Here is a 288,358-nt window from a genome sequence, read left to right as displayed (position 1 = left end):
GGGTTGCCTGAGATGGAGACAGAAAGGTCCAGGAAGGTAAGGGATGTGTTGGAGATGGTCCAGGTGAACTTGAGGTTGGGGTGGAAGGTTTTGGTGAAATGGATGAACTATTCGAGTTCCTCTTGGGAGCATGAGGCGGCGCCGATATAGTCATCAATGTACCGGAGGAAGAGGTGGGGCTTAGGGCCTGTGTAGGTGCGGAAGAGGGACTGTTCCACATAACCCACAAAGAAACAGGCATGACTTGGGCCCATGCGGGTACCCATGGCCACCCCCTTTGTCTGTAGGGAGTGGGAGGAATTGAAAGAAAAGTTGTTGAGGGTGAGGACGAGTTCGGCTAAGCGGATGGAGTCGGTGGAGGGGGAATGGTCGGGTCTGCAGGACAGGAAGAAGCAGAGGGTCTTAAAGCCATCTACATGGGGAATGCAGGTGTATAAGGACTGGACGTCCATGGTGAAAATGAGGTGTTGGGGACCGGGGAATTAGAAGTTCTGGAGGAGGTGGAGGGCGTGGGTAGTGTCACGGACATAGGTAGGGAGTTCCAGGACCAAGGGGGAGAAACTGGAGTCCAGATAGGTGGAGATGAGTTTGGTGGGGCAGGAACAGGCTGAGACAATAGGCCAACCAGGGCAGGCAGGTTTGTGGATTTTTGGGAAGGAGATAGAAGCGGGCGGTGTGGGGTTGGGGAACAATGAGGTTGGAGGCTGTGGGTGGGAGGTCACCTGAATTGATGAGCTCATGGATGGTTTGGGAGATGATGGTTTGGTGCTCGGGGGTGGGGTCATGATCAAGGGGGAGGTAGGAGGTGGTGTCGGAGAGTTGGCGTCTGGCCTCAGCAATGTAAAGGTCAGTGCGCCATACTACAACTGCACCTCCCTTGCCTGCGGGTTTGATGGTGAGGTTGGGATTGGAGCGGAGGGAGTGGATGGCTGCCTGTTCTGAAGGGGAGAGGTTGGAGTGGGTGAGAGGGGTGGAGAGGTTGAGGCGGTTAATGTCTCGACGGAAGTTGGAGATGAAGAGGTCGAGGGAGGCCTGGGGGTTAGGGTTAGGAGTGATACCTAGCTCATTAGATCTTAGTTTATCTTTAACCATGGAGAGCAATTAACTGAACACATTCTCAAAAGCCTACTTAATTACTTTTAACAGAAAAAATAATGTGCTTATTAAACAAAACAAAATATGAGCAATATTACATTAGGCAAATAAAAGTTGGAAATATTTCATTACAGACATCATGTGCAGTCACTTGATACAGTTTCCTTTCATCTGACACCTTTCCCCATGTTAACAGAAAGAGACTGCAAACCAAATTAACTGTAACTTTGAACTTCAGAGCAAACCTATATGAATTCCTTGAACTTAACTGCCTTGCTTGTACTGTGGCATACTCAGCTACTCACAGGCTAACTGACTTTCTGAATTGTCCTGCCTTTCTCTGCTTCACTGGACTCAAGTTGTAAAGCAACAGTGACGTTTTTCTTAATGCAGTGAACTGTTAACACCCTCAGTTCTACCCTCAGACCTTCAAGTTAAGACTGTAAAATTTCATTATAAATGCCTGTAAACGAAAGAGACCTCCAGAGTATTTAACACCACAACCCCAAAGCCACAAAATGGCTAACCATGTCTTCCTCTACTTAACGCACAAAATGCAAAATTCAAATTCTGTTGTTTAAAGGTTTCAGAACCCCAGAGTAACCTTGCAATTATGTTATGCAGCTGAACATCGCTGAGATTGGGTACCACAGTGTGGCAGAGTTAGAAGCTAATAGAAGAATAAACCATACAAATACACAATAAATTTAGGCTGTCTAAAGACCACATGGACATGAACACACAGAGAGCATAGATTTGTTCCGATCTGTGATGCATGATGTCATCAGCAGTGCTATCAAACAGCACCTGCTCAGCAATAACCTGCCTCAGTGACGCCCATTTTGGGTTCATCCAGGGCCACTCAGCTCCTGACCTCAATACAGCCTTGGGTCAAAAATGGATAAAAGAGCTGAATCCCAGAGGCAAGGTGAGAGTGACAGCCCTTTGATATCAAGATGGCATTTGAACAATTTGGTATCAAGGTGCTCTAGCAAAACTGGAATCAATTGGGGACAAACTCTCACTGGTTGGAATCAAACTTGGCACATAGGAAGATGGTTGTATTTGTTGGAGGTCACTAATCTCAGCTTCAAAACATCTCTACAGGAGCACCTAGGGTCCAGAGCCCAAACACCTTCAGCTGTTTCATCAATGCCCTTGCCTCCATCATAAAGTCAGGGGGATGCTCAATGGTTGCACAGTGTCCAGCACTGTTTGTGACTCTTCAGATACTGAAGCAGCTCATGATCAACTGCATTAAGACATGACAATATCCAGGCCTGGGTCAGCAAGTGGAAAGTAAAATTCGCACCACACAGATACCAGGCAATGGCCATCATTAATGAAAGACAATCTAACCACCACCCTTTGACATCCAATGGTGTTACCATCGCTGAATCTGTCACTATCAACATCCTTGGAGCTATCATTGACTAGAAACTGAACTGGACTCACCATATAAAGACAGTGGCCACAAGAGCAGCTCAGAGGTTAGGAATACTGTAGTAATAACTCACCTCCTGACTGCCCAATACCTGTCCTCATTCTACAAAGCACAAGTCAGGAGTGTGATGGAACACTCCCCACTTGACTGCATGGGTGCAGTTTCAACAACATTCAAGAAGCTTGACACTATCCAGGACAAAGCAGCCCGTTTGATTGGCACTGCATCTACAAGCATCTACTACCTCCACCACCGACGCTCAGTAGCAGCAGTGTGTACTATCTACAAGATGCATCGCAGAAATTCACTGCAGGAGATCCTCAGGCAGCACCTTCCAAACACATAACCACTTCCCTCTAGAAGGACAAGGGAAGTAGTTATGTGGGAACCACCGTCTGGAATCTCCTCTCCAAGCCACTCACTATCCTGACTTGGAAATATATCACCATGCTTTCATTATCACTGGGTCAAATTCCTGGAATTCCCTTCTTAAAAAGCATTGTAGATCACCCTACAGCCCAAGGACTGCAGCAGGTAACCACCATCTTCTGAAGGTGTAGGAAATAAAATGCCAACCCAGCCAGCGATGCCCACATACCATGTGTGAATAGAAGAGAAACTGTTTTCTGGATGTAGGTCTGTGCTGAGGGCCCTGCTACTCTCTCTAGAAGCAAGATGTAAAAAGCAAAGGATGCTGCTGATAACTTCAGCCCTCATCTTACAACATTCCGATTCTTCCCCTGGCCTCAGTGCCCCAAACAATTGGTGCGAATTAGTTGGTCAATGATGCCTGGAGCAGGAATCTGCAAAACAAACAAGAGGGCAATGTGTCAGGCAGGAAGGTCATGACGCAAGGGCCCATAGGCCTGTGTCCTGTGCAGCGCATAGATCTGTGTTCTTTCCCTTTGAAAGCCCCAACATCAGTGGGTGCTGCAGCCACCTCTCTCACAGATCAAGTCACATACCTCACCCACTCCAGCATCTACCTCATCGTGTCATTGAGCCCCAAAACCTGCACATCCTCTTCCTGGTGGGCCTTACTGCAAACCCCATAGACTTTACACTGTTCCAGGTCTCCACCCATCCTGTCTGCATGAGCCAGCACCTGCCCACCTATCCCCAAGCCCAGGCCCTCACATAAGCAGGTATGGTCACACACTGCTCTACCCCTCCTCACTTAAAGCCAGCATTGTCCTGACCACGAACAAAACCCCTGCACCTGCATGAATCTTTCCACACTTTACTGTATCTTGCCCACCTCCAGAAAATACTATAGCCTCCTATGCAATTCTTACTTGTGAAGAGACAAACTAGCACTGAAAGGGGTGCAAGAGGAAATTCACTCGGTTGATTCCAGAGTTAAGAGGGTTGGATTATGAGGATAGACTGAGTAGACTGGGCATATACTCTTTGGAATTCAGAAGAATGAGGCGAGATCTTATAGAAACATATAAGAATATGAAGGGAATAGATAAGGTGGAGACAGGGAGATTGTTTCTGCTAGCAGGTGAAACTAGGACTAGGGGGCATCGCCTCAAAATAAAGGGAAGCAGATGTAGGACTGGGGTCAGGAGGAACTTCTTCAGCCAGAGGGTTGTGAATCTGTGGAATTCCCCGCCCAGTGAAGTGGTTGAAGATACTTCGCTGAATGTTTTTAAGGCAAGGCTAGATAAGTTTTTGAGCAGTAAAGGAATTAAGGGTTATGGTGAGTGGGCAGGTAAGTAGAGCTGAGTCTCAAAGATCAGCCATGATCTCATTAAATGGTGGGACAGGCTCAAGGGACAAAATGGCCTACTCCTGCTCACAGTTCTTATGTTCTTATGTTCATTGTGAGAGGTTTCGAGTACAGGTGCGGGGATGTGTTGTTACAGTTGTACAAGACCTTGGTGAGGCCACACTTGGAATATTGTGTGCAGTTTTTGGTCTCCTTTTCCGAGGAAAGATGCTCTTGCTCTTGATGGAATGCAGCGAAGGTTTACCAGGCTGATTCCGGGGATGGCAGGTCTGACATATGAGGAAGATTGACTAGGTTGGGATTGCTTTGGCTAGAGTTCAGACAAATGAGGATCTCATAGAGACTTATAAAATTCTAACAGGACTGGACAGGGTATATGCAAGGAGAATGTTCCCAACGGTGGGTGTGTCAAGAACTAGGGGTCACACCATGAGGATTCAGGGTAGATGATTTAGGACAGAGATGAGGAGACATTTCTTTACCCAAAAAGTGGTGAGCCTGTGGAAATCATTACCACAGGAAGTAGTTGATGCCAAAACATTGAATGTATTCAACAGGTGACTAAATATAGCACTTGGGGCGAATGGGATCAAAGGTTATGGGGAGAAAGCAGGATGAGGCTATGAGTTGGACAGTCAGCCATGATTGTGAAGAATGGTGGACCAGGCTTGAATGGCCAAATAGCCTCCTCCTGTTCCTATCTTCTATGTTTCTATGTTTTTATGAGATATGTCCACTTGCGTGCTGTACATGTAGTGTGTTTATGATGTAAACTGCTGGCATATGGTGCAGGTTGATGTTGCTCACTGCCTGGTCATGTGACTGTGCTAACTGGCATGACAACACATAGGTGAAACAAGTATGTATGTGGGCACTAAGTGAGCAAGTACAAAGAGAGCAATCGAATAGCCCTGCTCTGCAGACTAGTCCAAACCATAAGCCTGATGCCTGTCTCTGCATTCAAAGTATCCCAGCAGCAGTTTAATCAATGTTAGTTATCAGTGCCTTAGAAACAGGAAGGGCTGCCAATGCTAGAGTCAATAAATGTGGAGCTGGAAAAGCAAAGCAGGTCAGACAGCATCTGAGGAGCATGAAAGTCAACATTTCAGGCCAAAACTCTTCATCAGGACTGTGGTGGTGGGGGGTTAAGTGGGGGAAGCCCAGAAATAAATAGAGTGAGGGGGTTGGGGCTGTGGTTGGGTAGGTGAGATGGAGATAGGTGGACGCAGGTAGGGGGTTATTGGTCAGTGAGTATGTAGATTGGATAGGTCAGTAGGAAGGTAGAATGGATAGGCCAGCAGGAAGATGGACAGGTTGGGGGTGGAGAGATTTTAAAGTTGGTGAAGTCAGCATTCAGGTCATTGGGCTGTAAGCTCCCAAGGCAAAATATGAGGCTGTGTTCCTTCAATTTAAGTTTGGCCTCACTCTGACAGTGGAGGAGGCCAAGGATGGACTTGTCACCAGAGGAGTATCAGGGGAAGTTAAAGTGGAATGCAGCTGTAAGTTTGGATTAGTTGGTTTGTGCAGTGAGCAGATACTCTGCAAACAGGTCACCGAGTCTGTGTTTGGTCTCCCCAGTATAAAGGAGACCACATCGGGATACAGTCTTCACCCTCAACAATATTTCCTTTGGATTTTAGGAATTGGGAAGAATTAAAGGGGTAGCTGTGGTCACCCACATGGGCCTAAACTTTGCCTGCCTCTTTGTAGGATTCATGGAACAATCCCTTTTCAACAACTACACCAGTACCAACTGCTTTCTCCGCCAACACCTGCTACTCTGCCCACAAATTCACCTGGACCATTGCTGACACCTCCCTCCTCTTCCTGGACCCCTCCATCTCCACCGCCGGTAACCGACCCACCACTAACATCCAAACAATTGACTCTCACAACTACCTCAACTACACCTCCTCTCACCCACCCACTTATGAAAATGCTTTCCCATACTCACAATTCCTCTGCTTCAGCCACATCTGCTCCCAGGACGGGACATTCTACGCTAGGACTTCCCAGACATCCTCCTACTTCAGAAACCCTAGTTTCCCCTCTGCTGCTATTAAGAATGCACACAAACACATTCCCCTATTTTCTGTGCTTCTTTCCTCAAACCCTATCCCCCAACAACAATAAGGATAGAGTGCCTTTGGTCCTCACACACCTTCCCATTAACCTCCAAATACAAAGCATCATCCTTTGACATTTCGCCATCTACAATCAGACCCCACCACCAAAAATATATTTCCCTCCCCATCCCTGTCCGTTTTCCACAAAGAGACTGTTCATTCCACAAGTCCCTTGTCAGTTCCACACTCCCCACCAACCCCTCCATCACACCTGGCACCTTACCCTGCAAACGCCGGAGGTGCTACACCTGTCCCTACACTTTCCCTCTCACCTCTGTCCAAGGCCCCAAACAATCCTTCCAAATCCAGCAGTGATTCATCTGCACTTCATCTAACCTCATCTACTGTATCCATTGCTCCCGATGTGGTCTCCTGTATATCAGGGAGGCTAAACACAGACTCGGGGGCCGGTTTGCGGAGTATCTCTGCTCTGCACGCACCAACCAGCTTGACCTTCTGTTTGCCACCCACGTTAACTCCGCCTCTCACTCCCCTGGTGACACATCCACCCTTGGCCTCCTCCACTGTCAGAGAGAGGCCAAAGGCAAACTGGAGGAACAAGCACCTCATTGGGCTTACAGCCCAATGGCCCGAAAATTGACTTCAGCAGCTTTAAAATCTCTCCTCCCCCCACCTCCATCTTCCGACTCACCTATCTGTCCCACCCTTGCCACTGACTAACCACGATAACCCCCAACCTGCATCTACTTGTCTTCATCTCACCTACCCTTACCCCAGCCCTATCACACCAATTATTAATGAGGTCCCACCACCAACCCCACCCCCGTCCTGAAGAAGGGTTTCGGCCCAAAACATTGACTTTCCTGCTTCTCAGATGCTGCCTACCCTGCTGTGCTTTCCCAGCTCCACATTTATTAGTTATCAGTGTAAAGTGCAATGCAGGCCTGTACCTCCAGGGTACACTGCCATTGTATTGGAGAGGTACAATGGTGTCACGAGGGCTTAGCAATTGCCAGATGTTAATGTCCAGGGATGAGTGCAGCTGGTGCCCATATATCAGGCTCTGAGATGTAGTTTGGTCAAGGGCCACATGGAAATTCTTCAAATCTAGCAGCAAGCTGGATTCACTAAGTGCCCGGTCTCATTTCCCTGCCAATTTTTCTCAATTTGTTACTTGTTTGTCACGTTTAGTAAGGTCAAAACCTGAATATTAATTCAGCACAGTGCAGCATCATGGCTCAGGGTTAGCACTGCTGCCTCACGGCACCAGCGACCAGGGCTCGATTCCACCCTTGGGCCAACTTAGATAACTATCATAGAATAGAATCACAGAATACCTACTGTGGAAGCAGGCCATTCAGCTTATTTGAGTCTACACTGACCCTCCAAAAAGCATCCAACCCAGACCCACCCATCCCTGTAACCCTGCATTTCCTATGGCCAATCCACATCTATGGACTCTGGGAGGAAATCGGAGCACCTGGACGAAGCCCACGCAGACATGGCAGAAAAGTGCAAGTTCCACACAGAGGAAGGGACAACTCTCCAAAAGCTTGCAATTTCAAATAATCTTGTTGGACTGTAACCTAGTATTGTCTAACATCTGACCTCCTCTTTATATCTTTGGTATTTATCTCTTTACTGGTTGTGGGATTACAATGTTCACAACATAGTTGTACTTTCCAAAATTGCAATCGTACCTCTGGCTGTGAATTATTTTACAATCCTGAGTTCATGAGCATTTTCTTTATATCTGTGATCGATAGCATTGTCCAGCACATCCGTAAGCAGACTTAGATGTACAATCCAGAAAGTTTGATGCTCAAAGCAGTAGTTGAACAACACAGCTCGGAATCTTAAGAGTAAGTCTCTCCCTGTGCACTTTGGATATTGTCGTCCCACATTTGCCACATTCATTCTATCCCTCATTAACGTAGAACTGGAACTGAAAACACAGGCAAACAAAATGAGGTCATTTAAATTCAAAATGCTTTTACTTTTAAGGTACATGAATAAGCGGAACTTAATTGTCACATGAAATACATTTAATTCCTAGTAATTTCTCATAACTGTAAAATAACAGTGAGGGGCAGATCAATCTTGATACTCACAAACTGGCAGCTTTTCTGAATCATCCTTTACTCTTGCCAGCCCTGTATAAATGTGACAACATGAAACTCTTTTTCCTCTGGCTAACGGGAAGCAAGTTGGATGAGACTGGCATCCCCATGTATGGGAGAGCAAAAAGAAATCTGATATCATCCCTGTCTCTCAAATGCGCGTGTTGAGCATTAATGCGAAATTACCATTTGAATTAAATCTTATTAAATCTTATGTTTCGTGCAGGAGTTGACAATAACTACACTTTCTCCTCATCCAGGCTTCTTGCAGACCCATGAAATGAAAACCATTCTTTTATCGAAGGGAATGGAATGCTTTAGAATGTGTCTGTGAGCTTCCCATTTTCTTAAACCTGTGAAGTCTAAAATTATGTAACAATTTTACCTGGCTTTTCATTCTCTTCTACAAAGTGACTTGTTTAAATTTTCTGAAATTTAATCCTTTCTAATTGAATCAGACTTAATCACAAAATGAAACCCCATCCAGATGTAACAGTTCTTAGTTCTTTTTGTCAACCTAATTTGAACTCTGGCCTACTTCCATCTTCACTTTCAAAGACATAAAAGCAACACTGTTGACTGAATTGATGTCACTTCTTCAAGTGATATTTTTCTCTGCCTATAAACCAAGTTTTTGACTTGCCAACAGTATTTGGACTACCTTGCCAACAGATACCAATGACGCCCTCCATATCTATGAACATGACACATTGTCCATTTGTATGCTCTCTAATATATTTGGCCCAATTCATCATTGATTTTTGTTCTCTACAAATACTTTTCCATGGCCTGTCACCCTCATGTTACATTCTGCTGGTTGTATTTGCAGCTATTCCATTGCAACCCAATGCAAGTCCTCAAATGATTCCTCCTTACTACATTCAGATGGTCATCCAAAGACACACAAGATTTTATTCCTTTCAACTCATCATTTACATGCTACTCCTTGGTGGCTTTGGCTATTGACATTCATAGAACATAGAAAAGTACAGCACAGTACAGGCCCTTCGGCCCATGATGTTGTGCCATGGAATAATCCTAATCCAAACATAAAATAACCTAACCTACATTCCCCTCAATTCACTGCTGTCCATGCGCATGTCCAGCAGTCGCTTAAATGTCACTAATGACTCTGCTTCCACGACTACCACTGGTAAACTATTCCATGCGCTCACAACTCTCTGGGTGAAGAACCTCCCTCTGACGTCTCCTCTATACCATCCTCCTAACACCTTAAAACTATGACCCCTCGTAGGAGTCAATCCTGCCCTAGGGAAAAGTCCCTGGCTATTGACTCTATCCATGCCTCTCATTACCTTGTACACCTCGATCAGGTCACCTCTCTTCCTCCTTCTCTCCAGAGAGAAAAGTCCGAGCTCAGTCAACCTGTCCTCGTAAAACAGGCCCTCCAGTCCAGGCAGCATCCTGGTAAACCTCCTTTGCACCCTCTCCAAAGCCTCCACATCTTTCCTATAATAGGGTGACCAGAACTGGACACAATATTCCAAGTAAATTCATTGGCCACAGACATCTTTGACTCCAGTATTACTTATATATTAACTACATCCTAGTCCAATGTCAAATTACCAATCAGCTAACATTGCTTTTGGTTCAGCCCAAGACCAACAAATGTCTGGTTTCAACAGTTACATCGCCATCCCAACTCTGCACCCCCCACCACCAGAGTTTCTTCAATTCATCAAAATACTTAAGCAATGTAGTTAAATATGATTTGCCCATAATGAATTTGTGATTCTAAGAAAGTTCGGAAAATCATGTCCAGTGCTGTCAATTCCAATTTCCGTTCTCACAACCCTCGCTATTACAGGCTGAACAGCATCCAGTATTGGTTTAAGTCCCTGTGCCTGATCAACTTTATGTACAGAGGGTCTATCCAACACCTACTCCTTATCAATTTTACACCCTTAACTAATCCCAATTTCGCCATGTCCTGGGAAACATTTTCTTCTGTGGTAAAAACAGATGCAAGATAATAATTTAATGTCTTAGTCACAAATATCAGTCCACTGGCCTCTTATTTTTCTCTCTGCACCATCAGCGGCAGCTTTTACAATGTCATTCCTGTTTAGAATTTCCTCCTTAAGCTATCTTGCCTTGTTGATGCTCTTTGGCTATTTGTTTAGCCCATTCCTCTCCATTAACACTTCCAGCACTCATTCATTATTATCCTTGTGGCTATCATAAAGCAATCATTAGGTGCATTATGAGAATGTAAATTGTTGCTGCAAGCTAGATATTAAGTGTCTTATGATTCAAGGTTTACCTTAGCATGGTTTTCAAGAGCTCAAGATGGTAGTTCAGCTGACTGAAACTAATCTAGATACATTCAAAATCCCATGTAGATGACTGCAATACTTTGCTCCTGCTCTGTGAGGATGCTAGTCTTTTAAACGTAAGGTTTGCAATAACTTCCAACTTAAGCAATTTGCATCTGTTCCCACAAATCTATGTGAAGGCATTAGACAGTAATAAAATCACCATTAATTGGTACCTAATTTCTGTGTGCTAGTGACTAAATATTATGATGGCACAAGGTGAATATTGTTTCAATTATGTGGTAGCTTCCAATATTTGGTTGGCGCCACATAAGAATAGGAATTAATTCCACAAAACGACTGTTGTTTTGTACCTTATAATAGTAAATACCATGTTAAGATTAGTATATATTTAATACATATAACTGAAATAAAGATTGGATTAATTTGTACAGTAATATTTAAAGTAGAATTCCTATTCCCATGTACTAGTTTATGTAATATAAGTTTGAATGAGGAAAGGAAATTATATTTCTCCAATTAAAAATATCTAACAAACATCTAATAAAGTACAACAGTGATAGAAAAAAATAAGAAAAAAGCAGTTTCTGAATAAATTCCATCTGGGTACCAAATTAAGACCTGCTGCGTTCATCCAGCTCTACAACTTGTTATCTCTTAACACTTGCATTGTTGCAAATATTGAACAGTACTCAAAGGATGCATGGATATAAAAATCTAAAGATGTGTAAACATAAAAGTACACCTCCAAACCTTCTGTCAGAAGGAGGACAATTGTTTGTACATGCAACTGTCAATTTCCTTTTATTTAGTTTCTCCAGGCTAACAAAACTTCTACCAGATACCATAATACCCCCAAGTGCTGAAAATCAGCCACAGTTGAAAAGAACTGCTTTGGTTTTCTTTGACCTTTAGTTAACTCAGCCAAAAGATCCATAACTAGAGCTAGTGCATCTCAATAGCACACACAGATTCCCAATCTACACTGAGTTTTTGATTGCTCCATTTTGGCAGCATAACCTATAGTTGGCATCTGTTGTATTAAAAAAATGATTTAGATCGCTGTTTCCAACTGCTCTCCATTGACTACCACTGACTGTAAATTTGCAGATATAGGATTGAGTTAGTTGAGTTATTTTTCAATGATTTTGACTTAATTAAGCAAGTGGGGAATTAAATTATATTCTTTGTGATTGTGGTTAATAGTAAAACACTTCCTATATGGAATAATAGCCATATTGCCCAGGTCAAAAAGCATATAGTTCAACTGTTGTTTTAATGGCTCAGACTGATGTAAATTTAGACTCACAAAATTCAGCAAATTACTGAGTGCAAACCAGAACCCTACAGCATGGCTAATAAAATGTGAGGCTGGATGAACACAGCAGGCCAAGCAGCATCTCAGGAGCACAAAAGCTGACGTTTCGGGCCTAGAACCTTCATCATGGCAATAAGTGGGTAAGGTAAAGGTACCCAGACAGCAAGAATACAGGAGTCTTAGTCTTTGCAAATATCCAAGAGTTTGGAGGTTCTTTGAGATTGTATAGATGAAATTGAGGGCTATAGGAAGGATGAACAAATGAACTTTGGCATCATGGTACAGGAAACCACTTAAGAGGGGAATGTAAGAAGCAAAGCAGAAACAGAATTTCAAAAGACACGATCTCTGCATTATTCAATGGGCTGAATGGCTTCCTTTTGCTCCTACATCTTATGGTCTTACCTGAGCCACATGCAAATAAGCAAAACAGATTAGAGGTAGGAACACCTGACTCAAAGGCTGGTATGGAAGAAATCAATCCCAGTTCATTGGGCATTGGATCAATAATTGTAAAAGTAGGATCTGTATCGATGGGATAGTCTCCAGCTGAACCATGCTGGGGCTGGTGTTTATGTTAAGCCCATGACTAGAGAAGCAGGGAGAATTTTAAACTGACTAATGGGGTGATTTGAGAGGGTGGTAAGTAAAACAGTAGAGTCAACGCCAAAGGCAAAAGTATTAATAAGGGAAATATTTGGAAATTTAATAGTCAACCAACGAGTGAGACTAGAATTTAGAAAGAATGTAAAAGGATGTAATTAAAGACTATTAAACCTGAATGTATGTTGCATTCGAAAAATAAATGGACGAACTGAGAGTGCAAATAGAAGTGAATATGTTTGATCTCCTAGCCATTGCAGAGACAAACTGCATGATGATATGAATTGAGATCTTAATGTTAAATGATACAGGATATTCAGGAATGACAAGAAAATAGGGAAAGGTGGAATGATGACTCTAAGTTAAAACACATTAGTGCATTAAAACACATCAAAACTAGATCAGTAGGGCAGTTATTGATTGGTTTAGATTTGTCCGACTTTGTGCGCACAGGCCATACTTGGGCAGTTTTCCACTGTCAGGTAGACATCAGTGTAATAGCCACAGGAACTGCTTGGACAAATGCACGGCTGTTTCTGGAGAACAAGTCTTCAGTACTATTGTCAGGATGTTTACAGGATTTACAGAATCCAGTATCTTCACCCATTTGTTGATATCATATGGAGTGAATCAAATTGGTTGAAGACTGTGATGCTGAGGAGCTCTGGAGGAAGCCAAGATGGATCATCCACTCAGCATGTCGGGCTGAAGATGGATTCAAATACCTCAGCTGTGTCTTTTCTAGAACTAGGGGACAAAGTCTGAGAATTAGGGTCAGACCATCCAGGCCAGATGGTAGGGGGAAGCACTTCAACACACAAAGGCTGACAGATGTTTGGAACTCTTTCCTACAAACGGCAGTGAATGCTGGATCAGTTGTTAACTTTAAATCTGAGACTGATAATTTTTTGTTAAGCAAAGGCATTAAGGGGTATGGGCCAAAGAGAGGTATATGGAGTTAGGCTGCAAATCAACAATGACACATGGGAGTTTTTTTAATGGCCATTCCTTCAGGCTTCCGAACCAGCATGTTTCTGTGAGGCTGAATGGTATGGATGGCAAGGTTCAGAAACTTTGAATGACAAGAGTATTGAAGGGTTAGTCAGTGGAAAAATGAAGCAGATGTAAGGTTTAGGAAACTGAAATCAAACAAGGCCCTCAAGGATATAAAGGAAGCGAAAATGAACTTAAGTAAGAAATTAGGAGGACTACAAGGGGCGACTAAATGTCCTTGGCAAGCAGGATTAAGGAGAATTCTGCGCATTTTATACATATACTGGATGCCAAGAGAAAGGGTAAGTCCACTCAGGACAAAGGAGGGAATTTATGTGTGAAGCCAGGGGAAATGTGTGAGGAATTAATAAGCACTTTGCATCAGTTTTAACCAAGGAGAAGGACATGGATGATGGTAAGATGAGAGAGAGGCTGCTGATATTCTGGGGGTATGCTGACATTAAGAAGGAGGAAGTGTTGGGTGCCTTGACAAAGATTAAGGTAGACAGGTTCCAGGGCTTGACAAGATCTCTCTCAGCATACTAAAGGAGGCAACAGGGAGATTGCTGGGGTCTTGACAGAAATCTTTGTATCCTATTTAGCCACAGAGTTAGAGATAGAGTTTTAGATAGCAAAGAAGATTATCTTGGAATCATACAGTGCAGAAAGAGTCTCTTCAGCCCATCCAATCTGCGCTGACATGCGAGGAACACCTGACCTTCAACGCAATCCCATTTACTAGCCGGTGGCCCATAGCCTTGAAAGTTCTGATGTGCTGAGTGCTTATCCAGGTACTTTTTAAAGGATGTAAGCCAACCTGCCTCCATCACCCATCCACACAGCAAATTCTAGACTAGCGCCACCCTAAGGTTTTTTCCACACATTCTCCCTTAAACCCCCTGCCCCTCACCTCAAACCTGTGTCTCCGCATGACTGACCCTTCAACTAAGGAGATCAGCTTTTCTATATCCACTCTATCTATGCCCCTCATAATCTTGTACACCTCAATTAGATCACCTTTCCTTCTTCTCTGCTTCAACAAAAATAATCCAAGCCTATCCGGCCTTTCCTCATAACTTAAATTTTCCAGCCCAGCAGCATCCTGGTGAACTGTTATGCATCCTCTCGAGTGCAATCACATCCTTCCGTAATGTGGTAATCAGAAGTTTACACAGTACTCCAGCTATGGTCTCAGCAAAGTTCTATACAACTCCAACATGACTCCCCTGCTTTTGTGACCTATGCCTCATTTGATAAAGGCAAGTGTCTTTTTCATCCATTTGTACAGTGCCCCTGCTAGCACCGCATTAGCATTCAAGGTGCAAGCACAGCCTGACTTGCAAACAGGTTGCATGCTGGAGTCTGTTCTCAAGTTGATTTGTATGCAAGTTGGAACACAATGTAGGACAATAGAAAGCTGGTGTTCATAAGTACAAGAAATGTTCAAATGTCAGGTCTTTAAAATTACAACTACGTATGGAGTCATGTTTGTAAGTACAAGAGTTTAAAGTTAGATGTTTGGGGATAAATTGGGGACCCACTGTATTCTAAACTAAATACAGTCTTATGTCCACTAAGTTTGACAACCATTACATCTACAGCAAAATTGAAAGCATATTCTCAGAATGACTAAACAGTCTTGGATTTTAGATCAAAGGCACATCAAAGAAACAATCCTTTCAAGTACCTTAAATAGATGTGATTCTGTGTGTTCTCTCATTCTCAGAGACAAACATCCACATTTTATTGATAATTTTCAAATGCAGCATAGTGACACTATTATTGGATTCTGCTTTGCTGTTGATTCACATCAGCACAGCAGTCTTGTTTGTGCTAATTATACTTCTGACAAGAAACAACAGAACAAAAAAGGTAAAATCTATGTCATATCATTTACTTCAAAGCTGTCACAATACTTAAAAATAGAAATGTATACAAAACTACAGGTTCATGTGATGCATCATTTTCTTTTCATTTCCAAAAAGTTAGTGCAGTTCTATAATAAAATGATCCCTATTTTTGAATCGGTTAAGGAATTCAAGACCTTACTCCTCGACTGCCACTAGCTGTGCTTTCAGCTTCCCTTTTTTCTCTAAAGTAGGCTTCAATATGCCCAGTTCAGCAAATTGCAGTGAACTCTGCATTTGAACTTCTGCAGATATAGCTGTAGGCAACAAAAAGCATTCTTTGGAAGAGAGTTTTACGAAAGAAAACAATATACAGCTTATAGAACCACACCACTGACAGTCTCTTGAGAATATTTTCAATTTCAATGAACTTCAGTTAAACCTCTAGCAGGTTATTGTGCTCATCATCCAAATATAGAGGGCCCTTTCAGATACCTGTGCATAAATCTTTATTTCCACTGAATGCCCAATTTTGTTGATAAACAACATGATTTCCATTGAAATGCACAATTCTGGGCTCCCAATAGCTCAGTGGAAAATGGTTTTTCGATGTTGGATGTACTACGGAGAACATATCTGGTCTGTTTGGCATTGATAACGTCACAACAAACTGATATAAACTCTGATGAAGGGTCTAGGCCCGAAACGTCAGCTTTTGTGCTCCTGAGATGCTGCTGGGCCTGCTGCGTTCATCCAGCCTCAAACTTTATTATCTCTGATATAAACTATGGGCAGATTATGCCTGGCATGCACCATAATCATTCCTATTATCATGAATTTTACATTATTTTACTAAACGGTTTTGTTTTTGGACAGGCAGCATTTGCAACAGTGAAAGAATCAACAAGTTTTTGGGCGTACTGTGTTTGTTATTGCTTGTGGAAGACTTGACCCTGATTTTTCATTGATGGCAGAATCCAGAATGAGGTAGAATATCCCTAAAATTAGAGCAAATTAAGGGCTAATGTGGAGAAACACTTCTTCACTGATAAACAAAGGTAGTAAAATTCAGAAGCTAACTCGCCAAAAAAAGCTAATGAGGCTAGATGATTTAAAATTTCAAAGCTAAGAGTGACTAAATGTTTCAGAGATAATGGGGACTGCAGATGCTGGAGATTCCAAGATAATAAAATGTGAGGCTGGATGAACACAGCAGGCCAAGCAGCATCTCAGGAGCACAAAAGCTGATGTTTCGGGCCTAGACCCTTCATCAGAGAGGGGGATGGGGGCAGGGAACTGGAATAAATAGGGAGAGAGGGGGAGGCGGACCGAAGATGGAGAGTAAAGAAGATAGGTGGAGAGAGTGTAGGTGGGGAGGTAGGGAGGGGATAGGTCAGTCCAGGGAAGACGGACAGGTCAAGGAGGTGGGATGAGGTTAGTAGGTAGCGGAGGGTGCGGCTTGGGGTGGGAGGAAGGGATGGGTGAGAGGAAGAACCGGTTAGGGAGGCAGAGACCGGTTGGACTGGTTTTGGGATGCAGTGGGTGGGGGGGAAGAGCTGGGCTGGTTGTGTGGTGCAGTGGGGGGAGGGGACGAACTGGGCTGGTTGAGGGATGCAGTAGGGGAAGGGGAGATTTTGAAACTGGTGAAGTCCACATTGATACCATATGGCTGCAGGGTTCCCAGGCGGAATATGAGTTGCTGTTCCTGCAACCTTCGGGTGGCATCATTGTGGCAGTGCAGGAGGCCCATGATGGACATGTCATCAAGAGAATGGGAGGGGGAGTGGAAATGGTTTGCGACTGGGAGGTGCAGTTGTTTTTTGCGAACTGAGCGGAGGTGTTCTGCAAAGCGGTCCCCAAGCCTCCGCTTGGTTTCCCCAATGTAGAGGAAGCCGCACCGGGTACAGTGGATGCAGTATGCCACATTGGTAGATGTGCAGGTGAACCTCTGCTTGATGTGGAATGTCATCTTGGGGCCTGGGATGGGGGTGAGGGAGGAGGTGTGGGGACAAGTGGAGCATTTCCTGCAGTTGCAGGGGAAGGTGCCGGGTGTGGTGGGGTTGGAGGGCAGTGTGGAGCGAACAAGGGAGTCGCGGAGAGAGTGGTCTCTCCGGAAAGCAGACAGGGGAGGGGATGGAAAAATGTCTTGGGTGGTGGGGTCGGATTGTAAATGGCGGAAGTGTCGGAGGATAATGCGTTGTATCCGGAGGTTGGTAGGGTGGTGTGTGAGAACGAGGGGGATCCTCTTGGGGCGGTTGTGGCGGGGGCGGGGTGTGAGGGATGTGTCGCGGGAAATGCGGGAGACGCGGTCAAGGGCATTCTCGATCACCGTGGGGGGAAAGTTGCGGTCCTTAAAGAACTTGGACATCTGGGATGTGCGGGAGTGGAATGTCTTGTCGTGGGAGCAGATGCGGCGGAGGCGGAGGAATTGGGAATAGGGGATGGAATTTTTGCAGGAGGGTGGGTGGGAGGAGGTGTATTCTAGGTAGCTGTGGGAGTCGGTGGGCTTGAAGTGGACATCAGTTACAAGCTGGTTGCCTGAGATGGAGACTGAGATGTCCAGGAAGGTGAGGGATGTGCTGGAGATGGCCCAGGTGAACTGAAGGTTGGGGTGGAAGGTGTTGGTGAAGTGGATGAACTGTTCGAGCTCCTCTGGGGAGCAAGAGGCGGCGCCGATACAGTCATCAATGTACCGGAGGAAGAGGTGGGGTTTGGGGCCTGTGTAGGTGCGGAAGAGGGACTGTTCCACGTAACCTACAAAGAGGCAGGCATAGCTGGGGCCCATGCGGGTGCCCATGGCCACCCCCTTAGTCTGTAGGAAGTGGGAGGAGTCAAAAGAGAAGTTGTTGAGTGTGAGGACGAGTTCAGCTAGGCGGATGAGAGTGTCGGTGGAGGGGGACTGGTCGGGCCTGCGGGACAGGAAGAAGCGGAGGGCCTTGAGGCCATCTCCATGCGGAATGCAGGTGTACAGGGACTGGACGTCCATGGTGAAAATGAGGTGTTGGGGGCCAGGGAATTGGAAGTCCTGGAGGAGGTGGAGGGCGTGGGTGGTGTCACGGACGTAGGTGGGGAGTTCCTGGACCAAAGGGGAGAAAATGGAGTCCAGATAGGTGGAGATGAGTTCGGTGGGGCAGGAGCAGGCTGAGACGATGGGTCGACCAGGGCAGGCAGGTTTGTGGATTTTGGGAAGGAGATAGAAACGGGCCGTGCGGGGTTGGGGAACAATGAGGTTGGAGGCTGTGGGTGGGAGGTCCCCTGAGGTGATGAGGTCGTGAATGGTGTTGGAGATGATGGTTTGGTGCTCGGGTGTGGGGTCATGATCGAGGAGGCGGTAGGAGGTGGTGTCGGAGAGTTGGCGTCTGGCCTCGGCGATGTAGAGGTCAGTGCGCCATACTACCACTGCGCCACCCTTGTCTGCGGGTTTGATGGTGCGGAAGAGGGACTGTGCCACGTAACCTACAAAGAGGCAGGCATAGCTGGGGCTATGATTCCCACCTGCACATCTACCAATGTGGTATACTGCATCCACTGTACCCGGTGCGGCTTCCTCTACATTGGGGAAACCAAGCGGAGGCTTGGGGACCGCTTTGCAGAACACCTCCGCTCAGTTCGCAAAAAACAACTGCACCTCCCAGTCGCAAACCATTTCCACTCCCCCTCCCATTCTCTTGATGACATGTCCATCATGGGCCTCCTGCACTGCCACAATGATGCCACCCGAAGGTTGCAGGAACAGCAACTCATATTCCGCCTGGGAACCCTGCAGCCATATGGTATCAATGTGGACTTCACCAGTTTCAAAATCTCCCCTTCCCCTACTGCATCCCTCAACCAGCCCAGTTCGTCCCCTCCCCCCACTGCACCACACAACCAGCCCAGCTCTTCCCCCCCACCCACTGCATCCCAAAACCAGTCCAACCGGTCTCTGCCTCCCTAACCGGTTCTTCCTCTCACCCATCCCTTCCTCCCACCCCAAGCCGCACCCCCCGCTACCTACTAACCTCATCCCACCTCCTTGACCTGTCCGTCTTCCCTGGACTGACCTATCCCCTCCCTACCTCCCCACCTACACTCTCTCCACCTATCTTCTTTACTCTCCATCTTCGGTCCGCCTCCCCCTCTCTCCCTATTTATTCCAGTTCCCTCCCCCCATCCCCCTCTCTGATGAAGGGTCTAGGCCCGAAACGTCAGCTTTTGTGCTCCTGAGATGCTGCTTGGCCTGCTGTGTTCATCCAGCCTCACATTTTATTATCAGTGACTAAATGTTTGTTGGGTCATGATTTGAATGAATGTTGGTGAATGAAGTACAAAATACTACTCTGTGGATGTGCATGTGCAGCAGCTGGAAAATGGAGCTTAATTCTTTTAGCATTTACATACAATATGTGTGGGGTCAGGCGAAACATTTAAAGGTACTGTGCATAGAAGAAAACTGCCCACAGACAACAACAAACAGGAATTCCAACTAAACAATAGTAAGCATTTCCCCCATTATCCTCTGCAGCAGAGAACTGTGTCACCGTCTGACACTGGTTATCACACACATTAATGTGCATCATAATTGCAACCTTCACACAATTCCTGTCGCTGTGGCTGCTTATTCTCACAAACACTGACTGAACTGGTTGAAATTATCCAAGCTGCCCTTCCCTATCACTGCATAATGATCTGTTTAATCCACTTAACTCCTGCTTTCACTCTCAGGTCCCCATATGGAATAATTTTACTGAGGAGGATCTATCAATAAATATCCTTACATGGGTCAGGAATGGAAACCATGAAGAGTAACCAACAAGTTCCGGGTAACAAATTCCATCTGGCAAATAGCGAGCATTGAACTACCGTGTTGAGAATGATCTTGACCAAATGGGTACTGGACAAGTTAGGATTCTGTGTACAGTGAAGCTTCAGCACTGGGCCCTTTAATATAACACCCTTGTGCACTTGTGGAGAAATGTAAGCAATGCTATTCAATAACACGGAGCATCTCCTCTACATAGCAAGTGACAGACTTTAAACTCGGCAAATAAGAAAGCTAACACTAGGCACTGGGAATTTGAATTTGCCATATGGTTAGCAATTGAATAATGAAAGCTTTAAATACCCTACTATTGTTTCTATTTTCCCCAGTTTGCACACCTTCAACTCTTTTTTTTCCAGAGGTTGGTTGTTGAGTATATTCAGGGCTGGGATATGCAGATTTTTAATCAGTAAGAGAATCAAGAATTATGGGGATGTGGCAGGAAAGTAGAGTTGAGGACTATCAGATCAGCCAAGATCACAACAAATGGCACAGCAGACTCGATAGGTCAAATGACCTGCCTCCGCTCCTACATCTTATGATCAATATATGACAACAGCAAGAGAAGCCAGACTATCCAGATCCAGAGGGAGAAAATATACGGCCAGATTTAATCACATCAACATGCCATGACAGATAGACCTAGAAGATATAAGGGATCTGGCACATGTTCATGAGAGTCAGCTGAATGGTGGAAAATTTGTGAATGTGAATGACATGAGCTTACATTCAGATCCAGCGCTGAAGCAGTTCTGAAATCAGAAAGGTCACATTCCTCAAAGTCTGTGCAGGAACAGGCACCATATCTAAAGGCAAACCAAATGTTTGAGGGTTGCTTCTTTTTAAAAAAATCCCTGCATCTTAAATTTCCAGCGATTGAATTTTTGCTGCTCAAGCTCAAAAAGACAATCCAAAGTCCAGGGAGGAGATTCCTTCACCATTTCACAAAGTCTATTATTAGCATCAACAGTTTCCACTGAAGTTTGAGATCATACAAATGGACCAGCACAGGAGCGTAAAGGAGGAGAGGCTTGTAACTTCCCATCCTGTCCTTACCTCTCTCTTTCCCATCTAGTTGCCTGCCCCTTAGGAATTAACTTACCTGTTTTGATGACTTCCCACTGCTGAATTAATCATTTCCAGTTTTAACATTCTGCTATTAGCTTCCCCAGTGCAAATGTCTGTGTCCGTTTCATTGTGCTTCAGAAAATACAGCACAGAGAGTGAATTGTGACTGTGGTGCTCAGTTTTGATGTGTTTTCACTGAATATCAGTCCATTATAAACTCTTCCATAGGGAGTGAGGCAAACTCAGTTCACAATCTAAACTGGACACAAAATTTGATCCATTCATAGTAGACATCCATTTTGGATCATCAAAAGTATTCTTTTGTTTACTGGGCAACAAGGCATCTTCCAATTAAGAAAAACCTTTGATGTTTGCTTCATAAGGCTCGTCTAAGCTTCCAGCTGAGCCATGTTAGAACATCTGCAGATCATAAAATTTGATTTAAGACTGAGCAAGTTACAAAGGAAGCAGGATTTTTTGTTTCAGTTCATTTTATAGTTCTGTTTTATGAAATATTCTTCCATAGCTCGTGATATTGCATTGAACAAATGAAAAACATATTCTGGATAGTGTAAAAACATGTTTTCTAATCTAACTTTATAGCTTTTTGTATAAAATATGCAAAGTAAACTGCTGTAAATTTGTGTTTAATGCTTTTAGAATAAAACTAATGCTGGAATTATTGTACAGCAAAAAAACATAATTTTTGAATAGAAAATAACAATAAATGCAAATAAGTGCAATTTTATATTTATGTAACTATAGCATATTTATATATATTAAGTTCTGAGGAAGGGTCACTGGACCTGAAACATTAAGTGTTTTTTCCTTCACAGATGCTGCCAGGCCTGCTGAGCCTCTCCAGCAATCTTGATTTACAGCAACCGTAGTTCTATCAGTTTTTCTAGTGTTCTGGGGACCTGGTTTGAATTCCACCATGGCACATCTGGTTCACTAATGCCCTTCAGGGAAGGAAACTGCCTCCCTTACAAGACGTAGAGCTGGATGAACATAGCAGGCCAAGTAGCATTTTAGGAGCAGGAAAGCTGATGTTTTGGGCATAGACCCTTCATCAGAAATGGGAGGGGAAGGGGGTTCTGAAATAAATAGGAAAAGAGGGGAAGACAGATTGAAGATGGATAGAGGAGAAGATAGATGGAGAGTAGACAGACAAGCCAAAGAAGCGGGAATGGAGCCAGTAAAGGTGAATGTAGATGGGGAGGTAGGGAGGAGATTGGTCAGTCCAGGGAGGACGGATAGGTCAAGGGGGCGGGATGAGGTTAGAATGGGGGTGCGGCTTGAGGTCGGAGGAGGGGATAGGTGAGAGGACGAACAGGTTAGGCAGGTGGGGACGAGCTGGTCTGGTTTTGGGATGTGGTGGGGGTAGGGGAGATTTTGAAGCTTGTGAAGTCCACATTGATACCACTGGGCTGCAGGGTTCCCAAGCGAAGTATGAGTCGCTGTTCCTGAAACCTGCGGGTGGCACCGTTGTGGCACTGCAGGAGGCCCATGATGGACATGTCATCTAAAGAATGGGAGGGGGAGTGGAAATGGTTTGCGACTGAGAGGTGCAGTTGTTTATTGCGAACCGAGCGGAGGTGTTCTACAAAGCGGTCCCCAAGCCTCCGCTTGGTTTCCACAATTTAGAGGAAGCCACACCGGGTACAGTGGATGCAGTATACCATATTGGCAGATGTGTAGGTGAACATCTGTTTGACGTGGAAAGTCATCTTGGGGATGGGCAACAAATACAACAAATACTGCCTGGCCAGCGACGCGCATATCCTGTGAATGAATAAATTGAGAATAAAAGGAGTTGCCCAGTTAAGGTAGAGATGCAAAGCATTTTTTTCTCTTTCAAGTTCCAGAGAGCTGTGGAGGTATCTCTTGGGTATTTTTCCAGCAGAGGTGAATAGATTCTTGACTAACAAAGTCAAAGGGTGTTAAGGCTACAGTTTCAATCTGCCATGATCTTGTTGTTTGGAAATCAGGCTGTAACGGCTGCATGGCCTACTCCCTCTCCAGATCAACACATTCTTATATACATATGTACAGTTGCACAAAACCAGCCACAAACTGATCACAGGAGCCAGAAAATGACCCAGCTCAGGAAATGGGATACTTAGGTTTCTCAGAGACAAGGGGGTGGCAGTAGCTCCAGGTTGTGGTAGGCCTGGAGCCGAGGCAGCAGTGGTGTCAGTGGAGCCAGGAACCCCTGGGTGTGGGGTGATTGCGAGTTCAAATCCCAATCCATCCAAGGTTCACCGGTGATTGAACAATATTCAGCATCATTTGCAACTCCTCAGATTATGCTATTTGCCATTTCCAAATTTAGCAAAACCTGACAACACTGGGTCTTGAACTGACGAGTAGCAAGTAGCATTGGCATCACAGAAATCATAGAATCCCTACAGTGTGGAAACAGGCCCTTCAGCCCAACAGGTCCACACTGACCTTCAGAGCATCCCACCCAGACCCAAACCCTTATAACCCACCTAATCTAAACGCCCCTGAACACTACGGGCAATTTAGCACAGCCAATACACCTCGCCTGCACATCTTTGGGCCGTGGGAGGAAACCGAAGCACACGGAGGAAACCTATGCAGACACAGGGAGAATGTGCAAACTCCACACAGACAGACACCCGAGGCTGGAATTGAACCTGGGTCCCTGGTGCTGTGAGGCTGCAGTGCTAACCGCTGAGCCACCGTGCTGCCACACAATAACTGTCTCCAAGCGAAGACAGCCTAACCTTCCCTCTTGGCATTCAATGACCAAAGCATTTTTGAAAATCCCACCATAACAGGCTGGGAGTTACTTTTGTTCAGAGACTTATTTGAAGAAAACAGGAAAATATACTGTGACCACAAGAGGTCACATGCTGGGAATTCTAAGACTTGAAGCTCGCTTCCTGGCTCCCCATCCTGTTCTCAAAGCACAAGTCAGGTGTGTAATGGAATATACTTAACTTATCTAAATGAGTGCTATTCCATCAGTACTCAAGCTCAATACCATCCAGTACAATGCAGCCTTCACTCCCCCACTGTTGTCACGCAGTAGTAGCAGTGTGTATCATCTATAGATGCAGTGCTGCAAATCACTGAAGCCCCCTTTACAGGGCTTTCCAAACTCACAACCTCTACTACTGAGAGGAACAAGAGCATCAAATCCATGATGCCACCATCAGCTGCCCATTCTGATCTTAGTCATATCCCTACCCAATTCTGAAATTTATCTTCCTGTTGCTACACCACTTGCAGAAGTTCATGAATGTGGCCCTCTGACACCTTCTCCAGGGTAACTAGGGAAGACCAGTGAATACTGGTCCAGCTAGAGACACCCACATCCTATAAATAATAAAAAAAAATTTAAAACATGTCGATGCTGGAGACTCTGAGATAACAAGGTGTAGAGCTGGATGAACACAGCAGGCCAAGCTGCATCAGAGGAGCAAGAAAGCTGATGTTTCAGATCTGAACCCTTCTTCAGAAATGTTTTCTGAAGAAGGGTCCAGACCCGAAACGTCTGCTTTCTTGCTCCTCTGATGCTGCTTGACCTGCTGTGTTCATCCAGCTCTACACCTCGTTACCTACATAATTGGTGTTGGCTGGCACAGCTGATGTGCACTGTCAATTCTCACTCTGCTGTTCAGTGTGTGGTTAATGACCAATTGTAAACACACACATTCTTGAACACATACACTGCGTTGTCACCATCAAAACCTTCATTCTCTTATCTTTGTTCCCCAGATAATGCATTTAAAAAGAATGGCAAGGTTAACTGCCTCCCACTATTAATACGGTATAAGTCAGGTTAACAACACATGCTCAGTTAAATTCAGATATCAGGAAATTGCTGTGTGAGCCGTCTTACTCCTCCAGAGACTTTGCTCGGTGCCTCATTTAGGACCGGAAGTTAAAACACATGAAGTTTCACCGATTAGCCACTGGCCAATCACCAAATACACCAAAAAAAGTTAGAGATTGTCCATGGAAGAGCAGGCTTGGATTTACTTTTCAAAAATTAGCTTGTGGTTATATGTGATGATCAAGTCATCAAAATATATTAATCGATTAATCCAATATTAAATTCAGTTTAGCTATAAACAATGCAGGACATCAGCAAAACAAACCAAACTGACTCTTTGCATCGACAGCTGACAAGTGAGATACACCACAAAGCAACAGGGCAAATGCTGCAAAGCCCACATAGGTTAAATAAGGTAAAATTGGGGCCCTCGTGAAGTAACATTTATCAATTTATACTCAAAGGTTCATAGGATGTCAGCCGCATTGGCTGGTCAGCATTTATCGCCCATTCATAATTGCCCTTGAGAAGGTGGTGATCAACTGCCTTCTTGAACCAATGCTGCCCACCTGCTGTAGGTAGACCCACAATGCCATTGGAGAAGGAATTCCAGGATTTTATCCCAGTGGGAGTGAAGGAACAGTGACATATTTCCAAGTCAGCACAATGAGTGGTTTGGAGGGGAAATTGTAGTTGATGGTGTTTGTATATAAAAGCTATGAGGGTTAAAAAACAAGCTGTGAGGTTTCAAACATTTTAGCTCTAAGTTGTAAGATTATTTTAATTCGACTTTAGGGTTTTCAAGAAACAATCTTTTCAAGAACCTGGCAATTTATGTATCCTTCCTTAGGCTTGACTGCTGTGACGATTCTGCAGTCACTTGTTGTAACTATGTAGCTGTATTTTATAAATCTATTTTACAACTTCAGCTTTAACGAACTGATTAATTAGGCACTGATTTTATACATATTTTGTAGCCTTTTCCATTAAATTAACTGTGTAATTTTGTTACAAGTTTAAATTTCCATGTACTTTTCTTTAACTCTTTTGCCAATTTTAATTAACTTCATTCCAACGTTAACAGCCACTATTAATAACACTGCCAAGCACCTGATTTTATGAGAATTCTATAGGACATTCAACATTGATACCAAAGCATTAATTAAAGCATGTCGGACAATGAACCCAAAGGTTAATCACAAATACTTGGTATCACACATTATTTTATTTCAAACAAGCAGACACAGATCTCAAGATGCCCCGTTATCATGGTTATCAGGAAAGACTACAATGAGGAGGACAATCCAACAGGTCACTAATACCTTAGAAAGTCAATCAGAAATAACAGGAAATGCCCTCAATAAGATAACCATTACCCATAAGAAACCAGTCAGACCCTGATGATACACCACTAACCAATCACAGACCAATCATGTCTGCCCAAACCAGAGATCATGGATCATACTCCGAGGGAGTGGCTAGCAAGGGTTAATATCAGCAACTTCTGGCAGTCAGACACATGACAAGAAGTTAGACTTTGGCCAATAGAATATACAGTAAAATCAGAGCAAGCCACATGGCAGTGGACGTTTGTATTTATCAGAGCTGCGAGGTAGCCGAGCAACACCACCGCCTGTAATTATGCTGTATGTCAATAAAACAAATCAAATTAAAACACATTGACACAGCAAGTACATGAAAAATGTTTTGTTTTTGTATAATTTGTTCACATTCTACAAAGCCTGACCTTACACAGTGAAAAAAAAATCGAAAAATATTGGGAGTAACTCTGAAAAAGCCAAGCAATCTTCTTAAGGTGACGAGTGAAACACAGTTCAACATGTCAGTGCTGCAGTGCAAAACCCAGAGCGTCTCCACTGCTTCCACAGCTTCAGCTTGGAAATAGTTTGGTGGGTGAGTACTTATCAACCTCTCCAGGATCTTCAGCCTCTCCAGAGTCATTTGTTGGACAATGCATCAACAGTTACCTCATCTGCCAAATCCATTGTGCATAAGTTCCTAGGTTTAAGTTTCCAGGTTGTCTCTGCTGAGATTTCTATGCTGGCCTTCCACAGGCACATGAAAAGAAGTGTTGGTTAGCCTCACCCTACTTCTCCTTGTTCTTGATGTCTTGTGCAGTTGGAGATGGTTTGAACACAGTATGTTGGAAGCTGTTGGTGACTGTGGCTTCTGCCATGATCTTCCACACCTTCACCTTGAACAAGACCATCTCGCTTATCGATGCTTTGATAATGTGAGCACTCGGCTGAATCAGTCCAGTAAATGCATTGCCACAGAGCTCCACCTTATCTTCCAGCTTCTTTGCAGGGATGGCTCACCCTCCTGCAGGGTTGGGCTGGATAAGGGAACACTCTGTGCTTGAGCTGTCATGGCACATGTTAGTTTAGCTTCTTCAAAGTCAGGATAGGGAATTTTTTTGCATCCTCTTCCTTGCTGAAAAGACCATAAGAACTTGGAGCAGGAGTAGGCAATTTATCCCCTCAAGCCTGCTCTGCCATTCAAAATAATCATGACTGATCTCATCTCAACTTCAACTCCACTTTCCTGCCCGTGCGCCATAACCTCCATTACTAATTAAAAATCTGTCTATCTCCTCCTTAAACTTACTCAATGTCACAGCATCCAACACATTCTGAGATGGTGAATTCTACAGATTCATGACTCCCGAAGAGAGGTAATTTCTCCTCATTTCTGTTTTAAGTCTACTACCTGTTATCCAAAAACCTCTCATTGTAGATTGTCCCACATGAGGGAACATCCTCTCTCCATCTACTTTACCAATCCTCCTCATTTATTTTTTACATGTATTACAAATACAGTGAAAAAAGTGTTGTTTAGTGTCACCACTCTTCGGCACCATCTTGAAACACAGAAAATAAAGCCAAACACAGAAATATAAAGCCAGAAAATAGAGCCATAGAGCTTATCTTTACATTTCCTTCATATTTTAGGCTCTGGGGTCTTTGGAATGAGTTCTGGGTCTCAAATATGGTCTTCCGTCAGGGGTCTTGTGACTGCCACACCCTCTCTGAGCCTATCTCCATTCCCTCGATGAGGTCACCAGCACAAAGCAGATGGCGAGCACCAAGTCCCCAGCGCTCATCCAGTGACACAGCCACACCTTCAGGCACTCGGTGGGCCCACCAACAATGCCGTTACCATGACTTCTGCATCAGCCCCCCACCACCCGCAAATGCACCACTACTGCAGCCACCAACCCACCCCCATGAGTCTGGGGGTTGGTCCATCTCGCCACCGCTGCCAGTGCCACCATCACAACCAAGCCTATCGAAAGAAGGCAAAAGGCAAAAAAGGTAAAAGAAACAATTGAGAAAAGCTTAAAAGAAAAGTGGACAGAATGAAGGAGTGAATGATCCTTGGGCTCAGAGCCTGAATGCTACCTACACTTCCACAGCCACCTTGGTTACATTGTCTAAATTTCAGAAAGTATAGACTTAAATTGTTCAATCTTTCTCCATAAAACAAACCCTTCATCTCTGGAATCAATCTAGTGATTCCCTCTGAAGTGCCTCTAATGCAACCACGTCCCAATACTCTAGATGTGCTCACTAATGCCTTTCCTGCTTTTATGTTCTATTCCTTTAAAAGTAAATGGCAAAATTCTAAATGCCTTCCTTATTACCTGCTGTGTTTGTATACCAGATCTGCAAATTATGCACAAGGACACCCAGGTCCCTCTGTTCCAAAGGACTCTGAATTTGTGTCCACTTAAATAATAAATTGCCTTTCTATTATTCCAACCAAAATAGATAATCTCAAACTTAACCACATTAAACTCAACCTGTCAAATGTTGGCCCATTATCTAACCTATCATATCAAATCATAAATTTCTTATATCTTCATTGCAACTTACTTTCCCAACTATATAGTATCATCTGCAAGTTTGGCTATTGTACATTCTACCCCATATGCAAGTTATTAATATAGCTTATATATAATAGGGGCTTGAAAAGCAAAAACTGTCATGCCCCATAGTTATGTTTTGTCAACAAGAAAACAAGACCAATATATCCTAACTGTCTTTTTCTGTTGGTTAGCCAATTCTCTATGCAAGCTAATAAATTACCCTTAACCCACATCAGAGACAGTAAGAACTGCAGATGCTGGAGGCAGAGATAATACAACGTGAAGCTGAAGGGATACAGTCGGCCAGACAACAGAGGAGTAGGAAAGTTAATGTTTCCGGTCAGGAACCTTCTTCAGACCCTTTCGTGCTCCTCTGATGCTCCTTAACCCCATGTCATCTTCATTGAACTCTACCAAATTAGTCAACTACAAGTTACCCTTCACTAAACCAAACTGACTCTAATGGATTGTGTTTCGATTTTTCAAATGTCCCGTTATTACTTCCTTAATAATGGATTCCAACTATTTCTCAATGACAGATGTTAAACTAACTTATTTATAGTCTCCTACTTTCTGCCTACCTCCATTTTTGAATAAGGGCATTATCATCACATTTTTCCAATTTCCGAATATTATAACATCTGCAGTAATTTGCTCCTAGCAGCAAGAATGTACAAGATACACTGCAGATTGACAAAGCAACTGCATCTTCCACCATAATCACTACCACCTAAAAGGAGATCAATAGGAACAGCACTACATGAAAGTTTCTCTCCCACTCTCACGTGGCTTAGAAGTACATTACTGCTCCTTAACTGTTGATGGGATAAAATCCTGGAACTCCCTTCTCTAATGGCATTGTGAGTCTACCTACAGCACTGTGCATCACAGCGGTGCAAGAAGGCTAGAGAACGAGGTGTAGAGCTGGATGAACACAGCAGGCCAAGCAGCATCTTAGAAGCAAGAAAGCTTATGTTTCGGGCCTAGACCCTCTGATGAAGGGTCTAGGCCCGAAACGTCAGCTTTCCTGCTCCTAAGATGCTGCTTGGCCTGCTGTGTCAATCCAGCTCTACACCCTGTCCCTCAAAAGGCCTCATATTACACACAAGTGGAGTCCCAGCTTTACCTCCGCTGAAACCCTCACCACTATGAATCCTTACTGGACTTGGTCAACGCAGACTCTACCGATGCCACTGGGTAACACACCTGCCCAAACTCAACTCTGACACTGCCATGAGTCCACTTCAGGCCCACCTCGCCAATGCAACTGCTGGTGATGCCGCGGGGTCTCATACTGGGCCCAAACCTGTCTCCGTGAATGTGCACTGGATACGGACGCCACTGGGAACCCAAAGTCACTCTGTTGCAGCAGCCATGAGCCAGCACTAAAACCGCTTCATTGCTGCAGAAGCTGCTGTGCACGCGAGCTCTTCTGACACTGATAATATAAGTCTGTACTGGGCCCACTCGCTGACTGCCACGACCGAGCTTCAACAAGTGGTTAGTAAAATAAAAGAGAAAAGAAGTAAAAAAAAAGAGAAAGTAAAAAAAATGAAATGGAAAGAAAAGCAGACGGAACAAATGAAACCCCAGCTCAGAAGCCCTACTCCAGTACCATCTTACCGGAAGGCAAGGCAAGGCAAGACAGAGATTCAGAGAGTGTCCCAATAAAAGCAAAGTAAGTGAGCACTAAGAAAGAAAGGTAAAAGCCCTACGATGCAATATGTTCCAATGCATGAGCTAGGCACCTGTCCCTGTGCGCAATGCTGTTACCAGGCCATTTTGCAATGTAGCGTCAAAGTACAAAATTGAAATACTGATCTGTACTATGAGATGATCCAAAATGTGCCATGATGATGTCGTGATGCTGATGCTTTGCCAATGCCAAATTATGGAGGATGCACTCAGGCAGTGCCCATTTAACATGCCATGGAATACTGGAGAACGCTGGTCAAGACATAGACCCAGAGGAAATGCTGGAAAGCTGTAGTTTCCAGGTAAACAGGCATGGCTTTCAAGTTGGGAATTGTCATAGTCTGTTTTCTACAGCAACCAGCAGAGCTCGAAATGATATCAGCTAGCCATGCCATGTTATTAAATGTAAATAAGCTCCTGGTCACTTACTAAAACGGCTCTCAGTTGGTGATAAAATCACCAGGGAAATATTCAACTTATTTTTGTTGATGTGAGTACCTCATTTTTTCATCCTCACTATATTTCCCTAAACTTTTACCACTGCACGCATTGTTCAGAGGTCTAGCAAAATTCCACGATTTTTTGGCTTTATTATTCATCTCAGAAGTAAGATACATACCACGTTAGGGCTGGATGAGAAACTGTTCATTTGGGCATTTTTTAAAAAACCTGTACTGTTAATTAAAGTGCTTAATCATTCAAGTAAATACAACCCTGAACATTGGGATAGTATTTCTATTCAAGTTCATCTGAATCAAACTGTGAGGTGACTGAAAGCAATGATAATGGCAAAAACAATACAACTAATGAGAAACTTCGATTACATTAACAGTGAATTCCTCCAAAATTTGACATATCATCAGATAAGTTTGAAGAATCATGAGTAGTTTATCTAAATAATAATGTGATAATACACATCCTTACCTTGATTAATCATGTCTAATATTTCTCATTGAAGTGAAGTCACTTGGGAATTTTACAGATTAAATCTAAAACATCAATAAAAACCTAAATTATTAAACTATTCCTGTCTATTTCTAGATGGAAAAGGAAATTTGTGCACCAGTATTCAGGTAATATCTGTCCTTGGTACTGAAGCCTTTCTTCAGAATGTTTCATCTAAAATGATGGCCTGAGATAATCGAAAAAAATATTCTGAACAAATCCACCTTCAACAATGATATAAAAGCATTAATTCTGAAATTCAATTGCAGTTGAGCCTGGCAGCATTTGGAACGGAAGTAAAGCAACATTTTGAGCTTTTGCAAGGAATGTAACTTCAGTTACATTTTAACAAAAAGGAGAAGTTTTTTTACATGGTTTGCCGATTTTACTTATTGATTTACTGATTTATCTATTGTCACAAAATACAGTGAAAAGTGATGTGCAGTGTCGCTAATCTGGTGCAATCTTAAAAAAAAATAGAATATTAGGGTAGAAAAGTACAATCATTCTTGTTAAGAGCTTCGTCACAGGCCATGGGCCTGGTGGTCAGGCATGAGTCCCTTTTGCCATGCTACCACTGTTGGAACCAAAGTCACCAAACTAAGGTGCCACCTTTCCTCTACCAATACCATGTCCAATACGAGTCCTTGCTGGACTTCGCCAATGCAGCCATCAGCGATGCCACTAGGTTCTGGAGAAGCCCAAACTCAATTCCACCGCCACCATGAGTCACTTTGGGTCTACCTCGCCGATGAAGCCGCTGCTGATGCCACTGGGTCTTGTACTGGGCCCAAACACGCCTCTGCTGCCACCTCCCTGAATCTGCACTGGATGCAAAAGCCACCAGGAACCCAAACTCACACCTGAAGCCACCAGCACAAGTCCACATTGCTGGGGCCAGTCACTGCCACAGATATCGTCGCTACGACTGAGCTCTTCACCAAAAGTGTCTAAAACAATAATTAGTTAAGTTACAAATTAACAGTTTGGATGTCACCATTCATCCAAACATCACATATAGGCCAAGGGCATTTCTTGTCATTTATTGATGTGACATGGGCACCATTGGCTCGGCCAGCATTAATTGCCCATCCCTAATGGCACAGAGTTTACTGCATTGCTGTGGATTTGGAGTCATACATTGGCCAGACCAGCTAAAGAAGGCAGATTTCTTTCCCTAAAAGGACATTACTGACACGTATGAGTTTTTATGTCAAATCAATAGTGGTCACTGCTCAGCCAGTATTTTTAATTAAATCCAAATTTCATTATCTGCCATTGTGGTGTTTAAATGAATGCCCCCAGAATAGAGAGAATCTTGATCCTGCTAAACCTCTGTGAGCATTCTATTGAAGTCAGGGCAATTCCAGAATTCATTACTGAATACAAAATCTGAGTATTTGTTCTTCAAAATTGGCTCTGACAACTGGGGTGCAAAATATCGGCAGGGACTGGTCAGTGGAGAAAACAAAACAGTAACAAAAACAACAATGATAAAATTGGTCATTTTTGAGTCGACATGGTTTAACTGATGGTGGTAAACAAGAATCAGCACTTGTACTTCATATTCTATACCAATGATTTGGATGAGGATACAGAGTGTAATGCATTCAAGTTTTTTGATGATAGAAAACTAAGTGGAAGATGAGCTGTGAGAAAGATACAGAATAATTCAAGCAGGATAGGTTAAACACCCTTGCGACTCCCTACAGCATATCTAACCCTAACATTTCTTATAACTGTTCTTTACTTTTAAACCTAAATTCTAAGTTTGCAAAAGAATTGCTCACTCTGTCCAAGTTTTTTTCACCCCATGATCTTTGCTTACTCTGATGTGCCTGTACTGCTCACAAACAAAGTTTTTCACTGTGCTTAGGAACACATGACAATAAACCAAATCAAACAATCAAGGTTAAATACTTGGGTTAGAGAGTGGCAAATGTAATAGAATGTGGGGAATTGTTAAACTAGCCACTTTGGAAGGCAGCTTTAAAAAAATTGTGGTTAATGCTGATATTCAAAAGGATTGCATCTGCTTATATATGAATTACAGAAAGTTAATGTGCAGGTAACAAATTACAAACAAGGTTACAAGCAGGTTATTAACAAACACGTTACAGCAAACAAATAGGAAGAAAAGGTTATGATAGCCTTTATTGTAAGGGCATTGCAAGATAAGAATAAAGAGGTCTTGCTATGATTAAATAAGGTTTTGAGACTACACCTACAATACCATATACAATTGTGCCTCTCCACACAATGAACAATCAAATTGCCTGAGATGGGGTGTGAAGAATAGTCAATAGATTGAATCTGGGGCTGAAAGGGCTGGGTTATGAGACTAGATAGAGTAGAATATACCCAATTCCCCACAATTTAAAAGAATGAAAGAATCAGTTAAATTTCTGAGAAGATTTGACAAGGTAAAGACGGAGTTACAGTTTCCCTTGGCTAGAGGGTCAAGCATGAAGTATCATACTAATATAATAAAATGTGAGGCTGGATGAACACAGCAGGCCAAGCAGCATCTCAGGAGCACAAAAGCTGACGTTTCGGGCCTAGACCCTTCATCAGAGAGGGGGATGGGGTGAGTGGAACCCTCACCCCATCCCCCCCTCTGATGAAGGGTCTAGGCCCGAAACGTCAGCTTTTGTGCTCCTGAGATGCTGCTTGGCCTGCTGTGTTCATCCAGCCTCACATTTTATTATCTTGGATTCTCCAGCATCTGCAGTTCCCACTATCTCTGAAGTATCATACTGTCAGGCAACAAATCTTTGTTTATTGCCATGAGCAATAATTTTAGATTTTTCTGCAGGGTCCCAGGCATTTGTGCCCCCTGTGCTGAAGTTCTCAGGGTTTAACTATGTAGCTTAAAAAGAGCATTGATCTTAAGATAAAGTGAATAATTTCTTTAGGGATGTAAGTTGGAGATATTTTGTCATTGAATATGTTTAAAACTGAGATGGATCGATTTTAGGACACTGGGAAATGTGGGATAGAGTGGGAAATTGGAGTGGGTATTCATTCATGGGAGCTGTCAGTGGATACTGCCACTGGGCCAGAGGTCCACATTCAAGTCCTGCCTGCCCCAGACATGTCCCATAAATTGTCTAAATACCTTGATTAAAAATATCTAAAAGTTCAGCCATGAGCTTAATGAAGCTTGTTCATTCAGCTATCTGGCCTGCTCAAATATATTTTTTAATGATTTAAAGTGTCCATTAATTATTATTTTAAGAAAGGCAAAATTGTTTTAACAGTTTTAAACATTTCACGCCATAGAGAGCTCCTTATTGAATCATGCTGACCTACTTTTGGTCACCGTGGAGTAGGCTTGCTGCCATCATCCATGTTTAGAGAAGGATTTATTTCCGGGCATTTATTGACCAGAGGGCAGTTACGAGTTAACCACATTGCTGTGGGTCTGGAGTCAGATCTAGGCCAGACTAGGTAAGTATGGCAGTTTCCTTCCCAAAAAGACATGAGTGAACCAGATCAGTTTTTTGATGACAATCAACAACGGATTTAAGGTCATCACTTAGTCTATTAATTCCAGGTTTTATTGAATTTAAACTCCACTATCTTCCAGAACATTACCTGTGTACCTGGATTAACAATCCAGCGATAATACCACCAGGCCATCACCTCCACTGGTCCTCTAGGCACCCCTCAGTATTTATCTTTTTGGGGCTTTAAGGAACAGTTCAATGGAGCAATTGTAACACCTATGGCAGGATTTCCCAAACCGCAAGTGGGGAAATATGAAATTTTGAGCTGTAATCAAGGGCTAAAAGCCACATGGCCCCTTTAAATCATCAGAACCTTTTTGGGTCCGATACGTAGATGACATCTTCATGATTATTAAATGCACAAAACCCGCCAACACATGAACAACATCCTCACTGCGATAAAATTCACAAAAGAAGAGGAGAACAACAACTGACTACCCTTCCTGGGCAAAACGGTAGTACACAAAATCAACAGGAAACTCCAGACTCATGTATATAGAAAGACCACACATACAGACCAGATAATCAATTACACTAGCAACCACCCCATTGCCGACAAAGTGAGTTGCATCAGGACATTATTTAAACAAGCACAACACATTGCAGCAACCTGGAACTACGCAAAGCAGAACAGGGGCGCCTATAGAGTCTTCAAAAGAAATGGATACCCAAATAGGACAATCCGCCATTTCCACCTAGACAGACCACAACAGGAAGACACAACACGGCCAGACTCACTAATCACCCCACTGTACATCAAGGGTATTTCAGAGATGACCACAAGACTACTCAGGCCCCTAGGTTTCAGGGTAGCCCACAAACCAATAACCACCCCACGACAGTTACTGACGAACATAAAGGATCCCTTTATGGAGGGATTAGATAGGGTTGTCAGTGAGAGTCTTTTTCCGAGGATGATGACTTCAGCTTGTACAAGGGGGCTTAGCTACAAATTGAGGGATGACAGATTTAAGACAGATATCAGAGGCAAGTTCCTTACTCAGAGAGTGCTAAGGGTGTGGAATGCCCTGCCTGCCAATGTAGTTAACTCAGCCACATTAGGGGCATTTAAACAGTCCTTGGATAAACATATGGATAATGATAGGATAGTGTAGGGGGAGGGGCTTAGATTAGTTCATAGGTCGGCGCAACATCAAGGGCCGAAGGGCCTGTTCTGCGCTGTATTGTTCTATGTTCTATGTTCTCTCCCATACCCACAACCAGCAAAACCGGTGTAATATACAAAATGCCATGCCAGGACGGTGAGAATCACTACAAAGACCAAACCGAAAGACAACTGACAAATCAAGATACACAAAAACCAGCAACCTACTAAGAGACATGACCAATTCCCACTTGTCTCAGTACACGTGGGCAATGAGTGACACGAAGTCGACTGGGACAACACGCCCATAATTGCACAAAGCCAAACAGACACACGCCAGTGAATTCCCGGACGCCTAGTATTCCAGCTGGAACTCATGATCAAACACGTTGAATTAGACCCTGTGTACAAACCACTGAGAAACAGAACAGGAAGTGGTACTAAAGACCCCAACAAACTGAGGCATATAAGTAACAACTGGGACAGAACAATGGCGCTTCATCAGAGGCACACTGACGATGTTACCTAGCAGAGTGACGAAACGTTTGCAACCAAATATGTCCACAACCTCACCCACAGCCCAAACTACACATCTCGTCAAACTTTAAACAGGCTAATCAGCTGAACCCTGAGGTGCAAATGCCATGTGAAAAATCCCTGTAGAGAAATACATGCTGTTTTAACTTAAAACTCCATAAATGAAACAATCCTTCAATTTCCAAAACTGTCTTTCTCCACCCTGATTCCTACAGGTCTGGGGTGAAAAAAAAAGACGGTGTCGTGGACAGTGAAGAAGATTATCTCAGAGTACAATGGGACATTGGTCAGTTGGGCCAATGGGCCAAGGAGTAGCAGATGGAATTCAATTTAGATAAATGTGAGGTGTTGCATTTTGCAAAGGCAAACCAGGATAGGATTTATACAGTTAATGGTAGGGCCTTGGAGAGTGTTGCCAAACAATGGGACCTAAGAGCATAAGTGCATAGTTCCTTGAAATTGGAATCACAGGTAGACAGAGTGGTGAAGAAGCCATTTGACAGACTTGCCTTCATTGGTCAGAACGTAGAGTATAGGAGATGAGATGTCACATTGCAGCTGTACAGAAGAGAACACTGCATACAATTCCGGTCGCCCTCCTATGGGAAAGATGCTGTTAAACTTGAGAGGGTGCAGACAATATTTACAAGGACATTGCTGGGACTGAAGGATTTGAGGTGCATGGAGAGGCTGAATAGGCTGGGGCTATTTTCCCTGGAATGTCAGAAGCTGAGGGATGATATTATAGGGGTTTATAAAATCATGAGGGACATGGATAGGGTGAATAGCCAAGATGTTTTTCCTGGGGTGGGGGAGTCCAAAACTAGAGGCCATTGGTTTAAGGTGAAAGAGGAAAGATTTAATAAGGACCTAAGGGATAACTTTTTCATACAGAGGGTATGGGGACATTGTGGAGGCAGGTACAATTACAACGTTTAAATCTGGATGGGTTTATGAATAGGTAGGGTTTAGAGGGGTATGAGACAAATACTAGCATTTTGACTAGGTCAGATTGGGATATCTGGTTGGCGCAGATGAGTTGGACTGTTTCCCCACTGTATGATACTATAACTTTATGACAGCCATTGTTGAGCACCAAAGCGTGTCAAATAGGAAATGATTTTGCTTACACTGACTTCAGGGTCAGGTATCACTCCAGTCTGTTGTATTTCAAGTGCAAACATTTTGCAAAATTGGAAAGCTGTGCTAGTAGCAGTCTTCAGGCAACAGTACAGATACGCTTCCAGCCTGTAGTGGAACAGCGTCCAAGGAAATCACCGGGAACTGAGAGGAAGAATTGTAAATGCAATAAAATGTGGTACAGTCTGATCTAGAAGTTGTCATGCAGGGCACAGTTTCAAAACTGGCAGATGACATGATACATGGAAGCATTGAAAACTGTGAAGAAGGTAGTGTGGAAATTGAAAAGGACCTAGACAAGTTGGTGGAGTAGGCAGGCTGATGACAAATAAAGTTCAATGAAGAGAGGGGAGGGTAATACATTTATGTACAAAGAATATAGAGAGACAATATAAAATAAAAAGGGGTATTTTTCTGAAGTACAGCATCTGAGATACCTGAATGTATATGTGCCTAAGTAAAGGTGGTAGGATTATTAGAAAGAAAAATTAATACAAGATACAGTATCCTAGACTGTGTTAACATTGGTATATTGAGTGAGTACAAGAGCAGCAAGGTTTTGTTAAGTTTGCATAAGGAAAATAGTTCAGCCTTCACTGCAGAATTGAGTCTAGTTTTGGGTGTTGCACTTTAAGAAGGAAGTGAAGGGACGGGAAACAGCTCAGGAAAGGTTCACAAAAAATGATTCCAGGGATCAGGAACAAAGAAAGAAGCAGCCCAGGAACAGTCCTTCAGCCCACCAGGACTGTACCAACATACTACACCTTTCTAAACTAAAAATCCTTTAACTCTACACAGTCTGCATCACTCTATTCCCTGCCAATTTATGTATCTGTCAAAAAGCCTCTTAAATGTTGCAGCTGTATCTGCCTCCATCACCTCCGCTGGCAGCACACTCCAGGCACTTATCACCTTCTGTGTAAAATAACTTGCCTTTCACATCTCCGTTAAACTTTGCCCCTTTTACTGTAAACCTATACCCGCTAATAATTGACTTTTATATCCTGGGAGAAAAAAACTCCAACTATCCATGCCGCTCATAATTTTGTAAACTTCTATTAAGTCACTTCTCATCCTTCAATGTTCAAGTGAAAACCAAGTTTGTCCAATCCATCTTCCTGGCTAATATCCTCCATTCCTGGCAATATCCTGATAAACCATTTCAATACCCAGTCCAAAGCTTCCACATCCTTCTGCTAGTATGGTGACCAGAACTGTACGCAATATTCAAAATGTGGCCCAACTGAAGTTCTATAAACAGGACTTGTTAATTTTTATACTCTATGCCCTGACCAATAGAGGCAGGTATGTCAATCACCTTCTTGGATTCACATATAGGCCAGGCCAGGTGAGGACAGAAGATATCCTACAGGACAGTGTGAAGCAGATGGATTTTCACAACTACTAACAGTTCCCATTAGACTAGCTGTTTATTCCAGATTTTACTGATATCAAATTTCACCGTCTGCTATGGTGGGATTTGAACACAACCTCCCAAAGCAATAGCCTGGGTCTCTGCGACATTACCACTACAACACTGGTCGAGAGAAACTGTTCCCATTCATGAAAAGGGTCAAGAATGGAAGGTGCAGATTTAAACTCACTGGCAAAAAGAGGCCAAAGTGATAGGAGGATAAACCCTTCTATACAGCCGGTGGTTAGGATCTGGAATCTGCTGACAGAGCTTGGTGATACAGGTTCAATCGAGGCATTCAAAAGGGAATGATAAACTGTTACTTGAAAAAGAATAATGTGTAAAGTTACTGGGAGAAGAAAAGAGAATAGCACTAATTGGAATGTGAACTAGTAAGAGTGTGCCGACATAGTGGTCAGAATGATCTTGTGCAATGTAACAATTCTTTGATTCTGTGAAACATCTATTTTTAAAAAAGTCATAAATGTTACAAATTCTATAAGGGAGTAAATTATTCAGTAGTAATTGAATAGACTTGCAAGGGTTTTGAATGTTGCCATTATTGGCTTCAAGAAGCTCATGTACTGTAATTGCAACCATTAAATATTTCATAGACTTCGATAGATAAGTTTTTGCTACATTGGTACATACTGCTGTTTGACAATGCAGCTTTTTAGAAAAGCTGGTGCATTGGAACTTCAGAAAGCTCAATACTCTCACAGGTATGGAACCTAAGAAATGGAAGCAGGAGTAGACAATTCAGCATTTCAGTCTATTCAGTAAAATTCTGGCTGATCATCTACTTCAACTCCAACTATTCTCACCTTACCCCACATCTATTAATCTTCATAGTATTCAAAAATGTATTACTTTGTCTTCAGCTACACTAAGCATTAAAATAGCTTTAGGTAATGTAGCAATTTGAAATAAGCCAGTTGAAATAAATTAACCTGTCTGTTAATCAGACAATTGGTACTGCATTTTTTAAGATCATTTTGATATTTAGGGCTACATTCTCCACTTGTTGGTAATTTAGCAGAAGAGTGGAATTATTGTCCCTTAACTACATGACTTACATTTCTGTGATTCACACTGGAAATGCAAGGGGGGTTTGGATTGGTAAATTTTCTCTTCAGGGTTATTGCAATATCGAGGGACAAAAACTTTAATCTGTTGAAGCCTTTGAAGGCTGCTTTGTCTTGAATGGTGGCAGACTGCCAGACTACTCTTGCAACCACACTGACCAGAGATAGAACGTAAGGGAAAGGGAGAAGCGGCAGAACAATGGACTTGCTTTTAATTTTGAAGAGGTTCCAGAGTCCTGCGCATTTTTTGTTAAAGGAGAGAGTATAGAAAGGCAGGGTTTAAGATCATAAAGGAGGTAGTTCTCAACACTCAAAAAAAAAATAACAGTTACATGCATGTTCCAAGTGCTGAGGAAAACCAAGAGCAAGAGTGACAGGAGTCAGTAGCAGACAGCACATTAGCATCTGGCAAACTTCTCAGCTCAACATTGTCAAAAAGATCAAACGCACAAGTGGCCAAAGTGAATGAAGAATTCATTGATAATCAGAGATGTTACTCAGGTACGTCACTAGCATTGCCTTTAGCAGCGCTCTTTGTTTCCACCAGGCATTAGTGATCTCTTGCTTCATCAGGTTGAGGGAGATTTAGCAGTTTGGATTAGAAACTGGCTTTGTGTAAGAAGGCAATGAGTGGTGGTTGATGGAAAAGATTCAGCCTGGGGTCAGGTCACTAGTGGTGTGCCTCAAGGATCTGTTTTGGGACCACTGCTGTTTATCATTTTTATAAATGACTTGGACGCAGGGATAGTGGATGGGTTAGTAAGTTTGCAGATGACACTAAAGTCGGTGGAGTGGTGGACAGTGTGGAAGAATGTTGCAGGTTTCAGGGAGACTTGGATAAACTGCAGAATTGGGCTGAAAGGTGGCAAATGGAGTTTAATACGGATAAACGTGAGGTGATTCACTTTGGGAGGAATAATAGGAAGGCAGAATACTGGGTCAATGGAAAAATTCTTGGTAGTGTGGATGTGCAGAGGGATCTTGGTGTCCATGTGCATAGATCCCTCAAAGTTGCCACCCAGGTTGATAGTGCTGTTAAGAAGGCTTACGGTGTGTTAGGTTTTATTGGTAGAGGGATTGAGTTCCGGAGCCATGATGTCATGTTGCAACTGTACAAAACGCTAGTGCGGCCTCATTTGGAATACTGCGTGAAGCTCTGGTCGCCCCATTACAGGAAGGATGTGGAAGCATTGGAAAAGGTGCAGAGGAGATTTACCAGGATGTTGCCTGGTCTGGATCGCAGGCCCTATGAAGAAAGGCTGAGGGACTTGGGTCTGTTCTCATTGGAGAGAAGGAGGCTAAGAGGGGATTTAATAGAGACATACAAGATGATAAGAGGATTAGATAGGGTGGAAAGTGAGAGTCTTTTTCCAAGGATGATGACTTCAGCCTGTAGAAGGGGGCATAGCTACAAATTGAGGGGTGACAGATTTAAGACAGATGTCAGAGGCAGGTTCTTTACTCAGAGTGCTAAGGGCATGGAACGCCCTGCCTGCCAATGTAGTTAACTCAGCCACATTAGGGGCATTTAAACAGTCCTTGGATAAGCATATGGATAATGATGAGGCAGTGTAGGGGGAGGGGCTTAGATTAGTTCACAGGTCGGCGCAACATTGAGGGCCAAAGGGCCTGTTCTGCACTGTATTGTTCTATGTTCTATGTTCTAAATTGTTCTATGATGAGAGAAAAGCACTGTCTTGAAGAAATCCGCTCGCAACAGTCCCTTTGGAGTTTCTGCATTATGCTGCTATTTGGGAAGCTTGACATGCTTGATACTGAGGTGTGGGCTCAGTCTGTGGAAAGAATGTTATTTTTTCAAGGCAAATGAAGTTGGGGCAGATGAAAAGCAATGAGTAATTCTCCTGACAGCTGGTGGACCCACTGCCTTATTGGGTATTAGGAACATAACTTACCCTGAGGCACCAGGTACTGAAACTTTTCAAGAGTTGACTGATTAAGACAAGGAATACTGCAACTCCAAGACTCCTCCTAATTCAGAGACACTGTTGGTTTTACTTGGCAATTTGAGATAAAGGGGAGATATTAGGAACTGCTGATGCTGGAGAATCAGAGATAACAAGAAGTAGAGCTGGATGAACACAGCAGGCCAAGCAGCATCATAGGAGCAGGAAAGCTGATGTTTCAGGCCTTGACTCTTCTTCAGAAACCCAGGCCCGAAACACCAGCTTTCCTGCTCCTATGATGCTGCTTGGCCTGCTGTGTTCATCCACTTCTACATCTTGTTCTCTGAGATAAAGGGGAACCTATATTGGGATTTTTGACTAGGTTAAGATGACTGACAGAGGCATATGACTTTTGGTTTAACCCTTAATGAGATGCTGAGAAAATGTTTGGTGTGTGGAATTAATGATGCAACTGTACAAAGGCAACTACTAGCTGATTCTCAACTAGATTGCAAACAGCACCACTACTGGATTTATCATTGGAAATTATGGCAAGTAGAGCATATGAGTTACAGGGTATTCCAACGGAAGTGGGCACACTTGCCAATCTGTGATAATGGGAACTGCAGATGCTAGAGAGTCCAAGATAATAAAATGTGAGGCTGGATGAACACAGCAGGCCCAGCAGCATCTCAGGAGCACAAAAGCTGACGTTTCGGGCCTAGACCCTTCATCAGAGAGGGGAACGGGGTGAGGGTTCTGAAATAAATAGGGAGAGAGGGGGAGGCGGACCAAAGATGGAGAGAAAAGAAGATAGGTGGGGAGGTATGGAGGGGATAGGTCTGTCCAGGGAACACGGACAGGTCAAGGAGGTGGGATGAGGTTAGTAGGTAGGAGATGGAGGTGCGGCTTGGGGTGGGAGGAAGGGATGGGTAAGAGGAAGAACAGGTTACTGACTCCCACAGCTACCTAGAATACACCTCCTCCCACCCACCCTCCTGCAAAAATTCCATCCCCTATTCCCAATTCCTCCGCCTCCGCCGCATCTGCTCCCACGATGAGGCATTCCACTCCCGCACATCCCAGATGTCCAAGTTCTTTAAGGACCGCAACTTTCCCCCCCACAGTGGTCAAGAACGCCCTTGACCGCGTCTCCCACATTTCCCGCAACACATCCCTCACACCCCGCCCCCGCCACAACCACCCAAAGAGGATTCCCTCCTCGTTCTCACACACCATCCTACCAACCTCCGGATACAACGCATCATCCTCCGACACTTCCGCCATCTACAATCCGACCCCACACCCAAGACATTTTCCCATCCCCACCCTTGTCTGCTTTCCGGAGAGACCACTCTCTCCGTGACTCCCTTGTTCGCTCCACACTGCCCTCCAACTCCACCACACCCGGCACCTTCCCCTGTAACCGCAGGAAAATGCTACACTTGCCCCCACACCTCCTCCCTCACCTCTATCCCTAGCCCCAAGATGACTTTCCATATTAAGCAGAGGTTCACCTGCACATCTGCCAATGTGGCATACTGTATCCATTGTACCCAGTGTGGCTTCCTCTACATTGGGGAAACAAAGTGGAGGCTTGGGGACCGCTTTGCAAAACACCTCCGCTCGGTTCGCAATAAACAACTGCACCTCCCAGTCGCAAACCATTTCCACTCCCCCTCTCATTCTTTAGATGACATGTCCATCATGGGCCTCCTGCAGTGCCACAATGATGCCACCCGAAGATTGCAGGAACAGCAACTCATATTCCGCTTGGGAACCCTGCATCCCAATGGTATCAATGTGGACTTCACAAGCTTCAAAATTTCCCCTTGCCCCACCACATCCCAAAACCAGCCCAGTTCGTCCCCTCCCCACACTGCACCACACAACCAGCCCAGCTCTTCCCCTGCACCCACTGCATCCCAAAACCAGTCCAGCCTGTCTCTGCCTCCCTAACCTGTTCTTCCTCTCACCCATCCCTTCCTCCCACACCAAGCCGCACCTCTATCTCCTACCTACTAACCTCATCCCACCTCCTTGACCTGTCTGTCTTCCCTGGACTGACCTATCCCCTCCATACCTCCCCACCTATACTCTCCTCTCCATCTTCGGTCCGCCTCCCCCTCTCTCCCTATTTATTCCAGTTCCCTCACCCCATCCCCCTCTCTGATGAAGGGTCTAGGCCCGAACCATCAGCTTTTGTGCTCCTGAGATGCTGCTGGGCCTGCTGTCTTCATCCAGCTTCACATTTTATTATCTTATACACTTGCCAATCTGACTGACCTTGGGGAACGCTACTTGAGGAAAGCAATTGCATAGTGTCACTCAGAGCATATCCTGGAACAAAGTCTCAAAGAAATGAAACCGGACGGATCACCTGGCATCGATCTAGGCACCGGAAAAAACGACAGCGGAAATAGCCCTGTCAACCCTGCAAAGGCTTCCTCACTAACATCTGGGGGCTAGCGGCAAAATTGGGAGAGCTGTCTGACACAGACTAGTCAAGCAACAGCCTGGCATAGTCATACTCACAGAGTCATATCTCACACACAATGTCCCAGCCACCACCATCACTATCCCTGTCCCACTGGCAGGACAGACCTGGCAGAGGTGGCAGCACTGTAATATACAGTCAGGAGGGTATTGCCCTGTAAGTCCCTAACATTGTCTCTGGAATCCACGAATATCTCATGGCTTCATATTAAACTTGGGAAAGGAAGTCTGTTGATTACCACGTACCGTCCTCCCTCAGCTGATGAATCAGTACTCCTCAATGTTCAGCAACACTTAGAGGAAGCACTGAGGGTGGCATTGAGAACAATCTCCATCGTGTTGTGTGGCACTGTCAAAGTGCTAAATGGGGCAGACTTCAAATAAATCTAGCATCTCAAGACTGGGCATCCATTAGGCTCTGAGGGCCATCATTAGCAGCAGAATTGTGCTCCAGCAGAATCTGTAAATTCATAGCTCGGCATGTCCCCCACTCAAACCATTACCATCAAGCCAGGGGATCAACCCTGCTTCAATGGAGAGTGCAGGAACGCATGGCAGGAGCAGCACCAGCCATGGTGCTAAGAATGAGGTGTCAACCTGGTGAAGCCATCAGACAGGACTGCTTGCATGCCAAACAGCTTAAGCAGCAAGTGATAGACAGAGGGAAGCAATTCCACAACCAAAAGATCAGATCGAATCTCTGCAATCCTGCCACATCCAGTCGTGATTCGTGGTGGACAATTAAACAACTCATTGGAGGAGGCGGCTCCACAAATATCTCCATCCTCAATGTTGGAAGAGCCCAGCATATCAGTGCAAAGGATAAGGCTGAAGCATTTGCAGCAATATTCAGCCAGAAGTGCTGAGTAGATGATCCATCTCGGCCTCCTCCACTGGTCCCCTGAATTACAGATACCAGTCTTCAGCCAATTCGATTCACTCCACGTGATACCAAGAAACATTTGGAGACACTGGATACTGCAAAGTCTACATGCATTGACGACATTCTGGCAATAGTACTGAAGACTTGTGCTCCAGAGCTCACTGCTCTCCTAGCCAAGCTATTCCAGTGCAGCTACAACACTGTTATCTCCCTGACAATATAGAAAGCTGCCCCTAAGTATGTCCTGCACATAAAAAGCAGGACAAATCCAACCTGGGCAATCCCCATCAGTTTCTTCTCAATCATCAGTAAAGTGATAGAAGGTGTCATCAACAGAGCTATCAAGCAGCATCTGCTCAGAGACGCCCAGTTTGGGTTCTGCCAGGGTCACTCAGCTCCTGACCTCATTACAGCCTTGGTTCAAACAGAGCTGAATTCCAGAGGCGAGGTGAGAGAGACAGCCCTTGACATAAAGGCTGTATTCAACCGAGTGCAGCATCAAGGAGCCCTAGCAAAAGTAGAATCACTGGGTATCTGGGTGTAAACTCTCTGTTGGTTGGAGTCATACCTGACACATAGGAAAATGGTCGTGGTTGTAGGCGGTAAATTAACTCAGCTCCAGGACATCTTTGCAGGAGTTCCTCAGGTTAGTGTCCTAGGTCCAATCATTTTCAGCTGCTTCATCTATGGCCTCATCAGGTCAGAATTGGGGATGTTCATCAATGAATGGAGCTGACAATTGCACATTCACAACTCCTCAGGTATTGAAGCAGTCTGTGTTCAAATGCAACAAGATCTGGACAATATTGTGATCAGAGATAATGGGAACAGCAGATGCTGGAGAATCCAAGATAACAAAAAGTGTGTACACGGATGAACACAGCAGGCCAAGCAGCATCTCAGGAGCACAAAAGCTGACATTTTGGGCCCAGACCCTTCATCAGAGACGGGGATGGGGAGAGGGAACTGGAATAAATAGGGAGAGAGGGGGAGGTGGACCGAAGCTGGACAGAGGAGAAGATAGGTGGAGAGGAGAATATAGGTGGGAAGGGGATAGGTCAGTCCGGGGAGGACGGACAGGTCAATGAGGTGGCATGAGGTTGGTAGGTGGGGAATGGAGGTGCGGCTTGAGGTGGGAGGAGGGGATAGGTGAGAGGAAGAACAGGTTAGGGAGGAGGGGATGAGCTGGGCTGGTTTTGTGATGCAGTGGGGGGAGGGGATGAGCTGGGCTGGTTTTGGGATGCAGTGGAGGGAGGGGATGAGCTGGGCTGGTTTTGGGATGCAGTGGAGGGAGGGGAGATTTTGAAGCTTGTGAAGTCCACATTGATACCATTGGGCTGCAGGGTTCCCAAGCAGAATATGAGTTGCTGTTCCTGCAACATTCGGGTGGCATCATTGTGGCACTGCAGGAGGCCCAGGATGGACACATCCCTCACATCCCAACCCCGCAATAACCGCCCTAAGAGAATCCCCCTCGTCCTCACATACCATCCCACCAACCTCCGGATACAACACATCATCCTCCGACACTTCCGCCATCTACAATTCGACCCCACCACCCAGGACATTTTTCCATCCCCATCCTTGTCTGCCTTCCGGAGAGACCACTCTCTCCGTGACTCCCTTGTTCGCTCCACACTCCCCTCCAACCCCACCACACCCGGCACCTTTCCCAGCAACTGCAGGAAGTGCTACACTTGCCCCCACACCTCCTCCCTCACCCCCATCCCAGGCCCCAAGCTGACTTTCCATATTAAGTGGATGTTCACCTGCACATCTGACAAAGTAGTATACTGTATCCATTGTACCCGGTGTGGCTTCCTCTACATTGGGGAAACCAAGTGGAGGCATGGGGGCTGCTTTCCAGAACACCTCTGCTCGGTTCGTAATTAACAACTACACCTCCCAGTCGCGAACCATTTTAACTCCCCCTCCCATTCCTTAGACGACATGTCCATCATGGGCCTCCTGCAGTGCCACAATGATGTCACCCAAAGGTTGCAGGAACAGCAACTCATATTCCACTTGGGAACCCTGCAGCCCATTGGTATCAATGTGACTTTCACAAGCTTCAAAATCTCCCCTTCCCCTACTGCATCCCTAAACCAGCCCAGCTCGTCCCCGCCTCCCTAACCTGTTCTTCCTCTCACCTATCCCCTCCTCCCACCTCAAGCCACACCTCCATTTCCCACCCACCAACCTCATCCCGCCTCCTTGACCTGTCCGTCCTCCCTGGACTGACCTATCCCCTCCCCACCTATACTCTTCTCTCCACCTATCTTCTCCTCTGTCCAGTTTCGGTCCGCCTCCCCCTCTCTCCCTATTTATTCCAGAACCCTCTCCCCATCCCCCTCTCTGATGAAGGGTCTAGGCCCGTAACGTCAGCTTTTGTGCTCCTGAGATGCTGCTTGGCCTGCTGTGTTCATCCAGCTACATAATTGGTTATCTAAGATCTGGACAATATCCAGGCTTGAGCTGACAACTGACAAGTGACATTTGCACCCCATAAATACCAGGCTATGTCCGTCACCAATAAAAAAAAACCAATGTGACCACAATGTCTTGACATTCAATGGCATAGACATCACTGAATATCCCACTATCAATCTCCTGGGGGTTACCATTGAACAGAAACTCAACTGGCTCACCACATAAACATAGTGGCTACAAGACCAGGTCAGAAGTTAGGAATACTGCGGTGAGTAACTCCCTGTTTGACTCCTCAAAGCCTGTCCACAATCTACAAGGCACAAGTCAGGAGTGTGATGGAATACTCCCTACTTGCCTGGATGAGTGCAGCCTCAACAACACTCCAGAAGCTTGACATCACCCAGTACAAAGCAGCCCTCTTGATTGATACTACATCCACAAGCATTCACTCCCTCCACCACTGATGTTCAGTATCAGCAGTCTATCTATAAAATGCACTGCAGAAATTCACCCAAGATCCTCAGACAGCACCTTCCAAACCCACAACCACTTCAATCTAGAAGGACAAGGGCAGCAGACATATGGGTACACCAGCACCTCCAATTTCCCCTCCAGTCACCAACATGACTTGGAAATATACATCTGTTCCTTTGTCGTCCTGGGTCAAAGTCCTGGAATTCCCTTCGTGATGGTATTGTGGGTCAATGCAGAGCAGATGGGCTACAGAAGTTCAAGAAGGCTACTCACCACCACCACCTTCTCAAGGGCAACTAGGGACAGGCAAGAAATTCTGGCCAGCCAGTGACACCCACATCTCACAAATGAATAGGTAAAAATAAGGGACTCTAGGTCATCCCGGAGCAAAACCCCAAACAAAGCCAAACCTCAGCCAAATGGCTAAAATTTGAGTTGCTGTTGGTAAGCACGCTCAACAGAGTCCCACAAGGCCTAAACTGGTAAGAAAACTCATAGGCCGGTATCCATGAGAGGGCACACCCTGGAAAGTCCACCCGCATCTGGTTAGCAACAGTTAAATTGCTTAGTATAAATTAAAATAAACATCCGATTTAATAGTCAGCAGGAGGTCGATGCCTGTGCACCATGTTCGGTGATCGCAGAATCGATCTTTAAGAAAATTTGCTCTGGATTCCTACACTTAAGTTTGTGGAAGGCCTCAGTTAGATTGATAACATATACCAGGAAACCTTCACAAATTAAGTATACAACTTTGCTTCTGCTCTGAGAACCAGCTGGTTCAATTACCACTGCTTGTAGTAAAAGGCTCAGCCCAAGCTTGATGGGGCGAAATTGGTTGAGAAAGATTGACCTAGATTGGCTCAACATTTTTCAATTAGAAAATGGGCGCCTGAGTAAAGTCCCAACTAAATACCCAAAAGTTTTTCAGGAACGTCGAGGGACTATCAATGGAGCAAAGACCACCTTACATGTTGACCAGGAAGCAATTCCACAAGGCCCACCTAGTGCCATTTGGATGAATGAATGAATAATTTATTGTCACATATGTTTGGGCAAATACAGTGAAAAGTTTTCTGTTGTTACAATCCAGCACCATTTCGAGGTACAAAAGAATAAAATGAAAATCAATTCTTCTTCATTGGCCAGGGTCCCAAACATGACTTCTGCAAGGACCCCGCTCTCAGCATTGACATCGCCACAGTCAACAACCCACCGCTGCAAAAGTCCATGCTGTGGGCCTACCAGAGCCAGGAGTCCCCACTCTGCCATTGCTGCAGCTGATGGCAAGCCGCCTTAAGGGCAAAAGCAGAGGCAGAAATCAGAAGGCTAGCAAACAAAGGAATCATCAAACCCGTCCAGTTTCCAGAATGAACATCACTGGTCATATCAATTGTGAAGCCCGCCAAATCAGTTTGCCTTTGTGGAGATTGTAAACAAACAGTAAACTCTTTTTGGAGCTGGATAAATACCCAATCCCTCATAAGGAAGATTTATAAGCAAAACTGGCAGGGGGAAGCTCTCCTTCACAAAGCTGGACATGAGCCTTGTATGCTTGCAATTGTTGTGAGATCAGGATTCCCAGAAGAGTGTTACAATTAATCTCAAATGTTTGCATTGATATGTGAGTCTGCCATTTGGGGTATCATCAGCCTGTGCAATTTTTCATCGGATGATGGAGAACATTTCACAAGGTCTATCCCAGATCGCCATTTATCAATGGGTGTGCTTATAACAGCAAAGACCAATAAGAAGAACTTGGACATAATCCTTAGACATTTCTCCCAGCAGGCATATACCATACAAGGGAAAAATATGTTTTCTAGGCACCCAAGTAACCTACTTGGACTACAGAGCTGACAAGACCAGGTTATACCCATTAATGATAAAGTGAGGGCAATCAAAGGTGCCCCAGCTCCCACGTCTTGACTGGAGCTTAGGTCTTTCCTTGGGCTAGTAAATTATTATAAAAAGTTCATAGGTAACCTACACTCCATCCTGGCACCTGTACATCAACTCTTATGAAAGGATCAGCCTTCGAAATGGTCACAAAGCCAAGCCACAGTTTTCAGGCAAGGAACAGCTATCATCCTCTATGATGTTGGCACACTGTGATCCCAAATGAGATCTGGTATTGACATGCGATACCTCCAAAAATAGCCATCTATGAGTTAATACTACCCAGATGCCCAATGGAAAGGAAGGCCCAATAGCACACTGTAACTAAAATCCCCCATTCTTTGAATAATTCCCATAAATATACAGCAAGAACAGGGCAATCTCCAGGTTTTAGCTGATAAGTGACAAGTAACACTCACAGGACACATGTGCCAGGCAACAACCATCTCCAATAAGTTTCCACTGAATCCCCAATAATTAACAACCTGGGGGCTACCATTGACCAGAAACTGAACTGGACTGGCTATATGAATACTGTTTACAAGAGCAGGTCAGAGGCTACGATTACATAGAACACTACAGCACAGTACAGGCCCTCGACGTTGTGCCAACCTGTCATACCGATCTGAAGCCCATCTAACCTACACTATTCCATGTACGTCCATATGCTTGTCCAATGACGACTTAAATGTACCCAAAGTTGGCGAATCTACTACCGTTGCAGGCAAAGCGTTCCATTCCCTTACTACTCTCTGATTAAAGAAACTACCTCTGACATCTGTCCTATATCTTTCACCCCTCAATTTAAAGCTATGCCCCCTCGTGCTCGTCGTCACCATCCTAGGGAAAAGGCTCTCCCTATCCACCCTATCTAACCCTCTGATTATTTCATATGTTTCAATTAAGTCGCCTCTCATCCTTCTTCTCTCTAATGAAAACAGCCTCAACTCCCTCAGCCTTTCCTCGTAAGACCTTCCCTCCATACCAAGCAACATCCCAGTAAATCTCCTCTGCACCCTTTCCAAAGCTTCCACATCCTTCTTATAATGCGGTGGCCAAAACTGTACACAATACTCCAAGTGCAGCCGCACCAGAGTTTTGGACAGCTTCACCATAACCTCTTTGTTCCGGAACTCGATCCTTCTATTAATAAAAGCTAAAACACTGTATGCCTTCTTAACAGCCCTGTCAACCTGGGTGGCAGCTTTCAAGGATCTCTGTACATGGACACCAAGATCTCTCTGCTCATCTGCACTACTAAGAATCTTACCATTAGCCCTGTACTTTGCCTTCCAGTTACTCCTCCCAAAGTGCATCATCCCACACTTGTCTGCATTAAACTCCATTTCCCACCTCTCAGCCCAGCTCTACAGCTTATCAATGTCTCTCTGCAACCGATAGCATCCTTCGTCACTATCCACAACTCCACTGACCTTAGTGTCGTCTGCAAATTTACTAACCCATCCTTCTACGCCCTCATCCAGGTCATTTATAAAAGTGACAAACAGAAATGGACCCAACACCGACCCTTGCGGTACACCACTAGTAACTGGTCTCCAGGATGAACATTTCCCATCAACTACCACCCTCTGTCTTCTTTCAGCAAGCCAATTTCCCATCTAAACTGCTATATCTCGCACAATTCCATTCCTCCGCATTTTGTACAATAGCCTATTGTGGGGAACCTTATCGAACGCCTTGCTGAAATCCATATACACCACATCAACCGGTTTACTCTCATCTACCTGTTTGGTCACCTTCTCAAAGAACTCAATAAGGTTAGTGAGGCACGACCTTCCCTTCACAAAACCGTGCTGACTATCCCGAATCAATTTATTCTTTTCTAGATGATTATAAATCCTATCCCTTATAACCTTTTCCAACACTTTACCAACAACTGAGGTAAGGCTCACTGGTCTATAATTACCAGGGTTGTCTCTACTCCCCTTCTTGAACAGGGGAACCCCACATTTGCTATCCTCCGGTCATCTAGCACTATTCCTGTAGACAATGATGAGTTAAAGATCAATGCCAAAGGCTCGGCAATCTCCTCCCTGGCTTCCCAGAGGATCTTAGGATAAATCCCATCCGGCCCAGGGGACTTATCTATCTTCACCCTCTGTAGGATTTCTAATACCTCTTCCTTGTGAACCTCAATCCCAACTAGTCTAGTAGCCTGTATCTCAGTATTCTCCTCGACAACATTGTCGTTTTCTAGAGTCAATACTGTTGAAAAATATTCATTTAGCGCTACCCATATCTCATCTGACTCCACACACAACTTACCACTGCTATCCTTGATTGGGCGTAATCTTACTTTTGTCATTCTTTTATTCCTTAAATACCTATAGAAAGCCTTAGGGTTTACCCTGATCCTATCCGCCAACAACTTCTCATGTCTCCTCCTGGCTCTTCTGAGCTCTCTCTTTAGGTCTTTCCTGGCTACCTCGTAGCCCTCAAGTGCCCTAATGGAGCCTTCACATCTCATCCTAACATAAGCCTTCTTCTTCCTCTTGACCAGAGATTCCACCTCCTTCGTAAACCAATACTCCCGTGCTCTACAGCTTCCTCCCTGCCTGACAGGTACATGCTTATCTAGGACATACAGGAGCTTTTCCTTGAATAACTCCACATTTCTAATGTGCCCATCCCCTGCAGTTTCCTTCCCCATCGTATGATCTCTAAATCTTGCCTAATCTCATCGTAATTACCTTTCCCCCAGCTATAAATCTTGCCCAGTGGTATACACCTATCCCTTTCCATCATTAAAGTAAACATATCAGAATTGTGATCGCTATCACCAAAGTGCTCACCTATTTCCAAATCTAACACCTGGCAAGGCTCATTAGCTAGTACCAAATCTAATGTGGCTTCACCTCTTGTTGGCCTATCTACATACTGTGTCAGGAAGCCCTTCTGTACACACTAGACAAAAACTGATCCATCTATAGTACTCGAACTATAGTGTTCCCAGTCAATATTTGGGAAGTTGAAGTCCCCATGACAACTACCCTGTCTCTCTCACTCCTATCAAGAATTATCTTTGCTATCCTTTCCTCTACATCTCTGGAACTATTCGGAGGCCTATAGTAAACTCCCAACAGGGTGACCTCTCCTTTCCTGTTTCTAACCTCAGCCCATACTCCTCAGTTGACGAGTCCCCAAACATCCTTTCTGCAACTGTAATACTGTCCTTGACTAACAATGCCACACCTCCGCCCCTTTTACCATCTTCTCTGTTCTTACTGAAACATTTAAATCCCGGAACCTGCAACAACCATTCCTGTCCCTGCTCTATCCATGTCTCCGAAACGGCCCCAGCATTGAATTCCCAGGTACCAACCCATGCTGCAAGTTCACCCACCTTATTCCGGATGCTCCTGGCATTGAAGTAGACACATTTCAAACCAACTTCTTGCTTGCCAGTGCCATCTTGCTTCCCTGAAACTTTATTTCGGACCACCCTACTCTCAACCTTTTCTATAGTCGAACTATAATTTTGGTGCCCATCCCCCTGCTGAATTAGTTTAAACAAACCTGAATAGCCTTAGCAAATTTGCCCCCCAGGATATCGGTACCCCTCTGGTTCATGTGAAGACCATCCTGGTTGTAGAGGTCCCACCTACCCCAGAAAGAGCCCCAATTATCCAAGAATCCAAAACCCTCCCTCCTGCACCATCCCTGTCGCCACGTGTTCAACTCCTCGCTCTCCCTATTTCTCGCCTCACTAGCACGTGGCACGGGCAACAAACCAGAGATGACAACTCTGTTCGTCCTAGCTCTCAGCTTCCATCCTAGCTCCCTGAATTTCAGCCTTAAATCCCCATCTCTCTTCCTACCTATGTCGTTGGTGCCAATGTGGACCACGACTTGGGGCTGCTCCCCCTCCCCCTTAAGGATCCCAAAAACACGATCAGAGACATCACGCACCCTGGCACCTGGGAGGCAACACACCAACTGTGAGTCTCTCTCGTCCCCACAGAACCTCCTATCTGTCCCCCTAACTATGGAGTCCCCAATGACTAATGCTCTGCTCCTCTTCCCCCTTCCCTTCTGAGCAGCAGGGACAGACTCTGTGCCAGAGACCCGTGCCCCACTGCTTTCCCCTGGTAAGTCGTCCCCCCCAACAGTATCCAAAACGGTATGCTTATTGTTGAGGGGAATGGCCACAGGGGATCCCTGCACTGCCTGCCGGTTCCCTTTCCGTCCCCTGACCATAACCCATCTGCCTTTTTCCTGTACTTGAGGAGTGACTACCTTCCTGTAAGTCCTCTCAATAACCCCCTCTGCCTCCCGAATGATCCGAAGTTCATCCAGCTCCAGCTCCAGCTCCCTAACGCGGTTTGCGAGGAGCTGGAGTTGGGTGCACTTCCCGTAGATGTAGTCAGCAGGGACACTAGTGGTGACCTTACCTCCCACATTCTGCAGGAGGAACATTCAACTGCCCCATTCTCCGTTCCAATTATTCTAAATTCCCAAGAATTAAAAATAAAGGATAAAAACTAAACTTGTTACCTTACCAATCAGGCACACAGAACCTTTTTTTTGGTTAGAGGAGGAGGATGGGTGGGAGACACTACCCGAGTAGTGTTTCGGGTAACGCAACCACACAAATATATTACCTCATTCACTCACCAGTCCCGTGTCGGCTCCTGCTCAGCATACGCTCCGCCTATTCACGAGGTAAGCTTTTCAACGATTCAAAAACAGTGACTCACCGGCTTCCCGACAGGCTCCTGCTCCAAGCTCCCGCTCGCGCAGCTGCTGCAACCAGAAATGACAATTAACTCATTTCCTGTTCACCATTTACAGGGCACAAGTTGGGGTATGGTGGAATGGTTTCCAGAAGCCCAAAATCAGCCAGGACAAAGTAGGCTACTTGACTGGCACCATCTTAAACGTAAAAGAGTTTGAGGGAGACAACAAAGAAAGCAGCTTCTGAAACAGTACAAAGGATAGTGGGGGCTTTACCTTCCAGAGCTGCAAAAGAAATACAGGGAGGAGAAAAGTGAAGCAGCACAGGATGAGCCCAAGAAATAAGCTCTAAACTTTTTGGAACAGAGGCAAATGGTGCAGAGCCTCCAAAAGCTGATTCAGCAGCACAGAAACAGATCAATAGTGACATTACAGGGAAGTTATAAGTTGACTGATTATTGAGCTGCAGCTGTCTGGGACTATGTTTCAACTCCAGTATCTTCTAAATATGGAAGTTTCTAAACTAGCAAGAGAAAGTTAAGAATTTAAAGCCGCAGAAGATGAAGCTGCTAAGTGGTACGGTTGAGGGGTTTCTATTTTGTGCATTTCCATTTAGAGTAAACAGTGTAAAAGTGAGGTTTAAATAATTCAATCAAATCCAAACAGAATGTTCTGCATGATCCTGGTCTGCTGCGCTACATACATTTGGAATAATTTTCCTGAATGCAGATGAACTGGGGAATGGGAATGGTCTTCCAAGGAAGAGGATGAGAATACTAGAGAGGAAGAGGCTGACATATAGGCCATAGCTCAACTGTTTCAGGCGCTACAAGCCAGACAGAACCTCACTGACATCTACTTCTAATAAAAGAGACTCGAGTCTCTGAGCAGAAAATAGCTGACTGTTAAATGGCTTTGTCATGATCCCCAAAGCTGATTGACATTGTGGGGCAATGTTCAGCCTCTGCTAGTTTCAGTTTTGTTTCCTTTTCCTCTATGTAAATAAAAGTTCACATTTATGTTTGTATTTGTCTGCTTGCCTATATGTGATATTCCCTGACTAGACAATGACAAGCCGTGAGTCTACAATGGACATTAGGGATAGAGTAGTGTTGATTTAGAAGTTGTTTCTACAGGATATAGCTCAGGCCAGGTAAAGTGTGTGGCAAAAAACTGAAAGAACTGTGGATGTTGGAAACCAGAAACAAAAACAGAAATTACTGTAAAAGCTCAGTTAACATATTAACTTTCTCCACAAAGTGTGTGGCATGTTGGTTAGACACTGACTAGGGTAAAAGGGGATGGTTTATGCAAGGAATTGTGTGCAAGGAAGGGTGTGGTGTTGAGGCTGGTGTGCCATTATAATGCTGAGGGCCGATGGCAGTTTGCCAAAGTTTGACCAGATGCACAGTGGTCTTTCAAAGATGGTGCAGGCAGGGATACCAGCGTTTTTGCACATATCTGATGATCAGGGAATTACTCTATGGATGGCACACGGTACGGCAGAGCAGAAATCAGGTGAGAGAGATGCCATGCTGCAGCGAAGTCAACTTATGCGATGGGTTTGGTACGATAGGGTGAGAAAAGTTGCTAAGTCTTGCAGTGGGGAACCTCATTAAAAAATAATGCAATTCAGACTTTTTAAAATATTCACTCATTGATGTGAGCATTGCTAGCTGGGCCAGCATTTATTGCCCATTTGTGTGCTGCCTTCACGAATCACCAGGATGATGATAGTGGGGGATTCAGTGATGGCAATGCCATTGAATGCCAAAGGGGGTGAAAACAACATTCAGCCAATTAAAGTACCAGTTGATTATCCCCACTCTCCTGATGTTCTCCTGCTGATCAGCTACTTTCTAGCCAAATAAATAATTATTCACTTTCACAAGCTTCAAGCTTGGCTAACAGTCTCTTTATGACAGGCCTAATTAAATATCTTATAGAAGTGCTTATAACTAAAATCCATAAATATTGCTACATACACTACTTCAATTACAAAAATTCAATCAAGCTAACAGACATGACATTGCCTTTATGAAACTATGCTAGTTCATGGATCGGCTGAAAATTTAAGATAGTCAATCAACATCTTTAATTGAAGATCACAAATTATTTTCCAAAAAAAATTTTTATTACTTGTTTGTGGGATTTGGACGTCACTGACCAGGCCACAATTTATGTTCAATCTCTAATTGCACTCAAGATGGTGGTGTCAAAAACAAAAATTGCCAGAAAATCTCAGCAAGTCTGGCAGCATCTGCAGAGATAAATTAGAATTAATGTTTTGGGTGCAGTGAATGTGCTTAAGGACTGATGGTAGCTCAGAAAATGTTGATTTTAATGCAGAAGATAGGGTGGGGGGAGGGGTTAAGGAGTAAATGATAGATGGAGATGCAGTCCAAAGATTGAGAATAATTGGACAGTAGAAGGAATGGATAACAGTCAGCCTGGGAGAATGAACTGCTGCGAATGTGGACTATTAGTGGCTAACAATGGGTAGTGTGTGCAAAAGCAGACTGTTATAACAAGACCTGGTGTGTGGCAGCTGGGGTAAATACGTCGGGAAAAGGTGCCTCAATCGCTAAAATTATTGAATTTGATATTGAGTCCAGGAGGCTAGAGTTCCCAAGTAGTAAATTAGGTGCTGTTCTTCCAGGTTGCTGTGAGGTTCACTGGAGCACTGCAGCAAGCCTGAGATAGACATGTTGACAAGGGAACAGGGTGATGTGTTGAAGTGACAGACCACTGGAAGCTCAGGGTCTTTTTTTGCAGACAGAACATAAGTATTCTGCAAAGCAGTCACACAGTCTACGCTTCGATTCCTCAACGTCGAGGAGACCATGTTGTGAGCAGCGAATGCAGCAGATTCTGTGAAGTGCAGGTGAAGCACTACTTCATCTGGAAGGTGTATTTGGGCCCTTGGATACTGAGGAGAGAGAAGACTAAATGGGCAGGTGTTACATCTTCTGCAGTTGCAGGGGAAGGTGCCATGGAGCTGTGGGCGGTTGCTTGAGTAAAGGCAGAGTGGACCAAGATGTCCTGGACAGAAGAGTCCTTCCGGAACGCTGACAAGGGAGGCGAGGTGAATACATGTCTGGCAGTGGCATCTTGCTATAGCTGGTGGAAATGGCAACTAATGATCCTCTGGATGTGGATACCGGTGGGATCGTTGGTAAGGACAAGGGAGACCCTATTACTGTTGTGGGAGGGAAAGGGGGGGGGGGGGTCGGACATGGCTGAGGCCCCTGTCAACTACATTGCTGGGGATTCCTTGTTTGAGAAAGAAGATGGACATTTCAGAGGCCCATAGTTAAAGCTGAAATCCATCAGAACAGATGCAACAGAGATGGAGGAACTGGGAGAATGGAATAGTCTTTACAGGAAGCAGGGTGCGATGATGTATAGTCAAGGTAACTGTGAGAGTTGGTCAGTTTTGTAGTGGATATTGGTGACCAGCCTGTCCCCAGAAATAGAAACTGAGATGTTGAGGGAGGGAAGGGATGAGTCAGAGTTGGATGAGGTGAAGGTTAGAGTGGAGTGGAAATTAGAAGCCAAATTGATAAACCAATTCCAGATGAGAGAGGGAAGCAGCACTAATTATATCATCAATATTTGGGAGAAATATTTGTGGGTTGAGGCCAGAATAGGACTTAAACAAGGAATGTTCCATGTACCCCACAAAGAGACAGGCATAACTGGGGCCGATGGGTGTACCCATGGGCATTCCAAGGTGCTGGTGAGCTGCCTTCTTGAAATGCCACAGCCCATGGAGGCTAGTGACATCCACAATGCTGCCAAGAAGGGAATTCCAGGATTTTGAACCAGAGATAGTGAAGCAGCAGTGATATACTATCAAATTAGGAAGGTGAGTGCTTGAAGAAGAACTTGTAGATTGTGCTCTCATGTATCTGCTGCTGTTGTTATACTAACTTGTCCATGATTTCCAAGTTTTTTCTCTCACCTTCCTTAAATAGCTGAGCGGCAAGTACAATTTACCACGCTAAATGAATAACTCCAAATTGCAAAAAAAAAGTAACTTTCAAAAGAAAATGCAATCATATCTGAAGGGAAAATTGGTAAGAATTTACCTCCTCTTAATGCAGTAATGCTTATGTCCTGTAACATAAGAAATTAGACATGAACATTCTAGCATTGAGGAATCCAACATTTATTACAACTAAATATTATGTACAAACATTACATTGCTCAGGCACGTGTCAGAACATAGAACATTCCAGCACAGTACAGGCCCTTCGGCCCTCGATGTTGTGCCAACCTGTCATACCGATCTCAAGCCCATCTAACCTACACTATTCCATGTATGTCCATATGCTTATCCAATGACGACTTAAATGTACCTAAAGTTGGCGAATCTACTACTGTTGCAGGCAAAGCGTTCCATTCCCTTACTACTCTCTGAGTAAAGAAACTACCTCTGACATCTGTCCTATATCTTTCACCCCTCAATTTAAAGCTATACACCCTTGTGCTCGCCGTCACCATCCTAGGAAAAAGGCTCTCCCTATCCACCCTATCTAACCCGCTGATTATTTTATATGTTTCAATTAAGTCACCTTAATTCTCTCTAATGAAAACAGCCTCACGTCCCTCAGCCTTTCCTCGTAAGACCTTCCCTCCATATCAGGCAACATCCTAGTAAATCTCCTCTGCACCCTTTCCAAAGCTTCCACATCCTTCTTATAATGCGGTGACCAGAACTGTACGCAATACTCCAAGTGCGGCCGCACCAGTTTTGTACAGCTTCACCATAACCTCTTGGTTCCAGAACTCAATCCCTCTATTAATAAAAGCTAAAACACTATATGCCTTCTTAACAGCCCTGTCAACCTGGGTGGCAACTTTCAAGGATCTGTGTACATGGACACCAAGATCTCTCTGCTCATCTACACTACTCAGAATCTTACCATTAGCCCCGTACTTTGCCTTCTGGTTACTCCTACCAAAGTGCATCACCTCACACTTGTCTGCATTAAACTCCATTTGCCACCTCTCAGCCCAGCTCTCCAGCTTATCTATGTCTGGGCTGGTATTCGGTAGTTAGGTTACAACAGCGCACCATGCTTCCAAACAGAGCTAAGATGGAATATGGAACCTTTGAACTCTCAAGTCATATGCTATGTTACAGCAATGATTTCACGAGCATGTCTCTTAAAGGCACACTGACCGTAAGACACTGTAAAACAGAAATATTTGCAGAACAAGGAAGAGGCCATAAAGTGGCACGAGATGAACTGTATTACAGATAGCCAGCACAGACATGCAGGGACAAATGCATTTTTCTGTGCAACAGCCAAGCACTTATACTGGGACATCTCCAATTTTCTTTCCTATTTTATTTAAAACCATAAGACCATAAAGACATAGGAGTGGAAGTGAGGCCATTCGACCCATCAAGTCCACTTGGCCATTTAAATCATGGCTGCTGGGCATTTCAACTCCACTTCCCTGCACTCTCCCCGTAGCCCTTGATTCCTTCTTAGATCAAGAATTTGTCAATCTCTGCCTTGAAGGCATCCAACGTCTAGGCCTCCACAGCACTCTGCGGCAATGAATTCCACAAGCCCACCACTCTCTGGCTGAAGAAACGTCGTCTCGTTTCAGTTTTAAATTTACCCCCTCTAATTTTAAGGCTGTGCCCACGGGTCCTAGTCTCCCCGCCTAACAGAAACAACTTCCTAGCGTCCACCCCTTCTAAACCATACAAATATTCGTTAGTGAAGCATTAATTTTTTGATTGGTATAAGTCATCTAGTACAACACAGCATTGTCGCATGTAGGTTTGAAACCTACAAAAGTATGCAAGTTGAGCTATCTACTTCTGAAATAAATTGAGTATGCATTATTTTATTTCATTAAATGTACATCTTTGAAGGTTGTACTATGGTAATGTGCTGAGTACCATGCTTTATATTTTTATACTACCGTCCAATGAAAGGTTACTTTAATTAAATTCTTCAACTGAAATATTTTAGATTCAATTCTATTAGGTATTGGTTGTCTAATCTGTGTAAAACCAGTGACTACACAAACAGGAACAGTTCTGAAGAGTCGTCACTGGACCCGAAACGACAACTCTGTTTTTCCTCCACAGATGCTGCCAGACCTGCTGAGTTTCTGTAGCAAGATAATAAAATGTGAGGCTGGATGAACACAGCAGGCCACGCAGCATCTCAGGAGCACAAAAGCTGACGTTTCGGGCCTAGACCCTTCATCAGAGAGGAGGATGGGGAGAGAGAACTGGAATAAATAGGGAGAGAGGGGGAGGCGGACCGAAGATGGAGAGTAAAGAAGATAGGTGGAGAGAGTATAGGTGGGGAGGTAGGGAGGGGATAGGTCAATCCAGGGAAGACGGACAGGTCAAGGAGGTGGGATGAGGTTAGTAGGTAGATGGGGGTGCGGCTTGGGGCGGGAGGAAGGGATGGGTGAGAGGAAGAACCGGTTAGGGAGGCAGAGACAGGTTGGACTGGTTTTGGGATGCAGTGGGGGAAGGGGAGATTTTGAAACTGGTGAAGTCCACATTGATACCATTAGGCTGCAGGGTTCCCAGGCGGAATATGAGTTGCTGTTCCTGCAATCTTCGGTTGGCATCATTGTGGCACTGCAGGAGGCCCATGATGGACATGTCATCTAAAGAATGGGAGGGGGAGTGGAAATGGTTTGCGACTGGGAGGTGCAGTTGTTGTTGCGAACTGAGCGGAGGTGTTCTGCAAAGCGGTCCCCAAGCCTCCGCTTGGTTTCCCCAATGTAGAGGAAGCCACACCGGGTACAGTGGATGCAGTATACCACATTGGCAGATGTGCAGGTGAACCTCTGCTTAATGTGGAATGTCATCTTGGGGCCTGCGATAGGGGTGAGGGAGGAGGTGTGGGGGCAAGTGTAGCATTTCCTGCGGTTGCAGGGGAAGGTGCCAGGTGTGGTGGGGTTGGAGTGCAGTGTGGAGCGAACAAGGGAGTCACGGAGAGAGTGGTCTCTCCGGAAAGCAGACAGGGGAGGGGATGGAAAAATGTCTTGGGTGGTGGGGTCGGATTGTAAATGGCGGAAGTGTCGGAGGATGATGCGTTGTATCCGGAGGTTGGTAGGGTGGAGTGTGAGAACGAGGGGGATCCTCTTAGGGCGGTTGTGGCAGGGGCGGGGTGTGAGGGATGTGTTGCGGGAAATACGGGAGACGCGGTCAAGGGCGTTCTCGATCACTGTGGGGGGAAAGTTGCGGTCCTTAAAGAACTTGGACATCTGGGATGTGTGGGAGTGGAATGTCTTATCGTGGGAGCAGATGCGGCAGAGGCGGAGGAATTGGGAATAGGGGATGGAATTTTTGCAGGAGGGTGGGTGGGAGGAGGTGTATTCTAGGTAGCTGTGGGAGTCGGTGGGCTTGAAATGGACATCAGTTACAAGCTGGTTGCTTGAGATGGAGACTGAGAGGTCCAGGAAGGTGAGGGATGTGCTGGAGATGGCCCAGGTGAACTGAAGGTTGGGGTGGAAGGTGTTGGTGAAGTGGATGAACTGTTCGAGCTCCTCTGGGGAGCAAGAGGCGGCGCCGATACAGTCATCAATGTACCGGAGGAAGAGGTGGGGTTTGGGGCCTGTGTAGGTGCGGAAGAGGGACTGTTCCACGTAACCTACAAAGAGGCAGGCATAGCTGGGGCCCATGCAGGTGCCCATGGCCACCCCCTTAGTCTGTAGCAAGTGGGAGGAGTCAAAAGAGAAGTTGTTGAGGGTGAGGACGAGTTCAGCTAGGCGGATGAGAGTGTCGGTGGAGGGGGACTGGTCGGGCCTGCGGGACAGGAAGAAGCGGAGGGCCTTGAGGCCATCTGCATGCGGAATGCAGGTGTATAGGGACTGGACGTCCATGGTGAAAATGAGGTGTTGGGGGCCAGGGAATTGGAAGTTCTGGAGGAGGTGGAGGGCGTGGGTGGTGTCATGGACGTAGGTGGGGAGTTCCTGGACCAAAGGGGAGAAAATGGAGTCCAGATAGGTGGAGATGAGTTCAGTGGGGCAGGAGCAGGCTGAGACGATGGGTCGACCAGGGCAGGCAGGTTTGTGGATTTTGGGAAGGAGATAGAAACGGGCCGTGCGGGGTTGGGGAACAATGAGGTTGGAGGCTGTGGGTGGGAGGTCCCCTGAGGTGATGAGGTCGTGAATGGTGTTGGAGATGATGGTTTGGTGCTCGGGTGTGGGGTTGTGATCGAGGGGGCGGTAGGAGGTGGTGTCGGAGAGTTGGCGTCTGGCCTCGGCGATGTAGAGGTCAGTGCACCATACTACCACTGCGCCACCCTTGTCTGCGGGTTTGATGGTGAGGTTGGGGTTGGAGCGGAGGGAGCGGAGGGCTGCCCGTTCTGCGGGGGAGAGGTTGGAGTGGGTGAGAGGGGTGGAGAGGTTGAGTCGGTTAATGTCTCGACGGCAGTTGGAGATGAAGAGGTCGAGGGAGGGTAGGAGGCCTGGGGGTGGTGTCCAGGAGGAGGACTTGTGTTGGAAGCGGGTGAAGGGGTCAGTGGAAGGAGGGTTAGGTTCCCGGTTGAAGAAGTAGGCATGGAGGCGAAGACGGCGGAAAAACTGCTCTATGTCCAACCGTGACTGGTATTCGTTGATGTGTGGTTGTAGGGGGACAAAGGTGAGCCCCTTACTAAGGACTGAGTTTCTGCAGCAATTTCTGTTTGTGTTTGTGTTTCTGTTTTCCAGCATCTGCAGTTTTTCTTTTAGAAACAAGTCATTAACAATAATGTGTTATTGGTCTATGGCTGTTTAAATTGAGATAGGCTTTCTCTTTGCAATGAAACAGAAGTAAAACCATACTTGTGCATATTTTGAGAGTCAATGCCCAGTTGTACACATTCTCACAAATGGCAACATAAGTTCTAGCACTTGAAAAATAATAATTTGTGAACATTTAAATAGGAATAGTTTGATGCAAAACAAAACAAATTAAATATATTCAATTTAGAAAAAAGTAATTTATAAAGAATAGTCTGAAACTAAAATAAAAATTAAATCCACAAAGTACCAAATGTTTAGAGCACAGCCACAGGTAAAGCTGAGCTAGCATGGCTATGCTCTACATATGTGTTATCATCCTCTCAATCCTCGGTACAGCAATTTAAGATGCTTCTGAAAAAAAAATTGTTGAAGCTTTTTATTTTGCTCTCAACAGGACAACTTGCAAGAATACCAATGTAAAGGAAAAACAACACTTATACTGGAGGAGAACGGAGTGCTAGTTGAATGGAAAGTGGACTATGATTATGAGAGGTATTATCATGGAGAATCACCAGTTAGATGATATATACTTTCAATCTTGGAATCACTGTAATTCAGTCATTTATTTTCCATATTTTAAGTGTTTTGGTGTCGAAGGAAAGATTCACTTTCTTCATCTGTCTCAACAGAGGTGCAGCATTGCTTTTATAAAGATGTTATCTAGTGTAGCCAATTTTCATTAACTGAGGCATAGACTGAGCTATAACACTGTACGACCAGAGTTCCATCATGCACCCATTTTAGATTGCCACTAAGGAACGGAAATTTCCGAATTATACTAATGCCTTTATTGCTGCAAGCTCATTTTCAGAAATACAATATTGCCTTTGCTTCAAATCTGATTAACATTATGTACAATGGCCTTTACAAATCACTAAAAACAAAACCAGAATAATTTAAAAGTACAGCCAATATACAAAAAGTAAAATTTTACATTGCAAGCCATTTTATACTTGCATTTTTATTCATGACAAATGTAGTCTGTTTAGATCAAATTATCCTGTACATTTTCAGAAAGTACAAACAGCATTTTGATGGCCATATGCAAACTGATGGAAGTGATTTAAATACTTAGTTGTATTGAGCTTGTTATAGGATAATATTAAACAGGAGGGGGATTACAATGTCCAGTAACACTTCAGAATGCTTTATTAAAAGGCAACAAAGCAGTTAAGGAAAACATGGTTTTTCTTCCCAATGGTAGTTCAAATAGCCAAGACACCACCACAAAACAAAAGGTTTGAAACCTACAAAAGTATGCAAGTTGAGCTATCTACCTCTGAAATAAGTTGAGTATGCATTAATAAAACAAACACTTCAAAATCTAGTATTCAATGCCATACTTAGCTTTCAGATACAATGTTGCTTTATGGATACTTGGGGCATTTATGTCAACCTCATAATAACAGACTATTAATTTGTTAAAATCTTACCATATAAATGTCACTGTGGTCCCAACTATTGAAACAATAAAGTCCAGAGAAATCTGAAAATATCAGCAAGAGGAGCCTCTTCTGGCTCTGATTTGGGATGAATGATTTGTTTATGGTCAATTATCAGTTATTATTAAGATTCACTGGGATGACCACTATATTCAGGATCTTTTGTGCAACAACAATATTCAACGAGCAAGCCACACCACACAACTGGTTAATTGTCATGCCACATACATATCTGGTATTTTATTATTCAAAGGGCAAGATTTAAGTGCACTAAGTGATAGCTTATTCACAAGTAACACTATTGCCAGAGTCAGATGGTCACGTATCCAAGCTCCACTCCAAGAACCTGAGCATTTAACCTGGCAGACACTTTTGCAGAATTATCAGGAGTGTAATTAAGTGAATATAATGTTAAACCCACCTGCTTTGAAGGCGGATATAGAAGTACACAAGGTGATACTTTCCCAGAATCCTTCAAATAACATCTCTAAAAATTAAATAGTTAGTTATCCCATTATTATTTTGAGGAGTTTGAGTAAAATTTGGCTGCCACATTTGCCAATGCAACAAGTAGCTAAATTTGAAACCAATTCATTGGTTGTGAAGTATGTCTCAGTGACAAAAAAGACATCAAACAAATCCAAGTTTTCATTTCCTTCTTTTAGTATCAACCAACATTGCATTAGTCTATTTTTGGACCAGAAAAACCAAATAGAACAATCTCTTTTAAGTACAGATTTTATTCTGGACTGAAACCGTGTTGTTACTGTTCATAATTGTCACATTTGTGTTGTATCAAATTAATAGTTTATTCAAAGTCAACAACAGTAAACAAAAATTATTTAATACAGTAACTTATGATTGAAGATACTTTTGAATTTTGACATTTAAATTAATGTTTTATACACTACAATCTTAAAACATTTAACATCATTAAATTAAAATATTAACTATTGCAAGAATTCATGTGGTGTCAGCTGGCCTGCAGTAATATAACAATTAAAACATACAATTCACAGCACCATCTTCCATCATCGTTTACTTCCTCTTAGTGGCTGATATTCTGACTTCCAAGTCAGTTGTTTAGCATTGCTACTGGTCAGTGTTAAAAATGGTCCTTATACTACTGTGTGCTCATTAACTTTAGAATACCATTTTATTTTAGATATTGATCTTTCTCAGAGCGGGTATAAATGAGGTATTTGATACTTAAACTACTCTTGGAAACATAGGTCAGCACATTTACCGCTTTAAAGACAGGTACCAATTTTTGAGTTGAGTGATCCAAGTATTTTTACCTGTATAACTCACATTTCCAACAAATTGTAAAACTTCATCTTCCAACTCCAGCCCTAACTGAGAAGAGATCTCTGTTGCTGTAAGCAAACAAACTGTAAAACGAATGTGGGGAGCTTCCGTCTAATTTCTAGTTCCCAACTGCCTAAAATACAAAACTGTTTTTAATGAATGTCTTCTTAGAAGCCAAAGGATGACCTATTGTCAATTAAAGATCATAGGTCAAAGTAGTTCAATAAAGAAATAGCTGAAGCACATTTCTGAAAGAGTGACAGAAGTTGCATTTAATTGAGTTTTTCCTGACGGGAGGTGCACAAATAAGAAGTGTACCATCTAAATCATTAGATTGAGGAACAAAAATTATTTTAAAAAGAAATTAGTTTTAGATTGTAGATATTGAGATAACCAGTCTTAGTTTTGGTTACAGACTCTATCTTCTTAGTTGTAAATATGATATGCAGAATAATGTTTCAAATAAGTTATGCCTGGACATTCCACAATGCCTACAAATCTTCAAACATTAACTCAATAAAAGAGCACTCTGTCAAGAACCACAATTCTACATCACATATTCACAGTCTAGGGAACTGTAGCAGTATATGATGACAGAGTATACTTAATCGGCTGCAGTTTCACATTTTATACTAGACTTTTAAAACAAAACTGACTGACACTACAGAAGCTATGAGTGATGCTCAGCAGCAACTCACATCTCAATAATTTCGTGCCAGATAATTTCAGTTTTTTTGCAATAAGTGATTGTCATTACATGTATTCTTGATACAAGTATTATATGTAGTGAATGTGATAAACACTTTTCCAGCAAATATAAAAATAGCAACAGAAAGATTAGTTGAGGCAATTAATTTTTTAAAACTTCAAAAATAATAAGCCACAGGAACATTGCCTGAAGTATACTGTAGTTATCAGTTTTAATGAATCCCAATGTAGCTTGCTAATCATTTTACATTTTGCATTAACCCAGTAAAGCACACTTTGCCACAATGCTCCAAAGCATTAAAGGTTAAAGAGAGGCTTTTGGATGGTGCACATCAATCGACTGCTGAAGCATTCTTCAACATGGCATTGTTTTGTTAAAAGAATTGAAAAAATCATGATAGTTCATTCATGTCAGTGAGAATGTTCTACCCTTTTTCTTAAATGAAGAAAACATCCTCTAACATTCTGCTTTCTTCGAGTTCTTCATCTGAATCCCCACTGTCTGTTGGAGCTGTTCCAGCCTTAGCAAGATTTTGATGTTTTCTGCTGTGCACTGTGCTGTTTTTTCTTCGTTTTCCATTTCCTTCCTTGATTTGCAAATTATGCTTTTGTAAGGAAATTGGACTCAATGCGTCCACCAAATGAACAAGGGAGGCTTCATTGCTTAAAGGTGTCGGAAGAAATGAAAAGAATCGAGTTAAATTGCACGTATTTGAGATTCTTTTCTTCAGAAAAATATGCATAATGAAAGAAACAACATATTTTGCTCCCTAATGGGAGCTCTTCCATAAATATTCAAAGCACATAATTCAAGAGAACAACATATGATAAAGTATACATGATAATAAACTGCCAATGTTATGATGTTCCATTTATTTTTAGGAATCTGTTTCATGTAGATGTCAGTACATAAATCAATCTTTGAAGCCTGAAAATCCATGTAAAAATAGGGATAAACTTATAGGCTGAATATCGAAGTGAATCGCCAGTGTGGGTGTAGGTGGTCATCATCTCTGTCATTTGCCACCTAAATTATGGTCTGTGTGGTGGTAATCTTAAACTTAATGTATCTTTGCAACACAGCCCATATCACCTGTTTGATCATGTGCACACAGCTATAAATCACCAACAAAGTTTCTGGTTGAACAATTGAGGCTGATTACTAACACAAGTACCATATTTCATGGTTGAAGGGAAGTAGAGGGAAAAGCAATGAATTTATATGCTGAGTACATGCATAAACATGATTTCCGGAGCAAAAATTTGGAATTGCCTTATATGTTAGAATTTACGGTAAATATTTTCTAGAATTAAGTATGATTCAGTAAATGAAATTAGAATGTCTGACAGGTACAGTCTTTCAGTTTTACAACTATTATTACCACAGATTTAAAAATATTATAATAACAAATGAAAATATTATCTGATAGTTGTAAAATTTGTTGAGTACAGAAGGTAACCCTAACCTGAACTACTTCTCTGCGAGTTAAAATAAGTTGCGTGCTTGTTCTTAACATCAGCAGTAACAATAGCACCAACACTCTGAAGAGCTTCTCCTTATATTTAATAGAACATAGAACATAGAACAGTACAGCACAGAACAGGCCCTTCAGCCCACAATGTTGTGCCGACCATTGATCCTCATGTGTGCACCCTCAAATTTCTGTGACCATATACATGTCCAGCAGTCTCTTAAATGACCCCAATGACCTTGCTTCCACAACTGCTGCTGGCAACGCATTCCATGCTCTCACAACTCTCTGTGTAAAGAACCCGCCTCTGACATCCCCTCTATACTTTCCTCCAACCAGCTTAAAACTATGACCCCTCGTGCTAGCCATTTCTGCCCTGGGAAATAGTCTCTGGCTATCAACTCTATCTATGCTTCTCATTATCTTGTATACCTCAATTAGGTCCCCTCTCCTCCTCCTTTTCTCCAATGAAAAGAGACCAAGCTCAGTCAACCTCTCTTCATAAGATAAGCCCTCCAGTCCAGGCAGCATCCTGGTAAACCTCCTCTGAACCCTCTCCAAAGCATCCACATCTTTCCTATAATACGGCGACCAGAACTGGACGCAGTATTCCAAGTGCGGTCTAACCAAAGCTTTATAGAGCTGCAACAAGATCTCACGACTCCTAAACTCAATCCCCCTGTTAATGAAAGCCAAAACACCATATGCTTTCTTAACAACCCTGTCCACTTGGGTGGCCATTTTAAGGGATCTATGTATCTGCACACCAAGATCCCTCTGTTCCTCCACACTGCCAAGAATCCTATCCTTAATCCTGTACTCAGCTTTCAAATTCGACCTTCCAAAATGCATCACCTCGCATTTATCCAGGTTGAACTCCATCTGCCACCTCTCAGCCCATCTCTGCATCCTGTCAATGTCCCGCTGCAGCCTACAACAGCCCTCTATACTGTCAACGACACCTCCGACCTTTGTGTCGTCTGCAAACTTGCTGACCCATCCTTCAATCCCCTCATCCAAGTCATTAATAAAAATTACAAACAGTAGAGGCCCAAGGACAGAGCCCTGTGGAACCCCACTCACCACTGACTTCCAGGCAGAATATTTTCCTTCTAATACCACTCGCTGTCTTCTGTTGGCCAGCCAATTCTGTATCCAATACTTTAATCAATGGATGCATTCTGTCGTTTCAGAGTCAGAGTTGTATAGCACAGAAACAGACATTTCTGTCCTACACGATATCCTAAATTAATCAAGTTCCTTTTGCCATTTTCTTCAAGCATATTCATTCGTGCTTCTGAACCTCACTCTGTAAGTCACTGGACACAAGAACCTCTTCTATCCTTTGGATCTAATTCAGCAAATTCCCACCAAATGAAATATGTTGGTGACATTTTGTCTCATTCTCAAGAAAATATCTCCACACATTTTCACATATTCATAAGCAATTTGAGACTCCATTTCATGATAGATCACTTCTAAAAGAACAGTCTTTAAACATCTTTAATAAATTAATATGAAATTCCAGTCCAAACGTTATATAGCTACACTGCCTAATGCATGGTTATTCCATTCACAAAGGAGGCCTGTATAACCCTCATTTGAATTACACTCATGGCTTACAGTGTCTCCCTCATTCATGAAAGAGACTACGATGTTTATCATTTATTTGTGGTAGTAGATTCTTCACCTGGCAAATAAATGCAACACGATATATTAGTATTGAGACTTAAGTGATAATATCAACTTATTTCACCAATATTAGTGTTCAGTGCAATAGAAATGCTAAATAACCTCTGCCAAAAGAGAAATTAAGGTCATATCTCAGTAGACAAGGTTAATTTCATTAATTTTTTCATAAGACTTACACAATTTCACAAAACAGCTGTTCTACTTTTAGACAGTAATTGTTCATTATAATAGATTTTTTTTAATGGGTCAAAAAATTTAGTTTAAGAAAATAATGGCAGTCATCGTTTGTTATATAGAAACTCCAGATGACAACTGAGAGCTAATGTTAATGGGTACAATCAATCGAGCAAAAGCACGTAAATCAATGACACTTCTGTCTCTGTTGAGAGAGACTGGGGATTGATATTAATCACGTGATGTTCCAGGTGGAGTGTGCCTTTCTTAATATGAGATAGTAGTCAACTGAAACTGAGTGCAGCTGTTATATAAAATATTTATTTCACACCCTAGAGCAGTAGGTAAGATAAATTGCAATAAATAGGATTTAATTCTGCATATTATTTCATATGGCACAGTAAACCAAAACTGCTCAGTTTAAAGCATAAGGACAGCACTTTCATTCAGCAGTCCATTACAGAAGTTTCTCTTCTGAACAGATATTATACTTTGGATGAAAAGCACATTGTACTCACAAATGTTTCAGATCTCATGAGAACAGGTAACAAAATAGTTGCTACTGGACTAGCTATGGAGATCTGGAGGCAGGACTACAAATCCTACCAAGGCAGTTTGGTATTTAAATGCAATTAATTAAGTAAATCTAAAACAAAAAAGTGAATATCAGAAATTATAACAGTGAAACCACGAGATACTGTAAAAATGCATCTGAATCAGTTATATCTTTTAAGAAAATATGATGTCCTTACCCAGTTTGGCCATATGTGACTCCAAGCCTTCTGCAATATAGCTGATTCTTAACTGTCCTCTGAACTGGCCTAGCGAGCCACTTGAGTTCAAGAAAGCAACTTACCATGACTATGTCAAGGGAATTAAGGAACTGGCAACAACTATTCCTTTCATTGGCATTAACCAAATCCCATAAAACAGTGGAAAAACACTTCCCTGTAGTTACTCAGGATGATGCAAATTCCATGTTATAATTTTAAAATAAAAAGTAAAAGAAGCTTGACTGTAAACGAAAATGATTTGTATATGAGCCCCATCAGGACAAAGCGTGAAGATATTAAAAAAAGTGATTTTAAGCCTCATGCTCAACAATGATCCAGGCACTCCAACTGTGGCCTACCTTTGAGCCAGGAAGCCTGGGTTCAATCCCATCTGCTTCAGAGGTGTATAATAACATCCCTGAACAGGTTAAGGAGAAGATATCTGCGCCCTAACATATTCAATGGCATAAAATCTCCATAATCAAATGCTTGGGGATAAAGGCTGACTGGAAACTCAACTGGCCCAGTTAGATAAATACTGTGGCTACAATAGCAGTAAATTTGGACCAAGTTACTCAACTGGCTCCCATTGCCTGTTCACTATCTAAAAATCACAAAGCAGCGATGTGAATAATACATCTGCTTACTTGGATGAATGCAACTTCAATAACACTCAAAAGGCTTTAAACTATCCACAATAAAACAGCCAACTTGACTGGCACTAAACACACCACAGTACACTTTCACTCCCTTTCTACTAAAATTGTATCGGCTTTGGTGAGACCACACAAGAAAGGAGATACTTTGGAGACAGAACAGCAAACGTTCATGTGAGGAAGTGCGGCAAGTACCTGAGAACACCACCACCTACAAGTTCTCCTCTAAGTCACACTTCATCCTGACTCAGAACTATATTGCCATCCCTTCACTGGGTCAAGATCCTGGTACTCTTTCCCTAACAGCATTGTGGGTCTACCTACACCCAAAGGGCTGCTGGGATGGACAAAAATGCCAGCCTAGCCAGTGAAGACCAGATCCACTTAAAACAAAGACAGGTTAGCCACCAGCATAAGAAAGGTGTCTAATAATGAGGTTAACTAAAATAGTTGACTGAGAAAGGTTAAGCTTGAATTAGTACATTTTCACTCAGGGAAGGCAGGTGTAGCTTAGAGCCAGGTCAGCCAAACCTGGAAACAGTTCTGAGATGGCCACTGGAGTGGGTGATGTTATTTAAAAAGACTGTCTTCATTCTCTCAACAAAACCCACCGAGCCTACTCATCCCTGAACACTATGGACAGTTTGGCGTGGCCATTCTGTCTAGCCTGCACGTCTTTGGACTGTGGGAGGAAATCTGTGCAGATTTTTTTTTGGGGGGGGGGGGGGGAGAGGGGAGACTCTACACGGACGGTCAGCTGACGCTGGGATTGAAACCAGGACCCTGGCTGTAAGGCAGCACTACTAATCACTGAGCCACCATCATGAATGGCTGCAGCCCACCTACTAGTTGACCCACAATGCCACTATGGAGGGCATTCCATTGATCCTATTGGAGGAAACCAGATACATTTCTACATCAGTATGGTGAGTGGCTTGGAGGGGAGGTTGCAGGTGATGGTACCATTGTCTTTTTAGATGGAAGTGGTCATGGGTTTGGATGATGCTGTCTATGGAACTTTGGTGAATTTCTGCAGTGTATCTTGTAGATAGCACACACTGCTGGTGTACAAAATGATCATAGGTATAGATAGAATGGACACCTAAAGACTTTTTCCTAGGGTGGATGTAACTATTACGAGGGGGCATAGTTTTAAAGTGAGCAGAGGTAAATATAGGTGAGTTGTCAGAGGTAGGTTCTTTACTCAGAGAGTGGTAAGGATGTGGAATGCATTGCCAGAGAGGATACTGGAGTTGGCCTCATTAGGGGCATTTAAGCAGCTACTAGATAGGCATATGGATGATAGTATAAGGTAGGAATGGAGGTTAGATCGACCTTAGGTTTAGGGTAAAGGTTCGGCATAACATCGTGGGTTGAAGGGCCTGTACTGTGCTGTACTGTTCTATGTTCCTAGTTCTATGTCTCCCAGTGGTTTTAGAGGCTTTTATGCTCACTGGCATTAAGTGTTTAATCTACTTTAGAAACAAACTTTTCAGCAGCCACAAGGACTTCAAGAGGCTGTTCAAGTATACGATATGATCAAACTGTGAACTCAGAACCACCATGAACTACAGTACCTTCAGCTTCTGAAACTCAGTCATGCATTCATAATGATACCTGCTTTAATAAAATCTCTCACGAATTATTAACTTTTGAAAGTGGAACAGGTGTTTTTTTTTGCCGACACATCCTAAATGGCCTGTCAATCAAAGCAGTCCTTTTTTTAAAAAAAGTTTTTCTAAAACTACAGCCAACAGCTTTCTTTTCAAGTTTAAAGAGCTGGTGATTAATAAATGCCTTACATCATGTGTGAGATCTTGTGAAGGTGATGGGGGCTCACCAGTTAGCTAGACAGCCAATGAGACACGCATTTTGCCGACTTTAGGGAAGGCCCACCAAACTACAAGGCAGTCATGCAATGGAGAGGTCAGCAGCAAGTCCTTGTCTAGAATTAAGTCGCTACTTTGCAGCTCCATCCAAATAAGTGCTGCCAGTTAATCTTAGGCTGCCAACTCTTTAGCTTAGCAGTGCCATAGAAATAATGAGCTGTTGTAAAACAAGACACTAGAAGTCCTAGACCCAAATACAGTTGAGCAATGGTTGGAGGGATTTCAGAAGGGGTTCACATGATCCGTGGGCTGGCAGCAAGGGCTCTCTGTAGGCTCCTCCTTCTAATGTCAGGTTCCGCAATCAGACACCCAGTGGATAGGTGAAAAAAACAGGGTTAAACCCACAGATGGTCTTGATCATACCAAATGGCAGAGCAAGCTCAAGCTGCTGATTGGTCTACTTCTGCTCATACTTTTGTTTAAATGTTACCAACAGCAGATAGTGATAACAATGTGCATCATTCAAAACATGGATGATGTGATAATGTAAACTTCAGAACTTTAATAATTACTCATGGATTTTTAAAAAAAAAATCAGCAATCATTTTTCTGAAATTAACTGTTTCCTGAGATAAAGGGACAATGAATTGAAAGCAATTTACCATCCCTGGGGAAAACGAGTCAAAGCAACATAAGCAAACTGCTTCCTTGGAAGTTGCCTTATGATAAATGGGCAATTAAGATTGCCTGCAGAAGAATTTAAGAGGTTGATTGCAGGAAAGGCTGTGTTTTAAAAAGACACCTTAACACCAAATGTAACAAAGAACAGAGAAACTACTCCTGGTGAGAAAGCAAGCCACAGATTTGGTGACTTCAGAAGTGTCATAAATAATGTCACATCACAAATGTAATAAAATAGACAATTCTATAAGATTTCAACTTCAAGATTCTTCAGCAACAGAACTTCAGAGAACCACAATGCACAAGAATTAAACCCTGCAAATCCAGAGATAGATTATGTTGGTTGGAATCTAAATTAATTGGTTGGTAGCTAAATTTCATCATTATTCAGGGTTGTGAAGCTTAACTTTCTTATTTGACAAGTTTTATTTTGTTGCCACGTGCAAAAAGCTTAAATAGTTGAGATTTATAATTGAAATTTCTTAATAAATCACTGAGTTAAAGGTAATTTGTGGTAATTTATACGCAATCATATTCTCCCAATGTCTCATGGGTTTCTTCCGGGTGCTCTGGTTTCCTCCCATAATCTAAAGATGCGCAGGCTGGGTGGATTGGCCACACTAAATAGTCCATAATGGTCAAGAATGCGTAGATTAGGTGGGTTATAGGGGGATGGGTCTGGGTGGGATGCTCCGAGGGTTGATGTGGACTTGTTGGGCCGAAAGGCCTGCTTCCACACAGTAGGCATTCTAGGATTCTACGAAACCCTTCCACAGGGCTTTCAAGAACAGCGGCTTGTACCAGCTAGAATAACTACTATCACGGTACACACAATCCTGAATCAGAAATACATTGCTGTTCCTTGATTGTCACTGGCATGTCTCCTAAATTCCTGTTCTGTAGAAGGGTCACTGGACACACAATGTTTTCTCCACCAGATACTGCCAGACCTGCTGGGGTTTTTTCAGCAATTTGATTTCCAGATTCCACATTTCCCTGGGTTTTCTTTTCCCCAAACAAAATTGAGGGTGTACCTACATCACAAAGATTGCAGTTGTTCATACCAGCAGCTCACCAAACTTTCTAAACAGCAATTATGAATGGGCAGTAAATGCCAGTCTTGCCAAGAGAGCTCACATCCCATAAACAAAAAAAACCCTGCAGCACGTGCATTCCAATAATGTCAAGACATTCTGAGCTGTTTCCATTATACAGGTAGCTACGTCTACCTTCTGAGTTCAGATTGCTTTTATACAAGTCTCCTCTAACATTATAGCACTCATTTGATTCAATTTTGTAAAATAAAGCACTTTTTAAAAAGTATTACTTTGTTTAAAATAAAACTAAGACACACATCTTTGGATTCATGGGCCTTGCAAATTATTAGCCTTTTAGGTAATACCGTAGGTCTTCTTTACAATAAAATACCATGCAGGCACAGAAATAAAATATACATACATACTTCTCACGATACAAATACTTACATTTCTTTGATGTAAACTAAACTGAAAGACTTATTTTGCCACTTTTTTTTGTAAAATCTATTTGGTTTTCATCCAACTACAATGCAATTACAAAGCAAATGGCAAATGTAAACTGTACAGGAGAGTGCCATTTGGCAGACACATCAAAAGTGATAGGCTAACACAATTAGCATTTTGTTTTCCTCAAGCATATAAAAAAACTTCTTAGACCACTATTAACATATAAAAAAACATATTTGCATAACTGAAGGCAAGTCACAAGTTCTAATCTGGCTGAATTCCACAGAAATACTCATTGTGTGGGATGTGGGCATTGCTGGTTGGCCAGCATTTATTGCCCATCCCTAGTTGCCATTGAGAAGGTGGTAGTGAGCTGAATTCTTGAAGCACTGCCGTCCACCTGTTCTGGGTTGACTCACAACTCCACTAGAGAGGGAATTCGAGAACTTTGAGCCAGTGACAGTGAAGGAACAGCAATATATTTCCAAGTCAGGATGGTAAGTGGCTTGGAGGGGAAATTGAAGGTGGTAGTGTTTCCACACATCTGCTGTTCTTGTCCTTCTAGATGGAAGTGGTCATGGATCTGGAAGGTACTGTCTTTGGTGAATTTCTGTAGTGCATCTTGTAGGTAGTACACGTTGCTGATACTGAGCGTCAGTGACTGAGGAAGCAGATGTGGTGTCAACCAAGGGGACTGCTTTGTCCTGAATTGTGTCAAGCTTCTTCAGTGTTGTTGAGCCTGCATAATCCAGGAAAGTGGGTGTATTCCATCACACTCCTGACTTGTGCTTTGTAGATGGTGGACAACTTTCAGGAGTCAGAAGGTGAGTTATTTTCCACAGTATTCCTAGCCTCTGGCCTTCTCCTGTAGCCACTGTGTTTATGTGGTGAGTCCAGCTGAGTTTCTTATCAATGATAACTCCCAGGATATTGATAGTGGAGCATTCAGTGATGGTAACGTCATTGAATGTCAAGTGGTGGTAGTTAGATTATCTCTTATTGGTGATGGTCATAGCCTGGCATTTGTGTGGCATAAATGTAACTTGCCACTTACCAACCTAGGCCTGGGTATTGTCCCTCCATTTGCAGAATTATACCTACAATGGCTATTAATGAAAGCCAGGAGGCTGCGAGAGTGACCAGACAAACACTATTTTAATGGATGGTCATTAGAACCACAATTAGAATAAGCTAACAAATGATCATCAAAGTGGATACGTCCTTGCTAAAAGGCGACCTAAATACCAAATGCCCATAAGCTACTTTATTCAGTGATTAAATCAGGTAACTAAGTTCAACCCTGAATGATATATTATAATCAAACATTTAATACCAATAACCAGATGATTCCATATTGGCAGCCCAAAGCAGCCACCTAGTTGTAAGCCTTAAAATTGTGTGATTAGCCCGCACATTCTTAGTAAATCCCACCAAGTAGAAATGGTTTGCAACTGATGGCAAGATCTACACTTCTAGAATCTGAGAGAAATAATCTGACTAGTGTGCATTATGAGTGTGTCTCTGCTTCCAGAGATGGATGGAAGACATGTACCATGTTGCCAGTAAATCTGGTGGCAATTTTACATAAAAATGTTGACAAGTTGTGGTTGGTTGGCTCACCGAGCTGGTTTGTTGTTGTTCCGCAGACATTTCATTACCCTGCTGGGTAACATCACCAGTGCAGCCTCCGATGAAGCGCCATTGTGTTTTCCCGCCTGGTTTTTAAACTCTGGAGTCCGTTGAGCTGGATTACCTCACCTCCAGTTTTCCTTTGCAATGGAGTGTTTATGGGGTCGAATTCTATTTGGTTATTGGTGGCTTTCTTCGTGCAGTACCAGGCTTCTCGGAACTTCCGTGCCTGTCTCTGGTTTGCTTGTCCCAGGATCTTGCAGTTGTGCCGATCGAATTGGCGGTTCTCCCTGTCCATGTGGATAGAGATGAGTGAATATTGGTTTTGTCTTTTTGTAGCCAATTAGTGTTTGTGTACTCTTGTTGTTAATTTCCTTCTTGTTTGTACGATGTAGTGTTTGTCACAATCTCTGCAGGAAATCTTGTATGAAAAGTTGCTGTGGATACTACGGACAGGACCAAACACACAGAACTTGATGCCATATACAGACCATTGCGAAGGAAATCTGGAAGTGAGGTAATCCAGCTCAACAGACTCGAGTTTAAAAACCAGGCAGGAAAACACAACGGCGCTTCATCGGAGGCTGCACTGATGATGTGACCCAGCAGGGTAATGAAATGTCTGCAGAACATCAATGAACCAGCTTGGCGAGCTAACCAACCACAACATCCACAACCCAAGCTGCAAATCTACTCCAAAACCTTACAGACCTACAGATAAAACATGTCATAAGTATTACCAAAATAGCCTTGATCAAAGGATGTTTGATGTCACCTTTAGGTATTTGGTAAAAATGAAATCTGAATTTGGAAGCACATTTCAAGATATTCTACCTTCATCAATTCTTTTGTTTGACTACATACTAGATGTTAGGATTATCCCCACTTTATAATCAGAGACACATGGGAGTCAATTACAGAAGAGACAAAGGAAGATCCTATGCATTATTTTTGACAATGGACAGTCAGAAAAATTCTCTATACATGATCAAAAAATCTGAATTGGTGTTTAGAAACAAGACTTACACTCTAGGCTTATGTTCATTACGATGTAAGATTGCTCAAATTCTTTGGGATCCAGCAAGACAAATACAGAGAAAGAGCTGGTCAAAGAGACATTTATTTGATGACAGCATTTCTACAATTATAGATTCTAATCCCAATAAAACTTGGGTGGAAATCAAATAGGCTATTTGAAATTAAAACCACTTAGACTTATTAACCTAGTAAGAACATTGCATGTTAAAGAGAATTTTGTATCCCTTTTCACGCAGATTTAAAACTCAAGCCTCATCTAACACATTGACTGATGCAGTAAAACTGTAATTGCTATTTGATTTAATGTTAAATCTTAGAATCATGTATTAAGGAGTTTGGCATGAATAAAAAACACTGAATGAAAACACAAAGGCAGCAGGATATATCAGCTAAGATATTTAGGGTCAAAAATATCCTCAAATTTCTTACTATTTGGAAGCAAGTGTACTGGATTTAATGTGGCACGATGTTCCCCAATGCCTGTGTTGAAATCTAGTCAGGAGCCTGTCCAAAGACTAAATCCACCCTCAAAACTTGGGAGCTCTGCGGTCACAGTTATGTCACTTGGTAGCCACTGCTAAGACAAGAGCCAAAATCCAAAACAGGATACTTTGGAAGCCAAACCGATGGGGTGCCTCAGAAATTGGTAGCACATGGATGTAGGCTCCAGCAAGAGGAGTGGGGGTTTTGGGTTTGAGAAGAGGGGAGGAGGAGAAGGTTAAAAGAGGCACTATGATGTCAGGGACAGGCTGGCTCCAATAGGTGTACAGGATCCCACAAAAGGGGACCACTCCTTTCCCCTTCTTATAGAGTCACGCAGCACACAAATAGATCCTTCAGCCCAACTCATCCATGCTGACCAGAGATTTCAATCTGAATAGTCCCATTTGCCAGCATTTGGCCCATAATCCTCTAAATCCTTTCTATTCATATTCCCATCTAGATGCCTTTAAATGTTGTAATTGTACCCAGTTCCACCACTTCCTCTAGCTGCTTGTTTCATAAGTGCAACACCCTCTGGGTGAAGAAGCTATCACTGAGGTCCTTTCTAAATCATTTCCCTCTCACCTTAAACCTATTCCCTCTAATTTCAGGCTCCCCTACCCATGGTAAAAGACTAGTAAGGTCACCCCTCAGCCTCTGACTCTCCAGGGAATAAGGATCCAGTGTATTCGGCCTCTTCCAATAACTCAGATGGTCCAGTCATAGCGACATCTTTAGAAATCTTTTCTGTGCCCTCTCAGGTTTAATAATATCCTTCCTACAGAAGGGCAACCAGAAGTGTACATTGTATTCTAGTACTGCCTTCTACATCTGCAACATGACGCCCTGACTCCTACTGTCATCATTCTGATCAATGAAGACAAGTGTGCCAAATGCCTTCTGCATCATTATAGCTACCTGCGACTCCACCTGCAAGGGACTATGAACCTCCAACCCTGGGTATCTTTGTTTGGCAACACTTCCCAGGGCCTTACAATTAACTGAATAAGTCCTGCCCTAGTTTGCCTTACCAAAATGCTACACCTAAAATACATCTAAAATAAACTTCATCTGCCACTCCTTGGCCTATTTGTACTTCGAGATAACCTCATTCACTGTCCACCACACCACCCTTTGTTGGTATCACCTGCAAACTTACTAACCATGCCTCCTATATTCACACACAAATAATGTATATATATGATGAAACGCACACTGCTGGTCACAGGACTTCAGTCAGAAAAGCAACCCTCTGCCACCACCTTCTGTCTGCTACTTTAAGCCAATTTTGTATCCAATTTCTGAAGACGGGTCCCAACCCGAAACGTCAAGCTTTCCTGCTCCTCTGATGCTACTTGGCCTGCTGTGTTCATCCAGCCTCACACCATGTTATCTCAGATTCTCCAGCATTGGCAGAGCTTATTATCTTTGTATCCAATTGGCTAGTTCCCCCTGAATTTCTTGTTGAGAACACCAAGTTTAAGTTGAAATAAAATATCTGCAGTTTAGCATTAACCTACAATTGTTCTTCATTGCCACTCTTTTGCATAATTCTCAAACTTCACATATGAGTGACACTGACAATAAAGAAGGGAAGCAAATGCATTTAAGTTTACTTATAAAACAAAATGTAAACACAAGCTTACAGCAATTTTATAGAAATCAGAAATGAGTGCATTATAAGTATTTCAATTAACGACATAGACATGCACTTAATAACACCTTAAGTACCTCAAATATAAAAACTCTAAAAATAAAACATCAAATCATCTCCACTTTCCTTTTCTCCCTCTATACTACATCGGGTCACATTAATGCTCAATGATAATTCTTCATATCAACTAACATTTATTGATTACGCAGGTGGTCTCCAGCAAGATGCTGATTCTGCTGCCAGCCAGCTTCACTTATCCAGGCTGGAAACCCGCACCACATACACTGGTTTGCCTGCACCAACGGCTGGGTTCTTCTGTAGCTAAGAAATCTTGAAGTCAGAATTAAACTCAGACCCTAGTTCAAATTAATACAATGGCAAAATTACTTTGGCAAGAAAAAAGTGGCTTAAAAGTTTGGTTAAAAAATGAGAAAGAAGTTTCTTTGAAAGAAGAAAATGATGATTAATTTTGTGCCTATAACTTCTTAATCTATCTCTTTGATGTACGTGCAAGTTTAGTCTCTAACCTTTACTATCATAAATAACACTAGTCAAACTGTAGGTCTCAGCAGCTGAGGTATATTTATTTCCTCCTGAGTATTCTTTAAATTGAGGGGTGAAAGATATAGGACAGATGTCAGAGGTAGTTTCTTTACTCAGAGAGTAGTAAGGGAATGGAACGCTTTGCCTGCAACGGTAGTAGATTCGCCAACTTTAGGTACATTTAAGTCGTCATTGGACAAACATATGGACATACATGGAATAGTGTAGGTTAGATGGGCTTGAGATCGGTATGACGGGTTGGTACAACATCGAGGGCCGAAGGGCCTGTACTGTGCTGTAATGTTCTATGTTCTATGAATAACTCTGGACCGAGGAATCAGAACATGAAATCAAAAGCAAATGGAACAAAATGAAACAGAGTATGTAACATTCTGCAATGGAAATATTACCAAGAGAGAAAAGGTAAAGACATAAGGTTTGGATGGCAGATAAGATTCTACCAATGGGGATAGAAACAGGAAAAAAATGAAGCACATCATTAAGAATAAAAAAATAAAAAATTCATGTAGGCAGGCAAAAGAAATATTGTATAATGAGATGATTGGGGCTGGAAATAAACACAAAATTAAAGTTATACACCAGAAGGTGAAATCTTTGGCGTACGGAAAGAAAGGAATAACAACAGATCGTGGTACATGGAAGATAAAGACAGTCAAATTTGAAAAGGAGATAACAAGGTGTCGGGCTACATGAACAAAGAAGACCAAGCAACATCAGAGGTGCAGGAAAGCTGAGGTTTCGGGCCTAGACCCTTCTTCAGAAATTTCCGAAGAAGGTTCGAGGCCCGAAACGTCAGCTTTCCTGCTCCTCTGATGCTGCTTGGCCTGCTGTGTTCATCCAGCTCTACACCTTGTTATCTCAGATTCTCCAGCATCTGCAGTTCCTTCTATCTCTGAAAAAATGTGAAAGGAATTATAGTTTTAAAAAAAAAGAGATGGACAGAATATATTTGTGAATTATATGATGACCTTAATTGCAAGAGTCACCATGGTAATAAGTCTTCAACAATTAAAAGATTGATTTTGTTTTCCTTCCAGGAAAACACTCAGTTCTGGGGATACAGCCGCAGTTCAGAAGAAAGGTCTAGGCCCGAAACATCAGCTTTTGTGCTCCTGAGATGCTGCTTGGCCTGCTGTGTTCATGCAGCTTCACACTTTGTTATCAATGATTATCTACTTAAGTTTCTGTGAAGCATTTTGATGTGTTCTTCAACATTCAAAGGGTCTCTCTAAATGTGAATTATGGTCTTTGTGGTGCCATGGTATCGTCCCTGACTCAGGGTTAAAAGGTCCAGGTTCAAGTCCTTTCTGCCCTGTAGTGTGTCATAACATATCAGAACATAATTACAACTACAATAACTATAAATGCGAGTTGTTATTGATGCCAAAATTATTCCTTGAAGAATCCTTTCACAATCCTGAACTCTTTTTCCTTGGTTCTCCATTCACAGGTTATCTTGGAGGGAAAAATTAACTTATTCAAACCATCTAACACCTCTACAAACTACCTTTGAGCTGTCTTCTTTCAAAGGTGAAAATCCCAAGTTTCTCTATCCTTTCACCATACCGTATTTCAATCTTCTGACATTAGGGACTAGATACAAGACAACTCTTTGTAAGTCACTATCATCTCATAACGAAGAGCTAACACAAGTTATTCGTATCAGAGCTGGGTGGGTTCATGAATTTTGCATTTCCATTTCAGTGTACAAATGTTGCTAAAGTAGCATAATTCTCTTAATTAGCATAAACCTTTGAGAGCTTCATGCTTTAATGTATGTGTATGCAAGTTTATTCCCCATGAACTAAGGATTTAGCTATTAAACATTTCAAATGCTCTCTCTAGAACACACTAAATAATTCATGAATTCACACAGCTCTCAATGCTGCTTTTAGTGAATGCAAAAACAGCAGCATATGCACTTGAACACTGTTTAATCCATTATTTTATTTTGAAATTATGTTATGCAGGAGGACTATCATCAATTTTCATTTTTATAATCACTTAAACTAGTAAAAAAAATTCTGGCCTTCATCAAACAATTTCAGCTCTGTTCCTGTACTAATCATCTTACAAGTATTTTTATGAACATCAAGTAGTTTTGCATGGTTGATTCCTGCAGTGCTGATTTTTCCGGTTCAGCTCTTCGTAACTGCATATCAGACGACTCCATAAACCATTTATTGGAATATAAATTTTAAACTAGTTTTTACCTACTGATGGTCATTAAACAATCCAAAGAACCATGCAGCAGCAACTGAAACTTAATTCATGGCTTTTTTGCATAAGGTTTTTCAAAATTACACTGCTCTGGGAACTGTGGAATATTAGTCATACTTCTACTCTTATTAGGTCATAAATTATTCAACTGAGGAGACTAGGACGACTCTCCCACCAGTCTCTCAGATCTCACAACTCAGTCTATTTCCTACCACCTTGACAGCAAGAATGGATAGCATCATCATGGCCCAAAAGGCAACTTGTTTGAGTTATATGAATTGCAAGTTTTTAGCTCAATGACCCCATAACAATTCCAGGCAATAGTGGCGATAGCAAGATTGAGCTCAAGATAGTGTGGAGTCAACAATAATACGCCTTAGTGAAAAAGAACACTTCATAACATTGATAAAAGAAACAACTTCAAGGATGGAGGTAAATGTCATAAATATTCGGCAGTACAGTGTATTTCACCACAATTGAGAATAAGTGGAGTATTTTCTAAGTGTTTTGATGCCACTTGCATACCCTAAAGAGTCTCACATAGTAAGTGAAAAATTAAATTTAAGTAACCAGATTTGCTGCACATGATTACTGGCGAAACTTTCTTTAAGATAGAGGTTATGGGAATTGCAGTTGCTAGAGAATCCGAGATAACAAAATGTAGAGATGGATGAACACAGCATGCCAAGCAGCATCTTTGGAGCACAATACCTGGTCTTAACAAGTCCTCCAATTTTCCTTTGGGTTGCCTCAAGTTGCAGGGGAACAGACAGCTCTTGAGTTCATTAAAATTAGTAACAAAGTAGTTTCAATCCTAGAATAGTGTGGGCATTGGATTCTATCACTGAGTTAAAGATAGGAGTTTTAGCAAGCTAAGTACAGAACGTCAACCTTAAACATGTATTTGTACATGGGAATTTTGCAAAGCCATATTTACTGGAAAATTGCAGGGTCTACAGTGGATTAGCAAGCACATTAAATGCATCATGGCAACAATCTTATGAAGTGAGAAGAAATGAATTTTACAAACTCCACAGGGAGGAATACGTGAAATTACTGAAATATGTCAAAAGAGCAAACAGGAATTTCAAAATGAGCATAGTGTAAAAGCAAACACAAATATTCCCAGATAAGGGATGAAAAGCAAGAATCTAAAGGGTCTAAAATTTTAATTGGATTTAAATTAAGAATAAATACAAAATATTTAATAAACACAACATTCAATGAGTATTCACCAGAAAAGATAACAATATTATATCTTCCAATATTAGAGTTAGCCCATATCAGATTGATGAATGAAGAGAAGATCCTCAAAACAGCTACAGGATTTAACCAGAAGTCTGCAAGGACAGATGGTAATATTCCCATGGTAATGTGTTGCCTATATTACATGCTTCTTTCATTTCCTGGTTTATATCGTGCCCCATACTACCACTACTACTAAGTGGCCTACAAATAACTCTAGGCAATTTCTGCTGCTTATCAGAACCACCCAAACAGATCGTTCCTCCAATCTGCAATCTTTCTTTAATCATCAATGCAACTCCATCTCCCTTTTGTTTGCCATTCTTTAATGTTGAAAATTCTTGAATATTCAGTTCTCATTACTGGTCACCATGCAGCCGTGCTTTTGTAATGGGAAGTAAATCATATTTATGTATTTCTATTTGTGCCTTTAGAACATTTACCTTATTATTGTGCGCAATGTAGGTAGTGTGTTCTTTTATCTTAGTGACATCATGCTTGATGCTCAACTTTGTTTCTCTTGTCTTCTAGTCAGCTTGCATCTTTCTAACTTCCTGTTATCCACTACCTTCCAATCTGGGTTACCAGTCAGTTGTTATCCCCCTGGTAAGCTAGTTTAAACCCATCCAACAGCACAAGCAAATCTCCCTCCAAAGATTACTAATTCCAGTCCCCTTAGGGTGCAACTGGTAAACCTTGTACAGGTTTTACCCGCCCCAGAACTTCTGCATGGAGTGCTCCCTGGTTCTGACGCTAGTCTTATGTAACGAAATGTGGTGTGGTGGAAAACACAGGAGGCAGATGCTTCAGAAGCAAAGACAACTCTGATTTGATTGAAAAACAAGCAAATTCAATACATTTTTAGTAAGACTGGAAAGTGAATATCAAACCCAACTATTACTGAGATCAGTCTCACAGTTAACCTAACCCCCAGTTAAGGCTTACAGCTGAGACTTGATACAGTGGGTTTAATAACTATAGTGGGTGGTTGTCACCTCATGGCTGACAGAGAGAGAGACAGACACACACCCACTGATTACTTACTAACCAAAGTCCTACCCTGCTTCCCTTCCTTGGGGATGTCCTACACCACTTGCCCCAAATCCCACCTTCCCCTATCTTAGACTAGCCAAGTTGGGTTAGAGGGTTCCAATGACCTTAGGCTCACCCCTGGAGTGCGATTTTGACTGGCTCTTGTCTGTACTCTCTTGCCAGAGCTGGGACTCAGCAAAGGGCCACCAAGTCCTGCTAACAGTTAGTCTCATGGTGATCACTGATGCAGTTAGGCGCATTGGACCGGATGGGCGACTACCTTAGGTTTCTTTCCTTTCTCGGTGGTCCTTGCGAGTGGGTTTTTGTCTTGGATGGTGGTGGATGTTGCTGGTGTTGCCCTGGTTGGTGTCTTGTGTCCCTGGATGCTTTTGGTCACCTCCAGATGTCGAGTGGAGGTTCGTGGTTGGTTGATAGTGTTCGGTGGTTACGATGGTTGCTCTCAATGTGGAGAGTTCGCGGAGTCCTTGACTCTGAGGCACCTGTGGGAACTTTTCTCTCATTCGATAAGTCTGACCAATGTCCTTTTCACTTCCTCGCAACTTTCGGATTCTCTTGCCTCCTCTGGCAAACTGCTCATATCGGGCGTGCACACAGCCCACCTCAGAGTACGCACCTGGTTGGAACTGGAGTACATTGTTGGTATACACAGCTGGTATCAGGGTCCCCAGTTATGCCCAGCTGTAGACATCCTTATCTCTAGCCAAATCTATTTTGGGCTGCCAAGCTATTGTTCCTCCTCTCGGGGCGGAATGAGTTTTCTGATCAGCGGAGGTGGTATGAAAGGCTTTTTGATGAAGGTGAATGGTTTCGATAGTTTGTAATGTCCAGTATTTCCCTTGGATGGCTGTTATGTTTTGAATAGTAGTGTGAATGTTCTTCCATCCAAAGGTCAAACAGGATTACACATAGCAGAATGGTGTGGAATGTTCGGTATTTCTGCGCCTGAGCGCTCATTGGGAATTGCATGGCTTTGTGTCTCTGTAGGATCCAGAAGGTCTGAAGTTGATTGCTTCCTGCAGTCTGGCTACCATTGTTTTAAATTGGGCTTTGAATGGGGATCTTCATTTAGTTTTGCAAGCCAAGCCCTGTTCCAGACATCTGCCTCTGCACTTGCATATTATCCAGTCTGTCCCAACCAGCCGTTTCCTGGTTCAGTCGAGGCCAGTAGTTTGTTGAGTCCAAAAGTTCAGTGAATTTTAGTCCAACGTTAACTTTCACAAACTTACATCTTCAGAGGGTTATAGTCCAGGGCATATCCATAAACTGATGGGGTTTTTGCCACACCTTAAACTAGTCCCAACCCTCATTCACCCAATGTCCCCCACTTACACCAGTTTCACAGCTGTGCATTCGATTGATCAATTCTACTGTTTCTATGCTACAAGCATCTGGCACTAGAAATAATCCGGAGATTACTATTGTTGAGCTTCTACCTTTTAACTTCCTACCCAACTACTTGAAATTTGACTTCAGAACATACCTCATCCTGCCTATGTCGCAGTACCAATGCACAACACTACCTCTGGGTGATTAACCCACACCCCACATAGAAAAATACACTGAAACCACTGGTAACATCTTGACTCATGGAGGCAACACACCACCCTGACAGCCTCAGAAACAGTTGTCTGATTCTGACCATGGAATTCCCTAGAACTGTAGGTCTTCCATTCTTCCTCTTTCCTTGTAGAGCTGAGTCATTTATAAAGCCATGGGCTTGGCTCTAGCATCATTCCCCCGAGGAACCATCAGCCTCACATTCAGTTTCCGAAATGTGAGGACTGAATAGCAAGCAAGAGATCTCTGACTCCTGCTTGGATTGTGTAGAATGCCTGTAGACTTGTAATCCACCGTGTCACTGCCTCTTCCATATGCCATGTGTCTTGTGAAGTACGACTGTGATTCTAACTGCTGTTCAAGCTCCAAAACGTGGAGCTCAAGCTTGTGTAGCCAGTCACAATTCCTGCAGATGTGTTTGTCACATGCTATGCCATAACTTCTCACACAACACAGGACATACTCTCGACTTAGCCCTTCTGACCTGCCACCCCATTATTCTAAAAACTATTCATATGAACTATTCATATGAAAGCTTAAATTAGTTTTCAGAAAGAGAGACAAAAAAGCTAGAGACTTAAATACAAATTTTTGCTTTAAAGATTAGAAATATCGATTAAGCCCACACACTGTTCAGTTGGTTTCTCTGCACTTGTGACAGCACATTGGTCTTAGTGTAGATAGGGCACTTTATTAGCACTTTATTTCCTTTCCCACTCAACTGTCACTCTGGAGACTTCTTTTTCCTTGCTACAAACCTTAATTAAAGAACCTCCTCCCAATCCCTTGCTCTAAGTTCCCACTTTGATCCAAATTCCCAGTAACTCACTCTGTCTGTCTCTGTCTCCCTCACTCTGACCATGCATTTTCAACAAGTCCTTCTTGTATGAAAAGCTATGATGAGTCACTTGTTTTTCTCAACTTCTTCCTATAGTAATGAACCATCAAATTCAGGGAAATAATTTCAAGTGTTTAACAGATAATGCCAATATCAGACAGCTGCCTGTTGAACCATGCCATTTTAAGCTCCTTAAAGGCTATCACTTCCAGGTCTGATTCTAATTTTTTTTTAACAGTATAATTAGACTTGCAAAAGATTTAGCAATTGAAATTCTACTTTAACCTAAATTCACAGTAGCTCATTTTGTCTCATATACAGGTCAGTGCCAAAATTAAAAGACCTGTCTTCAGCAACTACCTGACAAAGACATACTCATGGAACCATACTTCACACACAATGTCCCACACTGTGTCATCACCATCCCTGGATTTGTCCTGTCCCAACCCACCAACAGGGCAGATCAACAGAATTAGTAGCACAGTGGTATACAGCTGGGAGGGAGTTGCCCTGGGAATCTTTAACGTTGCGTCTGGACCCTGAGAGCATTAGGTCAAATGCGGGCAAGGAATCTTACTGCTGATTACCACATGCCACATCCCCTGAACTAATGAATTAGTACTCCTCCATGTTGAATACCAGTTGCAGGAAGCACAGAGGGTGGCAAGGGCAAAAAATGTGCTCTGGGTTGGAGACCAATGCCCACAGCCAACAGGGGCTCAGCAGCAGCACCACCACTACTACTGACCAAGCTGGGTACGTTCTAAAGGACATTACTCCTTGGACTCGTCTGTGGCAGGTGGTGAGGGGACCAATATGAGCAAAAAACATTCTTGACCTCATCTCCTTTAATCTGTCTGCTACAGATGAATACGTCCATGACAGTTTCAGTAAGAGTGGCTATGACGTGGAGATCTAGTCTCACTTTCACACTGAGAACATGCCATCATGTTGTGAGGCACTATCATCGTGCTAAATGGTACAGACTTCAAACAGATCTGGAAACTCAAGACTGGGCATCCATGAGGTGCTGTGGGCAATCAAAGGCAGAACTGTACTCCAACACAGTCTGCAACCTCATGGCCCAGCATAATCCCCACTCTACCATTACAATTAAGCCAGGGGATCAACCCTGGTTCAATGGAGAGTTCAGGAGGGCATGCCAGGAGCGGCAGCAGGGATACCTGAAAATTAGGTGACAACCCTGTGAAGCGTGTCAAATAGGACAAGCAAGCTATCGATCAGATCTAAGGTCTACAATGTTGCCACATCCAGGGATTCAACTGTATAGGAAGCAGGTAGGGATGAAGGCAGAAGATCAGCCGTGCTTGGCTGAGGCACTTTTTGAACTACTACTGGCCTTATTTCTTGCATTCTCATCCCTCTCATGCTGCAGCTGAACTGAGGTTAGTATTACAGTATCCACAACTGATCACATGGCAGTCCCAGAAACATTGAAGTAGCAACCAATGCCTTTCTCGCTTGTAGCTTTACTCTCTGCTGGTCTTAACAACTTCAAACGCTGCCAAAAGCTCATGCCGAGCCTCGGAAAAGCAACTAAACTGCAGTGTGCTGACATTGGATCTTCCATGCTGCTGAATACATGTTCAACTCCACGTTTAAGGGAGGTTCTTAAATAGAGCACCAACAGCCAAAATGGCAGGGTTTGCATCAAATCAATATTAGTCTGTGAAGCTCGTCACTATCTACCCATCTGCACACTTCTGCAAGCATGACTTTACACTCTCACCAAGATGGTATTCTAAATGGGCCTGAGCAGAAGTAGCATAAATGACATTTTTCTTCTAAATTAGCACTAATATCATCCAAAACTACATGATTCTATTCTATTATTATGGGGGAAAATTTTGTGGCCTTATCTTCCACAGGAGTATTTTGTAGAACTGGATTTACAAGCATACTGTCTTGCTTTCACTTGCATGTATCAGCTTTTATTTCTGTATTTCTTTAAGGAACGTCAGGATAGTAGTGTTGCAAACGGACTAGCAAACTAACCCAATCTTTGATTAATGATCAGGAAATAAAAGTTCATCAAACCGCCATAGCTCATCCATTTAAATTAAGTCAATGAAATAAATTTGGAAAAAAGAGCTAACAATAGGAATCAGAGATAATGGGAACTGCAGATGCTGGAGATTCCAAGATGATAAAATGTGAGGCTGGATGAACACAGCAGGCCAAGCAGCATCTCAGGAGCACAAAAGCTGACGTTTCGGGCCTAGACCCTTCATCAGAGAGGGGGATGGGGGGAGGGAACTGGAATAAATAGGGAGAGAGGGGGAGGCGGACCGAAGATGGAGAGCAAAGAAGATAGGTGGAGAGGGTGTAGGTGGGGAGGTAGGGAGGGGATAGGTCAGTCCAGGGAAGACGGACAGGTCAAGGAGGTGGGATGAGGTTAGTAGGTAGCTGGGGGTGCGGCTGGGGGTGGGAGGAAGGGATGGGTGAGAGGAAGAACCGGTTAGGGAGGCAGAGACAGGTTGGACTGGTTTTGGGATGCAGTGGGTGGGGGGGAAGAGCTGGGCTGGTTGTGTGGTGCAGTGGGGGGAGGGGATGAACTGGGCTGGTTTAGGGATGCAGTGGGGGAAGGGGAGATTTTGAAACTGGTGAAGTCCACATTGATACCATATGGCTGCAGGGTTCCCAGGCGGAATATGAGTTGCTGTTCCTGCAACCTTCGGGTGGCATCATTGTGGCAGTGCAGGAGGCCCATGATGGACATGTCATCAAGAGAATGGGAGGGGGAGTGGAAATGGTTTGCGACTGGGAGGTGCAGTTGTTTGTTGCGAACTGAGCGGAGGTGTTCTGCAAAGCGGTCCCCAAGCCTCCGCTTGGTTTCCCCAATGTAGAGAAAGCCGCACCGGGTACAGTGGATGCAGTATACCACATTGGCAGATGTGCAGGTGAACCTCTGCTTAATGTGGAATGTCATCTTGGGGCCTGGGATGGGGGTGAGGGAGGAGGTGTGGGGACAAGTGTAGCATTTCCTGCGGTTGCAGGGGAAGGTGCCGGGTGTGGTGGGGTTGGAGGGCAGTGTGGAGCGAACAAGGGAGTCACGGAGAGAGTGGTCTCTCCGGAAAGCAGACAGGGGTGGGGATGGAAAAATGTCTTGGGTGGTGGGGTCGGATTGTAAATGGCGGAAGTGTCGGAGGATAATGCGTTGTATCCGGAGGTTGGTAGGGTGGTGTGTGAGAACGAGGGGGATCCTCTTGGGGCGGTTGTGGCGGGGGCGGGGTGTGAGGGATGTGTCGCGGGATATGCGGGAGACGCGGTCAAGGGCGTTCTCAATCACCGTGGGGGGGAAGTTGCGGTCGTTAAAGAACTTGGACATCTGGGATGTGCGGGAGTGGAATGTCTTATCGTGGGAGCAGATGCGGCGGAGGCGGAGGAATTGGGAATAGGGGATGGAGTTTTTGCAGGAGGGTGGGTGGGAGGAGGTGTATTCTAGGTAGCTGTGGGAGTCGGTGGGCTTGAAATGGACATCAGTTACAAGCTGGTTGCCTGAGATGGAGACTGAGAGGTCCAGGAAGGTGAGGGATGTGTTGGAGATGGCCCAGGTGAACTGAAGGTTGGGGTGGAAGGTGTTGGTGAAGTGGATGAACTGTTCGAGCTCCTCTGGGGAGCAAGAGGCGGCGCCGATACAGTCATCAATGTACCGGAGGAAGAGGTGGGGTTTGGGGCCTGTGTAGGTGCGGAAGATGGACTGTTCCACGTAACCTACAAAGAGGCAGGCATAGCTGGGGCCCATGCGGGTGCCCATGGCCACCCCCTTAGTCTGTAGGAAGTGGGAGGAGTCAAAAGAGAAGTTGTTGAGTGTGAGGACGAGTTCCGCTAGGCGGATGAGAGTGTCGGTGGAGGGGGCCTGGTCGGGCCTGCGGGACAGGAAGAAGCGGAGGGCCTTGAGGCCATCTCCATGCGCAATGCAGGTGTACAGGGACTGGACGTCCATGGTGAATATGAGGTGTTGGGGGCCAGGGAATTGGAAGTCCTGGAGGAGGTGGAGGGCGTGGGTGGTGTCACGGACATAGGTGGGGAGTTCCTGGACCAAAGGGGAGAAAATGGAGTCCAGATAGGTGGAGATGAGTTCGGTGGGGCAGGAGCAGGCTGAGACGATGGGTCGACCAGGGCAGGCAGGTTTGTGGATTTTGGGAAGGAGATAGAAACGGGCTGTGCGGGGTTGGGGAACAATGAGGTTGGAGGCTGTGGGTGGGAGGTCCCCTGAGGTGAATAGGAATGATGACCACTGCCATGAAAACACAATTGGTTCAATGTGGCCCTTTAGGGAAGGAGGGCTATTATCCTTATTTCATCTTGGCCTACATGCGGCTCTAGGTCCATAGCAAAATGGCCTGAAAATGGCTCTAAAAATGGTTTAGTAAACCACTATGGCCACTGAAGGAATAGTTCTACACAGATGCAGCTGTTCAAGAAGTTGTCTCAGCACCATCACCCTCTTACAGGCTAATAGTAATGGGCAATAAATGGCAGCTTTCCCAACACCATCCTATGAATGCATTCAAAACAATCATTTAAAATGTCTCCAACCCCTACAGGATCAAAGCTTAATGGAGCTAAAATACCTTCCAGCTCACTGTCATTCATGTTCAGTAGGGTGAGTTAATTAAATATTTAATTGTTATTTTAGGGATTTTCAAGGTGATAGCATATCACATGTAAGGGACAACCAGTTCACATGATGCTTAATTATATTTTATTATTTATCTCTGTTTAGTTATATACGTGATGATAAATCATATTTCATGTTAGCAAAGATATATGCTATTGGAATAAATTAAATATATATTTTAAGTTCTTTATTTTCTTTACCTTTATTTTAAATATAATAGAGACAGTGTAGTGCAATGCTAGTATTGAAATGTCCCATTATGGCTGTTCTCTTTTGCCTATCTCCCCGAAGTGACTTGTCTATCGCCATGAAGCTTGGTTTATAAAGAGATTAAGTATTTAAATTTCCCATGCCTTCAAGTATCCTCTATTTATTCTTTTCCTTTAATGTACAGTTTCCCACATACATGTTGTAAGAGTTGAAGGGCAAGTTGCTAAATCACAATGTTTTGTAAAATGGACACAGTTAAGGGCTGGCATTTTGATTGGTTGCCCTTCAGCTCATTAAACAAAGTGAACTAAATGCGTTTCTGTTTTAAAATTATAATATGGGATGCAACTTCAATGTGATTTAAATATGCATGCATAATGTGCTCAAAGTTATAATAATAAAGAATGATTTGCAGAAAATAGGAATCACACTGCTGAAACTAGGGCAGGATGCACAAGGGATTGGATGAGAACATTTTTCAATATTCTTTAAGAAAACTTCAGAACTTGTTTTTGTTACTTCTATCCTGAAACTGAAGTCATTTATCCACATATTCCACTGATCGATATTGGTACTATCCTTTGAACTAGAAGTAGTGATTTTCTTTGTAAGCTGCAGTAATAGACATGCTTTGTTAAACTGTTGGACGTTTATGCAGTAGAAAGTAAATCACAATTATATAAGCAGCAAATGTAATAAACTAGATTGTATGAAGTGCAGGTGAGGTGCTGCTTCACCTGGAAGGTATATTTGGGCCCTTGGGTACTGAGGAGGGAGGTGAACAGGCAGGTGTTACAGCTTCTGAGTTTGCAGGTTAAATGCCGTGGGGCTGTGGAGGGATGTTTGGAGTGAAGGAAGACTGAACCAGGGTGTCCCAGACAGAATGGTCCCTGTGGAAGGCAGACAAGGGAGACAAGACAAATATATGTCCGGTGGCATCTTGCTGGAAGTGGTGCAAATGATGGCTAATGATCCTCTGGATGTGGAGGCTGGTCGGGTGGTGGGTATGGACAAGCAGGTCCCTGTCCCCATTACGGGAGGTAAGACAGGGGCTGAGGGCTGAAGTGCGGGATGTGGGTCGGACCTGGTTAAGGGCTCTGACTGCAACAGTGCTGAGGAATCCTCTGTTGAGGAAGAAGGCGGACATTTCGGAGGTTCCCTTGTCGAAGTTGACATCAACAGAATGTATGCAGCAGAGAGAGAGTAACTGAGAGAATGGAATAGAGTCTTTACAGGAAGCTGAGAGAATGGAATAGAGTCTTTACAGGAAGCAGGACGTGAGGATTTATCGTCCAGGTAGCTGTCGAAGTTGATGGTTTATAACGGGTATTGATGGCCAGTCTATCTACGGAAATGGAAACAGAGACATTGAGGAAGGGAAGGGAGGACCCAGACGAAACTGATGACCGGTGGAAATAGGCAGCAAAATCAATAAATCTTTCCAGACAACGGAGAGAAGCAGCATCGATGTATCATTGGTATATCGGAGGAAAGGTTGTGGGTGGGGGCCAGTCTACAGTTTCCTACTTTTTTCCCCCCCAAGAGGATCATATTTACCATGTTTCCAATTCACTGGTATGTTTCCAGAATCCAGGGAATTTTGGAAAATCATTACTAAAATGTCCAAAAAGGAAGAGAATAACAAAAGTAAGTGTTGGCCCTTCAGAGGACAAAAATGGGAAGGTAATATTAGGAAATTCAGAAATGGCAGAAGCAAAAAAAAACAAAAAATTGTCTGTTTTCACAATGGAAGATAACGAGCAAAGAACAAAACCACACAGGAACAGACCCTTCAGCCCTCCAAGCCTGCTCCGGCACACTTTGCACTTCCATATTAAAACTGTCTTCACTTACAGGATCTGTATCCTTCTATTCCCTTCCTATTTAGGTATACATCCAGGTGTTTCTTGAATGCTGCTATTGTATCTGCTTCCACCACCTCCTTTGGCAGCGTGTTCCAGGCACTCACCACCCTTCGTGTGAAAAACATGCCTCACACATCTCTTTTAAATATCCCTCCTCGCACCTAGAGCTGGTGTCCCCGGTAAATGACCCTTCTACCCTGGGAAAACGTCTCATGCTTTCCATTCTATCTATGCTATTCACAATCTTCTAAATGTCTAATCGGGTCACAGGAGGTTATGGGGTCACTAGACCCAAAACGTTCACTCTGATTTTTTTCTTTACTGATGCTGCCAGATCTGCTGAGGTTTTCCAGACAATTTATCAATCCTTGCTCATTACACAATACCAAATTTAAGCTAGCCTGTTCTCTGGTTGGATCCATGACCTGTTGTTCTAAGAAACAATCCCTCATACACTCAATGAGCCTTTTTTCAAGGCTACCCTTGCCAAATTAATTAATCCTGTTCATACAGACATTCAAATCGCCCATTATTACCGTTGTGCTCCTCTCACAAGCCCTCACTATTTCCTGGTTCATACTCTGCCCTACATTGGAAATACTGTTCAGGGGCCTGTAAATTACTCCCAGTAAGGGATTTCTTCCCTCTGTTTTTATTTCCACCCAGACTGATTCAATATGTTTGTTCTAGCGCCATTATCACTTCTTAATACAGCTTTGATGTCATCCTTAACCAATAAAGCAACCTCACCACCTGTTCCTCCTTGTAGATGCTTTCAGAATAGAGTAACCTTGGACATTTACCTCTCTGTCCTTCCAATAACCGTGTTTCGATAATCCCTGCCAAGTCATACCCATTTGTCTCTATTTGTGTTGTCAGCTCATCACCTTTATCCCCAATACTGCATGCATTACCATGATCATGATGTTTCTGTCCAAGTCAGAAATCATCCTGCCCCAACATGGATATTTGATTACCAGGTGAACATCTTGCAATTTCCTATCAGTACTGTGGTTCCACAAATTGCAAACGTTTAAGGTGATGGGACCCACTGCACTCTCAGAGGCAATTAGGGAAAGCTGGCATGCAGGTCCAGCAAGCAATTTGGAAGGCAAACAGCAAGATTGATTTCCCGGGTTGTGAGGCTGGCCTATTAGGAGAGGTTGAGAAAAATAAGTCTATATTTCCTAGAGTTTACAAAAACAAGGCAGTCTCCTGTCTAAATTCTTGAAGGGACACAGTAAAAGATATTTCCTAGAGCTGTATCATTTAGCAGTGAGATGAGGATGAATACCTTACCTTAGTGGACAGTGGATCTTTGGAATTCACAAACTGAGGGGACCGTGAAAGCTCAGTCATTAAATATATTCAAGATGGGGACTGACTGAATTCTAATATAAGCAGAGAGTTGCAGAAAGGTCTGTTCTGAGGAAGGGTCACGGGACCCAAAACATTAACTCTGACTTTTCTTCACAGATGCTGCCAGACCTGCTACGCTTTTCCAGAAACTTCTGTTTTTGCTCAAAGAATTGCGGATGCTAGAGACCTGAAACAAAAACACAAAGTGCTGAGGAATTTGGCAGGTCCAGCAGCATTTGTGGAGAGAAGAACAGAATTAACTTTTGAGTTCAGTGAGCCATCATGAGAAGACGCCAAATATAGAACACTGATTTCTAATTACTGATGACAGAAAAATATATGGGGATAGCGCAGGAATATGGTGTTAAAGTACATGATCAGCATGATCTTAAATGGTGGCGAAAGCTCAAGGAGGTGAACAGCATACTTTTGCTCCAATGTTGGTACAAATAGATATTAAATGCTGTTCTTGCCAGCAACATACACAGTTCATTTTAAAAAAATCAAAAAGGCTGCACTGACTAAGCAGACTGGAAACTCACAACCACAACCAAGCTCTGTATTTTAACAGGCAAATAAGATGAGCAATAAAAGTCATTCATGCAGGCAAAGCCCATATCCCAAAAATTAAAAAATACTCTCAACTAAAGCAGCATCTATTAAAAAAAACCTTAGCACATATTTGGATAATTGTTGCATTTAGCAAAAAATGTATTTTCTCAGAGAATGTGGATATTGCTGTGAGAAGGCGGTGGTGAGCCACCTTCTTGAACTGCTGCAAATTATGTTTCATAGATTCCTCAAAAGTGCTGCTGGGAGGAGTGTTTCAGGATTTTCACTATAGCAAATAACTATCAACATAGTTTTATGTCAGGATGTATGTGGATTGAGGGAAACTTGTTACCTTTGTGCTTCTAGGTGACAGAGATTGCAGGTTTGAAGGTGCTGTTGAATGAACACTAGGGAGTTGCTGCAGTGCATCTTATTCGACAATGCACACTGATGCCACTGTACATCAGTGGTGGAGACAGCGAATGCTTAAAGTGGTGGCTGATGAGCCAATCAAATACGTTGATTTCTCCTGGATGGTGTCAAGCTTATGATATTAGAGGTGCACCTGTCTATACCTTGTGGATGATGGACATGCTTTGTGGAAGCAGGAGATATGTGTTATCTATTGCAGAATTCTCAGCTCTGACTTGTTTTTGTAGCCACAGTATTTACAAGGCTGATGTAGTTCAGTTTTTGGTCAATTGCAATCCCCATGAAAACACTGACATTAACTCCTTCCATCATTTTATTGGTAATAAAAAGAGTAGACTGATAGGCAACAATTGGTTGAGTTGAATTTGTCTTGCTTTTTGTGGATTGGACAAACCTTACGCAATTATCCATTTTAAGTGGATAATGACTGTTGTACCTGTCCTGGTACAACTTGGCTAGTAGCACAGTCAGTTCTAAAACACAGTCAAGTCTTCAGAGATATAGCAGGCTATATTAAGGGGCAAAAGCCCTTTTTGAGTCCAATGTCTTGACTAAGGATCATGAATCTTGTGCTTAAATATTATCATCAATAAGGTAAATGATTGTAGTATATCCTGTTTATTAAGCTGTCACAATTGGGCAAATAGTCTGACAATAAAAGCAACTAGCACAGGATGACAGATTGCACAGATATTCCACTATTTATTCAAATTTATTTGCAATAAGTAAAGACACCTCTGCAGGTAATTTCTGTGAAACAATAACTATGTTGTACAAAGTCTGTAATAAGCTCACGTATGTGAAAAGAACTTTTAAAAATTCATTCCTAATGTGTGGGTATTTCTGGCTCGGCTAACATTTATTGCCCATTCCAGAGGGCAATTAACAGTCAACTGTGCTGTGCGTCTGGAGACACATGCAGGCCAGACCAAGTAAGGATGGCACATTTCTTTATATAAAGGATATTAGTGAGGATATTAGGTTTTTCCTACAATCGATAATGGCTTATGGTCATCATTCCAGATTCTTTATTGAATTCAAATTTCACTATCTGCCATTGCGGGACTTGACACTAGGTCCACTGAACATTAGTTCAGTTTCTAGATTAATAACCTAGCGATGATAGCACTAGGCCATGGCCTCCCCTCAATATACTTAATATTGAAAATTTTAGAAATCCCTCCCTAACTGCAACTATAGGTTTGTCTATACTATTTGGATTGCAACATTTGAAGAACGTGACTCACCACCATCTACTTGGAACAATTGTGAATAACCACTGAATGTGGGCCTTGCCAAATACGCCTACATTCTGTGAACAAATAACAAATCAAGCAAATGTTTCAAGTGGACTAATTGTGTGTCTATTTAACTAACACTTAAGTTGGCACAATACAGATAATGCAATGAAAAATACTATTTAAAACTTTCAATTGTGCAGAAGCTGAACTAAGAACTAGCACTGCATGATCTGCATTAATAAATCAAAGTCACACTTGAAATGAGGTAGATCAATTTACTTATGCACATAACAGCACCTGTTAAAAGGGGTCACCTTTCCAAGCTTTCACATATCCAGATATATCACCACAGAATAGGGTTCTTTAAGGATTTGGGGGCTCATCCTTTTTATTCACAGTCAAGCCTTCCCATTCATGATCAATTCTCCTGAAGATAAAGATGGTCTTGTCTGCCTGATGTAAATGGTAAACTTCCGACTGTGTGCATGTTTTTTTTGTAGTTGGTAGACTTTGAAAAAATGTATCTATGTATTCCAAGTAAAACATATGGTCACTTGCTGTTGCTGTTACATACATACCTGAGGGAGCCTGTTGCTAACTCCAATACTCTAAGGTGAATTCTATAGCGGTGAAATTTTGTTATATCAATCCTAAAAATCAGGACTGGGATCCAAAGTATTGCGCAGTATTATAAAGTTTATTGAAGCCATACTATCCTGCAAGTTTTAAACACTGGTGACCCAACTTGCTCAAATTAAAAGAGCAATAAAGAAGCTACAGCTAAGTACATAAAGGCCTACTAAAGCCTTTTGGCTTCGGCTGAATGAAATATCAGCTTTGTTTTGGTAGTAGCACTCGTGCTTCCAAGATTGCCAGTTAAAATGTTTACATGGATATAATTTAGCGTGATACTCAATGTAGTACTAAAGGAGAGTTTAATTGTTGGAACTGCAATATTTAGGATGTGATGTTACAAAGAGCCTCAGCTTCCTGCACAAATGGATGGAAAAAATTCCATGGCACCATTCAAAGAACAGTAGCAGGATCGCCTGAAGACAAAGACAGACATCGCTCCTAAATCAGCATGACAAACATTTGGTTATTCATTCCTGTGTTTTCCACAGAACATTTATTCTAATCAGACTGGAAGGTGTTTTTGCTGACCTAATGTAAGGAGCTTCATTTGTCAAACCAAATGTGTTGGTTGAAAATTTATTGTATAAGTTCCAATATAAAAGGGAGTCTTCTTGTCAGAAACGTGTTCAGTTAATTTGGATCTGGTGGTTGTTGCATTATAGAATTTAACCAATCAGCCTGTTGTTGTAATTGCTATTCTAATTGGTAATTAACTTGTAATAAGTTCATATCCTGTGTCATGCCTGTGGAGGTGTTCATAACCAAAGTCCAACATCAATTACTATCCTCTGCTTTGATTCTGATCCTCTTTCTTCATTTCATACCGAGAGCAGAATTCCGTTTTAAGGTTTTCTTTTGCTTTTGTTTCAGAATACAAAACAGTACAAGGAGTCAGTTCAGAAGTTCCACTGTGATGCATTTTATTTAGTAGTTTTACATAACTTTTAGGAATAATGATGATATGATGATAAACTGATTAGTGGGTTGACGTTGAGTATATGTCAGCCTAAAACAATGTCACTTTAATGCTTTAATAATTCCAGAGTTTATTTGCTGCTCCATATTTCAATACAATTTTTTTTTGGATTTTCCTTGGGATATCTGACAAAAACTTACAAAAAGGCTAAGTAATGGGTAAGAGCAAAGGCAAAACTTTTGTTCATAAGTAAAGGCATTTAATGCAAATTTTAAAGCCAAAATTTAGAATACATTCAAATTTTATGCATCCAAAAGGACTTATGGACATAATACTGGAACTAACAAATTCTCCATGTCTACAGCTAACAGCAGCCGCTGCAATACAATGTTTCTATCCACCTTGCCCCTCAAACTCTCTCTCATGTTCAATGACAGTATCAATATGACTGATGTTGACAAAAGGAGGAAGACTGAAGAGAGATGGTACTCAGATGCAATATATAATGAGCATTTTTAAGCCTGATTGTACTTAAAGGGTTCATTCCTATTAAAATGGAGACATTTTATTGCATCAGAGATAATGGGAACTGCAGATGCTGGAGAAATTGAGATAACAAAGTGTAGAGGTGGATGAACACAGCGGACCAAGCAGCATCTTAGGAGCACAAAAGTTCATTGCATGAATAGTTTAACTTACTCAAGAAAAACCTAGTAATATTACTTTTGCCTATAGCAAAGATTGTTTAAAATATATATACTGATAATGATATTATTTTCAACTATGAAACATGTTTTGAATTTGTGCCATTATGAATGCAAAAAGAATAAAACAAATCTTCAGTCACCATGGAATGTATCATGTTACTGTGTAAGCACTGATGGACTTTATTAAGTAATACAAAAATTTTTAAATTGCTTTGAAACAACAGACCTCCACAGTATAAAAGTATTTAAAATATCCAATGCCATCAGTGTAATCCTGACAAAATTAAATAACATTATAAATACTACATTGATCATGATTGCTGTCAGTATTTTTTTTTAAATCAAAGCTAGCAACACTACATTACAAAGAAAATAGGGCACAGAACAAAACTATTCATCCAACCAGTCTGTGCTGGCATTTACAGTCCACTTCAGCTTGCTCCTATCTTTCCTCATCAATGTCTATCATAACAACCCTGTATTCCCTTCATTCTGCTATTTGTCTTGTTTCCACCTAAATTCCTCTACATTGTTTGATTCACTACCTAGGGCAGCAAGTTCCACAAGCGCACCCTTCTTTGGGTAAAGAAGTTTCTTCTGAATTCCTTATTAGATTTCTCAGTGACTACCTTAAATGGATGGCTTCTGTAATTTGATTTGATTTGATTTGATTTGATTTATTATTGTCATATGTACTGAGATACAGTGAAAAGTACTGTTTTGTGCGCTAACCAGACAAATCATACCTTACACAAGTACATCAGGGTTATGGAACAGAACACAAAATATAGCTTTGTGGTTATAGAGACAGTGCAGAGAAAGATCAACTCCAACATGAGAGGTCCGTTCAAAAGTCTGATAACAGCGGGGAAGACACTGTTCTTGAATCGTTGATACATGTTTTCAAACTTTAGAATTAGATTAGATTTATTGAATATCATCACTTGTACCTAGGTACAAGTATATAATACTTTTGTGTCTTCTGTCCATTGGAAGAGGATGGAAGAGAGTATAGCAAAGTGGGAGGGGTCTTTGATTACGTTGGACACTTTCCTGAGGTGTTGTGAGGTGTAGAGAGAGTCAATGGAAGGAAGGCTGATTATCATGATGGTCTGGCCTGTATTCACAACTCTCTAATTTCTTGCGGTCTGAGGCAGAGTAGTTGTCATATCAAGCTGTGATGCATCCGGTCAGGATGCTTTTTATGGTGCATCTATAAAAATTAATAAGAATCATTGTGGACATGCCAAATTTCCTTGGCCTTCTGAGGAAGTAGAGACATTGGTATGCTTTGACTGTAGCATCAATGTAGATGGACCTGAACAGATAGTTGATATTTACTCCAAGGAACTTGAAACTCTCGACCATCTCTACCACATTGATCCAGACAGGGTGCGTCCTCCAATCCACTTCCCAGAGTCGATGACCAGCTCCTTCATTCTGCTGCCATTGAGGGAGAGATTGCTGTCTTTACACCATGCCACTAAGCCATCTATCTCCTCACTGTATGTTGTCTCATTGTTGCTTGAAATCTGACCCACTACAGCGGTATCATCAGAAAATTTGTAAATGGAGTTAAAGCTGAATTTGGCCACACTGTCATCAATGCATAAAGAATATAGTAAGGGGCTGAGCATGTAGCCTCGTGGGCACCAGTGTTGAGGATTATCATGGAAGCGGTGATTTAGATTTTATTGTCACGTATTCAAGTACAAAAGTGCATGAAAACACACAGCAAATTAGCACACAGCATATTATCATCATGAATTTTGAGTACTTTATGGTTTCTTCAGAATATTCCAGGCAATGGAAGCACTGTTAAGCACAGCCAGTCGTGCTGTACCATATTTCATTTGCTAGCTAAGCTATGATAATGTACAAATTTTTTACATATGCATGAGTTTCTCATTGGAGTCACACACTATGTCATCAAAAGGTAGTCCTTGTCACCCAGTGGCCAACTTTGGCTGGTTCTGGTAGCTCAAATGCAGTTGGCACAATGGACTTAGTTTATCAAAGACATCATAACTGTTGTGAATTGGGCACTGATTGACTGATATACAAGGTATGATCAGATCCCAGATGAATGCGGAGGGAATGGAATCCTGTTTGGTTGTGGTAATGTTTGGTACTTGCAAAGCAACTGAAATGCAGTAACTAGCACCCAGCACATGGGGAAAGCCAGTAACCTTCACAAAGCCGCATGCTTGCTCTGTCTGTTTCTACCTAACAATTATCTATAACCAGCTCTCAGAATACACAGCAATCAATACAAAATGTTATCTCTGCTTTCTCTCCACAGTCGCTGCTAGACTTGCTGAGTTTTTTCAGCAATTTGTTTTTGTTTCAGCCTTAAAGGACTCAGGTACACATTTTCATGCACTTAGGGAATATATCCTTACCCTGCTCCAAAGTTGCAGTTGTGGCTAAAACAGGGGAAAGATTTCAGTGAGGACCTCCTTGGTGATCTTAACTGAGGTTCAGTTAGAAATGTTTCTCCTTAAAAATTTCAGAAAGACATGTCCTCTTATTGAGGCCCTTTAGGAACACAGGACTAGGCATAGGCCATTTAATTACATTATAAATGATCTTCTACCTCAATGTCACTTTCCCACACTATTGTCATATTCTTTGAAATCATTTGTTGCCAGAAACCATTACCTTCTGTTTTGAACATGCTCAATAACAGATTCCCCACTTCTCTGAAATAAAGATTCAACACTTCGAGAAGGTAGAAATTCCTCGATGTCTCTGTTTTAAGTGGTTTATCCCTTATCCTGAGATTATGTCCCTAATTTTAAAGTCACCAGCCAGAATAACATTTCATCTACATTCACCTTGTCATACCAATTTTTAAAATTTCAATGACGTTATTTCTCATTCTTCACAAATCTAGGTTGAGACTCAAAAGACAATCCCACCATCCCAGGAATTAATATGGTAAACCTTTGTTTAACTCCCTCAGTGGCAAGTATATCCTTCCTTAGGAAATGACACCAAAATTGTACATAATATTCCAGGTGTGATCTCACCAAGACTTTATATAACTGCAGCATGGCATATCTACTTCTGTACTCAAATCTCTTTGGAAAAGAATGCTTACATGTTGTTTGTATTCCTAATTGGTTGCAACATCTGTATTGTAGCTTTCAGTGACCATGAAGAAGGGCTCCCTGATCCCTTTAGACATCTGTATTTGCCAACCTTTCACCATTTAAGATATATTATCCCATTTTTTTTGTTGCTATCAAAGTGAATAATTCCACACTAAATCTTTTTAAATTCCTACTACGTTCTAGTTGTTTCACTTAGCCTGTCCCAAGTCCCCTTTAAGCTTTCTTGCTTCTTCCTCGTAAGTTATCAAACCAGGTAGGAATGTATAATCTGCAAAATTGAAAGTATTACAGTTGATTCCCATTTCCAAATCATACAGATCATGAACAGTTGTGGACCTAGCAATGACCCTGGCGTCACTCATTAGTAATAGCTTGCCATCCTGAGAATTTTCAGTTCATTCCTACTTTGCTTTTAGACTGTTGTCCAATTTTAAAACCATACTGGTATATTCCACCCAATCCATGTACTCAAAATCTTATTTTCGATGCTCCTGTGAGGATCTTTATCAAAAGCCTTCTAAAAATCCAACTATACCATATCTGCCGGTTTTCCTTTGTGTTAAAAGTAACATCCTCAGAAAAGCTCCCACACATTTGTCAAACACCATCTTTCTTTCATAAACCCATGGTGACTCTGCTCAATCTTTTCCAAATGTCCAACTACCACATGCTTTACAATAGATTTTAACATTTCCCCATTGGCCAGATTTTTAAACTCTTGCTTAACTTATCTATAACTGCCTGCAATTTCTTTATGTCTTCAAAATGTACTTTCCTACCTATATTTGTGTTATTTGCAAATTTAACAACCATGTCTTCACTCCCCTCATTTAAGTCATGATGTAAATTGTAAGAAGTTACTATCCCACATCATGAGCTTTGCTCTCATTTCACAATAATACTTGACACGGCACATTATCAAACAAGTTTTTTAAAAATCAAATATGCTCATTTTCACCTCTCTGTTTTAATTTGAATCACAGGTCAATATTTTATTGCATATAGTTTGAAAATCAAACTACTAACTATACTTGCTGTTACAAGCATGTTGCTATTCTATTTCAAACCAGCTAATAAATCTTTAATTCTTTTACTACATTTTAAGATTACACCAAAGGTTAAAAAAACTGTTTTAAATACATGGAATTGCTTTTTTTTTTGCAAAGTCCGGAGAAACTGAAAGCAGTAGAAGTATGGTTGTGTTACTGAGCTAGTTTACCAGATTTACTGGTAGATATTTACTGGATGCAAAATTGAACTCTGAGTTGGGCGGAAAACTCTCCTTTGGTTATGTATACATAGCAAAAAGCTGGTTAAAGTTATTAAATGCCAATCACCAGACCATCAATGCAGGAATTCTTCAGGGCAGTATCCCACACTCAAACATCTTCAGCTACTCCCTCATTGATATTCCCTCCCATATCAATTTTGAACTGAAAATGCTTTAGACAATTGTTGTGTTCAGTTCCCTCCATAGCTGAGATACTCAAATAGTTTATGTCCACATATAAAGATTTGATCAACATTCATACTTGGGCTTAGTATGTGTGTGGCATGAATATTACTTGCCACTTATAAGTAATACAATACTTAAGAACAGAGAGTCTAACCATTTCCCCTGACATTCAAATGGTATTACCCACAGCTGAATTGCCACCATCAACATCCTGAAGAGAGATATCACTGGCCTGAAACTTAACCGGACCAGCCACATTAATAATGGAAATACAAGATCTGGTCAGGGGATAGAAATTCTGCAGTTAAACTCACCTCCTGACTCCTTAAAGCCTGACTACCATCTATGAGGTACTAGTCAGGAATGTGATGGAATATTTTCCACATGCATGGCTGATTGCAACTTCAACAATATTAAAGAAGTTCAACACTATCCAGGATAAAGCCATATGCTCATCAAGTGGCCAAACACTATCTTAACATTCATATCTTTCAGCACGGGCACACTGGCTACGGTGTGTACGACAACAGCTTACCAAGGGTTCTTCAGCAGCAACACCCAAATCTTCAACTTCTACAACCTAGAAAGATCAGAATTTCAGACATGTGGGAGCACCGCTGCCTGAAATATTTGCTCCTTGTCATGCAATGATCTGATATGGAAATAGTGTCTTTTTGTTGTTACTAAATCAAGATTCTGGAACACCCTCCCAAAAAGTACTATGAAGTATCTTAAGCACATAAAATTCAACAGTATTAATTAATGGACAGTAAATGCTGAATCCACATCCTGTAAATAGGTGCAAGAAATCTTCACCAGCTGCACTGATATTCAAGTTGCACTCTGTGATAATCAAACACGTAACACTCTATATTTTCATATTTTCTTAGGGTGTCAGTTGACCTAGTGAAATTGATTGCGGTCCTCGAGGGTCAATCATGCTGCATGGTATTTGAGTTATATACAGTTGGTAGGTAGGTGTTGCAAATCCACTCTGAAGAAAATTATTGGGCTATTTGGATTTCTATGGTACTCCAGCAGCTATCACAGTTCCTGGTACTAACACCCAAATTTCCCTACTTGTCACGGCAGGATTTAAGTGCTCAGCTAATACTGTAATCACTACATAACTACTTCAGAAAACACAACTGAAGTTGAAATTTCATCTTCCTAAAAATGGTTGATATAAATTTCAACTGGCAACTTACCTCGATGAGTCAACCCAAAAGGGTGATGTTGCTGTGTTGACACGTTCATTTTTGGTAAGTAATAGAAGGGGAGAAGTAGCCACATCTTTTTTCAAAAGTGGAGTGCCTATATAAAAGAAATTGTATTTAATTGAGCACAGCATAGATAAGATTCAATTAACCAGTGCCTTTCGTGAAGTCCTGAAATAAAATAGTTCATAGAAGCCCTGCAGTGTGGAAACAGGCCCTTCAGCCCAACAAGTCACAGTGACCCTCAAGATCATCTGACCCAGACCCATTACCCTATAAACCCACTTTAATCAAAACATCCCTGAACACTACAGGCAATTTAGCATGGCCAATCCAGCTAACCTGCACATCTTTGGACTGTGGGAGGGAACCAGAGCACCTGGAGAAAACCCACACAGACACGGGGAGAATGTGCAAACTCCACACAGATTGTAATGTTTTGTTATTTGCTTTGAAAAATCTGTACATTAAAATATTTGGTCTAATTACCAAGTATTTTTGAGAGGTGTAATTAAAGAGGCAAAGTATTAACTTTGGCTGAAGTCGTAACTGAAATTCATGTTCCTAGTGCGCTTAGACAAATACCCTAACAAATGTGTCAGCCTAACTAATACAATGAAATGGCCCCTCAATCCGGCCCAGTCAATCAACGTGATCATGGCTGATTTTCAACTTTGAATATATCAAATCATGACGTATCCCTCTTTGAAAATATCCATCTTTTCCAAATGATGTTCAGTAATTAAAATCGTTCAATAATACATACTAAGTTCTTGTACATCTCTGTGAATTATCTGCAATCTTGCTCCTCTGATTCTTTCTCTATGTCTCCCTAACAAAATGATGGTAACTCTTTGCTTCTAAACTCTAAGGCAGGTGGACTTTTTTTTAAACAACACTAGAATGTCTTTCTTAAATAGCAGTAAAACCCAACTTCTCTTTTTTCCTTTCCTATTATGCCTAAATATTTAGTATTCTTAAATAGTTAGCACCCAGCCCTTAATATTTTTAAGACACCTTTCAATTAGTACTACAAGATTACATTTCCACATGCTACTTATTCTTCTCTATCCATGGGGATCACCAAGATGGTTATTTTGCTTGTCAGTACTTGCTGCGATTCAATCTCTCTTCTGCCGGTACTTTTCACTTCCTTGCAGGAGGCACAGTGTGACCAGTTTGTAACTTATAGTCTCTGATGTATTGATTAAATCAACAACTTATAGCCACTGGTAAGAGAAGATAACTGGCTTTCTTCGGCTTTCAGGTTTTTCTACTACAAACAGACACTTCAGTTCCATTTCCTGTGGCCCAAAGGCTTCTGGCAAGATCATTCCCACCCACAAGATGTTCAGCTATCCAGGAGCCAACCACATAAATGTTGGCCGTTGTCATCAACAACTGATCACCACTCTACAAAGCAATGAGCTAATTATTGCTAATAAATTTCATTTTGTGCACAAATCCTAGTGTCATGCTTATGCAACTAACCATCTCCACTGCATGAGCAGCAGCAATTTAGACACCACTTACAATGAGTTTCAGAAACACTGCTTTTTGAAAAGTGCACAAATCTTCCACAATCCTTGGTTTTTAAAGGTAATCCCTTTACCATTTCAGCCCACAACAAAAAATATAGAGAAATAAAAATATGTGGTCTTTACAAAATCAAGTGAAAGGGAGGGAAAACTTAAAACAATTACCAGATATTGTTCCCCTCTAATTGACATTCTGTTGAATCGTCTTGATTAGTACAGGACAAGACATTTTAACAAAAATGCCATTTTCAGCAATGGGCAATAAAATTTTAACCCTGATGCATTGATAAATGGGAATCATTAAGGGTTGGCAAAAATAAAGTTTGTATTAGAGCTATTTTCCTTTTTTTAAAAACTTTGGCATAGATTACAAGAACTAAGAAGCATATTTCTTCATTCTCTCATGGAACAAGGGAGGTGCTAGCTGCCCAGTATTAAATTACCATCTCTTGCTGCCTTCTTGAACCACTGCAGTGCACTTGCTGTAGAGTAAACCCACAATGTCATCAGAGGGAGAGTTGCAAGATTTTGACTGAGCAACGCTGAAGGAGCGGCAATGTATTTTGAATTGTGGCTGGAGATAGGCTTGGAGGGAAATATGTAGGTGATGGTGTTCCTATGTATCTGCTGCCTTTGTCCTTCTAGATTGAAGTGGGTTCGGAAGGTGCTATCCAAAGATCTTTGGCAAATTTCTGCAGTGCATCTTGTACATAGGACATACTGCTCCTACTGTGCTTCAGAAGTGAAAAGAATGGATGCTTGTGAATGTGCTGCCAATTTAAGCAGGCTGCTTTGTCCTGGGTGGTTTCAAGCTTCTGGAGTGTTGTTGGAGCTGCACCCGATTTACAAAAGGCAGAATTCCATCACACTTCTGACTTGTGCCTTGTAGATGATGAATAGGCTTTGGGGAATTAGGAAGTGAGTTATCTACCATAGTAGTCCCTAGCTTAACATGTTTTTGGAACCACTGTGTTTATGTGATGAGTCCAATTGAGTTTCTGGTCAAAGGTAACCCCAAGGATGTTGATAGTGGAGATTCAGTGAAGGTAACATCATTGACTGTCAAGGGATGGTGATTCGATTGTCTCTTATTGGAGATAGTCATTGTTTACCATTTGTACAGTGCTAATGTTACTTGCCACTTGTCAGGCCAAGCCTCAATATTGTCCAGGTCTTGTTCCATTTGAACTAACTGCTTCAGTATATCTGGAGTTGCAAATGGTGTTGAACATTGTGTAATAATCAGCAAACATCCCCATTTCTCACCTTACAATGGTGGGAATGTCATTGTTGAAACTTAAAATAGTTGTGCTTGAGACACAACCCTGAGGAACTCTTGCAGAGACATCCTTGAGCTGAGCTGACTGACCTCCATCACCACAACATCTTCCTATGTGCCAGGTATGATTTTAACCAGCAGAGAATTTATCCCTGATACCCACTGATTCCAGGTTTGCAAAGGCCCCTTGATGCCACACTCAGTCATGTGCAGTATTGCTGTCAAGGACTGTCTCTCTTAACTCAGTTCTGAAGTTCAGCTCTTTTATCCATGTTTCAGCCAAGGCTGTAATGAAGTCAGGAACTGAATGGTCCTGGCAAAACCCAAAGTAGATGTGACTGAGCAGGTTACTTCTGAGCAGATGCTGCTTGACAGCACTGACGACAACACCTTCCATCACTTTACTGATGATCAAGAATAGACTAATAGGCCAGTTTGGATTTGTCCTGTTTTGTGTGTACAGGATGTACCTGGGCAATTTTTCACATTTTTGGGTAGATGCCAGTGTCGTAACTGTATTAGAACAATTTAGCTAAGGGAACAGCAGGTTTTGGAGCACAAATTCTCAGTGCTACTGTCGGAATGTTGTCAGGTCCCACAGTCTTGGCAGTATCCAGTGATTCCAACCATTCCCCGATATCATGTGGAGTGAATTGGATTGGCTGAAAGCAGGTATCTTGATCTTGGAGACCACTGTAGAAGACCAATATGAATCAGCCACATGGCACTCTGGCTAAAGATTGCTGTGAATGCTTCGGCCTTACTTTTACACTGATATGTTGGGATCTTCCATCATTGAGGACAGGGATATTTGTGGAACATCCTCCTCCAGTGAGTTGTTTACTTGTACACCACCATTCAGGTCTGGATGCGGCAGGACTGCAGATCTTAGGTCTGGTCTACAGATTGTGGGATCACTTAGGTTTGTCTGTCACTTGCTATTTGCGCTGTTTGACATACAAGTAGTCCTGTTTGGTAGCCTCACCAGGTTGACACCTCATTTTCAAGAATGCCTGGTGCTGCTCCTGGCATGCCCTTCTGCACTGTCCTCTGAAACAGGGTTAATCCCTTGGCTTGATGGTTATGGTTGAGTGGGCAATATGCTGGGGCATGAGATTGCAAATTGTGCAGTACAATTTTGCTGCTGTTATCATCTTATGGATGCCCAGTCTTGAATTGCTAGATTTGTGTAAAGTCAGTTCCATTTAACATTGTGATAGTGCCATACAACACAATGGATGGCACTCTCAATGTGAGGGGAGGACTTTGTCTCCGCAAGGGTTGTGCAATGGTCAGCCTTAACTAATATTGTCATGGACAACATAATTGTACAAGCCACTGGTTAGGCTACCATGCAAGGACCGTTTACAATTCTGGTGAACAAATTACAGGAAGGAAGCGATCATACTGGAAAAGGCACAGACAAGATTGACAGAATTGGAAAGATTAAGCTATGAGGAAAAATTGCAAAGCCTGAGCATGCTTAATTTGGAAAAGAGGAGGCAGCAGGAAGATGTAATGCAAAGAGGTCCTTCTGCAGCTGTACAGGGCCCTGGTGAGACCGCCCCTGGAGTACTGTGTGCAGGTGTGGTCTCCAAATTTGAGGAAGGACATTCTTGCTATTGAGGGAGTGCAGCGTAGGATCACAAGGTCAATTCCCGGAATGGCGGGACGATCATATGTTGAAAGACTGGAGCGACTGGGCTTGTATACTCTGGAGTTTAGAAGGATGAGAGGGGATCTGACTGAGACGTATAAGATTATTAAGGGATTGGACACTCTGGAGGCAGGAAGCATGTTTCCGCTCATGGGTGAGTCCAGGACCAGAGGACACAGTTTAAAAAAAAGGGGTAGGCTATTTAGAACAGAGTTAAAGAAAAACTTCTTCACCCAGAGAGTGGTGGATATATGGAATGCTCTGGCCCAGAAGGCAGTGGAGGCCAACTCTCTGGATGCTTTCAAGAAAGAGATAGACAGAGCTCTTAAAGATAGTGGCATCAAGGGTTATGGGGATAAGGCAGGAAAAGGATACTGATTGTGGATGATCAGCCATGATCATAATGAATGGTGGTGCTGGCTCGAAGGGCTGAATGGCCTACTCCAGCACCTATTGTCTATTGTAATAGAACGAAAAAAAAATGGAGAGTCCAGTTAGAATTGATAGGAAGGACCTGCTTCCTTTCGGAGAGATTTCATAACTGGGTAATTATATTCAAGTTAATTTTTACAAGGATTAGAGGGGAGCTGTGGAGAGAAAATTCCACCTAGAAAGTAATGAGGGCCAGGAACTCAGTGGCTGAAAAGCAAATCCCAATTGTAATTACTGCTACTTGTACTTGAATTGCCATAACTAACTAGACTATGACCAAGATCTGGGAACTGTATTTCAGCTAAATAGCCCTTTTCCAAAAAAAAGCATCCAAAGGAGCTTCACGGGAGTGTTATCAAAATTAGAATACGAATGACACAAGATGATAGTAATAGAACTGACAGAACAGTCAGTTTTTTAAGGAGCATGTTAGAGAGAGATATGTGGTGAGGCAAAGAGGCTTCTGGCAGATATTCTACAGCATACTAATTACAAGTGATTAAAATTAGGCACGCACAAGAAGCTGGAATTCAAATAGTGCCATCATCTCAAAGTTCATTTTAAAAAATGGACTGAATGGCTTCTTTCATGTTCTAAATTTCTATAATTGTGACACAAGGGTGATGAACAACAACTGGTATAGAATAGCATACAGTATGCAAAGTTTTAGATGAGCTGAATTTTACAGAATGAATGGCAGAAAGCCAACTAGAGCATTGGGATAACTAAATGGAGAAATGATTAACGTTGAAAGGGTCAGCAGTATGTGATCTGATGTAGGGATGGAGATGGGTCATGTGACAGAGCTGAAAGTAGTCTGGCCTATATACATAGAACATAACAGCACAGTACAGGCCCTTCGGCCCTCGATGTTCTGCCGACCTGTCATACCGATCTCAAGCCCATCTAACCTACACTATTCCATGTATGTCCATATGCTTGTCCAATGACGACTTAAATGTACCGAAAGTTGGCGAATCTACTACCGTTGCAGGCAAAGCGTTCCATTCCCTTACTACTCTCTGAGTAAAGAAATTACCTCTGACATCTGTCCTATATCTTTCACCCCTCAATTAAAAGCTATGCCCCCTCGTGCTCGCCGTCACCATCCTAGGAAAAAGGCTCTCCCTATCCACCCTATCTAACCCTCTGATTATTTTATATGTTTCAATTAAGTCACCTCTCAACCTCCTTCTCTCTAATGAAAACAGCCTCAAGTCCCTCAGTCTTTCCTCGTAAGACCTTCCCTCCATATCAGGCAACATCCTAGTAAATCTCCTCTGCACCCTTTCCAAAGCTTCCACATCCTTCTTATAATGTGGTGACCAGAACTGTACGCAATACTCCAAGTGCGGCCGCACCAGAGTTTTGTACAGCTTCACCATAACCTCTTGGTTCCGGAACTCGATCCCTCTATTAAGAAAAGCTAAAACACTGTATACCTTCTTAACAGCCCTTCAACCTGGGTGGCAACTTTCAGGATCTGTGTACATGGACACCGAGATCTCTTTGCTCATCTACACTACTAAGAATCTTACCATTAGCCCTGTACTTTGCCTTCTGGTTACTCCTACCAAAGTGCATCACCTCACACTTGTCTGCATTAAACTCCATTTGCCACCTCTCAGCCCAGCTCTGCAGCTTATCAATGTCTCTCTGCAACCTACAGCATCCTTCCTCACTATCCACAACTCCACCGACCTTAATGTCGTCTGCAAATTTACTAACTCATCCTTCTACGCCCTCATCCAGCTCATTTATAAAAATGACAAACAGCAGTGGACCCAACACCAACCCTTGCGGTACACCACTAGTAACTGGTCTCCAGGATGAACATTTCCCATCAACTACCACCCTCTGTCTTCTTTCAGCAAGCCAATTTCTGATCCAAACTGCTATATCTCCCATAATTCCATTCCTCCGCATTTTGTACAATAGCCTATTGTGGGGAACCTTATCGAACGCCTTGCTGAAATCCATATACACCACATCAACCGTTTTACTCTCATCTACCTGTTTGGTCACTTTCTCAAAGAACTCAATAAGGTTTGTGAGGCACAACCTTCCCTTCACAAAACCGTGCTGACTATCCCTAATCAATTTATTCTTTTCTAGATGATGATAAATCCTATCCCTTATAACCTTTTCCAACACTTTACCAACAACTGAGGTAGGGCTCACTGGTCTATAATTACCAGGGTTGTCTCTACTCCCTTTCTTGAACAGGGGAACCACATTTGCTATCCTCCAGTCGTCTGGCACTATTCCTGTAGACAATGATGAGTTAAAGTTCAATGCCAAAGGCTCGGCAATCTCCTCCCTGGCTTCCCAGAGGATCCAAGGATAAATCCCATCCGGCCCAGGGGACTTATCTATCTTCACCCTCTGTAGGATTTCTAATACCTCTTCCTTGTGAACCTCAATCCCACCTAGTCTAGTAGCCTGTATCTCAGTATTCTCCTCGACAACATTGTCGTTTTCTAGAGTCAATATTGTTGAAAAATATTCATTTAGCGCTTCCCCTATCTCACCTGACTCCACACACAACTTACCACTACTATCCTTGATTGGGCCTAATCTTACTTTTGTCATTCTTTTATTCCTTAAATACCTATAGAAAGCCTTAGGGTTTACCCTGATCCTATCCACCAACAACTTCTCATGTCTCCTCCTGGCTCTTCTGAGCTCTCTCTTTAGGTCTTTCCTGGCTACCTCGTAGCCCTCAAGTGCCCTAATGGAGCCTTCACATCTCATCCTAACATAAGCCTTCTTCTTCCTCTTGACCAGAGATTCCACTTCCTTCGTAAACCACGGCTCCCGCACTCTACAGCTTCCTCCCTGCCTGACAGGTACATACTTATCTAGGACACACAGGAGCTTTTCCTTGAATAAGCTCCACATTTCTAGTGTGCCTATCCCCTGCAGTTTCCTTCCCCATCCTTTGCTCCCTAAATCTTGCCTAATCTCATAATAATTGTCTTTCCCCCAGTTATAACTCTTGCCCAGTGGTATACACCTATCCCTTTCCATCACTAAAGTAAACATAACACAATTGTGATCGCTGTCACCAAAGTGCTCACCTACTTCCAAATCTAACACCTGGCAGGGCTCATTACCCAGTACCAAATCTAATGTGGCTTCGCCCCGTGTTGGCCTATCTACATACTGTGTCAGGAAGCCCTCCTGCTATCCTTTCCTCGACATCTCTGGAACTATTTGGAGGCCTACAGAAAACTCCCAACAGGGTGACTTCTCCTTTCCTGTTTCTAACCTCAGCCCATACTACTTCAGTTGACGAGTCCCCAAACATCCTTTCTGCAACTATAATACTGTCCTTGACCAGCAATGCCACACCTCCACCCCTTTTACCATCTTCTCTGTTCTTACTGAAATGTCTAAATCCCAGAACCTGCAACAACCATTCCTGTCCCTGCTCTGTCCATGTCTCTGAAATGGCCACAACATCGAAGTACCAGGTACTAACCCATGCTGCAAGTTCACCCACCTTATTCCAGACGCTCCTGGCATTGAAGTAGACACACTTCAAACCAACTTCTTGCTTGCCAGTGCCATCTTGCTTCCCTGAAACTTTATTTCAGACCTCCCTACTCTCAACCTTTTCTATAGTCGAACTACAATTTTGGTGCCCATTCCCCTGCTGAATTAGTTTAAACCCACCCGAATAGCCTTAGCAAATTTCCCCCCCAGGATATCGGTACCCCACGGTACAAAATGTCGGTACGATACGACGGAAGACATGAGTTTGGAAGCACAGCTGACTATGACTCTGAATCTGTGTACTGTCAGGTTCAAGTTGGAGACATGACAAAGTTACAAATCAGTAGCGCTTTTGCAATCAGTGTTGAGCAAAGTGAAGCTCAACATTAGTTAACCAGGCTGTCTGATAGCAGAAAGGAAGTAAATGGACCACTGGTACAATCACCAAGCACATGCATTTTTATATGCTGCTTGTTTAGGGCCATTATGGCAATAAGGGAGGGAAAGAAACATGATTAAAGATACTTAAGAAAAGGAATTTAGAGAAATATGCTGACAAACATATGAATTAGGAACAGTGCACCATTTAGCCTCTCGTGCCTTCTCTACCATTGACAAGATCATGATTGATCTGATTGGGCCTTAACTCCAAATTGAATTAACTCCTTATATCCTTTAACTTCAATCTCAATCAGCAATTCATGCATATGAAAAGATGAGTAAAAACTGGAGGCAATATTAAAGGCTTTCCTTGAAAGAATGTCACTAACAGGAAAAAATATTCTGCAATGTGCCTTTATGCAGCATTTATCACATCTTTCAGACATTGCAAAAAGTTTCATAACTAGCAAATTCCCTTGAAGGTATAGACATTGTTCCTTTGTGCATGAATATATCAATGGCATTTGTGCACAAACAACTTGACCAACAGATCATGTTTTGGTTGTGTTAGTTGAGCAATAAGTATTGGTTAGCATATGAGGAAAACTCACATACCAATCTTCTTAAGGTAAAATGGGATCTGTAGTGATTGTAAAAGGTCAGCGAGGGGACCTCATAAAATAAGTTCCCTGATTGGACAAGATTAACTGTCCCAATCAGGGAGCATTGGCTGACAGATATAAAAAAAGTGTCAGAGATTCTGTACATTCTGACAGCAGGCTCCGAGGAAGTTGGATCAGTGTCAAGGACATCCTATATGGAAATAAAGGGTGACTTGTTGACAGGAAACCGGCCTTTCTGGAGTTATTTCAGGATCGTTTACAACCGCCTGAACAATCAGGAAAGTCTCAGTTTAACTTTTCATCTCAATAATAGTATCTCCAACAGTATACCAGTTCTTCAGAAACTCTAAGTGTCAACCCAGATTGTGTGTTTGACTTTTAAAGTTAAGGTTTAATCCAGACACTTCAGATTCAAGACGCAAAAGAGCTACCATTAGGCTAGGGTGGCATTTCTGGAACACGAACTAAATATGAAGAGACTTACTGTCACTCAAAACATATCTTTTGAGTGTGCAGGAAGCATGATCAATGTTTTAATTATTCAGAGTCATAATTATATGTAAACAGTCTACTTTCCATGGAATTGTTTACACAAAAAGGAACACAAATTCAAAACTGATGTCTCACAGGAGATTTGAGATGACAAACCCGCCACCCCCCAAAAACTAATGTAAATGGAGAAAGAACCACCTAGCAAAAACATCGGATTCAAGTCAAATTTAAATTTCATTCTCTCTCTTCCCCTATAACTGAAAAGAGATCCATAAGATACTAAGTTACACTTCCAATAATGGAATGGGGCTGGGTTTTTTTAAATTGAGGAGCAGCAATTGGGAGTTGATGAACGGAAAATGAGATAGCCAAACTTAAAATTCTGCATCCTCACACCTGTGTTATTCAATACTTAACGGAAGAACAGTATCTTTTCCGGACCTAGGCCTTGTTCTGAAATGTGTTTTTAAATGTAAATTTCAAAGACTTCATTCGAATTTGTATTTTTCAAAATTATGATTCTCAACACACATAGCAGAGGGACATACATATTGAATGTTTTGTGCAAGTACTAAAGTAATTACCTGTTTCATTAGTTTGAGCATGAGGAGGGTACAAAGGACCTGTACCCCTAAAGGCATTCAATTCTGGATCAAAAGGTTCTATCATTCTGTTTCCAGTGATTAATTTTTCCCATGGTTCTGTCATCGATCCTTTGATGTTTCTTTCCTGATGTTGCAAATTACCATGTGAAAGATCATCCTCTGTCCTCAAGTACCTGCAAAAAGAGTAATCACTTCTTAGCCTCATATCTCCAAGTTTAAATCGAGAAAAAGTATTTGCATTTCAAAAAGCACCTATTATGCCTTCAAGGTGTCCAAAGCACTTAAACAAAAATTTTGGAATATAGTAATGTGAAAAACCTGAACTAATTTTTGTGTGTTTCACAAATTACACTCAACAAAATAACCAGCAAATCCAGTTTCAGAGAAATTAGTTCAGCAACAAGTATCAGTCAAGGATTGGGAGAACTTCTATGGTCATTGAATAGTGTCACGGAATAATTTCTGTCTGTCTGTGAAGACAAACAAGGCCGAGGTTTAACATCTCTCCCAAAGTACGGTAACTGTGTAGTATGCTGCAATCTTAACACTGCAACAACAATTTAGCACCTTTAATGTTAGAAAACATCCAAAGGCACCTCACAGGAGTGTTATCAAAATTAAAATACGAATGACACAAGATGATATTCAGATAAGTGATACATGAGTCAGTTTTTAAGGAGCATCTTAGAGAGCGATATATGGTGAGGCAAAGAGATTTATGTCAGATATTCCACAGCATACTAATTACAATTGACTAAAATTAGGCACGCACAAGAGGCTAGAATTCAAGCAGTGCCATCATCTCAAAGGCTTATGTGGCTGAAAAGGTGAGCATTACAGGAAGGATTAAGATCTCTAAGAACTGGACAAAAAAAGAGAACTTTAAAATTTGAGGTGTTGCTGGATCATGAAAAATTGGATGGTGAAGAAAAGCTGTATATGATCAGCATGTAGAAACTGATATTATTTGGGAGCATTGCTGATGGGCAGGCATTGGTGAAAACTGAAGGTGGGGTCCAAGAGTAGATCCTTGGAGGGCAGGGCGGGCAGTAGCGAGAAGCCATTACAAGTCATTCGCAGGCCGTGACTGAACAGACAAGAATGGAACCAGGCAACAGAAGCTCCAATCATCATCAGAGGACAGACATGCTTAGCCATGCTAAAGGCTGCAGGCAGGGTGGGAAGGTTGAGGAAAGACAGTCATAGGGAATGCCATTTGTGATTTCAGTAAGGACAGTTTCAATAATAACAATTGGGACCCAATAGGTAAAATTCAAACAGAGAATTAGACAAAAGTTATGCATTGATTTGGAAGCAGATAACACATGTAAGGTCTGATCTCATTACCTTCAACTCCACTTTCTTGCCATTTCCCAATAACTCTATTTCCTTCCTGATTAAAAATCTATCTTAGCGTTGAATATGCTCAGTGGGCCAGCATGAACTGCCCTCTGTGATTAACAACCCTCAAAAGAAATGCCTCCTCATTTCTGCCTTAAATGTGCAACTTCTTATTCTGAGATGGTTTCCCGCTGTGGGAAAGTCTAGAAACAGAGGACACAATCTTTCCAGACCCATCCTGTCAGTTGTCTAAGAATCCTGTGTTTCAATAAGGTTGCCCCTCATTCTTCTAGATTTCAATGAGTACAGCCCAATCTACTCAACGTCTCCTCATAAGAGGGTCCCTCCACGCCTGGTATCAGCACAGTGAACCTTCTCTGGTCTGTATCCAATAACCATATATCTTTCCTTCAATAGGCCCATAAATGCTCACAGAATTTGAGCTGTGGTCTAACTAGTGCCTTGTATAGTTTTGAAAACCTTCCTAACTTTTATACTCCATTTCATTCGAAATAAAAGCCCCAAACATTGCATTCGCCTTCCATATTACCTGCTGAACTTGTATGCTAATTTGTGTGATTAAGGAGTCCCAAATGCCTCTGGTCTGTAGCTTGCTGCAGTCTTCCTCTAAGTAATATACAGATCTTCTTTTCTTCCTGGCAAAGTGCATAACCTCACATTTCACATATTAAATTCCATTAGCCAAATATTTGCCCATCACTTAATCTGCACTCTGCGTCATTCTCACCACTCGCCTGCCCACATATTTTTGCATCATCAGCAAATTTAGCAAAGCTACATTCACCTTCTTCATCCAATTAAATAAATTATGGGCCCAACACTGATCCCAATGGCACACCACTAGTAACAGGTCACAAAAACAGAACTTGCTGGAGAAACTCAACAGGTCTGGCAGCATTTGTGCAGAGAAAGCAGAATCAACATTTTGTATCTCATGACCTTTCTTCAAATCTCAAATGTTCAAGATTGATCGTGTTATGTATTTCAAAATGTGCTTATACAGCCTTTATAACAGACTAACATTTTACCAAAAACAGTGGAATGCTTGGTACTTAGACATAGAACATAGAACATAGAACAGTACAGCACAGAACAGGCCCTTCAGCCCACAATGTTGTGCCGACCATTGATCCTCATGTATGCACCCTCAAATTTCTGTGACCATATACATGTCCAGCAGTCTCTTAAATGACCCCAATGACCTTGCTTCCACAACTGCTGCTGGCAACGCATTCCATGCTCCCACAACTCTCTGCGTAAAGAACCTGCCTCTGACATCCCCTCTATACTTTCCTCCAAACAGCTTAAAACTATGACCCCTCGTGCTAGCCATTTCTGCCCTGGGAAATAGTCTCTGGCTATCAACTCTATCTATGCCTCTCATTATCTTGTATACCTCAATTAGGCAGGAAATTTCACAACTTTTTAAAAATTAGTTGGATGAGCAATTGAAACATCATAACATTCAACACTGTGGGTGTTGTACAGCAGGATTAGTGTAGATTAAGTGTGTTTATTATCGGTGCAGAGTTGATGGGTCGAACAGCTCTTTTCTGTTCTATTATTCCATGAGCAGACATGAAAAATGCTGGCCCCAAGTTAGCTTTGTTTTTTGACTCCTCCTTTAAACGAAAACGTTTCAATGGCTGTTTTCCAATTCTCTGAGATTTTTCCAGAGGCTCAGGTGCTTTTGAAGATCACTACTAGCATATCTATTATCTCTGAAGCTACTTCAACATCCTAGAAGACATCCCATCAGGTCCAGGAGGCATATCAGTCTTTCGTCCCACAGTTTCCCAAGCACTTTTTCTCTCATGGAGGGCTAGTGTATTTATTTCCTCTCCTTCTTTTCATCTTTGCCTATGTTTGGGATGCTAGTGTCTTCTACTGTAAAGGCTGATGCAAAGTATTTATTCAATTCATCTGCTGTTTCCTGGTTCCACACTGTTATTTACCTTGCCTCATCCTCCACGGGGACCATGTTTACTTTGGCTTCTGTTCTTCTTTTCATATAATTTAAAGAAGCTGCATAATTGCAATTTGAATAATTTCCCCCTTCTTTCAAGGAATGTGAGCCTCGCTAACAAGAGCATAATTTGTTGCAAATCCCTAACTGCCCTTGAAAAGGTGCTGCAGCATAGTCTTGAACTGTGTAAGTCTATCTGGTGTACATGTAACCACAGTGTTATTAGTAAGGTTGTTCCAGTTCCAAAACAATGAGTTTTGATAAATAGCAGGTTAAAGGTAGATGTGTTATCTTAGCTTTGTCATTACCACTTTGACCATTGCTGTTCTACTTATCTCAGCTCTGCCCTCACAACCTAATTCTCATTCTATTTCATCAATTTTCACACTAATAGGTTCTCATTTCATAGTTTTTAGTTAGTATGAAAGTTTTCACTTGAAATAAAAGATTCTATACTTGCAAATGCTAAAATAAGTATTTTCAGAATTTGCTCTGATCAAACTCCTAACACGTTTTACTTTTTGCTTGATAATGTATGAGGTCTAAAGGTGGGCAAGCAGATTAGTTCACTTAACTAATTCCTGCAACAGACAGATTGCGAATGAGGGAAAGTTAAATAGACTGGGCCTATATTCTGTAGTGTTTGGAGGGTTGAGAGGTGATTTCATTCAAACACACAAGTTTGTTTTGGGCTCAACAGGGTAGGCCCAGTAAGGATGTTATCATTGACTTGGGATCTACAGCCGGGGATACGGTCTCAGAATAAGGGTCAGACCATTTACACCTGGAGTTTAGAGAAATTTCTTCACTATTTACTAATTAAAAAGTGGATATGGGTATAATGCAGGCAAACGGTGTTGATGATGGTGTCATCGAATGTCGGGAGTGGGCTCAGCCCAAGTAGATGAAAGGACTACTCCAGCTCCAATTCTTATAGCCCTTTGTTTAGAAAATACTTTGAAAAGTTGCTTGTACAGTTCCTCCAGTCCATTGTGTGTCAGTGCAAGGAGTGAGTGTTGAAGCTTGGGGATAGGACAAGATCGATCCTTTATTCTGATAGTGTCAAGTCCTTGAGTATGCTTTGAGGCACACTTATCAGGTACGTGGGGATTACTCTATCACAGTTCTGAGTAATGCCTTGTAAACTGTTAAACTGGGGAGACAGAAAGCCAATTACTCACAACAGAACATCAAGTCTCTGACCCTATCGGTAGCCACAATATTTACATGGCTGGTTCAGTTCCATGCCAGGAGCTCATGCTCCCCTTTGAGAATCTGGTGCAACTGCTCCGAGACACACTTGGACCAGGCAACAGGGAGGCAATACACCATTCTGGAATCTCGCACATGACCGCAGAGGCACCTGACCCTGGCTAGAGAGAGTCCCCTAACACAATTGCTCACTTGGGCTTTGCCATACCCCTGCCTTACAGCAGAGCTGGTTGTGGTGCCAAAAATCTGGCTGCTGCTGCTACTTTCCCCCCTCGAGAGACAATCACCCCGCTCCATCAGTATCCAAAACAGTACACTTGTTTGAGAGGGGAATAGCAATTTTGTTCCTTGTGGCGTTTCATGTCTTTATACACAAACTTACTGAGCAATTATTTATAGATTCTTCTTATTGGAAGAGTACACCAATATTTCTAGTTTTCATACATTATAGGATTATGCAACCAAAAGTACACTCAGCACCATTCACTGACTGCTTGGTCACTTGGTACTTTACATCCTGGTTCCTTGATTATATATATATACACAACAGATGCATATCCCCTCAAAATGGTATCACAATATTACTGTGGAGATATTGTCAGAGGCCATGTATTTGGATGCACCTAGTTGCTGCAGCTATTTTTTAATACCATAAAGGACTGAATCAAACTAGCTGAAGGACCAACATCTGTAGAGATGAAAACCTCAGCATGAAGCCAAGATAGATTATCCACATAGTATTTATGTCAAATGTTTCAGCCTGGTCTTTTGCACTGGTATGTTGGGTTTGCCATGACAGAAATGGAGCGGTTTGTGGGGTCTTTTCAGCCCATTAGTCTGATATTTATGGGCTAGTTGTGGCAGGACTCCAGAGCTTTGAATTTGATCCATTATTTGTGGAATCACTTGTTCTATCACACGCTACCACCACTATTTACTTACAAGTATTGTGTTGAACCATCACAAGGTTGGCACCTCATTTCAGTATGTCTGGCACTGTTTCACACATGCTTCTCTGCACTCCTCCTTGAACATGGTTTAATACTATTGATAGAGTAAGGGATGCCCCAAGTCATGTGGATTACAGATTATAGTCAAAAACAGTTCTGCATTGTTCATGGCTCACATTATCACATAGCAGCCCAGCTTTGAGTTCCTGGATCTATTCTGAATCTACCTATTTTAATATGGTGGTAATGTAATACTACTGATGGGTAGTAACCTTAATGTCAGGATGCAACATTGCCTACACAAGGATTGCGCAGTGGTCACAGTCATAGGTCAGAGCTGTACAGCACGGAAATACAACCTTTGGTTAAACTTGTCCATGCCAACCAGATGTCTTAAAATTAATCTGGTCACACTTACCAGCATTTGGCCCATATCTCTGTAAACCTTTTATAACTACATACCCATCCAGATTCCTTTTAAGTACTGTTTCTGTACCAGCCTCCACCACTTCCTCTGGCAGCTTGTTCCATTTATGCACCACACAGTCCAAGAAAAAGTTGCTTCTATGCCCTCTCATTTTGGACTCCCCCATCTGGCAGACAAAATATTGGCTATTCACCCTAACAATGCCCCTCAAGACTTTATAAACATTTATGGTCACCTCTCAGCCTCTGACACTCCATGGAAAACAGCCTCAGTCTATTCAGCCTCTCCCTGTTGCACAAACACACCAACGCTGACAAGATCCTTGTAAATCTTTTCTGAACCCTTTCAACTTTCACAACACCTTTCCTATAGCAGGGAGGCCAGAATTGCACGGTGCATTCCAAAAGTGGCTGAGACAATGTCCTGTACAGCCGCAACATGACCTCCAACTCCCACACTCAATGCACTGACCAACAAAGGCAAGTATATCAAACACATTCTTCACGATCTGATCTAGAGATGACTCCATTTTCAAGGAACTATGAACTTACACTCCAAAATTTCTTTGTTCAGCAATACTACCCAGGACCTTACTATTAAGTATATAAGTCCTGTCCTGATTTGCCTTTCCAAAATGCACCTCACATTTATCTAAATTAGACTCCATCTGCCACTCCTTGGCCCACTGGCCCAGCTGATCAAGATCCCGCTGTACTCCGAGGTAACCTTCTTGGCTGTCCACTTGTAATCTGCAAATCTACTAAACATACCTGTGTTCACATCCAAATCATTTCCATGAACGATAAAAAGCAGTGGACCCAATATCAATCCTTGTGGTGCATTGATGGTCGCAGGCCTCCGGTCTGAAAAGCAACCCACCACCACCATCTGCTACCTTTCAGCCAGTTCTGCAGCCAAATGTCTAGCACTCCTGTATTCCATGTGATCTAACCTTGCTAACAAGTATACCATGAGAAACCATGTTGAATGCCTGACCGAAGTGCTTATGGATCAATTTCACCACTTTGCCCTCATCAATCCTCTTCATTACCTCTTCAAAAAAAAAACTCAATCAGGTTTGTGAGACAATAGTTCTGACACACAAAGCCACATTGACTACCTAATCCCTAATCAGTCCTTCCCTTTCCAAATACATGCAAGTCTTGTCCATCAGGATTGACTCCAACAATTGCCCACCATTGAAGTCAGGCTTACCAGTCTATATCTCCCTGTCTTTTCCTTACTACCATTCTTAAATAGTGGCACAACATTAGCCAACCTCCAGTCTTCTAGCACCTCACCTGTGACTATCGATGATACAAATATCTCAGCAAGGGACCTAGCAATCACTTCCTTCACTTCCCACTAGGGAACACCTGATCAGGTTCCTGGGGATGCATCCACCTTTTTGTGTTTTAAGACACCCCACACCATCTTCCACTCCTTGGACCAATGGCCCATCTGATCAAGATCCCGCTGTACTCTGAGGTAACCTTCTTGGCTGTCCACTTGTCATCTGCCAACCTACTAATATGAGGTGGTTGTGCTGGATGTCTTAAAACATATATTAGTGGATAAATTCCCAGAATCTAATCAGGTGTACTCTAGAACTCTGTGGCAAGCGAAGGAAGTGACTGTTGGGCCCCTTGTTGCAAATTTATATTCAAATATCACAAACTATATTTGATCCAATTTTTTTGCATTGTAGTTGTATATGATATGTAATTATTGCAATACTGAAAACAAATCATTATTCTACCGCCTCTGGGCATAAAGTTTGGTTATTTTGTATCCATGAGCTACTGCATGACCAAACCATTGATTTTTACTGCTTTGTGGCAGCTAATTTCAAAATTAAAAATGCAATATGACCATATTACAGAGGTGGTGGTGTTGGACATCTTACAATGCAAAAAGGTAGGAAAATCCCCAGGACCTGATCAGGTGTACTGTAGAACTGTGTAGGAAACTAAGAAAGAGATTGCCAGGCCCCTTGCTGCGATATTGGTATCATCAATAGCCACAGGCAAGGTGCTGGAAGACTGGAGGTTGGCTAATGTGGTGCCACCATTTGAGAAAGGTGGTAAGGAAAAACCAGGGAACTACAGACTGGTGAACCTGACATCAGTGCTAGGTAGGGTTGTTCTGAGGGACAGGACTTACATGTATTTGTAAAGGCAAGGACTGATTGGGATAGTCAACACAGCTTTGTGTGTCAGAAATCACGTCCCACAAACTTGATTGAGTATTTTGAAGTAACAAAGAGAATTGAGGGCAGAGTGAGGGACATGATCTATGTGGACTTCAGTAAGGCATTCGACAAGGTTCCTCATGGTAGACTGGTTAATAAGATTAGATCACATGGAATACAGGGAGAACTAGCCATTTGGATACAGAACTGGCTCAAAGATAGAAGACAGAGGATGGTGGTGGAGGGTTGCTTTCCAGACTGGTGGCCTATGACTAGGGGTGTGCCGCAAGGATTAGTGTTGGGACCACTGCTTTTTGTCATTCTAATAAATGATATGGATGTGACTGTAGGACACATGGTAACAAGGTTGCCTCAGAGTAAAATGGGATCTTGATCAGATGGGCCAATGGACCAAGGAGTAGCAGATGGAGTTCAATTTAGATCATTGTGACAGGCTGGATTTTGGAAAGGCAAAACAGGGCAGGGCTTATACGCTTCATGGTAAGTTTCTAGGGAATGTTGCAGTACAAAGAGGCCTTGGAGTGCAGGCTCACTGTTCCTCGAAAATGGAGTCGCATGTAGATAGCATAGTGAAGGTGACATTTGACAAGCTTGCCTTTCTTAGTGCATCGAGTATAGGAGTTGGGAGGTCATGTTTCAGCCACTATTGGAATACAGGGTATAATTCTGGCTTTCTGCTATAGTTAGGACGTTGTGAAATTTGAAAAGGTTCAGGAAAGGTTTACAAACATGTTGCCTGGACTGGAGGGTTTGATCTATGAGGAGAAGCTTTACAGGAGGCAGAGAGTGGTTGTAGATGGTGAATATTCTGCCTGGAGGTCAGTGCTGAGTAGTGTCCCGCAGGGCTCTGTTCTTGGGCCTCTGCTCTTTGTAGTTTTTATAAATGACTTGGATGAGGAGATTGAGGGGTGGGTTAGTATGTTTGCTGATGACACAAAGGTTGGAGGTGCCGTTGATAGTATCGAGGGCTATTGCAGGCTTCAGCGAGACATTGACAGAATGCAGAGCTGGGCTAAGAGATGGCAGATGGAGTTCAACCTGGATAAATGTGAAGTGATGCATTTTGGAAGGTCGAACTTAAATGCTGAATATAGGAGGAACAGCGGGATCTTGGTGTTCAAGTGCATAGCTCCCTCAAAGTTGCCACCCAAGTGGATAAGGTTGTTAAGAAAGCATATGGTGTTTTGGCTTTCATTAACAGGGGGAATCGAGTTTAAGAGCCGCAACGTTATGCTGCAGCTCTACAAAACCCTGGTGAGACCACACTTGGAATATTGTGTCCAGTTCTGGTTGCCCTATTATAAGAAAGATGTGGAGGCTTTGGATAGGGTGCAAAGGAGGTTTACCAGGATGCTGCTTGGACCGGAGAGCTTGTCTTACGAGGAGAGGTTGACTGAGCTCGGACTTTTCTCTCTGGAGAGAAGGAGGAAGAGAGGTGACCTAATCGAGGTGTACAAGGTAATGAGAGGCACGGATAGAGTCGATAGCCAGAGACTTTTCCCCAGGGCAGGATTGAATGCCATGAGGGCTCATAGTTGTAAGGTGTTAGGAGGAAAGTATAGAGGAGACGTCAGAGGGAGGTTCTTCACCCAGGGAGTTGAGCGCGCATGGAACAGTTTACCAGTGGTAGTCGTGGAAGCGGAGTCAATAGTGACATTTAAGCGACTGCTGGACATGCACATGGACAGCAGTGAATTGAGGGGAATGTAGGTTAGGTTATTTTATTTTTGGATTAGGATTATTCCACAGCACAACATCGTGGGCCGAAGGGCCTGTACTGTGCTGTACTTTTCTATGTTCTATGAATAGACTGAGGCTATTTTCCCTGGAAAAAGAGAAGCTGAAGGTGGATCTTATGGAGGTTTATGAGGAAATCATTTGGGGCGTGTATAGGGTAAACAGACATTGGAGTTTTCCCTGAGGTGAGGGAGTCCAAAATGAGAGGGCACAGGTTTCCGTACATTTCTATGACTCTAAGTAAAGAGCTCATTAAAAAAAGTGAACATGGTCATTTATGCTGTACTGAAAGCAGTTAACACAATAGAAGTGAAGTGAAACAATATAATGTTATAAAAAGCTAGTTAGTAGTTTATGCAGATTCAACATTTTTTATATAAACAAAACAAATGCATTGGAAAAATGTAAAAATGAGATAAAGAGGAGATTCACCAGAATGTTACAGAACTTATTGATCTTAAGAAATACTTAAGTCATGCAGGATTTTGCAACTGTATTTATTAAAGAGAAACATGCTTCAGTATTACGTCTACACTTGTAAATGATGTCCCTGCCTGTTTCTTATGGAAGATTACTCTCATTGTTCTATTATATGCCACCATGGCACAGGACCTGGGGGGTGGAACAGCAGAATTCTCGTGTTTCAGATTGCATTTTACGGACATTAACTCGTTTGATTTCATGAATGTGGGTGGCATTCTATTTAGATCCTAAACTGGTTCATCCACAGCAAGCAAAGAGTACAGAACATTGAATGTGATGAGAAATACTTACTAAAATCTATATAACTATTTGGACACTATTACCCAAATCCATTCCACTGAGTTATCTAAGAGCAAAGCACAATCACGCTGTATCATATTCTACAGCCTGGAATCATTGCATCACTTCTTTGTAAACACTCACTGCTGGACTCATTTTCTCTGCACGTTCTTATTTTTGACATTTGTGTTCTTATTTTTTGAAGCTTCTTTGTAGCTCTGACAGATATCAAAAAAGTCTTTCCAACAACAAAGCACAAAAATTGCTTTCTGGAAAAACAAAGTTAGCAAACGCATCATTCACTGTTTGGGCCTCAGAGATTTTTCAATCAGCATTATAATGATTTAAGACTAATTGGTGATTTAGCATAAGTACAGGGGTTTAGTTCCTCATGACACCCCCAGTCTTGGTTATGGCTGGGTTGGCAGACCAATAGTCTTAATGTAACATGTGTTCAAATTCTTTCCATAGTGAATTAGATAACTTTAACTGTTACAGAGCAGATGCAAATAATGTCTTGAAGGGGTTATTTAACGAAGTTAGTTATAAATTATTTGTCAACCAATCACATGGTAAGAGGGAATTATTAACACATTATTAAACAAGTGAGTGAGAATAAAGTATTCCATGTTACAACCCAAATTTAAAGGAAAATTCATACATAATTCAGAAAGTTATTTGGAAAAGTGAGAAGAGAAAATAATGTGTGTCTGGTCCTGTGCAGTAACATGACATATGTCCAGAGCATAAAAAATTACATTTCTTTGATCTGTTTGAAAGACTACCATCTTTTCTAAATAACGATGCTCAATTGCTAAATACCTACCAATCAAGAATAAGGAAGCCACATAAAACAATCTGTTTTAAAATATTTCATCTCATTGTATTAATGTGATACTGAACATGAAACAAGAAAACTTGTAAATACACTAAAATAACCTTTACAACAGTGATAAATTGAAACAGGCTTGAAATACTCAGTAAGTCAAGGTGAAAGGCTGTAAGACCGTAAACTGAAACGTTATCACCCTGAAACATTAGTCCTTCGGCTCCCTCTCCAGGGTTCCACCTAAATTATTGAATATCATCAGAATTTTCTGTTTCAGATTTCAAAAATCCGGAGTATTTTATTTCCTTTCTGCAAAATAATGAACAAAATGTCAAAAATACCTCATAAAATCTCCCATCCATAGACTTTCTGGAGCTGAGGATGTTTGACTTGTGCCATATTCCTTTAGTTTCCAATTCCAGGTCTGAATGAAGTCATTTAACCAGGTATTAAACTGCCAGATTAGATAAGACTAGGATTATTTTGTGTATGTTGTACTGGTGAGTGAAACTTTCAGACAGCACCATTGTCATTCTGGAATCTTCAATTTGACTCCAGAATAGAATTTTGCCTGCTATACATCAGTGAACAGGAAAGGCATGGTTTACAGACTGCATGTTTGGATATTCCATAAACGGACACTTTGAAGGCACACCGATTTTCTGTTTGAATGAACAAACAAACAAAACAAACTTGACTCTGATGACTGTCAGAGAGGGAAAGACAACATAATTACAAGTTTGGATGGTGTGGATGGCAGTAAGGATTAGAAGTGCAAGTATGGAATAAAATGTCAAGAAGTCTTTACAAGTTGCTCCAATACATCTTTCTGATGGTTTACACTGCTAGCACAGTGCACCAATGGTGGAGAAATTTGGATCTTGTTCAACCAAACTACCTTGCACTGGATGTGTTAAACACGTTGCTTTTTTTCCATTCAGACTAGTAAGAAATATATTTCTTGCATTTTTCTAAGTTCTGTGAAATGCTAAAACTAACTTGGTCCTATAGTATAACAAAGATTAGAATCACAGTTTAGGAATGTTCTGACTCCGTTGGCTTGAAGCAGTGATTTACTGAACAAAAAATGGAGACAAAAAAGTCAAATTATTGCATTTTTGCTAAATGTAAGCAGCACAAGATTACAACAAAATAAAGACATCATTGCACAATATGAATATACAAATGATACAATTTGTATAGAATGAATGGGTTTAATAGCCGAAAAGGAGTAAAATGGAACAGGTCACATTTTAAAGCTGTCTAATTCAACTAAGAAAAATAAATTCTAAACTATTTACATGATAGTTTCATTTGTTGTGCCAGGTAGTATTATTGCACAACAGCTCAATTATTGTAGATACTTGGAAAATTTATGGTATGTCCTAGATTTAAAATAATATAAGAGAGACCAAGTATACTCAGTCAAGGGGCTGGTGCACGCCATATGGACATTTTGACCTTTCAAACCTGCTTAATACTACCTTTAGACAAAATCACGAATACGTCATGAAGGATTCTTGAAGCAGCTATTATAGGCATTATTTTATTCTTGAAAAATACTTCATAACAGAATACTTTTCTTTTATAACTTGCAAATAACCATGTATTTTCAACCTGATAACAGGGATAAAGCAAATTCTGGAAATCTTGAAGATGGAAGATAATAGTTTCAATACTATTTCTATTTAGTTTAATCCAAAACTGCTAAAATGTTTCATAAATTATCTCGCTCAAGTGTGGACAGATTTTTAAAAATTCAGAATTACTCCAAATTATTTAAACCAAGTTATATAGTTATGATATTGCTACCTTAATGTAAGATTATATTAAAACCTGCAAATTTCTAATATCCACACCACTATCAGGAGAAGTACCAAGTTAGAAGTTATACTGCACATTTACACATGTCCAGCATTCTACGGATTATTGTATCTACAGCAGCGATTTCCTAACGGGTCAAAATACAAGGGATCCCTGATGTACAAGTGTTTTACTTACAAAAACCCATGCTTATGAACAGCATCCCATACAGAGGTGTGTTAATATTAACTATAAAATCTGACATGAATATTTCTTGTACTTAGAAATAACTATTTATTATTGTCCTGAGATATGTTCTGACTTGCATACAAGTCAACTTACAAATAGACTCAAGAATAGAACCTGTTCGTCATTCAAGGACTGCCTGTACTTGATATGGAATTAACAATGATGACAATCAAGTTTTAAAGATTTCTTCCATTTTATCCTCTTCTCCTACCTTGTTACAACATAGTGTTCAGTTGTTAAAATAAACTATTAGATTTCGAAAGATACAAGTGCAAACACTGCAGACATAAAAACCAGATAGCCAGTTATTGTTCACAATCTGTTGTTCATACGATCAATAAAGTTATTTTAGATTTCAATTGCATTGCTTAAAATCAAAGATTGTGCATCCAACATTAAAAGCAAATGCTTTATTTCTTGAGGAATGAGAGAAAGGAATTATTTTGGAGAAAAAGATTTTTAAATTAATAAAAACTGATAGCTATCTGTTAGAGAATTATTATTTTGAAATAACATGTAGATAGCGAAAGCAGTTAGTATTTAAGTGTGTTTTGAATGTTATGAAACGTAATTTTAATACCTCATACCATGATAATAATAATTTTAATGTAATACTTAAGTATTTGCTTAACCTTTTTTTTTGCTTTTGTTTCCTGCTAGCATTTCAGGATTCACAAAAACAAGACACTTGTCTGAGAAGTCTTTTGTTCCACACTTTCCTATGGCTGAACGTCTATGTTGATTTCTATTTTAGGTTTTCCACAGATTTGCATTCTCTTGTATGCTAACAGGATTGACAAGAAAATTTTGGTGGAAATCATTGATGGTAAATTCAAAATAGAAACCAGCATGTACTGGATGAAATGATTCATTGAGGAAATTACAATAATTTGGGTTTTCATTGTTTGTTTTGATTTTTTCCTATAAAAAAAACTCCACAACATCCCAAATTCTCTATTCACTGACAGCAGCAGATGTTAAATCACTATTTCTACTGCTATTGTTATGCCCAAATATATTATTTCAAAAATGAATCAGTCAAGAAAGACCAACTCTTAAATGAGTAGTGAATAGGATTGAACCAGCAGTCACTATTAAGTCAACGGCTTTGAACAAATGTGTTGGGTTGCAGATAACCTATAAATTAAATATACTGCACAAATAGTATTTAAAATGTTCTTCTATAATAGGCAAGACTAAAGACTTCAAACAAAGCAACTGTAAAGTAGTCAAACAAAACAAAGAAATAGATGGCAACATATTAGTTGGAGACTGAGCATAACTGCTCATTAAAAAAACAAATTACTGTATAAATTAGGAATATACATGCACTAAGTTTGCAAGTGAAAGAAGTAGCATAGGGCAAGATTAGTGAAATTAACGTGCGACTCAAACACTGGCGTGAGAGAAATTGGTACTAATTCATGGGGCACTGGCGTCAATACTAGGCAATGAAGAACTGTTGGAGTGTTTCCACTGAACTGTGCTGGAACTAGTGTTTTTGCAATTTGTATAACAATGGTAGTAGTTAGGGCTTTAAAATAAAGAGTTTGGGGATGGTGGGCGCAGACCATATCAGACAAGATATGGTAAATAAAAGAAAACAGCAAGGAAATAGAATAGTGATTTGGTTAATGATAACTTGAGTGGCAGCAAGGGGCACAGAGTACAAATTTATTGGTAAACCAGCAGGTAAGGTCTGAGATGGCAAAAAATGGTAAAATGGCAGTTATCAGAATACACACAACATTCATAACAAATGAATGAATTTTAAGTTACACAGAAATAAATTTGTACAACTATTGCAAAGACACGGCTGGCACCTTAAAGTTGAAGGATATTCAACAATCCAAAAAGATAGGAGCTAAGGAAAAGTAACGGTTAGCTCAGGTAACTGAATATGTTATTGGTGAGTAATGAATTTAACTTGACAGAGAAAGATGTAGTAACAGATTGGGTACATACAAAGTTTAAGAGGTAATTTGTACAGTAGTTTCTAAGCCTCCTCACAGTAAGTATACTATAGTACAGGTTATAGAAAAATAAGTGGGGCATGTAAGAAAGGCAACACAAAAATCATGGGTGACTTTAATGTAAATCTCCACACAAATTAGACAAACTAGATTGAAAAATGTAGCCAAGAAAATTAGCGGTATTACAGACTAATAGGGAGCAGGTGATTCTAGATGTGGTAACGAGCAATGACAGCAGATAAACCAATAACCTCATTAAAGGAGAATCGAGGTGACAGCAATCAGAATATGGCAGCATTTCACAATCTGATTGAAGGAAAGAAATGTGGCTCCAAAATTAGCGCTCCAACCAAACTGTGGTAGACCACAAAGGCAGAGCTGGATAAAGTGAATTGGGAAACCAGTTTAAAAGGTTAGTAACGATGCAGTGACAGATGCTTAAGGAAATATTGAATAATTTTCAGCAAATGCTTATTCCTACGAGAAGTAACGCCTCTTAAAAAAAGATGCATCATCCATGGCTAAATAAGGAAGTTACGAACAGTATTAAATCAAAAGGAACACCCCAATTCTGATCTTAAGGACCAGCAAAGAATGGCTAATAGAAGGTATATAGAGTATGAGAAAGAGCTAATTTGTAATATAAAGTCAATTAGCTCAATAGACTAGATTTATTTTCTTTATTCATTCATGGGATATGGGCATCGCTGGCTAGGCAGCATTTATTGTCCATTCTAATTGCTCAGAGGACAGTTAAAAGTTAACCAGATTGCGGTGAGTCGAGAGTCACACGTAGGCAAGACCAGGTAAGCATGGCAGTTTACTTCCCTAAAGGACATTAGTGAACCAGATGGGTTTTTTGGACAATGGATTCACGGTCATCATTAGATTCTTAATTCCAGATATTTTATTGAATTCAAATTCCACCACCCTCTGTGGCAGAACATTATCTGGGTCTCTGGATTAACAGTCCAGCAATAATACCACTTGGCCATTGCCTCCCCAGGCAATGTGCTGCATTATAAAGCCAACTATGCAGGCTCAATTATCAGCAGCAACAATCGTTCATAGTGGCCTGCCTCCTCATCTTACCCACACTTTCTGGAAAGGTTGTCCTGAAGATTTTCAATTCTCACCTGCTCAAAAAGTACTTAATTATATTCCATGTAACAGGTTTATTGGAAAACCTATACAAATACGAAATCAATCCAAAACCAATTGTCCGCCTGCATTGGAAAAAAAATGGTCCTTTGGTCCAAACTGTACAATATAAAAAGTAGTGAAAGTTTCTACAGGTATTTAAATAGGAAAAAAAGTGACTAAAGTTAGAGCTGTTCCTCTAAAATATGTCCAGTGAATTGATAACGGAAAACCAGATGAAAGTATTGAACATGTATTTTATGCCTCTCTTCACCGTAGAAGGCTTAGAAAGGTTGTGACATTTTTCACTTTGGAAGCAAAATCAAGGCAGCAGATTACTACCTGAATGATTGTAAATTGGGAGAGGGGAATGTGCAGTGGGACCCAAGTGTCCTTGCGCACCAGTCACTGAAGGTAAGCATTCAGGTGCAGCAGGCAGTAAAGTAGACAACTGGTATTTGGCCTTCATTGCAAGAGGTTTTGAGTACTAGAGCAGGGATGTATTATTGCAGTTATACAGGGCCTTTGTGAGACGACACCTTGAATATTGTGCACAGTTTTGGTCTCCTTTTCTGAGGGAGGATGCTCTTGCTCTCAAGGGAGCGCAGCGAAGATTTACCAGGCTGATTCTAGGGATGTCAGCTCTGATGTAAGAGGAGAGATTTATGAGGTTAGGATTGTTTTCGCTAGAGTTCAAACAAATGAGGATCTCACACAGACTTATTAAATTCTAACAGGACTGGACAGGGTAGATGCAGGGAGGATGTTCCCGATGGTGAGTGTGTCCAGAACCAGGGGTCACAGATGAGGATTTGGGGTGGATGATTTAGGACGGAGAGGAAGACACATTTCTTCACCCAAAGAGTGATAAGCTTGTGGAATTCATTACCACAGAAGTAGTTGATGCCAAGACATTGAATGTATTCAAGAGGCAACTAGATATAGCACTTGAGGCGAACAGGATCAAAAGATTCTGGGAAAAAGCAGGATTAAACTGTTGAGTTGGATGATCTGCCATGATTGTGAAGAATGGTGGAGCAGGTTCGAAGGGCCAAATGGCCGCCTCCTGCTCCTTCCTTCTATGTTTCTATTAAACTTTCCAAAGATACTTAAAAATCAAGAGATTAAAGGGAAGGATCTTAAAACAATCATCACCAAGGAAAACATACTGGGAAAACAGCCAAAATGCCAAACCAGCCAGCAATGCCCACATCTCATGAATGAAATAAATAAACTGGAAGCAGCTTATCCTCCACAATTTTTCTCCTCTCTATGTAACTGTGCCCACTAAATTTCCTGAACTAGCTCAGGGTACAAATAATACATAACTTCTTATCTTATCCAGTCTTTCCATCCTCCAACAGTTTACAGTCTTTCAAGCTCAAATTTGGTGTTGCCTAATTTTTGTCTCTTGACTAACCTCATCTTTATCCTGCACAATGACTATTAGTTTTTCATATTACTCAACTTAAAAAGGTTAAGAGGATTGCTGAGGCACTAAAGCTTCAATGCTGTCTCATACGCACAAGCAAACATAAAAATACTTTTACATTTTAAAGTGATAAGTCCTATTATACATTTAAATACAAAATAATATTTTCTCTCTCCTCCACCCCCTTTCACACAATGGAAACTGAAATTACAAATTGCTTCTGAGGCTTTATAAGACTCTAGTTAGGCCCCATTTAGAATACTGTGTCCAATTTTGGGCCCCACACCTCAGGAAGGACATACTAGCCCTGGAGTGTGTCCAGCGGAGATTCACACGGATGATCCCTGGAATGGTAGGTTTAGCGTATGATGAACGGCTAAGGATCCTGGGATTGTACTCATTAGAGTTTAGAAGGTTGAGGGGAGATCTAATAGAAACTTACAAGATAATGTATAGTTTGGAAAGGGTGGACACTAGGAAGTTGTTTCCGTTAGGCGGGGAGACTAGGACCCGAGGACACAGACTTAAAATTAGAGGGGGTAAATTTAAAACTGAAATGAGACGACGTTTCTTCAGCCACAGAGTGGTGGGCTTGTGGAATCCATTGCCGCAGAGTGCAGTGGAGGCCGGGACGTTGGATGCCTTCAAGGCAGAGATCGACAAATTCTTGATCTCAGAAGGAATCAAGGGCTACGGGAAGAGTGCAGGGAAGTGGTGTTGAAATGCCCATCAGCCATGATTTAAATGGCAGAGTGGACTTGATGGGCCGAATGGCCTTATTTCCACTCCTACGTCTTATGGTCTTACAATAGAAGTTTCTAGTTAGGTTCTATTAATTTGTTTATATGTTCTATCTTCAACTTCAATCATCAAAGCTTAAAGGCTTGAGCAGATGTTCAAGTAAGGCACCCTGACATGAATTATTTACACAATTCAACTTAATAGAAATATTTGAAGAATTGCTCTATATACAGGCTAACAAAACAGGATGTTTCTTTTTTCTTTTTAAAAATGTAAATGATTAAGTTTTTATGAAGACCATTCAAAGATCATCATTTCTCGAACACACAATTACTCTAGTATTAATTACTACTTTTTAAAAAGTTTAACCTTGTCATTTTTAAAAAAGATGTCACAGAAAAATGTTACCATACACCTTGGAGAATTAAATAATTTAAAACCACATTTAGTGTAATTTGAATATTTCTTTAGGGAGAAGTAGTTAAACACCTTTAATGCATTCTAATGACTTCAAATTTGCATGTTAATTAAGGTTTATCAGTAAGTGACAAAAAAGGATGGGGGTCCCTTTAGAATTTTTTCTCCCCTCAAAATGTGACTGGTTCAATTTTGGCATGCCTAAATTATCTTACATCACTGGTTAAAAGTTTAACCAAATTATGTGTTAAAAGCAGAATACTAACATAGAATAAAATAAATGTATTAATAAGGATTCAATAACTAATAGCTGATTCATCAAGTTATAGCAATCACAACCTGAAGTTAAATTTCTAATTTACCATGCTTCCCCTTTGGTCCATGTTCAAGAACAAGAGTTTATTAATGGACAGAGGCAAAATGGTTGTCTTGCCTCTCTAATGGCCCAGACGGCAGTTAAAAGTCAACCACAATGCTGAGAGTCTGGAGTCATATATGGGCAGGACCAGGTAAGGATGGCAGATTTCCTTCTCTAAAGAGGGAAAAATGCATGAGATAGGTTTTCTTCATAACAATTTACAACGATCACCATTAGACCAGTTTTTTATTGAATTCAAATCTCACCATCTGCCCTGTGGGATTTGAATCAATGCCTCTGGAACATTAGTTTAAGGTGCTGAATTAGTCCACTAACATTACCACAACACCACCAACTCCTCCCTGTGTGCTGAGCAACATAGCTATTTCTTAATCCATTACATCAGGACCTGGAAACATGTATGGCTGCTGTGTGGAACTGTACTTGGAAATTTATAACAACGAATTCTGTGCTGAGGGTGGGGCGGGGTGGGGTTGGTGGGTTCACAGTTCTCTCCAGCCCATAGATGTCTCTGCCTTCCTCCTCCAAATAGTCCTCCCACACGCACGCATGCTCTGAGCTCTCACCTCACCTCGGAGCTGAAACATTGTGCACAAGCTAACAAGTACTTATGCAAACTTTTAAAATAAAACTGGAGAACTTGATAAAAGATGTTTGCAATTAACAATAAATCAAAAACTGCATAAAACAGGAATGTAAAAATATTTTGGATCAGGCAACCTGTAAAACTTAAGCAATATTTTAGATCTTCATTTAGAAATGCTATGTTCCACAAACTCTGACAGGCAGCTCCTGTACAGAAGATTTAATGAAAAGGCTACTACATATAAATTGAATAAAAGTGCTTTGAAAAAAAATCGCATACCGAGAATCATAGATTCATTACAACATTTCAGATTCAAAGAAAAGTATGGACAAAATTCCAGGTGCAACACCAGACATAAATAAAAATGAGCTTTCAATCTGGTGGAGCTGCAAAACAGGGATACTCGTGTGCCAAACAGCAGTGTGACACACAGCTAAGTAGTTCCATGACCAACAGATCAGATCTAAGTGCTGCAGTCTGCCACATCCACTTGAGAAAGATTTTCAACATATCTTCAGCTAGAAATGCTGAGTGGATCATCTATCTCCACTTTCCCCAGAGATGCCCAGATTAAAAATTCTAGTATCCTGCCAATTTGATTCACTCAACTTGATATCAAAAGACAGTTGGAGCCACTGGATACTGACAACATTCCAGTGACGGTATTGAAGCTGACAAGTGGCAAGTAACATTTGTTCCATAAGGAGACTAGACAATGGCCATTTCCGACAAGAGAGAATCTAACCTGCATTATCATCATAGAATCTCTCATTATCAACATCACAAAGGTGACTATTGACCAGAAACTGAAATGGTCCATCCATATAAAAACTGTGCATACAAGAGTACGTCAGAGGCCACTGGTCCTGCAGCCTCCCATCTTCTCAAACTGGTCACCAACTACCTGGTGCAAGTCAGGAGTAGGATGGATTCCTCCCTACTAGCCTGGATGAGTGCAGCTCCAACAACACCCAAGCAGCTTGACTCAATCCAGGACAGAGCAGTCTGTTTGATTGACACCACATCCAAAAACATTCACCTCCACTACCAATAATTTTAGTGTGCATCGTATAAAAAAAATGTACTGCACAACCTCACATGTTCTTTAGATACCATGCTCTAATTACCATCTGAAAGAACAAGGGTAACAGATACATGGGAATACCACCACTTACACCTCTGAGCCACTCATCATGCCGACTGGAAATACATCAGCGTTCCAACAGTATTACTGGGTCAACATTCTGGAACTCTAATCCTAACGTCATTGTGGAACTAACTACACCAAATGGACTACAGCAGTTCAGGAAGGCAGCTCACTACCTTCTCAAAGGCAATAAGAATGAGCAGTAATTGGACCCAGTCAGTGACACCCACATTCCATGAATGAATGGAAACAACCTCTCTGTTTTGTACCTTGCAGTCAATTTCATACTCATGCTGCCATAGTTGTTTTTGTACCATGGGCTTGGAGCTTTCCTTAAAATTCTGTTTTGTGATAAAATATCAAACTTCTTTTCAAAGTTCGAGTACTCCACATAAGACCAATCTATCTGTTCTGCTACGTCACAAAAAAATCAAAATTATTTAAACATAGTTTGCCCCTATCAAATCTATTCCTGGGTTTTCCTTAAATAATCCACATTTTCAAAATGATTGTTAGCTTGGCAGCAAATTATCCTTTCCAGAAGTGGGCAGTTGGTATATAAAGTGGGAAAATATAAGGTTATGCACTTTAATAAGAATAATAATTACTTAAATTGGGAAAGGCTGCAGAAAGTTGCAGCACAGGTCCATCTAAGAATCCTTGTGCACTGGTCACAAAAAGCTAACATCCATATTCAGCAGGTAATAGGGCATGGGCAAGTGGAAAGATGTCCTTTATTTCACTGAGAATAACACAAAAATTAGGAAGTTTTGCTAAAACTGTACAAGACATTAGCCAGACCACACTTATAATACTTGAACAGTTTCAGTCCATTTATCTATGGGATGATATACTGGCATTGAGGCATCCAAAGAAGGTTCACTTGGTTGATCGCAGGCACGGAGGGATTTTCTTCCAAGGACAGATTAAGTAGGTCAAGCTTGTACACATTAACGTTTACAAAATGAGAGGTGACTGTATTGAAAAGTATCAGAAGTATAGGGGCTTGAGAAGGTTGATGTAAAAAGGTTGCTCCCCTTTGTTGGAGAGTCTAAGATCACAGGGCATACTTTCAGAGTAACAGTTAGCCCAATTGGAAAGTAGAGTTGATGATGATCAGATCAGTCATGATCACTCAATGGTAGAGCAAACTCAGTGGGTCCAAAGGCCTACGTCTGCTCCTTCTTATGTCGGTGGAATACGGTACTGGTATATTGTAATCCAACAAATACTGAGGAGGAGTTAGGAGAGATTTCCAACACTGTGACTGATTGATTTTTTTTAAACTTTGAAAAGCTGATTCTTAAAGTTAAGAAAAATTTCTACCAGATCAGTCAAAAATCAATTTCAATCATTTCTTATCTGCAATGAGTCTTCACAAAAAAAGATAGCATTACTTCAAAAGGACACACAAACACCTTTTGTAACCTGAGCAAGAACGGAGGAGGAAAAGTTGGGAGATAAACCATTGACTCCGACAGTGCAGGCATTACTGTATTTGAGTTATATTTATAGTTTCACAACTATGTCGAAACACATTCATTTAATCTTATGGAGTAATGCACATTATGCTGTCATTTCAAGAGAACACAATCAATGCTTTCCTTCCTTCTTTTTATGTTGAGGCATGCTTCCAGTAAGTTCTTCAATATGTATGTATCAGTTTCTACAATGAATGACAGCAGATATGCCAACAAAGCTCACTCCACTTCATCTCTTCTCCAGAGACCCTAGCACGAACACATAGGTTTGCTAACCTAAAGACTTAGCAGTAAAGTATACTACATACTCTGTTACGAAAAGGCATACACCAAAAGGTCTCAAAGGTCATTTTTCCAAAGCTATAGAAGGCAGGAAATGGAAGATACGATTACAGTACCTGAGGAAGGAAGATTTTAAAAAAGGGCTGTGGTTCAGGACAACATTAACTGACTGCTGTTGGAAAGTGCTTGAATATACATACATCAAAAACAGGATAAATACAGCTCCACAGTTAAACACTCAGCCAGAATTCAAGCATTCTCATTCTCTTCAAAAGAAAATTCCAAGGTGGTTTGGGGGTGGAGGAAGTCCAGATTTTTACAACTGTGACTAATATAAACATTTATGTATTTCTGTCTTATTACTGACTTAATGGTAAGCATTAATTGAGCAGTTTCTCCAAATGACATTGTCACAAAGTTAGTAGTGTATTTGTGGGCTGAAATGCAGGTTGGTAAAATTTGGTATTGAAATATTGGTGTTTGTAAAATGCTGGGGAGAAAGCAATGCATGGTCCCTTTAAAAGACAACAATGTGCTTTTTCTAAGCTTAGAGATTTGAAAAGAAGGTCCGTGGGCAGCAACTTGTAGGTTTGCAGATGCACAGAGCACCTGAATTGAAACATTTATATCAAAAGGCTGTTCTGTCTGCAGGCTAAGCAGCAGTTTTGTTTAGTATTTAGAATTAGAATTAGAATCCCTGCAGTGTGGAAACAGGGCCTTTGGCCCAACAAGTCCACACCAATCCTCAGTGCATCCCATTCAGACCCATTCCCCCTATAACCCACTTAAACTACACATTGTGAACACTACGGGTAATTTAGCATGAGCACCCGGAGGAAACCCACGCAGACATGGGCAGAATGTGCAAATTCCACACAGACAGACACCCAATGCCAGAACTGAACCTGGGTCCCCGGTGCTGTGAGGCAGCAGTGCTAACCACTGTGCCACCGTGCTGCCACAAGATAACAAGTTTTGAATTTAGCCAATTAATTTGAACCAAGCACTGAGATACCAAAAACCAATTAAATTTAAATCTAATGGTTTTGACAACATAAGACCAATCTTACTACAAGAAATATTGATATGTCATCATGGGTATAAAAGAAGGGGCAGGTGGTCAAAGACAGGAAAGCGAACTGTATCTGCTAGAGTCAAGAGAGAATCGCTGGCTCCCACAGACTCCTTAGTCTTAGAGAAAGCACCATCTAAATCAAAGGTAGCTACTGCACCACTAGTTAATATTCCTGACAGAACATTCAATGGAGAAGCATCCCTGACAGAACATTCGCAAGAGAAGGCACAGAACATTCCAGAAGACATGTAACCTGGCTGTAATTTTGAGAGACTAAATTTTATTTTTATTATTTTTGTTTTATATAAGTGGGACATTATTTACTGGAACTGCATACCATTTGAATCTTTTATTTGGGAATAGTTAGCAGTGAGAAGGGGTTTAATCAGATTGTTAATAATATAGTTAGACAAATAAATTGTTACCTGTTGATTGTAAAGTGAGAGTGTCAGGGGTTTATTTTACCTAACCACTAGAAGCTGCTGAGAAAGAAGATTATATCCCTTATCACACTCATTTTAACAGGTTACAGAACAAGGTGCTCCACTCTGGATATTTTGGTTTTAGTTGTCGGTGGTGGGGGTGGTGGTCAACCTCTGCTTTATAACAACATAATTGCAGCAATGTTTTAAAGGAGCTACAGAGCCAAATAATGAATGGTAGTTAAAGCAGAAGCATGTAACAGCCATCTCTCCACAGACCTTTCAATTTATTACTCAGCAGTTGTTCAACAAACATTCACAAAAAAGTCTACTAAAAAGTTATTCTATGAAAGAAATCAAACTCAACCCTCCAAGTTCACATTTTATAATTAATCAGGTAAATTTTTATCAGCATGTACTCACATTAATCTTCCAAAGGACATGAGGAGGTATAATTTCCAAAACAGTACAGCAGTTATCCCAATGCAGTAATTTGAATATTTCATAAGGACAATGTCAAACTTAACAATATTTGTTTGTTTGTATTATGTTTGCAATATATTCATTTTTGTATCTGGTTATGGAATGTGGACATCAGTGGTCAAGTCAATATATGGTGCCCATCCCTAATCACCTTTAAACTGAGCAGTTTGCTTGGCCATTTCACTATGTTGTTAAACCACATTACTTTGGGCCTGAAGTCACTTGTGGACCAGACAAGTTAAGGCTAGCTGCTTTTTTGCCGTAAAAGGACATTAGTGAACCTGATTTTTCCTTAATAACAATCAACAATGATTTCATAATCACCATTAGACTTGACTTTAAAATAGACTAATACAATCTGGAATTAAGTTTCACTATCTATCATGGTGGAACGTAAACCTGTTCCCGGAGGAATAGCCTGGGTCTCTGAATTACTAAATCAGTGACAATATCACTACATTACCAACTCCCCTTAAATTTCAACTATTGATAACACTTTCCTGAAAACTACCAGCCTTTCTCCCTTGATCTGTTGTCACCTTCTAAATTCAACTTACAGGAAGCTCCATACTTGAATCTCTTCAATACCAACTATAGCACTAAAACAACCCTAATCAAAGTCACAATGATATCATCTGGCAGGTGTGACCATAGTGAATCATTCCTTGTCCTCCCCAATCTCTCTACAGCCTTTTGAACAGTCGACTGCACCACCTAAAGTAGGTTGCTTGGTTCTGATGTCCAAATATTAACATTAGTAAATTAATATTGATCTCCATATTAAATATTGAAATTTTACTTGGATACATAGCAAAAATCAATTAGCTAGAAGTAAAAACGAATTACATGGAATTTGCTTTCACTCACTGACTTGAGCCACGGGATCTCTGGATGTTTAAATCTTGTCTTAGTAAATTAAGTAGGTTCTTCAAAGCAAAAAAGAAGACCCCCTATTTTTAATTGTAGAATAAAGATACTATATTGTACTCCGAAGTAAAACTAGGGGTATTTGCGAATACATTACATTTGTAATCCAATACAAAATATATTAGAAACTTGATCTGAATATTGAACAAACGTTCCATTTCATTGCTTTATTATGCTATTAATACGCACAAACTCTTACAGCAAAGCATTTTGGTTAGCACCCAACCACTTTTGAAGTTTGCTGTATTTGTCAATTACTGAAATATTTTATAATGTTATTAAAATCCCTGTGGAATTGCAGCTGTTCTAAATGTGTTAGCATTCAGAATGCCATGCCCATGTGAAATTTTAGCTAAAATTAAGAGCAGTTAAAACTGAAATACTATACAAGTTGCAGCCATATGGGAACCATTTTGTTCAAACCTATTAAAATTGTACCAAGAAAGGGGTTCAAAGCCATTGCAATCAATAGACAACATAGTTTATTAGACTGACAACAAAGTTTTAATTAAAATTAAGGTTAATTTCAGAGGATAAATTTGCCCAATTAGGAAAGTTCAAGGTTCAGTGAAGTTCTCACCTGCTGTAATCCAACCTTGACTCATGTAATTGTTGTTGCTTTCGGAAGAAAAGGGTCTCCTGCTGAGCAAGCAATCTTTGTAGTCTTTCTTTTTCCAGCTCCAGCTCCATTTTCTGACAGATCAGTTGCTGCTTTTGGTCAATGAGCAGCTTCTTTCCGTTCAAAACTTCTTCAGCCATTATTCCCACTTGGTTATTCATTGCTGGATCATGAGATATTCCAGTGCAGCAACTGCATTCAATTAATGGCTTTAAATGCCCATTTCGTATGTTGGTCAATTGATTTTCATCAACAAGCTCTCTATTTCTCAACCATCCACAGTGTGAAGATTGACCGACATCAGAATCACAAAAGGTACCAGACTGCACAGCACCCACATCTACCTGTTTGTTCATGTTATAATGTCCGTCCGCAAGTGGCTCTCCCTGAATTATATTGCCAGATTTTGTACCATAACCATCCCGAGATGGAAAACTTTCAGTATGTTGAACTTGCTTGACAGAATTGCGGTTTGCGGAATACAGACCTGGGTCAGGCTGTGGTGCAAAGGATGGACCAACAAGCACTTGTTTAGCTTTGCCAGAAGTATTTAAGGTACAAGCAGGTACAATTCCAAGACAGGAGCCATCTAGGGCTGAAGGCGCCAGGTGGGGCGGATTCTTCTCACTACATACCTAAAAGCAAAGCATTTACAAAGGTTAATTTTAAAAAATTGAGACATTCATTGGCAATTTCTTTACTGGGATAGCATTTTCTAGTGCAAATTACTTCGAATGTAGTTAAATGAGTAAAATAAAACAAAAAAAAAAAATCTATGGACACTAGAGATCAGAGTACTGGAGAAACTCAGAAGGTCCAACAGCATCTGTAGGTAGTTAACATTTCCAGTTAATGAATCCAGCTCTGACAAAGGGTCACCGGACTCAAACATTAACTCAGCTTTTCTCTATTTATTCATTTTTATTAATGAGTATCTAGCTGCCTTAACCCCCAAATCAAATAAATGGGTAAGAACAGAGAATATCTGAAATACAGCAAGCTTTTTATTAACTAGTGCCTATGGGACCAGGATTGTGCTGGCTGGTCAAATATTCCAGATAATCAAGAAGTAAACATAACGCAGCAAACCATAACCAAGCAAAGCTTCAAGATATCAACATCCCTCAGAAAATCTATGTACAAACATCAACATCCCTCCTAAAATCAATGTGAAAACACAAAGTAATAGAAATGTACTACAGGGTACACACATCACTTTTATAACTATTTACAATATAAATTCTCAGATATTGCAGTGAATCACAGCATTTGAGGTTTACTATTTTTGCCAGCTTATCAAGTGTGCCGGTTGATAAACAGTTTGCTGTACTCAGCATATTAGGCAATGAATGCAGAAATAAAGTGATCAGCTGGATTTACTGTAGCCCAACACAGAGAGAAATTCACAAAGAACTTCTGCTCCCATCTCCCAGCAGCAAGACACCTTCCAACATTATGCTGGACGGCAAAACAAACTGACCCAGGAGACACAGCCATTCGCGCCAATATGCCACTTAAGCTCACTTTAGACCCAAATGGCACCAATACCCGCAGCAACCACAACTTTGTAGTGGCCAAAAGGATTAAAAGGAGGGCTGAATGGGTTTTCCACTCGTTTCAAGGTCCTGTGAACATGTACCCTATGGCCTTTCACTTCCTCAATGTTTCTCCATATTACCTCTCTTCGCCCATCCTCACTCACTTATATTCCCTAGCTGCGCTTGCCCACACCAAATGTACTACTTCAAACTTCTCCAGATTGAATTTGCCACTTTTTCGTCCACTCAACTAAGCCATTATATAATTTTGGAGTTGGAGGCTATGCTCTTCACTGTCAATTTTTGAGTCATTTGCAAACTTCCTAATCGCGCCTCTCACATTAAAATCCAAATCATTCATATATAGAGTCATACAGCACGGAAACAGACCCTTTGGTTCAACTCGTCCGTGTCGACCAAGTTTCCCAAATTAAACTAGTCCCATTTGCCTGCTTTTGGCCCATTTCGCTTTAAACTTGTCCTATTCATGAACCAATCCAATTGTCTTTTAAATGCTGTAACTGTTCCTGCATCTACCACTTCTTTTAGCAGTCCCTATTACTCAGTAAGTGTGGATGCTAGCTTTCTGTGATTCATTTACGCAGTGTTTAGTTCTCCTGCCCTCCCACCTACTTCTGCATCATCTGCAAACTTGGCTATAGTACTTTCACTTTCCTTGTCCAAGTCAATAATGCAATTGTAAATAATCGTGGCCCCAGTTCTGATTCCTGTGGCGAGCCACTAATTACAAATTGCCAACCTGAAAATGTCCTGCTTATCGCAACTCTGGCTAACTAATAAAAGACAATCTCCTATCCATCTGTCAACCATTATGCTTTTGCTTTGTCACTGATTTTAGATCCTGTTGACCATACTCCCCTGTATTTCATGGGCTTTTACTGTTCTGACTAGGCTGCCATGTAGAACCCAGTCAAATACTTTACTAAAATCTATGTAGACAACATTCCCTCGTCAATCCCAATTATTAACACCTCAAAAATTCAGTAATACATGACCTTTCCTTAACCATGCATAATATGCCTGATTAATCTAAAAAATTTACAAGGATGTTGCCAGGGCTATACTGTTTGAGGTATAGGGAGAGGCTGAATAGGCTGAGGTATTTTATCTTGGAGCATCAGAAGCAGAGGTATGACCTTATAGAGGTTTATAGAATCATGAGGGACATGGATAGGGTGAACTGCCGAGATCTTTTTCCTCGGGTGGGGAGTCCAAAACTAGAGGGGATAGGTTCAAGGTGAGACAGGAAAGATTTATAAAAAGGGCCCTTACAGAGGATGGTGTATGTCTGGAACAAGCTGCCAGAGGAAGTGGTGGAAGCAGTATAATTACACCATTTAAAAGGCATCTCGATGGCTACATAAATAGGAAAGGTTTAGAAGGATACGGATCAAATACTGGCAAATAGGGCTAGGTCAGATTGGGATGTCTGTTTGGCGCGCACAAGTTGGACCAAAAGGTCTGTTTCTGTGCCCAGAAGGCAGTTATGGCTTATCAATTGCATTCAAATATTTTTAATTCATTAACATTGCTACTCAACGACACACCTAAGAGGCAGAGCTCACCAAGCTACGAACCATTTTTTTAAAAACAATGTCCTCCCACTCAAGGATACAGTGTATAAATATACTGAGTGAGAATGGTATACACTAAAACAGGTTAACCAGGAGTAAATTTTTCACTTAGTATGTATAATAATCTCAGAAGCTGCAAATCATGTCACTAGCCAGCATGATACCTGATCAATTTGTTGAAGTGGCACAGCATGACTTAACATGAACAATATAATGGAAATTCCGAGTATGACATCAACTGTCACGCATGAAAATTTAGTGCAAGTTAACTTATTACCAGATATAAATAACAAAATGGTTTCTGTTCATTTATAGCTTAAGTAAAAATTATTATTTTCCTGACTGAATCTATATTGATTAGCCAACATCTATTTTTTGTTCTGATGGAAATTATACACAAAACTAATAATTACATATTGTCATTGGAAGATGATAACAGCAACAAAATGCAGCTTCAAGCTCCAACAACTTAAATTTCATTTAATATAAACAATCTCTTAAAGTTAGCTATGACATTTTTCAATTAACGTTTGCAATAAAAATTCTTATCTTACAAACTAAAACAACAATAAACTGGGTAAACCCAAGTAATCTCTTTATATGAGCGAGGAAATAGCAACAATTACTGCCATGAAATAGTTTTCTTTGTGCTAAAGGGTGCATCTTGGAGTCTTCTACAACCACTACAGAGGCAAAAAAATGTATTTTTCTTTTCAATATATTTCACGATTTCAGAAGGGTGCAGTTTTCCAAATTTTACCATGAACCATGCACAATTGACTAAAACATGTATTTTAAATGGTTTAAAATATCCGGTTAATAGCGATCGATGCAATGCAGCATAAAGATACAATATCTCAGCAACAACTATGGTGTATCCATCATTTTCAAGGGAGCTAATGGGTTCAGAAGGAAACAATAGCTTTCAACTCACCCAAAAAGAGTGCTGCATAGAAAATGTTAACACCATTATGAATTTTAATTTCTTTCTTTGCAAATTGGAGAATTCATTCTCAAATTATATAGCACATTTATCCACAACCTCCTCACAGAGTACTCCTAAAAACTCCAAGTAAGTGATAAATACCATCAAACAGTAAAAGACATTGCTGACTGTATGCATATTTTGGAGATGAAAAGAAAGAGAGGATAACAGTATTTAAAAGTACATTAATTTCAAGTTTACACAATTGCCCTGTTTTGGGAAAAGTTTTCTTTGTCGCATGTTAGTTCACAGAAAGCAACTAACTTACAGACATACAAAAAAACCAGACAGCAGATTGGACACCACCCCCAGGCCTCCTACCTTCCCTCGACCTCTTCATCGCTAACTGCCGTCGAAACATTAACCGCCTCAACCTCTCCACCCATCTCACCCACTCCAACCTCTCCCCTGCAGAACGGGCAGCCCTCCGCTCCAACCCCAACATCACCATCAAACCCGCAGACAAGGGCGGCGCAGTGGTAGTATGGCACACTGACCTCTACATCGCAGAGGCCAAACGCCAACTCTCCGACACCACCTCCTACTACCCCCTCGATCCTGACCCCACACCCAAGCACCAAACCATCATCTCCAAAACCATTCATGGCCTCATCACCTCAGGGGACCTCCCAACCACAGCCTCCAACCTCATTGTTCCCCAACCCCGCACGGCCCGTTTCTATCTCCTTCCCAAAATCCACAAGGTTGCCTGCCCTGGTCGACCCATTGTCTCAGCCTGTTCCTGCCCCAACGAACTCATCTCCACCTATCCGGACTCTATTTTCTCCCCTTTGGTCCAGGAACTCCCTACCCACGTCCGTGACACCGCCCACGCCCTCCACCTCCTCCAGGACTTCCAATTCCCTGGACCCCAACACATTTTCACTATGGACGTCCAGTCCCTATACACTTGTATTCCGCATGCAGATGGCCTCAAGGCCCTCCGCTTCTTCCTGTCCCGCAGGCCCAACCAGTCCCCCTCCACCTACACCCTCATCCGCCTAGCCTCACCCTCAACAACTTCTCTTTCGATTCCTCCCACTTCCTACAGACTAAGGGGGTGGCCATGGGCACCCGCATGAGCCCCAGCTATGCCTGCCTCTTTGTAGGTTACGTGGAAGAGTCCCTCTTCCGCACCTACACAGGCCCCAAACCCCACCTCTTCCTCCGGTACATTGATGACTGTATCGGCGCCGCCTCTTGCTCCCCAGAGGAGCTCGAACAATTCATCCACTTCACCAACACCTTCCACCCCAAACTTCAGTTCACCTGGGCCATCTCCAGAACATCCCTCACCTTCCTGGGCCTCTCAGTCTCCATCTCAGGCAACCAGCTTGTAACTGATGTCCATTTCAAGCCCACCGACTCCCACAGCTACCTAGAATACACTTCGTCCCACCCACCCTCCTGCAAAAATTCCATCCCCTATTCCCAATTCCTCCGCCTCCGCCGCATCTGCTCCCACGATGAGGCATTCCACTCCTGCACATCCCAGATGTTCAAGTTCTTCAAGGACTGCAACTTTCCCCCCACAGTGGTCGAGAACGCCCTTGACCGCATCTCCCACATTTCCCGCAACACATCCCACACACCCCACCCCCACCACAACCACCCAAAGAGGATCCCCCTCGTTCTCACACACCACCCCACCAACCTCCGGATACAACGTATCATCCTCCGACACTTCTGCCAACTACAATCCGACCCCACCACCCAAGTCATTTTTCCATCCCCACCCTTGTATGCTTTCCGGAGAGACCACTCTCTCCGTGACTCCCTTGTACGCTCCGCACTGCCCTCCAACCCCACCACACCCGGCACCTTCCCCTGCAACCGCAGGAAATGCTACACTTGCCCCCACACCTCCTCCCTCACCCCTATCCCAGGCCCCAAGATGACTTTCCATATTAAGCAGAGGTTCACCTGCATATCTGCCAACATGGTATACTGCATCCACTGTACACGGTGTGGCTTCCTCTACATTGGGGAAACCAAGTGGAGGCTTGGGGACCACTTTGCAGAACACCTCCGTTCGGTTCGCAATAAACAACTGCACCTCCCAGTCGGAAACCATTTCCACTCCCCCTCCCATTCTTTAGATGACATGTCCATCATGGGCCTCCTGCAGTGCCACAATGATGCCACTCAAAGGTTGCAGGAACAGCAACTCATATTCTGCCTGGGAACCCTGCAGCCCAATGGTATCAATGTGGACTTCACCAGCTTCAAAATCTCCCCCTCCCCCACCGCATCCCAAAACCAGCCCAGTTCGTCCCCTCCCCGCACTGCACCACACAGCCAGCCCAGCTCTTCCCCTCCACCCACTGCATCCCAAAACCAGTCCAACCTGTCTCTGCCTCCCTAACCTGTTCTTCCTCTCCCCCATCCCTTTCTCCCACCCCAAGCTGCACCTCCATCTCCTACCTACTAACCTCATCCCACCTCCTTGACCTGTCCGTCTTCCCTGGACTGACCTATCCCCTCCCTACCTCCCCACCTATACTCTCCGCTCCACCTATCTTCTTTACTCTCCATCTTCGGTCCGCCTCCCCCTCTCTCCCTATTTATTCCAGAACCCTCACCCCACCCCCCTCTCTGAAGAAGGGTCTAGGCCCGAAACGTCAGCATTTGTGCTCCTGGGATGCTGCTTGGCCTGCTGTGTTCATCCAGCCTCACATTTTATTGTCGCAGATTGGAGGGTGACTAATGTCATCTTTAGCTGCTAGTGACATTCCAGAAGACTGGAGGATGGTTAATGTGGATCCCCTGTTTAAGAAAAGTAGCAAAGATAAGCCAAAGAACCACAGGCCAGTGAGCCTGACAGTGGTAGGCAAGCTATTGGAGAACGTACTGAGGGACAGAATCAACCAACATTTGGATAGTCAAGGTGTAGAGCTGGATGAACACTGCAGGCCCAGGAGCATCAGAGGAGCAGGAAAGCTGATGTTTCAGGCCTAGGCCTTTCTTCAGAAATGGGGGAGGGGAAGGGGTAGGGGGTTCTGAAATAAATAGGGAGAGAGGGGGAGGCAGAAAGAAGATGGATAGAGGAGAAGATAGGTGGAGAGGAGACAGACAGGTCAAAGAGGTGGGGATGGAGCCAGCAAAGGCGAGTGTACTTTGGTGAATGTCTTTCCCTCCCCACCCGTATCTGCTTTCTGGAGGGACCACTCTGTCCGTGACTCCCTTGTCCCCTCCACACTCCGTTCCAGCCCCACCACACCCGTCACTTTTCCCTGCAACCGCAAGGAGTGCTGCACCTGCCCCTACACCTCCCATCTCACCCCCATCCCAGGCCTCAAGAAGACATTCCACATCAAGCAGATGTTCATCTGCTAATGCGGTATTACTGTATCCGCTGAGGCTTGGGAGCTGCTTTGTGGAACACCTACGCTCGGTTCACACTAAACAACTACACCTCCCAGTCGCGAACCATTTCAATCCCCCTCCCATTCCTCAGACGATGACATGTTCATCCTGGGCCTCCTACAATGCCACAACAATGCCACCCGAAGGTTGCAGGAACAGCACCTCATAATGCACTTGGGAACCCTGTAGCCCAAAGGTATCAATGTGGATTTCACAAGCTTCAAAATCTTCCCTCCCACTACTGCATCCCAAAACCAGCCCAGCTTGTCCCCATCTCCCTAACCTGTTCTTCCTCCCACCTCAAGCCCCCATCCCACTCTCCTACCTACTAGCCTCATCTCACCCCCTTGACCTGTCCGTCCTCCCCAAACTGACCTATCCCCTCCCTAACTCCCCACCTAGACTCACCTTTACTGGCTCCATCCCCACCTCTTTGACCGGTCTGTCTCCTCTCCATCTATCTTCTCCTCTATCCATCTTCTATCTGCCTCCCGCTCTCTCCCTATTTATTTCAGAACCCCCTTCCCCTCCCCCATTTCTGAAGGAGGGTCTCGGCCCGAAACGTCAGCTTCCCTGCTCTTCTGATGCTGCTTGGCCTGCTGTGTTCATTGAGCTCTACACCTTGTTATCTCAGATTCTCCAGCACCTGCAGTTCCTACTATCTTTGGGTAGTCAAGATCTGATGAGGGATACCCAGCATGGATTTGTGCACAAGAAGTCATATCTGACGAATCTTCTTCAGCTTTTCGAAGAGGTAACCAAGAGGATGAATGAGGGTAGGCAATAGCCTTTGACAAGGTCCCGGATGGCAGACTATTCATGAAAGTTTAGTCAAATGGGATCCAGGGAGGGCTAGCAAATTGGATTCATAATTGGCTTGATGCTAGGAAGCAAAGGATGATGGCTGAAGATGGTTTCTCAAACTGGAGGCCTGTGATTAGTGCTGGGCCACAGGGGTCAGTGCCGGGACCTTTTATTTGCTATTTACATAAATGATCTAGATGTGAATGTACAAGGAATGATTAGTAAGATTGCAGATGATATAAAATTAGGAGGTATCATTGATAGCGAAGAAGTTTGTCAATTACAGGGGGATCTTGATCAGATGGAGAAGTGGGTTGAGGATTGGAAAATGTAATTCATTACAGATAAGTGTGAGGTGTTACACTTTGGAAAGTCAAACCAAGGTAGGACTTGTACAGTAAATGGTAAGATCCTGAAGAGAGTTGTAGAACAGAGGGACCTAGGAATACAAGTACATAGTTCATTGAAAGTGACATCTCAAGTGGACAGGATGGTGAAAAAGACATTTAGCATGCTGGCCTTCATCGGCCGAGGTATTCAGTATTGGACTTAGAACGTTATGTTACAGTTGTTTAAGTCGTTGGTGAGGCCGTACTTAGAATGTTGTGTTTGGTCACCCTGTTATAGGAAAGACACAGTTAAATTGGAAAGTGTACAAAGAAGATTTACGAGGGTGTTGCCAGAATTAGTAGGCCTCAGTATATAGTGAGAGGATAGGACTTTATTCCTTGGAAAGTAGGAGAAAGTAGGAGTGACTCTACTGAGATGTATAAAATCATAAGGCGCATAGATAGGATGAATGCATATCATCCTTTTTCCCAGGTACAGAGAATTGAAAACTAGAAGGCATAGTTTTAAGGTGAGAAGGGAAAGATTTAAGAACATTCTAAGGAGCAACTTCTTGACACAGAGAGGGGCGTGCTATGGAATGGGCTGCCAGAGAAAGTGGTTGAGACAGGTACAAGAGCAATATTTACAAAAGATTTGGATTGGTATATAGACAGGAAGGCTTTAGAGGAATATGGACCAAATGCAGGCAATTAGAACTAGCTAGTGGTGGGAGAGCATTTTGGTGATAGTGACCATAACACTCTCTCATTCTACATAGCTATGGAGAAGGAGAGGATTAGGCAGAATGGGAGGATATTTAATTGGGGAAGAGGAAACTATGATGCGATTAGACACGAGTTAGGAAGCATGGACTGGGAGCAGTTGTTCCATGGTAAGGGAACTATAGACATGTGGAGATGGTTTAAGGAACAGTTGTTGGGAGTGATGAGTAAATATGTCCCTCTGAGACAGGCAAGAAGGGGTAAGATAAAGGAACCTTGGATGACGAGAGCGGTGGAGCTTCTAGTGCAAAGTAAGAAGGTAGCTTACATAAGGTGGAGGAAGCTAGGGTCAAGTTCAGCTAGAGAGGATTACATGCAGGCAAGGAAGGAGCTCAAAAATGGTCTGAGGAGAGCCAGGAGGGGGCACGAGAAAGGCTTGGCAGAAGGAATCCGGGAAAACACAAAGGCATTTTACACTTACGTGAGGAATAAGAGAATGGTCAAAGAAAGAGTAGGGCCGATCAGGGATAGCATAGGGAACTTGTGTGTGGAGCCTGAGGAGGTAGGGGAAGCCCTAAATGAGTTTTTTGCTTCTGTCTTTACGAAAGAAACGACCTGTGTAGTGAATGAAACCTTTGAAGAGCAGGTGTGCATGCTGGAATGGATAGAGATAGAGGAAGCTGATGTACTGAAAATTTTGTCAAACATTAAGATTGACAAGTCGCCAGGCCCGGATCAGATTTGTCCTCGGCTGCTTTGGGAAGCGAGAAATGCAATTGCTTCGCCACTTGCGAAGATCTTTGCATCCTCGCTCTCCACTGGAGTCGTACCTGAGGACTGGAAAGAGGCAAATGTAATTCCTCTCTTCAAGAAAGGAAATAGGGAAATCCCCGGCAATTATAGACCGGTAAGTCTCACGTCTGTCGTCTGCAAGGTGTTAGAAAGGATTCTGAGGGATAAGATTTATGACCATCTGGAAGAGCATGGCTTGATCAAATACAGTCAACACGGCTTTGTGAGGGGTAGGTCATGCCTTACAAACCTTATCGAGTTTTTTGAGGATGTGACTAGTAAGGTTGATGAGGGTCAAGCTGTGGATGTGGTGTATATGGACTTCAGTAAGGCATTTGATAAGGTTCCCCATGGAAGGCTCATTCAGAAGGTCAGGAGGAATGGGATACAGGGGAACTTAGCTGCTTGGATACAGAATTGGCTGGCCAACAGAAGACAGCGAGTGGTAGTAGAAGGAAAATATTCTGCCTGGAAGTCAGTGGTGAGTGGGGTTCCACAGGGCTCTGTCCTTGGGCCTCTACTGTTTGTAATTTTTATTAATGACTTGGACGAGGGAATTGAAGGATGGGTCAGCAAGTTTGCAGACGACACAAAGGTCGGAGGTGTCGTTGACAGTGTAGAGGGCTGTTGTAGGCTGCAGCGGGACATTGACAGGATGCAGAGATGGGCTGAGAGGTGGCAGATGGAGTTCAACCTGGATAAATGCGAGGTGATGCATTTTGGAAGGTCGAATTTGAAAGCTGAGTACAGGATTAAGGATAGGATTCTTGGCAGCGTGGAGGAACAGAGGGATCTTGGTGTGCAGATACATAGATCCCTTAAAATGGCCACCCAAGTGGACAGGGTTGTTAAGAAAGCATATGGTGTTTTGGCTTTCATTAACAGGGGGATTGAGTTTAAGAGTCGTGAGATCTTGTTGCAGCTCTATAAAACTTTGGTTAGACCGCACTTGGAATACTGCGTCCAGTTCTGGGCGCCCTATTATAGGAAAGATGTGGATGCTTTGGAGAGGGTTCAGAGGAGGTTTACCAGGATGCTGCCTGGACTGGAGGGCTTATCTTATGAAGAGAGGTTGACTGAGCTCGGTCTCTTTTCATTGGAGAAAAGGAGGAGGAGAGGGGACCTAATTGAGGTATACAAGATAATGAGAGGCATAGATAGAGTCGATAGCCAGAGACTATTTCCCAGGGCAGAAATGGCTAGCACGAGGGGTCATAGTTTTAAGCTGGTTGGTGGAAAGTATAGAGGGGATGTCAGAGGCAGGTTCTTTACGCAGAGAGTTGTGAGAGCATGGAATGCGTTGCCAGCAGCAGTTGTGGAAGCAAGGTCATTGGGGTCATTTAAGAGACTGCTGGACATGCATATGGTCACAGAAATTTGAGGGTGCATCCATGAGGATCAATGGTCGGCACAACATTGTGGGCTGAAGGGCCTGTTTGGTGCTGTACTGTTCTATGTTCTATGTTCTAGCTGAGTGGGCACCATGGTCAGCATGGACCAGTTTGGGGCGAAGGGCTTGTTTCCATATGGTATTACTCTATGACTCAAGACCAAACGCTACAGCTCAGACAGCATAAATTTCACACAACAACCGCATCAACTTCCAAGCAGTTGTGCCAGTTGAAAAGAATGTGGAACAAGGTATTGAGAAATTTCTCTCCAACTCTCAAAAAAAAGAAAATCAAAGAAGCTGAAAGGAGAGGTGGTCATGAAGAAAGGTCACTGGAACCAAAACGCTAACTCTTCTTTCTCTCCACAGGTGCTGCCAGACCAATTGGGTTTCTCCAACAATTTCTGTTTTTGTTTCAGATTTTCAGTACCCACAGTTCTTTGATTTATTTTAGAATTTGGATAGACATCTTCTAGTTCACACAACTGAAGTAGTTTTAAATCATCTGAATTGTGAGGTTCATACCCGTCTATTCAAAGGAATCGTAAAATTATCTCCACAGTTCAAAGGAAAGAAACTGAAAAGTATCAATTAAATAAACAGTTTTAAAGTGGAGGGAAGCTTGCTATTTCTCCAGAATTTAGTCTCAAACAGATGGTATTGGGAAACAGGTTAAAACTTTCTTTTGATGTTTGTATTAAGACCTATCTTCTATATTTAGACAAAGATATTTGATTATTTACTGTCTGTATTACGCTTGTATTATGTTGTTAAAGCTAATTTGGATGTGTGTGTGTGAAGATATTTTAGTGAATAATATCTAATTAACCAACTCAAAGCATAAATACATGCTCTACCAAGCCAGGTTCATTCTGGGATCTGACTTATCCAGTGTTGCCATCAGCTGGGATCTAAACATATCTAATTTGTTAAAGATAGAGCTACCTTGTATGTGGTACAATGAAGGTTCATGAGATTGACTCTTTAGATGGGAAAGTTGTACTGAACAAATCATGTCTGGTGTTTAAAGGAGAGAGAGGTTCACATTGAAATAGGGCAATTATGAGAGCTTCAAGACAGAGCTGGCACAAATGAATTTGGAAATTAGGCTCAGTGAAAGATAGAGAGATTCTTTCACATGGGTGTTGCCGGCTAGACCAGCGTAACCCTCTTGGAAATTAAGAACCAATATATTGCTAGGGGTCCAATATCAGATGTACCCCGTAACAGGTAGGTAAGGATAGCAGATTTCCTTCCCTATAGGACATCAATTGACCAGATAGGTTTTTTTTAAAATTAACAATAATCAACAGTAATTAATGGGTGCCATTTGAGAAGCTTTTTATTCCAGACTTTTTTTTTAATTGAACTCACATTTCCTGTGGTGAGATTTGAACCCATATTGGGGGTAGGGGGCAGTATGAGCAAGGAAGTACAATAATGATAGGAGGCAACATAGTGAGGGCTACAGTCATGGTGTTTCTGTGGCTGCAGACAAGACACCAGGAAGGCTGCTTCCCTGGGTCCAGGGTCAAGCTTCACAACCATCTGGAGGGCATCACAAGGAAAGCTAGCATCCCTGTTCAGCAGATAACAGAGAAGGCAAATGGAATGTTGGCCTTTATTTCAAAGTTAATGAGCTATCTTGCGTGTGGTACAATGAAGGTTCATGAGATTGACTCTTTAGATGGAAGAGTTGTACTGAACAAATCATGTCTGGTGCTGAAAGGAAAGAGAGAGGTTCATGTCGAAATAGGGCAATTATGAGGGCTTCAAGACAGAGCTAAACCTACACAAGACACAAGTTAAGACTACAGCTGGAACACTATGCTCATGAACCATGGGCAACCAAGAACCAGCAATAAATGTTAGCAGCCTCCTCATCCCATTAGTATACAAAACAATCTTGAAGCTCTCATAATTGCCCTATTTCAATGTGAACCTCTCTCTCCTTTAAACACCAGAAATGATTTGTTCAGTACAACTTTCCCATCTAAAGAGTCAATCTCATGAACCTTCTTTGTACCACATACAAGGTAGCTCTATCTTTAATTTTGGTACCCTTATCTAAGGGAAAATATGCTACCATTAGAGCCATTGCTCGTCATAGTTGCTCACTCTGTGAATTATGTACATATTTTGCAAAGAAATTACTGAATTTATGGAGTTCTTCATCACAGAGGTCTGTCAAGGCTGGGTTAAGTTTAGTCATGGGTTTTTGATCGGTAATGAAATCAATAGTTATGGAGAAAAGACAGGAAAGTGAAGTTGAGACATGATCTCAATGGATGGTGAAGCACTAGATAGGAGTAGAGGTAGGCCATTCAGCTGCCTTATGGTGTTATCTCAGCATCTTTCACCCACTGGATGGAAAATTGACCACATTCCCACAACTGACATGGACAGTCATACAGCACTGAAACGGACCCTTCGGTCCAACTCATTCATGCCGACCAAGTTTACCAGGCTAAACTAGTCCCACTTGCCTGTGTTTGGCCCATATTCCTCTATTCATGCACCTATCCAAATATCTTTTAAATGTTATAGCTGTACCTGTACCTACCACTTTCTCTGGCAGTTCATTCCACACATTAAAAAAGTAGGCATTGCATCACTCTACTGCAAATCTATTAGTTTTCAATTCTTGCTGTGATCTCCCAACATCATTATTGACATGGTCGCAATAAGATCATTTCTACGGTTTTTCATTTATCAATTCATAATGCCAGAGATCTTATGTACACAATGGAGAGTTTGATATTGATTTTCTTTCTTATAAATACAAAACAGCTGATTTTTTTTGTGCAATTCGACTGAGTTTGAAAAACTTGAATACAGACAAATCGCATGTTTTGTCATTGTGTTTTGACTGGAGACAAAACAAGAGTCCCTGATTCCTGAACGTTTCGATCTTTGTTACAGCAGTTACAAAACCTGAACTAATGATGCAGACTGCACTTTCTCAATGGAAAAACATGGTGAGTTGAAGATGGCTTACTGTTAATGTGCCTTCACAGTTCTAACTCGCAGAGGTACAAAATGTGCATGTGATAGTTGGATCAAGAAGCTTGTGGGGGGATAGGTATTCTTTGGTACACCCATTTTCATGGTGTCATGGTATTCCATCATCCTCCTGACCTGTGGCTTGTAGATGGTAGGTGGGAGATGGTAGACAGGTGGTGGGTTATTAGCTGCAGTATTCCTAGCCCCTGACCCTGCTCTCATAGCAAATGTGTTTATGTGGTAAATCCACTTGAGTTCCACATCCATGGTTATCCTCCCAGAATGTTGAAAGTTAGGATTCAGTGGTGAACTGAATGTCAAGGGGAGGTGATTGGTTTGTCTCTTATAGATGGAGGTATAGCCTGGCATTTGAGACTTGGAGAATTAATAGATGGGATGGTCCCAAGTATCTACTGTCCTAGGCATTCTAGATGAAAAGGGTCACGGATTTGGAAAGGGTTGTCGAAGGAGCTTTGATGAGTTACGTCAAAAACACTGAAATGGAAGTTAGCACAACTGGTAAACGGAAGGGTCAACAGATCCGAAACATTTACTGATTTCCTTTTTACAGAGATGCTGCCGACCTGCGAGCTTTTCCAGCAATTTCTGCTTTTGTTCCTAGTTTACAGCATCCATAGTTCTTTCGATTTTTACAACAGATAAGATCTTGAGCTTCATAAAAAGAGGTTTTTCAGTACTAAAGCAGAAATGTTATGCTGAAAACGTGTAAAGCCCTCATTAGATCACAACTAGAGTGACAAATTCAGTCACACACTTGCAAGGACAAATAGGAGAAAGTGGATTTATTTTCCTTGGAGAAAGGAAATTCAGGAATTTGCTGGAGGTGTACAAGATGACACAACAAGGCAAGGTATTCAGGGAAAAAACATGCCTATTCGTCGATATTGGGACCAGTGCTAATTGTGGCCTGATGTTCATTGTTTCGCACATTTTATTTGGAAGGCAATTTTACAGTATTAATTCAACTATTCTGTTCTTACATAGTTATTTTGGCATGTTTATTGATTAATTTTTATAGGAAATAAACCTCTGTTTTCATTTTTCACGACATGTCAATTTTTTTAAAAGTCATCTCCTATAAATAATGAGGATCCCATGTCGTACAAGGAGGGAGATTGAATTCAAAGCTTTGGGCAAAGGGAATGAGGAAGTGAGGAAGAACAATTTTACACAGCAAGTGGCAATAACATGGAACTTGCTGCCTATGAAGGTGGTGCAAACAAAGATAGTGAAAGATTTTGAATGGAAATTAAATGACCAAAATACACACAGAGATAAAATGGGAAAATGGGTCTGATTGATTGGACTCTGTTCAGACAGCTAGCATAGTCTCAATGGGCTGAATGCTCTCCTCCTCTGCACTAGTAGCTCTACAAAATGGGTGTAAGGATGATGTTGCTTTTACACTCATCACAAAGAGATGGAAAATTTTCACCCTAGCACCTTCTATTTTTCAAAACTTACTTCTTACATTATGACCAGAAACACTAATTGGTGTCTTACAAACTAGAAGAAACTGCAAAAAGCTAAGCAGCTTGCTGTGAAACATGCACACGTAATTTACGAAAGCCTTTTTCATTCATCTACCTTTATGCCCACAACAGCATGTAATTTCATAATTAATAACCTGCCGCAACACCTGTATGCTTATTCACACTTCCTGTGAACGCAATGTACCTCAATAATCTTTGGATAGTAATATGATTTTTTGCAGATGTTAACTGCATATTAATTCATTTTCTAATATGACGACCTGGCTTGCAAATTTCACAGATGGCACCATACACTGGCAGCAACTCAAACTATGCAACTGTCTGTTTTTAGCTCATTATTCTTATACCCAGTCATTTTTCTGATATTTATTTTTTCTTTAATAACCTGTTACTCTCAGATGCATGTATGTGTTGTCTTCTTACTCATTTAAATATTAGTTAATTTAAACTAGTTGATTTCCTCTTGCTTCCTATTAATGGTTGAAAAGGCAGGTACAATTAAAGTGGAGTTGAATAAAGTCTTTGGGATTCAGTGTTCCTCTTGGTTTACAATTAGCCAGAGAATCATAAGATTGAAGCATCAAAGGTGTAGCAGAAAAATGAACAAGTATTTATTCCTGTATCTACTCCAGAACTGTAAATTTCCAGGTGATATCTGAGCAAATTCTTTTATGCATTACATATTGGTTTGGTAAGTCTTCATTTATTAAAATGCACAAATTCACGAGTATTAAAATGCTGGAGGTACAAAGCAAGTCTACAAACCCCTTAAAAGAAACAAGTCATTGTAATGCTTCACATTCAATGATAAAAGGCACATAAAACCTCTGATAAACTAGGCAAATAACGAAAAACAGCCACTTGTATTTTGGAACCATTTTACTCAACTTTACAGCAACGAAAATCCTTTTACATATTTCCACTTCTTTGGTAGGCTCTTGAAATCAAAGATGACTTGATGACTTTGTGTAGCACTACCCTGCCACAGATAGTTTTGCTGAAGCAGTGAGTGTAATGCTCAAAATTTACCATTCTCTTTTCATTATTTTTGCCTTGGCCTGTCAGGGATGTTCAAAACTGCTGGAAACTTCACAAATGATTCTTCTTCAGCTTTGCACAGTTTTGGGCTAAGAAATCCCATGAGTCAGTGGAATGTTGTATACTTTAAGGATGGCTTTAAGGACATCGTCTGCTCTCTTGGTAATCACTTGAATTGACAAAGTTCAGAATGGAGAGTTTGTTTTGCAAATCTTGCTTCATGGGTGTGAACACTGTGGTCTGCCCATCACAGCTGATTAACTGTAGCCAGTATCTCAGGCCAACATCATCAATATTGAGAGAGGACACTGCCCAGCCAGTGGATTTGCAGGAATTTGTGGAGACATTGGTGATGTTTTTCAAGGGATTTGATATGTCCGCTGTACACTGTCCATGTCTCCAATGTATTTAGAAGATGCTGGTGACATTTCATGATCTACACAGCACTCACCGACAGACCTCAAACCCAACAATCAAACACACTGTTGCTCAAATGGCTAAAAGCTGCAATGCATGCTTGCGCTGTTTTTCAGAACCTAATAATGTCCTAATCCCTAACATTAAAGGAAAAGTCAATATAACTGCCAGAAATAGTAAAAGACCTGATTTTTTTTTGGGGAGGGGGAAGAGTGGAAAAGAGGCTTTGAATGTGAGAAGACACCCTCAACTTTAAAGTTGAGCAATTTAATTCTCATGTTTAATTTTCTCTATGAATTTTATCCACCTTGTTGTAAATGCCCAGAATCTACAAAGCAGCAGTGTAAATAGTACACTCTCCATTTGCTTGGGTGCCGTTCCAACAACGCAAGAAGCTTCACATTGTCCAGGACAAAGCAGCCTACTTGACTAGCATCGCATTCAAAAACATTCACTCCCTCCATCACTGAAGCAAGATGCACTGCAGATATTTACCAAGGCCCCTTCATTAGCAGCTTCTCAACCCATGACCATCTAGATGAACAAAGGCCAGCAGTCTTGTGGGAATACCACCACCTGCTGGTTCCCTCCAGGCCACCCCCATCCTGACTTTGAAATTTAACACTATTCCTTAAGTGTTAGTGGGTCAAAATCTTGAAAACCACGCCCCCCATAGCGGTATTGTGGGTTCATCTAAACCAAATTGACGGTAGCACTTCAAGACGGCAGATCACCACTGCCTTGTCAATGGAAACTGGCAATGGGCAATAAAATACAAACTACATACACACATATGAACAAGGAACAGTAGGCCAAATCGGCCCTTCAAGCCTGCTCTGCATTCAATAGGATCACGGCTGATTTGATTTTAACCTCAACTCTGCATTCTTCCATATAAACTTTGATCCACTGAGGAATCAAGAATCTATTTACTTCTGCCATAAAATATTTAAAGGTCCTGCACCCATTGCCTTTTGAGGGAGGGAGTTCCAAAAATTCCACCCTCAGAGGAAAACAAAGTTTTCTTAGTTTTTTCTTAGCTTTTAAGCAATGAATCTTTGTTCCCTATTTGCAAGACGAAGTATGCTTTCAACATTCACCTGGTCAAATCCCCTCAGGAACTCATGTTTGACTTAAGTCAGGTCTGATTCTTCTGAACTTCAAAGGATACGTGCCTAGCCTGTCTAGCCAATCCTCATAACAGAATCCACTCATTCCAAGTATTAATGTAGTGAACACTGTCAGGAATGCTTCCAATGCATTAACATCCTGTATGCAGTAAAATGGCCTGTATAACTGAAGCATTACCCTGTTCTACTTGCAGTAAATCGTAACATTCAATTAGCCTCCCCGATTACTTGCTGTACCCGCATACTAGTCTTGTGATTCATGTACTAGAACACCCAGATTTCTCTGCATCTAAGAGCTCTGCAATCTTGCATTATTTGCATAATATTCTAAAGTCCCTCAACGCTTTTTTTTTTATTCTTTCTGCCAAAGTGAACAAGTGTGCACTGTTCCACATCGTACTCTATTTGGCAGGTCTTTGCCCACTCACTTAACCCATCCATATCTCTTTGAAAGCTTCTAACATGCTCTTAACAACTCACTTTCCTACCTAACACTGCCTCATCAGCAAATTTAGCTACCATACCACTGATAACGTCATCCAAATCATTTTATATAAATTGTAAAGAATTGGGGCCCAGCACCAACTCCTGTAGCACACCTGTGAGCCTGAAAACAAAACCCCACTTATTCCTAATCTCCGCTTCCTGTTAAAAAGGCGATCCTCTATCCATGGCAATATGTTATTCCCTAAACCATGAGCTTTTATTTTGTGCAATAACCTTTGATGTGGCTTTATCAAATGCCTTCTGGAAATCTAAATTCAACACATCATTAGTTTCCCTTTTGCCACAGGGCAAATTACTTCTTCAAAAAAAAACTCCAATATATTAGTTAAACATGACAGCCCTTTGACATAACCATGTTGGCTCTGCCTAATCACCTTGAATTTATCCACGTGGCATATTATGACAGCTTTCAACATTTTCCCTATAACAAACGTTAGGCCAACTGGCCTATAGTTTCCTGCATTCATTCTCTCTCCCTTGTTGAATAAAGAAGTTACATTAGCTATTTTCCAATCTAAAAACAATCTTTGCTGAATCTGATGAGTTTTGGAAAATTAAAACTGGCAACTTCTTCAAAGACCCTACAATGAAATCCATCAGAGGCTGGTCAACTCATGATTCCAAGAATTTACTCTGTGTGCTTCCTTGATAATTGTAACTTTTGAGTTTCTCCCTCCTTTTCAGTTCCTGATTTACAACCGTTTCTGCAATGCTACTTGTATCTTCTCTAGTGAAGGGTGACACAAATATCTGTTTAATTCATCTGCCTTCTCTTCTTTCTCCATTATTAATTTCACAGACTTAGTTTTTCTGTCAGACCAATATTTTCTTTGTTAACTCTTTTCTAAATTAGCTCAAGAAACCTTTTTCATGTTTTTGGCTAATTCTAACTGTTTACTCCCAGTTCTGAAGAAGGAACACGGGACACAAAATGTTAACTCTGCTTTCTTTCTACAAATGCTGCCAGACCTGTTGAGTTTTCCAGCAGTTTTTGTTTTTGTTTCCTATTATTTCTTCTCTATCCTATGTTAGGTTACTGTTTGGGGGCCTGAAGACAACTTCCACAAGTGACCTTTCTCATGATCATTCCTCATCTCTACTCTGATTGAGGAAACCTGGATATAGAAGCAATGTGAACCCTCTCTGGTGTGTTGAAATCTTCTTTAATTAACAGAGACATTCCTCCACCCTTTCCTATAATCAGTGTGGAAAAAGGTCATTCAGCCCATCAAGTCCACACCAACCCTCCAAAGAGCATCCTGCCCAGACTCAGCCCCAGCCCCCTACCTTATCTCTGTAACATTTACCATGGCTAATCCACCTACCCTACACATCCGTGGACACTACGGTCAATTTGGTATGACTAATGTAACTAATTTGCATATCTTTGGACTGTCGACAGAGACTGGAGCATCCAGCAAACACAGGCAGAATATGCAAATCCTGCACAAGCACAGTCACCCGATGGTGGCACAAACTCAGGTCCCTGCCGACTCCCTAACCTGCTGTTCTTTTCTTGACATCCTTCAATATTCAGGTACAAGTCTAAGTCATCCCCTAGCTAGATCCCAATTATGGCCATTAGACTGCACTTATTTATCTAAATTTATACTACTAGTTGATCTGTTTTATTTTGAATGCTATATGCAAGTTTTGACCTTTTTACCTTTTCTTTCAGTTAACCTATATTGCTAAATCAATCTGTTCAGAGATGTTATTACATTCCTCTGGAGCAGGTGGGACTTGAAGCCTAGCCTCCTACTCCAGGGATAGGGACACTGCCATAGTACCACAAAAAGGGCCCTTTTTGTCCTTTTTATTATTTTTGTAATCTCTATTTCTATATGTTGATTTGCTTTTAGATCTGCATTCTCTGTCCATTCTTGTCATTGCTGTTTCTATTATTTTCCACATTAATTCCTTCCTTTGTCACATTTTCTCCACTTCAATTCACCAGTTTCCTAAATTTGTGTCCTTGCCCTCAGTGATTAGTTTAAAACCGACTCTACTTCACACAAATGCTGTACCAGACCACAATGCCCACATCACATCAATGTTTTTTTTAAATTTCTTCGAGCTGTATACCTCACCACTTGTCCACACATTATGTGGTCCATTCTGTAAGCATTCACCACCATCCTTCCATTCACTCAGTTCTCAGGGTCCTAGCCACAATGTGCCTTTTTTACATCTGTGTTCCTTGTAAAGCACTTAAAGCCTAGCGGTCTGTCCAAGCATTTTGTCACCAATGTTAAAGCTCTCCTTTCATGGCTCAATTCTCACATTCAATTTGAATGTATCTGAGGAAGGGTCACATATCTAAAAAATGATAACTCTGATTTCTCTTCAGAGATGCCGCCAGACCTGCTCAGCTTTTCCAGCAATTTCTGTTTTCGTTTGTGATTTACAGCATCCGCAGTTCTTTCAGGTTTTACCTCACATTCAATTGCTATTTTGTGAAGCAAACTGGGACCTTTAAATTTAAAGGTGGATGATAAAAATGCCAACTGTTCCACGGTCTTTGGTCCCCCACTATTCAAATATTTCTGCAGGAATCCAATTTCTCTTTCAGCTGATATTTTTTATGGAATTTAATTATTGAGCTACATTGACCTCAAGTCTGCGTCAAGAACCTGAAAGTTACTGTAGTGCAATGTCATTCAATCTTTGTGGAGCCATTAAGATGATACCTTAGAAAGCCCTGGCCAATTACAAGCAGCTGAGAGGAAATTGAAGTGGAAGGCCCAATGGGAGCAATCACAGTGATGTCTAGCTGACAGTCCTGACAGGATTGTTGCTCATTCCAACAACATGGCAACAGCGCCTCAAATGAAGGAGCTCTCTGCTCGATTGTAAAGTCATAATTCCCTCATGGCTACATTTGTCAGGCAATGTGAAGGGAATATGACACCGCAAATGGGTGGTTTGTGGCTGTGGCAATTACATGTCACTTGATGACTTTTGTGATGCAATGGTCTCATGGGTTGATACCGGGAAACTGCCTCTGGCCTTGGCAGTGGACCTGAACTGGTTATCCACCACTTCCAGCTGGGTAAGCCTTCAGTGTGCCTATCCCATCTCCAGCAAGACTGTTCAGAAGCAGACATCTATTGGATATCAGATTTAGTTAACTTCTTTGAAAAGTGGATCCTGGTTCTAACTCAACACACTTTTGAGTGATTGGGAAAATTCAAATCCTGATATCAACGGTGCTCTATGTAGCTGTTTATTTAAACTGTATCTATTTATTTCATCCATTGCTTGAACTGACGTGAAAGTTTTTTTTAAAATGTACTCTCAATGTTTATTTTCTCCTCCACGAATTTAACAAGGTTTAAATCATCTGCCCATACTGCCTCAAGTTGGCAATGGAAAATAAAAAGACATTAGGCAGGCCTACCACCACCTTGTAACCCTTGTGACCACTCTAAATATCCCTTCTTCTCACCTGGAAAATGCTACCTCAGTCATGTGAAAGACAGAGATTGGATGTCTGTCTAATTCAATCAAATGAACTTCATATCTTCTTGATAATAAAATGTGAGGCTGAATGAACACAGCAGGCCAAGCAGCATCTCAGGAGCACAAAAGCGGACGTTTTGGGCCTAGACCCTTCATCAGAGAGGGGGATGGGGTGAGGGTTCTGGAATAAATAGGGAGAGAGGAGGAGGCGGACCGAAGATGGAGAGAAAAGAAGATAGGTGGAGAGAGTATAGGTGGGGAGGTAGGGAGGGGATAGGTCAGTCCAGGGAAGACTGACAGGTCAAGGAGGTGGGATGAGGTTAGTAGGTAGATGAGGGTGCGGCTTGGGGTGGGAGGAAGGGATGGGTGAGAGAAAGAATAGGTTAGGGAGGCAGAGACAGGTTGGACTGGTTTTAGGATGCAGTGGGTGGAGGGTAAGAGCTGGGCTGGTTGTGTGGTGCAGTGGGGGGAGATTTTGAAACTGGTGAAGTCAACATTGATACCATTAGGCTGCAGGGTTCCCAGGCGGAATATGAGTTGCTGTTCCTGCAAGGGACTGAGGTGGGTAGAAGCTCACAATCACATTGAAAGGACTACGGTCTTGTGGATTTAAACAAACTTGGAAGACTCACCCTAGCCTTCATTGGAGGGAGGAAACTCCAAGGTGATCCATATCCTGAAAGTCAGTCAAGATTTGTGGTTACGAGATAACAAGGTGTGGGGCTGGATGAACACAGCAGGCCAAGCAGCATCATAGGAGCAGGAAAGCTGATGTTTCGGGCCTAGACCCTTCTTCAGAAATGCTTTGTTTCAGGAGGTGCAGGGAGAAACACTTCTGAAAAGTCTCAATGTTCGGAATGTAGATATTGTCACGGCTGGGGCCAAATTGAGAAGGCTTGAATGTGGACTGTTGTCCATTGGGGATGATCTGGTTCTGTAGGCAGGTACTAAGAAAGGTGATGTGGCTGTAGAACCTGGCTTGCTTCAGGACGTGGTCAAGCAGTTTCAAGGTCGAAGAGATTATGAGAGAGTTGTAGTCGGAGAGAGATCCACTGAGGTTTTTCCCGGAGGGAGGAGGGTAACTTCTTCAGGGAAGGCATCCTTAGAAGAGGCTTCGCAGTGGGGTTAAAATTGTTCCAGAGATAGTAGGAACTGCAGATCCTGAGATAACAAGGTGTAGGGCTGGATGAACACCACAGGCCAAGCAGCATCAGAGGGGCAGCAAAGCTGACGTTTCGGGCCTTTACTTGGCTAGAAAGGGAATTAGGATTGAAGAATCACTTTCAATTGGTTTCTGGGGAATGATGAATCCACTTATGGCATAGAATATAGTATAATCACAGACAAAGACTTTTGGTCAATGGAGTTGTTAAGTGAGGGATCTCTATGGTTTGAAGTATATGCTGTCTAATAAAATTATGCTTCATCAATTGCATCAAGGAAGCTAGGAGGGGAGGAGTCTGGGTGGAGAAGGAATTATGGAGGTGGATGAAAGAACTGTGGAGTGGGAAGACTCCAGTCCAGAAGTGGACACAGAGACAACAGAAGATTTCAACATCATGTCATGCCCGAAATTCATCAAGATGAGAGCATAAAGGGGCAAAATTACATCCTTTTGTGGGTACTGATCATTCTGCAGAGAGAGGAAAGTTGGAGGGTACACTTGACAATAGGTGGGATTAGGAAAAGGGATGGAATCAGCGAGAAGGGGTGGGAGGGAAGAATTCAGAGGAATGTTGGTACCTGTGTGTTTTTGGAGCTTGAGTTCCTTAACACATGAGAGGAATGGGAAAAAGGTTCTTGTTAAGACGTAAAGAAGAAGAAGAATGAAATGGGTGAAGGGGGCAATATGGATATAATGCATTTGGATTTCCAGAAAGTATCTGAAAAGATACCACATGTTAAGCTATTTAATAAGATAAAAGCCCATGATGTGGGGTTGAGGATAGCATGGACAAATTCTAACTGATGGCGATAGAGTTTGGGTAAGGGGGGCATTTTGTTACTTTGTTTAAACCTTCAACAGGCAGCCAGTTTGGGTTTCGCCTGGGCTACTCAACTCTTGACCACATGACAGCCTTGATTCAAATATAGGCAGAGGAGCTGAATTCCAGAGGTGAGGTAAGAAACAGTGACAGCCCTTGACACCAAGGCTGCATTTGGCCAAAAGTAGCATAAAGTACCCTTAGCAAAACTGGAGTTAATGGGAATCGGGGAAAAACTCTCCACTGATTGAAGTCATACCTAGCAAATAGGAAAATGGGAGGTTAATCATCTCATCTGTAGGGTATGTGCAGGAGTTCTTCTGGGTAGTGTTCTAGGCCTACCATCCTCAGATGCTTTAAATGGCCTTCTCTCCATTCTCAACTCTTTAGATTTGTTTTTAACACAGTCACGGGATTTAGGCATTATCAGCTGGGCCAGCATTTACTGCCTGTCCTGAGCAGCCCTTGGGAAAGTGGTACTAACACCACAAATAACAGTCTGGAGAGGGATATGCATCTTGGTAGGAAGGACACAGGAGCTGAATATTATTTAAATGGAGAAAGATTGTAGAAAACTAGAGTGACTTAAGAGTCCTCCTGCACACATCTCAAAAATCTAGCATTGAAATTCAGTAAGTAATCAGCAAAGCAAATGGAACGTGGTCTTTAGTTCAAAGGGAGTAGAACAGAAAAGTAGAGAAGCCTTCCAAAAACTAAACAAAACAAAGTACAAGTCAGAACTTATTGAATGAAAGATATGTTTGCATTGGAGGCAATTCAGACAAGGTTTACCAGGCTGATTCTGGTTATGGAGGGATTGTCTTGAGAGGAAAGGTTGAGTTGGTTGGGACTGTACTCATTGGAGTTTAGAAAAACGAGATGCAATTTTGTTGAAATGTACAAGATTCTTAAGGGGTTAGGCTAGATGTGGAGAGTTCTTCGTCCTTGTGGAAGAGTGATGGACTACAGGCCATGATCACAGACTAAGCAGTCACTCATTTAATACACAGATGAAGAGGAACATAGAACATTACAGTACAGTACAGGCCCTCGATGTTGTGCCGACCTGCCATACCGATCTGAAGCCCATCTAACCTACACTATTCCATGTACGTCCATATGCTTGTCCATATTCCATGTACATCCATATTTCTTCTCTCAGAGGACAGAAACTGCAGAATTCTTTACAGCAGACAAATTTTGAGACTGGGTCATTAAGTATATTCAAAGTTGTGACTGATTGATTTTAATCAGTGAAGGAATCTAGGGTTATACGGAAAAGACAGGACAGTAGAGTTGAGGATTATCAGCCACGACCTCCTTGAATGGCAGTGAAGACTCCATGGGCCAAATGGTCTACTTCTGCTCCTAAATTTTGATTTCGTATGATACAGTAATAGTATAAAACTTCAAATCTTGTAATTTGTATTTGTAGCTATTCACTGGAAGTTTGAATTAATTTGTAGGGCACTGAAACATTATTCTGTTCCTACAACTTATGGCCTAGTGGCTTTTTGGGATCTTAAGTATCATTGTTGCAAATTCAGTGTGTGCCAATGAGGGAAAACCTTTCTGTGCAACAACCAGCTAGGATTCCTGAGGGCGTGGTAAAGGCAAATGCAATTATGGCAAGAGAATTGAATAGCAACTGTAAGCAGAAGTTTTCTGGTTTGTGGGAAAAATAAAGGGGAGTGATTTGCTGCTCTGGAGAGATGAGGCAAACAAGTGAGGCTAAAGGGGTTTGCCTTTTGAGAAGGTGCAAGTGAATTGCATTCTTGACCTGCTGCAGTCCATTTGCTGTTGGTGCACCTACACTGCATTTAGGGAGTGAGGTACAAAATTGTGAATCAGACACTAAAGGAATGGCAATCGATTTCCAAGTCAGGACGGTTTGGAGGGGGACTCGAAGGGGGAGGTGGTCCCAAGTATTTATTGCTCTTGTGATGGTAATGGTATGAGTTTGAAAGGTGCTGTCCACACAACAGTTAAAGTAGGCTCATAACATTAAGATAACAAAGTGTCGGGCTGGATAAACACAGCAGGCCAAGCAGCATCTTAGGAACATTAACTCTATTTAACTCTCCACTGATACTGCAATACCTGCGGATTTTCTCTAGCATTTGGACTTTATTGCTACAGCCACTCATGGTGGAGCTCAACAACACCATATCAGTATATGTGGATCAATATTAAGATCTTCTTTCTGATTACACCAACTATAAGCAAACACAGCATTTTTAAAATTCAGTTTCTACGCAAGGCGTTAATCTGAATGCGTTTCCCTTTACATCTTTCAGCATCCTGAATTGGAATTTTCATCATTCCATCACGACTGCCAAGTCAAAATCCTGGAATTCTCACTCAAATACAGTGACTGCAACAGTTCAAGGAGGTAACTCACAACAAAGTGCTCAGAGAGAGCAATAAATGCTAACTGTTCCAGTGATGGTCACATCACAAAACTTAATCAAAATATCACAGTCCACCAACAAACTCTTCCAGCTTAGAAGAAGGAAAAGGCACAGTCTTCTCAGCCCCCATCATTCGCAGTGGTTGTTCAAATGAATGGAGGCAATAAAAATGTTAAAAAGTAACTCAACTAGTTGCATCTTAGCTTGGAACCATTAAAGCTCATTACATTGGAACTAGAATGAGCTTAACTGAACGTCAAACAATCCTAAATGAAATACAAGAAAAACTTCTCTTTCTTATGTGATAATCGTGGTTATATGAAATATTGATTTAGCAAGATTTTGCAACTATTAGCGAGCGATTAAAAGCCAAATGAATTGTACATAGTATTGTACAAAATTATTGCTCTGTTATACCAAGATTACATCCAGGCAGTTCATCTTAATAACACTGATGAGCTTTTATATTCCCCATTACTAACACAAAACATGTTGTTAACATAATGGAAGAAATTGCCTTTTGCCCACTTGAGTAACAAGATTAACTAAAGTACATCATTTTTTCCTATCTGAGCTGATTAGATTGTATAGGATTGCAAAACAGTGCAACAAATCAAATCTATTTTGCTTCTGTTGCAAACTTTATGCACATTTTGATTATCTTTAAGCTCCACATGGTCCATGATTTATGTTACAGTTGTATAGTTTTCGAACGCATAAGAGATCTTTAATCTAATTAAAGCATTGAGACTGTAAGTACCACTTTAAGAGAAACACTGACTGGCCTACATGAAGCAGTTGGAATAATATCCCATAGGAAAGAGACCTAATTACACTTACAACAGTCATCATGAGATGACCATGAAAAATAATGTAAATCTAGCCTAGAAAGTATTCAGGTACTAAGTGTGTAACCTGCTAAATGTATAACAATAAACAAACAGAGAAAAACAATATGTAAGACAATCAAAATTATTCGTTGCACGATTTGTCAAAGTATAACAACTTTTAAAATCTAAAATTTATTGTAACTATCTCTGAAAGTATTAAAACAATGGGAAATGCCAAACATACGAAAATTCACCTGAAATCTTTGTATTACACAGGCTACTTTGTTAAATTATATATGTTTCAAAATTGTATTAAATAAGAAACTATTATCACGCAAGACAATTGTATCAAACTGCATCTTGGCATCCCACTGTGGATCACTTCCTTACTTAAAAAAGCAACATTATTTTTACAGACATAATGAAACATGAGCAAAGTAAGGAATCATTTAAAATTTGTATTTTCTTTGCCTTCATAATCATCAGTTAAACATACCTAGGTAGTTCATAAAATCTCATTAAAATAGCAAAAGAAAGAAAAAAATACAAAAATTTCCTACCTTCCCAATTTCTCTCTTATTGTGCTATTTTAAGATTTACATAGTGTTACTACAAACAAAAATGAACCTTTCATGTGGTATTTGACCTTTGTGATTATTCAACCTGATCCTCTTCAGATATCAGCAAGCATTTCTGGCAGATCACTAGTTGGAAACAGGAGCCTGAGGTGATCGTTTTATATTTTGCTGTCAACCAAGAATTAAACTTAAGATTTTTCAAGAATGTATGTCGTTGGAGGTGCACATGGAGGAAGAAACATCCTTTTGATGTGGGTGCAACACTGTTTCACTACACCACCCCACTCCTATCCAACCAATTTAAGAATGATTAAGATGGTCAGTCAGCTGAGATTACCTCAAGAAGCAAGGAGCAGCTTTGGCAGATATCTCTCTTCCTCCCATTATTTATAGAATCAATACTAAATTAGACTCGTCATTTTCTTGGAGAGTAAAACTGCAATTTTTTTTAATGCAAGTGTGCCATCTCTTTTTGAACAGAATTGATAAATTAAGTGACCAGAAGTAAAAGTCAAAAATTGTATTTCCACGGATGAAACACAGAAAAGCAACAGTTTCCCATTTGATTTTACTACCATGACTGTATTTATGTATTCACCTAAATTTGATCCGGATTTATTTGTTCAAGTCAAATGTGAGAAATGATCTTGGTTCAGAAGATCAAAAATGTAGAATCAATTTGGGTGAAGATGAAAAATAGCAAAAGAATGATGTTAGAAACAAAAACAACTGTTGGAAAAATATAGCAGGCCTGGCAGCATCTGAGAGTGAAGGCAAAGGTAATATTTTGGGTTTAGTGATCCTTTTTCAGAACCCACTGGATCAGAAACATTTCTGTTTTTGTTTCCAATTACCAGCATCCAAAATTCCATGTCCTTTTTAAAGGAAAGATGTCACAAGTGGGAGTTGTTTAAAGGCCCCATAACTGCAGTTTCACAGGACAGGATATAAATAATCAAATAATCAGATAATAATGGACTGCATGAAAGGTACGGCAATAATCTGGGTAACTTTAATAGTCGCATTAATTGGAGAAGTCTACTTGCTGAAGTAGCCTGAAGGGAGGATGAATTCATATGATTGCATTTGGAACAGATTCTTACTACAATACATTCTGGAAGACATGAGGGATCAGGCTACTTTGGACTAGATATTGTTTAAGGAGAGAGAATTGATATTAGAGTAAAGGATCCTTCGGACAAGGGTGATCATAACATGATGAAACTTCACAATTAAGTCTGAGCAAGAAACACAGGCCTATAACTAAAACATTTAACTTAAATTAAAACAACAATGTGTATCTGATGACAGCGTTGGTTAAACTGGAAAAGGACTAAAGGCTCAAAAGGTAAGATTTTGAAGATGCAGTGGCAGGCATTTAAGGATAAGTGTGAAGCTGGATGAACACAGCAGGCCAAGCAGCATCTCAGGAGCACAAAAGCTGACGTTTCGGGCCTAGACCCTTCATCACAGGGGGATAGGGAGAGAGGGGGAGGTGGACCGAAGATGGAGAGAAAAGAAGATAGGTGGAGAGGAGAGTATAGGTGGGGAGGTAGTGAGGGGATAGGTCAATCCAGGGAAGGAGGACAGGTCAAGGAGGTGGGATGAGGTAGTAGGTAGGAAATGGAGGTGAGGCTTGAGGTGGGAGGAAGAGGAAGAACAGGTTAGGGAGGCGGAGGCAGGGTAGGCTGGTTTTGGGATGCAGTGGGGGGGGGGAGGGGGAAGGGGATGAGCTGGGCTGGTTTGTGATGCAGCGGGGGGAGGGGAAGAACTGGGCTGTCCGTCTTCCCTGGACTGACCTATCCCCTCCCTACCTCCCCACCTATACTCTCCTCTCCACCTATCTTCTTTTCTCTCCATCTTCGGTCCGCCTCCCCCTCTCTCCCTATTTATTCCAGAACCCTCTCCCCATCCCCCTCTCTGATGAAGGGTCTAGGCCCAAAACGTCAGCTTTTGTGCTCCTGAGATGCTGCTTGGCCTGCTGTGTTCATCAAGCTTCACACTTTGTTATCTTGGATTCTCCAGCATCTGCAGTTCCCATTATCACAGTCATTTAAGGGGCTAGTTCACAACTCTCAGCAGAGAACTAGAAAGATAATCTCCCAAAGGATGCATTACCTCTGGCTACCTAAGGAAGTTAAAGCTGGTATCAAGGTTGAAAAATAAAACACATTGCTGTGAACTTAGTGGTAGGGCAAAAGATTGAGAAAAATTTGGAAATCAGCAAAGGGTCACTAAAAAGTAATAGAAGTTGGAGTCCGATTGAAATCTAGTAAGAAATACAAGAGAGATGGTAAAGCTTCTATACGCATGTAAAAGGAGTAGCTAAAGTGAACATTGTCTTTTAGAAGACAAGGCTCAGGAATTATTAATGAGGGACAAGAAAACGGCAGACGCTTTGAGCAAGTTCACGCAGTCCCCAGGTTTTGAACTGGTTCTATTCTAGAGTCTGTTCGCAAAACAATTTAAACATAAGTCAGAACATAATGCAGGAAAACAAAGGAGCCTTTCATAAGTACAAGAAATGTTTGTATGTCAGGTCGTTAAAATTGTATCCCTGTATGAAATTGCATTCAGAAGCACGCATGTTCATAAGTCAAATGCTTGTAAATTAGGGATCCCTGTATTTGTATCCACTTCCACTCAGAAGATTTTATAAAGATCTCAAGACCAGTTGAAAAAAAACAAAAAAAGCAAAACTGGTGGAGGAAATTAGGAGAATCATTATACTACAGAAAAAGTATTGGAAAGACTAATAAAACTTAAAACACAATTCCCTAGATTTGATGGTCTGCAGTCAGAAAATGGTCTTAAAATAATAGCCTGCACAGATGGTGAATGCATGTAATTTGCTAGATACTGCACAGGTCCCAGTTTGGAAATATGCACATGTAACGACTCCATTCAAGAATGGGGGGGGGGGGGTGCAGAATGGAGGGAGCCTTCAACTAGATTCAACCTAACATCTGTACCAAAACCCAACAAACGTAACGAATCAATGGGGTGTTGCTTGCATTAGTTTAAAGAGAAATGTTGGCCCCCAACACTAGAATAATTCTTTGCTCCTTAATTATCTCCATGGGATCTTTGTCATACATCTGAACCACCATGTCTGGACATCGAGCAGTTTTTCCGCCTCCATGCTTACTTTTCTAACCGTGAGCCTAACCGTCCCTCCACTGACCCCTTCACCTGCCTCCAACACAAGTCCTCCTCCTTGACACCACCCCCAGGCCTCCTACCCTCCCTCGACCTCTTCATCCCCAACTGTTGTCAAGATATCAATCACCTCACTCTCTCCACCCCTCTCACCCATTCTAATCTCTCCCCTGCAAAACGTGCAGCCCTCCGCTCCAGTCCCAACCTCACCATCAAACCCGCAGACAAGGGAGGCGCAGTTGTAGTATGGCGCACTGACATCTACATGGCCGAAGCCAGATGCCAACTTTCCGACACTTCCTCCTACCGCCCCCTGGATCATGACCCTGCCTGAGCACCAAACCATTCACAACCTCATCACCTCAGGTGACCTCCCACCCACATCCTCCAACCTCACTGTACCCCAACCCCACACCACCCGCTTCTATTTCCTTCCCAAAAATCCACAAACCTGCCTGCCTTGGTCGACCCATTGTCTCTGCCTGCTCCCGCCCCACCGAACTCATTTCTACCTATCTGGACTCCATTTTCTCCCCCTTGATCCAGGAACTCCCTACCTATATCCGTGAAACCATCCACGCCCTCCACCTCCTCCAGAATGTCCAATTCCCGGTCCCCAACACCTCATTTTCACCATGAATATCCTGTCCCTATACACTTGCATTACCCATGCAGATGGCCTAAAGGCCTTCCACTTCTTCCTGTCCCTCAGACCCGACGAGTCCCCCAGGCCAAACTCCTCCTCACCTTCAACAACTTCTCTTTTGATTCCTCCCACTTCCTACAGACAAAGGGGGTGGCCATGGGTACACGCATGGACCCAGGCTATGCCTGCCTCTTTGTAGGTTACGTGGAACAGTCCCTCTTCCACACCTACACTGGCCCCAAACCCCACTTGGTCCTCCATTACATTGATGACTGTATCAGTACCACCTCGTGCTCCCAAGAGGAGCTCGAACAGTTCATTCACTTCAACACCTTCCACCCGGACCATCTCCAACACATCCCTCACCTTCCTGGACCCCTCTGTCTCTATCTCAGGCAGCCACCTAGAAACCGATGTCTATTTCAAGACCACCAACTCCCACAGCTACCTAGAATACACCGCCTCCCACCCACCTTCCTGCAAAAATTCCATCCTCTATTCCCAATTCCTTTGCCTCCACCGCATCTGCTCCCAGGATGAGGCATTCCACTCCCGTACATCCCAGATGTCCTCGTTCTTCAAGGACCGCAACATTCCCCCCGCAGTGGTCAAGAGCGCCCTTGGCCATGTCCCCCACATTGCCGGTAACTGATCCCTCACACCCCATCCCCGCAATAACGTCCAAAAGAGAATCCCCTTTGTCCCCACATACCATCCCACCAACCTCCAGACACAACGCGTCATCCTTCGACACTTCCGCCATCTACAATCCAACCCCACCACCCAAGACATTTTTCCAATCCCACCCTTGTCTGCTTTCCGGAGAGACCACTCTCTCCGGGACTTCCTTGTCCGCTCCACACTCCTCTCCAACCACACCACACCTGGCACTTTACCCTGCAACCACAGGAAGTGCTACACTTGCCCCCACACCACCTCCCTCAGCCCCGTCCCAGTTCACCTGCACATCCGCCAAAGTGGTATACTGCATCTGCTGTACCCATTGTGGCTTCCTCCACATCAGGGAAACCGAGCGGAGGATTGGGGACCGCTTTGCAGAACACCTACGCTCGGTTCGCAATAAACAACTGCACCGCCCAGTCGTGAACCATTTTACTCCCCCTCTCATTCCTTAGATGACATGTCCATCCTGGCCTCCTGCAGTGCCATAATGATGCCACCCGAAGGTTGCAGGAACAGCAACTCGTATTCTGCTTGGGAACCCTGCAGCCCAATGGTATCAATGTGGATTTCACAAGCTTCAAAATCTGCCCCCCCCCTCCCCCCACCACTGCATCCCAAAACCAGCCCAGCTTATCCCCGCCGCCCTAACCTGTTCTTTCTCTCACCTATCCCATCCTCCCACCTCAAGCTGCATCTCCATTTCCTACCTACTAACCTCATCATGCCCCCTTGACCTGTCCATCCTCCCTACCTCCCCACCTATACTCTCCTCTCCACCTATCTTCTCCTCTATCCATCTTCGGGCCGGTTCCTCCCCTCCCTATTTATTTCAGAACCCCTCTCCCCCTCCCCCTTTTCTGATGAAGGGTCTAGGCCTGAAACATCAAAAGCAAAAGAAGTGTTGTTAGGCAAATGTAATAAAACTGCAATCATGTTACATAACAAATACACAAGCTCACCAGCCTTAAATTAGGATTTATATTTATATAAGGGTTCCAGCATCCCAAATGCAATTTTCCCCACTATTCATGTAAACTTTGAAAAAGATGTAAAATTTGACATAAATAGAAAATGCTGGAAATGTTGCTGAGTATATCCAGTATTTCCAATTTTATTTCAGATTACATATATCCATAGTGCTTTGCATTCACATTTCTGTAAAGTATTTTTAAAGAAAATAATTCTTCTCCCAGTCATGGGCTGATAAAACTATGCCTGAGATTATCCACACAAATGTGTGAATTATTCAACTTGGAGTTACAATTATATTTACAAAGGAAGTCAGTTATCAATTCTGTTTGAAGAAAACAGACACTGCTAATGTGTTTATGATAGAAGATCACTTAATTTCTTCTCGCCCTTTAGCAATCTACTTTACAACAAACCTACTTCCAGACAGATAGCAGCCTGAAATTACTCCTCCTGAGTCTTTCTCAACCTGCAACTGAATCTAGTATGGTAGGACCACAAGTAATATTTCGCCATTTCCAACAGGTGCTCAAGCCAAATGATTTTTGTCAAGTTAATCAAGTAGACTTACACTGCGCAGTTGCAAATGTACCGGTACTACAGTTCATACACCACTATTACTAACAATGATTCCATGCAGATTCAGAAACTGGAGCTTACCTTTTCCTTATTGTTGCGGAACTCAGGAAAGCACTGGTTCAATTCTTCTTTCTGTTCAGAGAGATAATTTTGGTAAACCCTTAGGAGTTTCTGGCATTTTTGATACTGCTGTTGCAAGGGTATAAAGTAGGTCAAGAGAAGTAACATAATTGGAGGAAATATAAAGCACTGCAAATTTTACTCACTGCTTTCAATGATGAGGCATGACAAAGCAGCTAACTTCCTCTCAAACAAAAAAGTACATTCAAAAGACACAGAAAGTTTGTATAGCATAAAACTGTTTTATAAATAAGTCTGCAGCACTCGAATTTAGCAAAGACAAATTACGAACGGTCTAAGTAATTTTATAGATTTAGAAAATTTAATTTATATAGTAATTCTGTATTATGAGCTTAAAATGAAAATGAATCACTAAGTGATAGCCACGATCTCTATTTATGTTGGGTTTCATTGTACAATTTGTTATGTGAATTCCAACAATCACACCAATGAACAAAGCTGCAAAATAGATTAACCAGGCCTTGACTTTTCACACGTTGTTCAAATTCACTAGCATAACAGAATTCATCCAGTGTTCCACTTATATAATGAACAAAGAAATTTTAAAGTGAAAGATCTCTGCATCAAAACATCTGTATCCAGGTACCTTTGTACCTAAAATGGTGCCATAAGTGGCAACCTGTAAATTTTTCACTGTACTCATAAATACAGGTGACAATAAAGCGAATTCTAATTATAAAAAAGTATCCAAATTGTGACAAAGGAATTATTCATGGTGCAATAACATAGAAGTTACATTGTGTCAGAGTTCAATTAGTAAATTTAATTTGGAATAAAAATAGTGAGCCATGATTTATCAAAGCCCAACTGGTACATTAACATAACTCAAGGGAAGACGACAGTCCTTAACATAATTGGCCTAAATGTGACTCCAAATGGACAGCAATGTGGTTGATTGTCAATTGTTCACAGAAATGGCCGAGCTATCCACTCAAAGTATATGAAACCATTGGGAAGAAAATCCTACTTTACCCGCTCCTCAACAATCTATTTGTTGTTTGTCTTTAACAGTATTGGTGTCAGAACCATGCTATATGGGATAATTTCAAAACTGTAAGAGGCTCCTGGCCTGGTGCTGCTGTTTATTCTTTTACTTTTGCCCCTTCTCTCCTTTCTCAGTGCCAACAGTCCCTTTCCCAGAGTGTCGGCAGCAGCAGGAACAGTTCCTTCCCGGGCCTGCAGCAGCAGGTTCATTTGCTGAAAAGGTGGTCCAGGAGGCAGCAGGGACAGGAACTTAAGCCAGATCAAGGCACCAGCTATTTCAGCATGGTGGGCCCAGCGTCAACTTTGAACCCAGTTCGGGACCCAACAACTTCAGTGGACTTATAACCATGACAGCATCTACAGGCAAGATGATGTTGTAGAATAGTGACATGGTTCTAACAGCAGCACATGGCTCCAGGCCATGGCTGGGCCCAGGCAGATATGGTGACATTCCAGCTGCAATGGCATGTGGGGACTCGAGGCACCAGAGTGCTTGCAGACAGATTCCAGTTTTGTGGGAAGAGAGATAATGGGAACTGCAGATGCCGGAGAATTCCAAGATAATAAAATGTGAGGCTGGATGAACACAGCAGGCCAAGCAGCATCTCAGGAGCACAAAAGCTGACGTTTCGGGCCTACCGAAACGTCAGCTTTTGTGCTCCTGAGATGCTGCTTGGCCTGCTGTGTTCATCCAGCCTCACATTTTATTATCAGTGACCTAGATATTTCCTTTTCTTATGGTTGTTTCTTTTATTTCTGCTTCTATTGTTAATCTTGTTTTTTTGAATAATAAGATGGTGTCCAGAAGAACATCTATTTTGTACACTTTTCACTGCACTCAAATTGTCTTATTTGATTGTCTTATGAGGAAGGCTGCGACAAGGAGAAGCTTGCAACAATTGTAATTTAGAAGAATAAGTGACTACTTGATTATAACATACAAGATTCTGAGAGGTTTTTACACACTGGATTTGGAAAGGGTAGTTCCTCTTCTGGGAAAATCTTGAACTGAGAGTCAATGTTTAAAAATAACGTGCTGATAATTTATCAGATTTTTTTCCCCATAAATGGTCTTCAGTCTTGGAACACTCTTCCTTTTAAAAAAGACAGTGGAAGCAAACAGTCCTTGAACATTTTAAAGGCAGACATAGATTGATTATTTAAAAAAAACTGAAAACTGCAGATGCTGTTAATCAGGAACAAAAACAGAAATTGCTGGAAAAAAGAATCAGCAGGTCTGGCAGAATCTATGGACAGAAATCAGTTAAATTTGTCAGGTCCAGTGACCCTTCTTCAGATAGATTCTTGATAAGCAAGGAAGTGAATGGTTATCAGGGTTGGCAGAAATTTGAAATGATCAGTTCAGCCATGATTTCAGTATCACAAATTGTTATGGTGAAGAAAGCCATTCAGCCCACCAGGTCTGGACCAGCTCTCTGAGCATTTTAAAAGTGCCAATCTCCTGCCTTTTCCCTGATCACCCTGCACATGAGATGATTGTTTAAGTAGAAACAATACCCTCTTGAAGATCCCCTCAATTGAACCTGTCTCCACCACATTTATAGGCACTGTATTCCATACCCTAAGTACTCTGAGTGAATAAGGCTTTCTTATCTCACATTTGCTTCTTTTAAATCTGTGCCTTCTGGTTTGAGTAGGAACAGTTTTTCCTAATTGACTCTGACCAGATTCTTCTGATTTTATTAAATTATCTTATTGAAAGGCAGAGTTCTGCCCCTAACTCGCACTGCTTCCAACACATTGGTCTCCTTATTTAAGAAAGGATGTAAATGAGTTCTTTAACTGAAGCATGACCTCCCTACTTGAGTCAAATTTACCTCACAATAAAATATAACTGCACAATTGTTTTCCTTAGTCACTTGCTGTACCTGCATATTATTCGTTTTCAATGCACGCAGTAGGACATGGATTCCTTTGCAAACTACAATTCTGCAATCTCTTGCTGTATAAATAATATGCTTCTTTATTATTCCAAAATGGTCAATTTTACATTTTCCATGTTATACTCTATTGCGCAGATCTTTGTCCACTCACTTAACCTATTTATATCTTTTTGTAGTCTCTACGTCCTCTTCACAACTTACTTTCCGACCCACCTTTGTGTTGTCAAATTTAGCAGCCAGACTTGCATTCTTGCAATCGGCAGAGATTGTGGAAAAAAAAATGTTGAGACGGTCAGCACAGATTCCTCTGGTACACCACTGGATACATCAACGCAACAAGTATATAGGTCAGTTCTGCTGTAACTAGTGCTCCAGCAACGTGAATTGTCTATAACACAACTGATGAATTAGATGAATACTAGTTCTAAAATGGGATCTTGTGTTGGCTCTAACATGATTCCTTCAATGCTAGAACATCATGTTGGTTTTGCAAGGCACGTTAGATTTGAGGAAGTGGAGAAAGACGATATTGAAGACCTCTCTACAGCTGATCTATAACAACTTGTCACTGGGAGGGAAGTGGAAGCAAGATGAAGTCCAGGATGCAGCACCACAACAGCTTTCCACTTCTGTTTTGTCTTCTATCCTGAGGAAAACTGAAGCATTTGCAGCTCTTAGAGGACAACAGTTATAATGCAGACTACAGCAAGGTAGCAGCTCTTGGAATAAGGTCTTATTTAGCACCCCATGAACAGCTTCTTGGAAGCAAAAAGAAAAAAAGGGCAAAGCAGCAAAAACTGGACGTCCATTGTAAGCCAACCTCCAAGAAACAGTCAGAAGACAATGAACTACAGCCATCCACTTCTGGATTAACTATTTTTCCACCCTAACCCTGCAACCACAACTGCACCTCGAGGGGATTATGATGATAATAATGTCGACCCTCAGGCTCTGCATTAACAAGAGTAACCTCAAAACCTCCTCCCATCAAATCACCTTGACATTTTTTCAATGTAAGGTGTTAAATTTACTTATTTCATTATTAATGATGAATTAAACATATATTCAAACTGTGCTATCCTTTGTGTTAGGCTTGTGATTTTTGATTGATTTTGAGTGATATGTTTTGGTGGTCTGCCTCTAATCATGCTTTTCTCATACGCCCGACTATTTCTGTAATGTGTTGTTGTGCAGGAACACAACTATCACATTATAACAGACCCGACTGTATGACCCACTCATGACTCCTATTTCTTGTTAGTCAAATTTCAAGGACAATCTGTTGTGCCTAAACCATGAGCCTTTGTTTAAAGCATTAATCTTTGAAAAGACATCTTATCAAATATCTTTGGGTATCTAAAGACAGTAGATCTGTTGGTTTGTCTTTAGTGATGTTGCTCTAACTTCAGATACAGAAACCTGACACACGCACCAGCAGGTTCAGATACTGCTATAAGACTAATGAGCAGACTCTCTCGTCTCAAATAACACCATCTTGTTAACTTGATCTCGCCTAGCACATGCCCTGTGCAATGTAACTGGTGTGTCACTGTCTGAGTATTTTTAGAACCTCTGATCTATAAATCCTTGCTTAGCGTGATCTGCTTGTGCTACTAGTAAACAAAGTTTTTCACTGTGCTTCGGTACACATGACAAAATAAATCAAATATAATATCCCTTTGAGTAACATTTTATCAACTCTCCTGATTTTGTTAAGGTTTTAAGTCTAGAATTTCCCCTTGAGAGGGGAACAAGGAGATTTTAATCAGTGGTGAATGATTCACTTTTGATTTCTTTGATGAAATTTGAAGTCGTCACTATTGCTACGTAGGCAAAGCTGAAAATTATTTACAAAGGAGATAAATGGGTACTTAATCTACTCTGATGACTGAGGGATGAACGTTAGCTTAGTTTTCAGTCACTAAAAGGTCATATAATGGTGATAGGATGCAGTTCATTCAAAACAAAAAAGGTGAGACTTAACAATTACAGCAGTGCATTTTGTGCAGTGGATGCAGAGGAGTTGTTATCAACGGTCTTATTACTGTCTGAAGAAAGGGAAGGAAGAAGCCCCACAATAATCTGGCCAACATTTCTTCCTCAACCCAACCATTTTCAATTCTTCCAATGATCTTCCCTCTATCTTGAGATTAGAAGTGCAGATGTTTACGGATGGCTGCACAATGTTTAGTAGCATTTGTAAATACTTAAATAATAAAGACTGTGTCTATATGCAATGGACCTGGAAAACATCCAGGCTTAGACTGATAAGCGATAAGTAACATTCATGTCATATGAATGCCTAGAAGTCACCATCTCAAATTAAATAACCTAACTTATATCTCCGCTTTACATCCAAAGGCATTACCTGCCATGAATCCACAAACATCAACATGCCGAGTGTTACCATTGGTCAGAAATGATCCAGCAAATACAAGTACCATGGCTAAAAGACCAGATATCCAAAAATGGAACGATCACTTTCAGCTAAAGGTGGACATGATAATGACTTTTCATTTAGTTCCAAGATGGCCCACAAATAGTTGTTATACGGCTGTGCAAGTCTTTGGTTGATAATTATTTCTCCATTGAACCTGCATTTTGCATTGGCTACAAGTCAGAGTTATAGTTATACAGTACTACGGCATGGAAACAGGGCCTTTGGCTCATGCGAATTATAGTGCCCACTCAGCCAGTTCCAACCGCCCACATTTGGTCCATATTCCTCTAAACCTTTCCCATCTATGTACCTAGGCAAGTGTTTTTTTTAAAAAATGTTGCTATTGTACCTGCCTCAACCACTTTCTTTGACAGCCCATTCCACTAACGCACCGCTCTCTGTGTGAAGTTGCCCCTTAAGTTGTTCTTAAATTTTTCCCTTGTCACCTTAAACCTACGCCCTCTAATTTTCAATTCCACATCCCTGGGAAAAAGACTATATGCATTCATCCTATCTACATGCCTCAATTTTATACACCTCAGTAAGGTCCCCCCTCATTCTCCTACGTTCCAAGGAATAAACACCCATCTTGTCCAACTGCTCCCTATATATACAGACCTGCTAGTCCTGGCAACAACCTTGTAAATCTTCTTTGCATACTTTCCAATTCAGCTATGTCTTTCCTATAACAGGGTGACCAAAATTGTACACAATACCCCAAGAGTGGCTTCACCAATGACTTATACAACTGTAACGTACCATCACAACTCCTACAGTCAATGCCTCAATTGATGTAGGCCAGCATGCTAAATGCCTTCTTCACGGCCGTCTTCTTGTGAAGCGGATTTCAATGAACTATGTACTTGTACTCCTAGGTCCCTCTGTTCCACAACATTGCTCAGAACCTTACTATTTACTGTATAAGCCCTAGCTTGGTTTGACTTGCCAAAGTGCAACACCTCACACTTATCTGTATTGAACAGCATTTGCAAATCCTCAGCCCACTTTCCGTTCTGATCAAGATCCCTCTATAATTTTTGAGGACCTTCGCTATCAACGATACTAAATTTTGTATCATCCTCAAACTCACTAATCATGCCTTGGACATACACGTCCAGATCATTTATGTAAATAACAAAGGTCTCAGCACCGACCCTTGTAGCACACCACTGGTCACAGTAATCAACTTTCTGTCATCAAAACTGTAAAGCACGAGTGACATTTCTATGATTTAGCCTTGGATGACGTTCAAAGGGCATTTAAAAAAAGTGGCTAACCAATTAACTATCTGAAAGTAATTCCAAACTGCTATCTCCATCTTAAAGGCAACAACATAAACTGGTATCTTCAGTGTTGTCCACTGAAGTTGCTGCTCTTTTTATCCGTTCTAAATCGATCTCTCCTTGTGTGTTTGCAAGTGTACCCTGTTACTAAGTATTCCCTTCACCACAGAGGTGTGAAATAAATCCTTCTTCTGATTTAACTTTACAACAGCATTATCCTTACAAACCTAGAGTCCACAAACCTGGGGCAGTGGAGAAATATGCCACAATTATTTAAAAAGGGTGAAAAATTAAACAATAGTCTGTCTACCTACATCTGGTGAGAATAAGGGCAGAGATTAGTTTTAAAATTTGCAATCTGTCCATAACAGATGCAAACGGAAATTCTTCAGTCAGCTCCAGACTTTTCAAACCAACAGAGTCTCTGAATATTTTGACAGGGGGCTAATAACATGACCTAAAAGGCCATTTGTTAGATGTCAAATCTGACTCATGAGAACTAGACCAAACTCAATTATTATTTCAGCTGGGTCTCAAATACTTTGTGGTTATTTGCAAAACTTGTGTTGACCATTTTTATGTTTTCCACAGTAATACAGTCACATTATTTCAAGGACACAGTGCAGCACACACATTCCTCACTTGTCTGTCCCTAAAGTACCATGAAAATAATCACTTCAATCAAAATTGCTTCAAATCAAGCAAAGGTTATTGCTGTTTTGAAATCATCTGCCATTCTCAGTAGGCATTCACTCGAAGCAATACTTAAACCACCAACATAATGGCTAATTTCTTATTAGATATTAGACTTTAGACCGAACAGAGCAGATAATTACAGCAAACAGACAATTCCCCTCCCGAGTTCTGGGAATAACATTTTAAGTAAAACAAGGCACCAATTCTGATCTCGGAAACTCATTTATAAAGTGAAATATCACAATGTTTGAGTCTCAGGAAGCAGAAACCTAACTTTGACTAATAAAGATGTGAGAGAAAGAACACATTAAAAATAGAAGTTATCATTACTGCGGAAAGCATGAAAGCATGGTGACTGCTGCCCTCTGCAGATCATTTCAACTCATGACTCACCTTTGCCCACTTAACATTATAATGCAAAAACATTTAGCCAGTTAGTTTATTGCCGGCATAAATGGATGAAAATTTAAATTAATCAGAACAATTTATGCTACACGGTGCTAATTAGTTGACATCCACTCTGATTGGCCAAAGGATTATCAAGATCTTTGGTAATTCAAAAAGAGTCAATGGATTGAACATATTCCTATGGTTTCTAATGATTATCTGATGATAATCAATTGATTATTCTAATTGGCTGTCAGTGTAGCTTTAGTGCACTCAGGATTATTCAGCAAATATGTCCTAATCACAGAATAATATCAACTGTACATATTTAGTTTAGGGTTTTGCAAACACAGGCTTGTTTAACACAGTTAGCACACTACTGAAACAACTGAACAAAAATGCTATTTGATTCGATCTTTCAGTTCCTTTGAATATGTTCAAGCCACGTGCAAATTGTAAAATATCCAGGCACTAATTCTTTTATTCGTCTTGGAGAGGGGAAGCTAAAAAAATTCAGGAATTTTTCTCTTTTAAGTGACATTCAAGTTTTGTATCAAAAGAGAACATTAGTCCTTTTCCCGTGGTACTACAGATGGTAAATCAGAGTCAGTCGCATATTTGTTCTGAAACAAAAACAGGAATTGCTGGTGAAACTCAGCAGATCTGGTAGCATCTATGGGAGGAAAGCAGAATTTACATTTTGAGTCTGGTCACTCAGAACACTTTTTAAAACAGGGGGAAAAAAAATGATAAAATTGCAAAATTAATGGTTGGGTTCTTTACTTAAACGGTGGCGAAAAAATGTATTAAAAAGGCAGAAAAATAGATATATAGCTATGATCTTATAACATTACAGAGACAGTCACAAGGAGATTAAAGTTGAGAATGATTAGGGTATGTGACATGTTATGAGGGTAGATAGGAAGGAAACAGTACTGGGCTAGTACTGTTGGTACAAGATGGAATAAGTGTAATCGCAAGAAACAATCTTGAATTGAATAAAATCCATATCAGTGGAGCCAAGAAATAAAAACAGAAAGATGATATTGTTCCATTTCTGGTTGCAGCAGCAGTGCGAGCGGGGCTTGGAGCAGGGGCCTGTCGGGAAGCCGGTGAGTCACTGCTTTAAAAACTTAGCTCGTGAATAGGCGGAGCGTATGCTGAGCAAGAGCAGACACGGGACTGCAGAGTAAGTGAGTTAATATAGTTGTGTGGCTGTGTTACCCGAAACACTACTTGGATAGTGTCTCCCACCCACCATCCTCCTCTAACCAAAAAAAAGGTTCTGTGCGCCAGATTATTCTTTATTTTTCAACAGTCTCTTCGGGAATTTAGAATAATGGGAACGGAGGTTGGGGCAGTTGAATGTTCCTCCTGCAGAATGTGGGAGGTAAGAGTCACCACTAGTGTCCCTGCTGACTACATCTACGGGAAGTGCACCCAACTCCAGCTCCTCGAAAACCGCGTTAGAGAGCTGGAGCTGGATGAACTTCGGATCATTCGGGAGGCAGAGGGGGTTATTGAGAGGAGTTACAGGGATGTGGTCACTCCTCAGGTACAAGAAAAAGGCAGATGGGTTACAGTCAGGGGACGGAAAGGGAACCGGCAGGCAGTGCAGGGATCCCCTGTAGCCATTCCCCTCAACAATAAGTATACTGTTTTGGATACTGTTGGGGGGGACGACTTACCGGGGAAAGCAGTGGGGCACAGGTCTCTGGCACAGAGTTTGTACCTGATGCTCAGAAGGGAAGGGGGAAGAAGAGCAGAGCAGTAGTCACTGGGGACTCCATAGTTAGGGGGACAAATAGGAGGTTCTGTGGGGACAAGAGACATTCACGGTTGGTGCGTTGCCTCTCAGGTGCCAGGGTGCATGATGTGTCTGATCGTGTTTTTGGGATCCTTAAGTGGGAGGGGGAACAGCCCTAAGTCGTGGTCCACATAGGCACCAACGACATAGGTAGGAAGAGAGATGGGGATTTAAGGCAGAAATTCAGGGAGCTAGGATGGAAGCTTAGAGCTAGGGCGAACACAGTTGTTGTCTCTGGTTTGTTGCCCATGCCACGTGCTAGTGAGGCGAGGAATAGGGAGAGCGAGGAGTTGAACACGTGGCGACAGGGATGGTGCAGGAGGGAGGGTTTTGGATTCTTGGATAATTGGGGCTCTTTCTGGGGTAAGTGGGACCTCTACAAGCAGGATGGTCTTCACTTGAACCAGAGGAGTACCAATATCCTGGTGTGGGGAGATTTGCCAAGGCTATTTGAGTGGGTTTAAAACCAATTCAGCAGGGGGATGGGAAACAAAATTGTAGTTCGAGTATAGAGAAGGTTGAGAGTAGGGAGGTCCGAAATAAAGTTTCAGGGGCACAAGATGGCACCAGCAAGCAAGAAGTTGGTTTGAACTGTGTCTACTTCAACGCCAGGAGCATCCAGAAGGTGGTGGGTGAACTTGCAGCATAGGTTGGTACCTGGCACTTCGATGTTGTGGCCATTTCGGAGACACGGATAGAGCAGGGACGGGAATGGTTGTTGCAGGTTCCGGGATTTAGATGTTTCAGTAAGAACAGAGAAGATGGTGGGTGGTGGTGGTGGCGGTGTGTGTGTGTGTGTGTGTGTGTGTGTGTGTGTGTGTGTGTGTGTGTGTGTGTGTGTGTGTGTGTGTGTGTGTGTGTGTGTGTGTGTGTGTGTGGCATTGTTGGTCAAGGACAGTATTACAGTGGCAGAAAGGATGTTTGGGGACTTGTCAACTGAGGTAGTATGGCCTGAGGTTAGAAACAGGAAAGGAGAGGTCACCCTGTTGGGAGTTTTCTTTCGGCCTCCAAATAGTCCCAGATATGTAGAGGAAAGGATAGCAAAGATGGTTCTCGATAGGAGTAAGAGAGACAGAGTAGTTGTCATGGGAGACTTCAACTTTCCAAATATTGACTGGGAACTCGAAAGTTCGAGTACTATAGATGGGTCAGTTTCTGTCCAGTGTGTGCAGGAGGGCTTCCTGACACAGTATGTAGACAGGCCAACAAGGGGTGAAGCCACATGAGATTTGGTACTGGGTAATGAGCCCGGCCAGGTGTTTGATATGGAAGTAGGTGAGCACTTTGGTGATAGCGATCACAATTCTGTTATGTTTACTTTATTGATGGAAAGGGATAGGTGTATACCACTGGGCAAGAGTTATAGCTGGGGGAAAGGCAATTACAATGAGATTAGGCAAGATTTAGGGAGCATAGGATGGGGAAGGAAACTGCAGGGGATGTGGAGCATATTCACGGAAAAGCTCCTGTGTGTCCTAGATAAGTATGTACCTGGCAGGCAGGGAGGAAGCTGTAGAGGGCGGGAGCTGTGGTTTACAAAGGAGGTGGAATCTCTGGTCAAGAGGAAGAAGAAGGCTTATGTTAGGATGAGATGTGAAGACTCAGTTAGGGCGCTGGAGTGTTACAAGGTAGCCAGGAAAGACCGAAGGAGAGTGCTCAGAAGAGCCAGGAGGAGACATGGGAAAAGTTGCTGGCGGATAGGATCAGGGTAAACCCTAAGGCTTTCTATGGGTATTTAAGGAATAAAAGAATGACAACAGTAAGATTAGGGCCAATCAAGGGTAGTAGAAGGAGTCTGTGTGTGGAGTCAGATGAGATAGGGGAAGCGCTAAATGAATATTTTTCAACAGTATTCACTCTAGAAAATGACAATGTTGTTGAGGAGAATACTGAGATACAGGCTACTAGAATAGGTGGGATTGAGGTTCACAAGGAAGAGGTATTAGAAATCCTACAGTGTGAAGATAGATAAGTCTCCTGGGCCGGATGGGATTTATCCTAAGATCCTCTGGGAAGCCAGGGAGGAGATTGCCAAGCCTTTGGCATTGATCTTTAACTCGTCATTGTCTACAGAAAGAGTGCCAGATGACTGGAGGACAGCAAATGTGGTTCCCCTGTTCAAGAAGGGGAGTAGAGACAACCCTGGTAATTATAGACCAGTGAGCCTTACCTCAGTTGTCGGTAAAGTGTTGGAAAAGGTTATAAGAGATAGGATTTATAATCATCTAGAAAAGAATAAATTGATTAGGGATAGTCAGCACGGTTTTGTGAAGGGTAGGTCGTGCCTCACAAACCTTATTGAGTTCTTTGAGGTGACCAAACAGGTAGATGAGAGTAAACCGGTTGATGTGGTGTATATGGATTTCAGCAAGGCGTTCGATAAGGTTCCCCACAGTAGGCTATTGTACAAAATGCGGAGGAATGGAATTGTGAGAGATATAGCAGTTTGGACGAGAAATTGGCTTGCTGAAAGAAGACAGAGGGTGGTAGTTGATGGGAAATGTTCATCCTGGAGACCAGTTACTAGTGGTGTACCACAAGGGTCAGTGTTGGGTCCACTGCTGTTTATCATTTTTATAAATGAGCTGGATGAGGGCATAGAAGGATGGGTTAGTAAATTTGCAGACGACACTAAGGTCGGTGGAGTTGTGGATAGTGACAAAGGATGCTGTAGGTTGCAGACAGACATAGATAAGCTGCAGAGCTGGGCTGAGAGGTGGCAAATGGAGTTTAATGCAGACAAGTGTGAGGTGATGCACTTTGGTAGGAGTAACTGGAATGCAAATTACTGGGCAAATGGGAAGATTCTTGGTAGTGTGGATGAGCAGAGAGATCTCAGGTGTCCACATACACGGATCCTTGAAAGTTGCCACCCAGATTGACAGGATTGTTAAAGCGGCATAGTGTTTTAGCTTTCATTAATAGAGGGATCGCGTTCCAGAACCAAGAGGCTATGCTGCAGCTGTACCAAACTCTGGTGCAGCCACACTTGGAGTATTGTGTACAGTTCTGGTCACCGCATTCTGAGAAGGATGTGGAAGCTTTGGAAAGAGTGCAGAGGAGATTTACTAGGATATTGCCTGGTATGGAGGGAAGGTCTTACATGGAAAGGCTGAGGCTGTTTTCGTTAGAGAGAAGAAGGTTGAGAGGTGACTTAATTGAAACATATAAAATAATCAGAGGGTTAGATAGGGTGGATACGGAGAGCCTTTTTCCTAGGATGGTGACGGCGAGCACGAGGGGACATAGCTTTAAATTGAGGGGTGAAAGATATAGGACAGATGTCAGAGGTAGTTTCTTTACTCAGAGAGTAGTAAGGGAATGGAACGCTTTGCCTGCAACGGTAGTAGATTCTCCAACTTTAAGTACATTTAAGTCGTCATTGGACAAGCATATAGATGTACACGGAATAGTGTAGGTTAGATGGGCTTCAGATTGGTATGACAGGTCGGCACAACATCGAGGGCCGAAGGGCCTGTACTGTGCTGTAATGTTCTATGTTCTATGTTGGCAGGAGTAGTCAAAGGTCCCGTAACAGTAAAACGAAGGCATGTAACAATAAGTAATATATTGATCTAAGGTGACTTGAATCTCATGTAGATTTGAAGTAGAAGACATGAAGAGGATTTCGGAGTGTGTTTCTTCGAACACTATGTTGAGGATTTGGCCAGGAATTTTGCTGGATCTAGTGATGTGTAGGGAGGAAGATTCTGGCAAGTTGATGCGTTAACTGTGGTTAACCAGAAACAATAAAGATAGCATCAAATCGAAAGAAGATAAAGCATACAATGCAGGAAAGATTAGTGCTAAGACAGGATTAGGAAAATATTAAAAACCAAGAAAAGATGGGCAAAAAAAATTAAGAGGGAGAGAATAAACTTTGAAGGTAAACTTACAAATAATATCAAGACAGTCAGAAAAAGCTTCTTTAAATATATAACAAGGAGGAGAAGAGAAGCCTGAGTGAACTTGGTCCCCTTAGATAATGAGCTGTGTAAATAATAATAGGGAACCAGGAAATGGCACTGTTAATGAAATTCTTTGCATCAGTCTTCACAGGAGGAGGTAGCCAATAGCTTCTCAAAGTTACAAACTAACCGGGGTTGAGGTGGGGGGGGGGGGGGGGGGGCTAATTAAGTAAGCAAGCAAATAAATAAAAATAAACCATCACTAAAGAAAAAGTGCGAGCAAAACTAAAGTGAAATTTAGAAATATAAAGGGGGCATTAGAGCTTAGAAATAAAAAAAAGGATGATTACCTTGCTGGGATTTTAATGCAGACATCCCAACAGTCAGAGGGAGATAGAGGAGCAGTTATCTAGGCAAATCACAGAAAGGGGAGTGAGAAACTGATATCTTTGTAGGGTACTTCAATTTTGGTAACAAACAAGGATCACTTTATTGTAAAAGCACTAGACTGGGTGGAATTTTTAAAAATATCCAGGACAACATATAAATAGTTCTACAAGAAATGGGGCAGAGATAGACCTAATTGGGGCATTCTGGTGAAGTTTGCCAATGATACGAAGATAAGTGGACACGCAAGTAGTACTGAGGTGGTGGGGAGGCTGCAGAAAGATTTAGACAGTTTAGGAGAGTAGTCCAGGAAATGGCTGATGAAATTCAACGTGAACAAATGTGAGGTCTTGCACTTTGGGAAAAAAAGAATACAGGCATGGACTATTTTCTAAACGGTGAAAAATTCAAAGCCGAAGTACAAAGGGATCTGGGAATGTTAGTCCAGGATTCTCAAAAGGTTAAGTTGCAGGTAGAGTCCGTGATTAAGAAAGTGAATGTAATGTTGTCACTTATCTCAACAGGGTTGGAATATAAAAGCAGTGATGTGCTTCTGAGACTTTATAAAGCTCATTAGGCCCCATTTGGAATACTGCGTCCAAATTTGGGCCCCACGCCTCAGGAAGAACATACTGGCACTGGAGCATGTCCAGCAGAGATTCACACTGATGATCCCTGGAATGATAGGTTTAACGTACAATGAATAGCTAAGGATCCTGGAATTGTATTCATTAAGAGTTTAGAAGCTTGAGGGGAGATCTAATAGAAGCTTACAAGATAATGCCTGGCTTAGAAAGGGTGGACGCTGGGAAGTTGTTTCCATTAGGCGGGGAGACTGGGACCCGTGGGCACAGCCTTAGAATTAGAGGGAGTAAATTTAGAATGGAAATGAGGAGACATTTCTTCAGCCAGAGAGTGGTGGACCTGTGGAATTCATTGCCACAGAGCGTAGTGGAGGCCAGGACGTTAAATGTCTTCAAGGCTAAGATGGATAAATTCTTCACCTTGCAAGGAATTAAGGGCTACGGGGAGAGTGCGGGGAAGTTGAGTTGAAATACCCATCAGCCATGACTAAATGGCAGAGTGGACTCCACGGGCCGAATGACCTTACTTCCACTCCTGTGTCTTATGGTCTAATGAAGCCAGTCAAGTAGTTGAAGTTTCAGTAGGCGAGCATTTTGGGGACAGTGACTGTAACACTTAAGTTTCAAAATAATTATGGAAAGGATAAGGATAGTGCACAAGTGTCTAATCTGACGGGAAGGCAATGGCCTAGTCGTATTAAATTGCTGACTGTTAATCCAGAGACACAGATAATGTCTGGAGACCCGGGTTTGAATCCCACCATGGCAGAAATAAAAAAAATCTGGAATTAAGAATCCAATGATCGCCATGAGTTCATGTCAATTGTTGAAAAACAAAATCTATCTGGTGCACCAATGCCCTTTAGGGAAGAAAACTGCCATCCTTACCTGTTCCAGCCTAGACTGAGAGCAGCTAACTGCAGTTAAGTCTATACAGTGGAGACAGAGAAGATATTTCCACTAGTCAGAAACACTAGGACCTGAGGGCTCAGTCTAAGAGTGAAGGGACAACTCTTCAGAACTGTGATGGGGATAATTTTCTTCAGCCAGAGGGTGGTTAATCTGTGGAATTTACTGCCACATAAGACTGTAGAGGCCAAATCATTGAGTGTATTTAACAGAGATGGATAGGTTCTTAATTAGTCAAGCGTTACAGGGATAAGGCAGGAGGACTTGAGAAACATTTCAGCCATGATCAAATTCTGCTCAAATACCTTCTGGTCTTATTTGGAAAGTAGGTGTCTTTTAAAAGTCGTACTGAGAGAATTCGGGGCCAGTGTCTGCCCTGTCTTTTAAGAGGGCCAGAGTCCAGGTAACCCTGGATAGTAAGGAATAGAGAGTTGATAAAGAAAAAGGAAGCATGCATCAGGAATGGTGCATTAAAAGCAGGGTAAGCCATTCAAAAGTATTGAAAATGTAGGAGGTTACTTAGATGGAAATTAGGAAGGAAAAGAGAGGCCATGAAATACCTTTGGCAGATGGGATCAAGGAAGACCTCAAGGCTTTCTATAAATATATTAAGATTAAGATGATTACCAGGGGAAAAAAAAAGAAAGAGTGGGACCAATAAAAGACCTGAAGGGCAAATCAGAGAGCCAGTAGATGGTGGCAAGGTTTTAAAATAAATACTTCATATTCATATTCACAGAGAAAAAAAAGACATTGTAGCTGGCAATTTCAGTTGGGATGAATATCTTGAACATGTTAAGATTAATAAAGAGGAGGTTGTAGTGATTGTAATGATGTCAGCCAGCTTGGCCTCATAGAATGAGTTCCCTGATTGGGGCTGTGGTCCAATCAGGGAGCCCTGGCTAACACATAAAAAGAGTGAATGCCAGGGATACTGTCACTCTGGTGTGTGGCTATGATGTAATACTTACTGTCAAGGACTGTTCACATGTAACTAGAGAGTGACTTCATGATGTGATACTGGCCCCTGGAGTTATGTCCGGGGTATTAGATGTTTTAGCAGGCGCACAGGTGCAAAAATCCCCAGAGCCTGATGAGGTGCATCCCAGGCTGCCGTGGGGCACAAGGGATGAGATTGCTGGTGCTTTAGTGGATATATTTAATACTTCGCTGGCCAAAGCTGAAGTGCAAGATGAATGGAGGATAGAAAATGTGGTTCCTTTGTTCAGGATGGGCAGTAGGAATAGGCCATACAATTACAGATCAGTTCATCTGACATCAAATTCTGAAGGACAGGATAAATCAATTCGTGGAAAATGAGGGATTGATCAGAGATAGTCAGCAAAGATTTGTTAGAAGGAGATCCTGCCTGGCTAAATTTTTTAAAAAGGTGCCTAACTATATTGATGAGGGTAGTACAATTGATGTGGTTTACATAGACTTCAGTAAAGCATTTGACAAGGTCCTACATGGAAGGCTGGTCTAAAAGATTAGAGACCATGGGATCCAAGGCAAGTTGGTAAACTGGATCCAAAAGTGACTTGCAAACAGGAGGTAAAGAGTGATGGTAGAGAATTATTATTGTCATTGGAAACATGTGACCAGCAGTGCATGACAGGAACCCAAGCTGGACTGTAGAAGGTTGAAGGAGTAAGTGGTTAGTACTGCCACCTCACAGTACCAGGAACCCAGGTTCGATTCCACCCTTGGGTGACTGTCTGTGTGGAGTTTGCACGTTCCACACATATCTACATGAGTTTCCTCCAGGTGCTCTGGTTTCCTCCCACAGTCCAAAGATGTGCGGGAAATTGCCCGTAGTGTTCAAGGATGTTTACATTAGGTGGGTGAAAGGGGATGAGTCTGGGTGGGATAGTCTAAGGGTCAGTCTGGACTTGTTGGGCTGAAAGCCTGTTTCCAGCGTAAGGATGATCTATGATCATGAAAATTGGGGGTGTTGTGTTGTCCTTAGTCAAGATAATGGCTTCAGTCGGACATTGATAGCAGATGAAATTTAATCCCAACAATTGCAAGGTGATGCATTTTTGGGGTCTTAAAAACAGAAGGATGCACACAATGAATAGTAGCTCCCTAGGAAGTATTGAGGTACAAACGAGCCTTGGTGTACACGCGCAAAGATCCCTGAAGGTATCAGTACAAGTAGACAGGGTGGTTAAGGCGGCATACCGGATGTTTGCCTTCATTAGCCAGGTTGTAGAATATCAGAGAAAGGAAGTCTTGTCACAACGTCATAAAACATTGACTAGGCCACAGGTGGAATACTGTATGCAGTTCTGGGCAGCACACTATTAGAATACATGACTGCACTGGAGATTCACTTGTATGCTGCCCAAGATGAAAAGTCTCATTTATGAGTAAATACTAGATAAGCTGGGTTTATTTTCCTTGGAACAGAGGAGGCTGAAGGGCCGATTGAGGTGTACAAAATAATGCGATGCACAAAATTATGAGATGCAGAGACAGTAGATTATGTGAATTTCTTCTCTATGTCAGACGTGATTAAGACCAGAGGGCATAATTTAAATTAAGTAGTAAGTGATTTAGAGGCAATCTGAAAAAGCCCTCTCGCCTAGAGGGTTGCACAAATACGAAACATGCTGCCCAAGATAGTGGAGGTAGCATGTATTCTTGCAATATTTAAGAATCATATGGATGAGTACTTAAAATGCCTGAATGTAGTAGGCTATGCACCAAGTGTATGAAAATGGGCCAAGTGTAGTTTAGTGTTTGTTGGTTAGCATAGACATGGCCAGCCTTGGGGCCTGCTTCTATACTGTACGACTCTAAACTTTGACAGTAAACTTCCAAGCAATGTCAGGATGGGCAATCTTCTTTAAATATATAAGCCAAAGTGAACATAAGCCCCTTAAAGTGAGAGACTGGGCAAACAATAATGGGGAACAAGGAAATGGCAGAGGAGTTGAATGAATACTTTGCATCAGTCTTCACTGTAGAGGACACTAATCACATTCCAAAATTACAAAATAATCATGATTTCACAGGCAGGGAATGAGTGGATGACAACCAAGCAGAGGAAGAGACTAGGAAGGCAGTTCTGGAGCCCACTATAACCATTTGTCCGCAAAACAGATATATCGCTTTGAATTTTATTGGGGTAAATAGCCTCTCATGAGTAAAATAGCAACAGCCTAATTCATTGCATCACGGTTAGCTCTGCTACGCAGAAGGGGAGAACTGTACATCAACAGGGGATTCAATTGTAAGGGAAAAGTCAGGTATTTGTGGCTGCAAATGATACTTCAGAATAGGATACTGTCTCCCGGGCACTCGGGTCAAGGATGCCACAGAGTAGCTACAGGGCATTCTGGTGCAAGAAGGTAAATAGCTAGTGGTCATGGTACACATTGGTACGACAAATAACACAGGTAAAGGGAAGAGATCCTATACGCAGAATATAAAGTTAAGCAGCAAAATGTAACACATCATCTCAAAGAAGGTAGTGATATCAGGATTGCTACCAGTGTCACATGCCAGTCAAAGTAGAAACAGCAGGATATACCAGGTGAATTCATGGCTTGTAAGATGGTTCAAGAAGGCAAGTTTCAGATTCCTGGGACATTGAGGCTGGTTGTGGTTGGGGAAATAGAGGCCAGAGACCTGCATAAACTGGATTAACAGCACCTGGGCAGGACTGGAACTGACGTCTTAGCAAGGGTATTTGCTAGAGCTACTGGGGACAGTTTAAAACTAAACTGGCAGGGGAATGGGAACCTGTACAGGGAGATAGAGGAGAGTGTAGTTGGGGCCAAAATTAAAACAAAAGTGTAAAAGTGACATGCAGAGAATTCAAATGCAAGAATAAAAAGGCCACAATGCAAAATAATGCAATCAACAACAAATAGGGGTTGTATACAGACCCCCAAAATGCAGGGGTAATATTGGGTATGGCATTAAACAGGAAATCAAAGAGGCAAGTAACAAATGTAACATGATAATTATGCCCACCTTTAGGCTGCATATAGATTGGGCAAATAAAATCAGTACCAATGTTGTAGAGGAGAATTCCTGGAATATGTTTGAAATGGTTTTCTGGAACAATATATTGAGGAATCAATTGGTGAAAATGCCATGCTAGATTGGGTACTGAATAATCATAAAAGAATATTTGCAACTGAACTGTGCAAGGCATTTCGGGCAAGAGTGACCATAATATGATAGAATTCTTGATCAAGATGGAGATTGACGTAGTTGATACTGAGACTAGGGCCCTGAATCTAAATAAAGGAAACTATAGGGGAAATAGGGGAAGGGCTAAATGAATATTTTTCAACAGTATTCACTCTAGAAAACGACAATGTTGTCGAGGAGAATACTGAGATACAGGCTACTAGACTAGGTGGGATTGAGGTTCACAAGGAAGAGGTATTAGAAATCCTTCAGAAGGTGAAGGTAGATAAGTCCCCTGGGCCGGATGGGATTTATTCTCGGATCCTCTGGGAAGCCAGGGAGGAGACTGCCAAACCTTTGGCATTGATCTATAACTCATTATTGTCTACAGAAAGAGTGCCAGATGACTGGAGGATAGCAAATGTGGTTCCCCCGTTCAAGAAGGGGAGTAGAGACAACCCTGGTAATTATAGACCAGAGAGCCTCACCTCAGTTGTTGGTAAAGTGTTGGAAATAGTCAGCGCAGTTTTGTGAAGGGAAGGTCGTGCCTCACAAACCTTATTCAGTTCTTTGAGAAGGTGACCAAACAGGTAGATGAGAGTAAACCGGTTGACGTGGTGTACATGGATTTCAGCAAGGCGTTCGATAAGGTTCCCCACAGTAGGCTATTGTACAAAATGCAGAGGAATGGAATTGTGGGAGATATAGCAGTTTGTATGGGAAATTGGCTTGCTGAAAGAAGACAGAGGGTGGTAGTTGATGGGAAATGTTCATCCTGGAGACCAGTTACTAGTGGTGTACTGCAAGGGTCCGTGTTGGGTCCATTTCTGTTTGTTATTTTCATAAATGAGCTGGATGAGGGCATAGAAGGATGGGTTAGTAAATTTGCAGACGACACTAAGGTCGGTGGAGTTGTGGATAGTGACGAAGGATGCTGTAGGTTGCAGAGAGACATTGATAAGCTGCAGAGCTGGGCTGAGAGGTGGCAAATGGAGTTTAATGCAGACAAGTGTGAGGTGATGCACTTTGGTAGGAGTAACCGGAAGGCAAAGTACGGGGCTAATGGTAAGATTCTTAGTAGTGTAGATGAGCAGAGAGATCTCGGTGTCCATGTACACAGATCCTTGAAAGTTGCCACCCAGGTTGACAGGGCTGTTAAGAAGGCATACAGTGTTTTAGCTTTTATTAATAGAGGGATCGAGTTCCGGAACCAAGAGGTTATGGTGAAGCTGTACAAAACTCTGGTGCGGCCACACTTGGAGTATTGCGTACAGTTCTGGTCACCGCATTATAAGGAGGATGTGGAAGCTTTGGAAAGGGTGCAGAGGAGAGTTACTAGGATATTGCCTGATATGGAGGGAAGGTCTTACGAGGAAAGGCTGAGGGACTTGAGGCTGTTTTCGTTAGAGAGAAGAAGGTCGAGAGGTGACTTAATTGAAACATACAAAATAATCAGAGGGTTAGACAGGGTGGATAGGGAGAGCCTTTTTCCGAGGATGGTGACGGCGAGCACGAGGGGGCATAGCTTTAAATTGAGGGGTGAAAGATATAGAACAGATGTCAGAGGTAGTTTCTTTACTCGGAGTAGTAAGGGAATGGAACGCTTTGCCTGCAACGGTGGTAGATTCGCCAACTTTAGGTACATTTAAGTTGTCATTGGACAAGCATATGGGCGTACATGGAATAGTGTAAGTTAGATGGGCTTCAGATCAGTATGACAGGTCGGCACAACATCGAGGGCCGAAGGGCCTGTACTGTGCTGTAATTTCTATGTTCTACGTTCTATAATGGTATGAGGTGCAAGTTAGCTAACACGCATTGGGTATCTTACTTAAAGGAATGGCAGTGGATAGGCAATGGCAAACATTTTTAAACAGTGCTTAGAAGAAGTGCAACGATTGTTCATTATTGCCCACCAAAACCTATGACATGAATGGCAGCCTAAACATGGCTGATGAGAGAATAGTATTAGATTAAGATTCAAAAACAGGCATACGACTGGTCAAAAAAATTGTAGACCTGAAGATTGGGGGCAATTTTGCTTTCAGTAAAGGAAAACAGAGGACTTACGGGGTATACACAAACTGATTATAAAAGCTTCAAAGGTTTATGAAGACAGAAAGATCGTTAAAAGATACATGTAGGGTTTCATAGTGGGCCAGTAAGATGATACATAACTGGCTTGGTCATAGAAGGCAGAGAGTAGAAGTGGAAGGGTAGATTGTAGATCTGTGACCAGTGTTTTTCTCTCTATATCTACATAAATGATTTAGAAAAGAGAACATACGTAGTCTGATTGATAAGTTTACAGACAACACAAAGGTGGGGAGAGCTGTAGAGAGTGAGGTTGATTGCTGACGATTACAGCAGGATATTGGCAGGCTGGAGGCTTGAGCAGAGAAACAGCAGATGAAATTTAATCCAAACAAATGTAAGGTTATGCATTTTGAAAGTTCTAATGTAGGAGGGAAGTATATAAGTGGTAGAATCTTTAAAAGCATTAACATACTGAGGATTTTAAGTGTACAGATCCACAGTTCCCTAAAAGTAGCAACACAACTTGAAGTGATCAAGACAGCATATGGCATGCTTGCCTTCATCAGTTACGGCATAGAATGTAAAAATTGGTAAGTCACGTTGCAGCTGTAAGACCTTGAGTAAGACCACATTTGGAACACTACATACAGTTCTGCTCGCCATACTACCAGAAAGACATGGAGGCTTTGGAGGATACAGAAAACGTTTACCGGGATGTTGCCTGGTTGGAAGGTATTAGCAATAAGGAGAGACTTGACAAGCTTGACTTGAACATCAGATGCTGAGGGGAGACCTGATAGGGGTTGACAAAATTATGAGAGGTATAGACAGGATGGATAGTCAGGGTCTTTTTCTGAGAAAAGTTCTCAAATGAAAATTAGTAGGAAACATACTTCCAAAGTTTAAGGCGGAAAGCTTAAAAGGGCATATGACAGACAAGTGTCATTCCCCCCAACACACAGGGTGGTAAGTGCCTGGAATTTGCTACCAGAGCTGGTGATAACAGCAGATGGTTGCAGGTGGTGATGGAGGTGGATACAATAGCAACATTTAAGAGGCATCTTAACAGATACATGAATAGGCAGGGAAGAGAGGAATACAGACTGGTTTTTGGTTTAGAAAGACATTATGTGTCAGCACTGCTTATGCAGTGTACTTTTAGTACAGCGTGGTGTTTCACTTGGAGCTGGTATACTTGCTAGCCACCTTTGTCACCTCCAATACTATAGCTGCTAGTGAACTAAGCATTGTCAAGACTGGGGTAAACAAATTTTTAATCAGTAAGAAAAGTCAAAGCTTATTGGGAAATGGCAAGCAAATGGAGTTGATAATTATCAGATCAGCCATGATCTCACTGAAAGGCTCAATGGGCCGAATGGTCTTACTGCTGCTTCTCATCTTATGGTCTCCCTCACAATTATCTTTTACTGTCAGATGGCAGCCGTTCAGGATTGTGGCATTCATACCTAGTCATCCAGACATACACTTTGATTCTTACTTGTTCCATTACCACACTGCAGTCTGGCACAAATATTTATGACATTTAATTGCTCCTCTCTTCCACCCTATCACTGACATTCCTTTTTGTTTCAAACTACATGTATGCATTTTGAGCACAAAATACAGATGGATTCTACTAAATGTACGTCTCATTAAATTTTAGACCAGTTAAGGATATCTTCCTGTTCCGTGACAATGAGCTCATTTTGGTCCTCCAGTTCTTTGATTTTCTTTTCAAATGATTCGTGTTCTGCCTTTAATCGTTCTACAGTTTCTTCTTTCTCTTCACTTACTCTGGGTGGGGGGTGGGGGGAGAAAAGTATGTAAAAACAGAAGAATGAGGATTTAGCTTTTGTCTTAACTGAAAACAGGTGAACTTAACTGTTTACAAACAGGTGAATTCAGAAAAGTAAGCTACTCAGCGCCCCCTTCAAGCTCCACCATTATATTAGATCGTAGCTGATAGGATTATGCCACATTCCTACCTGCACCTGATAGTCTTTCACCATGTTACTCATCAGGAATCTAGCTACCTCTGCCTTAAAAACAAAGACTCCACTTGCATCACCTTTTTACGAAGTTAAGCACTTAACTTCTGTTTCAATGAAAATTGGATTACTTTAGCTCTAATTTCACCCTAATAAGTGTTTTCTTCTGCAATCACAATGTAGAATAGATATCATAAGAGCATAAGAACTAGGAGCAGGAGTAGACCATCCGGCCCCTCGAGCCTGCCCCGCCATTGTGTAAGATCATGGCTAGTCTTAAAGACTCAGCTCCTCTTATCCGCCCGGACACCATAACCCTTAATTCCTTTACTGTTCAAAAATTTATCTAGCCTTGCTGTAAACACATTCAGTGAGGTAGCTTCAACCATTTCACTGGGCAGGGAATTCCACAGATTCACAACCCTTTGGGTAAAGAAGTTCCTCCTGACTCAATTCTTGATTTATGAAGAGACAGCTTTAGTAAGCCAGGGCAGTGATTAAATGCTGCAAGCTTTAGCTATTAAACACAAGGACAAACACAGTTTAACAACTGGAATTCCAATAGGTCCCAAGAAGAAAAAACCGGTTAAGTTTGCTTGGTTGCCATTTCCTTCAACCAATTATTTCTACCTGTTAGTACAGTTTCCAGGTCAAAGATGACCAGGTTATTTTTACCAATATCTAAAATTTCTAACTGATCACATTACAATTGACACCAACTCTTAAAAGTTATTTGAATGTTTTTGAGAAGGAATTACATATGGCTCTTCGGACTAAAGGGATCCAAGATATGGGGAGAAAATAGGAACAAGATATTGATTTAGCTGATCAGCCATGACCAAATTGAACAGTGAAGCAGACTTCATTGGCCTACCCCCACTCTTATTTTCTATGTTTCAGTATTTAAAAATAAGGGATCACACATTTAAAACAGAGATAATGAGTGTTTGTGTCTCTCTGAGGGTAATGAACCTTTGGAACTTTTATTCAAAACACAGTGGGAGCAAAGCCTTTGAATATTTTTAAGGCAAAGGTGGATAGGTTTTTGATAAGCAAGGGGCATATATGGGAATGGGGTGTTGAGTTTACAATCAGAATAGCCATGATTTTATTAAATAGCAGAACATGCTTGATGGGTGGGGAGTGGGGAGCAAAACAGCATCTTTATCAACTCAAAACTGACTGCCAATCCCATATCTGCTCCATTATTTCTTTGCACTTGCAAGTCAGGGCTGATTTGCAAGTTCCTGTTTAGGGAAAAATTTCAATGAAATGGGGAACACAGGTATGGGAAAAATTGATTAGCTTTTGACCAAGATATGGATCTGGATCCAAGACATTTTCAAAGGATTAGCTAAAATTGAGAGAAATAATGGATTTGCCTTTTGTACTTAAAAGAATGTTGCAGATTGCTTTATTCAGAATGTCATTGTCCTGGAACAAGTGGGTTATCTCAGATGTTGTGGGCGAAATTTGTCATAGCTGTCAAAGTGTGACCAGTGTTGTCAGAGCAAGTTGTTGAATATGGAGCAGCCTCCCTAAGTGAAATGGAATCTCGTTATTAAAAAGGATTTTTACTTAACATGACAGTTAATAGAATATCAACCCAGGGACTGCAACCAAGAGAGAAATAAAAGGAGTTAAAAAAAGCTATGTGTTAACTAATAACAAATGTATTGCTACAACTCAAAGGGAAGGAATGGCCTAAAGGTATTATCACTGGACTGTTGATCCAGAGACTCAGGTAATGTTCTGGAGTCCCAGGTCTGAATTCTGCCGTGGCAGATGGCAAAATCTGAATTCAATAAAAATCTGGAATCAAGAGTCTAATAATGACCACGAATCTATTATCAATTGTCAGGAAAAACCCATCTGGTTTACTAATGCCCTTTATGGCAGAAAACTACCATATTTACCTGGTCTAAACTACAGGTGACTCCAGCCCGACAGCAAAGCATTTGACTCTTAACTGCTCTCTGGGCATTTAGGTATGGGCAATAGCCTAGCCAGTGATGCCCTCATCCCATGAATGATGTTTTAAACATTCTGAACTAATGTTGTTAAAGCTGGTCACTTTTCTTACATTAACTCAATCACAACTTGAACTGCATGTACAGGGCAGCCTATGATGATGCTACATGCAATGATACATTTTAAAATTACTACAAAAAGTTATAAAAGACGGTTATAAAAAGTTATAAAAATTCGGTCAACAAATATTTCAGATTCTACATATAATCATCCATTCAGCCACTCCTCCAGCATTTGGTAAGATCATGATTGGTCTGATTGTGTCCCCCACTTTATTATCCTATCTAGACCTGACACTCATTCTGTGGCAATCAAGAAGCTATAAAACTCAACTTTAAAGATATTCAGGAACCTCTGTCCATAGACCCTGGGACAGACTAACAACCAATTAAGACAGAAAATCAAACCCCACATCAGTCTTCAATGGGATACTATTTTAAAACTGTATCTTTTAGTTCTAGTCTGTCCCATAAAGGGAAAGCAGCCTTTCAGCATCTACCTTATCCAGTCCCTTCATGATTTATATTACAATACAATCATTTCTCATTAAGACCAAAAACTTTTTTCAGAGGATAACACCTTTATCCCAGGAATCAGTCAAGTGAAAGTTCCCTTTACTGCTTCTGGTGCAAATATATACATTAAGGAGACCAAAATCATACAGGTAGACCCTGCTTTACAAACATGCAACTTATGAATGCCATCCCACACAATAGGCATCCTTCACCACGATTGGATCAGAATCGTGGAACTCTCTTTACTTACAGCAGTATAGGTATACCTACGTCCTAAAGACTGCAAAAATTCAAGGCAGCAGCTCACCATCCCTTCTCAAGAACATTTAGGAATAAAATATTAGCCTAACTAGCAATGCCCAAATCCTGTGAATGAATAAAGACACAAATAAATTTTATCTGTGTCATGTTTCTTCCCATTTCAACAATTTGTTAAATAATAAGATTATAAGAAGTCAGAACAGGTGTAGGCTATTCAGTCCCTCAAGCCTGCTCTGGCATTCATTAGGATCATGGCTGATCCGACATTCTTCACTTCCACTTTCCTGCATTTTCCCTGTAACTTTAGATTCCCCTATGGATTAAGAATCTCAGCTTTAAGAATATGCAAGGATTTTGCTGCTATAGCTCTCCACAGTAGAGAGTTCCAAAGATTCATAACCCTCAGAAGAAATTTCTCATCTCAGTTTTAAGTTGGTACTCCTGTCATTAGCCTCTTCCTTCTTTATTGTATTTTCAAGTTTCAAGTACACATCCATCTTGTCATCATCAAAAGCTTTAACTTTACCCAGAAGTCTATGAAATGGCATCTTATCAAATGTCTGTTGAAAATCAGAATAAGTAACAGCAACCTCACTATCAAAACTCTTTGAGAGTTCATCAGGAAGCACAATTACATTAGTCAGGCACAATTTGTTTTTAACTAATATTACCTTCTAATCCAGGCTTTTATAAGGTGGCTATTTTGTCCAAGGTTATGATTCCCAATGAAATTGCTAATTCTTCTGTGCACATTTCTTGGTTCCAATCTTACTTCATATTTTTCCTGTCACCCGATTTGTCATCATTCCCAAAAACATGTTTTAACTCTTCCAAGGGATTAGAGTCATGGCACGATGGTCCTTCTCACCAGATTAAATATATCCTCCTCTTCCTCACTGCAGGAAATGTAGTTTCTTCCTAGATCATTCTCATCTCCTATTGGCTTTTACCTGGCCAAAAGATGGACGTGATTTAGCAGCTGCTTCCTCAGCCTTAATCTACGTCCCATATCGAGCTGGTGTTGGACTGGAATGAACAAAGTCAGAAAATCACACATATAGTCCAACAGGTTTAATTAAAAATACAAGCTTTTGGACAGAGCCTCAGTCTTTCTTCAGGAAGAAAGGCTGAGGCTCCGAAAGCTTGTGTTTTCAAATAAACCTGTTGGACTATAACCTGGTGTTGTGTAATTTCTGACATGGCACAAGGTGTAGACAGTGATGGTCAGAAGCTCCTTTTCTACCTGACCTGTGTCCTATAACTGACACGAATAAACACCATTTCCTTTCCTCAGCAGCTGCCTCACCCACAACCCAGATTGGCAGTAGCAAACAAGAACAAGTGGATGCAACAAAAAAGCAAAACATCAGAACATAGAACAATGCAGCACAGAACAGGCCCTTCAGCCCTCGATGTTGTGCTGGCCTGTGAACTAATCTAAGCCCATCCCCCTATGCTATCCCATCATCATCCACATACTTATCCAAGGACTGTTAAACAAATGACAAGAAATGGAAAACCCACTTCAAAAATGGGAGGTGGGGAGGAAAAAGAAATATATGAAATGAGATAAGGAGAAGCGAAGAGAAGCAAAATGAATTACGGAGTGAAGTATAAGACAGAACAGGAGACACAAGCAAAAGACAGTCACACACAAGCATCAATAAAGCCAGGTTGATAAAAGAATGACTTCAATTTGCTTCAAAGAGATGATTAGATGTACTAGTATATTATAAATCGAGAATTGCGCATACTTGTGGGATCAGTATTTTTTAATTTTCAAATCCAGACTTATTGGCACATTGGATACTTGGTAACAGCTCAATTCATATAGACAATAGAAAATAGAAATACGTGCAGAAGTAGGCCATTCGGCCCTTCGAGCCAGCACCACCATTCATTATGATCATGGCTGATGTTCCACAATCAGTATCCTGTTCCTGTTTTATCCCCATAACCCTTGATTCCACTATCTTTAAGAGCTCTATCCATCTCTTTCTTCAAAGTATCCATTGATGTGGCCTCCACTGCCTTCTGGGACAGAGCATTCCATATATCCACCACACTCAGGGTGAAGAAGTTTTTCCTCAACTCTGTTCTAAATGGCCTACGCGTTATTCTTAAACTGTGTCCTCACACATCAGCGGAAATATGCTTCCTGCCTCCAGTGTGTCCAATCCCTTAATAATCTTATATGTCTCAATCAGATCCCCTCTCATTCTTCTAAACTCAAGTGTATACAAGCCCAGTCGCTCCAATCTGTCAACATATGACAGTCCAGCCATTCCAGGAATTAACCTCGTGAGCCTACTCTGTACTCCCTCAATAGCAAGGATGTCCTTCCTCGAATGTGGAGACCAAAACTGCACACAATACTCCAGGTGCAATCTCACCAGGGCCCTCTACAGCTGCAGAAGGACCTCTTTGCTCCTGTATTCAATTCCTATTGTTATGAAGTTCAGCATGCCATTAGGTTTCTTCACTGCCTGCTGTACCTGCATGCTCGCTTTCACTCGCTGATGTACAAGAACATCTAGATCTCGTACTTGCCCTTTACCTAACTCGACTCCATTTAGATAATAATCTGCCTTCTTGTTTTTGCCAAAGTGGATAACCTCACATTTATCCACATTAAACTGCATCTGCCATGCATCTGTCCACTCACCTAGACTGTCCAAGTCACTCTGTATTCTCATAACATCCTCCTCACATTTTACACTGCCACCCTGTTTTGCGTCATCAGCAAATTTGGTAATATCACTTTTAATGCCTTCATCTATATCATTAATGTATATTGTAAACAGCTGCGGTCCCAACACCGAAGCTTGTGGTATGGTACCCCACTGCTCACCGCCTGCCATTCCGAAAGGGACCCATTTATCACTACTCTTTGCTTCCTGTCAGCCAGCCAATTTTCAATCCAAGTCAGTATTTTTCCCCCAATACGATGCACCCTAATTTTGCTCACTAATCTCTTATGTGGGACTTTATCAAAGGCTTTCTGAAGGTCCAGGTACGCTACATCCACTGACTCTCCCTTGTCCATCTTCATAGTTACATCCTCAAAAAATTCCAGAAGATTAGTCAAGCATGATTTTCCCTTCGTAAATCCATGCTGGCTCTCAACTATCTAGTGCTATCCAAAATGAGTCGTAATTTCATCTTTTATAATTGACTCCAGCATCTTTCCCACCACTGACGTCAGGCTAACCGGTCTATAATTCCCTGTTTTCTCTCTCCCTCCTTTCTTGAAAAGCGGGACAACATTAGTCACCCTCCAATCCACAGGAACTGATCCTCAGTCTATAGAACATTGGAAAACGATTATCAATGTGTCCACAATATCTAGAGCCACCCCCTTAAGTATCTTGAGATGCAGACCATCAGGTCCCGGGGACTTATCAGCCTTCAGAACTAACAGTCTATCCAACACCATTTCCTGCCTAATACAAATTCCCTTTAGTTCATCCATTACCCTAGGTCCTTCAGCCACTATTACGTCTGGGAGATTGCTTGTGTCTTCCCTAGTGAAGACAGATCCAAAGTACCTATTCAACTCTTCTGCCATTTCCTTGTTCCCCATAATAAATTCACCTGTTTCTGTCTTCAAGGGCCCAATTTTAGCCCTAACCATTTTTTTTCTTTTCACATACCTAAACAAGCTTTTACTATCCTCCTTTATATTTTTGGCCAGTTTGCCTTTGTACCTCAATTTTTCTCTGCGTATTGCCTTTTTAGTTATCTTCTGTTGCTCTTTAAAAGTTTCCCAGTCGTCTGGCTTCCCGCTCATCTTTGCCATGCTATACTTCTTCTCTTTATCTTTATATAATCCTCAACTTCCCTCGTCAGCCAGGGCCACCCTGCCTCCCCTTAGGATTTTTCCTCCTCTTTGGACCGAACTGATCCTGCACCTTCTGCATTCTGTTAGTAATGTTATTTATATTTTTTCTAAATGGATAAAAATGTTCAGGTTTCAATCATTTGACAATAGATGGCACTGCTTTGTCTGTTCTGGCCCTGCTGCTCCTCAGTCCAGAGTTCAAACCTTTAAAGCAGAAGACTAAGCAATTTAAAGGGCTTATTCTACACAGTTTATTCTACAGTGTATCTCAAATTGTATTGCAATGAATTTTAAAACCTCCCAAACTCTCATCCACATCCATCTAGCAGGACAAGAGCAGCAAATACATAGGAACACCAACTGCAAGCTCTCCTCCATCCTGACTTAGTTCCTTCAATGTTGCCGAGTTAAAATCCTGGAAGCCCCTCACAAACAGCGTTGTACGTCTATCGACAGCAAGTAGACTGCATGATTCAAGAGAGAGCTCTGCACAAGGTCAACTAGAGACAAGCAATAAATGCTGACCCAGCCAGCACCACCCATATCCCACAAGTGAATAGAAAACAAAAATCACTGCTACACCCTTCCATTTCCTAAAATCAATTATTTCCCCAAAACTGGAATATCTGAGTGCAGTGACCACTCACTTCCACCACCACTGCCAGACTTCCAAACACAAAAACTTCTATGGGCCCATTTACACCTTTGCCTGTGCTCCCAAACATCAATGCTACCACAGCCTGCACTCCTACTGTAAGAGGCATCCCAAATACTTACACTCAAACTCCAGAACCACCTTCCTCAAACAAAACTGGTAGCACACAGATGAATGGACAGAATGAATACAGAACCAATCTAATTCAACAATGTTTGAGGTTGAACAATAAATGTTGGCCCAGGCAGCAATACATACATCCCTTAAATAATTCTTTTTTTAAAAAACGCACGCAAGGAGACCTTTAAGGCCATTGAGCCAATGACAGCTAATGGAAGAGCAACTGAGCTGATACCAGCACATCCTTTGTAACATTATGCTTACAATGCAGGGAGGGCAGAGAGATACTGGTAACTGAAGTGAACTGAAACTGCAAGAAATTATTTGCAACATAGACAAATGCAAGATATTCCACCTTGGAGCTAAAAGGATGGAATAGAGCTCTTCACAAATGACATAAAACCAGAAACAAAGGTACAAATAGACTTGGATCCAAATAAAACAATCATAAATTTAATCAATGCACACACAAAATATTCAAGACAACAAATGACCCTTTTCTCTACAGGACTAGGATTCAAGGGCCAGGAGTCATACTGGACCACACTTAGAGGACTACGTGTCGTTCTGAATATGAGAGATGTGGAGGTGTTGGCATGGTAATATCGCTGGATTATTAACTCATAGAATCAGAGATATATAGCACAGAAAAAGGATCCTTCAGCCCACTGTTCCTGAAATTCACAGGACCAAGTGAATTCTCTGCACCACAGGTTTAAATTCAAACATGCTAGCTGCTGGAATTTACACACAATTAAAAATACATCTGGAATATAAAGCTGGTCTTCATAATGGTGATCATGACAACAAATATCAATTGCTGTAAAAAATCTCACTGATGTCTTTTAGAGAAGGCAACCTATCATTCTTACCTAGTCTGATTTACATGTGACTCCAGTCCCGCAACAACACAGGCCAATAAATCCCTGGGGCCTGTCAATCTACGGAGTATTTAAGGAATTGGCCTCAGAAATACTGAATACACTAGTGATCGGCTTGTAAGATTCTATTGACTCTGGAACAGTTCCTATGGATTGGAGGGTAGCTGACATAACCCCACAATATTTAAAAAAAAGGAGATAAAGAGAAAGCAGAGAATTATACAGCAGTTGGCTTGACATTAGTAGCAGGGAAAATTTTATAGCAGGGCACTTGGAGAACATTGACAGGATTGGCCAGAATCAGCATGGACTCAGTAAAGGGAAATCATGTTTGACAAATTTCGAAAGCTAGCAGAACTGATAAGGAGGAGCCAGTTGATGTGGTTTATCTGAGCTTTCAGAAGGCTTTCAATAAGGTCCCACAAGAGATCAGCAGGTAAAGATATAGTGATAGAGATAACAAGGTGTAGAGTTGGATGAACACAGCAGGCCAAGCAACATCAGAGGAGCAGGAAAGCTGACGTTTTGGGCCTAGATCCTTCTTCAGAAATGGGGGAGGGGGAAAGTGTGCTCTGAAATAAATAGGGAGGGGGGGGGAAGGCGGATTGAAGATGGATAAAAGGAGAAGATAGGTGGAAAGGAGACAGATAAGTTAAAGAGGCGGGGATGAAGCCAGTAAAGGCGAGTGTAGGTGGGGAGTTAGGGAGGGGATAGGTCAGTCCTGCAAGGACGGACAGGACAAGGGAGCAGAATGAGACTAGTAGGTAGGAGATGGAGGTGGGGCTTGAGGTGGGAAGGACAGACAGGTTAGGGAGTCAGGCATGAGCTGGACTAGTTTCGGGATGCGGTAGGGGGAGGGGAGATTTTGAAGCTTGTGAAATCCACATTGATACCATTGGGCTGCAGGGTTCCCAAGCAAAATAGGAGATGCTGTTCCTGCAAGCTGCAAGTAGCATCACTGTGGCACTGCTGGAGGCCCAGGATGCACATGTCATCTGAGGAATTGGGGGGGGGGGGGGGGGGGAAAGAGTTCAAATGGTTCGCGACTGGAGGACTGCAGTTGGTTAGAGCGAACCAAGCATAGGTGTTCCACAAAGCAGTAGCCTCCGCTTGGTTTCCCAAATGCAGAGGAGGCCACAACAGGAACAGCGGATACCACATTAGTATTTGTGCAGGTGAACATCTGCTTGATGTGTAAAGTCTTCTTGGGGCCTGGGACAGGGGTTTGGGGGGGGGGGGGGGGGGGGGGGGGGGTAAGGGCAGGTGTTGCACTTCCTGCTGTTGCAGGAAAAAGTGCCAGGTGTGATGGGGCTGGAAGGAAGGGAGTGTGGGGTAGACAAGGGAGTCACAGAGAGAGTGGTCCCTCTGGAAAGCAGATAAAGGATGGGGTGGGAAAAATGTCTTTGCTGGTAGGGTCGGATTACAGATGGCAGAAGTGTCAGAGGATGATGTGTTGGATCCGGAGGTTGGTGGGGTGATACGTCAGGCTGAGGGGGATTCTGTTTTGGTTGTTATCGCCGGGAGCCGGTGTGAGGGATGAGTTGCGGGAAACACAGTTGAGGGCGTTCTCGACCACTGGGTGCGGGTTGCGGTCCTTGAAAAATGAGGACATCCGAGATGTTTGGGAGTGAAATGCCTCATCCTGGGAGCAGATGCAGCGGAGGTGAAGGAATTGGGATAGGGGATGGCATTTTTGCAGGGAGGGGGGGTGGGAGGAGGTGTATTCTACGTAGCTGTGGGAGTTGGTGGGCTTGAAATGGATATCGCTTTCCAGGTGGTTGCCAGAGATGGAAACAGAGAGGTTGAAGAAGGTAAGAGGTATCAGAGATGGTCCAAGTGACCTTAAGCTTGGGTGGAAGGTGTTGGTGAAGTGGACGAACTGTTCGAGCTCCTCGTGGGAGCACGAGGCGGCACCGATACAGTCATGAAACGTAACAGAGGAAGAGGTGGGGTTTCAGGCCAGTGTAGCTACGGAAGGAGGATTGCTCCACATAACCTACAAAGAGGCACACATAGCTTGGGCCCATGTGGGTACCCATGGCCATCCTCTTTGTTTGTCGGAAGTGGAAGGAATGAAAAGAGAAGTTGTTGAGGGGGAGGACGAGTTCAGCTAAGCTGATGAGGGTGTCAGTGGAGGGTGACTGATTGGGCCTGCGGGACAGGAAGAAGCAGAGGGCCTTTAGGCCGTCTGTATGGGGAATGTAGGTGTATAGGGACTGGACGTCCAACTTGTCCCCTAACTTATGATTTCTCCCACCTATCCCCTCCTCCCACCTCAAGCCCCACCTCCATCTCCTACCTACTAGCCTCATCCTGCCCCCTTCACCTGTCTGTCCTCCCTGGACTGACCTATCCCCTCCCTAATTCTCCACCTACACTCACCCTTACTGGCTGCATCCCTGCCTCTGATTGTCTGTCTCCTCTCCACCTATCTTCTCCTTTATCCATCTCCTATCTGCCTCCCCCTCTCTTATTTATTTCAGAACCCCCTTCCCCTCCCCCATTTCTGAAGAAGAGTCTAGGCTCAAAATGTCAGCTTTCCTGCACCTCTGATGCCACTTGGCCTGCTGTGTTCATCCAGCTCTACACCATGTTATCTCAGATTCTCCAGCATCTGCAGTGCCTACTTTCTCTCAAAGATATATTGATGTTTGTTGAAAGGAGATGCATAGGGCGGCATGGTGGCTCAGTGGTTAGCACTGCTGCCTCACAGCACCACGTATGCAGATTCAATTCTACCCTTACGCGACTGTGTAGCGTTTACACATTCTCCACGTGCCTGCATAGGTTTCTTCCAGGTGCTCCGGTTTCCTCCCACAGTCCAAGATGTGCAGGGTAGGTGGATTGGCCATGCTAAATTGTCCATAGTAAACAGGAGTGTTTGGGTTAGACATGGGAAATGCAGGGGTAGAGGAATGGGTCAGGGTGGGATGCTCTTCGGAGGGGCGGAGCGAACCTGTTGAGCTGAATGGCCTGTTTCCACACTGTAGGGATTCAATGATTATGATCTACGTGCATATTACAGACACTGTCAACCTGAACTTCTGGGGAGAAAACAAAAGTGACATAGAACTCATTCAGGATTTTGTGAAATTACTGATAATCTGCTGAAATGTTGAGAGGAGTGGGCAAAGGCCCAAAAGGCAAAAACGGTTGCTGTCAATGAATTTGCATCCATTGTGCTCATCACTGGTGTTAGGATAGTCAGCATTTACTATTTTCTTCTCCCAAATTCTGTAGTTAGTTTTGACTTGAAACAAACTCTTGTTTCATTTCAAAGATGCTGCCAAGCAACGTTTTGTTTTTTCATCATGGGAAGATTTATAATCTGCAAAATTTAATTGGATATAATTCGTAAGTTGATTGTCAGTGTTATAGGGCTTTATATTAATGCCCTAATAAAATCTATATTGTGAAGATGCAAGTTGTGCTACAAAAACTCACCTTGCAAGCTCTTTGATTAAGTTAGCAATGCGCCTTTTGTCCTCTGGGCAAAGATCCTTCAAAGATGCACTCTTGGTACCTTTGTGCTCCTTCATAACCTGTTTCAAGGTAAAAGCCAAGAAGCTAGTTACACTTCTTCTGGCACTAACTCCTTATCTTTCCCCAGAACATTTTTTTTGACGTGGAGGTGACGAAGGACCAGTGCTCTGAATGCTTGTGATTTCAAATAAACCTGTTCGGCTTTAACCTGGTATCATGTGACTTTTGACTTCAACTTTTCTGAAATCATCTGTACCATAAGACCTACATGCTGCTTCAAGAGTCAACTCCTTGCACCATGCTAAATGAATCAATAAGAACTAACATTGTCAGCAACAAATACGGTCTCAGCCCTCTTTTCTCTGGCCCTTCTAATTCATCACATTAAAGACATCTTTTGATGGACGAAAGGGCATAAAATTGGGAGGAAAGAACAATCCCAAGGACCTTGGCAAACTGATCACTTGGAGGACTTTTAGATTATTATGGTGACCCTCCCACTAGACATTGCCACGTCATTGTGGTCAACTACGTAAAGATAGAGTGAAGTCCACTGCTTTGACTCAGGGAAGTGGCAGTCTCTAGCACAGTAAACGAAGGCAGTAACCTGAGAAGGCTCACAGTTTGATGCCCTCTATTTGATTCAAGCCCTATCAGCCAGCCTTACTTTATGTTTCTTTCTACTTTGAATCCCTTTTCAAATAGTCAGCCTCAACAGATCATGGCTATCCATAACCATCTCAGTTATCGACAACTGCCACCTTCAGATCTCATTTGTACGCTTCTTTGTAGTAGAGGCATAGATGTCCTGGAGATTGTGATTCAGTATCCAATTTACTATATGGAAAATCTTTGGATATATATGACTGTATTCATCAGATGAATACAGTCAAGCTATTATAATTGTCATTAGCTTAAAATCTAGGTGTATACTGATGGAATTAGCATGCTCCAGGACATCTGATTCGGTGGCCTTCTGCCACAAAATAAATTGCTGGAGTCTTCAACCTTTCCTTCCGCCTAGCATAAGTTGACCAGATCTCACATTGGAGAGGAGTCCATAGAGTACACAGGCTTGGTACTCTTGTAGTTTGGTGGTGTCTTAAGTTGCAGATTCTCAATATGGAATGCAGCATCATTGAGGAACACATCTCTGATGAAGACTTAGCACACCTTTGTCTTGGATTTCAGGTGAGCAAGGCTAAACAGCATTTCATCAGTTCTAGTATGCGAGTAGACATGCTCTGCAGATGACAAGGCGGCAACAGGAGGAGAATATACCAACAATGCGGGTACAAGAATACAACCCTACTTGAACAAACTGCAAAGCACAAAGGGCTCCAACCTTGAAATTTCATTGGTGAACTTAACTAACACCTTGTCAATGGAAAAAAGGAAACTGATTTTTGAGCACCTTCAGAAAAACGTGGTGTTTAGAAGAGTGGTGGGGGGAGTAGAAAGTCTCAAAAACCTACTCGATTCGAACAGGCCCAGACAGGCTAAATGCAGGGAAGATGCTCTCAAAATCAAAGGAGTCCAGACCAGAGGTTAAAGTCTAAGGATACGGCATAGGACACTTAGGTTGGAGATGACAAGAAGTTTCTTCACCCAGAGAGTGGTGAGCCTATGGAATTTGCCAGAGAATTTGAGGCCCTAATAGCATGAGCTCTTATTTGCAGCCAAGTCTTACCAACAACCTATGTCAGGCTAATCAGCAAATAATTTCCCATCTCCTGCCTCCCTCCTTTCTTAAACAGGAGTATTACATTCGCCATTTTCCACTCCTCTGGGACCCTCTCTGAATCCAGTGAATCCTGAAAAATCATCAATGCCTCTAACAATCTCTTCACTATATCCTTCAGAACTCTGGGGTGTAAACTAGGCTTCTTGGTCATTACACCCCCTTTGCCCCCGATTCTCTTGAGGTTCTGGTATGCTGCTGGTGTCTTTCAATGTGAAGACTAATGCAAAGTACCTATTCAGTTCCTCCACCTTTTTTTGAACCCCATTACTGTTTTTCCAGTCTCATCTGCCAGCAATCCAATGCCTACTCTTAGTTTTCATAGGTCTAATTAAAAAAAACTTTTGCAATCTTCCTTTTTATTACTAGTTCATATTTCATTTTCTCCCCATTTAGTGTTTTTTTTTCATTTATCCTATGCTGATTTTTAAAAGGCTTCCCAGTCCTCTGGCTTTCTGTTAGTCTTCACCACATTGTATGCTTTTTCTTTTGCTTTTATGCTGTCCCTGACTTCCCTTATCAGTCACAGTTGCCTCTCCTCCCTGTAATAGATTCCTCCTTCTTTGGGAGGGATTTCTGCTGTGTCTTCCAAATTATCTCCAGGGTGGTGATCGAAAGCAGTGATCATCATTCAACATTCCACAGATTTTGGTATATTTCTAGAGTGGAAGCTTGTAAATGCTCACTGTTTAAGAAAGAGCAACAGAAAAAAATAGGGAACTACAGACCTTTCAGTGGACATCATACATGGGCATTTGGCTACAAATGATCTGATGGGCATAGTCTTCATGGATTTGTCAATGGAAAACTGTGTTTGAAAAGTTGGTTAGTTGTCAAGAACCTTCCTGACAAAAATTGATAAAAGGGAAGTCAAAGGATGCTTTAACACTGATTTTCAGAACGCTGTTGATGAGTTCCCTGCATAGGTCGTTGGTTAGCAAAATTAAACTTGGTGGGAATTTTTTTTTTAAATTCATTCATCCACAAGATGAGGGCATCACTGGTTAGGTAAGCATTTATTGCCCAGAGGGTAGTGAAGAACTGCTGTGTGTCTGTAGTCACATTCAGGCCAGACCAGGTAAGGTTGCAGTTTCAGTGATAATGGGAACTGCAGGTGCTGGAGAATCCAAGATAATGAAATGTGAGGCTGGATGAACACAGCAGGCCCAGCAGCATCTCAGGAGCACAAAAGCTGACGTTTCAGGCATAGACCCTTCATCAGAGATGAAGGGTCTAGGCCCGTAACGTCAGCTTTTGTGCTCCTGAGATGCTGCTGGGCCTGCTGTGTTCATCCAGCCTCACATTTCATTATTAAGGTTGCAGTTTCCTTCCCTGAAGGACATTAGTGAGCCAAATGATCTCCCTAACAATCACTATGGATTCATGGTCATCAGACTCTTAATTCCAAACTTTTGGGTTTCAAATCCAGGTCCCCAGAACACCACCCGGGTCTCTGAATTAAGAGTCCAGCTTTAGAACTAGACCACCACCTCCCCTTTCGGACAGAGAGTAATGTAATGGTATGGATTAAGGCTTGGATAACAGACAGAAAGCAGAGCAAAAACATAAAAGGTAATTTCTCATACTGACAGATTATAACAACTGGTGAAGTCATGTGAGGATGAGTGTTTGGGCACCAGCTGTTCACAACATATATCAATGATTTGGATATGGGTCCAAATGTGCAGTTGATACAAAGCCAAGTGAAAACATGTATTGTAAGGAAGATGTAAAACCTTTTTGAGAAGATTTGGACAGGCTTAGTGAATAGGCAAGAATATGCTGTTGGAATATAATGTGGTAAAAACTGAGGTTTTTCACTTTGGTGGGAAGAACAGATATACACAGTATTTCTTAAAATGTTGAGAGGATAGAGGTACAAATGTACAAAGCAAGTTGGGTGCCGCTGCCCAAAAGTCACTGAAGGATAACATGCAGATGTAGCAAGCTATTAGGAAGGCAAATGCAATGTTAATCTTTATTGCAAGAAGATTAAAGTACACAGGTAGTGAAGTCCTGCTTCAATTGTATTTGAGTGTGATTAGACTGCATCTGGAGTACAGTGTGCAGTTCTGGTCATCTTATTTCAGGAAAAATATTATTCAGTAGAGCGTATACAACAAAGGTTTACCAGAATTGCTCCTAAGATGGCAGGACTGTCCTATGACCAGAGAATGGGCAAACTGGTGGGGGGGACCACAACTTAAAAATAAAGGGAATGAGACTTATTTGGCATAAATTTTCAAAATATAACAGTGTTTGGTCTGGCAGATGGAGTACAATGTTGATAAGTGTGAGGTCATCCATTTTGGTAGGAATAATAGCAAAATAGACTATGTTTTAAATGGTAAAAAATTGCAGCACACTGCTGTGCAGAGGGACTTGGGTCTCCTTGTGCATGAATCGCTAAAAAGTAGGATTGCAAGTGCAGCAGGTAATAAAAAAAGCAAATGGAATTTTGTCTGCCATTGCTAGAGGGATGGCGTTTAAAAACAGGGAGGATATGCTGCAGCTGTATAGGGTCCTGGTGTGGCCATACCTGGAGTACTGTGTGCAGGGTTGGTCTCCTTACTTAAGAAGAGATATACTAGCAATGGAGGGGGTGCAGAGGAGATTCACTCAGTTGATTCCAGAGTTGAGGGGGTTGGATTATGAGGACAGTCTGAGTAGACTGGGATTATATTCATTGGAATTCAGTAGAATGAGGGGAGATCTTACAGAAACATAAAAGATTATGAAGGGAATAGATAAGGTGGAGGCAGGGAGGTTGTTTCCGCTAGCAGGTGAAACTAGGACTGGGGGGGGGGCTTGCCTCAAAATAAAGGGAACCAAATGTAGGACTGAGGTCAGGAGGAACTTCTTCACCCAAAGAGTTGTGAATCTGTGGAATCCCCTGCCCAGTGAAGCAGTTGAAGATACCTTGCTGAATGTTTTTAAGGATAGGCTAGATAAATTTTTGAACAGTAAAAGAAATTAAAGGTTATGGTGAGTGGGCAGGTAAGTGGAGCGGAGTCTCAAAAAGATCAGCCATGATCTTATTAAATGGCCGGGCAGGCTCGACGGGTCAGATGGCCTACTCCTGCTCCTATTCTGACGTTCTCATGTTCATGTCTTAAAGTCAGTAAAATCTTCAGTTCCCCACTTTTTTGTTTTTGTGCCTTAAAGTTGAAATTACACCTCCTACATCCACATGCTTTTGAACTTTCAGAAGAATAACACTGACAACCTGTGATATTTTGCAGAGGACTTCAAAAAAGTCAATTACTAGCTATATAAAAATGTCTAGCGAGTTTTGAGAAGATTTGTAGCTCAGGTTGAGGTTCTGGGTGTGAGTTTGCTCGCTGAGCTGGAAGGTTCGTTTTCAGACGTTTCGTCACCATTCTAGGTAACATCAGCGAGCCTCCGACGAAGCGCTGGTGTTATGTCCCGCTTTCTATTTATCTGGTTAGGTTTCCTTGGGTTGGTGATGTCATTTCCTGTGTTGGTGATGTTCATGAACATCACCAACGCAGGAAATGACATCACCAACCCAAGGAAACCTAACCAGATAAATAGAAAGCGGGACATAACACCAGCGCATCGTCGGAGGCTGTCTCATGATGTTACCTAGAATGGTGACGAAACGTCTGAAAACGAACCTTCCAGCTCAGCGAGCAAACTCACACCCATAAAAATGTCTCTTTGAACCTACATACATATGTACTAATCTTCAATGGAATGCAAAATGCAATAACATCATAAGTTCACCTTGTTTGGCATGGATTGCTTTCCAGATTTGGTCTTCAAGGGATTTACAAAAACAGAACCAGACTGGAGTGAAAGTTTGTCTCCAACTTCTTGAGTTTTACTTTTCACATTTGATTCAGGTCTAATGTTTCCTTCCATTAGCAATCCTAATAAACAGAAATAGTTTGTAGACATGTGATTCAGAACAGTAACAACTTATTAATTCACAACTTTAGAAAATTATTCACAGCATGTTGGTGATACCGGTAACACTTCTTATTCATAATTAGAGATGGAAAATAAATATGACTGCCTTTCCACAATTAAAAAACAACAGTGAGCTGATCCAGCTCAACCAGCCCGAACTGCCACAATGCAGGCTGCCCATGGGTGCTCAGTGTGGGTAGTACAGGAGGCACTTAGCTCCTGATCTCATTATAGCCTTGGTCTAAACATCTAAAAAAGCTGAATTTCAGAGGGAAGATGCAAGTTACTGCCCTTGACATCAAGGTAACATTTGATTAAAGGTGGCACAAAGTGATGTAGCAAAATTGGAATCAAGGGCGGAGAAGAAGGCCGATTAGATTCAAATGGGAAGGTGACAGCCGAGTGGTATTATAGACTATCAACCCAGAGACCTAGGTGTGAATTTCACCACGGAAACATATATTTTAAAAAAAAAGGAATTAATAAGCTGCTGATGACCATGAAATCTTTGTCGATTGTCAGAAAAACCCATCTGGTTCACTAATGTCCTCCATGGAAGGGAAATCTGCCATCCTGATCTGGTCTGGCCTAGCCTACGTGTGACTCCAGAACCACAGCAATTTGGTTGACTCTCAATTGCCCTCTGAAATGGCCTAGCAAGCCATTCAGTTGTAACAATCACTACAAAATCTCAAAGATATGAAACCAGACAGATCACCTGGCACTGAGCTAGGCACTGAAAAAGATCAATGTCAGCCCTGTTGACTCTACAAAGTCCTCCTTACTAACATTTGGAGGCTAGTGCCAAAATTGGGAGAGCTGTCTAACAGACTAGGTCAAGCAACAGCTTGGCACAGTCAAGCTTGTGGAATCATACCTTAAAAGGTAATGCCCCAGACACCATCATTACCATCCCTGGATATGTTCTGTCATACCAGCAGGATAGGCCCAGCAGAGGTGGCGGCACAGTGGTATGCAGTCAGGGAGGAGTTGCCCTGAGAATCGTCAGCATTGACTCCAGACTCCAAGAAATCTCATGGCTTCAGGTGAATCCTCCCCTTGTGGATACCACCCTCCATCAGCCGATGGATCAGTACTCCTCCATGTTGAGTAACATTTGGAGGAAACACCTCAGATGGCAAGGACACAAAATATACTCGGGGTGGGGGATTTCAACGTCCACCACCAAAAGTGGCTCAGCAGCAGTACTATTGATCAGGCTGGTCAGGTCCTAAAGGACATAGCTGCTGGACTGGGTCTGCAGCAGGTAGTAAAGGAACCAATTAGGAAAAACCATACGGGACATCATCCTTACCAGTACGCCAGCTGCAGATGCACCTGTCCTTGACAGAATCAGTTGGAGTGACAACCATACAGCCCTTGTAAAGATGACGTTCTGCCTTTGTACTGAAAATAACCTCCATCATGCTGCCTGCACCATGGGCTTGTATACACTTGAGTTTAGAAGGATGAGAGGGGATCTGATTGAGGCGTATAGGATTATTCAGGGATTGGACACTCTGGAGGCAGGAAGCATATTTCCGCTGATGGGTGAGTCCAGAACCAGAGGACACAGTTTAAAAATAAGGGGTAGGCCGTTTAGAACAGAGCTGAGGAAAAACTTCTTCACCCAGACAGTGGTGGATATATGGAACGCTCAGCCCCAGAAGGCAGTGGAGGCCAACTCTCTGGATGCTTTCAAGAAAGAGATAGATAGAGCTCTTATAGATAGTGGAATCAAGGGTTATGGGGATAAGGCAGGAACAGGATACTGATTGTGGATGATCAGCCATGATCATAATGGATGGTGGTGCTGGCTCGAAGGGCCAAATGGCCTACTCCAGCACCTATTGTCTATTATCACCGTGTTAAAGGGACAGACTTTGCACAGATCTAGCAACTCAAGACTAGGTATCCATGAGGCACTGTGGGCAATCAACAGCAGCAGAATTGTGCTCCAGTACAATCTGTAACCTCATGGCACAGCATAACACCCACTCAACCATTGCCATCAAGCCAGGAGTCAACCCTGGTTCGATTGAAAGTGCAGGAAGGCATGCCAGGAGCAGCGCCAGTCATACCTGAAGATGTGGCGTCATTCTGCCGAAGACACCAAACAGGACTACTTGCATGCCAAACAATGCAAGTGGCAAGTGACAGACAGAGTTAAGCAATCCCATAACCAACAGATCAGGTCTAGCCTCTGCAGTCCTGCCACATCCAGTTGAATGGTGGTGGACGATTAAACAACTCACTAGAGGAGGCAGTTCCACAAAAATCCCCATCCTCAGTGATGGAGAGCCCGACACATCAGTGCAAAAGATAAGGCTGAAGCATTTGCAGCAATTTTCAGCAAGAAGTGCCAAGTGGATGATCCAAGTCGGCGAGTGGCCCCCCACTTCAAGACACCAGTTTTCAGCCAATTTGATTCACTCCACGAGGTATCAAGAAACATCTGGAGACACTGAATACTGCAAACGCTACAGGCCCTGACAACTTTCCAGCAACAGCACTTAAGACTTGTGCTCCAGAGCTTGCCTAGCCGAGCTGTTCTAGTACAGTTAAAACACTGGCATCTACCTGACAAGGTGGAAAATTGCCCAAGTATGTGTTGTACACAAAAAGCAGGAAAATTCCAATCTGGTCAATTACCATCCCATCAGTTTATTCTCAATCTTCAGTAAAGCAATGGAAGGTGTCATCAACAGTGCTACCAAGCAGCACCTGGCTCAGTGACGCCCAGTTTGTGTTCGGCAAGGGCCACTCAGCTCCTGACCTCATTACAGCCTTAAATCAACCATGGACAAAAGAGCTAAATTCCAGGTGAGATGAGTGAATGCATTGAACCCAGTGTAGCATCAAGGAGCCCTAGCAAAACTGGAATCAGCGGGAAACTGGGAGCAAAAACTCTTAGGTGGTTACAGTCATACCTGATGAATAGGAAAATGGATGGGAAGATGGTCATGGTTGTTGGAAGTCAGTCATCTCAGCTCCAGGACACGTCTGCAGGAGTTCATCAGGAATATGATGGAATGCTCCCCACTTACCTGGATGCGTACAGCCCCAACAACACTCAAGAAGCTTGACACCATCCAGGACAAAGCAGCCCACCTGATTGGCATTACATCCACAAGCCTTCACTGCCTCCACTACTGATGCTCTGTAGCAGCACTAAGTGCTATCTATAAGATGCACTGCAGAAATTCAAAAAGATTCTCAGACAGCACCTTCCAAACATATAACCACTTCCATCTGGAATTACAAGGGCAGCAGATACATGGGGACACCACCACCTGCAAGTTACCCTCTAAGCCACACCATCCCGGCTTGGAAATATATCACCACTCCTTCACTGTCACTGGGTGAAAATCCTGGAACATCCTCCCTAATCGCATTGTGGGCCAACCCACAGCAGGTGGACAGTAGCAGTTCAAGGCAGCAGCTCACCATCCACCTTCTTAACGGCAACTAGGGACAGGCAATAAATGCTGAACAGCGATACACATTCCACAAATGAATAAAAAAACTTCATGCCTTCAACAGTCAAACCCTTCATCACCAACACACAGTGGCAGCATGTATCACCTGTGAGATGTAGTGCAGCTACTCGCCCAGGTTCTTTTAGGAGCATCTTTACAAACCAAGACATCTACCATGTAGAAGGAGAAGGGCGGCAGATGCACACGAATACTACAACTTAAAAGTTCACCAAGCCACACACAACCCCGAGTTGGAATTATATCACTGTTCATTCACAGTCATTGGGTCAAAATATTGGAACTCCTTTCTAAATAAAATTGCGGATATACCAATGCTAAAAGGAGCAGTCAAAAAAAGATGCCTGGCCACCACCTTCTGAAAGGCAATTGCAGCTGAACAATATATGGTGGTCTAGCCAGCAATGCTTTCAAGTAGGAAGATGAAAAGTAAATCATCACAAAGTACAACTGTTAAAATTTTACATGGACATCCATCCCTTCTTCAGGAAAATCCCTACAATTGAAATTGAACGCATCAGATCACAAGTAATAAAAGATTCCATATACGAATTAAAACCTACAAAATAAAACAAACATTCTGGATAGAGGCATTTTTATGCTGGAACGTTTTACACCCTATCTATCTTAAAATGTGGGTCACTGGCACCTTTTACAAAAATAAGATGATGGTAATGTAACCAAACAACTCAAATTTTCCATGAATAATAAACAAATTAATGATTTTGCAAATATCAACATACATTACTTTGTTGTGATATGTTATTGACCAAAATGCATTTGAAAGCACCTTCAACACTTAAATAGTTGCAGGTGTTTCAGGTAGAGAAACAAAAAGTGACCTAGAAAGTATTTCACAAAACCATACCTGGCACAAAGACCGTGGGTTGTTCTTCATCTGATGCTACATGTAGCACTGTTAAAGAAACTGAGATATGCTTGAATGGTATATAAACTAGACTTACCCAAAGATGGAAATATCCAAGACATACTTCAATTGTTACAAAAATACCCATACTAGAGTTCGATCATTCCGCATTAGCTGCAATTCAGAGAACAAAAATCCTCTCTGTCCCTCTTTAGTATTTGCCTTCAAGAATTACACTCCCAAAAATATCATAGAAAGTTTCAGCGATCATACAGTCTGCAGATAATTGTGACTTTTCTGAATGCTGAGATATTTTTACAAATTTAAAGTAGCAAGACTTCCAACATGAATCACTACAATTGAACCAGATTGCAGCTCTGATCACGATGTACAATTAGAATCATCCAATCTCCTTTTAAAAAGGTTCAAAACTATTACCGAAATGCTCAAATAATGGGTACAAAAGAAACTAAACCAGTCAGCAAGAAAGTTGGCAAGCATGTCCAAGAATTTCAAACAAGCCATTTAAGGTCGCACCAGGGATCTACTGGCACGAAGAGGTTCATTGCCACAGTATATCCTACCCTACCAACAGAACGGACTTGCAAGATAACAAAGTGTGGAGCTGGATGAACACAGCAGGCCAAGCAGCATCTTAGGAGCACAAAAGCCGACGTTTCAGGCCTAGACCCTTCATCAGAAAAAGGGGGATGGGGAGAGGATTCTGAAATAAATAGGGAGAGAGGAGGAGGAGGCGATGCTTTCCACTCGCGAATGAGTTGGTCTACGAGACCAGATTCTAACCACTCTACTGTTCCAGTACTTTTTCCAAATCCTAAAGCTACCCTACCTGCGCCATCTAGGAATATTAATGATATAGCAACTATTAAATCAGGAAACCTTCTACCAGTGGTAGAAGTGGCACTATTAACAACACTACATTTTGTCTCCCCCATATTACTCCAAATCTATTTTAAAATAGCCACATTGATTCATCATGTTCAGTTAGGCCTACCTGGCCTTTCTCCACATACTCATAGTTCCAACAATCATCAGAATTATCAGAATCTAATAAGTATAGATCCTTTTTAAGTGTAAGTATTTTTGATGAAACAGCCATTTCCCCATATGTATTATAAAATTTATTGTCCGACAAAAAGAACCATTACTTATATATAAATATTTTATTACCTCCCTTATAAAGGTAATGAAAAGAAAATACTGCATAGTTGCATATCCTATATTCAAGGGTTGATTGCTAACTTCTGTATTGGGTTCTCACTCACAATGATGAGGAACAGTTGTAAGAAGAGAAACAGTGTATAGGTTTTTCAATGGCAATACACACGGCCAACTTTCCTCTCTCATGAAGGTCAACTGGATTAAATTTAAGGCAAACATTATATTTGCCAGGGAAAGGAGAGGAGCAAACAGAAATAATCTTGTTAACAACAGAAACTGTACTAGTAGACTTTGATGTTTACAGCACAGAAGGAAGCCATTCGCGCCAGCATGTCAACACACATCAACAATCATTTAAACCATAGACATGCAGCATGGAAGCAGACACTTCAGTCCAAGCCGAACATAATCCCAAATTAAACTAGTCCCACCTGCTTGCTCTTGACCCATATCACTCCAAACTTTTCATATTCATGTACTTAACCAAATGTCTTTTGGATGTTGTAACTGTGCCAATATCTACCACTTCCTCAGGAAGTTCAGTCCAGACCAGGCTAACCCTATGTTGCAGCTCTTGGCCCATAACCCTGAAGGGGTAATGCAAGTGAATACTCAGTCCACAACATTTTTATTTTCAACGCAAGTAATGTACTATAATTATTCACTCCTTTTGAAGAAGCATTCACTATATTGTCTCAATTAAAGTATTTGTTCAAGTGAATTAAAATACATTTGTGATCCCTTTACAAAATATACAAGATTAACAGAATGGGGACAGGAAGGGATGCACAGTGGCATAGTGATAATATCACTGAACTCAGAAGCAGCTAATGCACTGGGTGCAGAAGTTCAAATTCCACATGGCAGATGGTGAAACGTTAACATAACTGAAAGCGAGTCTAAAGAAGACAAAGCCACCATCATCGATTATCAGAAAAAAAAAAGTTTCATTGATCTACTTCAGAAAAGGAAAATCTGTTATTATTATCTAGTCTGATCTTAATGGATTAACAGCAATGCAGTTGACTCTTAATTACCCTTTGAAATGCCTTGGCAAGCCACTCAGTTGCATCAAAATATGACAAAGTCTGAAATGGGTTTAAACTGATATATCACCCAGTACGAATTAGCACCTTACTAATATGTCGCAGCATGTGCCAAGATTGGGAGAGCTGATCCACAGACTAGTCAAACTATGCTAGCTATACTCTTTGTCTGCGAGGTATGGTTCTACATTTCAGACACCATCATTATTGCCCCAGTATATCCTAAACTACCAAAAGAACAGACTTGATACATGTGCTTTCCACTGGAGCGAGTTACTCTGCGAGACCAGACTATTGTTCCAGTACTTTTGCCAAATCCTAAACCAGCTCCCTGGAGCTCCATTCCATAAATGAAAGTGAAAAGGAGGGCACTCGGCCTATCAAAGTCATAATAGCTCTTTGCAGGCATAATTCAGTCAATCACACTATCTACCAACAACACCTGATACCTTCCCATTAGGCCAGGTAATTAAAGACATATTTTATATTGTCTTTTAATGTTTTTCCAAATAAAGTGCATCACCTCACACTTCTCTGCATTGAACCCCATCCGCCACCTACTGATCCACTCCACCAACTTAGCAATGCCCTCCTCTCAGTTTATAATTCACCCCAAGTTTAGAATCATCTGCAAATTTTGAAATTATTCTGTGCATCAAGATCCAGGTCATGATATGGAAAAGCAAGGATCCCAATACTACTCCCTGGGGAACTCCACTACAAAAACAGTCGCCAACCAAAAAGCAATCCATTGACAATTACACATCTTTTTTTTAAAAAAAATCATTCAGCCAATTTTGTATCTACGTTGGTCCTGTCTCTCTTATTCTATGACCTATAACCTTCCTCACCAGTCTGTTGCGTGGTATTGTAACAAATACCTTTTGGAAATCCAAGTCTGGCACCTTAACAGCTTTCCCCTCATCAACCCTGTCACCTCAAAATATTCCAGGTAGTTCATTAAACATGATTTCCCCGTTAGAAATCTGTGCTGACTCTTCCTAATCAACCCACCTTTGTCCATATGATTACTAATTCTATTGCCAATAATCATTTCTAGCAAGTCCCCCAAAGTTAAACTAACTTGTATGTAATTGCTAAGATTATCCTTACAACCGTTCTTTAATAACGCCTAACGTTCACAATTCTCTTGGCAGCTCCCCTGAATCCACGAGAACTGAACCATTATGGCCAGTATCTCAACAATTTCTACCCTCCCTTCCTTAAAAATCCTTGGGTGCAACTCACTTATTTCTGATACCTTGTCAACTTTAAGTGCTAACAATCAAACCGACACTTATTCCTTATCAATTCTGAACCCTTCCAGTAACAGGGTTTCCTTCTGTCACCACCCTCCTCTTTTATAAAGTAGATGCAAAGTATTCATTTATCATCTCAGCTACTTCCATTTGTAAGCCCCCTATCTGATCTCTGATCTGCCCGACTCCTCCTTTAACCACTCTTACTATTTTTAAGTCTAAAGACGACTTTGGGATTTCTCTTTATGTTAACTGCTAGTTTTTATTTAATTCACTCATGGGACATAGTATCATTGGGACAGCATTTATTGCCTGCCCCTTCTTGAATCACTGCAGCCCTGTGCTATAGGTAGACCCACAATGTCATTAGGGAGGAAATTCCAGGATTTTGACCTAGCAAAAATGAAGGAATGGCAACACATTTCCAAGTCAGTACAGAGAGTAGTTTGGAGAAGAAATTGAAAATGGTGACATTCCCATGTATCTGCCACCCTTGTCCTTCTAGGTAAAAGTGGTCATGGGTCTAGAAGGTGCAGTCTAAGGTTCTCTGGTGAATTTGTACATCACACCTGTAGACAGTAATCACCGCTGTTAGTGAATATCTGTGTGGAGGAAGTGGATGATTGTACATTTGGTGTCAGTCAAGTGGATTGCTTTGTAACGCGTTAAGTGTTATTGGAAGTGCACCTGTTCAGCAAAGCCGGGAGTATCCGACCACACAACTGGCTTGTGCCCATTAGATCATGGACAGACCTTGTGGAGTCAAGAGATGTGTTTTTGGTGAATGGTAACCTCCAATATCTCTTATTAGAGAGAGTCTTTGTCTGTTATTTGCATGGTCACAAATCTTACTTTACTTCACAGGGTGAAGGCATCATTGGTCAGGCCAACATTTATTGCCCATCCCTGATTCCTCTTTGCTTCCCCAGCTCCCCCAAACCTTTGATAGTAACTGTTGATTTTCATTTGGAATTTCTGCCTTGCACCTGTCATAAGCACATATTTTGTTACTAAAGTTTATTTTGATCTCCTTGGTTATCCAGGAAACTTTCAATTTGTTTGTCCTATCTTTTTCTTTCAAGGGAATACACCCCAACTGCACTTGAACCACCTGCTCTTTGAAGGTGAACCATTTTTGAGTTACTAATTTTCCTGCCAACCTCTTATTCAAATCAATTCTACTCAGCTTTGTTATTCTCTGCCAATGGATTTTCTCGCTATGGATTGCTGCATTGTCAATCTCCAACGCTATCCCAAACCTTATGATACAGTAATCACTATCTCCTAAATATTCTCCCACTGGCACTTGGCCCATGTCATTTGCGAGGACCAGGTCTAACAATGCATCCTTTCCTTGTTAGACTGGACACATATAGAAACAATTGTCCCTCGCTGTCTTTACACTACCAGTATCGCAGTGGACATTTAGGTAACTGAAATCCTCTATCATAACTACTCACTTCAAATGTCCTGCATATTTGTTCCTCTACATCCTTTCTACTAGTTGCATGTCTGTATACTACACTGAGCAATTTAACAACACCCTTCTATTTCTATAGCACTAGCCAAGTTGAGTGTGCTTGAACCCTCAGACATACTATTTCTCCAGCACAACAATACTCTCCTTAACCCATACTGCTACCTCTTCTTTCCTGAATAAACTATACCCAGAATATTTAACACCCAATCTTCCCCTTCTTTAAGTCAAATCTGCATCATTACCACAACATTGTAGTTCCACACCACAATTTGCTTGTAACTCACAATCTTATTGTACACTGTGCATTTACATAAATGCTTGTTAACTCTGATTGCCTATTAACTTACTGTCTTCTCTGCGAGTGCTAACTGTATCCCTAATTTTTTAAAATTAATTCATTCACAGGATGAAGGCATCACTGGCCAGGCCAACATTTATTGTACATCCCTGATTGCCCAGAAGGCAATTAAGAGTCAACCACATTACTGTGGGTCTGGAGTCACACATAGCCCAGACTAGATAAGGATGACAGATTCCTTTCCTAAAGGACGTTAGTGAACCAGATGAGTTTTTCCCAACAATCAACAATGGTTTCATGGTCATCACTGGACACCTAATTGCAGACTTTATTTTATTGAATTCAACCTCCACCATCTGTCATGGCTGGTCCCCAGAACATTACCTGGGTCTCTGGGTTAATAGTCAAAGGATAATACCATTAGGCCATTACCTCCCCAAAGTATTTTATAAGCCCTGGTGTTCTCCTCTACTATACTTTCTTTGTTTCTACACCCTGCCAGGTTATTTTAAAGGACTTCCAATGGGTCTGCCAAAATGCTCCACAACGGCAACATCCCAGCTCTGTTCAAGTGTAACCTGTCTGTCTTGTACAGGTGCCAGCTTGCCCACAGCCAGTCTCAGGAATTTAAAACTGCCCTATTACACAATCTTACTTGTGACACGTTCATCTGCCTTATTGTCCGATTCCTGTTCTCGCTTGCACGTGGTACTGGGAGTAATCCAGAGATTTACATTTGTGGTCCTGCTTGTTAATTTTCAACCTAACTCCCTTAATTCTGATTTGAGGATCACATCCTTCTTCCTACTAAAATCATTGGTACCAACGTGGATCACAACCCTTCCATGCATGTGTAGCTTTAAAAAAGCAGTCCAAACGGATGTCCTGAAGTCCGTCTTCCAAAATTTTACACAATGTATGAATGCCTTGCTATAATTTTCTTTATTTTATTTACTTGCTGAACTTCATTTACTCTACATTTGAACATGAGAAAACAACAGTAACAGACCATTCAGCCCCTCAATTCTCCTCCACCATTCAATAAGATCATGCTGACCAATGAGTTGCAGTATCCACTTTCTCATCTATTTCTTATACCTCTGTCTAACAAAAATCTACCCAGTGTTAAAAATTTTCAAATGCCACACTTAAATCACTGCAGACACAAAGCTCCAAAGCTGCATAACACTCAAAAATGTCTTCCCATCTCTGACCTGAAAGGATGGCCTCTTAAAGTGTTGTCCCCTTAGTCCTGGACCCAATAAGAGGAAACATCCTTTTCACATTCACTATAGCAAGACTGTTCAGGATCTTAAATAAACACATGAATCAAGTCATCCCTCACTCTTCTTTCAAGAAGAAAGAAGTTCAGCTTGTGCAACTTGTCCTCAAAACAACATACTCATTCCAGTTATAAATCTAGCAAATCTCCGCTGAACTGCCTCAAATACATTTATCTCCTTTCTTACTTAATGGAGGCAAAAATCACTCAGCATTTGAAATATGATTTCACTAATGCCCTGTATAATTGAAGCATAACAGCTTTACATTTATGCTCAACTCCTTTCATAATAAAGGACAGCATTCTGCTAGCCTTCCCGTTAATGTGCAATGCCTGTATTTTTTGTGTAACTCATGTTGTAGAACATCTAAAATCCCCTGCATTGCAACTTCAACAGTTGTTCTTGGTTTAAATTTTAAAAATACAGTATTCCACTTTTGCATTCCCCCTGCAGGTGAGCAACTTCACACTTTTCTACATCATACTCCAGCTCTCAAATCTTTGCCCACTCAACCTAACCATGCCCATCTGCAACTTCCTTACATCTTATTCACAACATATTTTCCCATCTACCTTGGTGTCATCTGTAAATTTAGCTACCATGCCTTTGCTCCCCTCATCATGATCACTGACGTGAATGTAAAAGGTTGAGGCACAGCACTCACTATTGGTGGACTACACTATCACATCTTATGGATCATACAAAGGCATATTAATACGTACTGTTTTCTGCTGGCAGCCAATCCTCTATCCATGCTAATGTTTCCTCTGAACTATAAGCTTTTATTTTCCACATTAACCTTTGAGGAGGCACCTTATCAACTGGCTTCCAGAAATCTATGTTTAGTGTGTTTACAGGCTCCCCTTTATCCTCAGCATGTTACTTCTTCAAAGAACACCAAAAGTTTGACAAGATGGAATCTGTAATAGAGGGACAGTCTGTATCTGAACTAGAATGAGGCAAACATCCTTGCGAGTGCTGTTGGGAAGAATTTAAACTAGGTCAGTAGGGGGAGGAGACAGAGTATTAGTGCAGTACAGACACAGCTTACTTTAGTAAAGAAACAAAAGAGACGGAGTTCAGCTATGTTGAGTTTCAATGGAGCAAAGCAAGGCGGGATGGCCTGTACTTCGATGTGAGTATTACAGGTAAGACAGATGAGTTAAAGACTTGGATTAACAATGGATCTAGGTTGCAAAAATGAGGTTGAAGGAGGGGGTCGGACTGGCAGCTCAATATCCAGGGTAATAAAATCTTCAGTCAGGACAGGGGAGGGTTTTAAAAAAAAAGGTGGTGTTGCATTTATTAATTAAGGAGTCAATTACTGCAGTAAGGAGGGACAATATCTTGGAAGAGTATTCAAATAAAGCTTTGTTGGTAGAGCTTCAGAATTAAAGAAAAAAAGGGGGCCATCATACCAGTGGAAATGTATTATAGATTCCCAGTCAGCAGACAATAGAGAACAAACGTAGATAATTCACCACAGATGTGTAAAAACAATAATACGGTAATATATTAGGAGATTTCAAATTCCCCAACATTAATTTGGATAGTCATTGTGTAAACATTCAGGTGGGGGGTGGGGGGTGGGGGTGATGTTATGGGGGGAATAGATGCTTTGAAATGTGTACAGGAAAGATGTTTATAGTAAGACGTAGAAGATCCAACATGAGACATTGCAGTGCTGGACCTAATTCTGGGAAATGACATCAGGTAGGTATTCAAATAGCAGGGCAAGAACATTCTTGTGATAGGCCCACACAACCATCCTTTTTAAGTTTGTTATAGAAAAAGAAAAAGCTGGTCTGCAAACACAAAAAAGGTTAATTGGATGAAGGGGGATATTATTAAAATAGGGCAGTATCTGGCCAAAGAGGTACTTCTTGGTAAATTCTTTATTTTTTCTTTATTCATTAATGGGATAAGGACGTCGCTAGCTAGGCAGCATTTATTGCTCATCCCTGATCACCCAGAGGGCAGCTCAGAGTCAACCACATTGATGTGGGTCCGGAGTCACATGTCAGCCAACCCGGGTAAGGATGGCAGTTTGCTTCCCTAAAGGGCATTAGTGAACTAGGTCAGTTTTTTCCAAACAATTGCAATGGATTCATGGTCATCATTAGATTCTTAATTCCAGATATTTTATTGAATTCAAATTCCACCATTTGCCATGGTGGGATTGGTGCCCAGGTCCCCAGAATGTTATCCAGATCTCTGAATTAACAGTCCAGCGATAATACCACTGGGCCATTGTCTCCCCTAAATCTATGGCAAAAGTGGGGAAGTGTTCAAAATTGAATTGGTGAGGCCCAATGTGTTCTTTGTATGGTGAAATGTCGAAGCGACAAATCCAGAGAACTCTGAATGTCTAGGAACAGTCAGGACTGGACAAGAGGAGAGGTCTTAACAGGTAGAAAGGGAACTAATCAACAGAGGCCCCAGTAAAAGAGAGTAAAGAGGGCACGAAAAATACTAGTGTATCAGTGTATCAAGGGGAAGATGATGACCAGGAAAAGAGTGGGGCCCAGCAGGGAGCCATCTCTGCACGGTACTGAAAGACAGTGGTATGGTGTGAAACAAATACTTCACACCTGACTTCACTCAGGAAGAGGAGGATGTAGGTACATATTCCAGGAGAGGGACTGTGCGGTTCTCGAGCAGCTTGACATAGGGAATGAGGAGTTACTGGAGTTGGCTGGCTGAAAAATGGACAAATTCCCAGGTCCAGCTGATTGTATTTCAGGCTGCTGTAAGAGACAAGTGAGGAAATTACAGGGGACCCAAATTTTTAACTCTTCTCTGGCCACAGGGGAGCTATCAGAGCACAGATAATGTGTTTCCACATTTCGAGAAGGGTGGTAGAGATAAACCACTGATCAAGGAGTTTCAAGGGAAACTATCACAGAAAATTCTGAAAGAGAGAATTAAACTCCACTTGAAGGGGCAAGGCTTTGTCAGAGGGAGATAATGCCAAAAAAATGAATTTGGATTTTGAAATGCTGACCAGGTGTGTGGATGAGGACAGTAGAGTTGATGTCAATTTTATGGATTTCAGCAAATCCCAAGATCAGTGAGAGATTGATGAAGATAAAAGCACATAGGATCTAAGTAACTTGGCAACTGGGATCCATAATTGGTTGAATGGTAAGAGACACAGGATGGTGGTAGGCAGCTGTTTACATGAGTGGAACCCAGTATCTAGTGCTGTACATATGGATCAGCAACTTTTTGCTTGAGATATATATAAATAACATGGAAGAAAATGTGGGGTTGAGGGGAGATGATAGCTAGGTTTGCAGATGACAAGAAGCCTGGCCAAATGGTTGACAGTGAGGAAAAACATCTTAAGTTACAGGACAACATAGATGGGTAGATGGAACTTAATCCCAATAAGCGCAAAGGTCATGCACTTTGGAAGACATGACAAGGCAATGGTGAGTACTCAATGAAAGACAGACCGTAGGAAGCTTGGGGGAAACAGAGCGATCTTAGGTGCTCGTCCACAAAACCCTTGAAGTGTCACCACAGGTTAATAGGGTGGTTAAGGCAGCATATGGGACACTTGCCTTTACTAGTTGTGGCATAGAATAAAACAGCTCTGCTGTTATATTGAAGCTGTTATTAACTTTTAGGCCACAGCCAGAGTACTGCGTGCAGTTCTGGTCAGTGCACTATTGGAAGGATATGATTGCAGAGGAGGTTCACCAAGTTGTTGTCTGGGATGGAGCAGTTTAGCTACAAACAGAGGCTGGATAAATTTGGATTGTTTTTGGAGCAGAAAAGGCTGAGGTGTATAAGATTATGAAGAGCATGGAGAGGTTGGAGAGAAAGCAGCTGCTCCCCTTACGTGAAGGAGCAATAACAAGGGAGTCAGAGAATAATGGGAACTGCAGATGCTGGAGAATCTGAGATAACAAAGCGTGGAGCTGGATGAACACAGCAGGCCAAGCAGCATCTGAGGAGCACAAAAGCTGATGTTTCGGAGGGAGTATCATTTTAAGGTGAAAAGCAAGAAGTTTAGAGAGGTTTTGAGAAAAACCCTTTTCCCCCAGAGGGTGGCAGGAACCTGCAATGCATTGTCTCAGAAGGCAGTAGAGGTAGGAAACCTGACAACTTTTTTAAAAAATTACTTGGACGAGCTCTTGAAACGTCATAACGTTCGAGGCTATGACCTAGTGCTGAGAAGTGGAACAAGCGTAGATTTAGACTAGCTTTCATCAATGCAGACTTGGTGGGCCAAAGGACCTCTTTGGTACTGCATGGTTCTGAATTGGTTAAACATGATTACCCTTTGGCAACACCACACTGTTCTCAATTACTTTGAGATTGTCAAAGTGCATAGCTATAACCCAGACAATGGCCAATTCTGACACTTGCCCATGACATATCAAGCTATCTAGTCTATAGATAAAAGAGCCCCATTCTTCTCCTGGTCATCATCTTCCCTTGATATACTGACAGCGTTTTTTTATCTCCCTCCCTACTTGAATAAAGGGGTTATATGTGCTGCTTTCTAGTTTGATGGGACCTTTCCTGAATCTAGGAAATTTTGGAACATTAACACCAATGCATCTATTATATTGTTAGCAATCTCTTGAAACCCATTTGTACCAGAGACCTGCTATGCCACAGTTCCATCAGTTTGCACAGTACCACTCCCTTGTGATAGAAATTTATTAAAATTACAATTTCCCCTTCCACTTCCTGATTTACAAGCTTCCTCTCATACAATAATTTTATCCCTCAATTAATCATTTCCCTATTCTGCCGTTCTTTATATTCTAAATGATTAACTAATCAGTGAAATTTTGTGCAGTTGTTCTTTTTTCCTGAAGTCTGATACTTTCCCAACATTCTTTAGTCAATCACAGGTGGTGGATTCTCTTTTCGGAAAGTAAAAATGCCTTTTCCAAGCATTTTAAAATACCCTTTTAAAAGTCTACCACCACATTTCTGGTGGCTTATCCTTACCTAGTAGGCTAACTTAGCTTTCATTCCCAGAGTTGCTTTTATTTAGGTTTAAAATAATCAGATCTAATCTTCCCACTTTCAGACTGAAAACAAAATTCTATAGTATTGTGGTCTCTGCTTCCTAGGTTACCTTAACACAGGAGGACAAATGTAATCTGCTCTCTCTGCTTTTGAAATTTGCTGCTTTAAGAAACTCTCAAAAGTATTCCCTGATCCCTTCATTCAGACTACTTCTGCCAATCAGATTTTTCCAATTTATATGTAGATTAAGGAGCCACTTATGATTATTACCATCCCTCTAAAACAGAAGTAGGCAAATTTATTTCTTAAACAGAGATAATGGGAACTGCAGTTGCTGGAGAGTCCAAGATAACAAAGTGTGGAGCTGGATGAGCACAGCAGGCCAAGCAGCATCTTAGGGGCACAGAAGCTGACGTTTCAGGCCTAGACCCCCCAGCCCTATTTCTTGTACATTTTGTTCTACAGTGTATATATCATTAGTGGGCCTGTAGACAACTCTCTCTAGTGACTTCTTTCCCTTTCTATTCCTCATCTTCACACAAACTAATTTCACATCCCAATGTCCTGAATATTGAGGGTTGGTCACAGATCCTTGTGGAACATCAGTCATTTCTAGCATACATAAACTTGACACATTCTGTCAAACAAGTTGATAGTTCAACCAAGGTGCAAGTTTATTTACATTTGGGAAATTAAAGGGAGACTGGGTGACTGCTTTGCTAAACACTTACATTCTATCCATAAAAGTTACCTAGAGCTTCCCGCTGCCAGTCACTTCAACACACCGTGGCCCCACACCAACACTTCTGTCTCAGGCCTGCTATAGTTTTCCAGTGAGGGTCAATGCAAGCTGGAGGAATACCTCACTTTGTACTTGGGGACCTTGTAACCTTCAGCACTCAACATCAAGTTTAACTATTTTAGAGCTTAAAAGCTTTCTATACATTACCCCCCCCCCCCCCCCACTGCCACACTCCAGGGTCCTGTCATGACATGCGTTCCTTTCAATACAGACAACCCATTTTCAACTACTCACCACATCCATTATCACTTATCCAGCTTCTTTTTCCACACTGGTTTACAATCATTTTTCTTCTTTTTGCTGGTTTCTGTCTCCACTTATCCACCAAAACACCAGCCCTCCATTTGTCTCAATACAAATTAGCGAAAAGGAATGGCCCATCAAGCACATACTTGCTAATATTCCAGTTCCTACTGCCCTTCAAACACATTTTATTTTTAGAAATTGCAATATTCAACTCAGTCACCTCTACTAATTTCCTCCAGTAGTTTCAATGTAAATAGCTTGTATAACTTTCAAGTTTCAGTTGGCTTCAATTAAATCTACAAAATGGGTCTCAGTTACACTGGTCTATACAATAACAGTAAATACTTCTCAGAAGTCACTAAACAGAATGTTCAAAAATCACAAGAGATTCCAGATTTTACTAAAATTATATTTCTTTTAAAAATTTATTGCAAGTAATTAAACAGATGCAGAAGTAACAAGTCATTGTTATTTCCACCCCAACAATTTCTAATAAATTTCTGATTGTACAACAGATGAACTCGGAACGCATTAAAAAGGTCCGCCCAAACTGAGTACAGTACAGTACACGCTAGTATACTAAATTTAGTTACATCATTGCTACCGTACTACTGCATCATTAAAACTGGGGGGGTGGTTTACTATTACAGTTGAATCTTTATAAGTTTTATTGTAAATTGGTTCCTTGAATTTCCCGGATATCAAGTAGGTAAAAGCAATATATACAGATACTGTAGAAGATATTGCATTCTAAAACAAAATCAAGCAACATTTTCATGAAATAATGAATGTGGTGACGGAAGTTTCCATTTTTTCATAAGCAAAGACACATCAATCAGATAAGTAATACAACTGTCAGGTATGATGCATAAAATTGGATTCAAAATCCGATATCGCATTTATGCGGAAGGGTCACTATACTTGAAACATCAACTCTCTCTTTCTCTCGAGCTACCGCCAGACCCGAGTTTCTATTTAAGGTCTCTAGCATCTGCAGTTCGATATGGTATTTTAGTGTTTGTGCTTCAGTTTGCCAAGTTTGATTACTATCTTAAATAGTTTTACCGAAAAATAAAATGACGAAAAGGATACGATCTTTGCTCCAGAACACTTCACTCACCAGATTCCGTGCCTTCGCCATCTTAAACAACCGCCACTCCCATCGTGCACTCGGCCTGCCAAGCTCACGATAAGTCCTGGCCCCTTCCAACTGGCAACCTTCAGCCCCGCCCACTACCCATCAGCCCCGTAGGAGTCTCTGTCCTTAAGCACCGTTTCTTAGCCACTTTGCGTTGCCTTCTAGCTTGTACCCTCTTCAGATAGTATAACAAAGAACTGCGGATGCTGGAGGTCTAAAACAGAAACTGCCGGAGAAACTCAGCAATTCAGGCAACATCTGTAAGAAGACAGCCTACTCCCCGCCCAAACCCTATCACCGACAGCCCCTATCTGTATGACGCTGATCCCCGGCCCTCTCTTGCCCTGCCCCTCGACCGCACGCCTTCTGCCCTTCCCCCTCGGTGCCGCTGATCAGAGGGATCCGAGTACTACAACGCCCAGAAGGCCTTGCGTTTGATGCATTCTCTTCTCCCAGGGCGAAACCTGACAATTAGGAGACTGGAAAGCTTATATTAGGGATTGGTATATAATTGAATACTGTAAGCTAGTTGCGTCTGTATTGCCGAAAGTAGGCCCAGACCAAAATGGAAGACGGTAAAACGGAGAATATGAAGGACTTGGTGGACCGGCTGACGTTAGGTGTAACCAGGATACTAGGTGAGTGCAGGGCAGTTACCGTTACTATGGAAATTAGCAGGCGAAGACAAGTTTTACCTGTGTATATGGCGAGTGTGAAACTAAGCATGCAAGTCGATGTTTCGGGTCGGGACTCCCAACTCGAAACGTTGACTTTCTTGCTGTTCTGATACGGCCTGACTTGCTGTACTCTGTTATGTTATGTATTTGTACACCCAACAGCGCGCATGTATGACCCCGAACTTCCCTTCGCTGGTCTGTCCACTTAACCCACGTGTGTCCTCAGCAGCCTGTAATGCTCCAGCGAATAACAGCGCAAACTGAAGGAGCAACATCTCATTTTAGGACTAGGAGATAGTAGGAACTGCCGGTACTGGAGAATCTGGAATAACAAGGTGTGGAGCTGGATGAACACAGCAGGCCAGGCAGCATCGGAGGAGCAGGAATGCTGACATTTCGGGTCTGGACCCTTCGGAAATGGACCAGATCCTAACATCAGAGATAATGGGAACTGCAGATGCTGGAGATTCCAAGATAATAAAATGTGAGGCTGGACGAACACAGCAGGCCAAGCAGCATCTCAGGAGCACAACATCAGCTTTCCTGCACCTCTGATGCTGCCTGGCCTGCTGTGTTCATCCAGCTGTACACTTTGTTACCTCATCTTCAGACTTGGCAATTTACAGCTTCCCGGGCTCAATATTGAGATCAAAACCTTCAAAATGTGAACCCATTCCTTTCCCTTTTAGCTTTACTTGTAGCATTCTCTGCCTCCCCTCCCCCCCACTCCAGTGGTTCTGTCCTTTTCAACCTGGCAGTTAGACATGCCATTGTTCTGTCTTTCTCACATTCTGATCACCCAATCTGAACTATCAGCATCTTTTCTCCTCCAACAGTCCAACCACACTGCCACCCCCCACTATTACGTAATGTTCCTCCTTCCATTCTGCACTTTATCCCTGATGAAGATTCGTGCAGATTTGAAACATTAGCTTGCTTTTCTTTCCATGGATGCTCCCTGACACACTGTGCACTCCAGCATTTTTTTTTGTTTTCCAGTAACAGTACAACATAGGAACAGGCCCTTCAGCCAACCATGTCTGTGCCTACCATGATGCCATTCTCAACAAATCCCACCTGCATGCCCATCATCCATATCCCTCTATTCTCTGAGAGATAATGGGAACTGCAGATGCTGGAGAATTCCAAGATAATAAAATGTGAGGCTGGATGAACACAGCAGGCCAAGCAGCATCTCAGGAGCACAAAAGCTGACGTTTCGGGCCTAGACCCTTCCATCAGAGAGGGGGATGGGGAGAGGGAGCTGGAATAAATAGGGAGAGAGGGGGAGGCGGACCGAAGATGGAGAGTAAAGAAGATAGGCGGAGAGAGTATAGGTGGGGAGGTAGGGAGGGGATAGGTCAGTCCAGGGAAGACGGACAGGTCAAGGAGGTGGGATGAGGTTAGTAGGTAGCTGGGGGTGCGGCTTGGTGTGGGAGGAAGGGATGGGTGAGAGGAAGAACCGGTTAGGGAGGCAGAGACAGGTTGGACTGGTTTTGGGATGCATCGGGTGGGGGGGGAAGAGCTGGGCTGGTTGTGTGGTGCAGTGGGGGGAGGGGACGAACTAGGCTGGTTTAGGGATGCAGTAGGGGAAGGGGAGATTTTGAAACTGGTGAAGTCCACATTGATACCATATGGCTGCAGGGTTCCCAGGCGGAATATGAGTTGCTGTTCCTGCAACCTTCGGTGGCATCATTGTGGCAGTGCAGGAGGCCCATGATGGACATGTCATCTAGAGAATGGGAGGGGGAGTGGAAATGGTTTGCGACTGGGAGGTGCAGTTGTTTGCTGCGAACTGAGCGGAGGTGTTCTGCAAAGCGGTCTCCAAGCCTCCGCTTGGTTTCCCCAATGTAGAGGAAGCCGCACCGGGTACAATGGATGCAGTATACCACATTGGCAGATGTGCAGGTGAACCTCTGCTTAATGTGGAATGTCATCTTGGGGCCTGCGATAGGGGTGAGGGAGGAGGTGTGGGGACAAGTGGAGTATTTCCTGCGGTTGCAGGGGAAGGTGCCGGGTGTGGTGGGGTTGGAGGGCAGTGTGGAGCGAACAAGGGAGTCACGGAGAGAGTGGTGTCTCCGGAAAGCAGACAGGGGAGGGGATGGAAAAATGTCTTGGGTGGTGGGGTCGGATTGTAAATGGCGGAAGTGTCGGAGGATGATGCGTTGTATCCGGAGGTTGGTAGGGTGGTTTGTGAGAACGAGGGGGATCCCCTTAGGGCGGTTGTGGCGGGGGCGGAGTGTGAGGAATGTGTTGCAGGAAATACGGGAGACGCGGTCAAGGGCGTTCTCGATCACTGTGGGGGGAAAGTTGCGGTCCTTAAAGAACTTGGACATCTGGGATGTGTGGGAGTGGAATGTCTTATCGTGGGAGCAGATGCGGCGGAGGCGGAGGAATTGGGAATAGGGGATGGAATTTTTGCAGGAGGGTGGGTGGGAGGAGGTGTATTCTAGGTAGCTGTGGGAGTCGGTGGGCTTGAAATGGACATCAGTTACAAGCTGGTTGCCTGAGATGGAGACTGAGAGGTCCAGGAAGGTGAGGGTTGTGCTGGAGATGGCCCAGGTGAACTGAAGGTTGGGGTGGAAGGTGTTGGTGAAGTGGATGAACTGTTCGAGCTCCTCTGGGGAGCAAGAGGCGGCGCCGATACAGTCATCAATGTACCGGAGGAAGTGGTGGGGTTTGGGGCCTGTGTAGGTGCGGAAGAGGGACTGTTCCACGTAACCTACAAAGAGGCAGGCATAGCTGGGGCCCATGCGGGTGCCCATGGCCACCCCCTTAGTCTGTAGCAAGTGGGAGGAGTCAAAAGAGAAGTTGTTGAGTGTGAGGACGAGTTCAGCGAGGCGGATGAGAGTGTCGGTGGAGGGGGACTGGTCGGGCCTGCGGGACAGGAAGAAGCGGAGGGCCTTGAGGCCATCTCCGTGCGGAATGCAGGTGTACAGGGACTGGACGTCCATGGTGAATATGAGGTGTTGGGGGCCAGGGAATTGGAAGTCCTGGAGGAGGTGGAGGACGTGGGTGGTGTCACGGACGTAGGTGGGGAGTTCCTGGACCAAAGGGGAGAAAATGGAGTCCAGATAGGTGGAGATGAGTTCGGTGGGGCAGGAGCAGGCTGAGACGATGCGTCGACCAGGGCAGGCAGGTTTGTGGATTTTGGGAAGGAGATAGAAATGGGCCGTGCGGGGTTGGGGAACAATGAGGTTGGAGGCTGTGGGTGGGAGGTCCCCTGAGGTGATGAGGTCGTGAGTGGTGTTGGAATGGTGTTGGTTTTGCACCCTCCTGCAAAAATTCCATCCCCTATTCCTAATTCCTCCGCCTCCGCCGCATCTGCTCCCACGATAAGACATTCCACTCCCGCACATCCCAGATGTCCAAGTTCTTTAAGGACCGCAACTTTCCCCCCACAGTGATCGAGAACGCCCTTGACCGCGTCTCCCGTATTTCCCGCAACACATCCCTCACACCCCGCCCCCGCCACAACCGCCCTAAGAGGATCCCCCTCGTTCTCACACACCACCCTACCAACCTCCGGATACAACGCATCATCCTCCGACACTTCCGCCATTTACAATCCGACCCCACCACCCAAGACATTTTTCCATCCCCTCCCCTGTCTGCTTTCCGGAGAGACCACTCTCTCCGTGACTCCCTTGTTTGCTCCACACTGCCCTCCAACCCCACCACACCCGGCAACTTCCCCTGCAACCGCAGGAAATGCTACACTTGTCCCCACACCTCCTCCCTCACCCCTATCGCAGGTCCCAAGATGACATTCCACATTAAGCAAAGGTTCACCTGCACATCAGCCAATGTGGTATACTGCATCCATTGTACCTGGTGCGGCTTCCTCTACATTGGGAAAACCAAGCGGAGGCTTGTAGACCGCTTTGCAGAACACCTCCGCTCAGTTCGCAACAAACAACTGCACCTCCCAGTCGCAAACCATTTCCACTCCCCCTCCCATTCTCTAGATGACATGTCCATCATGGGCCTCCTGCACTGCCACAATGATGCCACCCGAAGGTGGCAGGAACAGCAACTCATATTCCGCCTGGGAACCCTGCAGCCATATGGTATCAATGTGGACTTCACCAGTTTCAAAATCTCCCCTTCCCCTACTGCATCCCTAAACCAGCCTAGTTCGTCCCCTCCCCCCACTGCACCACACAACCAGCCCAGCTCTTCCCCCCCACCCGCTGCATCCCAAAACCAGTCCAACCTGTCTCTGCCTCCCTAACCGGTTCTTCCTCTCACCCATCCCTTCCTCCCACACCAAGCCGCACCCCCAGCTACCTACTAACCTCATCCCACCTCCTTGACCTGTCCGTCTTCCCTGGACTGACCTATCCCCTCCCTACCTCCCCACCTATACTCTCTCCACCTATCTTCTTTACTCTCCATCTTCGGTCCGCCTCTCCCTATTTATTCCAGCTCCCTCTCCCCATCCCCCTCTCTGATGAAGGGTCTAGGCCCGAAACGTCAGCTTTTGTGCTCCTGAGATGCTGCTTGGCCTGCTGTGTTCATCCAGCCTCACATTTTATTATCCCTCTATTCTCTTTCTGTTCATGTGTCAAAATGCCTGTTAAACATTGTCATTGTCTCTGCTTCTACCACCTCCCCGGGTAGCATGTTCCAGGCACCTACAACCCTCTAGATTAAAAAAACTTTCGTTGCACATCTCCTTTGAACTTTTCCCTTCTCACATTTAACTTCTGCCCCTGGTGTTTGACATTTCCACCTTAGGAAAAAGACTCCAACTATCCATCCGTCTCATAATTTTATAAACATCTGTCTGTTAGATGCTCAGCCTCCAACACTCAAGTGAAAATAATCTCAAATTTGTTCCACCTCCTTTGAATGGACTCCAATCCAGGCAACATCCTGGTTAAAACAAGGGGTATGGAGTGCATTGCTGGAGAGGGTAGTAGAGTCGGCCTCATGAGCAGCATTTAAGCGGCTATTAGATTATCGTCCATATGCCTAAGGTAATGGTGGAGGTTAGATAGACCTTAGGTTTAGGGTAAAAGTTCGGCACAACATCGTGAGCCAAAGGGCCTGTACTGTACTGTGCTGTTCTATGTTCTGTGTTCTAAAACTCTTTTGCACCCTCTTCAAAGCCATCCATCCTATAATGTGGCCACCAGAACTGCACATACTAATCCAAATGTGGTTTAACTAAACTTTTGTACAGCTGCAACATGACATGCCAACTTTTATACTCATTGCCCTTATTGATGAATGCAAGCATGCCATATGCAATTTTTTTTAAAAAACCAGCATATCCACTTGTGTTGCCACCTTCAGGGTGCTATGGACTTGCACCACAAGATCCCTCTGTATGTCAATGCTGGATTCTTTTCTTGTTGTGGTTGGTTGGTTCACCGAGCTGATTTGTTGTTCCGCAGACATTTCATTACCCTGCTGGGTAACATCATCAGTGCAGCCTCCAATGAAACGCTATTGTGTTTTCCCACCTATCATTTAAATTCTGGTGTCCATTGAGATAAATCACCTCACTTCTGGTTTTTCCTTCACAATGGAGTGTATACGGGGCCTAGCTCTATGTTTCTTGGTGGCTTTCTAGTGAAGAACCAGGCCTCTAGGAATTCCTGTGCTTGTCTCTGCTTCACCTGTCTCAGCATCCTGGTGTTGTCCTAATCAAATTGGTGGTTTTCCTTATCTATGTGGATGGAGATGAGCAAGTATTGGTCATGTCTTTTTGTTACTGGTTCATGTTCATGTACTCATGTGGTTAATTTTCTTCCTGGCTGTCCAATGTAATGTTTATTGCTGCCTTTGCAAGGAATCTTGTACATGACATTGGTCCTGTCCATGGTGGGTAGTGGGTCTTTGTTTTGGGTTCACAGTTGGCATAGGATTGATATGGGTTTGTGTGATACTCTGATGCCCAGTGGTTGTAGGAGTTTTGTGGTCGATTCAGATGTGTTCTTGATGTAAGTTAGTGTGATGAGTTTGTCAGCACGTGTAGTATCTTCCTGGTGTCGTTCGTGTAGTATGCATCTTCTGACCCAGTTTTCCAGGTATCTCTTGTCTTTGAATACTTGAAAGAGGTACTGTTCTTTTTCTTTTGACATAGTTCTATGTTGTTGCAGTGTGTTGCCTGTTTAAATAATGTCCTCGCGCAACTTTGTGTGTGTTAGGGTGGTTGCTGTTGAAAATTCAGTACTAGGTCAGTGTGTATGGCTTTCCCATGTACCTTTGTTAGGAATTCCCCATTGGTTCTGTGTTTCACTGTGACATCCAGGAATGGGAGCTGTTTGTTTCTTTTCTTCTTTAGTAAGTCTGATCTCAGTGAGGTGTTGTTTATTAGAGCAAGTGTCTCCTCTAGTTTGGTCCATTTAATAATGACAAAATGTCGTCCCTGTAGCGTACCCATAGTTTTGGTTGGATTAGCGGAAGAACCATGCTTTCAAGTCTCTGCATCGCTGCTTCAGTTATTAGACTGGAGATGGGTGATCCCGCTGGTGTCCCATTGATCTGTTCGTATATTTGGCCATTAAAGGTGAAGTGGGTGATGAGGTATAGGTCCAGTAGCTTCAGCATGTTATATTCTTTTCTCTTGCATTGAACCTCCCAAAATACGTCACATCACACAAGTGCAGATTAAACACATCTGACATTTCTCTGCCCAATTAACTGGTCTGTGTCCTCCTTTACCCCTTGAAAACTCCTCACTATCCACAACGCCACCAATTTTCATATCATCTGCAAACTTTCTAATATTCATCTACGTTTTCATCTACATCATTTATATACATATACATCGATCCTTGCAGAACTTCACTGGCCACAGACCTCCAGGTAGAAAAACACCCCTCTACAACTATTCTGTTTTCTAGACAGCATCCACTGCCCTGCTGTCATCAATCGTTCTTAGTCACTTCCTCAAAAAAAACTCAATCAAGTTTGTGACACAAGACCTTCCCCACATACAGCCATGCTGACCATCCCTAATAAGTCCATTCTTCTCCAGATGCAAACAAATCCTGTAACTAAGAATGTTCTCCAATAAATTTAGTACAATTGATGTCAGCTTGACCTGCCTGTATTTTCCTAGATTATCCCTGTTGCTCTTTCTAAACAAAGGAACAATATTGGCTTGTCTCTAATCTTCTGGAACATCGTCTGTGGCTGAAGAGGATACAAAGATCGCTGTCAAGACCCCAACAATCGCCTCCCTTTTCTCCTTCAGTTGCCTGGGATAGATCCCATTAGGCCGCAGGGTCTTATTTACTCTAATGTTTTTCAATACTTCCTCCTTCTTAATATCAATATATACCTCTCTAATCTTACCATCATCCATGTACTTCTCCTTGACGAATACTGATGCAAAGTACTGTTTAAGAACTTCACCCATTTCCTCTGGCTCTGTGCATAAATTCCCTCCTTTGTCCATCAGTGGACCGACCTTTCCCCTAGCTACCCTCTTGCCCCTAATATACGTATAAAATGTTTTGGGAACAAAAACAAAGTTGCTGGAAAAGCTCAGCAGGTCTGGCAGCATCTGTGGAGGAGAAAAGAGTGTTATTGTTTTGGGCCCAGTGACCCTTCCTCAGAAAATGCTTTGGGATTCTCCTTAATCCTACTTGTCAAGGATAACTCATGGCCCTTCTAGCCCTTTTAATTTCTTGTTTAAGTTCTTCTCTCTTCTGCTTCATCTATACTCCTCAAGGGTCTTTTTTGATTTTTTTTGGGAATGGTAACATTAAACCTGCAATTCTTGTAAGGTTGTTTGTGATATGATGGTGCTTAACCTGTCCAAATTTTCTTGCATTGGGATGTAGTTAGCAAGCTATATGTAACTTCAAATTGATATTTACATCTAATAATAAAATTGAACCACTTATAAATCAAATTCAAAAAAATCAAAAACTGTAGCACACAGGGTCATTAGCACCTACTTAGTTGAAAAGATATTCAGGTAAACGCTGCTGTTCTTGTTCAGTCTCTGTCATTTTTGAATCAGTTCTCTCAAGTTATTTCCCTACAACTAAATAACAACTTGCGGTTATCCAGTACCTTTACCATAGCAAGATGCTCCAATGCATTAAGTATCCCCCACTAAATCAGGTTTCTTGTACTATAGAGTGGGAAATCTGTAAATTGTTCATGGGCACTTAACATTGCTTAATTGCTTAACAGCTCTAATTCATTCAAACCAGCAATACTGAAAATGCAGTGTTGATCTTAGTAGCTTGTCTGGGCAATTAACTACAAAAACAAGCTACCACTTATGTCTGTGTACTACATTTACTGCAATATTACGTAGGACAACATTATTAAAAACATACAATCAATATTATTAACTTAGTTCATAATATATATGAGTAATGACCTTTGAGGAAGGAAATTGCTGTCCTTACCTTGTCTGGCCTGCATGCAATTCCATGGTTGACACTTAACTGCCCTCTGACATGATCTAGCAAGCCTACTGCTAGAAAGGAGTGGAAATGGATGGATTACCTGACATCACCCTAAGCACCAGAAATGACAATGGCAAAATCAAGAACAAAAACAGAAGTTGCTGGAAAAGCTCAGCATATCTGACAGCATCTGCGAAGAAAAAATCAGAGTTAACATGTCAGGTCTTCAGAACTGTCAGGAATCGTACCTCATAGTTGATGTCCCAGATACCACGATCACCACCCCTAAATATGTCCTGTCCCATTGGCAGGTCAGACTCTTCGTAGGTAGTGATAGAGTGTAAGGAAACACTTCTAGGCCCGAAGGATAGCAGATGTTTGTAACTCTCTCTGCAAATAGCAGTGGATTCAGGATCAATTGGTAATTATAAATCTGAGATAGATACTTTTTTGTTATGAAAAGGAACAAAGAGATATTGGCTAAAGGCAGATTTAAAGAGTTAGGCTACAGATCAACCACAATATCATTGAATGCTGGAACAGGTTCAAGGGGCTGAATGCCCCCCTCCTCTTCCTATGAGTGTAGCTCCAACAAGACTCAAGAAGCTTGACATCATCAAAGACAAAGCAGCCCTCTTGGTTGGCACCACATCCACAAGCGTCCACTCCCTCCACCACTGATGCTGAGTTGCAGCGATTTCTACCAACTCCAAGATGCACTGGAGAAATTCACCAAAATCCCTTAGAGAACACCTTCCAAAGCAAAGGAAACTGTTTACCTTACCTGGTCTGGCCTACTCCAGACCCACAGCAATGTGATTGACTTCCTCTGGGCAATTAGGAGCAATACATGCTGGCCAAACCATCGATGTCCACATTCCATGAATGAATTTTGAAAACTTCCATCTGGAAGGATAAGGGAAGCATACATAGATACACCACTAGCTGCAAATTCCCCTCCAAAACATTCACCAGCGTTAACATGAAAATATTTCACATTCCTTCAGTGTCACTGGGTCTAAATCTTAGAATTCTGTCCCTAATGGCATTGTTTATCCACATACTGCACGTGAACTGCTGCCGTTTGTGCAGAGAGTTCACCACCTTCCCAAGAGCAGTTAGGTATGGGAAATATATTGTGAGTAAGTTTAAAAAAAAATTCCCCCAATGTGCTTCATAGGAGAATTATAGAACAAAATATAGCTTTAAGCTATTTTAGGACACATTTGATCAGATGCATATACTTTTGGTCTAAAAGAGAGGTTTTTAACAAGGGTATTAAAGGAGAAAAGCAAGATGGAGAGGTATCTATTGGAATTTCAGAAATGAAATCCTAGCCAATTGATGACATGGCCATTGGTGGAGATATTAAAACTTGGAATGCTAAATTAGATGAGCACAAATATCTCAACACAAAATATGTGACAACCAGGTGAGAATTTCCGAACCAGCTCCTAAATTATCAATAAGTTGCTTTCAACAAAGGTTTATGTTAGTTTTAGGACAAAGCTGTGCCTTTCTGCTATTAAGGTCAGAAGTCACGTGACACCAGGTTATGGTCATTCAAGTTTATTTGAAATCACAAGCTTTCAAAGCCGTGCTGCTTCATCAGGTGATGTGAAGAAAAGCATGTAGACACAATTTATAGGCAGAAAGATCAATGGGCAGAGAGATCAAAAGATCATATAAATGGCGTGAGTAAAATGTCAACAGCTGAATAACAAGCAAAGGGATGACCTATAATCTAATTAATTGAGGCAGAGAGATATTTACAAAAAAACAAAAATAAAGTCGTGCTGAAGACAAACCAAATGGCTGGAATAACATGATAGATATAAGAGTTGCATGCTAAGGGTTTAACCAAAGTAACAAGTGGTCCAAAACTGTACAAGCTAATTAAGGCAGAGAGTTCATAAGTTATCAAGGTGATGGTGTTAAAGCAGGACAGTAAGGAAGACTTTGCAAACACAGAACAGGGTGGGGTCACATGTAGTGCAACATGAATCCAAGATCACAGTTGTTGTCACCTTCATGGGTACAGAACTTGGCTGCCAGTTTCTGTTTAGCAATTCTGCATTGTTGTGTCTCTCAAAGGCCACCTTAGGGAACACTTACCTAAAGATTAACACTTGAAGTGTTCCCCCACTGGGAGGGAACATTCCTGTCTGGTGATTGTTGCATGGTGTCCATTCATCTTTTATTGTAGTGTCTGCATGGTCTTGGGCCATCCTTACCTGCAACATATGATTTGGATGACATTGGCTGAGTCACATGAATAATTGATGTGTATTTGGTGAGTCGTGTTCCCACATGCGATGGTAGTATCCATGTCAATGATCCAACATGCCTTGCAGAGGTTACTGTGGCAGGGTTGTATGGCGTGGTGGTCGATGTTGTCTTGAAAGCTGGGTAATTTGCTGTGAGCGATGGTCTCTTTAAAGTTTGGCGATTGTTTGAAGGTAAGAAGTGGAGCCACAGAAATGATCTTGGTGAGATTTTCATCATCATTGGTGACATGTTGAAGGCTGCAAAGAACATGGCATTGTTTCTCCGCTCCAAGGAAGTACTGAATGATGAAGTGTACCTTATTGTCCATCTCCTCTGTTTGCCCTCTGAGGAGGTCATTCCAGTTTTTCACTGGCACATCAGGCTTGGCATTGTATCCCATTCTTATGAGAGCCACTTTCAGCATCTTTAGGTGTCCATCGCGTTTCTCCTCATCTCTGCAGGTCATGGGTATATGCAGGGCTTGTCCATAAAGGATAACTTCTTTAACATGTTTAGGGTGGAAACTAGAGAAGCGTAGCATCGTGAGGGTATCTGTGGGCTTGCAATAGTGTCAGGTACTGAGGTGCCCGTCCTTGATGGAGATGCATGTGTCCAAGAATGAGACTGATTCTGAAGCATACTCCATGGTAAGTCTGGTGGGATGAAACTTAATGTCTTTGTTGAGTGGTTTCAGTGATTCCTCACTATGAGTCCAGAGGGAAAAAAGCCATTGATGTTATAGCATTGGTTGGAGGTCATGTGCGGCAAAGAGGTCTTGCTCGAACTTGTGCATGAAAATGTTGGCGTATTGGTGTGCAAATCTGGTCCCCAATGTCCTACTCTGTTCTGCGTGTCTGAATGAAGAACTGTTTGTCATAAAGGAATAAGGAGGGAGAAGATTCAATATGAGGGTAAGCTAGCCAGTAATATTGAAGAAGATTGCAAAATTCAGGCAAAAGTGGAATTGGGCCAGTAGAAAATGACTCTGGAGAAGTAGTAATGGGGAACAAAGAAATGGCAGAGGCATTGAACAAGTACTTTGTGTCAGTCTTCAAGGTGGAAGACATGAGTTACATCCCAAAAGCTCAAGAGAGTCAGCGGGGCAGAGGTGAGTATGGTGGCCAGCACCAGGGAGAAGATGCTAGAAAAACTGAAAGGTCTGAAGGTGGATAAATCAACTGGATCAGATGGACCACTCTCAAGAGTTCTGAAGGAGATAGCTAAAGAGGTAGTGAAGGTGTTCCAAGGATCACTAGAGTAAGTGAAGATCTGACAGAGCTGGAAAATTGCTAATGTTACCCCCTTCTTTAAAAAAGGAGTAAGACAAAAGATGGGAAATTACAGGCTGATTAGCTCAACCTCAATCATAGGCAAGATTATAGGGACCATTGTGAAGGATGAAATTTCTGAATACTTGGAAGCGCATGGTAAAATAAGGCAAAGTCAGCATGGTCTCATCAAGAGGAGGTCATGCCCGACAAATCTGATAGAATTCTTTGAGGAGGTCACGAGCAGCTTAAACCAAGGAGAGCCAATGGATGTTATCTACTTGGACTTCCAGAAGGCCTTTGACATGGTGCCGCACAGGAGGTTCCTGAGTAAGATAAGGGCCTATGGTGTTGCAGGTAAGGTACTAGCATGGATAGAAGATTGCCCGTCTGGCAGAAAGCAGAGTGTGGGGATGAAAGGATCCTTCTTAGGATGGCAGCCGGTGACAAGTGATGTTGCACAAGGGTCAGTGTTGAGACTACAACTTTTCACTTTATACATTGATTATCTAAATGAAGGAACTGAGGACATTCTAACTAAGCTTGCAGATGATACAAAGATAAGTATTGAGGAAACTAGGAAGTAGCAGATGGATTTAGACAGGTTAGGAGATGGACAAAGAAGTGGCAGATGGTATATACACCGTGGGAAAGTGTGAGGTCATGCACTTTGGTAGGAAGAATAGCGGCATTGACTACTTTTTCATTGGGGAGAAAATTCAGAAATCTGTAGTGCAGAGGGACTTGGGAGCCCTAGCCCAGGATTGTCTTGAGGTAAACTTGAAGGTTGAGTCAGTAGTTAGGAAGGCAAATGCAATGTTAGCATTTATTTCAAGAGGACTAGAATATAAAAGCAGGGATGTTCTTCTGAGGCTTTTTAAGGCTCCAGTCAGGCCACATCTAGAGTATTGTGAGAAAATACCTCAGCAAGGATATACTGGCCCTGGAGCAGGTTCAGAGGAGGTTCACAAGAATAATCCCAATAATGAAAGGCTTAACAAATTGAGGACTCTGTTTCTGTACTCAATGGAATTTAGAAAGATGAGGGGAGATCTAATTGAAACTTACAGAATACTGAATGACCTGGACAGAGCAGATGTTGGGAGGATATCTCCATTAGCAGGAGACACTAGAACCCGAGGACACAGCTTTAAAGTAAAGGGAAGAACAGAGATGAGGAGAAACTTCTTCAGCCAAAAAGTAGTGAATCTGTGGAATTCATTGCCACAGGAGGCTGTGGAGACCAGGACATTGAGTATATTTAAGACAGAGATGAATAGATTCTAGTTTGTCAAGGAGATCAAATGTTTCAGGGAGTAAGCAAGAGAGTGGGGTTGAGAAACATATTAGCCATGGTTGAATAGCAGAGCAGACTCAATGGGCCAAATGGCTCAATTTCTGCTCCTGTGTCTTGTGGACGGTGATGTCGTGGTTGAGAATGAAGGGATGAGTTATAGAATGGCATCTGGAAATTGGCAGTTGGCTGTGATTTCAAGCTTGATAATTGCAAATGAGGCTTCATCTCCAATGTGTGGATTCTCAGTGGTGTAAACATAAAGGACACAAGGGTCTTTTCTCACTTCCCAAGGGATCCTGGTTGATGACATAATTGCTTTTGGGAAATGTTGATTCCAGCGCAGATTGTCTTTGGTCTATTCTAAATCATTTTCATGAAACTTGACCAACCTGTATGGACAGGTGGCCTCTTCGGCCGTTTTAAGTCTACTGGTAGGATTCAAAGATCAATAGTCAGTATTTTATATCATTATGACAGTATTCATATAAAACAAAAGGTAGAAGTTTTGTTAACATTGGGAAGGGTGCAACCACTTTGGTATTGTACTACAGGCCTCCCAATGACCAGTGGGGCATAGAAGAATAGATATGTGGACAGATTATGGAAAAGTGTAAAATCAACAGGATTGTTGTGGTGGGTGATTTTAACTTCCCCTATATTTACTCGGACTCTCTTAGGGCCAGGGGATTAAATGGGGAATTTGTTAGGTGTGTCCAGGACTGCTTTTTTGAAACAATAGGTAAATAGTCCAATGAGGGAAGGGGCCAAAGAAGATCTGGTATTGGGGAATGATCCTGGCCAGGTGATTGAAGTTACAGTGGGGAAACATTTTCAGGAACAATGATCATAATTCCTTAAGTTTTAAGTTACTTGTGGATAAGGATAGGAGTAGACCTTATGTGAAAGTATTAGAAGTATAAGACTAGCTGTGACCATCTTAGGCAGGAGCAGGGGAATGTAGAATGTAGATTCAGAGTGAATCCATATCTGGCGCTCTTTTAAATGCCGGTTGATCAGAGTTCAGCACCAGCATAATACTGTGAAGATGAAGGATAAGGATGGCAAGATATGGGAACCTTGGATGATGAGAAATTGAGAGCTTGGTTTAAAAAGTAAGTTCTGCACTGTATAATAGTTTTTTTTAAAAAAAGCAGCGTTTGTAAGCTTGGGGAAACTGAAGACAGAGCCCTTGATGAATCAAAAGATAGCAGGAAAGAATGCAAACAAGGATTAAAGTTGGCTAAAAGGAGCCATGAAATGTGTTTGGCAAACAGGAGCATAGAGTATAAAAATTGTCAAGCCATGTTGCAGCTACGTAGAATTTTTGTTAGGCCACGTTTGGAATACTGTGTAAAATTCTGGTCGCCAGACTAGCAGAAGGAAGTCGAGGCTTTGGAGAGTGTCCAGAAACAGTTTACCAGGATGTTAGATAACAAGGTGTAGAGCTGGATGAACGCAGCAGGCCAAGCGGCATCAGAGTAGCAGGAAAACTGACATTTCATGTCTAGACCCTTTTTCTGAAGGAAAAAACAACAGCTGTCCTGCTCCTCTGATGTTGCTTGGCCTCCTACGTTCATCCAGCTCTACACCTTGTCATCTCAGATTCTCCAGCATCTGCAGTTCCTACTATCTCTTACCAGGATACTGCCCATTTTGGAGGATATTAGCTATGAGGAGAGATTGGACAAACTTTGTTTTGTTTTCACTCGAACGTTAAAGGATGAGGGGGCGACCTAATAGAAGTTTACAAAATTAAAAGAAGCAAGGGTAGAATGGATAGTTGGAGTCTTTTTCCTAGGGTAGAAGTGTCAATTACTAGGGGGACATAGGTTTAAGATAAAAGGGACTAAGTTTAAAGGAGATGTGAAAGGTGAGTTTTTTACACAGCAGGTGATAAGTTCCTGGAAATGCTGCCAGAGGAGGTGGTAAAGGCTGATACAATAACAACATTAAGAGGCATGTTGACAGATACGTAAATAGGCATGAAATAGAGGGATGTGGAGGCAAAAGGTTTTAATTTAGAAAGGAATCCTGTGTTGGTGCAGTCTTGGTGGACCAAGGGTGTCTTCCTGTGTTGAACACTTCTTTGTTCTTTGTACTTTTGAACAGAAGCTGTATTGAAATGTCTGCATGGGAGAGTTTTGTTGTTTCCAGTAATATGAATGTCATAAAAACCAAAGAACTGTGGATGCTGTAAATCAGGAATAAAAACATAAGTTTGCTGGAAAAGCTCAGCAGGTCTAGCAGCATCTGTGAAGAAAAAGATCAGAGTTAACGTTTTGGGAAGGTTCATGAAACATTAACTCTGATTTTTATTTCTTCACAGATGCTGCTAGACGCGCTGAGTTTTTACAGCAAACTTCCGTTTTTATGACATGAATGTCATGTTGTTTGCACGACAGCCCTTCATGAGATGTTCTGATGAAAGACCATTGATCTGAAATGTTAATGCAGTCACAATTGTTACAGAGCAGAAGGTGGTCAGTCAGGCCATCATGCCTGCACCAATTCTGTTACTGAGTGAAAATCTCCTGCATTTTTCCCATATCTTTCCAGAATGCATAAGTCAATTGGAAAATATCTAATAAAGGTGTCTACAAAACCCATTTACCAATACTTCTGACATTTTTAGAAAGTCGTCCAGGTGTGACAGAAGTTAGATATGTAGAAAAGGAACCAGCAGAGCGACATACAATTATCTCATGGGAGCAGGTGAGCAATCTCACATTTTAACTTTGGATCTAAATTGTATACTTTTGATTTACTGTTAGAAGGGATTATGTTAGATCATGCTTTGAAGCTCCAGTATTCTGTTCCCATCAAAACAAAGCGTTATGTTGGTAATGCATTTACATTTACTAAACAAAGAATGTAGTTGATAATTAATTAACACTTAGTACACTAAACTTCAGAGGAAATATCCATAATAAATAGAAGACATTAGTGCACTAACAAATCTAAGCATTCTATCAAAGAAACAATTGTATTGATGGTTGCTTAGCCTTGTGGCTTTTTTCACTTTTAATAAAGCACTTGTTACTGTTATTGATACAATTTTTATATGGTAGAGAATACTGCTGTATCTACAAAACATAGAACTGTTTTTCCACAACATCATGGTTAAAGGAGTCATTGCTGCTTTTCGCCAATGTTCACCACGTTCAACTTGCAAGGATTAGTGCAAGATGCAAATCACGTTGACCAGCATTTGAACCTTAAGCACTTTCACTCTATTTGCACTGCAAATATACAATGAAATGATTGCAATCTGCAGCCAATTTGCCGACACATTCTTTGTCTATTTGATGCTTCAATGTCCTAGAATTTAGCAGATATGGATTCACATTTTCACCCATCAATCCGATGATGCTGATTCCATCCATCCAGGGTGTTGTCTCAGCTATTTTGTAATTGCAGCTATTGTATGTAATTTCCTTTTGCTGCTTGCGATGACTCCTATCAGGACTGCTCACTCCCTGGACTGTAATCAGACATATCCCTGACTGTGACAAGCCCAAGTGGATGACAGACCCAATATGCTAATAACATTGACACTGTGAAGCGTGGATGCTACAAACTTGCAGATAGACCCTAAGCAATCAAATGCTGAGTGAGTAAGCAAGCAGCCCTGAGATGCACCATCCATGAGCTGGATGTCTGTCCCTGTGCACAAAGTGTCGCTGCAGTAGCCTTTCAATGATAATTACTGGTGTGCCCCACAGCGCAGGTCTGTACTTTTTAAGTGCCCTGCAAGTTGATCAGACAGGTGCCATACGAATCCTGTGAAGTTGACAAATGAGGATTGCATGTACATGTACCCTTGGATCATGCCCTGAGATGCTGTTTTGTGGGTGAGGAACGTGGAGGTTCTTTAGAACCAGCAACGAGCTGATGTCAAGCACACACTTTGCCTTCCATGTTGAAAATCTTCGGTGTATAGTTTGTTTATAGCAGGTGGTAAGATGGGAAGTTGCATGTTTATTGAAATGGAATAGGCAATTACTAAGGCTGCTAATAAACAATAATCCCCATTAATAGGCAACTTGCCGCCCCTAGCAAGGATTTCATCTTGACACCTGAAATTTAAAAGATGCACCCAATTGCAACTGACTTCAAGGTAGGCCTCATCACACATGTTGCACAATTCTGTCACATTTCTCACTATAGCCCATGTCATTCATGCTCTATAAGATTCCCTCAATGTGTTTTTGACTTTAATAAGACCTATTTCAACGCTGTGAAATACACGATTAGAGGATTTAAACTTGAAGTTTCAGTAAATATGGACACAGATTTGTTCCGAGTAAAAAGGCAGTTTGCTGTAGTTGTCTACGAGGGCAGAGGAATCATGAGTAGAGGGTTAATGATAAAAGATTTGAAGGGAAAAACACCCAAAGAAAGGGAATCATTAAAATTTGGAGCAACCATATGGGCCAACAAAAGAGGTTGTGTGCTCAGCAGCTTAGTCAAAGGTTTACGGTCAAGGTAGCAGGGTATGTATTCATAGAATGAGCATAAAAGGAAATTGTAGAGATAAAGGTATGAGTTCAGGACTAGAATTCAGGAACCTTGGGGATAACTTGACCTAGAAGGAAGGAAATTGTCCAAAGCAGCTGAATTGACACCTACATTTATATAGTCTCTGAAATATCCTGCTATTTATGTTTGCAGAAGAATTGCTGCTTACTCCCAGAGGATCTGAGGAACTTTTACCAAATGACGGATGGCTTTTTGATGACCTGGAGTATAAAATTTGATGGTAAGACCACTGAATTTCTAATGTACATTTATGCGAACAAATGATTTTATATTTGTATTGGTCAGTCACCCAGAATTGCAAGTGGGTTTCCAGTATTCTGATGAAAAAGGGTTAGAGTAGCACAGCGTGCAGAAACAATTAATTTCTCTCTCTATCGTCATGCATTCTGACCTTGTTGAAAATTTTGAACCAACGTCCCATGTGCTTGTTAAGTGTATTTATAAAGTTCTCCAGGAATTGATTTTTCCTGATGTCTTGAGCAAAATTCATTCTTTATTCCATCATCACCAAAACAGCTTAATTCATGTCATTGGAATTTGTTTGTTGTTCAATGTGTCTGTGAAATAACAGATGACATTTTAAAATTAATTAATTAGCTGCAGTGTGCTATGGAATGTTTTGAATAAATGAAAGCCTCTGTATGAAGTTCTGCATTAAAGTTCCATTGGTATATTTTCTTTTAATCTAAGTGTTTCATAATTTAGATTTTGAAAAGAATAACATAAAGGTAATAGGGTAGCAAATTATCACTTGTGGTTTAATTTTAGGAAGAAAATCAAACATATAAGATCCAGTAAGCAACCACCTGCTTATACAATTCTGTTTGGAAACAATCAGTTATTATTAAAACTGATTATAACCCTCTGCTGCCTACCAGAATTTTAATTGTATGTCCAAAAACAATCTACTGGTATTCATGCACATTGAAGGATAAGTTACTGGGGGAAAAATGCATTCAGTAGCTTTAATTACCTTGATTCCACCATCAATTTAAAATGAAGCTTCAGTGATATTTGCAAATCAGCAAAACCAAAATTGAATCCCAATTTTGTTGCAACTATTAATTTTTGAACATGAAGAAGCTTCAATGGAAGAATCTAGTTATCTCATCTTTCTGTGGTTGTTCCATTAATAAGATCATAAATCTAATGCTACTAAAGATGTGAAGTTATGTTGAACCATGTGTTATAAGACAGAAATGTTTTTTTTTATTTATCTCACCAATAAAATAGTTTTTCTGTCTTAGGCAATAACATGCAGTTGGGAACAATGGTAATCAATAGTATTTCAACACTTTGTCGACTTGGCACTACATCTGTTTACAGCTTGCCTAGTGCACCAACTCTGGATGACCTCGAAAATGATACAGACGATGAAGGTACTGATTTGAAAAGTAATAATAGTTCAATAAACAAAATAGTTTTAAACTTGTATCCACAAACATTTACATGACAATGTGGAAAACTGACTAAGCATATCCCATCCACAAAAAGCAGGACACATCCAATTGTATTAACTAATTAAAATGCAGTTTGCCTACATTCAGTCATTAACAAATTGATGGAAGGGGTCACTAACAATGCTATCAAGTGCCATTGTGAATGTTATAACCTGCTTGCTGATGAACAGTATGGCTTCTGCCAATGGCAGTCAGCTTCTGATCTCATACAGCATTGGTCTAAACATGGACAAAAGAGTTGAACCTTAGATGTGAGGTTATCAAGATTGTCCTTGACATTCAAAGTAGCGTTCAACAATATGGAGCCCTAGCAATGCTAGAATCAGTAGGGATTGGGGGAATACTGTTGACTGGTTCAAACCATACGGAACACAGGGGAAGATTGTTGTCCTTGCCGAAAATCAATCATCTTTGCCCAAGGACTAAGATTTCTTCAAGGTAGTGTCCTAGGCCCAGCCATCCTCACCAGCACCCTAAGTGACCTTCTATCCATCATAAAGTCAAAAGTGGAGATGTTGTGGATAATTGCACAATTTTCAGGACCAATCGCAACTCCTCAGAAACAAAAGCAATCTGTGATTATTTGAAGTCAGACCAGGACAATGTCCAGATTTGGGTGATAAGTGACAAATAGTATTCACACCATCCAAGTGACAGGCCATGAATCTAACTATCTCAGACTGATATTCAAATGCAGTCCCCCACCATCAACATCCTCAGAGTTGCCACTGAACAGAAACTGAAATGGATTTGCCATATTATAAATACTGTGGCTACAGGAGCAGGTCAGAAGTTAGGAATTCTGCAGGGTGGAACTCAGTTCTTGCCTGCCCAATGCCTATCCACAATCTACAAGGAGCAAGTAAGGCATGTGCTAGAATACTGCCCACTTGCCTAAATGGGTACGGCTCCAAAAAGACTTAAGAGTCCTGACACCATCTAGAACATTGCAATCTGCTTGACTGGCACTCTACCCTTCACATCCAGTGTTCATATCCTTCACTACTGGCATGCAATGGATATAATGTGAACCAACTACAAGATGCACTGTAGTAATCTACTGTTCCTCCTTCAACAACACCTTCCAAACTTGTGACATTTACTACTTAAAAGGATAACAGCAACAATTGTATGGATACACCAGCACCTGCAAGTTTCTCTCCAAGGCACACATCATCCTGACATGGACATATATAATTGGTCCTTCACTATTGTTGATCAAAAGCCTGTAATTCCTTTTCTAACGAGCACTGTGGGTGTGCTTAACATCAGAAGGACTGCTGCAGTTCAGATGGTCACTCACCGTCATCACGTTCTCCCAGGTAATTATGGATAGACAATAAGTGCTGAACTGGCCAGTGAGATCTATATCCCATTAACAAATTTTTAAAACTGTCCTTATGGACATGCACATAAATTAGAAGAAAGTAGGCTATTTGAGCTCCCTCCACTGTTCAAAACAAGATCATGTCTGATCTATTTTTGTTGCAAATTCAACATTTCTATCTGATCCAAATAACAGTTTGTTCCCTCTCCTTCCAAAAATTTATCAATGATGCCAGCCACTGCTATCTTCATCCAGCTCTACACCGTGTTATCTCAGATTCTCCAGCATCGGCAGTTCCTACTATCTCACAGACTAATATTAAAGTTTTGTTGAATTTGTTTTCATTATTACTGCATACCACTGAAAATTTATTCAAAAGATTTGCATGTTGTCAACAAAAACATAAAAAATATCAATAAGACTAGTTGCTGCGCAGTTTTTGTGAAGTCAAAGTTCCGTCTTCACTTGACCATGCTCTGACACTATTGTTGTGCTAAATGGAATAAGCTTTGAACAGCCTTAGCAACATAAGGCTGGACATCCATAAGGTGCTGTGCACCATCTGCAGTTGCTGAATCGTATTTCAAGGCAATCTGCAACCTCATGGCCGAGCATATTCTCCACCATTACCATCAAGCCAGGGTATCAACCCTGGTTCAATGAGGAGTGCAGGATAACATCCAGATTAAAGCGGTTTTGGAAAATTAATGCCACTGCATCAACTATTTCACTGGCGAATGTTTCTAAGACCCTCGGGTGTAGCTTATTAGAACTTGGCCATTTTCCAACCTGAAGCTTTTAACAATTTGCACTTTATGACTTTCTCTGATATTCTCAAATTCCTGCCTCCTTTCTATTTCCTGATTTAGCACAGTTTTTTGGTATGTTACTTGTATCTTCTGTAGTGAAGACTAATGCAAAATACCCGTTCAATTTATCTGCCATTTCCTGATTTTTTCCATTCTTAATTCTCCATTCTCACTTTATTAGCTCTTCTTTAGAAATTTATATAAATAATTATTGTCTGTTTTTATATTTCTGGCTAGCTTTTTATTGTTCTATTAGTTATTTTCTCTTTATTAATTTTTAGTCATTTTCTTTTCTCTGATCAACCTTCTACCTTGCCAGCTGTCTTTGCACAATCATTTGCTTTTTCTTTCCGTTTGATACTGTCCTCAACTTTTCTAGCTAACCACAGATGGTGGGTTCCTGCCTTGGAAATTTTCTTAATTGTTAGAATGTATCTACTATGTCTAATTAAAAAAAAATCCCCTTTAATTGTCCAGTACTGCATCTCCGTTGACCTTTCCCCAACTTAATTTTTCAGTTCACTTTAGCCAGCATTGCTTTCATTATTTTTTTTCCCTTTATTCTCCACCCTTTCATGTGGTTACCATTTCTGTATGCCATTCCTGCAAGTGAGTTCTTGCCTTTATAATTTTTCATTTTTACACAAATTGTTGATTGCTATTTCAGTATACTATTTTGCTCTCATGCTGTAGTGCTCCACAACAAAGCCCTATGCAAGGTGAAGGTACAGCACCTCAATTTTCACTTTGAAACTTTATAGCCTTCAGAGCTCAATATTAGGGTCAACAACATCAGAGCATGAACACTGTCTCCTTTTGGGTGTTCTGAATTTTTTCTGTTTCTGTAATGCTATTAGCACACAATTTGGCTTTTGCTTTCGGTACCTTCCCCATTTGTCTCATTCAGTTGTCATTCCCCTTTTTCAAAAGCACAAAACTATCGTTCTCCAGAGGTGTCATATCAGACTGAAAATGTTAACTTATTTCTCTCCATAGATGCTGCCAGAGGTGCTGGGGTTCTCCATCACTTTGATTTTATTTCCGATTACCAGTGTTTGCAATACTTGCTTTTATTTGAGTGTTTCCACAACTTGGTATCTCTATTGTCTGAATGCCCTCATTTAACTAAAATAGCGAGAACTGCAGATGCTGGATTCAGAGATCACAGTGTGGAGCTGGAGGAACACAGCATCAGAGGAACAGGAAAGCTGACATTTCAGGTCGAGACCCTTCTTCAGAAAAAAAATCAGAAAAATTTCTCCAGCTCCATTTGTTATCTCATTAACTAAGAGTCAGCTATCTGCCTTTTTCCAGTTTGCTATCATTCCTAAATATTCTGTACCTTTCAAGATTCAGATCCCAATCTTTGTCATCCTGAAGCCACATATTTCTATTGACTATGATAACAAAGTGTGAAGCTGAATGAACACAGCAGGCCAAGCAGCATCTCAGGAGGACAAAAGCCGACATTTCGGGCCTAGACCCTCTCTGATGAAGGGTCTAAGCCCGAAACATCAGCTTTTGTGCTCCTGAGATGCTGCTTGGCCTGCTGCATTCATCCAGCTTCACACTTTGTTATCTTGGATTCTCCAGCATCTGCAGTTCCCATTATCTCTATCACTATTGACTACTAGTCATAATTATGCATTTCAATTTGGATTCTTGTTTCATGTGTGTTGTTTCTTCTTATGTTGTTATTTACACAAACAAGGAAAAATTGTCAAACCAGCATTGTATACACAGTACGTTTGGGGGGGAAAAAAAAGTGTTCAGTACTGGTTAGAAGCCTAAATCCATTAGCTGTTGCTATTATTATATACAAGTGAAAAACCTGACAGAATTAATAGTGACTGAGTCAGTGGGCCCTGTACCAAAGGAAGGATATGCGGGTGATGTAGACCTCCTCTGCACCCCCTCCATGAACGATCCTGGGAATGAATGGCTTGTCATCTGAGGAACAGTTGAAGACTCAGGGTCTGTACTTAGAGGTTAGAAGGATGAGAGGGTGATCTCATTAAAACTTGCAGAATACTGAAAGTCCTGGATAGAGTTCATGTGGAAATGATGTTTCCACTCAAGGAAACGCAGCCTCAGAGTGAAGAGACAACCTTTTAGAACTGAGATGAGGAAGTTCTTTAGCCAGAGGTGGTTAATCTATAGAACTCACTGCCACAGAAGGCAGTGGAGGCCACATCATTGAGTATATTTAAGATAGGCATCAATAGATTCTTGATCAGTAAGGGAATCAAGGGCCATGTGGAGAAAGCAGAAGAATGGAATTGTTTAAGTATCAGCCATGATCAAATGTTGGAGCAGACTTGATGGGCCAAATGGCCTAATTCTGCTCCTATAATTTATGGTCTTATGGTCATGTTTGTTACAGTGTACAACTCCATTCACAAATTATTAGTGATGCTATCTCATGACAAAACAAAAACACGTGAAACAAAAACCCAGTATAATTCAGGTGAATCCATGTTCAGGTTACTTCTGAGTAGAATAACTAATGCTTTAGGATAAAGTACAGTATAGCTTTATTCTGTCACCGTTGTCCTCAACAGTTTTAGATTTAATACTAAACCCAAAGTTGTGAGCATACTAGTGATGGGATAATTTCAACTGGATGTGAATTTCCCTTTGGAATGGCATCCAATCTCAGAGTAAACAAAACTAGTTCACGAAATTTTCTTCAACAGTTTATGCCTTTATTTAAAATAATAGACAGAGGAATGTAATATTGCAATAATTTTTATACTGTTGTGATAAACTAAACTGGTCTTGTTTATGGGGTAATTAGTTGCAGGTATCCTAGAAGAGGTCTGTGAAAGATGATAGTCAGTAGAGGCCAGTTATAAAAATAGATTTGGGGGTTCAGATCAAAGCTAAACAAATATTGGCAATTGTTTAACTAATGATGAAAACTGGCTCACAGACAAGTTGTTCAAGACCTTTCTGTTTTCTGTTCTTTGGTGAGAGATGATATCAGTGCTTTCTTACTGACTGTTCAAAATAAAGCAACATTTGCAATTAAATAGCATTTATCATGTGAACCTGAAATTCAAATAAATGCAAAATCATATTTGATAGTTTTTATTATAATCCTTTCTTTTAAGATAAAGAAGAGTCTTTGGAAAAACCCCATTTTAATTCGAAATATCGAATATTTGAACTGGATTGCTGCAATGGGAATGGCAAAGTCTGCCTGGTTTACAAAAACATCCAATCAGGTATTTTTTTAATCTGAATGTGTGTAAACATAGTCATCCTAACTGTTTTTAAATTATGATAATTGGCTTTACAATAAGACAATTAAATGGCAGTCGAGGATCATTTAGTAGAAGCTGTGTAGCCTCAGATAAAATGACTAAGTATTAGTCCTGTCTATCAGCTTTTGTGCTTCTGATATTTGAGGTAAATGCAATTATCGTGATATTAAAACCAATATCTTCTCATTCCATGCTCTGTTAATGTTAACTAACGTGCACTGCCAGAGCTTTTGTCCAAATCAGAATGTTGTAGATTAAAGCCCCACTCAAGAAACGAGGACACAAAGTCTGTGTGACACACTAGCGCTCGTAGAAATGGAGTGCCATACTATTTATGGTGCTATTTCTGAGATGAATAAGCTGAGACAGTACTTACTGCTCAAATGAACATAAACGATCCTGTGGCACTATTGCAAAGAAGAGCCAGCCAGTTCTCCCCAGTGTACAAGGCAACATTTATCTCTCAATTGCATCCGCAATCTGCAATTATTATATTACTGTTTGTGAGACCTCCCACACTGCTGCATTTGCCAAATTTTAACAGTGTAGTCTTCAAAACTGCATTAATAAATGTACTATTATGTAGGGGAGGAACTGATAGACCAAATAGTAAAAGAAAAAAAAGGACAATTTGGACATTATTGTACTGGAGCTCCATTTTGAGGTATCCAAGACAAATCAGCCCAGTATAACTGTCTTTCAGTGTCATTAACGGGTATATTGGCTTCCAGAGGCCACAAAACAGGATAAAGCCTAGAAAAGCATTAAGAACTGCCAACGTAGAATTATAAAATGAAATTGTGTTTGACACCCTAACTGAGATTTACAGAAATAATGAACATGGAATAAATGCAGTGCGGCCTGTGTGTGTGAAATTGCAAAATGCATTCGATGAGATGCCATGGAGAAGATTTGTTGATAAAGTTTAATTGCAAAAGCTGAACGATAGAGTGCTGGAAAACTGGTCCCTGCAAAACAGTCCATCAGCACCACACTAACTAAAGGTCCAGCTGCCATAGAATGATACAATAGAGAAGAGGCCCATTTGACCTACTGACCCATGCTGACCCAAAACCACCCAGATCCCTTTTCTAATCACATTTTCCTGAAAATGGCCCATAGCCCTGCAGGTTTCAACACTAAGGGTGCGTGTTTTTACAGAGTCTTAGGGTGTCTACCTCCACCAGCAACTCGAGCAGCGAATACCAGATATCCATCACCCTCAGCGTGAAAACATCTTTCCTCAGGTCCGTCTAATCCTTCTGCTATTTAGCTTGAATCTATAATCCCTACTATTTGAACTTTCTGCCAAGGAAACAGGCTCCTGCTGTCCACTTTATCTCTACCCTCACAATTTTGTATACCCCAATTGTGTCACCCCTCAGCCTTCTTTGATCCAGGAAAAACACCCCCAACCTGTCCAGTGTCTTCTCATAACTACAGTTGTCCAGCCCTGGCAACATTCTAGAAAATCTTCTCTGCACTCTCTCCAGAGTAATTGCGACCTGTAATGTGGTGGCCAGAACTGCACTCAGATACTTCATTGTGGCCTCACCACTGTCTTATAGAGTTTCATCATTATATCCCTACCTTTATATTCTATACCTCTATCAATTAAGGAGAGTAAATCTAAATGCCTTCTTTACAACCTTTTCTATCTGTACTGCTACCGTTAGGGTCCTGTGCACTTGCCTTCTAAGATCACTCACTTCTCCTATCCCTCCGGATATGTTCCTATTTATTGCATATTCCCTTTAACTATTTGATCTTCGTAAATGCATCACCTCACACTTAGCAGAGTTGAACCTCATCTGTTACTTTCCAGCCCACTCCTTCAACCCATCAATATCATTCTGGAATTTGCAGCTAGCCTCCACACAATCCATGACATGACCAATTCTTGTGCCATCTGTAAATTTCCCAATTCCCCCCCACTGACAACACACAAAATACCCCCCACCCCCATGTTGAAATCAGAATCAATAATGTACACAACAAATAGCAGGGGCCCCAACACCAAACTTGTGAAACACCATTTGAAACAGCTTTCCATTCATAAGGGTAGTCATCAACTAATGCCCTTTGTTTCCTGTTATTGAACCAACTTTGTATCCATTTCAGCACGTTACCCTGTATCCCATGGGTTTTTGCTTTTTTGACCAGTCTGCCACAGGGACCTTGTCAAATGCCTTACTAAAACCCATAAAGACAACATCCATTGCATTACCCTCGTCAATCCCCCTTGTCATGTTCTCGAAGAATTCAATCAAATCTTAACAAAACTAAGCTGAATATCCCTGATTAGCCCATGCCTTTTTAAGTGGCTGATTATCTGATCTCTCAGGATTGATTCTAACAATTCGCCCACCACCGACGTAATACTAACTCGCCCATGATTGTTTGGCATTTTCTTTTTTACCCATTTTAATCAACAGAACCACATTTGCATTCCTCCGGCCTATTAGCACCTTACTTGTGTCTGGTGAAGTTTGTACAATAATCCTCAGAGAATCTGCTATTTTCTCTGTGACCTCCTTCAATGTCCTAGGGAGCAATCTGTCCAGACTAATCCACTTCCAAGAATCCCAACTTTTCAAACACGTCCTCTTATGATTATTTTGTCCAATATTTCACACTGTTCCTCTTGGAACGTTATATCTATGACATCCCTTTCCTTTGTGATTACAGGACATTGAGTAAATTTGTGGAGAAGAAAGACAGATTTTTACTGAGTAATGGTTGAAGAGTTATGCATGGCAGGAAAAGGAGTTGAGGCTGAGATGAAATCAGCAATGATCCCTTAAATGCCAGAGCAAGTTCAAGGGGCTGAATTGCCTACTCCTGCTCAGAGTTCTTGTGTTCTTATTCAACAGCAGAAATTTCTGGAGAAATTCACCAGTCTGGCAGCATCAGTTAGCATTTCAAATCCAGTGATTTAAAATTTCTTGTGATCTTTCTTCTGTTGGAAGACACTCACCAGAAGCTTCTATGCACACTGTATTAGCTCAAGATTGCAATGAATGTGAATAATAACTTGAATGAATAACACATTTGCGAACTTAGCAATACTGACCTCACTTCCTTAATCCAGGTCAATAGTTTATAACATGAACGGTTGTAGTCTCAAAATAGCACCTTGTGGAACTCCACAAAGGAATTAAGAGACTAATGACGATCATGAATCCTTTGCCGATTTGTTGGCAAAAACCCATCTGGTCCACTAATGTCCTTTAGGGAAGGAAACTGCCCTCCTATTCCTGGTCTGGCCTACACATAACTCCAGACCCTCAGCAATGTGGTTGACTCTGAACTGCCCTCTAGGCAATTAGCAATGGTCAATAAATGCTGGCCTAGCCAGTGACGCCCTCATCCCGTGAATGAACAAAGCATGAGTCACTGGCTACCATCCAAGTTCACATTAATATTGTGTATTGTAGTCACAATTCCCAAAAAGCTGTTTTTATGAAGAGCGGGAGAGAGGAGAACCAAAATATTCTTCAGTACCTAAAATCACGAGAGATTGGACACCAGATAAAACAGCATCAAGGAAGGTGTAAAAGGTCTGTGAGCAACATCACAGCTACGTACATGTTCCAAATTCACATGTTACAGTGATCTAAGCAAAGAATCATAAAGAAACATTTGGGAATTGAAGTGTAAGACCTACAAGTGAGCAGTTTGAAGCAAAAGGCTAGAAATCACGGGCCACCCTCAAAGCCAGCACCACTTACCTGGTAGTCGAAGAGGCGTGTCATTTAGCTGTGTGGAACAGACCTGCACTGAGTTTGAAAGAAAATGAAGAAAACAAGGGTGACATTGTAGCGATTCCATAAAGTCTTTGGTGAGAAACTGCTGTAGGGGATTGTATTTAAGTTGTTGTGAATAAGGAAAGCATGCTATTTTTAAAGAAGTAACTATGCTTGGATTTAACTGAGAATCTCAGAACAAATAAGAGAAAGTTGAGGCCATTATAATGAAGTAATATAATAAATCCAAAGCAGAGTAAAGTTAATTAAGGGAAATGATTATAAGATATGTCCACTCAGCCCAGTAGAGTGGAATGTGTGAGAAGTTGTAGATGTAACCAGTGTCGTAGACAACCACAGGCAGGAAATACTAGCAGAACCCTGCTGCCAGAAACTTGAGCTCCAACTTTCTGAGCTTGACTGGTGGCCTGAGTCACTGCGATACATCCAGAATGTTAAGTGTCAAGTGGATACACAGTTCGAGAGGTGTCACATCACATTTTGAGAGTCTGGTGGTACAAAGAGGATGGGTGACTGTCAGGCCATAGAAGATAAATAGACAGGTAATGGAAGAGTTCCCTAGGATCTTGCTTAGTTTTCCATTTTTCAAGATGTTAAGGGAGCTGATTTCTTAAGGGAGTCCAGTTAGAGCCAAGTTTGTGACACCACAATGGTTCAGCTATACAAGAGGGGAGGAAGAAAAAAGAGGCAATAGTGATAGGAGCTTAGTTAGTTAGAGGAACAGACAGGCATTTCTGTACCACAGAAGTGACTCACAGCATGGAAATAGGTCCTTCAGCCTAACTTGCCCATACTGGCCAGGTTCCCTAAATTGAACTAGTCTCAGTTGCCTGCGTTTGGCCCATACTTTTCTAAACATTTCTTGTCCATGACCCTGTTCAAATGTCTTTTAAAATGTTGTCATTGTATGCATCTGTACCACTTTCTCTGGTAGCTCATTTCATATACACACTACACTCTATAAAAAGTTGCCCCTTTGGTCCTTTTAAATGTTTCCCTTCTCACCTTGAATCCATACCCCCCTAGTTTTGGACTCCTTTATCCGAGGGAAAAAACCTTGGCTGTTCATCTTATCGAGGTTCCTTGTAATTTTATAAACCTCTTTAAGATCACCCCTCAGCCTTCTACGCTCCAGGAAAAAAGGTTCACACTTCGTAGTTTGATAACATCCTTCCTATAGCATGGTGACCAGAATTGTATGCTGTACTCCAAATGTGGCCTTAGCAATGTCTGGTATGGTTGTAACCTGATATCCTTACTCCTGTACTCAATGCTCTGACCGATGAAGGCAAGCATGCCCAAATACCTTCTTCACCACCCTGTCTGTATGTGATGCCACTTCCAAGAATTATGTACCAGAACCCCTTAGGTCTCTCTGTTTGACAACAGTCCCCAGGGCCTGACCGTTAAATTTGTAAGTCCTGCCCTGGTTTATCTTACAAAAACTAACCTTGCATTATCTGAATTAATTTCTATCTGCCATTCCTCGGCCCAGTGGCCTAGCTGATCAAGACCCCATTGTACTCTTAGATAACCCTCTGTCCACTATGCTGCCAATTTTGGTGTCATCTGCAAACTTACTAACTATGCGTCTAGTCTTGTTATCCCAATCATTGATTTAAATGATGAATAATAATGGAGCCAGCACCAATCCTTGCAGCACACTGCTGGTTACAAGCCTCTGCTCCAAACAACAGCTCTCTACCACCACCCTCTGTCTCCTACCATCAAGCCAATTTTGTATCCAGTTGTCTAGGTCCCCCTTGCTAACCAGTCTACCATGCAGAACCTTGTCGAAGACCTTACTAAAGTCCGTGTAGACAACATCCACTGCTTGTGGATGGTATGATGCTTTCCAGGTGCCACTATCAAAGATGTCTCAGAAGCATTCAGAAAACATTCTTCTGCAATGGTGAACAGCAAGAAGTCGTGATTTACTTCAGTATCAAAGGCTTGCATTGGGAGGAAAATGTGGCCCTGCAATGAAAGGTATGGGGAACTATGTATAAAATTAGCAAGGAGGGCCTCAAAGGTAGCAACCTCTGGATTACTCCCAGTGTCATTTGCAAGCACAGAAACAGAAGGATAAGTCAGATGAAAATATGGCTGGAAAAATTATGCAAGAGGGAGAAAGCCAAGAAGAATATAGAAGGTTCAGAGGGAGGTGGGAAAAAAAAAGAAGAAAAGAGGGATTGTGAGAAAATGCTGGTGGCCAACATAAAGTAGGATCCTAAAAATTTCTATCACTATATCATAATAAAAATTTGATAAGAGGAGTAGGGCTGATTAGAAGCCAAAAAAGGATTTACACACACAGACAGAAGCCATGGCTCAGGTATTAAATGTATACTCTGCATCTGTCTTTACCAACGACGTATTTGCTGCCAAGGAGGAACCCCTGTTGTGAGAAGGGTTTAGAATTGACGGGCGGTGATGTTGGAAAGTTTATTGCAACATAAAGTTGACGGGGAATTGGGAACGAGATGCATCAAGGATGGTCAACAAAGTGATAATGGAAATCTTTAAGTCTTCCCTAAACTTTTGGGAGGTGCCAGAGAACTGGAGAATTACAAACTTTACATCCTTGTTCAAGAAATTTGTAGGATTAAGCCTAGCAATTACAAACCAGTCAGTTTAGCTTTAGTAGTAGGGAAGCTTCTAGAAACAACTATTCAGGATAGAGTTAATAGTCGCATAGAAAAACGTAGGTTGTTTATGAAAAGCTAACATGAATCTCTAAACGCAGAGTCAGGCTTGGCATGTTTTGAGGATGTAACAGAAAGGGTTGTTGAGCGAGATGCAATTGATGTGGTGTATGCAGACTTTCAAAAGGCATCGTTACAGTGCCACACAACAGAGCCATGAGAAATTATAACTCATAGAACAGAAAGACAGTCGCAACATGGATACAAAATTGGATGAGTAATAGGAAACAGGGAGTAATGGTCAAGGAACGTTTATAATGGAGTTCCCCTGAATTGATATTGGGACCTTTGCTTTCCTGAAATATTTTGCGGATCCAGGTCATGACATGTAGGGAGAATTTCAAAGTTTGTAGAAGATATAAAGCGTGGAATTATTCCATGCTGTGAGAAGGACTGACTATAAAATTAGATAAATTATCATTTTTATATTTACAGTTTTAAAGCAAGCCAGTTTTAGATTGGTTCATTTATTTAAAGTTCTCTCTGTTTGTATTTCTCTCTGTTTGCTATGAAACGGCAGTAGTTTCCAATCTTGCCTTAAGTACTGTTTTATAAGTTTTTGTTTTGCCTCATTGAGATTAGTTCCTTGTCAGGCATAATTTTAAAGCCCAACTTTATCATAAACTGTTTTTTGGCATTAAGAGGCTGAGGGAATGATTCAGAATGGTGCATGCCAAGGAAAAGGTTTAGAGTTACCAGTGTTCAACCACTCTGCAAACAGTATTCACAGTAGCACCAATTGCAAAGTAAGGAAAATGTCTTTTTGTTTTGTTTCAAAATCGCAGCAAGTGAAGTTGATTTGGTTGTTATTACTGATACAAGCTATTTTTCATATCAAAACACGTGATAACCCACTAATGATTTTTCCAAATGTGTTTATGGTTTCTTGTAATTTTAGTTGTAAGCATCTAAGGTATTGGTAGTAATTGCAGGTATAACATTACAACAATTTTTATTATTTACTGCTATTCAGTTTTATTTCTATTCTCCCTGACTTAACAGCTGAATTGGCCAATATATAACATGTGCAGGATAAGAAAGCTTTTAAAATTTTCTTTCTGATTCCTTAAGCATAACGTTTTTCCTCAACAGGAGTTGTATCTTCTCACGCAGAAATCTGGTTCTTGGACAGAGCACTTTATTGGCATTTTCTATCAGATACGTTCACAGCCTACTATCGACTTATGCTTGTTCACTTAGGATTGCCCCAATGGCAGTATGCATTAACAAAATATGGGGTTAGCCCTCAAGCTAAGGTAGGAAATGCAGCCTTTTTATTAATATACTGTAACATCAGACATATTTCTCTTTAAATGAATATGAAGACAGATCTGCAAAACTAAAGTCTACTTCAGTGTGCCCATGATGGTTTCTTTGACCTGGTCTCATAAATTCAAAAAATGACATTCAAATCTTCATTAGTTTGGAAAAGATTCACGTCGTTGTCATGAAAAGGCCATTGTTCCTGTCAAATTTAATTTGTGAATAAAAACCGAAAGAACTGGGATCAGGAGCAAAAACAAAGTTGCTGGAAAAGCTCAGCAGGTCTGGCAGCATCTATGAAGGAAAAAACAGAGTTAACGTTTCGGGTCCGGTGACCCTCCTTCAGAACTAAAGAAGTTGTGAAGAAGGGTCAGCAGACCCAAAATGTTAACTCTGTTTTTTCCTACACAGATGCTGCCAGACCTGCTGAGCTTTTCCAGCAACTTTGTTTTTATATTTAATTTGTGTTCCTGTTGAGAATCATCACTTACAGTAATTTTCCTTCTTGTTGGCACTTTGTCACACAAAAGGCGTCCTCAAATTAGTTGGACTGCAAATAATCTGAACACAAAATAAACCTTAAATGATTTTTAACAACTGTTCTCCTATGGAACATTGCTTTATACTTGAATTCCTCTGGAATCTTTGTGAACAACTACAACAGCTTGCTAGGAATTCTCAAAATGGGCCAATCATTGTGATTTGTCAACTTGTACGTTTCTTGATATTTATGCAGTTAGGATTGTGGATTAACGTGTTAAACTCTTATAAATATTTAGTCTCAATGTTGCCATTTAAAAACAAACACCAATTCCTTCCCTAACATTTGGGAAAATCAAATTTATCTAATTAAATATTTTCTTTATTTTCAGCAATGGTTTAATATGTACAAGCCTGTTGCCTATAGTGCCAGTCTTGTAGCAGAGGATGATACTACTTTTATTAACAAGTTGGATCCCAGTCAAGTCTTTAAGAACAGAACCAAGCTCCAGAATGCAAAGAAAAAAACTTCTGCACAGCTACCTGGGCCTCAGAAAAGTCAGACCAGCCTGGTCACTAGCAAGAATATATCTCAGATCGGAAGTACAACAAAAAAGTGATTCAATCATTTTTATGTTATCATCCATCACAATTGCAACATAGTTTTCCCTCTTGGTATAGCCAGGATCACTATCTGAACTGCTGTGTGTACAGTTCTGCCACAGAAGGGTGAGACATATGTTATGAAGATAAGAATGCAAAACTGTATGTTACAAACGCAGAAAAAAGCAGGGCTTTAATGTTAATGAAATGCATCACGATGCAAATGCATGATTTGCAAATATTGCTGGAAATGTTAAAAGAAGCCCAGCGTCATGAAGTTTTTATTGAAACTGTTTGGGTACACAATTACTGAATCCACTCTTCTTTCTAATAAGTTGTTTTATTTCAATTCCACAGCTGTTTGAAGCCTAAATGAAGTGTGTGTTCTGTATGTGGTGTCTGGGCTATTATGAGTTTTCTTTGTCATCTTCCTCACATCATTATGTTGCACAAAAAATAAGGTAGGCTGCAATGATCAGTCTAGTACAATAAGAATGCTGATGGTATCCCAGGACTGATGAACCACCAGGATGTCTTCAGCGTTTGTCTTGTACTAAATTGTTTGTTATATTTTGTCTCAATCCAAAAGTTCCATGCACGTTCAGTTTAACCAGAAAAAGCAGGCATTGTACAAACAGGCAAAGGCTCTTGTCAAACAAATTCCTCTACGTTTCAAAAGGGCAACCTTTTGGTTGAACACAAGTTTATCTTTTAGTTAAAAAATAATAAAATTATATTCTTATAGGACCTTAACCACTGAAAAATAGCCAACTTTGCATATTTTCAACCCTTAGCATGTAATTGCTGATAAAGTTACTCAGAAGAAAAGTTAATCAGTTAGATTGGTATGGGGAATTTCTCTTTGATCCCTTTGCGGGTTTAAGTAAATGAATCTAAAATGCCAAAACAAAGATGGTCATGTCAACAATATTTTTTTTCAATTCTGTGCTGCTTAGTGTCTTTCTTGTCTATAACGTATCTGAATATAATCCAAGCAAACTAATAGAAATGTCTAATATACCTGGGCAGCCACTAATTATCTGAAATGAATTTTAATGACTGTGGGAAGGTCCCCATCTCATTTCAGGTTTAATCACAAATTTTTAAAACTTTTCAGATCACATGTCAAGAAATCTAATTAGGGAGGTTCTTGACCTTGTATGTCTGGTACTTAAAATTAATTCATATAATGACCTTACATTACAGTATTATTTTCCATTTAAAACTAAAATAGTATTGTAGCTGTAACTGATCTTTGATACAAGGATATCACGGCCTGACTTCACAGAACTGCAACTGAAACAAATGTTTTCCATTTCCTTGTGATTGGCAACAGATTTCCAGGTCATATCTGTCCGTTCATGTTTATGCTGCAAAATTTGATGCCAAAGAGAGTCAGCTTTCAATTCCATCTCTTGAACGTACTGTTCAATCAAAATTATTCAGTTTTTTTCAAACAGTTTTCTGTGGCACCACCTGTTGCTATATTCAAATTAATATGGCATTGACATTGTGCTATCAACACACATGGTAACATTGATATTTTGACTTTTATATAAGTCATATGTTCATGAAAAGTGCAGCACAGATATACTGTTGGTATTGCTGTTTATACCTATCTTGCCAAAATTAGAGTATTCTATTCATATAATACAAATAGAGACTTCGGAGTATATTGGTAATATAATTTTATTTAACTTTATGTATATTTTCTACCTACCTGGAATACTGAATAGCATTTAAATGTCACATATATTAAGTTGTTGTTCATAAATATTTCTTTATAAATGTATGATCATTACAGAAGACCAGTAATCAGTATTGTACACGTTGTGTTGTATCCTACATTGAATGTCTATGTTTAGTATATGTTTAGTGAAGTGCCACGCAGATGGTACGCTTTATTATTTGCACAGTGAAGAAAAATTGCACTGCAAAATCACATAGGATTTGAGATGTTTACATTGGTTTACATTTTTGGAAGGAGTTGAAGTAACTTTTAGCAATATTTGCAAGATTCTTTTCTATGCATGTCAACTGTAATAACTCCTTTCTTTTTAAAGTTTCCATTAGGAGAATAGAAAATGAAACACAAACTATTTTCTAACTTGCTCGGTTGTATTTTGACCAACTTAAGTTATTTATTTGTTAGCACCTATTAATTGAGTACAGTTCATACAGAGAACAAATTTTAATGTTTGCAGCCTATATCATAAAGTAATTTTCCATACAATTGTATAACTTTCTATTTCAAATTTTTAAATAATGTTAGTTTGCCCTCGTTTCCAGCTATCTTAATTCTTTAAATGGAAATACAGCCTATATATTAGAAACAAATTTGAGTTGTCAACAAGAGAAATCATGTGCACAATCACATTTTTGAATGATTCACAGTAATAACTTCCTCTTCTTCAAGATGGACTTGTTTATTTTTTCCAGAAATTTTTCTGCTGAATAATCATAAAACAGTATAACTGGGGTCATAGAGATGTACATCATGGAAACAGACTTCTTCACTCCAAGTTGCCCAAGCTACCAGATATCATAGATAAATCTAGTACCATTTGCCAGCATTTGGCCCATATCCCTCTAAACCCTTCCTCTTCATATACCCATCCCGATGTCTTTTAAACGTTGCAATTATACCAGCCTCCACCACTTCGTCCAGCAGCTCATTCTATACACACATCACCCTCTGCGTGACAGTTACTCCATATATCCCTTTTAAATCTTAAATCCTCTCACCTTAAAACTATGCCTTCCAGTTTTGGACTCCCCTCACCTTAGGGAAAAAACCTTGGCTATTTGCCTTATCTGTCTCCTTCATGATTTTGTAAACCCCTATAAGGTCACTGCTCAGCATCTGACACTTCAGGGGAAAATAACTCCAGCCTATTCAGCCTTTCCCAATAGCTTAAACCCTCCAACCCTGGCAACATGCTTGTATATCTCTTCTGAACCCTTTCAAGCTTTACAACATCATTCCTATAGTAAAGTATACATACATGAGGGAGAACTGGGCATGAATGTGAGGCTATTTGAAGTATGGAGATAGCTTTCAAAGAATAAAAATTGCTGAAAGTGTAGTTTGCATTTTCTTGAGCAAGGCATTAATTTATGGCTTATTTGGAGGTACTTCATCCTCAGCAAAAGTGTAAAAGTCTCACACACAATGCTTAGAGACAATGAAATCCGTTATTCTCAAAAGAAGCCAGAGTTACGTTTTGCAAAAGTTACAGGCAAGGTGTAACTTCTAGCGTTGGGGAAACAATTTGGTAGGCAAAAGTAGACACTAGCGCCTATATATAGCATTGAAAAGGATCACATTTGTTCACACTAGATTAGATTTATTTCTGACATACTGAGTATAGAAATATGTAAGTAAGCGAAAAGTGCACAAAGTTGCTATTCACTGGCACCCACTTGCTTACAAACATCAGAATTAAAAGATTTAACAGAGCCAAAAGGTAAGCAAGATAAAAAGGAAAAGTACAGATCTTAGAGTCCCAAGTCCCATCATCCAAACCGTCTTGATGTGACAAAGAAGGCCAAGCAGCATCTTAAGAGGACAAAGCTGAAGTTTCAGTTTCTGATGAAGGGTCTAGGCCCGAAACGTCAGCTTTTGTGCTCCTAAGATGCTGCTTGGCCTGCTGTGTTCATCCAGCTCCACACTTTGTTATCTCGGAATCTCCAGCATCTGCAGTTCCCATTATCTTTGATGTGACAAACTTTGTGATATTGTCTATTAACATTTTGGACTTATTCCTACTCTTGTTAAGAAAATCAGTGATATGCCCACAGGAAGTCAGGAACACAGCAGGACAGGCAGCATCAAAGGAGCAGGAAAGTTGACATTTCAGGTCGGGGCCCTTCTTCAGAAATGGGCTTTCCTGCTATTCTGATGCTGCCTGGCCTGCTGTGTTCCTCAAGTTCCACACTGTGTTATCTCTGACTTCAACGTCTGCAGTTCTTATTATTTCTGCCATAGGAAGTCATATGTTTTAAAAAGTGTTCTGTGCCAGCATTAGAAGAAGTTGTGGAGAGCTAATTTCACTGATACTTTACTACAAATTTCTGCTGAGTAATGCTTCTGTAAACACCATAGCCGTGGCTGCTTAGTAGAATTTTGATTAACATTTTGGGAAGTAATTACCAGGAAATGAGGGGTGTAAAAACATCAGTATTATGTGTACAGTTGTTTTCATGGTTTCTTACCTATACAGGCACTGTGTGCACATCTATGCAAAGCACAGAATTAATAAAATTAAATCATACTTCAGAATGCATTGTATCATTTGAAGTCATACTTTTCACTGAAAAATCAAGTAGCATTTTGAACATACAGTACTAAGCATGTAAATTTATCTGCAGGCCTAAGAAGCAGATGCTTTAAATCAACATCCCATCTACCACCAGAAACGTCAACATGCGCAACCACTCGCACACCGTAGCAACAATGTGTATAATCTACAAGATACACCACAATAACTTCTCCAAAGGCAAGGTGGTGGGAAGGTGGACAGTCATACTCATTAGTGAGTGATGGCTGACTGAGAATCCAGAGGCCCATTCGAGTGTTCTGTGGACATGGGTTCAAATCTCAAGTGGCGGATGGTGAAATTTGAATTCAAAAACCTAGAGTTTAAAGCAAAATTATGTTGACTGTGAAATTTCTGTGTTTGTCATAAAGTCTCACCTGGTTTACCAAAGACCCAGTGTCCTTTAGGAGAGGGAATCTGCTTTGTTTAACCTGGCCTACACGTGACTCCAGACCCACAGCAATGTGGTTGACTTAACTGCTGTTTGAGGATGGGCAACAAAGTGATTTAAAAACTCCAATTATTCTTCATCTAAAAATATGTTAGTCACTTATTTTGAACATATCAACAATGGGGATCCAGTGTGATATTTCCAAATTTGTGGGTAATCCAAAACTGAGTGGGGAGAGTATTGCAAAGAAGATGTAGAGTGGCTTCAGGAGAATTTGAACAGGCGTAGTGAATAGACAACAAAATTGCAGATGAAATGTAATGTGGAGAAACCTGTGGTTTTCCACTTTAGAAAGGAGCCCAAATGTCTTTGTGAATAGTTCACTGAAGCCTGAAGTGCAGGTGGAGTGAGCTGTTAGGAAAGTTTTAGAATGTTGGCCTTTATTTTAACAGGATTTGAGTACAGGAGCAGTGAAGTCTTTGCTTCAGTTGTACTGCTTTGATCTCCTTATCTCAGGAAAAGCATTATTCAAGAGGGTATGAAGATTCACCAAACTTGTTCCTCGGATAACAGGACTGCCTGAAGATGAGAAATTGGGTAGACTCGGCTGGTATGCTCCAGAGTTCTGAACAATGAGATGTGATATCATTGGAATTTACAAAATACTTAAAGGGATCAACAGGACAGATGCAGATAGTGTTTCTCCTGGTTTGGAATCCTATAAAGTATGAGGGATGCCACTTCAATCTGAGATGAGAATTTTTCACTCAGAGGAATGTGAACATTGGAAATTCTGTACCACAGAAGGCTGTGGAATCTCAGACTTTGATTATATTTAGAGATTGTTAGATTTCTGACTTCCAGTGGAGTATAGGATTATGAGGATGGGATGGATAAAAGGTATTGATCACCCTTGATTGCTGTGAATGGTAGGGCAGGCTCAGCTAGTTCAACGGCCTACTCCTATCCGAATGTTCCTACCACTCAATGTACAAAGTCACATGAGTATAAAGAAACAAAGAAACCTACAGCACAGGAACAGACCCTTCGGCCCTCCAAGCCTGCGCCGATCACGATCCTCTGTCTAACCTGTCATCTATTTTCTAACGGTCTGTGTCCATTTGCTCCCTGCCCATCCATGTACCTGTCCAAATAGATCTTAAAAGACGCTAACGTGTCTGCGTCTACCACCTTCACTGGCAACACGTTCCAGGCATCCACCACCTGTGTAAAGAACTTTCCACGCATATCTCCCTTAAACTCTCCTCCTCTCACTTTGAACTCATGACCCCTAGTAATTGAGTCCCCCACTCTGGGGGGGAAAAAGCTTTTTGCTATCCACCTTGTCTATACACCTCATGATTTTGTAGACCTATAAGCAGGACTTTAAAAAATTATATATTTTTAAGTCATTGTGCATGCCAAAGAAATTAGAAAAATAAAGATCATCCTTTAAAAGTCATATCTGTGATGAAGGTTCATGATATTTTGTTATTTGAAAACTTCGGGTTCTAGCATACGAGCTCAGTGGTTTAGCACCGCTGCCTTACAGTCAGGGATCTGGGTTTGATGCCAGTCTAGGATGACGATCTGTGGGGAGTTTGCACATTCTCCCCATGTCTGCATAGGTTCTTCATGTACAAATTGCTGAAGGTAAGCACACAGGTGCAGCAGAAAGCAAATGATATGTTGGCCATCATTGCAAGGAACTTTAAAGCGGAAACAGGATGATCCCCACTGAGATTTCAATACTTGTAAGGTTATTGTTAATAGTAAAAGGGTTAAAAGAGAACAAGCCATTTGGTACAGAACTGGCTTGAAGGCAGAAGGCGGTGGTGGAGGATTGCTTTTCAGACTGGAGGCCTATGATGAGAGCAGTGTGTCGCAATGATCAGTGCTGGGTCCACTTCATCATTTATATAAATGATTTGGATATGGACATAGGACGCATGGTTCATAAGTTTGCAGATGACACCAAAATTGGTGGTGTTGTGGGCAGCAAAGAAGATTACCTCAGAGTACAATCAATGGGCCAAGGAATGGCAGCTGGTGTTTAATTTAGATCATTGTGAGATGCAGCATGTTGGAAAAGCAAATCAGGGCAGGGCTTACATATGCAATGGTATGGTTCTGGGGTGTGTTGCTGAACAAAGACACATTGGAGTGCACGTTCATAGTTCCTTGAAAATGGAGTCGCAAGTTGATAGGATAATGAAGAAGGCATTTGGTGTGCTTTATTGGCCAGTGCTTTGAGCATAGGAGTTGTGATGTCATGTTGCAGCTATACAGGACATTAGTGATAACAAAGTGTGGAGCTGGATGAACACAGCAGGCCAAGCAGCAGCTCAGGAGCACAAAAGCTGACGTTTCCGGCCAAGACCCTTCCGAGAGGAGGATGGAGAGAGGGGACCTGGAATAAATAGGGAGGGGGGGAGGCGGACTGAAGATGGAGAGAAAAGAAGATAGGTAGAGAAGAGAGTATAGGTGAGTAGGTAGGAAGGGGATAGGTCAGTCCAGGGAAGACCGACAGGTCAAGGAGGCGGGATGAGGTGGTAAGTAGGAAATGAAGGTGCGGCTTGAGGTGGGAGGAAGGGATGGGTGAGAGGAAGAACAGGTTAGGGAAGCGGAGACAGGCTGGGCTGGTTTTGGGATGCAGTGGGAGGAGGGGAGATTTTGAAGCTTGTGAAGTCCACATTGATACCATTGGGCTGCAGGGTTCCCAAGCGGAATATGAGTTGCTGTTCCTGCAACCTTCGGGTGGCATCATTGTGGCACCGCAGGAGGCCCATGATGGATATGTCGTCTGAGGAATGGGAGGGGGAGTTAAAATGGTTCGTGACTGGGAAGTGCAGTTGTTTGTTGCGAACCGAGTGGAGGTGTTCTGCAAAGTGGTCCCCAAGCTTCTGCTTGGTTTCAACGTAGAGGAAGCCACACCAGGTACAATGGATACAATATACCACATTGGCAGATGTGCAGGTGAACATCTGCTTGATATGGAAGGTCATCTTGGGGCCTGGGATAGGGGTGAGGGACGAGGTGTGGGGGCAAGTGTAGCACTTCCCACGGTTGCAGGGGAAGGTGCCGGGTGTGGTGGGATTGGAGGGGAGTGTGGAGCGGACAAGGGAGTCGCGGAGAGAGTGGTCTCTCCAGAAGGCAGACAAGGGTGGGGAAAGAAAAATAGCTTGGGTGGTGTGGTCGGATTGTAGATGGCAGAAGTGTCGGAGGATGATGCGTGGTATCCGGAGGTTGGTGGTGTGGTATGTGAGAATGAGGGGGATCCTCTTTGGGCGGTTGTGGTGGGGGCAGGGTGTGAGGGATGTGTTGCGCGAAATGCGGGAGACGCGGTCAAGGGCGTTCTCGACCACTGTGGGGGGAAAGTTGCGGTCCTTGAAGAACGTGGACATCTGGGATGTGCGGGAGTGGAATGCCTCAAAAAAGGAGCAGATGCGGCGGAGTAGGGGATGGAATTTTTGCAGGAGGGTGGGTGGGAGGAGGTGTATTCTAGGTAGCTGTGGGAGTCAGTGGGCTTACATGTCAGGTTTGGAGGGTTTGCACAATAGGGAGAAGCTGAATTAACTGGGGTTATTTTCCCTGGAGCTTCAAAGGTTGAGGTGGGGGCTTATAGAGCGTTATAAAGTCAAGAGGAGCAGGGATAGGGTAAGCAGACATGGTATTTTCCCTGGGCTGGGGAGTCCAAAACTAGGTGGCATAGGTTTAAGGTGAGAGGGGAAAGATTTAAAAGGGATGTAAGAGGCAACATTCTCAAGCAGAGGCTGATAAATGTATGTCATGAGCTGCCAGAGGAAATGGTGGAGGCTGGTACAATTACAACATTTAAAAGGCATCTGGAAAGGTATATGAGTAGGAAGGGATTAAAGGGATATGAGCCAAATGCTGGCAAATGAGATTAGATTAATTTAGGAAACCTGGTCATCATGAACAAGTTGGGCTGAAGGGTCTGTTTCCATGCTGTACATCTCTATGACTCTATAAATCTTTAATTTTTTTTAAAACACCAAAGTAAAGACCAAGTAGTTCTTTAATTTGGGTCTGTTCATGAATAATAACATTTGGTGTCCTTTGGTTAAAAGTACTTTGTAAGGGAGTAGTCACCTCGTTAGGGGTTTACTACAGGCCCCCCAGTAGCAGCAGGGAGATTGAAGAAAGCATAGGTTGGCAGATTTTGGAAAAGTGTGGACGTAGTAGGGTTGTTGTAATGGGTGACTTTAACTTTCCCAATATTGATTGGAACCTCCTTCGAGCAGAAGATTTGAATGGAGCTGTTTTTGTAAGGTGTGTCCAGGAGGGTTTCCTAACTCAGTACGTTGACAGGCCGACGAGGGGAGAGGACATTCTCGACTTGGTGCTCAGAAACGAGCCAGGGCAGGTATCAGATCTTGTGGTGGGAGAGCATTTTGCTGATATTGACCATAACTGCCTCACATTCTACATAGCCATGGAGAAGGAGAGGATTAGGCAAAATGGGAGGATATTTAATTAGGGAAGAGGAAACTATGATGCGATTAGACATGAGTTAGGAAGCATGGACTGGGAGCAATTGTTCCATGGTAAAGGCACTATAGACATGTGGAGACTGTTTAAGGAACAGTTGTTGCGAGTGATGAATAAATATGTCCCTCTGAGACAGGCAAGAGGGGGTAAGATAAAGGAACCTTGGATGACGAGAGCGGCGGAGCTTCTCGTCAAAAGGAAGAAGGTAGTTTACATAAGGTGGAGGAAGCTAGGGTCAAGCTCAGCTCTAGAGGATTACAGGCAGGTGAGGAAGGAGCTCAAAAATGGTCTGAGGAGAGCCAGGAGGTGGCACGAGAAAGGCTTGGCAGAACGGATTAGGGAGATCACAAAGGCATTTTACACATGTGAGGAATAAGAGAATGGTCAAAGAAAGAGTAGGGCCATCAGGGATAGCATAGGGAACTTGTGTGTGGAGTCTGAGGAAGTAGGGGAAGCCCTAAATGAGTTTTTTGTTTCTGTCTTTACGAAAGAAACAAACATTGTAGTGAATGAAACCTTTGAAGAGCAGGTGTGCATGCTGGAATGGATAGAGATAGAGGAAGCTGATGTGCTGAAAATTTTGTCAAACATTAAGATTGACAAGTCACCAGGCCCGGACCAGATTTGTCCTCGGCTGCTTTGGGAAACAAGAAATGCAATTGCTTCACCACTTGCAAAGATCTTTGCATCCTCGCTCTCCACGGGAGTTGTACCTGAGGACCGGAGAGAGGCAAATGTAATTCCTCTCTTCAAGAAAGGAAGTAGGGAAATCCCCGGCAATTACAGACTAGTAAGTCTCACGTCTGTCGTCTGCAAGGTGTTCGAAAGGATTCTGAGGGATAGAATTTATGACCATCTGGAAGAGCATGTCTTGATTAAATGTAGTCAACATGGCTTTGTGAGGGGCAGGTCATGCCTCACAAACCTTATCGAGTTCTTTGAGGACGTGACTAGAAAAGTTGATGAGGGTCGAGCTGTGGAAGTGGTGTATATGGACTTCAGCAAGGCATTTGATAAGGTTCCCCATGGTAGGCTCATTCAGAAGGTCAGGAGGAATGGGATACAGAATTGGCTGGCCAACAGAAGACAGCGAGTGGTAGTAGAAGGAAAATATTCTGCCTGGAAGTCAGTGGTGAGTGGGGTTCACACAGGGCTTTGTCCTTGGGCCTCTACTGTTTGTAATTTTTATTAATAACTTGGATGAGGGGATTGAAGGATGGGTCAGCAAGTTTGCAGACGACACGAAGGTTGGAGGTGTCGTTGACAGTATAGAGGGCTGTTGTAGGCTGCAGCGGGACATTGACAGGATGCAGAGATGGGCTGAGAGGTGGCAGATGGAGTTCAACCTGGATAAATGTGAGGTGATGCATTTTGGAAGGTTGAATTTGAAAGCTGAGTACAGGATTAAGGATAGGATTCTTGGCAGTGTGGAGGAACGGAGGGATCTTGGTGTGCAGATACATAGATCCCTTAAAATGGCCACCCAAGTGGACAGGGTTGTTAAGAAAGCATATGGTGTTTTGGCTTTCATTAGCAGGGGGATTGAGTTTAAGAGTCGTGAGATCTTGTTGCAGCTCTATAAAACTTTGGTTAGACCGCACTTGGAATACTGCGTCCAGTTCTGGTCGCCGTATTATAGGAAAGATGTGGATGCTTTGGAGAGGGTTCAGAGGAGGTTTACCAGGATGCTGCCTGGACTGGAGGGCTTATCTTATGAAGAGAGGTTGACTGAGCTCGGACTTTTTTCATTGGAGAAAAGGAGGAGGAGAGGGGACCTAATTGAGGTATACAAGATAATGAGAGGCATAGATAGAGTTGATAGCCAGAGACTATTTCCCAGGGCAGAAATGGCTAACACGAGGGGTCATAGTTTTTAAGCTGGTTGGAGGAAAGTATAGAGGGGATGTCAGAGGCGGGTTCTTTACACAGGAGTTGTGAGAGCATGGAATGCGTTGCCAGCAGCAGTTGTGGAAGCAAGGTCATTGGGGACATTTAAGAGACTGCTGGACATGCATATGGTCACAGAAATTTGAGGGCGCATACATGAGGATCAATGGTCGGCACAACATCGTGGGCTGAAGGGCCTGTTCTGTGCTGTACTGTTCTATGTTCTATGTTCTGAGCCTCTTGTGGATGTGTTCAATGACCTACTACCACAGTAAACAAATTACAGAAATACTTATTCAGGTCTGTCAAACCAAGTTTCACTTAGGGATCTGCATTGTGTAGTATGTATTACCGTCAGTTGGGGTCATTGCAGTTCAATTATGCTAAGAAAAAAGTCAGGTTAATAAAATTCTGTTTGGAATTCTTAAAGCTGTGCAAAGGAGTTACATTTAGCAAATAACCAAATTTAAAATATCTGCACTTATTCTGAAAGTTCCTTCAGGCTACTACCAATGGCTTGCTGAAATCGTCAATCCAATCCTGAGGCACATTTACCCACACATGTCAACTCGCAAGTTACACTCTATTAACTACAGCATAGCCTGTGGACAATCAACCCAAACTGATAAAGCATGGCTCCCTGCACGGCTAGTGGGCACTCCTTCAGAGTGCATCAATGCACATTATTTATTTATTGAATGTGACTATCACTGACAAGGCCAACATTTGTTACCATTGCTCATTGCCCTTGAGCTGAATGGCTTTCTAGCCCATTTCAGAGGGAAGTTAAGAGTTGACCTCATTGCTCTAAGTCTGGATTCACATGCAGGCCCAACCAGGCATAGATGGCAGATTTACTTCCATAAATGATATTTGCAGGTTATTTGAATTTCTTGGTCACCATTACAATGGATAACTTTCAATTCTATCTTAAATTTATTCAGTTGAAATTTCACCAGCAGCTGAGTTGGGATTTGAACCCTTATTTCCAGAGTATTAACCTGGTACTGTTTACCAATCCATTGACATGATTATTATCTCCTGTACGCAAATGCAAGTAGTTACAGTGTTCAATAACTGCAAGTATATCAGTGTTCACCACTATTGGGACTACAAAATTTGGGCTGCTTTTATTTCTAATTGTGGGGCAATCTGAAGGTGTCACTCTTCTCCAGAAAGTCATTGATAAAGTTGCATCAGCAAAAAATTCAAAATAAAAAAAAATCGCCAAGGTTTTGGAGTAGATTTGTAGCTCGGGTTGTGGGTGTTGAAGTTAGTTGGCTCACCGAGCTGGTTTGTTATTTCGCAGACATTTCGTTACACTGCAGGGTAACATCCTCAGTGCAGCCTCCAATGAAGCATCAGTGTGTTTCCCCGCCTGGTTTTTAAAAATCTGCAGTCCGTTGAGCTGGATTGTCTCACTTCTGGTTTGAATGCCTGTTGCAAACACGATTACTCATAAAATGATCTGCTTCGAGTGAGCATATTCCAAAAGTTCAGTCAAATTAAGAGGAATTTTTGAATTGTTATTGTTGAATGGAAAAATAGGCTACTTCCACCTTTTTCTTGTTTAAACTCCAACTGAGTCCTGACACTAGAGGGAGTGCTTGCAGCATTGAATTGTCTCCATCTTTTCACTGAGATGTTAAACCAGGCCCCTACTTAATTGTAAAATGTGAGGCTGGATGAACACAGCGGGCCAAGCAGCATCTCAGGAGCACAAAAGCTGACGTTTCGGGCCTAGACTCTTCATCAGAGAGGGGGATGGGGTGAGGGTTCTGGAATAAATAGGGAGAGAGGGGGAGGCGGACCGAAGATGGAGAGAAAAGAAGATAGGTGGAGAGGAGAGTATAGGTGGGGAGGTAGGGAGGGGATAGGTCAGTCCAGGAAAGACGGACAGGTCAAGGAGGTGGGATGAGGTTAGTAGGTAGGAGATGGAGGTGCGGCTTGGGGTGGGAGGAAGGGATGGCTGAGAGGAAGAACAGGTTAGGGAGGCAGAGACAGGTTCAGCCAATACTATTGTGTACAATTTATCTCTTTTATCACAGACAATTTGTGTATATAGAAGTTGGTGAAAACATTCAGAGTCACTCCTGTCCTCCGAAGCCCCCATTCTGTTTCATTTCCACTTTGTAAAATACGTCTAATTCTTGCAGATTCAAAAGTGAACACATGAGGGCAGCAAAACAAGAACATGAAATGTAACAAAAACAGAAGCTGCTGGAAAAGCTCAGCAGGTCTGGCAGCATGTGTGAAGAAAATAACCAGAGTTAACATTTTGGGTCCAGACACCCTTCCCCAGAGCATGAAATGTAATACAGGTAGTCCCCAGGTTGCGAATAGGCTTCGTTCATGAATCATTTGCCGGTCAATTTGTACATAACCCAGGACACAATGGAGGACATTTGTAGTATTGGAAATGTTTGCATGCCAGTTATTTAGAATCACACCCCTGTATGAGACACTGTATAAGTATGCATATTCATGAATTGGGGCCCTCCAAGCATTCCCACTTTCTGCCACTCCAAGAAATTTCATCTCACTCTTATCCTTTGTTTTCTACTTTCTAATCTTATTCAGTGTCATTCTTCTATTGATTTCATAAGCCTTGATCCTTTTCATGGGGCTTTCATGTGAGAACTTGTAAAATTGAAAAATCACAAACATTCACTGTTGCTGGGGTCAGAATCCCAGAATTCCCTCCCTAACGGCATTGTGGGTCAACCTACAGAACATGGACTGTCGTAGTTCAAGGAGGCAGCTCACCACCGCTTCCTTGAGCGCAACTAGGGAAGGGTAATAAATGTTGGCCCAGCAAGTGATGCCCATATCCGATAAATGATTTTTTTAAAAAAAATGTTCTGCTGTTGGAATACCACGCAGAAATTGAATTGTGGAGTTACACAGCAGGATTAAAGGGTTTTCAGTCTGTTATCCTTCTGCCTATTCCTATGCAAATGCATGTTCATCCATGACTGTGTAAGTTCATCCCAAGCTATCTATCCAACTCATTTATAAAAGTTAATTTCAGAACCAGTTTCAATCACTTTTCCACCAATTCCAATCTCAGAAACTGAGAGTGTTAGGCTTTCTTCTATTTGCCTTGTTTTTGAATCTATGACTAAATTGTTGACCCACTCACAAAAATAAGTTTTGTTTTTCAGTCATCCCTTATTATTCTCTCTTTCAATCAAAACATTTCTAGCTATTCATAATCTTCACCCTTAATAACATCCTTCACTATAACTTTCTGATTTTACACCTTACCTGATTTGTGATACCCAAAATTATCCAGGCTACTCCAGTTCAGGCCTAACCACTGATTCGTGAAGTTATGAATATACAAAGGAAAAAGAAAGAAAGCCATTCAGCCCCTTGAGACTGTCTGGCACTCAATAAATTTGTGCTTGGTCTGATAGAAGCCTCAATTCCTCAATTTGACCTAGGCCGATAACTCTTCATCCCCTTGCTTAATGAGAATCTATTCACGCTCCACCTTGAAAATATTCAAGAACTCTGCTACAACAGCATTTTCAGGAAAATTCCTGATGTGGAAGTGCCGGTGTTGGACTTGGGTGACAGGATCAGAAGTCAGACAACATCAAGTTATAGTCCAACCGGTTTATTTGAAATCACAAGCTTTTGGTGTGTGCCCTTTTGTCAGGTGAAGTGAGAGAGAGGCACACAGACACAAAATTTATTGGCAGAGAGATCAATGTGCAGAGATCAAAAGATCACACAAATGGTGTGAATGGAGTGTCGACAGGCTGAAACATCGTCTCAGCAGGAGATCAAGCGTGTCAGACAGTTTGAGTTAAAGTGTCAACAGGTGAATAACAATTGAAGGGATGGCCTATAATCTGATTACACGAGGCAGAGACACAATTACAAAAAATTAAAAATAAGGCAGTGCTGGAAACAAACCAAATGACTGGAATGACATAATAGGTATAAGAGTTGCATGCTGAGGGTCTAACCAAAGTAATAAGTAATCCAAAACTGTACAAACTATTTAAGGTAGAGCGATTATAACAATTTATCATGGTGATGGCATCAGAACAGGACAGTAAGGAAGATTTTACAAACACAGAACAGTGTGATGGGGTCACCTATAGCACAACATTTACCCAAGATCACAGTTGAGGTTGTCTTCATGGATTCAGAACTTGGCTATCAGTTTCTGCGCGGTGAGTCTGCGTTGCTGTGTATCTCGAAAGCCACCTTGGAGGATGCTTACCTAATGATCGGACGTTGAACGTCCTTGATCCATGAAGTGTTCCCTGACTGGAAGGGAACATTCCGGTCTGGCGATTGTTGCGTGGTGACTGTTCATCTGTTATTGTAGCATCTGAATGGTCTCGCCAATATACCATACCTTAGGGATTATGGGTCATCCCTTTACATGTTATTCAGCTGTTGACACTTTACTCACACCATCTGACACTCTTGATCACCTGCAGCGACCTATTATTCAGCCTGTCGACACTCCACTAACACCATTTGAATGATCTTTTGATCTCCCTGGCCATTGATGTCTCTGCCTATAAATTGTGAGCCTGTGTGCTTCTCCCTCTCTCCTCTCTTCACCCGATAGAGGCAACACTCCGAAAGCTTGTGATTTCAAACAAGCCTGGAGGAAAATTCCTGAAAGACTCCCAAGACTCCAAAGACTTATGACCCCTGAGAAAGAACACTTTTCTCATTTCTGATTTAAATGGACTCACCCTAATTTTTAAACAATGACTCCTGGTTTTGTCATTCTCCCAAAGGACGAAACATCCCCTCCACAACTAAGATAACAAAGTGTGAAGCTGGATGAACACAGCAAGCCAAGCAGCATCTCAGGAGCACAAAAGCTGATGTTTCGGGCCTAGACCCTAGCCCGAAACATCAGCTTTTGTGCTCCTGAGATGCTGCTTGACCTGCTGTGTTCATCCAGCTTCACACTTTGTTATCTTGGATTCTCCAGCATCTGCAGTTCCCATTATCGCCCTCCACAACGATCCTATCCAGGCCTGTTGTTCTGGTACTGAAGAACCCCGGAGTCGAATTCTTATGGTATTTTCTGTCCTTCCAGTTTATGGCATGACATTATTGATGATCCTTTAGGTTCTTTCATCCACAATTGAGCCTTCCAATCTGCAGCTTGTCTTCTTATCCAAAATAGTTTCCTTGCTCATTGTCACATTTGGCATTGACTGTCTGTTTGAAGACACAACTTTCCTGCAATTAACTCCTTAGCTTCTTCTGCAGGGCAATCATTTGTCCTTGTGGCATAAGGCAGCCAGTTATCAAGATGTTGTTAAAACAGTTTTGTTTATGTAGCTTCAACTTCTTCTTTTCCCAGGCATGGCTAATTGCTTTCAATTCCTGTACAACAGTTTATCATTGTCCCTTAACAGTTTATCTCAGGTAGAGTTATTACTGATTCTTTCAATCCATAAACAGTTATTAAAGTTCTGAAGTTTACACTAGCATAGTCCCTCCTCTT

General features: G+C 41.9%; 2 protein-coding genes across 5 annotated transcripts; one reads left to right on the top strand and one right to left on the bottom strand.

The window, feature by feature from the left end:
* Positions 1-67,742: 67,742 nt before the first annotated feature.
* Positions 67,743-238,091, bottom strand: kiaa1328 (KIAA1328 ortholog). Of its 4 annotated transcripts, XM_048532160.2 has the most exons (11): positions 237,603-238,091; positions 223,923-223,958; positions 219,372-219,517; positions 213,845-213,942; positions 201,787-201,902; positions 178,577-178,695; positions 144,023-144,696; positions 117,428-117,621; positions 106,935-107,040; positions 106,262-106,306; positions 68,100-68,212 (listed from the first exon to the last, which is right to left on the bottom strand). In XM_048532160.2, the coding sequence occupies exons 1-10, from the start codon at positions 237,649-237,651 to the stop codon at positions 106,300-106,302; spliced, it is 1,545 nt and encodes a 514-aa protein (XP_048388117.1). In that variant the 5' UTR covers positions 237,652-238,091; the 3' UTR covers positions 68,100-68,212; positions 106,262-106,299. The 4 variants fall into 4 exon arrangements, with proteins under 4 accessions (XP_048388089.1, XP_048388109.1, XP_059505161.1 ...); XM_048532132.2 differs by lacking the exon at positions 106,262-106,306 and having other exon boundaries at positions 67,743-68,212; positions 237,603-238,086; XM_048532152.2 differs by lacking the exons at positions 106,262-106,306; positions 223,923-223,958 and having other exon boundaries at positions 67,743-68,212; positions 237,631-238,083.
* tpgs2 (tubulin polyglutamylase complex subunit 2) lies at positions 237,765-276,010 on the top strand. The gene is made up of 7 exons (XM_048532174.2): positions 237,765-238,286; positions 254,172-254,251; positions 256,211-256,298; positions 257,326-257,457; positions 262,788-262,901; positions 270,505-270,668; positions 271,548-276,010. Exons 1-7 carry the CDS (start codon positions 238,214-238,216, stop codon positions 271,773-271,775), a joined length of 879 nt encoding a protein of 292 aa, XP_048388131.1. The 5' UTR covers positions 237,765-238,213; the 3' UTR covers positions 271,776-276,010.
* The last annotated feature ends 12,348 nt before the right edge of the window (positions 276,011-288,358 follow it).

Source organism: Stegostoma tigrinum, chromosome 1 (assembly GCF_030684315.1).
Source record: "Stegostoma tigrinum isolate sSteTig4 chromosome 1, sSteTig4.hap1, whole genome shotgun sequence".
NCBI lineage: Eukaryota > Metazoa > Chordata > Chondrichthyes > Orectolobiformes > Stegostomatidae > Stegostoma > Stegostoma tigrinum.
This window is presented reverse-complemented; position numbering and strand designations above follow the sequence as displayed.

Excerpts from the sequence above, each read along its gene's own strand:
- kiaa1328 (XM_048532132.2), bottom strand. The coding sequence starts at position 237,651 with ATGGCGAAGGCACGGAATCTGGTGAGTGAAGTGTTCTGGAGCAAAGAT. Across the intron at positions 117,622-144,022 it reads TCAAGGTTGGATTACAGCAG|GTACTTGAGGACAGAGGATG; the intron begins GTGAGAACTTCA and ends CTCTTTTTGCAG. Across the intron at positions 68,213-106,934 it reads TTTTGGGTTGACTCATCGAG|CAATGAAGCCTCCCTTGTTC; the intron begins GTAAGTTGCCAG and ends GACACCTTTAAG.
- tpgs2 (XM_048532174.2), top strand. The coding sequence starts at position 238,214 with ATGGAAGACGGTAAAACGGAGAATATGAAGGACTTGGTGGACCGGCTG. Across the intron at positions 238,287-254,171 it reads AGGTGTAACCAGGATACTAG|AAAGTCGTCCAGGTGTGACA; the intron begins GTGAGTGCAGGG and ends TGACATTTTTAG. Across the intron at positions 262,902-270,504 it reads TTACAAAAACATCCAATCAG|GAGTTGTATCTTCTCACGCA; the intron begins GTATTTTTTTAA and ends TTTCCTCAACAG.